At 41.4% G+C, this 244428-nt stretch overlaps 3 protein-coding genes and 1 long non-coding RNA gene across 7 annotated transcripts; 2 read left to right on the forward strand and 2 right to left on the reverse strand.

Annotated features, from left to right (window-relative positions):
- The first annotated feature begins 14776 nt into the window (after positions 1–14776).
- On the forward strand, positions 14777–94432 carry LOC125884039 (uncharacterized). 3 transcript variants are annotated; one of them, XR_007448636.1, is made up of 6 exons: positions 14814–14869; positions 45496–45583; positions 53791–53885; positions 63075–63179; positions 90446–90634; positions 93137–94432. It is a non-coding gene; the product is annotated as an uncharacterized LOC125884039 (long non-coding RNA). The 3 variants fall into 3 exon arrangements; XR_007448637.1 differs by lacking the exon at positions 45496–45583 and having other exon boundaries at positions 14777–14869; XR_007448635.1 differs by lacking the exons at positions 14814–14869; positions 45496–45583 and adding an exon at positions 48608–48714.
- A 6907-nt stretch (positions 94433–101339) lies between these two features.
- On the reverse strand, positions 101340–180418 carry stim2b (stromal interaction molecule 2b). Of its 2 annotated transcripts, none has more exons than XM_049568760.1 (12): positions 179055–180418; positions 140141–140271; positions 122507–122618; positions 118210–118321; positions 115797–115912; positions 115506–115683; positions 114088–114265; positions 113498–113659; positions 110206–110306; positions 109490–109728; positions 109154–109397; positions 101340–105912 (listed from the first exon to the last, which is right to left on the reverse strand). In XM_049568760.1, the coding sequence occupies exons 1-12, from the start codon at positions 179185–179187 to the stop codon at positions 105273–105275; spliced, it is 2346 nt and encodes a 781-aa protein (XP_049424717.1). In that variant the 5' UTR covers positions 179188–180418; the 3' UTR covers positions 101340–105272. The 2 variants fall into 2 exon arrangements, with proteins under 2 accessions (XP_049424717.1, XP_049424718.1); XM_049568761.1 differs by having other exon boundaries at positions 109208–109397; positions 179055–180417.
- A 6218-nt stretch (positions 180419–186636) lies between these two features.
- tbc1d19 (TBC1 domain family, member 19) lies at positions 186637–219482 on the reverse strand. Its single transcript, XM_049568762.1, has 21 exons — positions 219287–219482; positions 219056–219128; positions 218890–218935; positions 214764–214839; positions 214533–214607; positions 213074–213137; positions 210890–210936; positions 210676–210786; positions 210473–210545; positions 208820–208858; positions 204233–204345; positions 202119–202193; positions 201812–201874; positions 194586–194670; positions 194364–194408; positions 192933–192965; positions 192666–192775; positions 192460–192551; positions 191648–191763; positions 189818–189888; positions 186637–188814 (listed from the first exon to the last, which is right to left on the reverse strand). Exons 1-21 carry the CDS (start codon positions 219380–219382, stop codon positions 188740–188742), a joined length of 1578 nt encoding a protein of 525 aa, XP_049424719.1. The 5' UTR covers positions 219383–219482; the 3' UTR covers positions 186637–188739.
- A 4215-nt stretch (positions 219483–223697) lies between these two features.
- Positions 223698–238042, forward strand: cckar (cholecystokinin A receptor). Its single transcript, XM_049568764.1, has 5 exons — positions 223698–224037; positions 224605–224856; positions 236064–236325; positions 236823–236950; positions 237442–238042. The coding sequence occupies exons 1-5, from the start codon at positions 223917–223919 to the stop codon at positions 238038–238040; spliced, it is 1362 nt and encodes a 453-aa protein (XP_049424721.1). The 5' UTR covers positions 223698–223916; the 3' UTR covers positions 238041–238042.
- The last annotated feature ends 6386 nt before the right edge of the window (positions 238043–244428 follow it).

The following is a 244428-nucleotide window of genomic DNA, read 5'->3' on the forward strand; positions in this document are numbered from 1 at the left end:
TAGTTCACTGACAAGGTTTGTACGGTAAATATGCTCAAATATTAAAGCTAGGATACTTTTTCTAATGAAAGAGTGCATGTCTTGTCTTTGTTATTTTAAAATAAGTGAAGGAAACACACACAGATAAATTATTTATGATAATTTATTGAATATTTTGTGATTGAAATCAAAGCACACATGAAATGAAAATGTCTTACGAAAAAAGGTCACAGAAAGCAGAATATAAATAACGTACGTGTCTTGCAAACAAAAAAAAATGTTTGAAATATTGCCCTGTCAGAATTAGAAAATAACTCGCATCTTTTCAAAAATGTCACATTTTAGATTTAAAGTAAAAATCAAGCTCTGTAAAACTGTGGAAAATAATAACTTATATCTCTTGTAGACAAATATTTTTTTAAGATTATGTCAAAAGTGTGAACCTACATCACTTGTTTTTTACGACATGTGTTGTACATGTTTGACACCGATGGCATGTTGTGTCGTCTGTAGAGGGTTTTAACGAGGTGTTTAAGCCCGCTGTGCTCCACTGTAGCTATGGCAGCCATGTCCTTCGTGATGTAGTAGGAAATGGCGACAGTTATTTCTTTCCATTTTCTTGAGTGTAGCCTTTGTGTTACCTAGAGCTGCATTGTGGAGGCACTTGTCATTCGCTTCCTTTTCTTAAGCTGTGCACTGTTCATATTCGGTATTGTGATTATACTTCAAGTGTTGACACAGATTGGTGGTGTTACCTTCGGTCGCCGGAACAGTTGCAACACAGTGTTAACATTTTATTTTCCTTCTGTTCAGTGTCGTATTCAGGAAAGTCAAAATGTGCGACGGACACGGCATTTCTCTTTGGCACATGCTGCACAAGTAGCTCAGTTTACCGACGTACCTCTAGAGGTTCTGAATGTCGGTCTCGATTAATTTTCAATTAATTGTCCAGCCCTACCTCGCTTGTACCGTGACTCCAGGGCGTAGGTGTTGTTCAACATTATAAATATGAAGCAGGTTTTGGGGGGGCTTCCGCCAGAACATTTTGAGCATCAAACACTTAATTTCTTGCATTTACTGCAACAGTTTGGGCCTTTTCTGCATCAATTTATGATGTAAATGTCTCTAATTTTGTTAAAATAGAAGTCAGTTATTTAACAGAGACAGACCTTGAACTAATGACTAAAGACAAATCTGGACCCTGTGGCTGGACCAGTCGGGAACCACTGCTTTACAGGTTATTACGTCTTGTTAGTGTACTGTAAAATATAGTGAGACTGTGTGGTGTGATGTTGATTCAATCTTGCAGAGTGAGGCGATGAGGTTCCCAAATAGAAAAAGAAAAAAAACACATTTTACTTTTTTTTATTATCCCCTTTCCTTGACTCCATATTTTAATAATACACCATTGTATTATGAATTATTAATTGAATTATTGTATCATGAACAAATATATTTCTTTTGTTTATCAAAAACTAATTTACAGATTAAGAAATAACTAGTGCATTATAACAATAGAATTTCTTTTCGGCACCAGGGGGCACTGACATTATGATTGGTTTTTTTTGTTTTGTTTTGTTTTGTTTTGTTTTTATAATTACTTCCCTTACCTGACTTAACGTTAGGTGACAAAATAATTCGTAAACGTCAAGATAGCCAATTACCAGCCAGATAGGTCTTGGAGTCTGGATGAATTAAATGACATTTATCACCTAAGACAGTAGCTAGCTAGCAGTTTTGCTGCATTAGCAAAGAAACCTAAGTTAGCTAACATTAGTCAGCTATAACCAAAGTATCACAATATATTTCACATGTCAGTGCGTTACGATTCAGGGCACTGAGTTTGATGGATTTATTGTTTATCAGACAACAAATGAGACAAGAATTAGCTAGCTAGCATAGCCCGCAGACCCTTCGACTCACTCCCCGACACTAGTACAGGATACTTACATAATAATTAATATTTTTTTTAGAAATCTTTTTGAAGAATTGCCAAATTAAGATTGTTTCTTTGCTGGGGTAGGAAACCAGAGGACCCGGGTTAAACCCATGCCATCACAGTAAGAAAATCAGACTCCACACGAAGGGTTCACATCAGGAAATGGAACTCGTGTTCTTGTTTGACATCAGACTTTTTCACATTAGACTTTTACCTTTTATTCCTGTACAAACTGAAATATCACAGCAGAGTATCACATTTCAGTCTCTCTCAGGGAGCTGATTGGTTCGTTTTTGTTATCTGCTGATGTTTTCTTTCTTTGCTGTCATTGCCACACACTTTCCCTCCAGAGCTTTTTCTTTGTCCACTTATTTATTTATTCAGCCTTGTGAGTTCTTCAGAGGCCTTCATTCTGCCAGCTCATGCCGTTTTCTATACTGTAATGTAGGGAATCATATATGTTGGCCAAAGCTTTTTCACCTGAGTGGCTGCGAAACTTCTGAACCTTGAGCTGAAGAGCGCCATTATCTCGTCTCAGGGCTTTGTTTTCTAACTTTGCCACGCCATTCTTGTCCTAACGAGTTTGTTACTTTGAGAACTTTTTCTTCAGCACCTGAAGTGTTTGCAGATTTTTGTTCTGGTTGTTTTTTTGTTTTTCTCTCTGCCTTAATTGATTTACTGTATAATTGCCTTAAAAGTCCTCAGAGTTATGAGGTTGTTGTTGTTTTTAAGCTTCAAGGCATCTGTTCCTTCAACATGTCAGACTTGTACCTCCAGTTTTCTTAATTTAGACGCTTCTTGTAAACCTCAGATTGGGTTTTAATCAGGACAATAATTTGTGCCAGCATGACTTTCTTCTGCTTCCAGTTCCTCGTGTTTGTTCTTAAAAATGTGTTGAACTTAAAGCTCTTCAATGCTGACCTGACTTTGCTGTTTCAAAGTGTTGTCATCTTTCTTTAAGACATGCACATGGTCCAACATTTTCCCGCACACGCCACCCCAGATCTTTACATCGTCCCATCTTTTGTCAAGATCCTTGGGTTCCTGCCGCAGGGCGTCGTTTTGCTGGCTCATTGCCTCTTTTCCTGTTTCATTGCTGCACACATTTCCTCCGGAGCGGTCTCATTTTGGAGTTCTTCCTGCAGGTCTTTCCGGTGATCCTCTTGCTCTTGTCTCACTGCTTCGTATTCTGCTATCACCTCTTCAAAGCTGTTGAGCCTTTTCTTAAGGTCCTGAAGTCTTTGTTTCAGAGTTTGCCTTTGAAGGTCCCTCGCCTCATTTGACGCCTTTATACATTGCATCAATAGAGCTGTGATTTTGGATCTTGTCACTGAGCTCCCTCACTTGTCTTTGAAGAGAGACATTTTCTTGTCTGGTAGCGTTTCTCTGCCTTCATTGTGCCAATTGTGTTTTGTTTCCAAATTATTACGACTGTCTCTTGATCTTGCAAATTTGGAGGCACAGGGGCTTTAGCTGGTGGTTGATGGCTTCAAGGCTCCAAAGCATGTCAACATAGTTGGTTTCTGTATTCCTTTCTCCTGGTGAAGGTCCATGTTGTTGTTTTCCAAGGACTCTGGAGGAGGGGCGGTCTGTAGGACGCAACTACTAATTTTTAGAAGGAACAGACAAGGTTGAGAAGTTGGAAACTATTGAGAGAAAGACGAAGACAAAGTTGGTTTTGGTCTTTCCATTAAATATGTTGACAAAAACAAAGACATAGAAAATGAGGGATGTTAGCTGTTTTTTCTATCCAGTGGGAATGGGCTATTGGTATATATGTCCATGTTCCACACATCAAAATGATCCTTAGTGCAGTACTTCGTCTCATACCTGAGCTCTTCACACTTCCAAATGTAATTCCCAAGAGGACAAGAACAAGGTTACACATTGAATAACAACAGGGCGGTGCAGCGTTGACCCTCAAGAAGAGCCACTTGTCATTGCCTTGAACAAGACACCAAATTACCATCTGCTCACTCATTCTCAGCCACTTTCTTCTAAGGCATAATGTAAAATCTTAACTAAGTATGTTCGACTCAGCCGGCCCAGCGTGGCGCTCACTCTCAGGTCCACTTGATGCTAGGCTGTTGTCGAAGCCTTGTGCCACATGGATGCTCCCAGCGGGGTTATCTGGCAGAAAACAAAAGTTTGACCACACACGCAGGCACATTTGCAATGACATGCTGTAAGAAAAAACACAAGCACTGTATGCTCAAATGCACATGCCGATACACAAGCACATGGGTGTCCCAGCTCTGGCTTGATTCAGGGTCTTTTATTGGCATTTTGATTGGACGGCAGGGTTCCTCTGTGCATGCTCCATAGGAAAGAACAACAGTCCGTAATGTGGCACGACCCCTTAATAGACACTTCCTTTAAAAAAGCCTCAAGTTTAAGATCTTCAGCTTCTCCTACAGGCCTTTTTTTTTTTTGTTGGGCTCGGAGCGAATCAGTTTTTCCTCGCCGCATAAATGTCGTTTTTCCTCCTGTGTGATATACTATCTGAGATATTACCGAGTGTGTAGGTGTTAAAATGGAGAGGGATATAAAAAGAGAGAGTGACAATGAAAAAGGCAGATCGAAAAGACGAGACAGACGAGGAGTGTGTGTGTGTGTGTGCGAAAGTGTTTAAAGGGGCGCGGGAAGCCGGGGTGAAAAATATGAAGGCTCCGGCTGTCCCAAATTCAATCAAGCAAACATCGAGGAACATTCTGAGGCTTTTTGATCAATTAATCTAGCAGATGGCACGAGCGCAATCAAGAGAGATAATGCTGAGTGAGTGAGCAGGAGAGAGGAAAGAAGCAGGTGGAAGGTGTGAAAGTTCCTCCTTTCATGTGAAAGCTGAGATTCTTTACTTTGAAACGCAGCAACTGATAAGACGGCGAGAGAAGTGAAAGACAGACAGACAAGCTAAGCGCAGTGTGTGTTTTTGTGCACTCCTGCACACTTCTTGTTCTTCCAGCGCTTGTGTTTTACGTGTGTTGGTGTGCCTTTCATGAAGCGGAGCAGCAGATTGCTAAAGGAGAGGCAGCTGAGGAGCTTAGCTGGTGGCCACAGACAGAGAGCTAACATCCAGCGATAATCAAAGGGAGACAAAGCTAAATTGCGCCTCTCTTGCAGAGGCTACGTGCTGTGTGCTGTGTAGATTTCAGATGTGGAAGTGGTTTGAATATGGCTGCTTTATATTAGCATTTGAGAGAGCTAAAGCGGCCCTTGAAATAGGGAGACGCCACAAAGAGCTGCACACCTGAGACGCAGCAGCTCGGCAGGAATCATTGTATCGCCACTCTTCAGCCACTTTATTAGGTACTCCTGTTCAACTGCTCGTTAACACAAACAGCTAATCTGCCAATCACATGGCAGCAGCTCAGTGCATTTAGGCATGTAGACAGGGTCAAGATGACCTGCTGAAGTTCAAACTGAGCATCAGAATGGGGAAGAAAGGTGAGTTAAGTGACTTTGAACGTGGCATGGTTGTTGGTGCCAGGAACTGCTGATCTACTAGGATTTTCGCACACAACCATCTCTAGGGTTTACAGAGGATGGTCCGACAAAGAGAAGATATCCAGTGAGCAGCAGTTCTCTGTGTGAAAATGCCTTGTTGATGCCAGAGGTCAGAGGAGAATGGCCGGACTGGTTCAAGATGATAGAAAGAAATAACCTCTCATTACAACCAAGGTCTGCAGAAGACCATCTCTGAACCAACAACACCTTGTCCAGCCTTGAAGCAGATGGGCTACAGCAGCAGAAGACCACACCAGGTGCCACTCCTGTCCGCTAACAACAGGAAACTGAGGCTACAGTTCACACAGGCTCACCAAAACTGGACAATAGAAGATTGGAAAACGTTGCCTGGTCTGATGAGTCTGGATTTCTGCTGCCACATTCAGATGGTAGGGTCAGAATTTGGCGTCATGGATCCATCCTGCCTTGTATCAACGATTCAGGCTGCTGCTGGTGGTGTAATGGTGTGGGGGAGATTTTCTTGGCACACTTTGGGCCCCTTAGTACCAACTGAGCATGGTTTAAACACCACAGCCTACCTGAGTGTTGTTGCTGACCGTGTCCATCCCTTCATGACCACAGTGTACCCATCTTCTGATGGCTACTTCCAGCAGGATAACACACCATGTCACAAAGCTCAAATCATCTCAAACTGGTTTCTTGAACATGTCATTGAGTTCACTGTACTCCAATGGCCTCCACAGTCACCAGATCTCAGTCCAATAGAGCACCTTTGGGATGTGGTGGAACGGGAGATTCACATCATGGATGTGCAGCCGACAAATCTGCAGCAACTGTGTGATGCTATCATGTCAATATGGACCAACATCTCTGAGGAATGTTTCCAGCACCTTGTTGAATCTAGACACCGAGAATTAAGGCAGTTCTGGAGGCAAAAGGGCTCCAACCTGGTACTGGCAAGGTGTACCTTAGAGAGTGGCCGGTGAATGACACAAAATGCGCAAATTAAGCAAGTAGCGTGATTTTGCATCATAGGCTTATTCGCAAGAGTTGAAATATCTGAACTTGAGTGACCAAATCACGTCCGGCGTACTAGCAGATGTTTGTTTCATCCGTTCCTGGCAACTGTACAACATGGAAGTGCAACATGGCTGATTCCATGGATGAGGACCTGCTCCCTGTGTAGATACAAACAGCTCATTCTAAGGTAACGAAAACACAATGATTCTTATTTTCAGGTGATTATACACTATAGAAAACATACTTATCACATTATATTCCATGTTTGCCAATATATCCCCCTACATCCTACACTGGACCTTTAAGTTTCTAAAATTCCTCCTCCCAGACCCTCCTGGAGTGTTTGGTCGCCAAAGGTGATGAGAAAAATGTCTCCTCCCATGTTAAACAGGTGATTACAGCCCTGTGTGGCAGCAGCTCCACCTGCCGCAGCAGGAGTCGAGTCTAAGTTATTGATAGTACAGGAAACAGCTCAAACATCCACCTCTCTGCTTTGTCTTTCAACACATACTTTTTACCAGGCACCTCAGCTGAAGAGTGGAACCAATCAGGGTCAGGCTGACTGCGGGTTTACCTTAATTTACACCCCGTGCATAAGCAGACAAAATCAAAACAAAAAACAAAGGCAAAAGGCGCAGCCGGGATCTGGATTAACCACAGGCTGTTTTATCTCCGAAATAAATTGCCTTGTAGACAAAAGAACTAATTCGCGGGGTTAGAAAAACAAGAGGAACTCGATGAGGAGCATTCTCACTACGCGTCCGCTCTCTCTTCCGCCGACGCAGCGTCTCTAATCGATGAATATTGAGTGGCTCCCGCCACCAGCATTTTAAAGGGAGGGAGCACCCACCATCGTTCATATCTCATATTGATATTTTTGTGCCCTATTTTCTCTCCCTACTCTTCTTTCCTTCATGCTCCTGAAGCCTCAGTGAGCGTCAAAAGTTTCTCAGCTCTAATAACTGTGTTCTAACTTTCCAGCTGTAATGACTGTAGGTGTTTTGCTCAGTTGATTTTTTTCTCCTTTGCTTTTTTTCCCCCCGTAATGAAAAGGTTGCAGAGGACCATATTCCTCACTGTTATTTATTTCGCCTTTTTTTTCCCCGTGTTTGACATTCACAGCTCACTGTCGCAACACCGGCGTAGGCCTGTCTCTGGAAAAGTGTACTCACTGCAATTACATGACACGCATAAACACACATGGGCGTGTTTTAAACACACATGCAGACACACACGCTGAGCTGCGGCAGATAGAGCATGTACCACTGGTTAATAGACCAATTTATTCTGGGAATATTACTTATTAATTTGCATAATGATTCAGATGATTCAGACATTTGTTAGAGGCGGAGTAGCGTGATTGATGGAAATTTAATTATGACACCTCTTAGTTATTAAACGGTAATCAGGCTAAGCCACTTATCTTTAATACTTACCTTTAGCACACAAGGGCTGGAAGAAATTAATGGCAGTCACTGGTCTCAAACTGGAATCATTCCTTCCTTATACCTTTTCTTCATATCACCTGCAACAAAGCCAGGTTGAAATACGGCCACGACACCAGGATTCCCGCCAATTAAAGACCGAACAATTTGTTTTATGTGTTACATTTGCGCATTTTGCTGAGGTTGTCTTAAAATTTTAATCTCAGGATGCCTTAGATTATCTTTCAGTTTCTTTACACTGGCTTCCCATCTGGTTTCGGATTCATTTCAAGATACTCGTTCTTACGTATAGAGCCCTCCGTGGTCAGGCACCTTGATACATCAGTGATCACCTCCATTCATATATCGTCAGTAGGTCCCTTAGGTCCTCTGAACGTGACCCACTGGGGGTCCGCAGCTCCAAACTTAAAACAAAAGGTGATTGAGTCTATGAAGTAGTCGCTCCAACACTTTGGAGCTCTACAGTCTCCTTAGAAACTTTAAAAAAACAACCGAAGACCCATCTTTTCAAAATGGCCCTAGTCTAAATCACCAGTTTCATTGCAATATGATATTATATCGCTTCTTCGGACAACGATACAGCATTTGCCGATATTACAAAGACTGCCACGAGTTTACATATCACCTTGGGTTCGTCCTTCACCTTCTCAAAATGATCCCACACTTTGGATTTCCTGCCCGACATGTTATTAACTAGCCTGTGGAATAACCGCAGGTACCAGCCCTGGAGATTAACCTGAGCGTGGACACTTCCTGTGTCCTTTCAAATTAAATTCCCACATGGTCCAGTCATACAGGTTTTGATTAATTTTGACAAGGTGCAGCTTCTAATAGTTTCACATTTGTCTATTTTTTGTATTTTTGCAGACTAGTGACCTTTCTGGTCGCCTTATGGTTGGTCGACTGTTGGGGGGCAGGCCCACTGCAGTGAGTTTGTTTCCCCGTGGTGTTTGAGCCAACAAACTCAAGTGTTTTTCACCAACCTGTCCCTGCTTTTCCAGTGGATTGTACGCGACCAAACGAGGGTGTTATAAGCCATAACATGATCTTTTCCCTAACCATGACCAAGTGGTGTTTGTGCCAATACCTAATCATGTACATTCACCAAATTGTTATTGAGAGACATTAAGTGTCAGTGTATCCACTACAAAGTAATGTACAAATGTAACATATCCATAGTTTACAGGGATGTACACTGCCAACATTTTTCCTGGCCATTAGGTTATCTAACTGAAGGGAGTGTGTAATTTTGGAGGAATGGGACTTCGTTGGTTTTTGAGATAGCAGCTTGTCAGAGTAACAGGCTTTTGGTCCAATGGGACATTTTTCACATCCAGATGTTCAGGAGGTTATGGAATAACTGGGCTTCGGAATTTTGGGCTGTGTCCGTCTTGCTGTCACTGTAATATTTTCTTGTGTCTTCAGTACTTACATTACGGGTTGTTTCACAGCAAGATTTCTTACATTGATTTTGTCCGTTGCTTCTCGCCACATCTACCTGTGTGGTCTTTTCTTTGTCGTCCATTTTTGAAGAAGCTAGTCAACACTGACAATACTGCTGTCAGGTAATGTTAAAGGATGATGTTCTGAGTGAAGTGTAACCATGGTAACTGAAGTGTACACGTGCTATATTTTGACAGTAACCATCGTGAAGGCTTTGGTCTAAACTCTCAGGCAAGGAGAGAATCAAAGAGGCTTTATACGGCCTAAATGAGTCCTTCAGCTAAGGGGAATTTTTTTCATTTAAGGAACAAACTTAAGTTTAGTTAATGGAAGCAGGCACTGAGCTTTTACATTTGTCTATTCAGTGTAAAATCTCTGCTGCTGCATTCTTATACCTGTGTTCTGTGTCGAGGACTTTCCTTTGACAGGATCTATTTAAAATGGAGTCTCACTGTTATGTATTTTGGTTGTTCAAGAGGAGGAGCAGACTCCCTGCGAAACATAAATTGCTTTGACAAATCACAGTTGAGCCGAGCAGGCATTTATCTACCGGTGTGCAGCTAAACATGCTGGTTGTGATATGGATACCACATCAGGACTTCAAAATGTAAGCAACCAGAGATAAAATGGCAAAGTCTCAAAGATGCGGCAGCAGCTTTGAGCGCTGAACTGAAAGTAATTATGCAGTAAAACGGTTGAAAATGTCACATATCTCGCTGTTTACATTCTTTTGGGGAGTTGTTGTGAAAGAGCTGTCGCGCGCGAGGACGGAAAAAGCAGCTGTCTTGAAACACAATGGGAAAAAGCAGACCTTTATACAGCAGAATAAGTCGTGCTGAGAGCTCTCTGTAGCGGTGACAAGAAGGTCTTACTGTGCATTTACTCTGCTGAAGTCAACTTTTCCCATTGTTTTCCTAATTCTCAGGGTGTGTGTTGCAGCCACAGAGCAGGAGTTTTCCCTCAGAACAACATAAACACATCCTACATTTGTCCCATACTCACTGTGTGTGCAGAAAGTTTACCTTCTGCTCGACACTGGATTGTTCAGGACATTTCTGGGCGCCCAACTACTAGCAGTGAATTTGTAAACACCTGTAAAGGGGACCTATTATGATTTTCCTTATTTTCTGTTATGTGTATAATGTTGGAATGCAGGATGTCCGTGTAAGAGGATAAAGGAGAACCTCTGTAACACAGGCATTACCAGGCAAATGTGGCCGGGGATCCAGCAACTAACAGGCTACAAGACCAGGACAGAGACTGAGGAAAGTGATGGTTCTCTTCCTGACAGACTCAATTTCTTTGCTCGGTTTGAGGCATCGAGGGGGGGGGGGGCTTTAAGAGGACGAGCTCGGCTTCCCCCATCCGGACAGGCTTCTGTGGTCAACAGCGCATCCTGGCCAGGATCAACCCTTGGAGAGCGGCTGGCCCAGACAACATCCCGGGAAGGGCGCTTAAGGCTTGTGCTGATGAACTGGCAGCCGTACTAACTGACATCTTTAACATCTCCCTCTGTCAAGCCACGGTCCTCAGATGCTTAAAAACCTCCATCATAGTCCCAGTCGCAAAGATACCAGTTGTATCCTGTTTAAATGACTATCGTCCCATCGCTTTGACCTCAATAGTGATGAAATGGTTTGAACGATTAATCAAACCACACATCACATCTAGCCTACCTGCAATATCCACGACCCTGCACACAGTACTCACCCACCTGGAACAGAGAAACACCTACGCCAGAATCCTTTATGTCGACTTCAGCTCCGCATTTAACACCATCATCCCGCAGAGACTGATGGAGAAACTTCTCCTCCTAGGTTTAAACCCCACCATTTGTCACTGGATTCTGGACTTCTTGACTGAGAGGCCACAGTCAGTACGTGTTGGGAAAAACACCTCCAGCTCCATCACACTGAGCACTGGGTCCCCTCAAGGATGTGTGCTTAGTCCTCTGTTGTTCACACTATTGACAAACGACAATCTGATCGTGAAGTTTGCAGATGACACGACAGTTGTGGGTCTCATCAGTGAGAATGATGAAGCCAGGTACAGGGAGGAGGTTGAGCTGTTGGAACGCTGGTGCAATGACAACAACTTGGTGCTAAATGTGGACAACACCAAGGAAATGATAGTTGATTTCAGAAGGTCACAACCTGAGCATACACCTCTCTGCGTCAGCAACCAGGCAGTGCAGAGGGTGGAAAACAAGTTTTTGGGAGTCCAGATTACCAGTGACCCTTCCTGGTCTGACAACACCAGCTCACTGGTAAAAAAGAGCCGAAAAGAGACTTTATTTCCTGAGGAAACTCAAACAGGCCTCACTCGCCGCCAACGTCCTCACCACATTTTACAGAGGTGCAGTAGAGAGTGTGCTGACCTATGGCATCTCCACATGGTTTGCAGGCTGCAGTGAGGCTGACAAAAAAAGCCCTGCAAAGGGTTGTAAGATCTGCAGAGAGGGTGATTGGAGCCTCACTCCCCTCAGTATGGGAGATATTCCTGAAGCGTTGCAGGGACAGGGCTCTGAACATTGTGAGAGACTCTTCCCACCCTCTAAACGCCCTCTTCCAGCTGCTGCCCTCTCAGAAACGCTACCGCAGCATAAAGTGCTCCACCAGCAGGCTGCTGAACAGCTTCCTGCCACAAGCTGTCCGGCTATTGAACTGCCCCGTGTCCAATTGAACTGTGAAAACTGTGGCTAATTTGCACTTTATATTTATTCTATCCGTCTTATTTATTCACTGTATTAGTTTTTATTCAGTCTTTTTATTATTCTATTTTATCCAGTGTGTTGAAGTGTGTTGCCAAATGAAGTGAGACTGGAGAAATGCCCTTTTGTTTTGTTTTTACAAGCAAAATGACACTAAAGATTTGATTGATTGATTGAAGTGGCCGAATTTTCAAATAGTGAGGTAAACATACGTAAAAAATAATCTTTGTGAGCAAAAACCTCACTTTATTTTGAGCACTCTGTTTCCAGTGTTTTTCTACACTTCAAGAAAAGCTGACATCAGCTTGTGACTAATTTCATCATATGTTTATCTGCTCCACGCATGCTACTGCAATTGTTTACATACAATGCTACGTGTAGCTTCATGCTAGCATCAGGGAAACATGAAATCTTGGTTGGTGATGTTGTTTCGATTCACATTCTTCCTGGAAAATGCCAGGTTGTAAAGATTATTGGTAATGTTTTGTGAAAGAAAGTGCAGCTATACCCCTTTGTAATCATACCCTGGCTGCAGGTACACTGCTACATGTAGCGCCATGCTAATGTCAAGGAAGCCTGTCGTCTTGGTTGCCGGTGTTGTAAATTTCTCAGATCATGTTTCTGGTGAAACATGTCCGGTTGTGAAGATTGATTTTGTGCTATGCGTCGCTATGCTCTGTTACAGTTTCTCCCCTGGCTACACATAGACTGCTACATGTAGCTACATGCTAGTGTCAGGGAAACATGACATCTTGGTTGCTGATGTTTCGATTCATATTTCTCCTGGAAAATGCCTGGTTGTAAAGATTATTGGTGATGTTTTGTGAAAGAAAGCGTAGCTATACCCCTTTACAGCCATACTCTGGCTGCAAGTACACTGCTACATGTAGCTACATGCTAGTGTCAAGGAAACCTGTAATCTTGGTTGCTGATGTGGTAATTTTTTCCCAATTTTGGATCATGTTCATGCTGAAACATTTAGAAGGCTGGTGATGATTGGTGACTTTTTTTTAAACAATAAATAGTGTCACTATACTCTGTTACAGTTCCTCCCCTAGCTGCAAGTACACTGCTACATGTAGCGCCATGCTAATGTCAAGGAAACCTGTCGTCTTGGCGGTCTTGCCGGTGTTGTAAATTTCTCAGATCATGTTTCTGGTGAAACGTCCAGTTGTGAAGATTGATTTTTCATGATTGAAAGTGTCGCTATGCTCTGTTACAGTTTCTCCCTTGGCTACAAATAGACTGCTACATGTAGCCACGTGCTCACATCAGGAAAATGTTGTTTTGGATGTTGTTGTTGTAAATTCCTCCGCTAATGTCTGATTGACAATCGTCATTATGGAGATTTCAGTTTTGAAGCTTCTATTGGTGATTTTTCATGATGGAAAGTGTTGCTATGCTCTTCTATAGTCGCTCCCGTGGCTGCAAGTACACTGCTACATGTAGCTTCATGCTAACGTCAGAGAGACTTATAATCTTGGTTGGAGATGTTGTTCATTTCTCCCCGATTTTGGATCATATCCCTGATGGAACTTGTCCAAGTTGTGTTTAGAATCTTTATTTGTGATTTTTCACAGTAAAAAGTGACGCTGTTCTCTGTTACAGTCATTTCCCAGCTGCAAGCACACTGCTACATGTAGCTCGATAAGGCAGACAGTGTAAGACATAGAAAGTGTTTTATAAACGTAAGATCATGTAGACATGTTCTAGTAGAAACCCAAGTATGAATCTGAAAATGTGCATGAGAGCTTTCCTTTAAGAGAGTTCTAGTCAACACCTTTGTCCTCACCCTGACCAATCAAATAATGTAGGGTCATTTCCTTTAACTTTATTAAATGGCTGTGGCCATCAGACAGCAGCACGATCAATGCTTGTGTCTCCAAACTGAAAGAGTGACTGTGTGCAATTTATGCACAGCAGTGGCAACTTCATTAATTATTTAAATCTTCTGATGTGATATTGTGATTTCAGCGCAGCCTCATTAACTGAAATGCTTAGGTAAGCTGTTGCACACAGATTCAACTTTGTACAGTGAAATCATTGGGAACAAAGCGTCCCTGCACAGGAGGAGTCCTGCACCATCAAAGCTGTCGGTGCGGTTTTATTTTCAGCTAAAGTCCAAATATTGTTTCCTCTGGAGAATCACAATATTTTTTCCTTGTGTGTGTCAAGTGAATTAATACAGAGAGTTTTCAGTTTTGCTTCTTAAATGTAATAATATTTGCAGGAGTCGCATTACTGGAACTTATCTAATCTCTTCAGTAAATGAAAATAAGGGAACAGACAGTATGCCTTACAATTAAAACACAACTTATTTCACTGAGCCTATAAATCACCTTAAACACTATAGTTGCCTGGAGGTGCACTGACAGGAGCTTCAGTGTTTAGTGAACCAGAACTTCTTTGCAAAAACAATTAACTGAATCACTGTCTCTGAGGACTTCACCGTGCTGCGCTGAGGTAAACTTTTCCCCTCAAATTCATTTAAAGGGTCACTTCATCCAAATTACCAATAAATAAATAAATAACATAAAAATGTTCTTGCCTCTCCCCAGTGGTCTCCGGCCATTTAGATAGTTAGATTCAATTTGAGATATCTGTCTCTGAAATTCCACCCAAACAACAGAGGTGAAAGGAAGTTAGTTTGTGCTACAGCATTAAAAAATGATACTGCCATTGTTACTCTGGACAATTCACAGAATACAATGTCTGCAAATTTTCACTGGAGCTACTTTCTTCTTTTCTCTATTTTTTTGCCCTTTCTGCTTTATTGATAGGGAGAAAGAGAGACAGGAAATGCAGCGGAAGGGGAGGGGGTGACATGCAGCACGGGGCTCAAGCTGGATTTGAACCTGGGCAAATGCGGTAAGGTGACAGTTTCTTCTTTTGTTCTGAGTCTAGTAAATGGCAACCCCGTCACCTTTGAACATACATTTATTCATTCATTCCTTTTCTGTCACCGCTTATCCTGTTGGGGATCACGAGGGGGCTGGAGCCTATCCCAGCTGACATCGGGCGAGAGGCAGGGTACACCCTGGACAGGTCGCCAGACTATCACAGGGCTGACACATAGAGACAAACAACCATTCATGCTCACATTCACATCTACGGACAATTTAGAGTCACCAATTAACCTGCATGTCTTTGGACTGTGGGAGGAAGCTGGAGTACCTGGAGGAAACCCACACTGACACAGGGAGAATATGCAAACTCTGCACAGAAGGGCCCATCCTGGGTTCGAACAGGAACCTACACCTACATTTATAATTTATTATCATTTCAATCAGGAGAGACTTGTTCTGAGAGAAAAGAATATAACGTGCACTTCAGTATGAGAAATATGGAAATTGTTTGGTGATTAGACCCCATCGTGACTTCATATGTTCTAGCAAGGGTGGAAAATAATTAGTAGATGAGGGAACCCCTCAGCCCCTTTTATTTATTTGTTTATTACATTTATATACTGTTCGCAAATACAATTTGAGATAATGAAGCAGTTTTTAATTAGTGTATCAATTCAAAGCAAAAATTAGAGCATTTGATTAAAGGACAACTTCAATATTTTCAACCTGGACCCAATTTTCTACGTACAGTATTTGTGTTGAAATGTCATGTGGAGTCAACAGTTTTTGAAACTGGTCCAGTGATCAGTGAAAGCATGGCAGCCAGCAGCAGTGGAACACGCTGCAGTGTAACCACAGGGGGCATGTTCGCACCATCAATGTACGTCCATTAAAAGTGTTTGTTTTTGCCACTGACAGGCTCAGTTCATTAATCTAAGTGTCTGACAGCATTATGGAAAGGATCCTGACGGAGATAGACCTTTTTGTTTAACCAGAAACAGCCCCAAAATCACTATTGTCAAACCCACCAGACTCCATTTCAATAAACAGTAATTTTATCATCCTAAAACACCCTTCATTTAAAATGGACAGAAACAAAATAAAACTCACAAAAAAACATCTTTGCTCCTCTTTCCACTATTCCAACAATCACTAACTCCAGTTTGGTTGAAATAAACCTTTAATTCACCCAGTTAGATGTGAAAATATGTTGGCTCTATACACGCTAAAATTACTGTTTATTTAAATGGAGTCTGGTGAGTTTGGTGATGGCAATTTCAGAGCCGTTTCTGGTTAAACAAAAATGATCTTACCCATTAACAAAAAGGTCTATCTCTGTAGGGATCCTTTCCATAATGTTGTCAGACACTTAAAATAACAATCTGAGCCTGTCAGTGGCAAAAACAAACACTTTTAATGAACGTACATTTGCAGTGCAAACAACTTGTCGCCGAACCAATTTTAAAAATTGTGTCTCCATCAGTGACTTAGACACAAAAACATGGGGGAAAGAGTCTCGCTTGAAAAATACCAAACTTGCCTGGTAAAGTTTGGAAATATTGTCATATTGTTTACAGCCCACTGGAAACAGTGACAGTGACACGAGACACGATGTATTTACTAACTTTATTTAAAATGTGCATGAGATCACGTGCTGTGGTTTCTGAGGTTGAAGTTGTGTGGTTTGTACTGTACAATGATCAACTCTGACCTCCTGCAGTGAACAAAAGCACGGACTGGAGAAACCCGAGAACACGAGACAGCGATTGTGTTTACTCCGCGATATATCAGGAAATTATTTACTGCTGTATGAATGTAATTTTTTAGAGACAGAGTTGCTGCGAGATGTTCTAATGCAGAATATAAGACACTCCAAAAACTTTTTTTTATAGGTTAAAGGTTAAAACCATAAAATAAACACATCATGTGAAAGAGATGTGACTTTACAGTACCTGAAGCATCTGTATTCACTGCCTGTACAATTGTGTCAGGCCTAAAAAAGATAAGCAGAGCACCACACACAGCTGCACACACACACACACACTCACACACATACTGTATAGCAGGGAAGCAGTAACCAGGAGGCAGCAGCCCTTACTGGGCTCCCAACAGTAGGTTTCTATATTAATGCTGTCTGAGCCGAGCTACAAGAAGAAACTGTAAAACTCCCCTGCCAGGAAGTGAAAATAGATAAATTGTGAGTCTGGATTTTAAGGCTTCCGCAGAATTTGCTTCCCTAATCACACGAGGGAGAGTCGATTCCAGAGATGGAGAGCTCGGCTGGAAAACACTCGGCTGCCCGCTGATCTCCTCTTGTGTCAGTCAGGTAACCAGCCGACTGCAATCTGAGGGCACATGAGGATACAAAGGGGAACAATGAGGTCAGATAATGTGTTGGTGTAAGCCCATGTAATGACTTCTGCATGAACAGAAGCACTTTAAAGTCGTGTGTCTGGGAGCTTCAGCCTCGGCTATATTTAACAATGGTTGAATTTTTGCAACAGTGTCTTGAATTTTTAATGTGTTAGTGAAATGAGAGCATGAGCTCGTGTAAGTGTGGTGTAAGAGTCTTAACTGTGACAGTCAGACACTACCTCATTTAAATGTGTTTGACACAAGTACGCTGTGTTTTCTGGCCAACACCTAGTTTCTGGGGGGGGGATGACGAGACTTTGAGTGACGCTGACGACGACTACGACAATGGTTACTGCAGAAAAGCAGGAACATTAGAATAAACAGTTGTTCTCAAACCTGGCGTTATGTTATCTTAATTGTTGCTATTCTGACTTGACTTCTCGTCACACTAACTTTGTACTCGCCACCTCCGTGTTGACATTCAGAAAACACTTTCCAAACAAAACTTCAAATGCTTACCTCTAAGTCGAAGGACCCATTACACCTGCTATCAGGGGCGTAAATATAGACTGTGCAGGCAGTGCACCCCATATAGAGAATGGGCCCTTATAAGTCAAAGCAACCTTAGAGCCTACCTTAGAGCAAAGCCATCTCCATCATATTTATTTTTCTCACACACTGGTGGCCGAGGCTACCATACACGGTGCCACCTGCTACTCAGTTTGTTACACACTCATACACCAATGGAAGAGCCACTGGGAGCAAATTTGGGGTTCAGTATCTTGCTCAAGGATAATTGATACTTGACATGCGGACTGGAGGAGCTGGGGATCGAACCACCGATCGTCCGATTTTCTTTCCACTCTACCTCGCCTGACATGTAGCTTGGGTGATCTGATCACAAGTGGACAGCTCTGTGTCTGTCTGTTCACACCTGGCATTAGACTGTTGGTGTGTCTCAAATCACATACTTCCCTTAGTACACTTCTATGTTGTATACTATGTGCACTATGTACTCATTGGCGTAGTGCGTGAATTTCAACAGGGTAGTGTTGTCTCAAACCACACACGGCCGTTGTGCACTCACCAAAAATGACGACCGTAAATTAGCTAGTTAGCAAACTAGCATTAGCATTCGTGTTATCGTTCGTGGTCCCAAATCATTACAGACTGCTAAATTAACCCAATAAACATACTGCTGGCTTATATCCGACAACAGTATAGTGGTGCTTAGTGCAAAAAACGCTGTGTAGCCAAGATGGCGACCATTGAGGGCGAGAAGTGTCCATAGTTCCACACTCAACTTCTTGACCGTTTTGAGTCACCATCCGGGTACTCATAGTGCACTGCATTGTTCCATACGTCTCAGTGTGAACGCACTTATGCACTCAAAATATTAAGTGTAAGTACAGAAGTACACAATTTGAGACACAGTGTGGGGTTCCACATGCATTTGTAGTGACCTCTTGTGGTCAGATGTCACTTTTGTTTTCTGTTTGCAAAGACTAAATGCGTTGTCATTTTAAATCAGTGGGAGGCAGCAGTGCACTTTGAATATGGAGGCGTAATACAGTCACTTGAAAAATTATTTATTTGTTTCTCAGATTTAAAAAGGTACATTCAGGTTTGTCATTTGATTTTTGTAAACACGTTCGGCAGCAAAAGTGAGAGTAAAAGCCAACCCCAGTTTCATTCTTGTTTTGCGTTTCACCTCATTATATTTGTATCCATTTGTAAAATATAACATTCATTCTGTTACTTTGCATCTTTTTGCCATACAGGAATGTCCTAATCCACACGGACCCGTGTACTTCTGAAACCGTGTTTTATTCTATGCGAGTTGGCTGTTTGGCCACATGCAACCACACTTTTGGGCCCCTGAAACGTTGTTTCTTTGAAACCGGAGTCCAGGGTGAAGTTTTTGGAAGACTCCGGTGCCAGCGGTTGCGTGTGGATAGGATAACCACAGTATTTTATTACCTGTCTCCATTGTTTGACGACAGAGCAACGGTAAATAGCTAGTGAGATGGCAGCCCAAACAAACATGCTGATGCTAACTTTATTTGTGAGCGTGCTATCTCCTCTCTTTGGACGGCATATCCAGCTGCTCGACCTAAAGACCAACGAAGGAGGCTGCTCCTGTTGCTAGCTACCCCAACTACACTACCACGAAAGCAGCGACGGGCCTGTCAACGGAGGTCCAACCCAGCCGGATCCACAACCTCCGTTGGCAGGCCCGTCGCTGCTTACGTGGTAGTGTAGTTGGTCATTCAGGTGCCTCTGCTGTTAAATTACGTCGCGCTATTTTTGTGAATTGGGTTGTGTTTATTTTTTGCACTCCCCTATTCCGGTATTGACTCTGACTTCTGATTGGTTAAAATGGCCTTTCCGTTAGAGATTACATCGCCACCTACTGCTTTGGCATGTGTATTACATCGCTTGGTAGCAGGTTTTGCGGTTTCGTTTGGATATCGTATTTTTTTATCACACCACTCGTGTGGATGAATATTTTTTTTTGGAAAACGGAGCCCGAAAAACTTCAGTTTCAGAAGCACACGAGTCCGTGTGTACTAGGCCTGAGTAATCAGATCTCAAGACACATTGAGGACACATTGGGTGCATTCACATGTGTACTTAGGTCTGTCCACTTGTGATTCTATCACACAAGACTCATGTTAATATCAGGTGTAAACAGGGCCCAACTGAAGATAACCACAGAAATTACCCCTGTAGATGAGCTGACTGTTGTAAGTAACTCCACCAGGATGTACTTGGGGGCGCCTTGCCAGCTGTCTAAACCTTAGCCGACGAAACAAACCAGCATGCACATTACAAAAGGAAGCAGATTTCATATGCATTTAGCTAATCCAAGTGGTGACCTTCTGTGGTTACTGCTGGTAAATCTGGATGCTGATGAGAGCTGTAAGAGGGCACCAAAACAGTAAGGTTGAAGGCTGGAAAACCAAATCACTGTATCTATATAGCTCCATAGAGCTGAGGCGAACAGTAGCATCAAGAGATAATTTTTTTTTGAGGGTCCTAATTACAAGCGTTTTAAGTCTCGTACAAGTCGTCCTATGATCCCCTGTTCATACACAGATATTGATTAAAGCTGCTTCAAGTGGTGGAAGGCTGAGGACTGCTTGCTTTGCATCCCCAGAGTAAGACCCAGGTTGCAAAAGAAAAAAAGATTCCTTTAAATATGTAGAAATATATTTATTTGTATCTCTCTGCAGCTGTTTCTCCACAGATGAGTTTCCTCAGTCAGGAGGAATGTTTCTACAAGGTCTTTCTTCCTTTTCTGTTCTTCATTCAATAAGCAGATATTCTTAAAGCACACATTTCTCTCTGGGTCCATCTGCAGCTCAAATTTATTTCATCTCCCTTCATCCTCTTTTGTAAAACTCTGTTTTCCATCCTCAGACGCCCTAAAACTGCATCCTGGCGACTAATTCTCCCCGTGCTTATTTACACCACGCCTTGTTTCCCTGCTCTCTGACAGCAGCTGTTCAGAGTAAACATCGACGTGTCAACCACCCCACTATTTCGCCCTAGGTTTCTGCTCCATAATTATATGTATCAGTTTCCAGGCAGAGAAATAACTGCACAGCACTCCCCGCTTCCTCAGAAAACTGTGACAGAGCTCCCTACTTCCCGGAGTGGAGAGTCTACTGGAAGTTAACGTACAGTACACTGCTGGTTTATGTATGGAGAGGATATCTGCTGACGGGCCTCACATGTGTCAGCAGTGACACGCGGACAGGAGCTAGCTGTGTGTGGGTGGGTGTGTGTATATGTAATATGTGAACATGATATTATTTGAATCTATTAAGTGTGTAGCAAAGGTTGGAAAAGAAATTACTCCTCTGAATCAGCTGTTGTATTCCTGCGACCTTCACTAGACCTTCACCCCTAGTCCTACTACTTTTGAATCTCTTTGGTACGTCTCAAAACTCTTTTAAACATCTTGCTGGTGGGTTTATCACAGCCCACACAACCTGTTGTCAGTCAGACAGTCACAATGTCGAACGCGTCGCTTTAAACATGAGTCATAGGTGCTGATTGTGGTCAAGAACTGGTGACTGTGAAGGTCACTTTCATAGAAACCGTTTATTCACCAAGTTTTTCTCCACACATTTATTCAGGTTTTTCATTTAATGTGTCCATGCATAAGCACTGATCTAATTATTTATCACGTACTGCCACATTTCCCTCTCTATGGTCCATGTCATGTGGATTCAGTACTGAAATGGGGATAAAATGGCTGCATCCACCCTCTGGACTTGCAGACTGAGCCCTCGTGGACTTCAGTCATACCTACTGTGACGAGTTCAGCGTCATCACGTAAAACCTGCGAGGGCAATGACAATGGACAGCCCTCTAGACTGATTTTACGCGTTGCCAAGGAAACCTTCAAGCAATGATTACAATCATTGTAACCGCTGTTATATTCTGTCCTCTCATGTGTCCCTGTAGACAACAAGATATAAATCTCATATATAGGGTTGTTTTGTGAGTGAACTAAATACATTTCTGTATAACATGCAGACTGCAGACAATCAAATAATAATAGTTTGTAAGGACGGGGCTATGACTAAATAGATTAATAGATAAATGACTAAATAAACTAAATGAGTTTTTCAGTCAGCTGTTGGGGGAAAAAACACTGCAATGTCACCTTTCTATTGCAGTCAACTATGGGTAATTAAATCAGTGAAGTCTGCTGGAGTCTGCGCCCCAAACAACTCTCTGGAAGTCTGCAGAAAGTCCGCTTCAGGCTCCTTGCAGACTGGATGAATTGTAGATTTGGACAGCCCTAAGCACTCGCAGACTTTCTGGGAACACGCCCGCAAAGTCCGCAAGTCTGCAAGGCCGAACATTTGGATTCAGCCAATGATTTAATCATATGGCTCTTCTAGACTTTCCAAATGTTATCAGACTGAATGACTCAATCCTGATAGTCAAACGAGTCATTTCAAGAGGGTTGTGACACTCAAACAATTTTTTTTGTCAATATACAGAGGTAAGTATGTAAGTATGTGGGAAAAAGTCTTCTGGGCCCATTAGCATCATAAGACCACCATAAGAGGTTAGGTACGTACAACTGGTCGCATGGGTTAGAGCAGTGGTTCCCAACTGGTGGGTCGCAGGTCCATTCTGAATGGATCACAAGTGACTCCGAACGTATCAAGTTTGTAAAAAACACACTTTATTTCGATGTACAATGAATTTCCAGCACAAAGCTTTTATTTTGAAATGCCGTTTCCTGCCGTAGGATGAGTGACTTACAGAGAGCTGCTTGACTAAGACAGCTGACTAGGTCGATGACATGGCCAAACACAAGTATGATGGTGCATATATTAAACTGTGTGGACCTTGAACTAATGACTAAGAAGAAATCTGGACCCTGTGGGTGGACCAGTTGGGAACCAATGAATAAGAGGACTCTTTGAATACTTACCAATGTCACCATTGTACTGTGCTAGCATGCTAACAGTTGCTAATCAGCACTAAAAACAAAGTACTACACGAGGCCGAATGGAATGTCATTAGTTTTGCAGGTATTAGATCATAAATGTTGAACAAATTAGCATTTTGACTGCATCATGGTTCCAGATTAAAAGTCCGGGGATCAACAGATCATTTGGATACATTATTTGGGAACATCTGTACCACACATTTTGTGTTAGCACGGCTAAAAAGATGGATGTTCTGACTAAGTTCATTGACAGTTTTAATAAAGTTTCAGCTAAATATATCTTTGTGGATGTAGATGATTAAAAGCAACAGTCAGTGAGTGTAGAAACACTTCCTGCTCATCCAACTCTATACACTGTACATCGTGACAGGAACACTTTTCAGCTTTTCTCTTCACTCAGCGAGCCTAAAATAACATCTGGTCCAATGTGCAGTCTCTGATATGAAAACAATCAATTTGGCCACAATGAAATAAAAAATAAAAGGGACGTTTGAACAAAAGCAAATTTGCTGTGATAGATTATCCAGCTCAGGAAATTTAAAAGCTGTGGTAGCAGCAGTATGAAACAGCATCAAGCAGTTTCTTCTGAAGGGAAGAAAACAAGCCCTGATTTCTCCAACTATGCTGACTGCATGAAGACAAAGTGGAAACCACGACAACTTGCAGAAGCATCAATATTATCCTTGTTATCCTTTAGTGGCATTGCCAGTGATTGACACAGGCAGACAGCAGAGCGACCTTCACTTTGACAGACTGGAATGTGAAACCATTCTAGTTTGTCTCGTGGCGACTCGTACCGTATGCGGCACCACCTGAATATATCACACGTTGTCATCACCTTCACCTGCCACTGGCGTGCGTGACAAAACACATACGTAGACAGTACATAGAGCACACGTGCACACGCACAAGCCGAGCTCATTTCATGGCAGAGCAGAGGCCCATCTGTGTGGCACAGCCGGCTGCTGCTGAGGTGAACGGCAGCAGGATGGATGGCGGTGTGAGGGGCTGTAACGGTCGCATTGTGCTTCATCGAAGGAGGAATTGATTATGTTCACTTGGATGGTTGCATGGCTTCTCGCTGGAGCAGTGGTAGACGTCTGATGGAGCCGGGTGATAGGGATGAGCAGGCACTGAAGAGGTTTGTAAGGGGAGGGTGCAGGGGGTGCTGGAGGGACAGATGGGTGCAGATTGATAGATAGATATGAGAGATGAAGTCTACCTTATGTCTTTCTCATGTCTTTCTGTGTACTTTGGGATTTTTACTCAGTGAATGTGATTTTTTTTTTTCTTTCTAATTTAGATTGATCGATAAGATTTTACAATTATTTGTTATTAAAGGCCTGGTCTTGCAACTCAGTCGGCCGAATAAATGTTGGCATTGTAAGTGTCTTCAAACCACAGATACACTTTTACGTTATTGTGTAGCAGATATGTTAAAGCTTAACATTTCAACAACACATTGATGAATGTATGGTTATGTTTAGGCACAAAGACCACTTAGTAATGGTTCGGAAAAGATCATGTTTTGGCTTAATATATCCAGATTTGGTTCACAATCAAGGCTGGAAATGTCGCCCATGTCTCGCTTACTAAACACTTCTTTTGGCGGCACAATCACAACTGTAAATGTTGCCAATGTCTTGCCAAAAAACACCCGGTCTCTTGGAACCCTTACGGCTGGAAATGTCACTTGTGTTTGCCAAAAAATGCCCAGTTGTGGTAGCATAACCATGGCTAGAAATGCTGTTGTTGTTGTCACATTAAAGAAAACAGTTTGGGCAGTGCAATCACCGCTGGAAATGCCGCCAATGTCTCAGTAGAAAACGCCGGGATTTGGTAGCACAATCAGAGCTGGAAATGCTGCCAATGTCGTACTAAGTAACACCCACTTTTAGCAGCACAGTCGCCCCTAGAAATGCACTGTTGTCTCGTTAAAAAAACGACCACTTTTGGTGGCACATTGACAACAGGAAATGCCACCAATGTCTCACTATAAAACACCGAGATTTGGTGGCACAGTTGCAGCTGGAGATGCAGCTGATGTCTTGCTAAAAAAACAGCAGGTTTTGTTGGTACCAATTACTGCTTGAAAACACCCACTTTGGCAGCACAATCGCCCCTAGAAATGCCGCAGTTGTCTATCTAAAACACAACCACTTTTGTTGGAACAGTTACAGCTGGAAACGCTGCCAATGTCTTGCTAAAAAATGCTTTGTTTTCTTGGAACCATTATGGCTGGAAATGCCGCTGATGTCTCGCCAAAAAAGGCCTAGTTGTGTGGTGGCACAGTCATGGCTGGAAATACTGTTGTCTTGTTAAAAAAAACACCCACTCTTGGCAGCACAGTCACAACTGGAAAGGCTGCCAATGTCTTGGTAGAAAACAGCCTATTTTGTTGGAACCATAATGGCTTAAAATGTTGCTGTAGTTTTGCTAAAAAACAAACACTTTTGGTGGCACAATTGCAACTGGAAATGCCAGCAATGTCATGCTAAAAACACCCAGAATTGGTGGCAGAATTACGGCTGGAAATGCCACCACATGTTTCGTTAAAATCATTGCTGGAAATGCAGCTGTTGTCTCATTATAAAACAACCATTTTTGGTGGCATAGTTACTGCTGGAAATACCACCAATATCTTGCTAGAAAACACCCGGATTTGTTAGCCTTATCAGGGCTGGAAATGCTGCCAATGTCGTGCTTAGTAACACCCACTTTTGGCGGCACAGTTTCCCCTAGAAATCACTGTTGTTTCGCTAAAGGACAGCCACTTTTGGTGGCACAGTTACAGCTGTAAATGCTGCAAATATCCGACTTAAAAACATCTGGGGCCTCATGTACAAAGACCTGCGTGGATTTCCGACTGAAACATGGCGTATGCTTGAATCCAGAAAACGTCGTACGTACAAAAATATCCAGATGTATGAATCTGTGCGTACACATGAATCCAAGCACATTTCCTTTGTACCTCTCAATCATCGTGGAATTGAGCGCACATGCTGGAGTACCCAACCCCTCCCTGTCCACGCCCCCATTTAAATATGCAAATCATATTTAAATGAACCCCGCACCTGAGATTGCCCTCTCTGCACGATCAGAAAACTAAAACAAAAGAATGAAGAAGACAGGAAAAAAAAGAAAATCTTCACAGAATGCGAATTGGAAACGCTACTCATTTAAGTGGAGGCGCGCAAAGATGTACTTTTTGGCACGCTGTCCTCCGGCATCAATACAAAACGCAAGAGGAGTGAGTGGGAGAGTGTGTGTGAGGCTGCCAATGCTGTGGGGTCAGAAAAGCGTACACACGCAGAATTAAAAATGAAGTGGTCCGACATTAAGGTGGACATGAAGCAGAGGAGGGCTGCCCACCGCCAAAGTGTGGCCAAAACAGGCGGGGGGACAGGAGAGGAGGAGCTCACCCGTCTGAACAGAGAGTTGCCTGGGGTCAGTTGAAAGCAGACAATTAATTATATGAACTGGATTTACAGTTTATATTTGTTAATTTTATACACCACTTACACGGATCACACAGTATTGTTGTAAATAAATGCAGAAGTGCTGGGAAAAGGTGAGGCTGATTAGGAAATGTCGCACTTTACACACGGGTTTATTGACATGAGTACTTTACACACAGAGACAATCAGGGGCTTGTTCAGCTCTGAAGCTGTAGTTTAAACAACAAGTCACTAACTTTAACCACTGACTAGTACTGATGCTATGAAGGCAGGATAATATTTGGGGGTGGACATGTTCAGTGCGCATCATGGGGATTGATATTAGGACAATTAAACGAATAAATTATTTACTCGCCAAGAAGCCACCCATCATGCACAGTGCCAGCTAGTAGTCTGTTCCCAACCATGCTGTTACTCAGAATGTATGAATCGTGCGTTGAACCAGGCCACCTCGCCACAATGTTGGTTAATTGCATTTGCGCATCACATATGATCTGTACATTGATCGAATGAAAATGCTTCCTGCTGACAAAAACAAATTCATCCTGCGATGGCGCTTTTATAATGTGTGTGCAGTCGATAGCTCCGATAACATTAGGAAAACCGGCTCTCACTGCAAATTGCGCTTTAATGTTGGCCTGTTCAGCTGCATTGTATGGGAATTTGATATACCTGGCTGACATGCGGATAATTCCGTCCCACACAGCTGGGATGACTCATGACACATTTATTTATTATAGTCCCGGTGTGGTCAGCACCTGTATGGATACAGGCAGCGCATGGCTCCTGGCTGTATCACGCTCAAGGTCGGCCGCAGCTCTGCGCACAGTTCCAGGAGGATTGCCCTCGGGAACCAATGCGGCAAATACTGCTAAAACGTTGTTAACGGTATTTTTGGCACCACTTTGCGCATGCTTTTATATCCACTAATCTAATAGCAAACACGTGGGTGTGTTAATTGTTCATCAGTGTTAATTGTTCATGTGTCTCTGATGTGCACATCACTCTTGAGGACTAATTGTTTTCACATTTATTTATTATAACAGTTTCCCAGCATCACCTCTAAGTGTCGCCAAAGGATCAACAGCTGTAGAAACGTGCGTACGCCAGCCATGAAGTTGGCGTGAGGCACCGCACATTTCCACGGTCATTTCACTCTTGATATATCTGAACTTTGCCGTGGAAAAGGACGTACGCCACGTTTTTGTGCGTACGCACCCTTTGTACATGAGGCCCCTGGTCTTTTTGGAGCCATTATGTCTGGGAATGCTGCCAGTGTCTCGCTAAAAAACAGTTGGATTTGGTAGCAGTCACAGCTTGAAATGCCACCGTTATCTCACTATAAAACACTCAGTTCTGGTGGCACAATTACTGGAAATGCCATGATGAAAACCTCCGCCTCCCAAAGACAACTCTTCTCGTATACATGTCATCAGAACTACATCACTTCAGAAACATACAAATGTAACATATCTGTGGTTTTCAGAATCATACAATGCCAGCATTTACTCCTGATGATGCGTCTGTGGAATTTAAAAATTTCGCAACACAGTCTGTTCAGTCCGTCCTGATCAGTGGATTCATATGTCAAGCAAGATAGATCTGACATATTCTGGTTTCATTGTTAATGGTGGAGTTCACCATTCCCACATGCAGTACTTAAGAACATATATTTATGAAGGCAGTGTGAATATGATTACTGTTCTGGTACACATGAGATCACTGCTGAGGCATTTTGTTAACCTCATATTGAGAAACTAACACTGTATTTTCTGTCTGCTGAGCTGCTCTAAAAGCATTTTGAATTTAAAGTCATGAGCTGTGCATCATCTGAAAGGTTGAACTGACAGCTGGGTGATTTATGAAGCAACGAAGTATAAAAAATGTAATTCTAGAAACTTAATAAATTGTACAGAAATTGTCATTTTCTTATTCAGAATCATGTACTGTACTTCCCAGAAACACACCCAGACTCAGTGCACGTAATTCAAATTCAGCTGTCTTGTGCCACAAGTTTCAGTCATACATGGCAATCAAACATTTCTTAAGTTGAATCTTCTATTTGTTCGATTATTTTCAATATGCTCCTTTTCTTGTATAATATTCAGTGTGTTCTCCAGTCACTCTGTTTTATCCTTTTGCTAGCGCATCGACCCATTTTCCCGACAGGGATCATTAAAGTTTCATCTAATCTTAATAAATTGTTAGACTCCTAATAGAAAGATGAGGATTATGGATGGAAAAATGGAGCAACTACTCACAAGCCGTCTGCAGAGAATCCTTGAACTGAAGTCAAGCACCTCCCCTGTCTACAGGCTGTGCATAGTGAATGGAGAATGGATTTCCATCTCTGACTTTATCCTTTTTACTGTCTGCTTTTGTGCCGTTTGATTGAAGGTAGCATAGTTTCGGGGGCTGAAAGAAAGAGACAGCTGCCGCTGTGTCACACAGACTTCTCTACTCCCTGTGCGTTCGTAGAGTGAAAGAAGAGTTTTAATAAACATACTGGGAGCAATGAAGACGGTGCAGCTCTCATTTTTTTCTTCCCTTTTTCATTAGTGCTTTTATCCATTTCTCAGCAGCTCCTCTAACCTCAGCGTGGATGAGTGCTTCTTCTGAATATGCTTAAAGAAAAAATGACATGCCATACTATCAAACACTCCAAACATGTCAACATGTTTCATGACTTCTGTCTGTCTGACAGAAAGGGATGAGACAAACATACGGGAGCCTTTCATTGTCCAGAGGAGCAGGGCTGAGTGTGAGGCTTAGGGAGACAAAGAGGGTCAGTGTGCGTGACAAAATGCAATGGAGCAGAGCCTGTCTGCTGACAACAGAGAAGATAGCACACAGACACCTGTGGGATCATCACCTCTCCTCATGCTATTTGTGCATACGTGTGCGTGTGTGTGTGTGTGTGTGTGTGTGTGTGTGTGTGTGTGTGTGTGTGAGTGACTTCAAACATGTCGGATTGCTCGTGCAACGCATAAAAAGCCAGTCAGATCGTAGCAAAGTGCCTGCAGCGTTTTATCATATACCAGCCCCTGTAGAGCTGCAGAAGGCTGTAATTGTTTGGAAATTGGAAGCAGGATTTCAAAGTCAGGTTTTAAAGTGGAAGCAGACATGATGTTTTTGCTTTAACTTATTACAGAGTAAATGTTGAGCGCACAATCTAATGGCTATGGAATAATGACACCATCTCGCTGTCAACATGCAGGCTGTTCTCATGCACTGTTCGCACTGCAAAAAGTACCCATGAGCCAGTAATTTGTGCATAACCCTCATATTTTGGAGGGGTGTGATCACATGATCAATGCACTGTCCCGAGCAGTCTAGTTAGGCAGGTCAGGGTGGTGGATTGGTCACAAAACACAGGACTTTCCCCAGGAGACCTGTGTCCTGAACTGTGTCAACTCTGAGTCATTTTAAGGTATGTCCTTATCATGTTTCATTTCTGAAACCTAACCACAGTAACGACCAGTCCCCCACACGTTTATGATATTAATTTAATTAGTAAATTATATATTTCGGGTGGGGCAACACAATGGTTTGAAGCGAAAGCCTCAAGCCTAGGAGTTGATCTTGCTGTGTTTCACTTGCCAGTTTGTCCTGTGTGTTTGCAAGTGGTTTATTTAAGCAATTAGACCCAAGAGGCCGTGGTTTGCCGGCAATTTTAGCCGGGGTAAATTCAAGGCAAACCACGGCCTCACGGGGCTAATTGCTTTAATAAAACGGTTACTGCATATACCTGGCTAGGTTTCATAAAATAAGAGCTGCAATAATTTATTAATGAGAAATAATCATTCTTTCACTCTTTTGCCAAAGAAATAGTTCCTCAACAAGCAACAGACGGACACGAAAACACAGAGGAGCTACAGAAACACAGTGGAAAGCATGCTTAAAGCTTATTAACATTTATCTGGGTCGACTATTTAGCTACATTTATCTGGGTATCTCCATTTATTGTGCAATTGCCGAAGTAGTGTTCAATTATGTTAGCACTCCTCTTTGCTAGTACGGGGGTGTCTGACTCTAGACAGGTGCGTTTTAATTGCACTGTGCCAGAAGCAAGGATGTTGCTCCAGGATTTTCTCTCATCGTAGTTTGGACGCCAGTATGACTGCAGGGAGGATTCACATTTATGCCCCGTTACTGACATGATTTCTCTCGCCTCTAAGCCAGCGTCAGAGAGTTTTTGTACAGTGGTGCTTCGCAGGCAGTGGTTGGTGTAGATGGTCTCGGTGCCGGATGCTTTACAGATCCGTGGCAACATGGAGCCGAGAAAGTTCACCTCCATGGGCTCTCTAGTATTAGGAGAGAGAGAAACAAGTCCCCTAAACGTTTCAAAGTAACTAAGCTACACTGTAACAAAACAGACGTTACATGTTAACTTACCATACATCGTCAGTGTAGTTTCGCCGCTTTGGATGGAGATAAAAGGCCGGTGGATTGGGTGGCAGCAGTGACAGATATTTCTCCAGTGAAGCAACAGGACACAGTGGGGTCCCTGGCTGCTCGAACATAAATCCCCGCAGACTCTCTTTGTTTCGTTCGCCGGCATCCTGGTGGTATGACAGCGAATGACAGCGAATGACAGCGCTGCATATTTCTGACCGTTTTCGTCCTGTCGGGTGATAAATGAGACGGGCTTCATTTGGCGGTTGCCCTCCTTAGCTCTGCGTCCTATATGCAGCTGCACATCAAACCAAACGTTGCTGACAAGACCCTCAGGTGTGTTTGGATTCAGTGCCCGAGAGAGCTTGATTTTCTGAAAGTCGGCCTGTGTTAACGCTTGGTGGTGGGATGTTTTGTCGCGACCTTCTCAGCGAAGTTTCTTCACTACTCCAATGAAGACGTCGTTGCTGGTGGTGAACTCGGTATCGTTCATCAGACACCAGGATCACCTGATGGGCGGACCATTAATGTGACGGTTAAGCCCCGCACAAAGGCCAACATAACTGCTGAAACCGTAAGCTTCGCCTTTCCCCTTTTTCACAGTGGCATAAAACTGGCGGAGAACCTGGTTTTAGCTCAATCTTGGTGACCGTTTTAAAATCACCACACCAGGTCTGAAAACAGTGAACTGACCACAGAGTCTGTTTAACGGTCCCAGCTCCACTTGCGTTTTCCAGCTCTTCAATCTCTCTTTCATTAATTTCAGCGTGTCTCCTTTCTTTTTTCTCTTCCTTCTCGATCCCGTCCATCTCCTCCAGCCACTCATCCATGCTTAATCCAACCAGTAAATCAAAATTCACAACAAAGTCTGACATTGTGATAGGTAACAAAACAGGTAACAGCTGCAAACGGTTTAACAATTAAGTGGTGGTGATGCGGTCACAGGTGTATGGTCATCGTGGTTTTACAACGGCTTCCAGCCAATCACAATCAAGGCTTGGATCGACCCGTTTTACAATAAAGGTCATGACAAACTGTCGTGTCTACCTTTGGTGCAATTGGGTTCAAACCTCACTGTGACACCCTGCCTCAGTCAGAATCAGGATGCAGCCATTCTTTATGCCTTGCTGTGTGACCTTCCATCTTAGCTCATCCATGTTGTTGTAAAGGGATTGTACTTTTACGAGAAACATGGTCGAGGCAGTAGTTTTTGCAATGTGGCCTTTAGCTCAGCTTGTAGCCCCACTTGCTTCCTCCGCTTCTGTTTTTACTATCCCTGCTGCCGCTGGTGTCAATATATTCACATGTCAAGCCTGAGGCAAACCTCTCTGCCCTTCCATGTGCCTACATGGACAGCCTAAGGCGGGGAGAGCAGCAGCAAAGACAAACAGAAATGACATTGATAAGTCAGACACAGCATGAAAAGGAGGAGCTGGGGTGGAGGCAGGTTGAGAAGCAGCTTGCAGAGGAAGCAGCAACAGTAGGCAGGCCAGAGCAGTTTAAATAGGGCGCCTTAAATGAGATTCAACAATTGGTTGCATAGAAAGGAATCATGTGATCTATCAGCTGACTCCCTTCCATCAATCAGATGTGAGCTGAGCTTGACATCATGTCCTGCCTGAACTAACACTATGCTCCATTTTTGGTGCAAAAAATATTTGCAGGAAAGTATTTAATATTTCATTCATTCATATCGCTCCCAGCGTGTAAACGTCTTACCCTTGGAAACTCTTCCTGGCCTAAGAAAAAAAGCCCCGTTGCTAGGCGCTAAGGAAAAGTGATCTGGTTATTTTTGTGACAGCAGTGCTGAGAATAATACCATCCGGAAATTCTATGAGGGGGAAAGTTAAAGTTATCTGTTTCTACTTTCACTTGTGGAATTTATCATGTAGAAATAATGTGTAGGTTGGAAAAAACAATATCAGTTCAGTAGTATGTGCCACTGTCTTTGACGCTAATTTTACATACCTGATAGTGATATGTGATTTTTATTTATTTATTGTTTTTTTTAAATATGGCAGAAAGCCTGTTAATGTGAGGTGTGGGATTTACACTTCCTAGGTGTAATTCCACCCAGGTGTAAATGCAATGCAAAGTAAAACACCTGGGATGAAGGTGTTTAATTGAGTTTCATTCAGAGAAACTTAACTTTATTGTCACTATACTGTAGTTACTTTTTACTTTAATGGCTCCCTAGACAACGGAGATCTGTAACGTAGCTAATAAAATGCAATAAAACTGACTTTCTGGAGACTAAGTGAAGGTCAGTGTTGGGACATGGGACAGTGCCATGTCCCGCAGGTGTGTGGGCTTCTAGAGAAAACAACAGGTAAGGAATGTGAACATGTGTTTGTGTTGCCTTAAAGTAGATATGAGCCTAATAAGGCCAAGAAGATGATGATGAACCCCATTCTGAAACACATGGTTCATACAGCGCATTTCAGTCTGCCTTTGTCAACGTGCTGTGCATATTTATTTTGCAGTAGAAGAACATCAGCTTGGTTCATACAGAGGTTTAACTCCACTGCAGCTGCCTCCTCACTGCTGTCTCCAGTGTAATCAATCTGAAGAGGTAACTTAAATAAGGTTTTTATTTAATGCATTGAGTGGTGTCCATGGCAACAAGCATCATTAGCTAGCCCAGCAAGGCACAGGAGTATACCTACATGTGAGGAGGTTATGGAAGTAATTCAGCCAAACCATGTAATTTTATACAGATGGTTTTTAAGCTGCTTTGCTAATTTGGTGCATGTTAACGGGCTGATTAAATGCAGTATGCATTGTCCTGTCAGGTCCAAACACAACTCATAATCAGACCTGTATCAGTAAAGCTGGACCTGACAGCACAGGCTGTTCTCATGCACTGATAGTATGTATATCAGCGAAGAGTAATACACCAGGATTTGTGTATAACCATCTAATCAGGAAGGCTGCTATGATGTGACAGGAGTAGTGTCAGGGGTGAATGTCTGCGTAAGGAGGCAGGTTGGGATTGTGGAACAAACACATGACATTCCCCCAGGATACTGGTGATCATGTCCTGTGTGAAACAACGTGAACTTTTAGTTATTATAAGGTTTGTCGTTACCACGTTTCTTCTCCTAAACCTAACCTTTGTAACTCCACGTGCCTAAACGCAAACTAAGTAACTTAACTCACCTAAACCTAACCTGTATACCTTTACTTGCCTAAAACCTACCTATATAACTTTACTTACATAAAACTTTCTTACGTAACTTAACTTACCTAAAACTTACTATGTAACTTTTCTTACCTAAAACTCACCTACGTAACTTAACTTGCCTAAGACTTACTTAGGTAACTTAGCTTACCTAAAGCTTAGTTACGTAACTTAACTTACCTAACACTTACCTACAGAACTTTACTTACCTAAAACTTATCTACGGAACTTCACTTACCTACAGAACTTTCCTTTCAGAAACCTAACCTTCGTAATTTTACTTACCTAAAACTTAACTACGTAACTTTACATGCCTAAACTAACCTATGTAACTTTATTTACCTAAACCTAACCTACGTAGCTTTACTAGCCTAAAATGTACCTACGTAACATTACTTTTGTAAACCTACATTACAACCGTACATTCAGTACGTAATGTGAAGACACCCAACCATGTTTTTTTCCCCTAAACCTAACCGACGTAACTTCATTTGTCTAAAACTAACCTATGTAACTTTACATTAAGCACGTAATGTGACTATTATGTGCTTAACCATGATTCTTTTTCTAAAATTAACATATGTAACTTTACTTTGATAACCCTAACATATGTTTCTTTACTTGCCAAACCTAACCTACATATCTTTCCTTTACTAAACCTAACCTACGTAACTTTACGTTAAATAAGTAACGTGATGACAGCCAACTGTGATTCTTTTCCTAAACCTACCTAAATAACTTTGCTTCCCGTAACCTATATAACTGCATATTAAGCACATAATGTGACAATACCCAACCATGGCTCTTTTCATAAACCTAATGTAATCGATGGGATGCTAATTTGTTGAGGTCTAATTCGTTAGGTATCATATGAACCGTTGTACTAGGACACACTGGACAGCGACATGTCTTTTTGTCATGTCAACCCACAATGTTTATTTTTCATTGCCTCCATCTCCGTTCCTACTCTGTGCTTTGCAAAGTGCGTTTGAAAAATGATCTCAGCACAGGCAGAAAGCACAATACAAGAACAGTGCAGGTGCTGCATGTAAATACAAACAGCATGATTGGATTGTTTGCTATTCAGACAGCGTTTTTAAAAAAAAAAGGCAGCTGTAAATGGGAGCTGTGCATCCTTTGACCACATGTGTGAGCACATCTGTTGTCTGTCTACTGTACGTCTTCCTCCACACATACAATTACACTCAAACCTTTTTTCAACCGAGCCACAGAGAGAAACTGAGCCCTCATAAGTAAATTCGTGGTGTCAGGTTCTAGCTGGGTGCAATAAATCCAGCCAGGCCGGCATGGGCGGGAGGAGAAGGGAGCCGGGAGGTAATTTGTGGCCAAAAAATGGGGCATTTTTCCTAGCCGCTCATAAACTAAAGACACCCAGCCTGGCACACTAATCCATGGACCAGCGAACTCTCCCCTCGCCAGCCGAAGGGTTGACATCACCTTCGATCATGTGTAAACCATTGCGAAAGGATGGGCTGTCATTTATTTCCCATGATCCCGTGGGAGGCTGCAGGTAGCGAGGGCAAAGATTTGAAGGCAGGATCACACAGAATATTACGACCTTCTTCTCTCACCTCTCCGTCTCTCGCCTTTCTTCTGTCTCTGAGAGGTGGACGGGAGCACGCGTGTGCACATGTGTAAGAGAGCATGAGAGGAGAAGAAGAAGAAGGGCTTTGATTATGGCGAGTGTGTGCGAGATAGTAGCAAAGACAGAGATTGTGTGGGAGGGATGTCAGTTAGAACGAGAAGAGAAAGCAGTGGAAGGCAGTTTTTCTCATGAATCTTTAACACGTTCACACACAACCAAGTATTTAATTTTACAGCAGCACAAATGAGACCCCCCCCCGCCATTAAAACAAGAGACACCCTCATCCGTTTGCTCTTGAGTGTGTCCGCATGTGTGTGTGCAGCACAAGCGAGCACATGTTTATGCATGCACTTGTGTTTGTATGTATTTAAGGCTTGGAATACAAACACATACTTCCTGTTGAAAGGTTCTTTGTATGTATACGTATGCACGTCTCCGGTCAGCGTTATTACCACCTAATAGCTCGCTGGCTGTGGATTTATAGTCATGTGCTACTCTGTCTGTGCAGCCCGTCCCTTCATGGATCAATGCATTAAAGCCCGCTGCTTTGAATACCAAACAAGGCTTTGGCTTGCACCTCCAGCGCCGCTGCACCGAACAGATTGCACGTGGTCACTCTCCTCGCCGCACACCAATCGCCTCCCACAGAAATGCCTTCTTCCCCCCGAGCAGCCCCCGAGAACCACTGTGGTGCTATTTAATAGCAGCCCCAGCCGTCCTCTCTTGGCGCAGCACGCAGCCCTGCCGAGGCTCGCTCAGTAAGCAGCGCTCCCCGCGCTCCCACATGCAAAATTTATGACTGCAGCGAAACACAAAAGAAGAGCGGGGATCCAGTTCTGTCTCGCAGAGCAGATATAGGTTTTCAAATCCCATACTCCTGTACCCCAAGACATTGTTCAGCTGTGTGACAGTGGCAGAAGGAGTGAGGGGAGAGGGAGAGAGGAAAAGATTAAAGTGTTCCCCGTCTTGCATGTGTCTATTTTCATCCTGCTCTACAAAGTATACGAGTTTCTGTCTTATTACAGTTAGAAGAGAGAGCAGACTCCCAAGCGCAACTGGGCTGTCTCTCGTCTCTCCCTGTGTACCCCAGAGAAGGAAGGCTCTCGGATCGTACCTGCGCTGGATGCAGGTGGAGGCTGGGCCCGTTTTTTTTTTTTTTTTTCTTTTTCTTTTTCTTTTCCGGAGCTATGAAAGCAGTGTTCTCCGCTCGAGCTGACTATCTGAGGAAACAATGATTCAGACACGAGGCTGGAGAAGAATGTTAAAATCTGAATGTTACTCGCTGCCTTTTTTTTTTTTTTTTTTTACGACTTCTTAGGCCATTATCAGCCATAACCATGCACACACAGACTTGCTTGATAAAACACAGGCAGCAGCACGGACAATCGAAAACTCACAAGTAGAGCTACTTCAAAATAAGACATCTGATTTTTTTGAGCGCACAAAGCTTTAATGGAAATATGTAGATTGTCATTGCTCTGAAACAGAATGATTTATAGGCACCATAAAGACATGCTCACTTTATTTTAAGGAATTTAACACACAACAAAAGCTTTTTGAGATCTTCACACGGTCGTACACACAATAGATTCCTGCCAATGGTTTTGCACTATTTGACTGACAGCTGTTGGTGGTGATGTGCCAACAATGAAAAAGGAAGAAGTATTGTCACCTCATAGCAAGAGGGTTCTTGGTTCAAACCCAGGGTTTGGGAGCCCCTCTGTGTGGAGTTTGCATGTTCTTTTCGTGTAAGCGTAGGTTTTCTTCTACAGTCAGGTTAATTTTTGACTCTAAAGGGGCCGAAGGTGTGAAAGCGAGCGCCCAATGTCAGCTGGGATAGGGATATCCCCCACACCATTACACCACCACCACCAGCCTGAACCGTTGATACAAGGCAGGATGGATCCATGACGCCAAAGTCTGACCCTACCATCTGAATGTGGCAGCAGAAATCCAGACTCATCAGACCAGGCAACGTTTTTCCAATCTTCTGTTGTCCAGTTTTGGTGAGCCTGTGTGAACTGTAGCCTCAGTTTCCTGTTGTTAGCTGACAGGAGTGGCACCTGGTGTGGTCTTCTGCTGCTGTAGCCCATCTGCTTCAAGGTTGGACATGTTGTTGGTTCAGAGATGGTCTTCTGCAGACCTTGGTTGTAACCAGTGGTTATTTGACTTCCTGTTTCCTTTCTATCATCTTGAACCAGTCTGGCTATTCTCCTCTGACCTCTGGCATCAACATGGCATTTTCTTTTTTGGGCCATCCTCTGTAAACCCTAGAGATGGTTGGTTCTGAAAATCCCAGTAGATCAGCAGTTTCTGGCACCAACAACCATGCCACGTTCAAAGACAGTTATATCGCCTTTCTTCCCCATTCAGGTGATCAGGTGTCCCTAATAAAGTGGCCAGTGAGTGTATAAAGAAAAAGTCTTAAAAGCATTCCATTTAAGTGTCTGATACCTTTCGACACCTTATTTCAAATTCACCCCAAAAAAATCTGAAAAAGGAAACTCCATTTTGTGACATCATCTCAAAGATTTCAACTCAATCTGACACGAGCTGTCAAAGAGCGTTTGAGCTCCCAGTCAGTGCAGGGTGGGAGTTTAGCTCTCTGTATTAGCAAACCAACTGGGGACACTGGTGAGCTGACAGAGCAGAGCAACGCCAGCTGACACTCCTCGCTTTATTTCCCACTTTATTTCCAAAAGCGTGCGGCAGGCATGTGCGGGCTCAAAGGCAGTGTCTTAAAACTAAATTTAATTAAGTATTCATCTTAATCAATGCAGTGCGAAAAAAGCATTTAGCAGAGTGCGACTGATTCAGCCATCAGAGCATGAACAAAAGAAGCTGTTTGCGGGTGTGATCACCAGGAGACGGCCCATGACAGGTATCGTGATGGTGATCACGGTGTCCCATAATACTGCACAAAAGTGTCTATTGCAGATAAGTATGAGTGATCCCACATGTGCTGTAAAGATTTTATATTTTAATAAAGGTCAGGGTGGATTTTAGGAAGGAAGATTTATTGTATATTCTACATATCAGTCATTAAATTACAGCCATAAAACCACAGTAACATCTGACATGTCTTGACATTAATGCCTACTGAAAACCATGGCAGATGGTAAATAAAGTTTGAAGGCTTTTTTTCTTAACAGGCTACTTGGAACGCCCACACACACACACACACACACACACACTGCTCTACCTTTTTGATGCCACTGATTTTACGGGTCAGTCATTACATGCTTGACCTCTGTCGCGTGTCTTCACTTCTCTCGACACTCCCGTGCTCATTAATCTGCGTCCCAAAATGCCACTTGGTCTTCCCTTCGTATCGCCGTCTACACAAAGAAAGTGATAAGACAGACAACGTGGGTGGATGAGCAGGTAATAGCTTGCCTGAGTGTGTGGTGTCTCATGTTTGCCACAGTGCTGCACAATTGATTGGCCTTAATGATATTTTCAAAGGAAAGAGAAGCCGAAGGGAAACAAAGTTGGAGAAACAAAGCTGTCCAAAGTGCTGATGGACTTCTCTGCAGTTTATCTGCCAGAGATTCAAAGCAGATGGGTTTTGTTTTTTCATTAGCTGTCAAAAAGAAAACACCTGCCCTGTGTGAGTCACAGCTGATTTGCCTGTCACACCTCACATATGTCAAGTATTACCTGTGAATGAACTGGTAGTGTTGTCTAAATATCTTGCATATTTTCTCCTCTTTCTTGTTCACATTTTTAGAGTCGACTTGTGTAAACTACAAACGTGTAACGATATGTGTGATAAAAACCGACTATTGGACCTACCTACCTAACATGTCCATGCACACCTTACCTTACAAGATCTATACAATCAGCACAGTTTCAAAGTGGACACCAAAGATCAGTTTCACCAATTCAGTATCTGACCAAATGGCTTGTCTTCCGTTCCTGAGATATGGCGTTAAATAATGGCCAGAACAGTGCTTAATGCAGAACATTATGATGTCACAGTGAAGTTGCCCTTTTACCTTTTGAATGTAAGACATAATCATTTATCCTATTAGACATTAGTGTGACGTTTTGTCATAATTAGCATATGAACTCTTGAGTTATGGCCAAAAACATGTTTTGTGAGGTCACAGTGACCTTTGACCACCAAATTCTAATCAATTCTTTCTTGAGTCCAAGTGGACACTTGTGCCATATTTAAGGAAACTCCCTCAAGGTCTTCTTGAGATATGGCTTTCACAAAAATGCAACGGGTAGTAGGGTTGTGCTGATGGGCAATCCGATCGCCCATCGGCGATAGAAGGGTTGTTTCACGATGTCTTTTTTAAATGACGATGCAGTCGCGAGGTGTGGGGGGGGGACAGTGCACATGTGTGGCGCATGCTGACAAGATCGAGGCTGAACAGGGCTGAGTGAGAGGAGACAGAGGGAGGCTGCTTAGTCAGAGAGTGGAGGGTGGGGGGAGATCAACGCCTCCGCCTGCTCGACACTAACGCACATGTCGCGGAGCGGTGAACAAACCAAACAACACAATGTCAGGAGGAATTGAAAAGATATGCCGTCTATGTAAAGTCGACTTGCTAATAAAGGAGCCATTACATGTTCAAGAGTTGTATAAAGCTGCTCAAACGCCAAAGAGAGGCTATAAGTGAACGTTTCAGCAGCGACGCATAATGACCGCGAACCCGCGCAGCGCACCACCTACCCCACCCCCGCGATGACATTGTTCATCTGCGATTTCACTAGATGCCGATAGGACGATAGCATATGGACAAGATCGCCCACGGGTAGGGTCGCAGTGATCTTGGTAGTATTGTCTAAATATCTTTTATATTTTCTCCTCTTTGTTGCGTACATTGTTACAGTCAACTTGTGTAAATTAGAAACACATAATTGTGCGATAAAAACCAACTATTGGACCAACCTACCTAACGTGTCCATAACTAAAGAGCAAAGATGTTCCTGTTCAACTTGTGCTGTAAAGGACTTACGACGAACCCCGGTGCACACTATCGAAGAAAATAGAGACTTGACATTGGACAACATGGACATACATATTACCCAGGAGTCATCATTGCATAACTGACAAAGATATCAAACAAAGTAAGAAATCTATCATTTAATTAAATCGTTTTATGATATATTTATAGATTTTATAAAAAAAAAAAGCACCACTTGTGCCCCGCTCACCAAAAAACATCATACTGTTTACTGTATTTTTTCACCTGTCTTACTTATTCTCTGAGCCACGTCAAAGACGAATTTCCACTGCTTTGCAATGGACAATAAAGTATTTCTGATTCTGATTCTAACAGTAAGAGTGTCTATATTAAGTGTGTTGCATCAGTAGATAAAATCAAGTCAAACCCTGCGGTCCTTTACATGCTTAGATATTCCAAACTACTAATAATTATGATGCCACTGTGTGTTCCTCACAAGCACCAGAGTAAGTGTGTTGTAGTGACCCAGTGTGGTTAGTGGCATGAAAAGCAGTTGTTTTTTGAGCGAGTAATTTCTGCTTTTCCAGCACAAATCTTGTCCCCAAACCCAGGTATTTTACAGCCCAATCATGACCTGTCCGCTAGGTGAAATGGCTTCCAAGCTGCAGACCACTGTTTGAGACCAACAAACAAAACCAGTTGTGATTTAGTCAGTAGTTTCTGTGTTTACAGCTGCTTTTTGGGCAATAAACGTAGGTGTTTTTTAAGGGCTTGTTGCTGTTTTTCCAGCAGATTTTGAGCTTCCGAATGTGAGTGTTTTTTAGGGACCTATCACTGTGTTTACAGCAGCTTTTTAGGTGCTAAATGTGGGTGGTTTTTTTATGGATTTGTTGCTGTTTTTCCAGCAGCTTTTCAACTCTGAAATGTGGGTGTTTTTCAGGGACCCATTACTATGTTTACAGCAGCTTTTGAGGCACTAAATATGGGTGTTTTTCCAGCGAAATTTGAGCTGCCAAATGTAAGTATTTGTTAGGGACCTATCACTGTGTTACGGCACTAAATGTGGGTGTTTTTTTATGGATTTGTTGCTGTTTTTCTAGCGAAATTTCAGCTCCCAAATGTGAGTGTTTTTTAGGGATCTATCACTGTGTTTACAGCAGCATTTTAGGCACTAAATGTGGTTGTTTTTTAAGGGCTTGTTGCTGTTTTTCCAGCGGATTTTGAGCTCCCAAGTGAGAGTGCTTTTTAGGGACCTATCACTGTTTTTCAAGCTGCTTTTTGGTCACAAAAAGCAGTTGTTGTATAACGAGATAGTGCCGGGATAGCGGCACTAAAAGCTGTTGTTTTTTCCAAGACATTTTAATAAGATCTTACAGGTAATTTGAACGCATTGTTGACCAAAGAATAAACAGATATTAAGCAGATGAATGTGTAGAGTTTTGCAGTAAAACACCAAAGTCTGTCTGAAATAGAAGTCTACTTCCTCGCTGGTTATGTAACATGGATATTTGTGGTTCAGGATATTTATACAGACCCCTATTATAAAGATGTCTCAGAGGTGGATGATAAAATATTAATGCCACTCATATTTACATTCACTGTATTCAATATTCTAATGTTAACCAGGAAATCATATATCATCAGCACAACTCTAGGTATTATTCCACAGGACTATTATTTTAGCTGCTGCGAGCCGTGGCTCTGCATTATTACATGCTTCAACTCACACCTTTGAAAATACGAAGGCCTTGCCCTTTCTCCAAAAGTTTTTCCCAAAATCTATTAATTATTGCCGTCTGTGACATTCCCTTTTCTATTTTAAATGTATCCCAAAAAAAATATCTTCATAGTTTCTGGCAGGCTCCCTAAAATGCCCATTATTCTTAATTCCGGAGTTGTACGAGTCTGGCTTTCCTCTCAGAGTGATAGTTAGTATTTCCACTGGCGGAGAAAATAGCTTTTTAAGATTGCCATGATGTGGCAACAAATCACATTCTGACATCACGGAAAAAGGGGTCAAAATCAATCAGCCGCCCAGTGGCCTTTGACATTCAATAAACGTCAGCGGGTATTTATATGCGTCCCTAACCAATGGCTAAAATAACAGGCCGCAGATGACAAAATATGATAACAATTAGACAGGCCGCAGCGTGGGGGCCCCTCACATCTGCATGGATCACTGGCTGTACCGTGGCCATGGTGGGGAAATAAAACGAGTGCAGAGACGGAGGGAGAGGAGGAGGACGCCAGGACGAGGGAGGGGGGGTAAGACAGAGAGAGGAATCATCACGTTAATGTGGTCATTTACCAGAAAGCATCGTTCAGCCCACACAAACCCAAATGCCACCATCTAAATCCAGCCTTAATTAGGCCCGCACTGTGTGGAGAGGACAGGAGGCTGAGGGGACTAACAATATCAGTTGTTTACAATAACATCAACCGCCTTGTTATGGCGAATGTGTGACAGGGTGATAAGGTCACACATGGGACTCCATTATAGCAAAGTAGATGCAGCTTTATCTGGTAAAATTGATCCCACCACCCGTCAGCCTGAACACATTCTCCACAGAGGGAAGCTTAAAGGTATTCCAGTAAACCTTATTCACAATCCACCGTCGATTCTTGCATCAATGTTGTGCTGCTTATTAAACAATGGCCTCATATGAGGGAGCAAATATGCTAAGCTAAGGGACTGTTCTGTACTTATTAGGGGAGGGGGGTGGCTGGGGTGTGCCTTTTTTTACTCTCTCAGTAGCTACAAATATTTTTCCTTGAGCCTTTCTGAGTGTCTGGCAGAAAATCTGCGATAAAAGTTGAAGACGAAATCCAGGGGCCGTATTCACAAACATTCTGAGAACACTTTCTAAGAGCTCCTAACTTAGCCTAAAAACTTTCAGTAAGGGGTCCTAGCTTCGGAGTGATTTCGGGATGTTCTCAGATCAACTTTGAGCAAGGAAGGGACAGAAGGTTTTACCTTAGTGAGGAGGTGTGGTTGGTTCAGTGTGATGCATTCTGTTAACAGGTGTGATTGGTTGTCACAGACACACCCTTTTGTGAGCCTGCAAGGTGTGGACACCCAGTGGAAATGAAATGAACTGCTGACTGATGTCTTAGCGTTGTGATCATTTTACTTCTGGGGTTATAGCGTAAGGTGGGAAATGTGTGCGTATCCCTAATGAGATCAACCACACATATTATCCCTGCACGATCTAATCTGTAGCATTTCATTTGTGTTTCCACCATTTTCTCCTCTGATTAAGAAACTCTTAAGCCTCTTAAAAGTCCTCCTCCATGCTCTTAACAGTTTTCACCTTAGGACCTTTTAAGGTCTAAGATGCTATGTGAATAACTTTTATCTTAACAAGGACCTAGTCTTAACTTTAAGGGGAAATTCTAAGAAAGTGTCACAATTGTAAGAAATGTCTTAGAATTTCGTCACTAGGAGCAACTCGTTGTACTAGGGAGCTTTGGGAATACGGCCCCTGGAGTTGATAAAAGCCTTGTTTTTTTTTTTGTTTTTTTTCCCCACTGTTGTCATGTGTCCTGGCTAGTTCGTGCAAACGGTTTATTTTTGGAAAAATTTTAAATGAGACGTTAAGTGATTTTGATGAAATATCACTATTAAGCTCAGATGTGGGTATGTTTTTTTTTGGTTTGTTTTGTTTTTTTGACGAAAGCATTCATTGTACACAATGTGTTCATGGACCATCGGAAATCTTTTTTAAAAAAACAATGATAATTTCTGTTTTTACAGTTTCTAGCTATGATAAGTATTTTTATTTTGGCAATTTTTAAAGAAAAAATGACTTCCAAACCGTGGTGGGTGTGGAAAGCTGAACAGCGGCGGTATCTGACAAGTTTGGAGTGAGAACCACCTGAGTTGTGACAAAGGGTTGGTGATTTTTAATAAATACATGCCTTTCAAACCCACATGCAGGTTTTTAGGCTCTGAGGGTATTCAAAATAAAATAAAAAAAAATAAAAATACAACAATTTAAAGGAACAGCGTGAAAGATTTAGGGGGATTAGTGGCATCTAGTGGTGAGGACTGCACATTGCAACCAGCATAAACGTCTCCCGGTTAGAATTCTTGTTCATTGTTCAGGAGGTTTTTACAGGGAGCTGAATTATCCACAGAGGTCTCCTCCTCTCCAAAACAAGCCGATAAGGTGACACTGTTTGGCTTGTCGCAGACAGGCAGCTTACCCAGCACCTGCTAACGTATTGTGACGGTTTTATTGAGTGACTATTTGATTTTATATTACCTTTTTTTTCTGGGGTGCCAGTCAGGTGGAACCTGACAATTTCAAAGTTAGTTGACTCAAGGAAACAAAAAACAACACAAAGGATGCACAAATATACACACTTATACAACCTCAAATAAATAAAATTGATCAACCAAACACCATTCCTCTCTTTTCCCACACTTATATTTTCACAAGAACACAAAATAGAAACTCGATACACTAATGTTCATTCACCAATCAAAAGTCCAGAACCAAGGAAGAGTGATATTAAACGAAATCAGTCAGTATAGTCTTTTCTTTTCAGGGCATAAAAAAAACAATAAGAGTCACTCTTGATATTCAAAGAAAAAAAAACAGTCGTTTGGGAATGGTACAGGAGGGATTTTTTATGTTTCGCTGCTCACCAGTCTGAATCCCAATGCTACGTCATCCTTAGAGGGGGGTGAATGAATACATGATTGAATGAAGTAGAGAAGGGACAACCGGGGTAAGGATCAGCAGATGATTGTTCCGGTATGCGTTATCCATTTCTGCCGTAGGGGCAGAGGAAAAACGAGGGACTAGCTACCTCCACCTTTTGCCTAAGCTGCCGCGGGGTGCAGACTAAACGGAAGAGATCCTTCTCTGTTGGCCAGAGTAGACTTGTGCCTCTTCTTCCCCTGAGACGCTGCGTGACGTCATCTTTTAGGGCCATGGGTTGCCAGGGGTAACAGGCGACGCTACATGAGACGGCGGCACAGGAGGGAAGAGAGGGATTTTTTTTTTTAGCTCGTTACAGTATGCTCACCTTATTTCTGAACCAGACGTCCAGGAGGTTTTTACCAGGAGCCGAATTATCCGCAGGAGTCTCTTCCTCTCCAAAACAAAACAATTCATTGATTTAAACTGGTTGAAACACTGAATAAAGTAGTCTCACTGGTGTTTTTCCAAAGATGTTTGGCGTGTCGCAGAGGGGCTGCCGACGTGAATGGCCCTGTCTAAAGCCAGTGTTTGGTTTGTCTGTTCCAGGCTACTGAAGAAACATGGTGGTGCAAAAAGGGTGTTCTCTGTGGATGAGGACCTGCTCCCTATGTAGATATAAACGTCTCATTCTAAGGTAACGAAAACACAGTGATTCTTATTTTCAGGTGATTATACACTAAAGAAAACATGTCCCTAAGCTAAATAAAAGAACATAACTCCTCTCCCATGTCCCTTAAAATCATTTGCACCTCTCTCATAAATAACGAGCAGTCCCTAAGATGGGTAAAGAATGAGAATAAGGCCTGCATTGAGCTGTTGGGCATAATTCATGATGTATGTCTTCAGCATGACATGTCGCGGTGAGTGGAGACATTTACTGCATGGAGATTAAAAGAGCTCCCCCAACAACTGCTGCTCTGTGTATGTGCTGGTGGCAGATAATGGCCAGTGTCCAGTATGTCTGACTGCATTCATATTCAGCTTTGCTCACACGCCCCAGCTATGCCCTTCCACAGGTGCGGAAATAACAACCCCACCACTGTGTTAATGGTCTCGGCACACTCTGCCTGCCCTTTTTTTTCCCCCTCTCCCCCTCCCTTTGATTGATTGTTTTAATTTAAAAATAACCCGAGTTATCTATTTATTTTTGGTTTATTTATTTCACTGAAAGGGCTCCTATCGGTCGCTGGCAGGTCGCACAATTCCAATTTCCAGAGTCGCTTCCTACCAAAAAATGCAGAATGAGTCTAATAATGGCCTTTCGCTCTATCAGCCGCTCCCCTCCCTCCTCCTGACACTCTTTCTTTACCTTTGGCTCCTGCAGTCAGTCAGTCATTGTGTTCTTCAGAGCGGGGAGATAGGTCAAACAGACAGACATTTGGCATTTCATGTGAAGAAATGTGGTGGAGTCCAAAGATTAACTTGGCCATTCAACTGTCTACATTTGGGTGGAGGAATGTATTCAGCCTTACAAACGCAGGATATCAGGTCAGTGCTTCTTATAAGCCTGCTGGTTTTGTAAAAGGTAATGTATATGTAGAAACTCCAAATTTCACATTAAAGATATACTACACTAAAAGAAATGTATGGACTCGTACAGAAGTAACCCCTCTCAGTCGTCACTTATGAGCCACTAGAGGTTTCGGGTGGTGTTTATCTGCCCTCTGCCTGTATTTACTTACTTATTCTTATTTTCTGTGTCACAGACGTTTATGGGTGTGTACTGCCACTGCACTCAGGTGAAGTCAGGGCTGTTTTAAAAGGTAGCAGCTAGGGGTTTGGAATTGTCTTTTGCTAAGCTCCACCTGTTTGTGATGGTCTGACAAGCTGTCAGAGTAAGCATGGAGCCCACACTGTAACTAACTGCACTCCCTGAAGAAATATGATCATATTTTTGGAAAACTGAAAGAGTGATTCCAGAGAGAAGCAGACAGAGGGGTCTACAGTCTGTGTTTGAAGGATATATCCAGGATGTCAAACTGACTCAGCAGCAACAACAGGTTAAAAAGACAAAGATAGTTAGAAGCTAAAGCCGAACTATAGGCTACAGATCACAGTGTAAAAGTGAACCACCACATCACTGCTGATCGCCACACAAGACAATGAGTATAAAGGGAAACTTTGCTGATATTGAACCAGCTGTGTGGCATCACAGTGTGGGCAGATGAACAGTGTTTGGCTTGGATCTCCAGGAGAAGTCAAACAAACTGCGATGACACACAGCTGGTTGAATATCAGCAAAGTTTCCCTGCTTCCCTTCACTGGTTCCTGTACAGCAGAGTTGGTCTTTTTTTTCACTGTTATAATCATTACAAAGCAAAAGCAGCATGTGTATACATTCAGTGGGCTATATCTTCAGTAGCTAGCTAGATAACCCTACACTTCTCAGGGTTTGATTTTGGTTTTGGAACAGGGAAGAAACGTATATCTTTTTCCAACCTCTCCAGGTAACGAGTGTCATTAATACACGACGTGCCCCAGGCACAACATTTAGCTCCAAATCCACAAAACCAGCCTGAAAATGAAGGAAATCTGAAACGACTGCATTAGAGTCAGTGGAGCACAGCTGTGATGTTGGATATGACATTATTACGATACTTAGGATACGATATTTTTGCAATATGCTGACTATTGTGATACAATATATTGTGATATATTGCGATTTATTACCTTTAATCCCAACTGCAAATTAATTCTTCTAAGGACAATATGTCAACATCAGTTTTACCTCATAAGATAAAGTTCTCAGTCTGTTCATCTGACATTGGGACAGAGTGACATACCTGGATTCTAGAATTTTAGCGTGTAACAAAAGCCTTCGTTTTCAACAACACTGTATGTCATAGAGTCCAAAACTGGATGTAAAGTTGGGCATTTTAAGATGGCGGTCTATGGGGATTGACTCTGTTTTGGAGCCAGCCTCAAGTGGCCATTTTCTGAACTGCAGTTTTTAGCACTTCTGCGTTGGTTTCATTCTTAAGTCTTGGTGATTGCCGCTCGATATTTAGCAGGTAAAGAGACAGAAATTTTCCTCAGGATTTGGGGTAAACCAAAGCAGAGCAAAACTTATATTAATTTTATTAATAAATAAATATATCACATATTTCCCTCAAGACTTGCTGGAGGGGAAAAAAGCTAAAATTTGATTTACATTCATCAGACGGCAAGAAATACAAACTTTATACTAGGGTTGCAAGAGTATACTGGTGTCAAGGTATGCCATGATAAAAAAAACAAAAAACAAAAAACAAACAAACAAACAAAAAAAAAAACAGTTATTTCACCGTGTACATTTACTTATCTACGACATTGAAAAACAAAATGCAACTGGACAGAAAATCTTATTTTAGTTATTTTTACACATAGTTCCATTAAAAATGATATCAAGTTTCAAATATAGTGATAAAATGTTTGTTTAACCAAATATAATAGATTTAATTCCTGTAAGGGTCATTTAGACTGATAATAATAATAATAATAATAATAATAATAATTCTCTAACAACGTGATACCGCGATATTTTCTGAGACCGTGAAAATCTCATATAGTTGAAATCCTACTGTATTTGAATGCTGACAATATAAACCCCCATGTTTCTGCCGCGACTTGGAACATTCCAAATCACCCCTGCTGCAGTGGCAGTAATGGTCTGACCCATATTCCACCTGAGCCACTGACGGAGGATGATTCGGGTCAATCCACAGTGAACTGTTCGAGGACCGGAGATATTCTGAGATGTGGACATGTGTTTGCGTGCATTAAAATGTAAGTTAGCACATATTTGTTCTTGCTACAGTTAAGTAAATGTGTGGCCATGTCCTAAATACAGCGTTTACCACCACAACATGAGGCTAACAGTTAGCTAAATGTAAGATAGCACCGGAGAACACGGTGCGTCGCTAGTTGGGAGAAGTTTGCTCTGCTTGGTCGGGTTTAGGGAAAAGATGGCGGCCCTGTGTGGTCGTGTTATTCTACTGTTTTAAACTTGACAACAGTTTTAATTGGTCCAAGTGTATTTCCTGTTGGGATGTTCGGTAGTGCGGCAACATTAGCTGACGGAAGTGAACGGGCACCAGAGCTGTTACCATAGCAACAGAATGGCGGACTAGAATAGAAGACACTAGACAACATAGGAGGAAGCAGTAAGTAAAACAAATATACAAGGTCTTAACAAACACATGAAATCAGCTTATTGTCTGTGGGTTAAAACACAGTCACTGTGTTGAGTGAAGGTTACTGATGGTACTTTGTTCAGTAGAACAACAGGACCAGTTTCAGTTCAAAATTTTGTAGTGAGGGATTATCATTTTTCAAGGTTGCCTGATGTGTAATTATTATTTTTGTGATATTATGATTGTGACACGAGCAGTCTACCATTATATGCTTTTATCCTGTACCAGTGTTTGGCTAATAGAGAAGAGCATAATCCACCTAATGGTGGCCTAAATTTATTTATTTATTTTACAGTTTGTTGAGGTGCAAAGATGTTTTTGCTTTGTGCTATTTTCTTATTATGTTGTATTTTTGTTAATTTTAATGTGTCATTTGTATCTTAAGTATATTATGGCATACAGTTCAATACAATTTATTTATAAAGCCCAATATCACAAATCACAATTTGCCTCAGAGGGCTTTACAGCATACAACATCCCTCTGTCCTTTGGACCCTCACATCAGATAAGGTAAAAAAAAAAAAATAAATAATAATAATAAAAAAAAAACATTTAGTTATCAAATATTTTTTAATCCTGGTCTGACTTTCTTCTTCTTTTTTTAAAAAAAAATCCTTGTAAAATTTATAGTACTAGCTGTCCACAAAAATTGGTGCTGTAACTGATTTATCCCGAGTCAAACTGACATAGAATTGAATCAAATTGAATTGGAAATTGAATCAAATTGGACCCTTGTGAATCAGTATCGAAACGATTCAGTGGTGATACCCAGCCCTTGTGAATACGATTAGCAGTTCACTGCAGACTCAGCCACCTCCATGTTGAGAGCAGCGTGCAAGCAATCCCATCCCAGACTCGGAAGCTTAGATATGCTGTGCATATCGTATATTATTACCTTTAATTGACATTTTACGTTATATAGAGTAGCCTTCCAATGCTGTGCTGTGTGTGATGTCAGTGGCTTGGCTTTAAATGCATGTGATATTGTCCTGTTTTGTCAAAGAGGGGTTCCCTTAGTTTATTGTTATAGCAGTGGTTTTCAAACTTTTGTGCCCAAGGCAGACTTAAGGGCAAGCCAAAATCTCAAGGCACACCTGTATTTATATCTGTGAACAAAAGCGTCTATAACGTGTGTTATCACTCTTATCACGACATAAGACAGGTAGCTTTTGCGATACTGTCTCCTTTTTTTTTCGGTGGTAGGTCGTCCTCACTGGTGCTCTGTTGCAATTTGCTCAGTACGGTAAACCGATCTACTGTCCCACTCACGGCTTTCTCCTTTTAAATGTTATCATCCCTCACACTGGCTGCCAGTCAGGGCTTTTCATGTGTCACATATTTATAGTTCCCACTTGCAAACAGCAAAAAAAATTCCCAGGAAATGTTTTTTAAATTAAATCAATCACATTTTTAGCTCGAGTTTGCCTCCTTATTAGGAAATGGGTGCACATGACATACTGATACAGTGAATTAGAAATGAATTAATAACTTTTACAATGCAAATATGTATTCAAATTTAAAATATATTTTGACAGCTCAAATAGTAAAAAGACTGGATGCACCCATGACATTTAAATCTGTGTTATAGCCCAGCTTTCACCCAGTCTCCTAACATGTAGCCTACTTTATGTGGAAAGTTGCACTTCCTCAGATTTTTTCTGCCCTGCTGCAATTATTACCACCCAGCCAGCTAAATAGTCTCGGGGACCTTACGGAATGTAATTTCCAAGAGACGCCCCGAGAGTCCCGGCTAGGTTGTGGGAATTGGTAAACACACAAAACGAGCCGAGTCCCCGAGGCCCTGCAGTGCCTAAGAGAAAGGGTAAGTGAGTGTGGATAACACTGCTATCAAACAATGAGACAGCACAGCCGGCCAGTAAGGGACTTAAACTCATTACAGCTCGGCAAGGCTGGGCCCACATGTTGGGTTATAGTTGTCTACTTATCGCTGGAAAATTTCACTTTTAGTGCTTTCAGTGTTAATGCTGATCCCGCTGTATATGAGGTGCATTGCTTCAGACTGGGTAGAGCCTGTATTAGATTGTGATGTTGTTTAGTGCAGCTGCAGAGTTAAATGGAAAACAAGGATTTCCAGTAACCCTGCCAGTCTTCATTTATTAATCTATCACATCCAGATGAAGATGATGAAAAGACATGTTATGAATAAGGACGGATGTTTAAGCCTCCAGTCAACTGAGCAAAACAAGGTCTGCAAGGCAACATTAGAGAGGTGATCTTATGTTGCGTATGTTTCCGCTCACCAAACGATTTTCACTCTCCCCAGGTTCAAAGATCACAAAATAAGATTTGAAACCAATCTACAGAGTTTCCACCTGTTCTTTTAAAAATGGGTCAGCAGAACAGTGAGAGCTGAACTAAAGTAAATCCTTTATTAAAGCAGAAATATATAGGCTAATTGGCAACTTTCAAAGACTTGTGAAATGCTTTGCATTTTAATGAACACAGAGAATATTAATGTAATGCTAATTAGTGATGAAGAAACTTAAATCTTACTACAGGAGAATATTTTGTATCCTACACATCACAGCTGCAGATTTTAGTATTACAATGTCGACTGAAATTACAGTTAGCACATGGCTGGATAAAAAAGGACTGTAAATGACATGAGGACTTTCTCATTGGTTGTTTTGCCTGGCCTTGCTCTCCATCCCTGCTCACTTCCCTCAGGCCATGTACTCTCCTCACTCCCCAGACCTGCCATCCTCAAACCATCTACTAGATACCCTCAGACTTTCTTACAGGTCCTGGTCACCTGACATCCACTCACACCTGTTCCCACATTCCTGAAGTTACCTGGCTTTCCTCGCCGACTCTCTCATCTGTTTCTGTGTTCCCTCATAGGGATGTTAATAATTAACCAACACGGCTTTACGGTGACATAAAATTTCACCCAATTTAAATAGTAAAAAAACAAAAAATAGTCGTGCAGCCCCACACCTCACACTTAATGAGGGTTGTCTATCAATCAAAAATAAATTCTACGTTTGCATCCCCTGTCCCTCATCAGCCTTGCACTTTATAACCGGCCCTTTTTACATTTAATCTCTATAAACAGATATCGGCATATGTCTGCAGAATCTGAATTTTGGCAGGTGTGTCGTAGTAAAGCTGCTGGATTTTGGACACAATTATCCCCCTGTCTTCTACCACCGAAACTGGTCTGCAGTCCATTTTGCAAGACAAGTGTGGCTTGACGAGGCTGACTTCTAGTGCTAGCATCAGAGGCTGTGCTAGCTTGGACCTCTGGGTTCACTGCTAAATGCTTTGCTTTGAGGTGATATTTCAGGCTTGAAGTACTCCGACGGTACGTAAATTCCTTACAAAGGAATCTGACAAAGCCACTGTGGCCTTCAATAAGTGTGTTTCCATTAACCCTAGAAATGTGCAAAACCTAAATATGGCAATAAAAAACTGGTAATGGAAACACCTACATTTCGAAATTACTCTCAGATATCGAGAAAAGGTTTTTACGCTCTCATGAGGTGGTTTTTCATATGTGTCGATATAGAAGTATATCGCAAAAGTGTAATGGAAACACTTTTTTCGCAAATGTACGTCACCGGACCTTCAAGTCCTCTGGGAATTCCTCGTTCACGATCATCTCCCAGAAATCCTTTATCCGTGGTCGCAGCCACATAAGGACTTTGCCTTTGGAATACCACTCGCTCTCTTCGTCTTTGGTTGTAGACTACTGCAACAACAGCAGTGGCAACCGAGATGATTGTTCCAGCAGGCAAGAGATTTGGAATGTCCATCTTACTTCCGCAAACAAAGTGGAGTCTCGCGGGACGAGATTTTACGAGAATTACGGCTCATACGCAAAACACCTTTTAATGGAAACACCTGCAAGTCACAATTGTACTTTGTCGAACTTTTAGAAATATCGCATTTATTTTGCGCAAAACTAATGAAAACGCAATTTATGACACACCAGGTCAAAGGGCACCATGAAACGTGATTAGTCAGTGTTAATTTTTTGTCCATTTTATTTTTTCTGTGATTAATTGATCAGAAATAACATGTTATTTTGACATCGCTTATTGTCGTCAGACATTCGTGGATGGGCTCTGAGATTGGTTACCTGTAGCCTGGCTTCTTAAATGTGTTACCTGTCTGTTTGTATCTCTACCTGATCCTTGCCTCGTTAGATTTGTTTGCTTACCTGCCTCATGATTCCTGTACCTGTCAGTAATAACTCCCTGAAACAGTCTTTGCACTTGTCTACTTTTCTTGGGTCCTATCTCTGTTACCCCGCCCACACCAGCCGTGACAATACAAGTCATACCCAGTAATAATTTGAACTTCTGACAACATAATTTGTAAGAATTTAATCAATGGAGGATTCTTGAATCAGTTAAATATAATACTTTTGGTTCTTGGGAGCAGGATAATGAACAGAACGGTGTGATCAGCTGTCAGTGTTTGGAGTTAACCACCAGTAAGATATTGTCAGAGATCATCAGAGTATGTCACAGCCCACTTGCTCTTTAATTGCTCTTGGAGAAACCTCCGCTATGTAAGACGTATGAAATGACTTTTGAGGGGACGGCTCCACTTCTCTGCTGTCATCACGCCCACGTGTGTCCAGATCTGTCATTGTGGTCGAACTAACTGATCCGTCCTTTTTTTTTTTTTTTTTTTTTTACAGATTGCCACTGCTTTAAAGCTCACTGATGATGAACACAGAGACGAGGAGCAAGAAGACACACCACAAAGGTCACTGGATGGATTTTATTCGACTAGGTAATCATGTGAAATATGCTTTAGCCTCTGATGATACCTTTTGAAATGTCAGTTATATACAGTCTTCAAAGCCATTCAGTATTGATTATTTGTATTTGAAGTGACGCATTTTATTCCAGGAAATGTTCCCACGGTATAAACGCATACTTGAAGACAATCAAGGCCTTGAATTAAAATGTGTAATGATGACAGCTGGTTGTTTTTAGTTGGAACATAAATCCTGTTTCAGAGGTTTCATATTTTTGATACTAACTCATCATTTAACCTTATTTAGCCTTAATTGTAACTGTAAGGTGTAATTTCACAGCGAGGCAGTAAGATGTGTCACCCTTAATAATTTCATACAAATCATTTGTACCCCTCAATTAACTCTATCAAGCGATTGTGACGGTCTCACCCCTCCCACCACCAGAACACACCAGAGAGACAGACAAAGAGAGGTTATGAAATGATTTACTGTTCCTTTCATTACAAACACTCGGTATGTGGATATCTCATAACCTCAGTAATTTAGACTTAAACTACTTTTTAAAATGACTGTTTTTGGTGCAATATTCTCTCTTCGTGTTACCGTCCCCACGCTGTAGCTCAGCAGGAAACACTGGGCAGTAATGAAGGTAGAATAAAGCTTATCATGTAGGGATACCTAATTGTGGATTTTTGCCAGTATCTGATTCATGACTCATTATGGCCGATACAGACGTATGCACGTATTTTTTGTCCACAACCTGCAATGAACATTAAGTCTCTCCTGTAGTGGAATTAACATTATTATGCCCACTTTTATCGTGATGGCCCACTGGCAGATGCAGCAATGCTTTTCAAAATGTACACTTTCACTGGGCAAAAAAAGAAAACTACTTTAATTTAGGTTATGTGCAAAACATGCCATATTTATATTCATATAACATTTTCAAACAAAACTGTAAAATTCATCCCACTTTTACAGGACCTGCCCATTGGTTCGACAGCCCATTGGTTCAACATCCCATTGTTCCGACCATATTAAACTCATTGTTCAGAAGTCCGTTCCGAAATCATCATGATGCCCTGTGGTTAAGGTCTGGTTAGGTTTAGGCACAAAAACCACTTGGTTAAGGTCAGGAAAAGATCATGGTGTGGGTTAAAATGAAAAAGAAAGTGACAAACACATAAGCCGTGAGCCTGCTCCGCCTCAAGCCGGTCGCGGCGCACCATACGCCCGCCGCGAGCTGTTCTGCACCGCGGACAGTCGGACTAAAGTCATTGCTGTCGAAGCAATGACATGGACCCACTTTTACAGGACTTCTTTATTTTTATTTCTTTACTTAACCGGGAAGTCCCGTTGAGACTGAAAATCTCTCTCTAATAGAGACCTGGCCGAGGTAGCAGCCAATCAAAACACATTTAAAATGCAACAAATACAACATATAATACAAAAATCCACAATAAAACAACAACAATTCAAATGTAATGGCCTCTCAAGAAAAACAAGCATGTCTCTGTCACCAAAGTCTTTATGATGCCCTTAAATTCATCAATGGATATGATGATTTAATCGCTGTCCGTCATCTTAACAGATAAGAACTCTGAGGGCGATCTATCGTGACTGTAATTAGCTATTGTCTAGCGGTGGGAATCACCAGAGGCGCCACGATACAATATTATCACGATAGTCACAATTCAATATTATTGGGATTTTAGATATGTCGCGATATGCTTAGTTTTGCGATAAAACATACTGCGATATATTGTGATTCATTAACTTTTTCCAATTGTAAATTATCCCAAAAAGAAAACTTTATTTTATGTAATAACATAGTTTTCATTCTGTTCATCTCACTGCTGAAGTTTTTTTATTGCAGCAAAATGTGTCTACTGGACTGAAAAAGCAGTTGGTTTTATTTTTATTCTACAAGGCTAACGTAAGTTAAATTTTTAGCAGTACTATTAATAATTTATATCATAAAAATCGATGCTTGATGTCCATGTAGCGATATGATATTGCCAAACAAAGAGATCAAGATGCTGTGCTGTATCGATTTTTCTCCCCACACATACTATTGTCTAGTCTTGTCTATGATCTCAGGTGCATGACCTCATTGACTAGCTGGCTGTAGCCATCACATTGGTAGGCGATAGCGCTACACGCAATTTCAAAATTTCAGCTGAATGTATAAAGCTTCTCTGTATAGTTGGTGTCTGTATTTATATGTTCTCTCCTTGCACTTATAAACACGGGTGTAGAACTGCTGCCGGAGCAACCTGAACATTCGCCATTTTTTTTTCTCCAAGTGATTAAATAGAATATTGGCTGAAAGATAGTATTTGATGTTTATGGCTATATCACAATTCATGATACACATCTCAGTACTTTGAAATCTCCTCTAAACTACAGTAGACTACTAAATTACTAAATAATTAATTGAACTACAGTTACAATAAAGTTAATAAAGTACTTTTTTTTCTTTATTGAAATTTCAATAAAGAACTGTTTTAATAATGTAAATTAAAGTACTGTTTTAATACAATTAAGCGAAGTACCATTATAATTATGTTAAAGAAAGCAATGGTACAGAAAACTAAATAAAGCACTGTTATAATCAATTAAATAAAGAACTGTTTTATTAAAGATAAAGAAAGTACTGTTAAAAAGAACTTAAATTGGATACTGTTTCATAAATTTAAAAGCAAGAGAGACAATAAAAAACAAATGGAATGGTCAGAGTTGTAATATTAACATTAAAGGTGTGTTGACTGATTCACCTCAGTAATTATGTCTATTAATAATTGCCTGTATATCAATTAAAAGAATAGTATTCATGAATAAAGTTAAGTAATATTAAATATATCTTATTATCATTAAAAGATTACATAAAAATCATGAGTAAGAATAGATTTTGGCAGAATTTTTATGACCTTGTCTGTCAAAATGACAAATACAAGTGATCCTGATAATAACCACAACCAGGATAAATTTGACCCATTGAATTAAAGTTGCATAATTAAAGCCCCAACTTACTGGCTCGTCACATCTGCAAATATGTTAATTTCCAGCCGATGCTGATATTTCATCTTAAAGCTTTTTTCTGCCTATAATGATAACGTGCCAATGTTATCATGCTTCCTTAATATCTTGCGTTCTATAATAACAGGTAGGAAGGTACAACAAAAAGACTGCTTATCAAATCACTGTGTTATTAATGCTCTATTAACGTATGATCACATTTAGTTGCCTAATACAAGAATAGAATAGATTGTGAGTATGGAAACACAGCTTTTGCCTGGACGTTACTGCCTTTCTGTATCCATGATTATTACCCAGTTTAACATCTTTTCAGTAGAATATTAACTGTAAATGAAAATGTGTTTTATCCCAAAAACATTCTACATACTCTCCCAACAGCCTGCACCAGTAAGGTGGGCCCACATGTATGTAGCCTGAGAGGTGAAACCCAGGTTGAAAAAGTCTGTGAGATATTTGCTGTTGCTCATTTATTTTATTATTATTATTATTAATATGTGGTTATTATAACTGTGCTTGCTGCTGTAAGTGTGTGGTAAAACTTGAAGGCAGCCTCAGATGAGCTCATCAACATTTTTAGCAGCTCCTCTCTCGTCTGGATTTTGGCAGCTGACTAGTTTGCAGAGATTTTAGTGAGTATATCAACTTGAAACTTTAACTAGGATTTTGTAAAGCGAGGAGGACGTTCCTAACTTCTCATCCCCAGTGGAAATTGCGCTCTCGTGTACATATGCTAATAGAACACAGACAATGAACAAATTTAGCTGCGAGTCAGGCCCCTCGGGTTTCAGCCCATGTAGACAAGCCCATGCATTTATTTCATGTGTGACCATTACCTTAAAGTTAGAGTTTTAAACTCAGAAGAGAAGCGCCGTGCTCCCTAAATTAGGTCCCTGTGGCCATGTGTTTGGAATGAGCAAGGCAATGAGACCGGCCAACAGAGGAGGGAAAAAATAACACATAACAGGACTCAGCATTTCCCACTCATATCTCAACATTTAATAAGAACCCTGTCTGACCACCAGAGGCCATCCCATAACTGAGAGGTCATGTGCTTGACCATTTCTTTCTCCCCAGAAACATGGTCCTAATTACACTGGGTGGAAATCGCTGATTGAATAGTTCCTTAAAAAAAAAAAAAAAAGTCACAGCAACCTGCGAAGTGTGCTCCAAATAAACTTCAAAGTAGGTCACCTGAGCAAGTTTGTCCCTTTAAAACTCCGGTAAAAAAAAAAAAAAAAAAAAAGTCAAATTGTACTTCTGAGGTTTTAACTTTTTGGGGGAACATATGATTTAAAATGCATCATTCAGTATTTCTGCAGCAAGGACGTAAACAAGCCACAAAAGTTATTATCATCTTGTGTAATTCTCGGAGCTGACCTTTTTCTTTTTACTTTTGTTCTTCTTTCTTTTGTTATTTTTCAAACTATAAAACTTTCCACAAATTTAAATGGAATTTTATTGTTGCTTTAATGCCTCCCCGCTGGCGATATCATTCTGTTTTCGGGTTGTCCGTCTGTCTGTCCCATTCTTGTGAACGCAGTATCTCAAGAACAACACAAGGGAATTTCTTTAGATTGCCACAAACAGGGACTCAACAGTAAAGGGGTTAAATGTTGGCGGTCAAAGGTCAGAGTCACTGTGACCTTGCATACTTCTCATTCTTATAAATGTGACATCACAAGAACACCTTGAGGGAGCTTCTTCAGATTTGGCACAAACATTGACTTGGACTCAAGAATGAAGGTCAAGGTCACTGTGACCTTGCATGCTTCTCGTTCTCATAAATGTGACAGCACAAGAACTCCTTGAGGGAGCTTCTTCAGATTTGGCACAAACATTGACTTGGACTCAAGAATGAAGGTCAAGGTCACTGTGACCTTGCATGCTTCTCGTTCTCATAAATGTGACAGCACAAGAACTCCTTGAGGGAGCTTCTCAAAATTTGGCACAAACTGATACGATTTTAATGGTCAAAGGTCAAGGTCACTGTGACCTCACAAAACATTTTTTATGGCTATAACTCGAGTTCATATGCTGATTGTGACAAAATGTCACACAAATGTTTAGTACGATATGATAAAGTGATGACTTTATATCCAAAAGGTTAAAGGTCAAAGGTCAGTTTCACAATATGTCAGCTTCACATGTTTCTTCTGTAAAAACACTTTTCTTGCTGTCACCCAACAGAAGAGCAGAAGGGAAGACATTCTGTCAGATACTGAATTGGCGACACCACTCTTGAGCATCCACCTTGAAACTGTGTTTATCGTAAAAGATCTTTTGTTCTGCCGGGGGGAAGATACTTTCCATTTTGAAAACATTAATAATTTATATAATAAAAAACAATACTTGACATCCATGTAACAATACCACCGTATTCTGTATAGACTTTCTCCCCACACCCCTGATGAATTGTAGTTTTTCCACTTTGGTTTTTGGTGCTGAATATTGCAGTTGTGTTTCAGACATTTTCTGGCCTGAACTGCCTTTACAGTCCATTTCTTGCCAGCAGACGATGTTTCTGTGTTTTTGCTCAGCAGTTGAGTGAATTTGGCTGAATGTGGTGTTTGCATCATCTAATGACACCTGGATGTGTCCTTGTTTTTGTAACAGTGCCTCTGCCTTCATATTATCATGTGCACCTGTGCAGCTAACAAATGGCAACAGGATGCTACCAGTGTTCCTCAAAACAAAAAACACAGACAGGGAAATATCTGGAGGGTCCTCAGAGGGGTCTCTTTAGCAAAACACACAGTGTGATCAGTAGCTGATGTCCTCGGGTTTCCATTCACTCTGCTGCTTGATAAATGTCAACGGCTCTTCACTAGAAAGCAGCATTGTACCAGGTTAAATGGTCCTCCATCCATCTCTCTGTGTTCCCCCCCACAATGATGTATGTATTTCTTGTACTTGCACACTTGCATTCTCATCGTCACATCCTCCCTTTCCTCTCTTTCTCTCTCGTGGACAAACTTTGTTCTCTCACTGCTGCTGCGATCCCTCTTTGTCACCAGACTACCCCCCCTCCTCTCGAGCTTTCTTTATCTCTGTTTCTTCTCATTGTTCTTTATCTTTTCATTGCTCTCCATCTGCCGCTGAGTCCATCTTTTTCTCATGCTGCTTGGTTCTTCCACTTAGCTGCGTTCATTTTTTACCCATTTATTTTTCTCAGTGTTTTCCTCCAGTTCTGCTCCATATTGATGTTCCCTCTGACAACAGCAGTATTTAGAGCTATTAGATATTAGCTCAGTCAGCTCGGTTGCAGAGTAGCTTGTTTCTAGCTTGATTTACAAAACACACTAGTCACACTCTGGCATCTCGCTGTCATGCTGTATATCATACACATGATAATGTCTTATCACAGCTAATTTTGCTGCAGTGTGCTGAAAACAGTCCCATGCTTTGCTTTTTGATACTAGCAGAGGTGTAACTGATGAATGCATAACGTGATCTGATGTATAATGTAAAACATACTGACTCTTCCTGCAAAAATCACAGCAAATATCAAGTTTAATCTTGCTTATATTTGTAACCAAACTCCACACCAAGAACAAGAACTAAAATGAAAACAATGTGAGCAGGCGCTGCACGGTCCAGCTGAGGAAAATGGATATTGATGATCTGCTTCTGCTGAATGCCTTTTCATATATAATAATAATAACAGAAGACTTCTTGCACCTCTGCACCAGCAACAGCTGTGGCCGGAGGCATTATGTTTTCGGGTTGTCCATCTGTCCCATTCCCGTGAACATGGTACCTCGAAAACTAATTAGAATTTGGAGGTTCAAAGATCAAGGTCCCTGTGACCTTACATCCGTATTATTCTTGTGAAAATGATATCTCAAGAACCCCTTTGAGGAAAGTCCTTTAAATTTGGCACAAACATCCACATGGACTCAAGGATGAACTGCTTTGACTGTGAAGGTCCAAGCTCAACATCACTGTGACCTTGCATCTGTCTCATTCTTGTGAACGTGATATCTCAAGAACACTTGGAGGGAATTTTTTAAAATTTGGTACCAACGTCCACTTGGACTCAACAGTAACCTAATTAGATTTGGAGGTCATAGATTTTACTTCCATCATATTCTTGTGTAACTGGGACTAAAGGATTAACTGCTTTGACTGTAAAAAGTCCAAGCTCAACATCACTGTGACCTTGCGTCTGTCTCATTCTTGTGAACGAGATGTCTCAAGAACACTTTCAGCGAATTTCTTTTAATTTGGCACAAACATCCACTTGGACTCAAAAATGAACTAATTAGATTTTGGGGTCAAAGATCAAGGTAACTGCAATTTTTCATCTAATTCTTCTGAACGTGAGATATGAAGAACACTTAGCAGGAATTTCTTTAAATTTGGCACAAACGTCAACTTGGACATAAGGATGAACTGCTTTGTTTTTTAAAGTCATAGGTCAAGATCACTGTGACCTTGCATCTGTCTCATTCTCGTGTATGCAATGTCGGAGTTACTTCAGATTAGATTAGATTTTAGAGGTTCAAAGATCAAGGTCACAGTGACCTTACATCTGTCCCATTTTTGTGAATGTGATTCCTCAAGAACACCTTGGGAATTTCTTCAAGTTTGGCACAAACATCTGAATCATACACATCTAGAGACTATATCATGAGACATATTTCCAAAAACAAATCACTTTTCATGTCAGTCAGTCTTTCTGACTTTTATTTCAGCAACATCATATACTTTATAGAAAGGTTGAAAATAATCTAGTAACCACTGTGAAGTTATTTAGAGCAATTTTATTTCAGCGAAGTGACCTTCTAAATTTAACTTAAACCGCTACATTTAACTGTTCCTTGGACTCAAGGATGAACTGCTTCAATTTTAGAAGTATTCTTGTGCACACAATATCTCAAGAAAGCCTTCAAGGAATGACCTTAATTTTCGCAAAAAATGTCCACTTGGAATCTGCAATGAACTGATAAGATTTCAGTGGTCAAAGGTCAAGGTCACTGGGACCTCACAAGTCATGTTTTTGGCCATAACTCAAGAATTTTTGTGTGTGTGAAGCATTCACTTTTTTACAAACAAATAGTTCCCTCTGACACTGTTTTGCAAGAGCACTATTACTGTCTTTATGGCTTATTGCTGCCCAAGATCATTCTGATTGGTTTTAAGAAATGCAAACAACCCAGAGTTTTTTCCCCTTAGTGTTGAATTATGATGGGTTTAGCCTGACTGTTCTCCACTGCAGGTCTAACACTAAACCAAAATGTGGACATAAGTCTGGCTGTGCGAGACTACAGCTACAGAAACAACCTGATTCAATCATGTTTGTAGGTGGCCCAGTTTAGCCTCTATCATTTGTCTTTGCCACTGGTTACTGTGAGAATTAGTGACACTGATGAGCCATAATCTGAAGCAGTGGACAGTTTTTACCATCCTCCCACCTCCAAACACAGCCCAGTCACTAATCTCTGTGTTTCAACGTAGATGACAGAAGTTTTTCAAGGCCATGTCTCTTGAAGAGCACTTTTCAAAGATGTATGAGGGTGCAATAGATCATTTTGTGTCCTGTTCTGTGTAATCTGTCTTGACCTGTCTCGTACTGTTGGATGGCCACTGTCCCCTGCTGGACCTGGGTTCTGTGTATTTTGTCATTTTCTCAGCCTTGTCTTTTTAGAAGTGTTCTTCTACAATTACTTTAAGGGTTCAAACTTAACATTATTAACATGGAATAAGTCTTCTTTTCAACTCTTTAACTGATCGACTTCACATTTGGTGGGTGAATTGCTGAGGACCCAAGTATGTGTAGTGTTGAGGAAGAGCACTTAAGATCTATGGGACGTATGTATTAATTGGGAGATTGGGGGCCCCTGTAAAAGCCTTTGCACAAGAGGAGCATGACAAATAAAATGTGCAAATACTCACTATTCATGGCAGTGATGCACACCATCTGAGAGCCATATCAGTGATCATTTGGCATTCTGAATTCCATCAAACTGCACGTCATACGGCAACCAATTAGGAACAAGTTTGGCCAGATTTAACCAACTCTGGGCTTAAATCTCACCAAATCTTTATGTAAAGCGATTACCTGGCTTTAGTGTTTATACATGGAGCAACTGCACTCAGTTGTGAACCAGTACCCTGCTTATTTTTGCACATTTTCTTTTCCCAGCTTTAATTGTGCTTCTCTCATCCATTGCTCTCTTCAGGGCTGCCAGTAAAGATGCCAAACCCTCGTCTCAACCCCTTTGCAGACGCCCCAGCATCGTCACCAGAAAGCTTGGATCCTGTTGATCCAGAGCAGTCTGTCTGAGGTTAGTTGTTGTACATAGTCTCAGCTAAGCTATTTTTATTCTACTTTAATTGTGAAAGGCAAAAACTGAAGGAGCCGATGTCAAGATTGAAAGGAGTAGTGAAGTTTGCTGTATTGGTTCAAACTACGGAGCTTCCATTTTGTTTCTATGTGCATTATGTTTTCGGGTTGTCCGTCTGTCCCATTATTGTGAAAACAATACACGCTCTGCAGGAATTAATTCAAATTTGGCACAAACATCTGTGTCATACACATCTAGAGACTGTATCATGAGACATCTTTCCAAAAACAAAAACCATCTCATGTCAGTCAGTCTTCCTTACTTTTAATTCAACATCATATACTGCATAGAAACTGGTATATAATCTAGTAACTGTTTTTTAAGGTGTTCTTTTTAGCTATTTTATTCCAGCGAAGCACTTCCTGACCAGTAAGGTCACTAAGTATTACTAAAACGTAAATGTAAAACAAATTATAAATCATATGCTTTATGGAGTAAACTTGAACTGCTACATTTAGCTGTCCCTGCAGTGTTTCCCATACGTTGATTTATCTGTGGTGGCTGCCATCAACATTGACCTCCACTTATTGATTTTCAGGGTTTTTTTTTTTTTTTTTTTTTTAGTATTTGAAATGGGTAGAATCTTATTTCAGAGTAGAGTTGCATACAACACAGTGATTCACTCAGGCCCTGTTTAACCCACTGTCTTTGTTTATCATACCACAAATGAGACAAGAATAAGCTAACTAGCCACAGGCCCCCAGGAGAACAGCTCAGCCTTGCAGCCAATTTTTCGTAGTTGCCATCCGATATCTAGGTGTTATTGAAATCTATGGCTAGCAACCCCACGGTCCCTCCCCCTCTTCCTGCAGCGAGGAGACTATTCGCCAGGAGGAGAGCAGTTGGAAGCTGTGGAGACAAGACCTAGCAACTTAAATAAAGCCAGCGCAAACCCCAGCGCGGGGCTTCACAGTGAGCAGGGTCTAATCTTTGTGAAGGCAGCAACAGAAAGTTACAAAGGGGAGTCTGGGATTTTGCACTGGGCTGGTGGAATTTTTAGTTAAAATTCGAACATGTCCTCAGACTGTCTATTTTCTTTCTTGTTTCGGCTTTGTTTTTTGTTACTCAAAGATTATAGATAAATAGATAAAGTGCCAAATTCTTTCCACCTCTATAAATTATATGATTAAATTATATCAATTCAAGCATTAAAAAATCATCTAAAGAAATTGTAAAAAGAAAAAAAAAAGATACCTAATTGAATCGACTTCTTCCACCCTAAGTAGCTGGACAATAGCATTATCAAGCATTAGCTTTAAAATAATAATATTAGGGACGCAATAGCTACATTGATGGAGTATAACGCAACATTATGGAGTTTTAGAAAAATTTAATGTCATAAGTCAGAGACAGTCTCAGAGACAAAACAGACTGCCTCATTTCCTGTAATTCATCATGTAGGCTAAATGGCCTCCTTATTACCCCCACTTTCAGAGGTGTTGCCACAGTGCATCATACATAAAACCAACTAGCCAGTGATGAACTTCGTTGTCAGTAATTTTTATAATCAATTTAATGGATTAGTTGTTGTCGCCGTACTTGAGTGACATGTCTCAGTCCGAGCAGGGCTGTGTGTCGGACTCCCTCAGAGAAGGCTGGCATATCGGCGAGCAGCTCTGCTTTTTCCCAGAAATCTGCCAAACTGGCTGCAGAGGCGACTGCTAGTGTTGAATATTTAATGGACAGCATTTTCCTCCACACTTTCCATGGTTCAGCCATTATTGTATGTACTACAATATGCTGTTGAGGGGATTTTGCAAAGGAGGTAAGCACAAGTGGCTGCTGAGAGTCAAGCAGATGCCACCAGGGAAGATGTCGTGGTGGATGGACGGGCTGAAGAGGCAAACAGGGATTGCTGGTTATTGTGAAGCCGTGTTCATACAGAACACAAAGCACCAGTGTAAGACATGCCCTGTGTGAGGACAATAACAAGGAGGCAGCTTTATATATTGCAAAGCAGCATTGATAAACAGAAAAGAGAGATCCAGTTGTGGGACCTTGTTGTAGTCGTCAGATTTCAAATATCTTTTGACAATCCAGTGGTCCAAGTTATGAAGATGTCGTCATGACGTGATGGCGTTGCATTACTCTTCTTTTATCAAATAAGTGACATGCATATACACTCAAATGTCACATTTCAGTGCAGAGACAGGTAGAAAAGCAGAACAGGGTGAAATAGTGTGTGTTGAGTCATCTCATTCATCCATGGACGTCAGGTAGAAATGAAACTATCCACTCGACTGTGGAGTTGGAGATGTTTTACAGCTCATTTAAATGGCTTTACCAGTTCAGCTGTGGTTTATTTCTAACATTTGTTTTACTCTGATGATCATAAATCACAAATGTAGACATTTTCTGGCATCGATTGTAACGTCAAAGGCACCAAAGCCCATTCATTCGTCATCTAAATAGGATAAATAAATATTAACCAGGTTAGGCTGGTCGCACACACTTCGCATGTATTGCAATTTAAAAAGACCAAACAGCTTCCATCCAGGAGGTTTTTGTCTTTTCATTGCCTCTGAATGCTTATTTTAGTATTTTTGTGTCTGCTGCTGATCAGATCGGCCATGGAAAGCACAGGAAGCAGCCCGATGTAGAAATCCTCAGCGGGTCGATACAAAAGCCCCTAAATTACCTCAATGGTTCTCACTTTTGAAATTGAATAGGCTTCCTGAATGATTTAAGGGCTGGCTTTATGGGAATAATGGAGGGCGAGTGCGGTAACACAGTGCCAACAGGGTAACAAGCTGAAAACAATAAACACAGACACGGGAAAACATAATAGCTGAGCCTATAAATGGATGCCCACGCATACGCCATGTGAAAGACACATAAGAGCTGAATGCATCTGTGTGTATGCAGTGAAGTGCTAAATCTTATAAACAGCATTGTGTATTTGTAATTTAAGGCTTATATTAGGACAGGCGAAGGCAGATCTGCTCTCTTTTTTGTTCTTGTGTCTTTCTTGTTACATTACCTGCTGTTTCTACAAAGAAAGAAAAGGTCTGATCCTCGACCTCCTCTAAATGACCATTTGTATATCAGTTACTCACGGAGTGTTACATTGGATTCATGAAGAGGGCTTTGTTTTTCTTGCATGCCTCCAAAGTGAATGAAGAATCCAGAAAAATGTTCAGTTCCTTCAAAACACACTAAAGGGCCATCCACACCAAGAACTATAACTATAAATATAAGTATAAATATATAGTTTTAAAAATCGTTCTAAACTCAAGTGGAAGGCAGCATCCACACTACCACTATAACGACAACGATAGCGGTGGACGATATCGTTCGGATCACTTTCAGAGCGATTTGATGAACAATAAAAACACTGACAGCCAATCAAAATCCATCTGAAATGACAGGTCGAGACGTTCATCGCGTCACTACGTCACTCACTCATTCAACATGGCGGATGACGTAGGAGAGTGGCTAATCACCGAGGTACAAAAAAAATGCACCTCTCTATGATGAGAGTGATCGACTTTATAAAGATGCAACCAAGAAGAGGGACATCTGGGACGCAATCGGACGCACCCTTGGCATAAGTGGTGAGTGTTTTTGTTCACGGAGATAAGACATTTATGAATAGCCAACGCTAGCTGTTATGCTAACTAGTATTACCTCACGTAGCTAAACATGAATGACAACAACTGTCTCGCCTCCTTATGATTACTATCACCACCGTTCACGGACCAAAATTAGCACCATTTAACGTTACCAGCTGAATGCTGGTGAAATATGCAAGTGGCTGGTGGATTTGCTGCACTCATCCCTCCCCTGCCGACCACTCCGAGCAGTGTGTGTTTGGCGTAACCTAGCAACACAACAATATCATTCATTGGTGTGGATGCTGCCATTGTTATCGTTATAGTTAACGTTACAGTTATCTTTCTTGGTGTGGACGGCCCTTAACACACTAAAACGTCAGGATTTATTTCCTAACCTTTTTCCGTAAGGGGCCCTTTTTTATCAAAGTAAACCAACGACCCGTGATATATTTTATGTCTGTCCTATCTAATGAAGGCAAAAAGCGCAGAAAATAATCTAAACACTAATAAAAAAGAAATAAAGTAATTTGGAAAAATAATAGACAACATGAAAACTAAGGGTGCTTTCAGACCTAGAGTTGTCTTGCTTTGGTCCGAATCAGGGACTGAGTTCGTCACAAAGTTGTATAATTGCCTAGAGTTGGTTCGTGTTCTCACGGCAGCATTTACAAGCAGACCACATCAAATACCTTGTGTGAGAAAGCTGCTCTTGATTGGTCAGAATTTCAATGTGGGAAAAATCCAGGAAGTAAACAAAACGTTGAAGAAGAGTACACTTGGAAGATAAATGTGACACTTTCTAATGTCACAATGGAGGGAGGTTACGCAGGTTGATTTTAGCGCTGCTCATCATGGACTATATTGCTGTCATTGTTCACTGGACCGAGACCACCTCTTCAAGAAGGTCTTGGTCCGGTTGTTTTGGTGCACACCCGAGTGCGATTGCTATGTTCACACCTGCCCCAAACTGACTGCAGTTAGGGGGCAAACTGACTTGAGTTTGATTGGACCAAACTAACGAGGGCAGGTGTGAACACACTCTAAAGGCCACTGCACTGCACTTTTTTTTTTGGATTCTTCGTTCACTTTGGAGGTATGCAAGAAAAAGTTTTCTTCACAAGTTCAAGGTACCACGTGATGAGTAATTCATACACAGATGGTCATTTTGTGGGTGAAGTGTTCCTTTAAGGTTCATACTGTAGCATGTTATCACCCTTGTGGATTGCAGCGCACACACTTGAGGGAGCATTATAAGGCAGCTCTGCTCTCTTTGTTCTTGTGTCTTCCCTGCTACGTTAACCTGCTGTTAATACAAAGAAAGTCTGATCTTAGACCTCCTCTTCCCCGCCATTCACCTTTCTATAATTCACACTCTTTTGAGCTTAAATTTTAAAATAAGCTCTTACCTCAGAAAAAGGTAATTTGACATTTACAATGGTTTTCATTAACGTCTGTCTTTTTCAAAAGAGCGTTCTTCATCTCATTCCTCATCATTCATTCACACCTTCTTCACTCTTAAACCACCAAACTGGTAGTGAAGCTTTCTCCTTTTCTTCCTTTACACAGTGCCTTTACTTTTCAGAAACACCGCCGCTCAACCACATCACCCCTAATTTTGTCTCCTTGCACTTTTCCTTTTTGTCTCTAAAACCAACCTTTCGCTTTGTAATTTTTTTTGTCCCTCTCTCATTCTCCGTCTCCACTGAAGGGAACATGAATGGCCCGTGGAGCAGCTGTATTTTTGACATGACTAATAAGGCTGATATTTTACCTTGAACGAGGCCGATGCTGCATTATACCTGCATTGATCTACAGTTGCTGTGCAAGTCAAGACACTGACACCAAACTGTAGAACGTGCATTACTGCTGTTTCAGTGAAGATTAACATTCACTACACATACTATTTGCTGGCTGCTTTTATCACCTCTTGGCACGGTGTGTGCGTACAGTTTTATCACGCATGGCCACGGAGGGAATCAAACCACTAACCCTGCTAGTGTTACTGTCACGCTTTACCCACTGAGCCATACAGAAAGCTTTCTACTCGCATGGGATTATTCAAAAATATTCTGCAGCACAGGGCCCAATGCTAACACGAATTCCTCGACCGCCTCACTAGTTCATGAGTTCATGAAAAGTAGAACACTTTCCCCCATTTTTCACACAGCCTTCAAGTGCGGTGCAGTCTTTTGGTGCGAGCAGGACCCAATCACAGCGCAGTCAAAGGAAATGCTAAACAAGATGATTGGTCAGGAGCGGGCTGTTTTCAGCAGGACATTTTTCACTTCACAGGCGACAGTGAGAAGTTCTGATTCTGTGAGAGCGGTGATAATTTTCAGGTGTGCACCGTGAAAAATACAGGTGTGTACTTACACAGACACACACACAAGAAGAAGTCTGTAGAATGGCAAAATGTAACTCTGAATAGTAAACACAGACCTTGTAAAAGCTGGAGTACGAGTTGAAGGGTGCTGTCTGTGAAGAACTAGAGTTATGTGTGATCATCATTATTTAAGCTCACAGCCAAGTGATTTTGCCTTTAAAGGGGTGCTCATCAATTTTACACATGAAGTTCTCTTTACTCGGCACAAGAAGTACTACACAGTTTTAAAAAGAAGCCTGTGTTACAAAGTGTAGATGTGAAGTTTAAAAGTGTAGCTGTGAAGTTTAAAGGCCCTGGAAAATAATTTTGTCAATCACTTTCCGAATAACTGCGTCCTACATGACCACACTGTTTTCTGCCAAAGTTATAACAGTTTTGGTTATTTCACATTAGGTCAGGTTTTCACTACACAATTACACTGACCAGCCACTTTATGAGGTACACCTTGCTAGTACCAGGTAGGACCCCTTTTGCCTTCAGTTACTTAATTCTTGGTGTCATAGATTCAACAAGGTGCTGGAAACATTCCTCAGAGATGTTGGTCCATATTGACATGATAGCATCACACAGTTGCTGCAGATTTGTCGGCTGCACATCCATGATGTGAATCTCCTGTTCCACCACATCCCAAAGGTGCTCTATTGGACTGAGATCTGGTGACTGTGGAGGCCATTGGAGTACAGTGAACTCACTGTCATGTTCAAGAAACCAGTTTGAGATGATTTGAGCTCTGTGACATGGTGCGTTATCCTGCTGGAAGTAGCCATCAGAAGATGGGTACGCTGTGGTCATAAAGGGATGGACACGGTCAGCAACAACACTCAGGTAGGCTGTGGTGTTTAAATGATGCTCAGTTGGTACTAAGGGGCCCAAAGTGTGCCAAGAAAATCTCCCCCACACCATTACACCACCAGCAGCCTGAACCGTCGATACAAGGCAGGATGGATCCATGACGCCAAATTCTGACCCTACCATCTGAATGTGGCAGCAGAAATCCAGACTCATCAGACCAGGCAACGTTTTTCCAGTCTTCTATTGTCCAGTTTTGGTGAGCCTGTGTGAACTGTAGCCTCAGTTTCCTGTTGTTAGCTGACAGGAGTGGCACCTGGTGTGGTCTTCTGCTGCTGTAGCCCATCTGCTTCAAGGCTGGACAAGGTGTTGTTGCTTCAGAGATGGTATACAATACAAGTGGTTATTTGAGTTACTGTTGCCTTTCTATCATCTTGAACCAGTCTGGCCATTCTCCTCTGACCTCTGGCATCAACAAGGCATTTGAGATTTTTGTATTTGTTTTGTATTTTTTTTCTCTGTGTTCCTCTTACTTGTTTGAAGAGGAATACGCTCTTGACAGTTGGTGGGTTTCCTGGATACTGTCAGTCAGATCTGATCAAGTTAGAGTTTTTGAGTGTTGCTCGTAACAAGTTATGGGATTATGTTTTTGGGTCTGTCCCATTCTCGTGAACCTGATATCTTAGGAATGCTTTAATGGAATTTGGCACGAATGTCCACTTGTACACTTGGATGCTTAAGCACGATCTGATTAGATTTTAGTGATGAAAAGTCAAGGTCACTGAGACGACTGTTTTGTACCTCAAGTGTTCGTCTATTAAATGCGCCAAACGTCTGGTAGCATTTTACTCAGCTGAATGCTTTCATTTACACAATGGGTGTTGAATGAAGTAGAAAAATGGCATCAAATGAAGCATTCTATTTGTATCGCTATCACTTTAAGTGTACTGGTATCGTGCTTTTTTAAACAGTACTCAGCACTACTGCATCCCATTGTTGTCAAGCTATAATCTGAGGAACGCCTTGAGGAAATTTCCTGATATTTGGCACAAACCTTTCCTTGGACACTTGGATGCTTGAGCAGTTTTTTTGGTGAAAGGTCAAGGTCACTGCAACCTTATATGTGTCCCATTCTTGAGACCATGATATTTCATTACATCTTGCACAAACATCCATTTGGACTCAAGGATGAACTGATTAGAATTTGGTGGTCAGAGGTCAATCAGAAATGTCATGAAAGACACTACTGAGCCGCATTTTGGGAATCTAGGCCTTTCTGTGAATTCCCCAACGTTATTGACACACAGGGCTGAATTGCTGAGGTTCCCCTTTACCTTTGCTTGATGACACACTAAATGTCCATGCCTTATGCCCTGCATTTTCTCCACCACCAAAAGGATTCTATTAATATACCATTTGTGAGCTATTCAAATGTAAATATGTATTAGATATTCAGTTGGAGCTCGTTTGTTTACTGCCGCGGTCAGCTAATCACCAGGATGATTTGATTTGAGCCAAATGTCCATGTTCACTTGATTTGACGGTGTTGTTTTAATCAGGAAGACCGAGCAGCAAAGTCACTCTGACTTATACTGACTCATACTGCAGCTATCAAATAGCATAAATGCTGATTATCAAGACTATTTATAGTGTGTACTGTAGATGCGCCCATGTTCTGTCATCAGAAAGCAAAATATTCGAGAAAATATTTGCACCAAAAGGATTGTTTGCAGTTTATGTCCAACTGTATGAAAGCCCAACTTTAAAGGTGAACACACATTCACATTTTTGACTTCTCGACACTTGATAATGTGGATGAAATGACATTTTAACGATCCCCCATGGGGAGAATCTGGGACAGTTTCCAAGCTGCATGCATGCTTCATAAATCCAACACTGTTTTCTAGTACTCAAAAATAAATTCAGCACAAAAACGTTAACCTCTTTCTGTCCATCCCTCCTTTCTTTTCCTCTCTCATTCACATTCTCTCTCGGATACAGTCACACACACACACACACACACACACACACACACACACACACACACATGGTGGTGTGGATATGGTAGTCAGACATGCCAGCAGCAAGTTCAGTGTGTTATCTGAGTCTGAAAACCTGCAAAGGGCAAGTCTGCCATCTACTGAGGAAGAGAGGAGAGGTTCAGCTTCTCCTGAGAGGCTCACAGGCACTGATGCAGATACTCATCTTAATGTTGGTGTGATTTAAACCCATTATCTGCTGAATCTCTAAGGTTAAGCAAACAGTTGGCTTTTTTTTTTTTTGCCAAGCAAAGCTCAATATTTTGACGCCTATATAGGTAGTGTTACAGCACATTTGTCTTGTGAATGAGTCGGCATGAAAATCAAGGCTCTCTTTTGACAGTAAGTAACAATGCTTTTTATTCTGCTTTTTCAAAAGGAAAAAGATGAGATAAAGAAAATGTTCACAGAGCAATGGATTCAAGTGATTATGTGCAGGATTACTGTGAAACAGTCATACCACTGAGCTTAAGAGCATCTCCTAGACTCTCAGCAGGGTCTGAAATTAGCACCTGCCAAATGCGGGTGAATTTTTGGCAGAGGGTTGTGAAATCTTCAGGCTATCAAAGACGCATCATAACTGCTAAAAAAGACAACACTATTGGCTGTATTCTTTTTAAATGACAGTCACAGTTTGACAGATTCGAACCAATAACCATAAAAAACAAAGATGGGCACACACTTACTGCACACGCCCACTCGTTGCTCTGTCAACTTCACCACCTCAGGTGTCAATTTCATCTGAAGGAATGGCTCAGGGCGTAGCTATGCTTTATTTCTTTCAGCTGTGGAACCTTATTCTTATTAATGCAATATCACAAGAGGACCTTGAGGGAATTTCCTCAGATGTGGCACAAACGTCCACTTGTCAGTTCAGTTCAGTTCAATTCTGTTTTCATTCTCTATATACACTGTATATACATACACTGAACAAAATGCCGCTGAGGAATAAATACTGCATAGTAACAAACTAATAAAACAGCAAAATGATGACCTGGCTTACAATTAAAATTAGTTTCAGTGTATATTAAAACCACTTGGACGCAAGGGAACAGATCAGATATTGGTGGTTAAAGGTCTCTCTGACCTCTTGTGTGTCTCATTCACTCAGTGTATTTTTAAATTTTTTTTAAGAGGTGGGCCATTTTTGTACAGCCGCAATACACCTGGGACGCAGTTTAAGTGCTCACACGAGTGCCTGTGGAGAGTTCACGACTGCAAGTGACTGTCTAGTAAACCAGGAAATGATTACAGGTAGGCTAATAATCAGTGCAGGTAGAGGGGGTATACCCACCTCTTTCTGGATGCTGTAAGCTTCTCTGTTACTTTACCTGAAGGATACACTGAATATTATTTGACCAATATAGACTTATGTGTTGTAGGTACCTAAAATTGCTCCATTTTCTAGTTCAACACATTTTTTAACTCATTTTTTATTAACTTAAGCGTTCTTTACAAGCAATACAGTCTTTAAAGCTCACATTGCACTTTGATTATTGTCATTTTATGATCATTATTCAGGTTTAAGACAAGTACGGTGTTCAAGTGCTGTAAGATGTACCTGAGATTCAAACTTCCAACAAAAAAGAAAGGAAATGAGACACCAGTAATAATGATAAATACATAAATGTGCATATGTGTACATACAAACATACCTCAGGGCTGTATGTTAACTTTTCTAGCCCATAGCACTGGTGCTACAGAGGGTGATAATTTTGTAGCACAGGCCAGAAAGTTTGTAGCACACAAGTATAAAATGTCCATTACCACCTCTACAAATTTTTCGTCATTTTTCTCTTTTTCTTTGGGGTTTTTGTCGAGGGGCTGAAAATAGCTCTTCATTTTCACCGCCGTCTTGCTGAAGTGAAGTGACGATGGGAGAGGCAAGAGGTAACCACACGGGAATTGTGGGCTCATGTCATGTGTCAGATTTTACGAGAAAAAAACAGACCACACACAAGCGGCTCGCAAGCAGTCTGTTGCATGCGTGCTACTAGACAAATAAATTCATCGCACAAACATTTTTTTCCATCGCACGTGCAACATATATGTCGCACTGTACAGCCCTGTACCTTTTTGTCGACATGACATGTACACTCATGAGTAAAAAGAGAGGGAAAAAAAAGAAAAGGAAAAGCAAGAGAATAGAAAAAATGTAAATTAATAAAGAGAGTAAATTTAAAGATATAAAAGTGGGATGGGAATAGAAGGAGGATATGGATTTTGGAGTTCCCTCACTGCATTAGCAAACTCTTTACAAAGCTCCAGCTCTTTATACATTTTGGTCAACCTCAGTGTGTATGTGATTTTCTCCATTTTGTACAGTTCCCATATTTCTTAAATCCAGATGATGTACGTTGGAGGTTATGTTCATCAAATAGTGATTTCTGTGCGACTTCAAAATGACCAGCGCCCCGATCCTGACTACACTACTGAAAATTGCCTGGCTCTGCCACTGCTTTTTTTTCATTCTCCATATCAAATTAAACAATATTATTTCTTCACTCAGCGCAGATATTTCAGGAGTGGCAGATAAAATTTCTGGCAGGCAAACAAATAAAAACTTTCCTGCTATAGTTGCAGGTAGTGAAAAATAATTAATTTCAGATTTCAGCATCTGTATGCTGTGACAATTATTATTGCTAAAGCAAAACTTCTTTTTAGCATATTTTATTTTATGTCCATTTTTAATTGAATGTAGTTTTGAGAAATGGTGTTAAAACATAGATTGCAATGGGCGTAGTACACAGGATTGTTGGGTATATGCTTGCCAGTGAAAGTAAAAGCCAACCTCAGATCTACTCTCAGATTGCATCCGTTTCTATATTTACGGGGGTTTTTTGGTGCCGTGTGTCTCCTGGATGCCTGCTGCTTACAGTCCGGCACCTGGTCGCTACCATTTTATTTTATTTCACCAAGCCCTGACTTCATCTGTGGGCTGTAGGGGCACACGCCCATAAACACCACCACGCACTTCTATTCCTCTAAGTGGTGATTTGGAGAAATTACTTCTGTATAAGTGAGTACTTTTTAGGTAAACCCTGCAGTATATTTCTCTAACGATGATATGGCATGCTAACATTAGCTAATTATCAAACAAAGTTTAAAGAGCCACATTGCCATCCCTGGAGCCACGCTGCTAACACGACTAAACTGCAAGCACTGATTAGTGTTGAGGAGTGTTACATTTTAATTACACTGACTCCATTTTTACTCTGCTACACTGTTAAAATACAGACACTTAAAAAAAAGTTACATTAACAAGTTTGGGCCCCGAGAAACACCTTTAAAGTGTTGTTTCAAGTGTTAATTGATGTGTGCTAACTTTGCTGTGTGTTTCCTCATCCAGTACATCGTGTTTCATCTCTTATCTCCTTAGATTATAATTACAAAAATGTTATTGATAGGTTAATGTGCACTGGTTTTACTGGTCCACTTAAAAACAAGCTGTGGCTCCGTGAAGTAAAATGAGTTTGAAATCACTGCCTTAGAAGTTTAAAAATTATTTTCAGTTCTGGAGTATTTTTGGAAGGATGGAGGCGGACTAGAAAGAGATTCAGTGGTAATATTATTCCACTACTATTTATGTTGCTTCACATCTTAGCAGCAATTTAGCCGCCTTCATGCAGAGTAGCTCAGCGCTGACAAATAGGCAGGACAGAATATGAAGAATCAGCTTTAATAATTCCACGTTGGTGTCCTTTTTTAAATTTCCAGGCCCAAAGCTGTTCATTTCACTTGTGATTGATTATCTTAAGAAAAAGTAAATCCCATTTCAATTACTAATTTGACCCACAGCAGCTTCCAGCGCACTTAAATATGTATGAATGTCACACACACACACAGAGTCACTAATCACAGCGAGCCTGCAAGTGAAACTGTGGATTAAGGAAGAATGTATATATTGTGTAACTCCCACGCCGTCTTTTTAATCCTTACATATCACCGTTCATGGCAGATGAGATGGAATCGAAGATCAACTTTCTTTTCTTTCTTTCTCTTCAAGTGCATTATTCATCAAAAACCGATCCAGAGTCAATCTCTATCATGTCCGCGCGTTGCACATACCTGTATGTATCTCGCCGTTTGTGCACTTATCTTTCCTCGCAGCCAAAGCTGAAGATATACAGTAGAAACTTCATCTTTTCTGTTTCATCCTGCGCAGGGGTTCCTGCACTGTGTCACCACCGAGCTCAAAGGGGAATCTGTGACTTGATAAGTCCGGGTAACATCAAGGAGAAGCGATGTTTTATTCATCAGCACAAAGCTCCTGAATTCACTCAAATCAAATTCGCCCGCCTTTGTTTGAGAGATCAGGCTTGAGGTTTGACACATATAGAAATGATTGGATTTCTTAAGACTTATAAAAAAAAAAACAAGAGGCGGAGGGAGAAAGTTATGAGTGTAGGAGAGGACAGCGTGATGTGTTTTTGGGGAGTTTAATGAGACGAGGAGAGTGGGAATTAGCTTAATAGCTGGACATGTTTATTTTCTCCCTCACAAATTTATGTTTTCCATCAAATCTTGCAGGGCTCCTTTCATTCTTCTCAGTTTTTCACTCTTTCACACAATCCGCCGCAGCATTGTCTCCCCATAAGTCAGCCGCTCTCACATTCGGGTGACCTTGGCACCCTGCTGATTCACTTGTTTTGTTGCGGTTCTTTCATCCTGTGTGTTTCTCTCTCCTCTCAGATTCCTCCATCCCTCCTCTCTCCCACTCTGATCCCCTGCTGTCAAAGAAATTCAAATACTTCTTGAGCGGCGTGCACCGAGGTCAGATGTGATTTGCAGAAATTTTGGATTTGTTTTACTCTCAGATTGTACAATGTAATAATTGCCAGGAAGGTCTCATCACTCGATAAGTGCTCAATAAACCCCGAGCTGAGCCCTGCAGGAATTTAAAATGATTAGGAGTGAATTTTTATTAAGCACGTTTTAGTGTTTTTTTTTATCTCATCTGCTCAAAATTTCTTTCTTTTTTTTTTTGTACTTTCTTTTGTTCTCGTTTTATCTTCTGTCTTGTTTCACTGTGTTTCATCAACTAAAGTAAATTAAACTAAACCCCTAGACTCACTTCGCATATCACAGCAGCGACATCGAGTGTCAGCCGGGCTCATAATGCGATCCAGGTCACTGCAGCAATGTCACAGAGCTACAGTGCTGTCGAGTTCTGAACTCTCACTCAAGGTTGGAGCCGTACGCCTCCTGTGCCAACCAGTTATTGTAGTAATGTGCCTGATACTGCAGCCACAGTACTGTCAGTACACACACAGGCTTCCTTTTGATATGTGAAATAGAATGATTTCACTTTTCAATAAGAGCTGGAGAGAAGCTGCAGCTTAAACTTCCACCAATCATTTGGTCAAAACAGGTCTCAAAGAATAAATCAGACTCTGAACTGAATTCCCTTTAAAAGTATATAAAAATGTACAGTCTATATTTCTGGTTAATATGCTAATCTTGGTGGTGATTAACCTGTATTTAGTTCAGCATTCAAAAGTTCTGCACATGGAGTGAGAAAATTCCTCTTCTTATTGCAGACTTCCTCATTTTAGACATTTTCTAAAAATGATTGTCAGTATCTTGAGAGAAGACGAAGGCTGAGGCAGACTGCTGCAAGATACTGTCTCCTGTTTCCTGAAAATAATGAACATTTCTTTGGGAGGGGGTAAGATGTTACGACTGAAAAAATTAGTTAAGATGTAGATTTCTTGCACCCTCATTGACTCTATTCATGTTCTGAAGAAGCAGAAGATCAACTTTATTAATCCTCGAGAGGAAATTAATTTTTTTCTGTTGTCATAAACACACAGACCTGAAATACACACATGCACAGACCTGGGCGATGTAACGATTATGTACGACATATCAATATATTTTCAAGCAAAATATAGATTTAGATGATACAGTTTATATCGACATAGGGTCAGGTTGCGCGACACAACGCCATGCCAGTGTGCATCTCTCCTCTCTCACTCTCAGCACAGCTTCACAGTTTTTCCATTTCCGTGTTGTGCGGCTGTATATTTTTAAAAAGGGAAAAAAAATCCTGCCTTTGAATTTTATTTTGATCTCAGTCTGTTTTCATAAAAGTGCATGTGACATCTCAAATGTTGCTTTGACCTGCAGCTGAACATGTAGATTATTTTGTAGAAAATACCAAGATATATATATCGAGTATCGCCAGTCAGCCTGTAAATACAGAGATATGAATTTTTGTCCATAGCGCCCAGGCCGAAGCTATACATGCAATAAATGGGGAGAAGTCAGAGTGAGGGGGCTGTCTTAGATAGGTGCCTCAAGCAGGTGGGTTTGCCAGGAGGCAAACTGGCATCTCTCCAGGTGTCACGCTCAATACTTGAAACAATCGACCCTCCGGTTCCCAAACCAAGTCCTTCACAGTTCTTAGGGCCTGTCCCAATACCCGCACTTCCCCTAGAAATACCCACTTACACTTGGTTGTGCGCGTTCACGTTTAGGCTAGTGGTGTCCCAAAACAGAATTGAGGTAGTGGAAGTGGTTTCCAACACTTAAAACCCGCCCTAGATTCCAAGGGAGCCCCGACCCACACTTTCAACGAAGTGGAAGATGAAATTTCCCAGAACACCTTGTGAAGTCAGCAACTTCGGCAAGTTCTAGAAAACAGTTTGTTACTGTACGATCGGAATGTAGACTATACAAACAACAGATGGTTTGACTGTGTAAACTCATCAGCAACTCGGTCAAAATATTTAAACAATCGACTTACCTGAACAAAACTGATCAGAACTAGAAGACGTCGTAGGCGCCTCCTGTTTTCAGCATTTCTTCTCCGTTGATTCATCAGATGGAGAAGAATAAACATAGCACCACGCCACGACACAAGCGCTGGAGCCGGCATTTTCAAACCTGAATGACTACCGGTATCTATCTTTGCTACTACACGTGATGTATTCCTGCACGACAGCCACACCGATTTGCCTGAAGTGGTGTCTCATTTCTTAAGGAAAGATCTCTACCCTAATATTTCTCACTTCCCTCATCAAGGGTTATCTTGCAAACGAGGGCACTCAATACCAAGTGGGAGATTTAAGGGGTAGAAATGGGATTGGGTCTTATTGTAGCTGTAGTCCCATGCTACCCAGTTACACACTAGTTCGTAGTGATGTGTGGATCAGGGGTTTTTGAATCCTGAATCAACCAGGCCCATTATTAAAGCAATCCACTCCACCTGACCCGTAAACAAAGGATTTCAGGATTGCACTCAGAATTTCAGGTAAATAGGCGTTGAGGTTGCGTAGCAATCTGCTGCTGCGCTCTTAAAGGCTGGCATAAGATACAAGACAAGAGTAGCACCCAGCGCCAACCTTGTGTTTTCCAGGCGGTTTAAGAAGTGGTATGTGTACGCCTCCCAGTAAGACTCAATTATGTTGTACAGCTCCAGACAGAAACTGGCTCTTTTGACAGTAGAGGTTGCTGACCCCTCTCTCAGCTGTAACTACACACACCTGTGTAAGCTGGTTGTAAGAACGAAGGCAGCTTTTCCTCTTTTAAAAAATCGTTTTTGCAAATACTGTCATATACTGTATACCCAGTGAAATGTAGGGAGGGTATGAAAAACAGATAATGGCCAAGCCTTACACCAATTATCGGTAGTGCTTTGAAGGTCTCTTCTTGTATATTCTGATTACATTGTGTGTATAATGAAATGAGAAGCGATTATCATCAGTTGAATCTGTTTAATTATAAACTTGGTGATAGATTCTCATGACCAACCAGGTGAAGTACCTGGTAATGACTTTTAACATTTTGTACAACAAATGGTGGATACTGTAGTGTATACGCCTTATACATGAATATTCAGTAATTGTAGACAGAAACAGACATAATAATTCTTTAGTGTTTTTGTCCTCTGATCAAACATCATTATGTAAAATACAACTCCAGGCCCCTCATTAGCTCTGCATTAAGTATCAGGAACAAGGCACAGCCACTCATAATGCAGATGGTCTAAAAATATGTAATGTACCCTGCCATCAACCTCACTGTAAATAACCAAATGTGAGCAAACTGGTAAAGAGGAATCAAACTCCTTTGAGGCTGCTGACTGGTCTCTCAACGCTTCACCCGCTGGCATTTTTTCCGCCTCTAAGTGGAGGTGTCCTTGTTAATGGACTAGGTGCCGCAGTCAGTCAGTCAGTGGTGTGTCACATCTGTTAGACCTCAGCGTGGCTCAGCACTAACTGTGTTTGGACTTCATCACATCTTCTGACACAGTGTTGACACTGCCTCAGAGAACAAGCTGACACCCATTAGAATACGCACGCTCCCTTCCTGGAAGATGGTTTGTGATATTTGGTTGATGCTCACTTGATGTCACTCAGAGAGCTTGGCTGCAACTATCAAGAATAATTTTAGGTGACAGGCAAAAATACTACAATTAGGAGTCAGTAGAGACACTATTGCTGGGCCGGCTGGAGGTACACAGGACAGAGTTTGTGGGCAGAGGAACAAAACAGTCATGAGAAACATTTAAAAATATAGGAAGCATCCTCATAACGGCCTATAAAGTTGTTTCTTAATGCAGGGGGTCGGCAGTTAGGTTTCGGCAACAAAACTACTTGGTAAAGATTAGGAAAAGATCATGGTTGATGTAAGTCACATCACTCATGACTCATACGACAAATGTTGACTTGTGACAAAGTAACTCAACATTGACTTTTAGTTTTACTTAAGACACGACTAGTGGTCTCCTGGGTTAAAGTCCTGTGCCTGCCTTCTCCTACTTGTCCTAAGCGGACTTCTGCACTCTGTTTCTACGTCCGTTGCTCTGAACCAGGGTTGGAAATTAACTTTGTGGCCCATTTTCCACTTGGCTGGTGGATTCCTACCATTCTACCAGCCACTTAATAGATTACCATTGTCTTTTTGGCCAGTGAGGTCAGCAAATCTAGCAGCCACTTGCATATTTAATAGCATTTGGCTGGTGGCTGGTGCTTACTTCCAACCCTGAGTGTCGGATAAGGTCGTAGATGACTTTACATTGGAGTTGCTTGATGGCCCGATGCTTCTCATAGAGATGCTAAAGGGTGTGCTTGTATCTGACGCTTATGGCCACCGACCAAGCGGTGTTTTTTGATGCCCTGGGAGTTAGACCAGTCTGTATTTTTTTTGTCACTTTTAAGTCTGACTCTGTACTTACTCACATTTTGCATTTATCGAAACACCAACTTTTCCACCTCAGCCTAGCGTACAAACAAATTGGCAAAATTTAGGGTTTTTCTTTTACGCAAATGGATGACGTGTTTAAAAAGTAAATAAAAACCTTCTTTTCCTAAATGAAAATGATTTCGTAAAGGAAGGAAATGTTCTCTTTACTGTATATCAAGAAACTGAGCTTTTGTTTTGTAGGGCTGCCCCCTAATAGAGGACCAAACTTTTCTCAACCAGAAAGGTTATTAGGTGACAAGATTTCATTGGTCGCTTAAAATGTGAAACTCTATTAGGAGCTCCACCTTGTCAAAATAAATCAAAACCTATATGACTAGAACATGTGGAACTTTATTTTGAAAGGACAGACACAGGAAGTGTCCACGCTCAGCAGTCAGACAGGAGTCAGGTTAATCTCCAGGGCTGGTACCTGCGGTTATTCCACAGGCTAGTTAATAACATGTCGGGCAGGAAATCCAAAGTGTGGGATCATTTTGAGAAGGTGAAGGACGAACCCAAGGTGATATGTAAACTCATCTTCATTGGTCGACTACAAACATGATGTATCATCTGAAACATGGAAGTAGCTACATGCCCATTAGCCCACAGCGTCATTAACAGGCGGCTCACTCAGTGTGTGATAAAATATAAAATATAGGCCTATATTAATGAAGGTTCATTAGTACGGTTTTGTATTTCTCTGTAATGTAGCACAGTGTTAACAATGTTACTGATACTGTTCTTTCTCACACCTTCAACTCAAACCACCAAAATATATCATTTAATAATTACGTTAATATCGTAAACATGCGGGCGACTTGTCGACTAATGGACCTAAATGACGACTATTGGTTGACTAGGAAATTTCTTAGTCAGGGTCAGTCCTATTTTTTTGTCATGATGGCAGCAATATAGGTGGATGGGTATAGGTATTTCTAGAGTCTTCTTGATTTCCAAACTTTGTTGTAGTTTTGGAAACCTTTAAGTCGGGAAAACTTACACAACCAATGTCCTTTTAGCAGTTTCAGTTCCAGGGTCCTGGTATTGTGCGTGCCGGCTCACTGTCATTGCCATAATCCAAATATTTACACTTTGCTTTCAACTTAAACATGAAAATCACCATTGTTAACAGTTGCAAGATTTTATCCAGCTTCAGTAATATGTTGTCGAGTTTCATCTCTCGCTCTGATCTTCAAATATTTCATCTTATTGCCGGTACACCAGGTGATTCACCACTCTCAATTAATTAAACATGGAATTCCCCAGCAGCCATGCAGTAAGATGCTTGGTTATATTTTGCAGTCATGTTTAGCTCGACAGGCTGAGCGCGGGGTCAGGAATTTAATACGCATTGAATATGAACACGCTCACGATCCCGAAAGGTGCTTTGGATAAAACCGTCCCACCTTTGTCCTTACAAGTGCTTCAGGAACTTGAATGCTGCATTAATCAGACTGTTTCAGAGTGTAAACTGTGAGTCAGGTGTTAGTGTTGCAGGGTTATCGTGCATGATGAAGTCACACTGCTTGTTTGTGTCAGCTGAAAGGGAAAGGAGGACTAATGTTCTGTTGATGTGATTCCTATGATCGCCTAACGCAGATGTGATTAAGCTCTGTTCAGTCGCAGAAAATCAATCAGAGCTGTGTCATTCAAGTTGAAAGATACGTCGACAAAACATTGTTATGATTTGTTCATTTATATTAATGAGGCCTTTGATCTGTTCCAGCTGCTTGAGGGCAGACAAATTAAACTCGTAATTGCTTAATAAAAAGATGTGTGCAGCGCTTAAGTGTGGTGATATTATTTTTAGAAGCAGTTTCTAATCAAGTCTACCTTTGCTAAAAAAAAAAAAAAAAAAAATGAAGATGAATTTAAAGCTGAGTTCCCACTTATGTGTGTGCAGGCAGGGTGTGTGTGGACAAAATTAACCATGTGCTACATATCGACTTGTGTGTGCTAATCTAATTTGATAGACTGGTTTGGCATCTTAAAATATTGACGAGTATATTTTTTTGTACTTTTGGGGAGCAGGCACTTTGTCTGAATTTGTCCTGGTTGTTTTTTGTTTTTGTTTTGTTTTTTGTTTTTGTTTGATGACCTTTTTCACAGATACATTTCTCTCAGCTTTAATCTCCCAAACACAAGTAGTAATGGTGCTCAATTTCTATGAGTAGTTTAGTGACAATCCGTTCCCGGTAAGCATCATTATGGTGAATTGTGGGTCAAAAGAGGTCAAGACTGGGCTGAACTTGGATACTTTCTCTTTAGATCTCCAACAGCTTTAAAATAACTTCATTTCAACCAGTGATGGACAGTAACTCAGTACATAAAGGCCCTCATCACATAGAAAACGTTCTGCAGGTTGCAAAAGGCAAGGTGCACCGCATTGCCTTTTTCTTTTCTTTTTTTAAATTGAAAGCCACCAGTTGAAAAAAAAAAGTTTGCTGCGCCTTTTTATTGTTGCCAGACAACCACCCCATCACCTCCTTATCCTAACCTTTTCCGTGTAATCAATCTACCCTTTATTTATTTATTTTAGTTATTTGACAGTTATTTCAGCTGAAAATAAATACCATTATGTTTTTGTTACCTTAGAATGAGGCGTTTATATCTTCATCTTCATACAGTAGCCCGAAATGGACTATGGCCATTTGTGTTTTCACATGGGCCACTTATAGTTCTGTTGGTTGCAGTCTGTAAACACACCACTAGATGCCACTAAATCCAACACAGTAGACCTTCAGTTTTTTAATTAATTTAACTCAATTTTCAAATTAATTTAACTCACCCCTTCTAAGTCAGAATTGCAACAACAAAAAAATAATAATGATAATAAATAAATAAAAGGCACTTTTTCACAATACATTTCTTTTTGTCTCACACTTGCAATTTTTAAAAACAGTGCATTTGTAATAAGAAAGAGTTGAATTCATTTCCATTATATTTTATTAAACATATAAATGAAAATGTGTGCAAACTGGAAAGTTACAACTTCGTTGTATGGAACCAAAGGTAACAACAGGTATCTTAAATCACAAGATAAAATGCGTAGTTGGAGTAACAAATGATTCGGTGGCAACAGCCATCCACGCATCACATGTAACTGCGTTCCTACCTGCCTTCAACAGCGAGGCCATGACTTCTGTTTTGGTTTGGTTGTAGAGTGTCAGTGAAATAGCGTCAGGATGGGATGGTGTATCTGGGCTCCAGTGTATGCAGCAGTCCTCGAAATCCCTGATTTTCCACGACGGAAGAAGGACGCAAATCCTTGGCAATAAATGCCGCGATGGCCTTCGTAATTCGCTTCGCCTTTTCAGATCAGGGTGGCAGCTTTCTAATTGCTTCCTCAATTGTTCTCTGGTCAGTAGCGCCACTAGTTGCCGCAGCAACAACAGCCCGCCGTCTCCCTGACTCCTCCATCAGGTGGAATCGAGTTACATGGCTTCTCATGTTTGTTGTGTTGCCAAAGTATTTTATTTTAGCACGACACAGCTTACATATAACGTGGCTCTTGTCCAGTTCGCTTCCGCTGTCAACGTTGTAGAAGGAGCTGTTAAATTAGAAGGAGCTGTTCGGATCTCACGGCGAGGTGGGTGGCGGTCAGCCATGTTTGTTTTCCTCTGTGCGCGTGTCGGCGTGTCTGCTCCAGGTGCGTATCCCAAAGTGTCCCGGAGATGACACATACCGCGCTTCTTAGTTCTGCATTATTTAGAGCCGTCTGTATTACTGTAATTAACAGATTTAAATAACCGAAATTTGGACGTTTGTGAATCGATTCAGATTCGTCCACATCCGAATCGCGAAGCATCTAAGATTGGGAAATTTCCCCCACCCATAATTCACAGTAATATTGGCACATTGTAGGTATGGGCCGATATTGGCTTTAAAATGAAATATCGGAATCTGCCATCACAATTCAGAGTATGCATACATAATATGTTAATTCCGCCACAGAAGAAACTGTATGATACTGATATCAGAACCAGGACTTGTTACGTATTGTTATATCGGCTATCTGCAAAAATCCAATAACTTACTACCCCCCTTAAATAACGAAATTAACTTAAATTGATTAAATGAAATTGAATTAGCTCAAATAAAAGTGAATTAATTATTCAAATTGAATTAAAATAAAATGAAAAAGATGAGCTCTGATGGCTCTCTTTGTTCAGACCCAAACTCCCTCTCAGGTAAAGCCTCCACTCTGTAAACCTCTATTCTGGCTCAGCTCTTGCAGACGCAGGAACACCACAGTCCCGACTGAAATGGCTTCATTATACTGTACCACAAACTGGCTGCAGGTCTCCCTGGCAGAGTTTTGGAGCAGAAACATTCATTTGCGCTGAGCACGTCTGGTGCCAAAGCTGACTCTGTCTGTCCCAGCCTGGGTAAACATGGCAGCTATCAACATGGACTAGCCGGGGCTGTTGAGGGACCCAACTCCCTGCTGCTGTTTATTGTAATAGTCGTGAATGTGCACATCTGCTTTGGCGTTCCAGGACTCACAGCTCTGTTCTTTTTTCTTCAGTCTTTGGCTGTGATTTTGTTTCTGAAATGGTCTTTCCCTCTTTCATTAGTGCTGCCCTTTTATACCTAATTCCTGTACTGCTCCCCTTTTTAAAAACACTCCACCTTTTCATTTTTCCCCCCATGAAAAAGGTAGACGGCAAGCCCCAGTAGGTCACAGTGCATTAACCACACTAATAAACCCATTACATTGCAATGGAATGGGATCCAAACGAGAAGGGGAGAGGGTGCTGAGTGATGGGGATGAAGGAAGGAGAGTGGCAGATTTTGGCAGAGAGGAGTGGTAGACTGAGGAGGGAGCGATGAAGCACAGTGGCAGGTTGGGTAAAAGCCTCACTGATGCACACTCACTTTATGTATAAATATATATGTGCCTTTAAGCCCCTCTGTCTATTCATTACCTTTTCCTACCAGCATTCATTAAGGAGAGGATCTGCCATCTTCTGCCAGAGCATTGCATCACTCCCCGCTCCTACACGACTCCTCTCGCCGAGCATTAGCTGCATTGTGGGGCCAATTACAACACTGCAGCGCGGTTCAGGGGCCATAAATATCCACAGCATGTCCCCAACCTGCAGTGCTCCTGTGAGGAACGAGGCGAAGCACAGAAGAGGAACGCGGGAGGAGAATGTGGGACAAAAGAGCAGCTGAATGCAGATTTAAATGTACTGCTCCAGAATCAAATCACAGTGTTTGTTTGAATAGTTGTGGGACTGTGGCACTGCAGTGTCACAGCAATTCATAATTCACAAACAGTTCTGTAACACTGGTGAAGGAACGAGTGAGGAATTCGTACTGAGGCGTGCTCCACTTTAAATAAATGGAGACAAGAATAGTAACTAATATGTACATTATAAGCAACCGTTAAACAGTTATTGGAAATTTTAATTTTCAGTTTTTGCCTTATTCCTACAAAGACAATATTCCTACTAAGCTGTTTACATGGCTAATTAAAATTAATTTTATATTTTACGTCTTTGCATCAAAATTTGATTTTTTTCAAAGTTTCCTACTGATGGCATTCGAATACGAATACTTCTCGAAAAAGCCAGCATTGTGATATTTGCGCATATCCAAACACCTGTTGAGACTCCAAGTCTTTGGTAGATGTTTAACATGAAGTGTGTTTCTACCTTTGACCAGAAATGCGGGCTCTTCTTTTGGGCATTCGTCCTTACCCCACAGCCTAGAAAACTGTTGACGAGTTGGTTTGTGTACAATGAATCCATAATAACACACAGAGCTGACCATAAAAAGGCAAGAGACCATGTGTCAAACTGCAGTAAAAACCCCAGTTGAAATGACATATTCCAAATGGGCATGTATACACACCCAGAATGCTGGAATATCCCACATAACTGGGAATATTGTCGTAGAATAAAGAGACTCAAAACACAGGACTGGACATTTAAGGGTTTACTCACAAGAAAGCCAAAGAATTAGTACATCATGACAATTTATAGTGTCTGACAAACAAGCAGTATCAGTTGACAGCTTTTAAAGGTGTTTCCTGTCACTTAAGCTGCTGTTTCCCTGTCATTCAGACAACCAGCTCCGAGAACAATTGCATCTCCTCACATCACCGAATTTGGCCAGAATCATGCCAGATCATAAAAGCTGAAGTCATGTTAAGAAAATAAGTTTATGTCAGGTCATCTACTCTATAATATCTAAAAGAAATATGCTGTTTACAATACCATATCATATTCAGAATCAAATTCAGAATAACAGTGGAAAAACGAAGCCAGTGTTTCATGAATAAACTGATTTATTACACTCAAAAGTGATAGTTGACATCTTTAAGGACAACTTCGGTATTTTTCAACCTGGGCTCTATTTCCCCATGTGTATGTGTGCGTATGATTCATGGGTACCACTCATTCTAAAATTGGTTCAGTACTGAGCCGTGAAACGAGCTAAAACGGTAACGGGGGCAAATGCATCCCGTATAAAAGTGCTTTTTTTTTTGCCACTGACCGGTTCAGATCGCCAGTGCTATCTCTGTAAATAGCATATGGTAGCAGCCCTGGGGCAGTGGTGAGTGCGAATGAGTGGAGTCAGCTGTCAGTCAGTGTTGGAGCAGAAAGGCAGAAGTTGTCCCCGCTCGGTATTGTAAATGAGTATGTATGTATGTATGAAGTGTGTGTTTTTTCGCCACTGACCGGTTCAGATCGCCAGTGCTATCTCTGTAAATAGCATGCAAACTTAGCCTTTCCCTTACCTCTGGGCTGTGTGATGTCACGAGCTTTGCTCCACTGTGTCTGTAGCTCTCTCTACTCGTGGGACAGCCGTTTTCTTGAGGAAGAGGTGTTTCGGGATTGGATGTCTTCTCTTCTTCGGCTGGCAGTAGTCATCTTGGGAGAAGTGAGCACTGCAGACCCGATGGTCTGCAAGGCGCAGTGTCTGGACAGGAGTGTGAGCATCCATTTGTAGCACAACTAGCCACAACTTCAGCATCTCACCATCCGACAAAGGCAGCCTATGAAAGCTGTACGGGGTGTTGCGCGACATCCTGTTCTTGCATTTGGGAAAAAGACCCGTTTATTTGAGCGCTCAAAAAACTCTGGTAACACTCCAGGGGGTAGCACGTAAAAGACTCTGTCTTCTGACTCTTCTAGCGTAACACACACTTCACACACACATACTCATTTACATTACCAAGCGGGACGACTTCCGCCTCTCTGCTCCAACACTGACTGACGGCTGACTCCACTCATTCACAGTCACCACTGCCCCAGGGCCGCTATCATATGCTATTTACAGCGATAGCACTGGCGATCTGAACCGGTCAGTGGTGAAAAAAAGCACTTTTATACAGGACGCATTTGCCCCCGTTACCGCTTTAGCTTGTTTCGCGGCTCAATACTGAACCAATTTTAGAACGAATGGTACCCATGAATCATACGCACACATACACATGGGGAAATAGAGCCCAGGTTGAAAAATACCGAAGTTGTCCTTTAATAATAACCCTGGTTTTGGATTGAGGTAATCAGTAATAACAGAGCTAACATATTGCCCAAATACCTTTAGCCATTTGGCACTATACCACCCCTGAACGATAAGATGATGATTAGATGTCCAGCGTGACAAGGTGTCTGCTAAGAACGGCCTGGAGTCATACGCTTTCAACATGAAGTCGACTGCGGAGGATGAAAAACTTGCTGGCAAGATAAGTGAAGACGACAAGCAGAAGTGCGTTCAGTGTCTCTAAGGTCTGATCTACATGTCAGTGGTATGTTCAGTGTCTCTCCCCATTGAACCAAAGTCACAGTGTAGTATGCCCTAAAAAATATAATTAAAGATCATCAAAAATGTACCTTAAAACGTAACTTAAAAGTCAAGTTCCAATTAAACGCCCAGTCCCTTTTTATTAGCCTAGTGTAGCTACACATTTTGACAAATAAAGGCCCGGTCTGGTTGCCAAGCAGTTCACTCTGATCAGTTCATTGGATTTATAAAATCACTTGGGCTGACGTTAGTCAACACATACAAATATAAAAGTTTAAACTTCTGTCAATATGGACGTGCTACACATTGTTAGCTCAGTTAGATTCTAGAAAATATTCCATTTTCCCACAATGGAAGGTGAAAGTAAAATGCCAGATGAAGCTTTGTGCTTCAGTTTTTGAGTTTCTTGTCAGAAAAATGATTAAAAGGCTGAAATGTAATGTGTACTTCTGGACAGTTTTGTTTTCAGCTCTCTGAGGCCACCACACTTCCTCGTCAGCCCACACTCCTATTTAACGTGGTTCAGAGGGCTGTGTTGTACCAGTGACTTTATCTAATGAACGAGACTTGTTTCTCAACACAGGCTCTTTGTATTCTCTCAGCTGTGTCACATACTTGAAACGTTGTGATCTGGAACTCATGCAAAATGACTAATAAAACTCTGACCCACACACATAAACAAACACACACACACTTAATACTCCTTCAGGTTGTTTACATCCCATTTTGGATAGTGAGTCGCTGTTGGTGCTCCCCGCTACTGAACCCTGTTTCCATTTTATTTGAACATTTTACACCTGCTCCGAAATTGCAGTTGTTGCCTCCCTCAGAGTTCAAAGAAGTATTATTATGAGCTTTGCATGAGAAATAATGTAGATGTTTCAACTTAGGCCTCTCCACGTAAAGTGACTGAAACCAAATGCAGTATCAGATGAAACAACATCATCTGCCTCAACAAACAAAAACATAAAACCAGTCATAAAAGCGTATTAAGATCAATCTCAAGCCCCGTTAATGCACCTGTTCTCTCTGTCTGTAAAGCTAGCTGATCTCAAAAATGGGGCTTTATTCAAGGTCTGTAGTTCAGCCTCCTTGCCTCGTGATTTAAACCTTCACTCAGTGGGTTTGTGTTCAGCACTCTTTTTCATCCCATGTATCCTGATAGTCGGTGTTATTTCTGTAATATATGCCATGAGACATGGTAAGCACTTGTTCACCTGATTGGAAGCACGTTGCAAATCGAAAAGGAACCACGTGAATTTAAACTGAATTGATTCAGAAAATCAGTGGCTACACCTTGACTGATGGCACGATTCTGAAACATTAGTGGATACAATTACATAACCCAGGCCAGGCTCGATGGAGGCCCTTGTTCCAAATTTTAATTTTTATCTTTTGTGGTGGTTCAGCAGTGACACCCTCAGACACCTTATATGTTTGAGGTTATGTTATGATGTGATCTTTTATTTGTGTTTGTGTCTCTTTATTTCGTAGATGGAGAGGTCCATAACCTTGATAGCCAACAAGGATCTATGCCACAAGGTGCAGGAGAGGAAAGTCCGTAAGAGCAGCTGTGGCCAGAGGAGCGTCCCAATAAAGTCATGTTCCCCCTCTACGGAACAGATGAAGGTGCTATCATCCTGAGGAAGGACGAAGCAAAAGGAGAAGTTGACTGAAGTACAGGTAACTATCCTGATCTTTAACGCAGTAATTGAGTTCCTGGGATTAGCGCTACTGAAGTGCAAAACAGAGAAAGGATGAGCATACCATTAAAAAAGTCATGCCAAAGAAAGTCATGTAATTGTCAGTATTGTATGGAAAGTAAGTGTAAAAAAAAAAAATCATAGTACAGATTGTCAAAAAAATCTTCATATAGTTGGCAGTAAAAAGTTGTATAGTATAAAGTAAAAAAATGCTATAGCATGTTTTTGAATGTAACAGTTTTTGAGACGTACTATGATTTTTTAAAAGCTTTTTTAAGATAAGATAAGATAATTGAGAAATTTCAGTGTTAGAGCAGTCAAGGAGAAAGTCAGATTAAAGATTTCAAATTTAAACTTAAATAACTTAAATAACTAGGCATGCAAATAAGTACAAAAATCCAAGAATCGGTGATAAATAACATAGTGTCCATAGTGTCAATAAAGTGTCCATAAAGTGTCCATGGTGCAGTTTATGTTATGTAGCCTGACAGCAGCAGGCAGGAAGGACCTGCGATAGCGTTCCTTCACACCTTGGGTGAATCAGTCTATCGCTGAAGGAGCTCTCCAGAGCTTTTATCTCCTCCTGCAGAGGATGGGAGTCATTAGTCCTCAGAGATGACAGCTTGGCTGTCGTCCTCCTGTCTCCCACCACCTGCACAGAGTCCAGAGAGCATCCCAGGACAGAGCTGGCCTTCTTGATCAGCTTGTCCAGTCTCTTCCTATCTGCAGCTGAGACGCTGCTGCCCCAGCAGACTACTCTGTAAAAGATGGCTGATGCCACCCCAGTGTCAAAGAAGGTCTTCAGGAGCGCCCTCTGCACTCCAAAAGACCTGAGCCGCCTCAGCAGGCAGAGTCTGCTTTGGCCTTTCCTGTACAGTGCTGTTATGTGATTAGTCCAGTCCAGTTTATTGGTAAGATGAACACCATCTCAATGTCCTTTCCCTGGATGTTCACCGGTGTTGGGGGGAGGAGTCTGCGCCTGCGGAAATCCACCACCAGCTCTTTGGTTTTCCCTGCGTTGATCTGAAGGTGGTTCCTCAGGCACCAGTCCACAAAGTCCTGGTTCAGTTCTCTGTACTCCCTGTCGTCCCCATCTGTGATGAGGCCGACTGTGGCAGAGTCGTCAGAGAACTTCTGCAGATGACAGGAGGGGGTGTCTGGGCCAGGGGAGGGGCAGACTGATCAAATCTGTTGAAGAACAGATTCAGATCATTCACCCACTGCTGGTCGCCTCTGGCCTGGGAGTCTGGTTGTTTGTGTCCTGAGATGGTTTTCAGACCTCTCCAGACTCCGCCGACGTCGCTCTGCTGTAGCTGTTCCTCCATCTTCTTTTTAAATCCTTCCTTTCCCCGCCTGATGTTTCTCCGTAGCTCCTTCTGCACGGCCTTCAGCTCCTCCTTATTTCCAGAGTTAAAAGCTCTCCGCTTCTCCTTCAAGAAAGCTTTTATATCTGGAGTAATCCAGGGTTTAGTGTTGGAGAAGCAGCGTGCTTTCCACACAGAAGTTTATGTAGTCCGTAATGCATGATGTCAGTCTGTCAATGTCCTCCCCATGGGAATCGCTGAGTACCTCCCACACAGTGGCCTCGAAGCAGTCTCAGACCATGTTTTCACAGTGCAGATGGTTGCTGGTTCTCTCTGCACCAGAGGTTTGTAGACAGGCAGAAGATGAACCAGGTTGTGATCAGCTCTTCCCAGGGGGGGCAGGGGGGATGAGTAGTATGCCTCCTTGGTGTTGGCATAAAATAAATCCAGTGTTTAATTGTCTCTTGTGTGGCAGGAAACATACTGGGTGAAGGTGGGCAGGGTGGTGGATGGACAGGCGTGGTTGAAGTCCCCAGAGATCAGAAGGAGGGCCTGAGGGTGCTGTGTTTACAGCCTACTTGTAACAGAGTGGAGAATGTCACAAGCAGACTCAGCTTTAGCAGACAGGGGGGACATACACTGCTACCATAATGACATGAGAAAACTCCCTGGGTAGATTATGGTCTCATGCCAACAGCCAGCAGCTCAGTGTCCCTGCAGCAATGCTGTTCTTTAATAGTGATGTGCCCAGAGTTACACCATCTATCATTCACAAACACAGCCAGCCCTCCTCCTTTCCTCTTACTCTTACTGCTGTACTTTTGGACATGCTATACTTATTTTGACACTTGTAAAAGGTATACAATGACATTTTTCAACATACTTTACTATGACTTTTTTGGACATACAATACTATTACTTTTTAAACCGTTTTTTCGACATGCTGTACCATGACATTTTTCGACATGTGAGCATATGTCTTTTTTTTAACAGTTTTTCTATTATTTTTACTGTTACTATTTAATGACTTCTTTCTACATACTATACTGACTTTTTAAAGTTTTTTGACATAAGTTTTATCAACATACCAACAGTTTTTTCTACATGAGTTTGAGTTTTCTTGAGTTTTCATGTATTATACTACAACTTTTTTTCTTTTTTCTGTTTGTGCACTCCAGGTACAGCCCATCAGGATTTGAAACCAGACCCTCGACCATTTGCACCCTACTGCCATGGACAGCACACTTGGCACTAGGACTGTTTATCCAGGTGCATTCAACCTTTCTGAGTGGGTGTTGGACTTATTTGGACACTGGGTTTTAACATTCACCTGCCCCGGATGAGTATCAAGTCCACAGCCTCAGGACCTCCAACCACCCTGTAACAGCCTGAGCTATCAGTCCAGAGACATCATATCTATGTTACTTACAGCTTTCAAGTTTTCTTTGGACATCACTTTGCAAAATGGACACATCATACAGTTGGACTTCAGACTGAACAAATACTACTTATGTTCTTCTTATGGACGTGTGCAAAATGCAGACTTTTCAGGACAATGTTCTAACTTAAATGTGCAACTTCAGGTATTACAAATCTATGGTGATCATACTACCTTATTGTAAGCTGTGATCTTGTTTGGACTGACTTTACATGTAAACAATAAAAATCACGTGCATTCCTTCATTGCTAGGAATGGGTATCGCAAAGGTTTTATTTAAACTTCTATTTTTATCGATACTCCTTATCTATTCGTGTAAAAGTACCAATTTAAAAAAAACAATACAGTCAGAGCTACAGTCAGAGCTAATCAAAATTATGGGCTTCGGTACCCATCCCTATGTATTGCAGCAGTAACCAAATGTTTATTCGATGTGCACCGGTTGTTGTTTTCTGTTGATGGAAGAGGGTATGAGAACAGCTGTAATAAACAGGTAGGTGAATAACAAGTGACACATTTAGTACACATATAAACAGTAAAATAAAAAAATATAAAATAAAATATAAACAGTTTGTATTGAATAGTTTCAAACAAAGTATATTATGATATTGTAGCATATTCAAAAGAAATTAAAGGACAGCATGAGGGGAAAAAGAAGTCACACGATGGTATATAACCTTGGTCTCTAACAGGCGGACCACGGTCTGAGGCCGGCCCAGACGCCGTCCTATACGGACCCATTACCGGTAAATTATTGACGGATTTTAAACTTTGTTGGGATATCTCTTATTTTAACCTGCGCAACTTTTCTAGTCCTTACGGTACCTGTTTAGCTGATCAGGAAACGCACAGACCAATAGCATGCGAGTTATAGCCATCCCACGTGATGCCAACCAGCCAATCAAATCGATGCATTCCAGGCAATTAATGTTGCGACTCTGTATACAGTCAGACAAGACAAGCGGAAAGATGATGGAAATATAGAAAAAGAAAACGATACAGTGAGAGAAGTCGGAGAGGCGAGTTTGGCTTAACACACAGCTGCGAGGCAGCTTTGTTCACAATGAACATAATAAAAACGATGTTCCGGACCTTTGCGTTAGAAATTTTTCTGTAACTGGACAAATTTGAATTTTTGATGAATACCCCTGGTATATAACAATCCTCAATATACTAAATAAAGTATGTCCAAAAAAATTGTATGTATGATTGATTGTATGTAACTTTTAAATAACTCATTGTATAGTATATTGAAAAACGTGTTGAAAAAACTCGCAGTGTAGTGTTGAAATACGACTTTTTTCATGCAGTTTTGAACGACATGCTATTCTATGACTTTTTTATGCCGTTTTGAACAACATGCTATAGTATGACTTTTTTATGCAGTTTTGAACAACATGCTATAGTATGACTTTTTTATGCAGTTTTGAACAACATGCTATAGTATGACTTTTTTATGCAGTTTTGAACAACATGCTATAGTATGACTTTTTTATGCCGTTTTGAACAACATGCTATAGTATGACTTTTTTATGCCGTTTTGAACAACATGCTATAGTATGACTTTTTTATGCAGTTTTTTTAACAACATGCTATAGTATGACTTTTTTATGCAGTTTTTTTAACAACATGCTATAGTATGACTTTTTTATGCAGTTTTGAACAACATGCTATAGTATGACTTTTTTATGCAGTTTTTTTAACAACATGCTATAGTATGACTTTTTTATGCAGTTTTGAACAACATGCTATAGTATGACTTTTTTATGCAGTTTTTTTAACAACATGCTATAGTATGACTTTTTTATGCAGTTTTTTTAACAACATGCTATACTATGACTTTTTTATGCAGTTTTGAACAACATGCTATAGTATGACTTTTTTATGCAGTTTTGAACAACATGCTATAGTATGACTTTTTTATGCAGTTTTTTTAACAACATGCTATACTATGACTTTTTTATGCAGTTTTGAACAACATGCTATAGTATGACTTTTTTATGCAGTTTTGAACAACATGCTATAGTATGACTTTTTTATGCAGTTTTTTTAACAACATGCTATACTATGACTTTTTTATGCAGTTTTTTTAACAACATGCTATAGTATGACTTTTTTATGCAGTTTTGAACAACATGCTATAGTATGACTTTTTTATGCAGTTTTTTTAACAACATGCTATACTATGACTTTTTTATGCAGTTTTGAACAACATGCTATAGTATGACTTTTTTATGCAGTTTTGAACAACATGCTATACTATGACTTTTTTATGCAGTTTTTTTAACAACATGCTATAGTATGACTTTTTTATGCAGTTTTTTTAACAACATGCTATAGTATGACTTTTTTATGCAGTTTTGAACAACATGCTATACTATGACTTTTTTATGCAGTTTTTTTAACAACATGCTATAGTATGACTTTTTTATGCAGTTTTTTTAACAACATGCTATAGTATGACTTTTTTATGCAGTTTTGAACAACATGCTATACTATGACTTTTTTATGCAGTTTTTTTAACAACATGCTATAGTATGACTTTTTTATGCAGTTTTTTTAACAACATGCTATAGTATGACTTTTTTATGCAGTTTTGAACAACATGCTATACTATGACTTTTTTATGCAGTTTTTTGAACAACATGCTATAGTATGACTTTTTTATGCCGTTTTGAACAACATGCTATACTATGACTTTTTTATGCCGTTTTTTTAACAACATGCTATAGTATGACTTTTTTATGCAGTTTTTTTAACAACATGCTATACTATGACTTTTTTATGCAGTTTTTTGAACAACATGCTATACTATGACTTTTTTATGCCGTTTTTTTAACAACATGCTATACTATGACTTTTTTATGCCGTTTTGAACAACATGCTATACTATGACTTTTTTATGCCGTTTTTTTAACAACATGCTATAGTATGACTTTTTTATGCATTTTTTTAACAACATGCTATACTATGACTTTTTTATGCAGTTTTGAACAACATGCTATAGTATGACTTTTTTATGCAGTTTTTTTAACAACATGCTATAGTATGACTTTTTTATGCCGTTTTGAACAACATGCTATACTATGACTTTTTTATGCCGTTTTTTTAACAACATGCTATAGTATGACTTTTTTATGCAGTTTTTTTAACAACATGCTATACTATGACTTTTTTATGCAGTTTTTTGAACAACATGCTATAGTATGACTTTTTTATGCAGTTTTTAACAACATGCTATAGTATGACTTTTTTATGCAGTTTTTTTAACAACATGCTATAGTATGACTTTTTTATGCAGTTTTTTTAACAACATGCTATACTATGACTTTTTTATGCAGTTTTTTTAACAACATGCTATACAACAAAACATAGAGGCAAGGCACAGATATACACAAATAATTTAGGCACACTGGTCATCACCGGGCAGGATACCAAAAAAGCCATACAGTAACATAAGAGCATCATAAAATCATTATTAAGTTCAAAATCATTAAAAATCATTAAAATCGTTAAGGGGGGGGGGGGGGGACAGAGTGCAAAGTGGAACTCACTGCTCCAAGTTATCCCCTCCTTCTGGAGTTAAGAAAGGAGATTGCAGAAGGAATAAAGGAACGTTTATATCTGTTGGTTTTGATTGGTGTCAGTCTGAAAAGAGAATCTGATGGGAAGAGCTCCAGATATTGATAACGAGGATGGGAGCTGTCAGACAGTATGGAGTTCACTTTTTGTCGTACGTTTCCTGCAGAGGTTCCTGGTTCATGCCAGTTATTTTGCCCGACACTTTAAACACTCTTGATAAATATTATATACAGCATATTTTGCCTTTCATACACAGCATTGTTTTATTTTCATCATGACATTTCATTTTCAACTTGTAATCACTTTTTGATTTGGCTCTTACTGGAGAATGCAACTTTGTTGTAAATTGCCTTTGAAATTAGAAGCTCATGAGTGGTTACTGACTTCACTGAATATATTTTTAAGCTACTGAAGAATTTGTTGGAGTAACTGGGTTTCATACTTGGGAGTTGAATATAATGTGGTATTATCTGAGCGCTTTTTTTTCCAGTTTTTTAAATAGCTTTATAAACCAATTCTTTATTTGCAATTCTTACCAAGTTGCTTGTTGCCTTTTTCCCCATGTTTTTTTTTTTTTTAAGAAATTGCATCAAGGTGCATGCCCTTAAAAAGTCTTAATTTAATGGTATAATTTTTTTTTAAATTTGTGAGGTCTGAATTGCTACAAAAATTGTATGTAGTCAGTGTTTCCCACAGGATTTTGGGAAACTATGTACAGAAAAGTAAAATCATCAAGTTTTGAAAACGTATTGCAATTTAATTTTGTCTTTAATGTTATTAAATCGTATATTATCTTTGCAATATGATTATCTTATATAATGTTATTACTATCCTAAAACATTCTCCAGGTCCTCTGAAACTCTGCAGGACTTACTTCCACCCTGCCCAGCAGCGGTACCGTGGCGAACAGTCCCTAACTGCGGGGAGAACAGAGCAGGCTTTCCCGGAGGTCCACCCCTTTTCCCGGTCCCTCTTCTCCACACTTGGGGCTCTAGTTTCGCAGACCGGGCGAGGCGGAGGCACAGCGCACCTGCGCTTCGCCAACTGGGTGTGGCCAGGTGGATTTTGCAAGTTTGGCACACCGTACACCTGCGCAGCTACTCGTCTGTCCCACCTCCGTCCCTCCTACCTGCACACGTCGGACAGAGGGAGGAGAGAAGGCGTGGAGTGGGTTTTACACACATCACACCAATCAAATGAGCCCCTCTCCTCGCCCTTAAATGCGCCGCGCGAAGGCATAATGAGAGTTTACTCAATTCGCCATGGCAGAAGAGAGCAGCAGCGTCAGATGGCCAAACTTCTTCCAGGAGGAAACTGATGTTTTGGTCCGGGAGGTCCAAGCTCGCAGTGTCCGAATATACGGGACTGTGAGCAGACCTCCACAGGCTGATGATGCAAAGGTAGCCTGGGAGGAGGTCACCACAACTGTAACTCAAGGTTGCGTTTCTCTCGTGCATGCGCTCTCTCTGTCTCTCTCGCAGTCTCACTCTGTTTCTTTTCTTTTGACTTTTCTAAGATGACAGATGCTGAATATATACTCCCTATCTGATGCTGTGGCTGTGTTAATCAAATCAGGTTGGGTTTCCATTACGCGTGCCAAACGTGCCAAACGGTGCCAATCCCCTTTGATCTGACATCAGATGTGACGGGACAGTCGATATAGAGATACATTTATGTGCTGATTGCAGATAGTTGCATTGAATATTGGTTTTGTGGCTATTTATTGCATCGTTAATGTGCCTGATATTCTGGAAATCTGCCTGTGAGGTTTTGGTGACGTGTGCGCACTGTCCGCCGGTCATCCAAACTGCCACTTACACCGGCTGCGCTCCCCCTGCGCTGACAGTAGACCTGGTTTCAGCTGGCGAGCTTTTAGCGCACCTTCCGCGAAGCCTTTTGGCACGAAAATGTCACTGCGCCAAGCTGGATCTGTCGACACCTCCCCCTGCTGCGCCGCTACACCCATCTCAGCGCACCTCGGTCTGCCAAACTACCAAACTGAGCGCGCCTTGGGTTCGCCACCCTGCGCCACCCTGCGCCAGGAAACTAGAGCCCTTTGACTTATTTCCACCCAGCCGACAGCGAGACTTATATTCATTGTGCCGACAGTGGCTTGGAAAACCGCCCATAACCATGTCACACGGGGAAGAGGGAAGGCGGCTGGACTTCCTCCAACATTTGCGGTTAGATTATCATCACAGCCTGAGCACATCGGCACAAAACGCTATGGCGTTCGAGATATTATTTATATCATGAGAAGTCAATACTTTCGGCAGCCTAAATCTTTTATTTAGAAACTATGGCGGGCCGTCATAGTTTTGTTAATTAATGGGAAACACTGGTAGTTATGCATATTTTATTTCTTTTGTCAAAATGAGTATTCTGCATGAAATTTCACATTTCTGATGTCACTTCATATCGACATATATACTACTTACTACTTTATACTTACAATGGTTTAATAAGAAAAAGATGATTTGCTCAAAAATCTTCTTAGTCTTAAATTTGGTTAAAATATGTTTAAAAACGTCTTAAAAAACATTAAATATGTCAGAGTCTGATTCTGGTCCATCACAATGTTCTGCAAATACCCCCTGACTCTGTAGGTTTCTCTGTCAGGGAGTGGCTGATTTGGTGGCTCTCCCCTGATGCACTGCTGCCATCATGTGGCCCTTACTGTAACTGCACCTACAGGGTGGGGGCCAATAAGGTTGGCTGCTGCTGTGTACAGTAGTGCCCAAACAACACATTCATCACCCGCAGACGTCCCTGCTCCCCTCCTTGTGTGCCGAATTGATGAACCATCAACTCAAGTTTCATCACATTCACTTTATATTGATAAAGCAATCATGCATGCTTTTCTTCTGTGTATCACGGTTTCCCCACTCTCAAGACAAATGGGGTGTCAGAATGATATTTTTTCCCCACACTTCTGCGCTCTGCTGTGAGGAGGATGTGGGCTCCAAATGGAGGGTCAGGACAGTTTTGTGTAGGAGACAAGTCACGACTCAGGATTAGAGATTCAGAAAGTGTAACTGCTCAGTGACAATTAACACAAAGCAGGTACAAACTCAATAATAAACTTAGTATCTTATAAAATCTGCTTTTTTCGAAATGTATAGCAAACGGCGTTACCAGACAAAAGCTAACCGACTAAAGTTAAACTTTGGAAATCTGTTCTGTCTCGTGACAAAATTTCCTGGTACAATCTCATACTGAGAACAGAGTGAAAATAGAATTAGCGTGTTAATTCTTGAGTTCATCCATTCATCCAAGTGAATGTTTGTGCCAAATATGAAGAAATACTCTCAAAGCGTTCTTGAGATACTGCATTCACAAGAATGAGACAGACTCGAGATCACTGTGACCTTGACCTTTGACCACCAAAATCTAGTCATTTCATCGCTGAGTTCAAGTAGACATTTGTGCCAAATTGGTGAAATTCCCTTAAGGCTTTTTGGAGATACTGCATTTATAAAAATAAGACGGACTCAAGGACTGATTAGATTTTGGTGGTCAAAGGTTAAGGTCTCTATGACTTTTGTCTAAGTGTGTGTTGTGCCAAATTTGAAGACATTCCCTCAAGGCGTTCTTGAGATATTGTGGTTACAAAAATGAAACAGACATGAGGTCACAGTGACCCTGACCTTGGATCTGACCGCAAATATCTAATAGGTTCATCGTTGAGTTCAAGTGGATGTTTGTGCCAAATCTGAGGAAATTCTCTCAAAGCAATCATGGGCCACAGATGGATGGGAGGCCACAGTGACCTTTGACCACCAAGTCTTATAAATTCACGGTTGAGTACAAGTGAGAGCATTCTTGAGATAAATCTATCCATGAAAATAGGATGGTTTGACATACAGATGGAGGGAGACCTTGAAAAGATATTGCGTCGGTAACAACAAAATCCAAGGCAAAATGTATTTACAACACTCTGCCTTGGATTCCTGAAGATCTGGGATTCTATCGGGCCAAGGAACACCGCAATAAGCACATTATGCCGAATGGTGAAGAATGATGGTGTTGCCACGACAAAATAACCGATAATGTGATCATGACCATAGCAAGAGCTGTGACGGTTCCTCATAATTTTCTACTTTGAAAACTATAAATGACACAAATATATTCTGAATCTCGTGAAAAGTGAAAAGTTTTCCCGAAAAACGATAAAACACTAAAACTGTGGTTACTTGTGCATTTTTGAGACATAAAAATTTTAATCATAAACAAAACATTTTTAATGATAAAATTTATTCCATAATTACCGAATTCTTACGTTCATTTCCAATCTTGGCTGGACAGTCATAAACACTGTTGGCGTAGTTTGCAACATAAACACGACTCTGAAACATCTCCAATGCCTCCATTTTTTTTTATTAATTCTTCTACAGTATACAAATATTCACACACAAAATGTTCTCAAAAAACCCCTAATGTCTCGTAAACATTCAGATTTCCTCGTCTTGCAGTTCTGTCTTTCGTTTCCTTCATTGTGTGCTGTACTGCCACAGACTTCTAAATATAGACTTTTTCCTTTAAAAACAGAGGCCACTGGATCCTCGCATCGTCCTGTCGCCCAGACACACCTCGTACACGGCAGCATCGCCCCCTGACACTTCATCGTGTAGTCACATGACCCCATGTCTCGTGTTCAACTGCAGCAGTGACAGCCAGGTCCAGGATGAAGGGAAGAAGGCAGAAATCACAGTGTGAAGCAGGAGCTCTTGACATCAGTGCGCTCGGTGCGGGCCCAGAGGTGAGGAACAGGATCGGGACCGTATTGCGTGGGTCGGCTTCGAGCTTAGTGTATGTGGGGGGGCAGGTGTTGGTGTATTGATCAGATCTGGATCAAATAGTTCCTTTGATGAACAGATAATCCTTAGTGTTTGTCTTTAAAAACAAAAAGCCTGGAAACAAAGATGGGAGAGGCCACGTCGTCACAGTAGAGACAGTCCTCCTGGCACTCCAACCACATAAAGAATTATTTGCACAGACAATTTGACCAAAATCTGGTAGTGACACCAAACGTTTTTAAGGGGGGAGGGTATTTAAGACAAAGAATGTAAATGGTATGTTGGTATGGCTACAGGACACAGTTAATCAAGTATTAAGGGACGGCAAGATTACAGGGAAAATGACTGGTGCGGGTTAAATCTGCATATTCATTAAACTTCCTTTCATACAGTAGGAACCCCCACCAATATAAATCTATTTAAAAACATCTATAAGAACATAATCATGTGAAAACAAAGTATATATATATATATATATATATATATATTTATATATATTGAGACAAACATAAGTAACAGCATTGAAGATGCGTCACGTAATTTTGGCTCTGGCATTAAGTGCTGCATTTCCACTGCCGCTGCCCATGCATGTCTCTCATCTCTATATCTTTATTCAGTATGTACTCCGCAAGCAGCGGCTCTTTCCCAAAATACCAGGAAAGCAGTAGTGCAACAAACTTTTAGCAGGATTTTTTTTTTTTTTTTTTCCCCCAAAGGAAATTCATCAAGTATGCGAGTTTAGGACTCAAACACGCAAGATGCAATCCATAATTTGAACGGGGAAAAGTTAGGGCGCTTTAGAAAGAATTTTTTTTTCCCCCACAAAGTGATTATTTGTAGTTACTCACCCAGTGTTACGTTAATTTCATGAGAACAAATTTGTTTTTCTCGCATGTCTCCACAGTGGACGAAGAATCCAAAAACTGAGAAAATTCTTGATCAATTGAAGTCATCTGGGTCCATGTTTAACAACAACAAAACTACATCAAAACATCTGCTTACAAACTCTCGCATGACCCGAGCAGTATAATCCAAGTCTCATTTATCCAGTCATATGCTCAGTACTGCCCAAACACACTTTTCTTTCTGACGGGGAACTGAACTGAAAGCGACATTTATCGATGCTCTCTTCAAAGCCAGACTTCACTGACAAAAACAGCAGTTTTACTTTGCTGATAACGGGAGCTACTGGTCTACCTCTGCTTTGTAATGTAGTTCCAAATACTGGTTTATCGACACATTTTAATTCTGAATATTTCAAACAGTTTTAATACTCATCTTCCGCAGTATCAATACACCATTATCTCGTTATCTATTATGTTGTGTTCACACCGGGTGCAAAACAGAAAAAGACGTTTATTTTTATGTGGTGGGGACTGAACGGCATCCGAACGCCTCGCTGTCCTTCCTTCTGCAGAGTGGTCCGAACCGCTAGAAGCTAGTTACCAGCTCATAACGAGCCAAGCTAATTTAATGTTAAGAAGCCAGTGTGTTCCCAACTACATTTCAGAATCGGTAAGCTGTCACTGAGAGGTAACAGTTGGATGCAATGGATGCGACGCAAATGATACGAATGAAGCAAGTAGCGCAATTTTGTGTCATACGCTTATTCGCTAGAGTTGAAAAATCTTAACTTCAGTGACCAATTTGAGCCATGAGAGCCAACAGCACTGAGATCCTGCGGGGACGTTAGTCGCCAAGGACGTCATACGGCAGAAGATTATTCATCGATTCAGGGATCCCAAGTGCATATGACGCAAGTCAACACAAAATATTCTAGCGTTCAAACTCACGGGAGTAACGTAACACAAAAACTCGCATCATGTCATTCTGTTTTCTGCTACTAACCAAGAAAGGTCGTTGTTGTCGTGTTATAGCATTGTTGCATTTTCTCTTTTAATAAAAAAAATTAATTTCCTACTGTCAATATCAATTTTTCATCATGGTATTGAAAATAGCATTGAATATAGATATTTTATGCGCCTTCATCTCCTCACAACTGCCTCTATTCTTGCCTGAATCAAAAACGTATCAATCGACACTAGACTTTTAGCCTCTTTACACTGGCTTAAGATTTTACTGATTACTTTAAGGCTCTCATGATCTCTGTCTCAACCCTATCTTTGACCTCTTTGTACCGTACACGCCAGGACGTACTTTGACGCCCTCGGGCAGCAGAGGTCTTTTGTCTGTTCCAGAGGCTCGGCTGAAATCTAAAGGGGTCAGAGCGTTTGCTGTCAGGGCCCCGAGGCTCTGGAACAATCTGCCCGAGGAAATCAGGTCGGTCAAGTCAGTGATCGCTTTTAAGTCCTTTCTTAAAACATACTTTTATCGGAAAGCCTTTCCTGATTTTACTTGAGTTTTAAGTTCATTTAGATTTTTATTTACTCTGTTTTGAAAAGCGCTTTATAAATAAAGATTATTTTTATACCTATTTTTAAGGGATTGTATCAAAGTTAGAAACCTCAGTATCGTTAAAACACTGCTGCCTCAATCGGTTACTTTATTTGTGTGATTTTGCTGTTTTAAAGGATTAGTTTGGATTCACCAAAGTCACACAGTAACGCAATCGAACAAACTGATCGAGGCAGCAGTAGACCAGCAGCTCTCATGTTCAGTGAGGTAAAATTACTGTTTTTGTCAGTGGAGTTTGGCTCTGAAGAGAGCACTGATAAGATTCACTTTCTGTTCAGTAGCCTGTCCGGACGAGCTGTGTGTTTGGGACGTTCTGACCATACGACTGATAAATGAGACTTGAGATTACGCTGCACGAGTTGTGTGAGAGTTTGTAAACAGATTTTTTGATGTAGTTTTGCTGTTGTGAAACATGGACCCCTATGACTTTATTTCATCAAGAATTTTCTCCGTTTTTGGATTCTTCGTTCACCGTGGAGGCATGCGGGAAAACAAAAGGTTTCTTCACAAATTCAACGTAACACAGGGCGAGTAACTGACACACAAATTATCATTTGAGAGTGAAGTGTTCCTTTAAAAAAATCGTACAAGCTGTTTTTTGTGTGGTGATACTGTCACTACTGAAAGTGTGATTTCAATACGTCCAGTGCAAACAGCAAACATTATTCTGTACTACATGTACACATTTATGGACTGCACCTTTAGACCTTTACACATGGTGACTTTTTGGTTCGAACCAAAATGAACAGAAGACTGTGAACAGGTCATGTGTTCTGGCTGACTGGATGACAAACTATCATGGCCTCTGACCTTTTATTGACTTTTCCTTGACCTGTGCAGGTTTCCCTGCGAGGCTATGAGTGAACTAAATAAAAAGGCATTATTGAAAAATAAGGCTACCAGTCCGAGGCGTTTAAATGCACCCAGACTGAGCTACATTCCATCTTTGACGACCAAAAGAAGAAATAATGAGAGATAATGAAATGTTTTAGCTTTCAGTGATGTCCTTTTTTTAGTATTAGGGCTAAAACAACTCTTTATATTTTATTTCTCTTGCTCACACACTATCTCACTCTGCAAGTTTTATTTTTTCTTCTTAAATAAGCTTTTGATTTTAGAGGAGGAGCGCTTGATTTTCTCTCCATTGTCGCTGGAGTCCTGGGAGGAGGTGCTCAGGAGCTTGTGTTCCCTCCCCACGCTCCGGCCCTCCGAGTCCAGGGAGGTAAGAGACGGGTAACGCCCCACGTTGGGCAGCATGCTCGCAGGCAGCTGGCCGAAGCTGTAGGACTTCTCCAGGATGCCGTTGTACACACCCTTGCCTGTCGGAGAGGTGGCGTTGCCCTGCGAGAAGGTTGCACTTTGGGACTCGGGTATGATGCGGGTGAGGTCAGGCGAGCCTCTGTGTGCAAACGGGTGGTGCTCCAAAGCCGGGGACGGCGAGGTGGAGGGCGGGCCGGAGGGGGTGGTGGCCGGAGTGGGCGGCAGAGGAGGAGGCGTGGAGTCCCTGAGACTGCTGCTGCTGCTGCTGCTGGTGGTGTGGGTGGTGGAGGTGGCAGGGGTGGACGAGGGAAGCTCTGGATTCTGGCTGAACAGCAGCAGCTCCTCGCGGGAGATCTTGCGGTACGGGGTGTCCGAGCCCGGTGTGCAGGGGTTGTGCAGCTGCTTGCGGCCCATGGAAGAGTTGAGAGAGTCTGTGTCGGAGCTGCAGTCCTGAGCCGGTTCCCTGAAAGAGGAGAGGAGACGCACAGCGGTCACAACACAAGGCGAGCAAACAAATTAGAGCAATGTGTGGTTTACTAAAGAAAAAAGGAAAGAAAATGTCGTTGTCATTTTAATGTAGATAATTTGGCATGTAGGTCAGCGCGGACCTCTGTTTCAAGCTAAATTTTTACAGCTAACCAGAGAGCAAAATCACAAAAATGATCACGTGAATGAAAGTGGCTCATTTAATGTCAACATGTTTTGGTAGTTTGAATAACTGCACTTTTTTGTATTGAATTTGTACAACTTAAGCACAAAATAAACCAAAGCTTAAGCTGCAATTTTGTGGCCCTTTCTTCTTTGTCTGAATCTACTTTTAAGACGTTTATTATTTTCTAAATATTTTATGCATTATCAAACAACCACAAACTATTTTACAAAAAAAAGAAAAAGTTTGATTCCAGCAGAGAAGAACTGGTCGGTATCTCAACATGTAATGAAAGTACAATGAACCCTCTTGCTTTTAGGTGACAATGCCAACCACTTCACAACTGTGCCGCCAATTTGGATATAAAAATCACTTCATCATTTCATCCTATGAGAAATCTGTGTGAAATTTTGTCATAATTAGTCTATGAATTCTTGAGTTACAGCAAATAAGAAATACGCTGAATTTGTGAAGAAAACTTTAACCTCCTAAGTGCACGAAGAATCCTAAAAGTGGGGGAATTCTTGAAGAATAACACTGACCTGCTACTGCCTTCATCAGTAGCTGATCAGTGTTATTTTGTGACTTTGGTGAATCCGAACTAACCCTTTAAAACATCAGAGTCACACAATAACACAAAGTGTTCGATGAGGTAAAATTAGTTTTTGTCAACATAGTCTAACTTCGAAGAGAGCATAGATAAGTTTCACTTTTGGTTCAGTTCCTCGTTGTAGTACTGAGGATAAATGAGACTTTGATCATACTACGAGTTGTGTGAAAGTTTGTTACCAGATGTTTTGATATTGTTTTGGACCTCTACGACTTCAGTTCATCAGAAGTTTTCCGTATTTTTGGATTCTTCGTTCACTATGTTGGCATACAAAAAAAACATGGTTTTCTTCAAATATTCAAGGTTATAATTCAACATATTATGAGGACAGTAGTTATTAGGATCTGGTACTAAAAGGTGGAGCTGTGAACACTGCAGTCTGATTGGTCAGTAGAGGACGGTCACTCTGCTCAGGGCTGAGTTGTGTCTGGTTTTGAGGCTCATGTAACCACTGTTTAGTTTTATTAGTGACCTGTAACTATAAAATGAAAGCATGTTTTGCTGCCTCTCACAGCAGCTGGAGTCTGAGAAAAAATAATTGAGTTCCCTGGGCCGACTGCCGGCGACTTTTAAGGTGGAACGTTTACTTGTTATGTCGCTCAGTGCATGAGGTGACGTGAACCTGTCAGCACACCTTAGATTTCACTGTGACAACTTTGACCATCACTTTAGTTTTTATATGACATACACTTGAAGTGGATCTTCAAGCATTTATACATATATTAATTTAGACTGGGATGACATATATCCCAACCCTCACTCTGAGGAAAAAAAAATGTGTCAGAGCGTAGTTCCTGTGGGCTACAGCATCACTAAACCCCTGAGCTTGCCTGAGAAGGACTAAATGCACAAACCTGCTATTTTTAAATATCCCATGGAGAGAGACTCTCACTGCAGCCTGTTTTATTTTGTTCTGAAAATGTCGGCGTGCAGCCTCGTTCTGTGGACGATAAACAAGGTGCAGACTTCCATCTGTGTCATCGATAATGAAGAAATACAGTGAGTGCTGGACGGAGCAGTGAGTAGGGTTGGGTCGGTATGAGAAAAAAAAAAAAAAAAAAGGGTCCGGTTTTTGTAAAAAAACTGCATCAAGTCGGTAATACCAGATTTTCGCCACTTGGGGGCGCAATTGACTCATTTAAAATAAAAAACGACCTTAGGACAACAGAGTGACAGTAACACGTTGTTTCTTTTATTCCGTACAAATAAATTTTGCAGCTTACTCAATCAGTGCAAACAAGGGTTGCCTCCTTCGTCTGGCTCAAAGCCAAAGTGTTGCCATATTGGCGCATTCTTTGATTTCGTCAAGATTTAATTGTCCGCCATTATCGACTCCCCGTCACTGTTAAACAAACTCCAGGCTACAGTAGAGGCCTCGGCGCATGCGCACTCGCACCTCCTAGCTCAGTCCCTGCCCCACCCCCACCCCCTCTCTCTCCTGCTCACTGTGCGCTTGGTGAAGAGGCAGTCACAGGTGCTCACAGACTCGGGCGTACTATAAGCAGAGCGGACTACATGTAAAAATGTCCGTGAAAAATCCCCGCGATGTGAAGTATACATGCTGAACAGTCTTTTGTGTGACACTGGTGCGAGGAGCGAAGTCCGCGCGGTCGTGCTTTGCGCGCACAGGGCTTGCGGATGTACACTTTTACCGGGCAGACCTCCGCGGCGTCTGTTCCGCATACGTTCTGCCCGAGTATGCGGTCTGGTCGGTCTCAAAAAGTAAAACCCGGTCCAAGACGGAGTACTGGTCCGAATTGGTATTACCGAGAACCGACCCAACCCTAGCAGTGAGTGACAACAACTCCACCCACATGAAAGAGTATTGTTTTGGTGGAAACGCTAGGGTCTAGGTACCATGTGTGAAGGGTTACTTTTAGTTCCAAAGGTACCATACTGAAAGTGTTTGGTGGAAACGAGGCTTTTGAGTCCTAAAATCATGTGCTCGATTAACGTGCTAAACGCAGCCTATGACTTCAATTCATCAAGAATTTTCTCTGTTTTTGGATTCTTCGCTCACCAAAGACAACATGCGAATTTTCTTCCTGAATTCAAAGTAACACAAGGTGAGTAATTGAGATTTAGGGGGTGCAGTATTCCTTAAGTCGTCAAAATCTTGCTGGTTGTGTTCTTGCTTCACTAATTGTTTTTCCATTAGTTAATGGCCACTATTTGCCATGCATTTAACATGAACATGACTCTCTGAGTTTAGTCTTTGCTGACACATTAGTACGGCGAACTGCGGCCAAAGTGCAGGAATTAAAGTGGACAGACGATCCACTTAATGAATCCACTATGTTAGACATGAACTAACTGTGGTGTATCCTGTGCAGGTTGCAGTGGAGGTCATTCATGCACCCTCCACACGTTATGTGGCACCCGATAGCAAAAGGCACCTTTTAACCCCAAGATGAAAGCATCAGTGTGAATGTCTGGATAAAACACCTGTGAGTCCAAACTGTAAAACCATTCCGCGGCGTTCCGGCCACCGCTACATACCCCCTCCTATCCGAGCTGAACATGATATGTTCGTCGTCTGCCTCGGGGCGATAGGAGAGGGACGAGCTGGCCATGGACAGCAGGTCAGGGTCTGGAGACATCAGCGAGGACTGCGGAGAGCTCATCAGGCTCCTGCGGGAACGACACAGGCTGCTGCTGCGGGTCAGCGAGGGCCGGATCATCGTGCTCGCTGGGGAGACGTAGTGGAGGAGGAGATGGTGATATTAGAATATATTTCACTGCATTTTTTTTGCTTTAATTTAAAATCCTCTGTCGTCTTACTTGTGAACTGCGGAATGATGGGAGGCGTGTCCTCGTCCAGGTCGTCCACTCCTCCTGCGATGGGATAGGGAGGCACCGAGACTCGCGGCATGACCACCCAGCTGTGGTCTGAGTAGAGGCTGGCCGTCAGGCTCGGCAGCCCCGAGTTATTAACTACAGGGAAGTTGCAAAGCTTCTCAATCTGCTGCCAGCGGTGCAGCCGCTCCCTCAGGCACGCCGTCACCTCTGACAGGGCTTTCCTGAAAAACAAACAAACACACACACAGCTGAGTGAGCGGCGGAGTCCTGCACACTGATCGTACCTGGCAAACATGAGCGCGATCTTGTTCCTGATACTGATTAAATTCTCGTCACAGGCAGTGAGAAGCCGTCTTTGCTTTGAGTCGTCTGGATTTAGACAGTTTTGGCACAGCAGCCTGCTGGTTACACTGTGATATTGGACTCGTGCCTATTAAATTGGTCACGCGGATGATTTGACTTTGTTCTCTTTTGTGAGATTTCCTTCCTTTTTGGCTTTAAAACACAAAGAAGTCTTTATCTCAGAGGCAGAGACTGGATTATACACGACTTGGAATAAAACTTTCAGTGTCTACCTCAGAACTGTAACAGCAGTCTGTGGTCCAGTGTGTGTAGGAACATAACATCGTACAGTCAGATATTGTCACGGCTTTGTTTGTCACATTTAATTTGTGTGTGTGTTTGCGTGAGCTTCTTACTTTGCTTCTAGTATCTTGTGGTCCACCTCGTCCAGTGAGGAGCTGTGGGCGACATGAAGTGTTCCAAACACTGAACCTCTTTTCTTCTTTATTTTCTCTGCCTGAGAGTCGAGAACACACAAAAGATTCAAACATTATTCTGACTGAAATTATTAAAGCTGTGGGTCTTCAATAACACGTCCTCAGAGTTACTGTGAAACAACATGACCTTCATCCATTTAAAATGAACAAGAGCTATTCTGAGGTCATTTTGGTAAAAGTAAGACAAAGTAGTGTAATGAGTAACTTATCACTTACAAATGATATGTAATACATTACATCTTGAGAGTAATTTGCCCAGCATTGATTGTATTTTATATACACACACATGCACATTGTAAAAAGCTCAAAGAAGCATCAGTCTTTAAATTAACATGACTAAAGATGACTGTGTGACTGTGTGATTAGGGATGGGAATCGAGAACCGGTTCCTGTTAAGAACCGGTTCCAACTGGTCCAATTCATCGACATCATTAGCCTTTATGTTTAACGATTCATTTATCGATTCTTTTCATTATGCCGAATCTATGCTCATCAGTCAGCAGCCCGTTCAACAACAAAGAAGACGTAATGCCGTAGAGACAGAAGCGGTCAAAACCGTAGCTTCACTTCAGCTGTTGTTAGCCTCCCTGGAGCTGCTAGCTCACTGTGGAGCTTCAGCGCATCCCCGCTCCTGTTGTCGGATTTCGCGGGAACACCAAGGATGGTAAGATGAGGGCAGTTGAGTTGATTTGCACGCTATTTGTTGTTACAATATGCTGGGCTAGCTGCGTTAGCTGCCTCACCTGAGTTAGCTGCACTAGCTGCATGATGTTGACACACTCAGGCTGGGGATGCTTTTCTCAAATCTTTCTCATCATCTTTCTAAACTAGACCATGGCTTTAAGGTTCATAATAAAACGTTCTGAAACGGGTTACAAACAACAGGAGGTGATATCATTAATTCACAGGAGGAATCGATAAGGGCACTGATATCGATAAAATCCTATCAATTCCCATTCCTATGTGTGATGCCAAATAAAGGGGAGAAAATGTAAAATTAAATATATAAGGAGCATAAATTGGCCACATTGATAAGAAACCATATTTAAAAAATAAAACCATTAATTATATAAACTCTGCTGATCTTCTATAAAGAGATAAGAGACGGAATAAAACATACAGCCCTCTTTATTATGCTCATATTAAACTGCTGAAATAAAAAAAAACTTGTTATCTGATGAGAACTGATTTCAAATTTCCTGATTCATATTTAACTTCCTGCGACACAGTTCTCTGTACTAGGTGTTACGATGAAGACGGCCATCAGTAGATCCACCTCGTGCTTCAGCTGAGCAGACAAACTATGAGAGTGATAATATATTTTACTCTATAACTACTACAGGCCAGCCAGGCTGTGCTACACAGCTTTCAAACAACAGTGTGTGTCTCTGAGCCTCAGACTGAGCTCTCTGCAGCCCAGCACTAGTAGACTGGTGTTAACAGTAAACATGATTTACTGCTCTTTTACCATCTGGAGACAAAGAGGAGCGGGAGATGAGACAGACACAGCTCTGTGTGCTTTACTTTGTGACAGGCTGTATAAAAGGGTGTGGGGTCTGATTTGGTTGGCTCCTGCATAAAAGTAAAAGTGTCCTCCAGCAGCTGTGTGAAGTGTCTCAGAGAGTCAAACCTAAGTTGAGGTGCGCTTTTACAATTTCACACGCTTTAATTAAAGTTTAAAAAGTAGCTGAAATCAAATGTATTCATTAAAAAGTATTTTTCAAATCAGCTGTTTCGGTTTATGAACAAAATTAATTCAAATGTATGCAATTCAGAAAGTTCTAATGCTCTGTAAATGTTTTTTTTTAATACTAATAATACATGGTGTGTAACACAAGTTCATCTCAAAATGGCAGCGATGCATCATCCACAGCCAGCTGGAATATTCCAAAAGAAAAAATTACAATCAGACCGACGCTTACTCGCATTGCATTTAGTTAGGACACGGTGTTAGAGCAAATTAAACAAAACAGATAAAGTTATCCCTTCAAATTATCTATTAGTAAAGACAGTAACAGTGTTCAAACTGTTGCTGTATGGGAATACAGTTACTCATATTTTGTATGTTAGAAATATAACTTGGTCACTTGTATTTTATTAAACCTGGTGTTCAGTAACTGTAATGTTCAGCTTTATGCCGATGATACTGTCATAAACACATCTAAACCGGATTTACTACAACTTCAAACTTCTCTTCAGTCTGATTTCTGTTTCCTACAAGATTGGCTTTCACATAATAAATATTTACTCAATAACACAACTATAATATGATCTTTGGTACTAGACAAAAGCTTAAATCAAAAACAGTCTCCTTCGTAATAACATGTAAAAATGGCACTCGTCTGCATAAAGTTGACAAAATCAAATATCTTGGTGTATATCTTGACCCTGAATTCAAAGCACATATTGATTATGTTTTACGTAAAGTCAATTTTGGACGTAATAATTAATATCAATCACGTAACTGCTTTACAGATAATGTTCGTTAAAAACTTGCCTCTCAACCAATTCTTCCAGTATTGGACTACTTTATCAAAACACGTGGCGATATCTTTGGTGGTGGCTCGCCATCAAAGACAGCCTGGGATAAAATTCTTACCACAAACATCTAAACAACCAACAGAAATGCAGCAAGAAATGACGCACTGACGCTAAACCCAAACAAGCAGACAGATAGCAGCTCGTCATGGAGACCAAACACGCTGAAAGAAATGTGTGGGATTCCAGCAAATAGGAAAACCTTGTGTAGTTATGGCAGCAGAGGACTTGCCTGTATGAGGTGTCCTCCAGCTCGTACTATGATCACATAAAGAAGGACGAAGCATGGAAGGAAACAGCGGTGGAGTTATCGCTGCAGTTTATTGGTGCCCACAGAACTTTAGGTTATTTCATAATGTGACCCTCTCCTCTTCAGTTGGAGAAGTAATAGCCCCTGCAGCATCATTTGGCACTCAATATGGGACGCTATTGCATCGTATGTTGTAACCTGTGATTCAGTAGGTGCTGTCATCGTACAGTCTGCATACATCAAACTTGATGTCATACCCAAGTTTATTAGATCCATGCCGCACAGTGTAGCTGCACTAAACTTATAAGACTGCTAAACTCTCTCTGTAGGACGCTTTACTCCTCAATGCTGGTTACTGGCGTTGCAAAGGGCAAATTTGCAAATCCGAGTGATTTTCAATATGAGACTTCAATATGAAGTTACCTCGTCTTTGGCGACGCACAGCTGAAACTCAGCGCTCTGTTTCTTGATGTTGTAGTACTGAACCTCCACCTCGTGTGTGAGCTGGAGCCACTTCTGCAGAGCTTCAGGCACCGACCGCTCCGACTGCATCTCCTTCTCCGCTCGCTTCAGGGCCTTCCGCACCTGCAGGACGGGAACATGATGCATCAGGGTCCAGAGTCGGGTTAAAGTCACTGTCAAATATTTAAAAACTCCTTCCACGAGATCATCGATCAAACGCTGTAAGTGAGGGTGAATTTCAGATGAACTGCATTAACTGTGTGAAAATGAGTCTGTGAGTGGAGAACTCATTACGGAGATATATTGCTGCTGTATTTTTTATGTGAGGGGAAATGGGGAAATATTGTGGTTATTTTGTGAAACTTTAGAAGAATATGAATTAATCTTTTCATTTCAAGGTGTTTTATCAGCAGTATTGAATACATTTACATTTATATCGGTGAATATACCGGCCATTTAAGCAGAATATGTAAATATTGTGCATTCACACATATGAATAATGATGAATCTGTTTTCCATTCAGGGCCAGTAGGCAGTCAGGGAAGCCCTACCTGTACCAGCTCTTCTTCGGCGTATTTGAGGCGGCTGAGTTCACATTCAGCGCCCTCTCGCAGCTCTCGAAGTCTGTGAGCCTCCGTTTTGGCTCCGTTGATCTCGTCCCGCATCTTCTGCTCGAGGTTCTGCTTCTCCACGGCCACCGTCCGGTTCTCCTCCTGAGCTTTTTCCAGCCTGGAGATAGAGAAAATATAGATTTAGTTACATATTGAAGGAATACTACAAGTTAGCTGCTAACTGCTACTCTCTGCTTTTTAAAATTCCGGCGGTGGGTTGCACACATAACATGTTGTCAAAACATCAGCTGCCAGCTGTCCTTTGTACACACATTCTGGGATCGCACTATTTAAGCCCAGTTCAAAACCAAAGATTCAAAACAAGACAAGTTGAAACAGGCGACTACCTGCAATGTGTCGTTCTGCAACATTCTAAAAACCTGCGGTTCACACCAATGCAACTAGACGAGATGGTGTGTCATCTCTATGCAACAACTCTCTGTACTTCCGTTCTGAATTTGCAGCTTTTCAGGCTCATTTTGTGGCTGAATATAATTTGTAGCTTCTTAAAATATGAATGAGGACAGTGATAGTGAGATACTGGTTAAGTGGTTGGTTAACTAAGTTCTAAAACATGCTGCTGGTGATTTGACCAGCCGAGTTGCAGGTGACACCATCAGCCGGCTTGAGTCGAGCTCAGACGGCTAGTTCACACCGCTGCAACTTTTCTCTGCAACGTTCTCAAACACTTTGGTCTCGTTGCAAATCTTTGGTCTGAACTGGGCTTTAAACAGAACGGCGAGGTGGAATAACAGCACGACACTTCCGCCTTGAAGAGGCACTGTGAAGGGGGCTATTGTTTGACTCTGGCAAATCAAACTAACCCTTTAAAACACCAAATTCTCACACTAAGACAAACAAACTAATCGATAGAGGCAGCAGTGGACCGGCAGCTCCTGCGTTCAGTGAAGTAAAATTACTGTTTTTGTCGATGGAGTCTGGCTTTGAAGAGAGCATAGATAAGTTTCACATGTGGTTCAGTTCCCTGTAGAAAGGTCTGTCTGTTTGGGTAGTATTGAGCATATGAGAATATAAATGAGACTATACTGCATGGAGTTGTGTGAGAGATTGCAGACAGATGTTTTGATATAGTTTTGCTGTTGTTTAACGTGGGCCCCTGTGACTTCAGTTCATCAAGAATTTTCTCTGCGTTTGGATTCTTCGTTCATCACGGAGACGTGAGAAAATAACGTTTTCTTCACAAATACAATGTAACACTGGGTGAGTAATTCATATACAAATGCTCATTTGTGGGTTAAGGCATTCCTTTAACACACACGATTACACACCAGATGAAAGAAGCTAATAAAGTGAAACCTTAAGGTCCATGTCGTCCCTTATCTCATTCCTTCTCTTACCGACTCTGCAGGTCTAAGAGGCTTTGCTCAGCATTCTGCAGACTCTCCAGATCCTTCATCATCTTGGAGATGTGCACCTTGCTGGACTTGTTCTGCACATAAGCAAACCAGCAGCCCCCGACGCCGATCACTATGGAAACCATAAGGACAAAGTCCTTCATCCAGTTATGTTGTGGACCTGCACAGGGAGGGAGAAGACGGGTGACTTTAGAATATACTGCATACTTTTTAGCCTGCTCAGTGATGGTGTAGTTCACGTGTTTTTGCTTTTAAAGCACATTGCATACTTACGGAGAGGAGGGCCAAAAAGCACTGCGTCAAGCGCCTTTAGGTTTAGTTTTTGTTTATGCCGCTGGTCTAATATCTTCAGCTGCATCGACATAAACGACGGTTCATTTGCCGCTATTCTGGAATATGGAGAAAAAGAAAAATACACATTGAATACTGAGAAGCTTTCTACACAGTCACATTTCAACTATTTCAATGTCCAGTGTGCATTTTATTTGACATATCTGTCAGATCTGTTTGTGTTTTTGACTCCTTAGCATTTAAATTGTGTCAAAAGAGAAAAATGTGACTTCAGTGTCAGACAGGGGTTGGCAGCCTTTTCTGTCTGAGGAGCCATTTTTGGAGCTGCAAAATGAGACAGACTGACAGATGGACAGACGAGAAAACATAACACCACGAGTAGAGCAATATATGAGTACACCAGTATATATCTGGATTTTATTGGCAATCACAATGATGATTGAACTTTTGCAGTTTTAGGGGAGTAAAATGATTGCACCCCTGACTGATAACTGCAGCAACAATTTTCATTTCATTAAGGTATTAACATGAGTGATGGTAGAATGGATTGGTAGTTTGGTGCGGCTTTTGCGCCAGACCTTCGTGGTGAAGAGGGAGCTGAGCCGGAAGGCGAAGCTTTCAATTTACTGGTCCATCTACGTCCCAACCCTCACCTATGGTCATGAGCTCTGGGTAGTGACCGAAAGAATGAGATCGCGGATATAAGCGGCTGAAATTAGTTTCCTCCGTGGGGTGGCTGGGTTCAGCCTTAGAGATAGGGTGAGGAGCTCTGACATCTGGAGGGAGCTCGGAGTAGAGCTGCTGCTCCTTCGCATCGGAAGGGGTCAATTGAGGTGGTTCAGGCATCTGATCAGGATGCCTCCTGGGTGCCTCTTGTTAGAGGTGTTTCAGGCACGTCCCACAGATAGGAGGCCCCGGGGCAGACCCAGAACACACTAGAGGGATTACATATCTCATCTGGTGTATCATGGGGTATTTACACAGATTATGGATAGTGACGCCTCAGTACAAGGCAGATAATCTGATATATTAACCTTAAGGATCAGATGGTTTGTTACACAGACTCGTAAACTGTTTGGGAAAGGGCAGGCACTTTCCAAAAATACCTGGCAGGTGACTGACGAACCATTTGTCTATCACCGTATTTCAGGGACCAGTCAGGAGAAGAGCGAAAACATTTCCCATCGAGAAAAGCCTTCAGTGGCATTCTTTGCTCTTCTTTCAATGAAGAAGTTCGCCTCTCCATGTCATCACACACACTTCAACCACGCCTGTAGCTGCCAGTAGCTCCACCACTGGTGGTGCAGACACAAACGCACTACTTGAAGCCTGTGTTGTGTCTTGTGTCATCTCATGATGTCAGGCGAATCCAGCTGCTGTGGTGCAGCGAAGAAAGATCCGATGCCAGACTGTTTTTGACTCGTTGCACGTTGAAGCACATAAGAAGTGTCTATGCTGCTGAACTTGAAGGGAGACAGTTTACAGGAGTGTATTCATCCAGGAGGAGAAAATGCAGATGTGAGAAAATAACATCATTTCAGCCTAATAAAAATATCAGTGACTAATGAGTTATGAAAAATAAATTTAAGTGTTTTTGTTATCTGAACTATGAAGATGTCTCACTGTCCACCACCATCTTAAAGGCTCAGACAACATGGCAGCCTGTGGAAACTGTACCCCCTCGCTGTGACATCACTTCATGAGTCAGCGCCCATCAGCCCCGTGGCGTAACCTGAAACCCCTCGATAACCCCGCCGCCCACCCCTCTGTCTACTCATACCGTACGTGCAGTTTGCAGCGGGTCACATTCCACAAGTGTCCCTCAGACGTCTGAGTCTCTCCTGTCATGTCGGCACTGAGATCACTTTGTTAACAATTTCATTTTTACTGTGAATATTTCATGTGCTTTGTGCTTTTTAAAGACAAAACTGTGACATTTTATGTGTAATGAAGTCAACCACATCCCTCTGAATTAAAAATAAAACTACAGATTGTAATGATGGCTGCATTTAAGATCATGACCACAAGTGATCTTAAGACAAACTAGAAGCCAACCTCGGCAACAGAGGAACAAAGACACAGGAAAGAATCCACCTGCCTCTTCCCTCCCTGTGTTACCTTCTATCACCAGCAGTGGGCAGCATTAAACAGAGTAATGAAACCTACATCTGCCTCTGGGTACTGTAGCAAAGATCATAATGGTGTTGCCGTTCATAAACACTCTTCACTGCTCACCGTCGGCGAAACAAAACATCTTTATTAGAGCAACATCTGCCTTGAACTGTAATAGTGATCTTTTTATCTTGTTAACAGCGTCACTGAGGGAGAACAGGGGCGCTCTGCTCCTGAGAGCGATGGAGTGGGTGACACTTTGTGAGAGGTGAGCGGCACCAACCGAGGTAAAGTGTTCCCCGTGACCCGGAAGTCCCGGAAGTTCTTCTCGTACTGCGGCAGCTCCACTGATTCCTTCAGCCACTGCACCGAGTCCTCCACGGTCCAGTTGTGGACTGAATGAGGAGAGAGAAGAGGGACAAGGTGAAGGTTACTTTTCAGCTCTCAGCAGATGCTTTTATCAAGAGAAACTTACAGAGTAGAAGAAGGTCAGGAATAAAAAGTAGTGGAAGAAATAATAAGGTCCTTTACAGCATTGCTACAAGGGTACTTTGGCATTTTCCAACCTGGACTTGTTCGCACCATCAATTTACATCCATTAAAAGTGCTTGTTTTTGCCACTGACAGGCTCAGATTGTTTTTCTAAGGGCCTGTCCCATTTCTACCCCTTAAATCTTCCACTTGGTATTGAGTGCCCTCGTTTGCGAGATAACCCTTGATGAGGGAAGTGAGAAATATTAGGGTAGAGATCTATCCATAAGAAATGGGACGCATATGTCATACGTAGTAGCAACACAATGAAATTGCCGGCTCCAGTGCTTGTGTCGTGGCGTGGTCCTATGTCTATTCTTCTCCGTCTGACGAATCAATGGAGATGAAATGCTGAAAACAGGAGGTGCCTACAATGTCTTCTAGTTCTGATCGATTTTGTTCGGGTAAGTCGATTTCTTTAAATATTTTGACGCCGTGTTCAACCGAGATGAGTTTACGCTAGTCCAACCATCTGTTGTTTGTATAGCTTATATTCCGATTGTACAGTAACAAATTGTTCTCCAAAACTTGCCGACGTTGCTGACTTCATCTTCCACTTCGCTGAAAATGTGGGTCGGGGCTCCCTTGGAATCTAGGGTGGATTTTAAGTGTTGGAAACCACTTCCACTACCTCAATTCTGTTTTGGGACACCACTAGCCTAAATGTGAACGCGCAAAGGGCAAGCGGGTATTTCTCGGGGAAGTGTGGGTATTGGGACAGGCCCCAAAGTGTCCAACATTATGGAAAGGATCCCTACAGAGATAGACCTTTTTGTTAAAGAGAAAAAATCCTTTTTGTTTAACCAGAAACAGCCCTGACCTCGCGATCACCCAACCCACCAGACTCCATTTAAAAAACAGTGATTTTAGCGTGTATTTAGCCAGAATATTTTCACATCTTACTGGGTGAATTAAGGGTTTATTTCAACTAAACCAGAGACGGTGATTGTTGAACAGTAGAAAAACAAACCAAGATGGCTTTCTGCAAGGACACTGCATTTGTACATGGTCCTGCTCTACCCACTGATCTACTGGGCGCCCCAAAAGGATGTCACCCTTTAACAAAAAGGTCTATCTCTGTCAGGATCCTTTCCATAATGTTGTCAGACACTTAAAACAATCTGAGCCTGTCAGTGTCAAACATAAGCACTTTTAGTAGACGTAAATTGCCCACTGACATTATATTGCAGCCTGTTTCACTGCTGCCATCTGCAGCCCTCTCACTCAATCCTAGACCAGTTTCATGGACCAGCACTTGTATAGCGGCTTTCTAGTCTTGGGACCAGTCAAAGTGCTTTGTACAGTATGAGTCACATTCACCCCTTCACACACACATTCACACACTGGTGACCAAGGCTACCATACGAGGTGCCACCTGCTACTCAGATTGTAACACACTCATACACCAAAGGAACAGCCATCAGGAGCAATTCAGGGGCCAGTATCTTGCTCAAGGATACTTCCTGGATACTACCTCCTGAGCCACAACTGGCCATGACATATATGTATGTGATATGTGCACAGGGGAAATATAAAAGCAAAAGTCTGGCAGGGCCATACTGGATATTAAACCTCATTGTATTGATAAAGGCATGACAGGACTCCATCGTACAGTAAAGACGGATGTTTGTAATCTAAAGAGTATGGGATTTGTTCCATCTGATAGAGGTCCCAGACTTTCTGGATCCATGTACTGTGTGTGGGAGGGTCTGGTTTCAGCCATCTGATGGTTATACACTTTAAGGCTGCTTTAAGTAAGAGGTATTTCTTGTCCTTTGCATTCAGAATTTCAGGGATAACTTGTGAAGTATCTTGTTGAAAAACCTCTCTAAGGGCATCAAATATAACTCTCTCCAGTAGAAACCCAACTTCGGACATTGCCAGTATATGGGTATGACTGGCATACCTACTTGTTTGGTTTTTTTTGGCCGTTTACAGTATGCCCATCTATTACCTACATCTTCCTCGGTAACCTACCCATCTACCTGGTAGCACCCACCTCATCAACTACCAGTACACCACTGGTTTACTTCTTTCTTTAAATTTACTCAATACACTTAGAATTTTGTTTCTTCCGTCATGTTGCTTCCCTTGAACCAGAGCTGTATCACCTGATTAGAAAATGCATTCTATAAATCGTTTACTGTGAAGTACATCAAATGTTCATAATGACACTCGTGTGGGTATTTAATTCGAACGCAGAGGAAGCACGAGTCCACGTTAAAAACTTGTTCCAAAACCACTTAGCTCTGCACATATTTCCAGAGTGAAACACAAACAGTGGCACATACAGGCTGAGAGTGACAGATTGGTGGGGGTGTGTTTGAAGATAAACCACAGATGTGTAGAAAAAAAACAGAAGAGGACCTCGGGTCAAAATTCGTCCCCATCTGAAATTCAAATAAGAGACGAAGAAGAAGAACGAAGAAGAGGGAGTGGAGGAAACATCTTTTTGAAGATGTTTTAATTGCAGTAACATAATTAAATCTAACTTTGTATGATCGAGATGAAAATGAAAGACACTTGCCCCTGAGCTGAGGAATAATTAAAATAATAGCAGTAAGTGATTCAAACGACACAGATGGGCTCCTTGAACAAATAAACCCTTGAACATAAATGAGCGCCTGCACACTTTTACTTTCTTTTATATCGCCAGATATTCAGTTACACATTCTGCAGAGACTATAATAGATCACACACTTCACTCTGGGAAAAGATGCCCCTGAGTGTACATCAGTGTTCACAGCCTTCTGCGGCCTCTGAAGTCCACTTGAGTTTTCAGACAATTGGAAAGTCACTTGAGGTGCAACGAGGATTCTGCCAAAGAGATATCGGAGGGTTGTTTCCTTGTTAAACCTGTGATTACTTAGTAGAAACCACACCTGAGTCATGTGATTCGATGTGTTTGTATAGTAAAGTATGTCACTTGCTCTTTTTGCAGCCTGAAAGAGGAAAGACGGGACTGCCACGTCGCTTTGAATAAATTATTCTTCTACAAACTTGTGGTTATGGTACTGGGAGTTCAGTTTTTATTTTATTTATATGTTTATTATTCCTTAATATTTTCTTTTCTTTTCAATTCATCACATCATTTTACATTTTTCAGCATTGATTGGTTGTATTGTAAAGCGCTGTTAATAAAGTTATTTGTAAGCATCACACCCATGACAGCACCCAGTGCGTATCCTCTAAGGCAGTGGTTCCCAAAAAGTGGGTCATGGGTCCAATATGAATGGACCGCAAGTGACACAGAAGTCACACAATAACACAAACAAACTCACTGATGGAGGCAGAGGTAGACCAGCAGCTCCTGTGTTCATCGAGGTAAAATTGCTGTTTTTGTCAATGGAGTCTGGCTTTGAAGAGAGCACGGGTAGGTTTCAGTCTGTTCAGTTTCCTGTCAAAAAGGACTGTCTGTCTGGGAAATACTGAGCATACGACTGGATAAATGAGACTTGGATTATACTGTACAAGTTGCGTGAGAGTTTGTAAACGGATGGTTTAATATACACTAATCAGCAAAACATTAAAACCACTGGCTGGTGAATTAAATAACACTGTTTTTTGTTGTTATACTATGTTGTGCTGGGAAACCTTCAGTCCTGGCATTCATGTGGATGCCATCCAAAAACCGGTCGACTTTCTCGTGCATGCCTAGTGACTGGATCCGTAATGCGCATGTGCGAAAAGTCTCCATTTTCAGAGGAACTGCATATTGCAAGTTTACATGACAATGGAGACGGTGCTGTTTCCAAAAATGTTTTCAAAACGCCACAGTCGTATAAACAATCAGCCAAAACGCAACTACAGTTTACCGTTTTCAGTTGATATCATTGTCGTATAAACGGGACCCTGGCTGAACCGAACCCAACAGGGCAGGTGTGAAAGCACCCTAAATGTGAGTTCATATCATCAGCTTTCTTACAATAATCCTCCTTCTGTCTACACCTGTGGTATTTTTTCCTACTTGATTAGAACAACTGCTGACAGGACAGTGATTGTGGAGGTATTTGCGTAGGTGACCTTCACAGTCACGTCTCCTGCATTACCTTCAGAGGTCTTCCAGCCCTTCCACAGCTCCTCCACAGTGATGTGCTGGTCTTCACGGTGCAGGTTGCTGTGTTTGTTGGTTTGTTGCTGCTTCATGTCTTCTATTATAAACTAGAAAACAAAGACAGGCAGAATTGAGTTTCAGAAACATCACAGAACATATCGTTTTGTTGAGTATTTCTTTTTTACTAAGAACTCTGGGGGAGATACAGACGGCTGTGCCTGTCTGTGTATGTCCATGTGTGGTTCTGACAGAGAGCTGCAGAGAGTTGGCTTTGCCTAATAGTCGGCTTTGGATCACACACGCACACACACACTTTCTTTTTGCTCTCCTTTCTTCCTTTTAGGGACTTTGAAAAGAGAAAGAGACCACTTCCACCTGTGTGTGCATGTGTGTCCTCCTTTGGTCGCTCAGAAGTAAATGCCCCTGCGGAGAAAGCCATGCCACCACAAACCCTCCGAGGGATACCCAGCGTTAACAACAAGGGAAAGGACGCATATGTGTGTGTGTTGCTTTGGCATACACTAAAAACGTAACAGCTCCTGTCTGATTGAAACACCCCACCTGCTTTAGATAACTGATAAGCTTTTGATATTACTGCAGTGAGGTATCATGTTATTCTGCTGAAGGGTAATTACCTTCAACGTATTATCTGTACTGCAGAGTCATCATCCAGCTGGTGTCTTTCCATGATAAGTACTCAAAAATACACATAAGGTGCAGATTTAGCTGCTTTAGGCGAGACACCAATGTTACATTCAGCTCTCATACTACTAATGTATGTCAGTAAGACCTGATGTGACCTGCCTTCACACTCGAGTGTGTTCCTGTTACTTAAAAAAAAATCTAATTCAGTAAAATTACTACATTCATGTGGTTTGCCACTACATTTCCAACTACTTCTCAAAGCTAAACGGCAACCAGGAAATACTATTTATACTGTAACTGGATGGTTGAGTTTTAGGCTAATGCTAAGTAAGCTAGCTACTATAGTGAAGTTTAGCTTTAAAATGTTTAACTCTTTGTTAAGGAGTGATTAGGGCTGGGTATCGTCACTGATTTCCTGAAACGATTTGGTTTCAACTCACAAGGTCCCGATTCGATTCAATTTAATTGGGGATAGTCCAGTTACAATACCAATTTTTGCTACGATGTGAAAGAGATTCTCAGAGATGTTCAGAATATTGTAAATTTCACAGGGAATTATTTTTTTTTAATTTACTAAATAACTAAATGTTGTCACTGGAAACAAATCAAAAAAGGCAATACAATAAACTATGTTCCTGACATCACAATACTGAGTAAAGTTTCGAAAGAATAACTAAACAAATCGAGTTGTTAAAATAAACATCAACTTCAGGTGAATTGATTATTTTAACCCAGCCCTAGGAGTGATTAGCCTAAACTGAATATATATATATATATATTTTTTTTTTTTATGATTGCTTGAGGTGGTTTTTGACTTTGTTGAACAAGAGAGTTGAAGCGACAAATGATATAAGGAAATGCCTTTGCGGAGTTAGTTCTGACATAAAGAACATTTGACTAACGTGACTAATCCGCCTCATTTATTTGCTCCAAACCAGTTGATGGAAATACGTCTAATTTGCACTTTTTTATTTGCGACATTTTAAAGGTTTGCTTAAAATTTGCTTGACAACTGAACAGAAACAGGGCTTTTGACTGAAAAGATTCTGGTTACTTTATACACATGTTCACGTCATGTAACTTTTCATTGTAGCAGCAGTCCATTAAGTTTTAGTCCAAGTGTGTTTTAAGTGCAACGCTGTAGCCAGAATTAAGTTAACTTAGTTAGTTAGTGTTTCTTTTTTGTATGGATTCAACAAACGAACAATATACATTTCAAAGTTCTGTACACTACGTAGTAGGGTAGTGTTGATTTATATCACGCACTGCTATTTTGCACTTACAGGAAGTGATGACGGCTTTTTTTTTTTTTTACCACCTCTTCTTCTTCATTGTCTTCTTTTGAAACAGCCAATTGCCCACATTCAACATTCGCCAACATTTGACCAAATCTTGTATCACAACATCAATGCTAATTAAAATGTGTTGCTGTAGCTAGGAGCGAGGTAGCTAGCTGGGGAACGTTAGCTAGCAAGCTAACGTTAGCACTCGCATTATTGTTGGTGATACCAAATCATTACAGACCTGACAAACATTACTGACGGCTTCTATTTGGCAAAAGTATTGGTACTTAGTGCGGAAAAAAAACATGTATAACTAACAGGCTCCTTGTCGTCCCCAGCCACCATGTCAAAAGTTGAGAAGTTTGCTACTTCACAAAGACCATTTTGAATGTGCCATTAGGACACTGCATTTTTCCGTACTATGTGGTGTGAACGCACTTAGCGCTCTTGGGCACTCAAAATATTAAGTGTTTAGTAAAGAAATATGCAATTGGTGTCTCAAATCACATACTTCTGTTAGTACACTTCTATGTAGTATACTATGTGTGCTATGTACTCATTGGCGTAGTGCGCGAATTTCAACAGGGTAGTGTTGTCTCAAATCAAACATGGCCGCTGTGCACTCCCCAGAAATGACGACCGCAAATTAGCTAGTTAGCAAACTAGCATTAGCATTCGTGTTATTGTTTGCGGTACCAAATCATTACAGACTGCTAAATTAACCCAATAAACATACTGCTGGCTTATACCCGACAACAGTATAGTAATGCTTCGTGCAAAAAACACATGTATTTGTACAATGCAGCGACGTTCACGGTTGCTCAGTCCTCGGCCGCCATTTCCAGTTTGGAAAGTGGTACCTCCCCTTCTGCTACGTAACCAAGATGGTGACCATTGAGGGCGAGAAGTGTCCATAGTTCCTCAACTTCTTGACCATTTTGAGTGCACCATCCGGGTACTCATAATGCACTGCATTGTTCCATACTTCTCAGTGTGAACGCACTTATGCACTCAAAATATTAAGTGTATCAATTCAGAAAAAAACAAGCAGAACTTTTTTTTCCATGCTGAGATCATAATCTTGATATTTCAGAATTTTTTTGGAAAACTTTCTCAGAATTCTGAAATGAAAATTTTGTTAATTCAGATCAATGAAAATTTCCGGGATTATTTTCTCGTAAATTAAAAAAGTCAGGAGAAGAATTATTTTCAAGGTTATAATCTTGTTGAGTCAGAAAAGCTAGTGGAACTTTCTTGTCATGAAAACTTTGCTCAGAATTCTGAGATGATAATCTCATTTATTCAGAAAAAACAGAATTTACAGGACTATTGTCTTGTTGATTCTGAAAATGAGCAGTGTTTTATTTTTCATGAAAACTTTTCTCAGAATTCCAAGATAATAATTTCATTGATTTAGAAAGACAATAATTTGTGAATTTATTATCTTGTTAATTAAAAAATAAGCAGACTCATAAAAATTAACAAATTTTTTAAAATGAAAATTTATGTTAGAATTTCGATGTACTAATCTCATTAATTTAAAAAAATGTGTAGCATTTTCTTGTCATGAAATCTTGCTCAGAATTTGAAGATAATAATAATAATCATGTTAATTCCGAAAAAAAACAAGATTTTTTTAGGATTATTACCCATTAATTCAGAAAAACAAGCAGAATTGTTTTTCATGCTGAGATGATAATCTCGTTAATTTACAAAAACAAGCGGGAATAATTTTTTGCCATGAAAACCTCTCTCATAAATTGAAGATACTAATCTTATTAATTCAGAAAAACAAAAGTTCACAAGATTATCAAGTTAATTCATTTTGCTTTTGTATTCTGTATTTCAAACAAGAAAAGCGGAGTTGAAATATTCATCAACTCACATCTTAACTCTGATGATAATATTTTAACCTAATTTCCTCAGTTTGACTTGAGGTGAGATGACAGATGTCTCACTATTTGAGAATAAACTGAAGCTGGTTTAAATAATTAACAGACATTTAAAACAATTTTTTTTCCTTTCATGGCCTGAAAGAGAAATTTTCATTCCTCAGGCCTTTTATATTCTTGCTCGTGTGCTCTGGCAAACGTCCTTGAAGTTTGCATCTCTGCCAGCAGGACTCGTTTCTCATAAAGTACAGTGAGCATTAAAGGCTTTGCAAGACATTTGTTTGGACTAGTATTGCACACATTGTGGTGCCTCCAGTGACTCAGCAGACAGTTGGTTCCTTTAGTTGGTTCCTGGCTTTATGTCAGTGAGAAAACTCATTTGCATTTGTATTAAGTGGGACGAAGGCGAAGGGGAAAAAAACACTGTCCAAAGTTTTCAGGCCCCTCAGAGTATTTTGTCCCCCGCTGATTTGTGAAAGGGCTTTTCAGACCCATATGGGGACCCGAGGAAACCCTTTGGCACAAGTGAACACAGAGTACAGCAACAACTTACTGCAAGATTATTTAGGTTCAATATAAAACTGTAGTTTCTACAACCCTGATGCTGTAGCTATCAGAGTGGAAGTCTCCTCAGTCTAAGTCTAATGAATCTTGTATGACATAGTTTATATCCTTTGTCTTTTTAGCTATGATAGCAGAGTTAGTCAATTCAACACTTTGTTCACAGTGTCCCATATGTACATGGATTGGCACAAAGTTTTATGCAGATTCATGATTCTCAGAGGATGAATTGTACTGACTTTGGTGATCCCCTGACTTTCTTCAAGCGCCATTAGCAGGTTGGCATTTGAAGTTTTGAGTAACATGTTGGGACAGCCACTGAATGGATCATTATGACATTTATTAAAGATAATCGTCTTAACTTTGGCCTTTCCAGATTTCTTTTGCCATCAGGTCACAGTTTAATTTTTTTGCCTGAGTGTGTCCACTTCCTGTGTCTGAGTCTGACGTTTGTTTGCGACTAAGCGACCAATGAAATCTTACCGACTAATGACCTTTCTGGTCGACTGTTTGGGGGCAGCCCTACAACAGCCTCATGGTTATTTATCTTATCTTTTGTCTACGCATATCAGCCACTCTTGTTTTGCAGTAGAAAAGAAACAGAGAACCAGAAACAAATAAGGGAGCTGGGTGACGTTGTGCAGGGGAGTGCTATGATTAGTGAAACTCATGGGAAACTACGATGATTGACCAAATTTGCCAGGTCATGCAGAATTCACAGGGATTGGTTGAATTTGTGTTTATTGTTGCGATGTCAGCATCCTGAAGGGGCGGACTAGTAGACTGTTAGTCTTGTTGACTCTAGCAAGAATGGATGACCATATCATTCTGCTGTCATTAAGCTTAAATCAACAATGTTGAGTGAATGATGAGTTTTATTATTAAATGTCAGATTTGGAGATTAATTTCTCAGATGTCTATAAGCCAAATAATCATTTTGATAAAGGGATTCGAAAGGTTTTGTTGTGGACCAGGCTCTTGCATGAATGATTGCACACAGGTTGAATGTGTGTTCAATATCCTGCGTCACACACCACGTGTGTGTGTGAAGGTTGAACTGTTTGACTGCTGATAAAAGCACCTCACCAGCTGGCGCACCTTTATGCCACCACAGGCTGGAGATCCAGATTCAACCAGATGAAGGAGGCGATCTCGTAAAATGGGCGTATAGAATTATACTGACACTGAAGTAGCACATACATGTCCACCATTTTAGGATGTCCACTAATGTCTTTGATGTAAGAGACGCCAGAATTTGTGTTCACAAAGTAATGGGAGCACAATTATTTCTCCAATCTGACAGCTTAAGTATCATCCTCTCCCGTTTTTTAATCATGTGATCAGAGTGCATCTCAAACACTGTCTTGATCACAGAGGAAGATTTTTTTTTTTTTTTTTCAGCCCTGGAAACATTTGTTGCCTCTCAGAACCAGACAGCCGTTATGTATTTATGTCAAACTCACAGCTCTGCTTCAGACGGTCTCTGCAAACAGTACAGATGTGTGAAAGCACTGGTGGGTTTTGGGAACGACATGTATGTCTGTGTCATGATGAATTAAGCTGTCCAATATCTATCTTCAGATGCTTTTAGGGCTATTTGAGACAGATTCAGTGCAGTCAGGCACTGATGATAACGTCTGTCTCAGCGCAGACATGTGACATGTTTCAAGTTGTGTTGGGATCTGCTGATCTAGCGAGACAGATTTGAAACTCGTTGATGTGAAACTATTGTGATTCATAGTTACGAGAAATGTCAAAACACACTTGGCTGCAGCTGCAACGTTCAGCTCTCCATGATTCAACCTGCTGCAGTCTCTCTGTGCTGCTGATGAGTTTCCACTTCTAACCACCTTTTTTGTTTGCTGCTGACATGACCAGGCGCTACATGCTAACACTGCAGACAGCACACTCAGCTCCCCACTGATCACACTTATGTTGAAAACTCAGGAACTTTTAACTCCTTTGTGAATTTAGACCCTTGCTTAGGCATCTTTATGTCTCCCTTAGCAACAATTAGCAGCAGCGCATCTTATTTACCAGATGTCTGTGGAATAAACAAACAAGCTTTGGTAGGTTTATTGACTTTGTACTCCGGCAGGTATTAAGATGATTTTAGGATATTGTTTGATAGATAATTTAGGCTTCCAAAGGAGGATTTGTCCAGATAAAAGGACGTGAATTCAAGGAATAGTTTGGCGTCTTTGGAAATGCGCTGCTTGCTTCCTTGCCGAGAGTTAGATGAGAAGATAGATACTCTTATGTTTGTGCGTGAAGGAGCAGGAGGTGTTAGCCAAGACAGTTGCTGTGTCTCAAATCGCGTACTTCTTAATCCCTCCAATGTTTGTTTTTCTGAATAAAGAGGATTAATATCTTAATATTATAAAAAGAAATCATTATAAAGTTCTGCTGTTTTTCTGAATTAACAAGATAATAATCTCGTAAATTCCTGTTTTTCTTTCATGAAAAAACTCCACTTATTAACTCAGAAAGATAGAGTAGATTTATTTTCCTTAAATGACTGCATTACACTTCCATATAAGCCCAAACCCTGATTACTTTATTCAAAAATATACTGTATAATAGATAACGTATGAATGATCCATTTTCTTATTTGCAATTGTTTAAGAAAGATCACTGTACTGAAAAAATAAGAGCATGAAGAGTGAATGTGATTGGTTCAAGTGCCACTATCTCATTATAAAACTTGTACTTGTGGGCAGGCTGGCGGAGCAGCTTTGCATATGGTCAAAGACAGCTTTGTGATATTTTATGGAGTCATAAAAAATATGTGGTGAGCAGCACATATAAAAAGGTCTTTGTGTGGGAGCCTTGTGGCCTCTGTGGTTCAGAGTTTAGATAGTGTGATAGCTGTGATAATTACGTTCATGGCGTGGAGCCCTCTGAAATGTCAAAGGAGAAGAAATTCCTAGAAGGAAATGGGCAAAGTGGTCTTAGATTGTGTTTACACTTTGTACGATAGACACTTGTAAACATGACAATGAGATACAGAGCCTCAGCTCTGCCCGAGTTTCAACAGTCGGTCATGCAAAGACAACACGTACACATGTTCTATACAGACGGAGGCCGAGCGCAGACAGGGTATGACACACAGTCAGCAGCAAACAAAGACATATTTGTCCCTATCAGATTCCAGACTGCAGGGAGCTGGCTGAGTTCGAGACTCTTCCCATGAGCCTCTGCTCATATTCACCCGTTATCTACTGCATCACTCCATCTGTCTGCATCTACTCATCTAATTTACTCAAACTTATTACATCCATCATAAACCCAAAATGACTTTTTTTTTCCTCAGCAGCACACCTCAACATTAATCAAACCCGTGAGTAATATGAAACTGCAGGAAGCCGGTTATTACATTGATTAATTGTTATCAATCTGTTATAAATTTGGGACAAAAACTATGCTGTGCTCGGGTATGATTTATGGAACGCATGAACTAGTTGGAGCACAACTGATTTATCACACATGACAGCTGGGCAGGCTCCGTTTGAGACAATCACTCGTGTGATAAGATGTTCCTCGTGCTTTCCCTGAGTTTTCAGTCCTCACGTTACTTTGCCCGAGATCAAAGTGCGTGTCTTTGCCTAACAGTGCGCTCTGTTGTGAGAAGTTTAAAACTACAGTGGGTTTCATCAAGCCATCCTTAGGGCAGCAGAGGTTTTAACTAACAAGGGTATAAAAAGCATCCTGTTAAATTCACCTTAAAATGCCTATCTAAATCATAACCAAAGAAAACTGAAAGTCACATAGTCCAATTCAAAGTAGATAACACTATCATAGAGAATAAACATTTTACACGTTTTTCTAAACTTTTATCCAGTCGCTTTTCAAAAAAAGAGGGTAAAACAATGTCCTGACTGTGTGAATATCAGTGAAAAACTAATCAACACAGATAGAAATGTTTATTTAGGAGATTACTGTGTATAAAAACACCTCCACAAAACCTAAATTGATAAGACAGACTGTTTTTCTCCCCTTAAGACAACATACGAGCCATTTCTTTATCATTTCTGCACATTAATAAAAGTCTACGGTGCCTGTAAGGAGTTGAAATCTACTGTGAAGCTTCAGAGTGTCATTGACTACAATACCCATAAGCCTTGGGTGAAATAGGCCAATCACTGGCTCTTTAAATAGATCTAAACTCAAGGAAATCTGCTCTTTCAACTCACGCCCTGGTTGGCTAGTGAGGCCAAAGTAACAGCACTGGAAGCTCCTATTGGCCCTGGTGAGGTGTAAATGAAAAGGCCAGGCCTGGCTATTTCTGTAAGCTGAAACCATTTCCCTCAGTGGAAACAAAGTTTTTATTTACTTTAATTTCACAGATAAGAAACAATAAATTGTGAAGACAATAAAGCCTCCACAAAAATAGCATTTTAAGTCTTGTGTATGATTTATCCTGGCTTCATATGAGCAGAGGAAATCTCCGCTAATCGCTAGGCTAATTTACACATTGTTAAATGCCATAGGCTTGTGCTAATAATGTTAGCATGTTATATTTGTGGGGAAAATGTGTCCAGATAAAGACAAGTGTTTGTCTGTGAATGTTGCGAGTTATAGTGAAGCTGATTTGTGTACTTGTGTTTGAAACTGTCTCTATTAAGCCATGTTTAATGTGTGTTTTGAATCAACTATCAACTGTATAAACTGTATGGCAAAATCTCTGACGGATGACAAATTTTTATATTATCATATCTAAACTGTAATGCAGGTGAATAAAATTCCATTTACAGTGCTCACAGAATTTAAAAATTACACTTCAAACTCTTTACTTTTGAAAAATAATATCCTTTTTACTGCACTTTAGAGGCATTTGAAGGTGTATTTGTTGACTTTGGAGGGAGCAGGCCACCAGTTTCACCCTGCATCTAGTCTTAAAGCTAAGCTAATCATCACCCAGCTCTATCTCTATACACAGACACATGAGTGGTATCAGTCCTTTCATCCTGGCAAGAGAACAACTCACCACATTTCCCAAAATGTTTGACAAATTGCTGGATATCACAGGGTTTAAGAGAGAAAATATGTTTGGGGTTTTGAACCATCCCTTTAATTAAAGCTCTACGCCTGGATTCAAAGCAGTAGGTCATAAATAAATTCTCTCTTAAGGGAACATTCCCAGACAAGTCAACAAACACCTTCTTGAAGCTTCTGAGACTCCTCCTTTCTATAGACACAGCCGAGATGCTCCATTAGCCTCCTCAGGTTCCCTCTGTTCATACCCGCCTGGACACGAATAACTCATTTATACAGTATGCTCACACACATGCAGATCTCACATGCAAGCCTAATTTTTCCACTAAGTTGTTATGCATGGCCTGTCAAGAACTAATAAAGCACACACACACACACACACACACACACACAGGGGCAGCGCCATCACCCCCCTGCTGTGACGTGAGTTGGGTTCTTGCAATTTCAAAGTGATGCAACACGATCCAGCCGAGCGTCTCCTTGGCAGACAAGCAGCACGCAGCCCAGCACCCTGAGGAGAGGACATGCACCTGCCGTCCCCGGTGAGTGTGCTCAGCAACAGACCCCCCCGCACGTCGCTCAAAACCCTGGCGACGCCCAGACTCAGAGTAATCAGAGGCAGGATTATGTTTAACAGGATTACAGCTGGATTTGACCCCTAATAAAATTCTTCCACGGTGGTTGAGTTACAGATGCTTTCGGAAGCCAAAAAAAAGGTGATTACTTTTGATTTTCATAGTATACATACACATCGTCAAGAGGTCCAAGTTTCTGGTTTGGGTTTCTACAGACAAGTGAGATTTAAGACTTTTTTTTTTTTTTTTTTAAAATGGTACTTGGAATAAAATTTACGATTGATTTTACCATATCCAAAATTGATTTATTACTAAGGATTAGGGACAACCCATAGTCGTAGTAGTCTTAAGACGTTTGAAAGGTTGTTTCAAGACATTTTAAGACCAACTAAGGTCTGATTTTTAGATTAATTAATTCAATGCCTTTTAAGACTAGGGATGTCAGTCCCAGTTTATTTTGCTTTTAATAGCCTGAAAGTCATTAACTGGTCACCAACTGGTTATTTTTGAGAACAAAAATGCAAAGTAACGTAAACTACATGAGGCCTTTCCTTTTAGCCTGGCACTCCACTGACTCAGTGAGCGTTAGCGCCGCAGTTTAAAGCGCTATCCTTTACGAGGTGGCGTTTTGTGATGTAATTTTCTTCCCTTTAATTCTATTTTCTGTTGGCTTTACTGACAGACAGCTGGCCGCGTTAACATGCAGAAACATAGTGGCCGCTGCCCACCCTCCAGTCTCCACTGGTTAGCTAACGTTAGCTTTGGCCGCTCTGCATTGTGCACCAGCTTGGTTCGGTGGGGGCTAGCCGGCAGTGGTGCTCTTTTATCAACTACTGCTGGCAATTGCTGTGGAGACATGGTAGCCATCGTCTGGTCTCCCCCCCCAGGTCGCCTGAGTGACCAAGCAGTTTAATTTTGAGTTCCCTTTAGCATTAGCACCGCTAGCTGTGCCGACACTGATAACTGTGCTAACAGAGCTTACAATGCTAAAGGTGGTTTGCGGCTCAACACTCAGATGCTTAGGCGACCTGGGGGGAGACCAGAAGATGGCCATCATGTATTCACAGCAACGCCATTGGGTCAGAACGGCATTACTAGCAGTTATTGCCAAATGAGTGGCATCGCCAGCTGGCGCGGAGTGCAGAGCAACCAAGGCTGACGTTGGCTAACCATTGGAGACCAGAGGGTGGCCGGTGGGAGCTATGTTTTGGCACGTTAACGCGGCTAACTGGATGTCTGTCAGTTAAGCCAAAAGAAAATAAAACAAAAGGCAAGAAAGTAACATCACAAAACATAAAATTTCACCACCTTTAAAATGACAGTGCTGATAGCAGGCCATTGGGTCAGAATGGCGTTAACGTTACTAGCAGTTATCGCCGAATGAGTGGTGCCGCTAGCTAGCTCCTACCAAACCCAGGGGGTACACAGTGCAGTAAAGTGATAAGCAGCCAAATCATGGGGACCTACAGACTGACATGAGTAACTGGTCAAAAATACTCTCAGCAGTTAAGCTGTTAACTGTAAACCACTGACATTCCTAGCAGGAACCCATTTATTTGAGCTAACGTATATAGGCAGGGGAAAATGACTTGACCGTTTTGATCTGAGACCATCTTCACGAATAGAAAATCACTTCCTGGGAGATCTTACGGGCACTTCAAATATAATTTAATCAAGACAGTATATGAAAATGGGGGTAAAATTGCATTGTGTACCTAAAAATGGACCTTTAATCTTCATCACACCAACAGATTCCAACAAATATCTAACTTGTGTTCTGCCACGAATCACCGCTCCAAATATCCACTTCAAACACAGCCAGAGCCTTTTTCTGTTCAACATCCTGACTGATAACTCTGTGACGAGACTCACCCACTGCACACACTGTCAATTACTGTATGTTCAAGCACACATCAGTGGGTGCCCTTTTTGTGTGGGTGGCTCACCATCGATGGTGAAGCAGCTGGGTGCTGCAGCTACAGATAGATGCTGTGGTGACTGGTGCATCTGGTGTCAGTGACTCAGCAACGTGTAAATGTTCTGAGTGTGTGTGCGTTTTATCTGTGTGTGGTGATATAAACTGTGAAACACGGCAAGGTGTTGATGTCTGTGAGGGTTAATTTCCCTGTAACTTAGCAACACTGATTGTTGTTAAGTTACGGAGGAATTTTAAGGGTTAAACAAATGTAACACTTCAGTGATACCAGGTAACTCACTGATAAGGCAACATTGTATTTCAAATTTACAGAGCAAAAAACAAACTACTCATGTTATGTTACCGGAAATAGGCTGCGCTATGGCAAATAAAACACTGTACTGTGTTTCAGTTCTCCCAGTTAAGGCCTTGACTGAGGAAGAGCGAGTTAGTACAGCATACCAATGTCTAGTTCATGCTTTACTTGAACGTGGACATGACAAATTACCTGCAATCAAAAAACCATTAATAAGTGTGAAGATGTTTCCAAGGTCACTAAACACTGCGGCTTCATCCACACTAACACATTTTTCATTTTAAAATGAAAATAATCTCCATAAACATGAGCTTTTTGGCAGCATTTCAGAAATAATCTCCGTCCACACTAACACACCTGAAAACATATCATGACCGTTTACGTACACTGGGTATTAGGGCTGGGTATCATTTAAGAAATTGCAATACCAGTACCCTTATACCCTTACCCTTACAGTAAGAAGAGCAAAGGAAAGGACTTGGATCGGAAAGGAAAGGACAGTAAAGGAAAGAACGGAACAGAAAGGAAAGGACTCAGGTCGGAAAGGACTCGGATCAGAAAGGAAAGGAAAGGAAAGGAAAGGAAAGGAAAGGAAATGACTTGGATTGGAAAGGAAAGCACTCAAAGGAAAGGAAAGGAAAGGAAAGGAAAGGAAAGGAAAGGAAAGGAAAGGACTCAGATTAGAAAGGAAAGGAAATGACTTGGATTGGAAAGGAAAGCACTCAAAGGAAAGGAAAGGAAAGGAAAGAAAAGGAAAGGAAAGGACTCAGATTAGAAAGGAAAGGAAAGGACTTGGATCGGAAAAAAAAGAAAGGAAAGGTGATGTTTTCACATTAAAAAAAGGAAAGGAAAGGGAAGGAAAGGAAAGGACTCAGATCGGAAAGAAAAAGAAAGGAAAGGTGATGTTTTCGCATTATTTTTTTTTTTTTAAAGACCTAAATATGACCAAAACTATTTCTTCAGAAACTTGATTTCAAAAATCATCAATGCATTAATCCACATAACTATATAATGTACACTCTGCTTCACATGGATGATTATTACTGTCGTACAACATGCTTTTACAGCAGACATGAATGTGGCAAACAGGGGAGACTGGCTGGAAAAAAACTACAGAATATGTCTTAAGTTTGGGATCATGTTAAGCTGGAAAAAAAACTCTTGTCTATTGTAAAACCAAACTATCATACCAAAATAGCACAAAGTCAAAGCTTCAGCAGCTCAACAGAAAGCATCCTCCTGTCAACACATCCAGTCCACAGAGCAGACTCGACACAAGGTTCAAAACTATAATGGATCTAAAACAGAACAGACACAAAGTCCCTCCATCAGATTGTCCTTAAAACACAAGTTTTCTCATATTTTGTGTAAAATATTCATAAATCATTTCCCTTACGGCTCAACCTGCTGGTGTCATTGTCACCATATATCACCACTGACCTCACATCATCTTCACCACCGGCGTAAGAATCTCTGAAATGCATGTCATGAAAAACTGGATACCCTGACCACGGCTATAATATTACACATACAAGCATCCTCTCATCTTAGTTATCCTCTCAGGTTTTGGGATGAAGGTGTGAGGGCGGCAGAATAAGAGAAGGAAAAGCAGGAAGTGCCAGTGAGATCTTTGTTGGCTGAGTGTAAGGTTTCAACCGGGTGGCGAAGGGGCGAGGGGGTTGATGAGGTCTCGTCCCCCTGAAGGCCAGATAGGGACTGACATCCCCCGGCCCCACACTCGTCACCCCCCCCATAACACTGTGTCACTGCTCTTGACTCATCGCTGCCGGTAAGAGATGGACATTGTAATGAAACCAACAGTAAATAGGGTTCATTTCTTTAACCCACACACCAACACAGTTGGACCAATTTGGGATTTGGTGTTGCGCTTGGGGAACTTTCGTCAACAGGTCAAATAACATGCTTTCTGCTGCCCCCCCCCCCCAAGATTTTAGATCATGTTGCTGTTGGAAAACTTTGATGTGAAGGCTTGTAGTGGTGATTTTTTTACAGTAGAAAATGTCGTTACAGTGTTACCTTGTTACAGTCATTACCCAGGACCAAGTCCACTGCTACATGTAGCTACATGCTAACATCAGGGTAATATGTAATCTTGGATGCCGATGTTGTTAATTTCTCCCGAATTTCAGATCATGTTGCTGTTGGAACATGGTTGGTTGTGAAGATTTTGGTTTAGAAGTTTTACTGGTGACTTTTTTTCACAGTAGAAAGTGACGCTATACCCCGTTACAGTCATTCCTCTGCTGCAGGGACGCTGCTACATGTAGCCACATGCTAACACCAGGGAACCTGTAATTTTGGTTGCCAGTGTTCTTAAATTCATTTAAATTCTCCCAGATTTTAGAATATGTTGCTGTTGGAAAACTTTGGTGTGGAGGCTTGTAGTGGTGATTTTTTACAGTAGAAAATGTCGCTACAGTGTTACCTCGTTATAGTCATTACCCAGGAGCAAGTCCACCGCTACATGTAGCTACATGCTAACATCAGGCAAATATGTAATCTTGGATCCCGAATTTCAGATCATTTTGCTGTTGGAACATGTTTGGTTGTGAAGACACTAGCATTGCAACAGTATGATATTTTCATGGTACGATAACCGTCTCAGACAATATCACAGTTTCACAGTATCACCGTATTATATAATTATCAGTATTATTGGTAAAAATGGCCCTTAAAGGAATGGAAACAGAGGGGTATTTTTTGGCATGGTATACCACTGCAACCCTAGAAGCTCCTGGTGTAGAGCCTTTGATTTTGCTACAGTAGAAAATGCTGCTACAAGGTTGCTTAATTACAGTCATTCCCCGGATGCAAGTCCACCGCTACATGTAGCTACATGCTAACATCAGGGAAACATGAAATCTTGGTTGCTAATTGGGTTTGACGAGACAGGCACTAAACGGAGTGTCTCAGACAGAGGGTGAATACAGATGTTACAGCACAGACAGTATGAGGAAAATAAAGTGTTTTTCTGAACATTAAAGCAGGTAAACATGTTCGAGTAGAAACCCAAAATACAAGTATGAACCTGAAAATGAGCAATTTTCAAAATGGCTGTTTCAGACTTTATCACAACCCAGAGTGTGAGACAAAAACCATCAACCCTTTTCACTTAATATCAGTTAACCTGGCGGTGAAAATCCACCTGTTTCAGTGCCGAACTCCTGGTCACACGATAATGTCCACCTTTCATAAGACTAACTGATAGACAGCCACTAATTTGGTGAAAGGAGCATCCATCATGTTATGAAATCCTGCCCCGCCCGCCGCCAGAGCCCCGAGAAGAAGCTTGGAAATCCTCAGTAATGAGCAGCGGCCAAAAACAACTGCTGGATAGAAACAGACACGGCTCATTGCCCTTATAAAGACAAAGGGTAAAAACAGGGTAGTGGGGCAATGTGTAATACACTCCTATACAGTGCAGCATATACAGGCATCAGTAACACATGCACAGACGCACATCGTCTTCATGTGGGCCGGGGGCCAGTTCTTACAGTGCAGCCCTCAGGGGTCTTTAGACACGACTCATCCAGCGTCCAGCTCTTTACCCGGGGGCCACCGAAGGGCTGAGGGGTATAAATGTTTCTCACACCAGCACTTCTCAGCCAGTTAAAAATGACTCCTGCCAACACACACATACTCACACACACAGAATGTGACCACGGTCCGAATGGTTTCTTTAAGAGGTCGCTGATTACCAAGAGACGCAGAGGCCACAGCGGGTCAGAGTGCTCTCAGATGTCAGTGCTGATCCTGTAGTCCTCCATAGAAACCTGTCCCTTGTCTCCTCTTGTGAGCATGTTTGTGTTTAGGCTACATTATATCCAAATAAAACTACAAATATCAAACATTTTATGCTTCAAATTATAGCTAAATATTTGTAAAAATGCCTCGAAGGATCTGTGTGTGTGTCTATCGATGTGTCACTATGTTAAAAATGCGGACACCAATTTGGCTCCCTTCTCCGATGATTAACTGCTTAATATTAAAAATTTATTTGACTTTCAGGAACAGCTACAAAGTCGAACACACTTCCAGAAGCTGTTATTCACTCTTCACTAAATATTTACTTGAACGCAGGGCATCCACTTTCAGAGGTGACAGGCCAGTATTCTTGTGTCAACACCAGAGACATTTGCAAGCAGCCCGGTTTGGTTAACCTAATGATCTACAAAACACTGGTAACATGAGACAGCCTGTGAAAATGGTCGAATATCCACAATATGAGAACCTTTCAAAGTCAGACACAGTTTTAAACTCAGCAGTCACAAAGGTTTTGCTCCTGTTAAAACGTTGTCTTGAAAATATAAAGAGCCAGATTATGACGTTTTAGAAATTAAAGGATAAGTTCAGTGTTTTTCAACTCTTCTAATTTTTTTCATGTTTTTGTGTCTAAGTTACCAATAGAGACAACAATGTTTGAAACTGGTCCAGTGTTGAGCAAGAGCATTGCAGCCAGCAGCGGTGAATCAGGCTGCAATGTAACCACTTGGGGCATTTGTGCACTGTCAACTTACGTCCACTAAACATGTGTCTGAGAACATTATGGAAAGGATCCCTACTGAGATAGACCTTTTTGTTTAAGCAGAAACAGACCTGAACTTGTCACTGTCAAACCAACCAAACTTCATTCAAATAAACAGTCATTTTAGCGTGTATAGAGCCAGCGTATTTTCATATTTTACTGGATGAATTAAGGGTTTATTTGAGCCATACCAGAGTTGGTGATTGTTGGAACAGTGGAAGATGACCCAAGATGACTTTTGTGGGTTTTATTCTGTTTCTGTTGACTTTGAATGAAGTGTGTTTTATGACGATAAAATCACTGTTTCTTTCAATGGAGTCTGGTGTGCTTGGCCATGGCGACTTCGGGGCTGTTTCTGGTTAAACAAAAAGGATCTTACTCTTAAACAAAAAGGTCTATCTCTGTAGGGATCCTTTCTATAATGTTGTCAGACACTCTTAATAACAATTTGAGCCAATCAGTGGCAAAAACAAGCACTTTTAGTGGACAAAAATGATGGTGCGCATATGCCCCGAATGGTAAAATTGCAGCCTGTTGCAGAGGTCTCGCTCAATACTGGATAAATTTAAAACATTGTTGCTCCCATTAGTCACTTTCACACAAAAACAAGAGGCAGTGTGTCGCAAAATGTGGTTAAAAACCCCAATTGAAAATCATATTCTGAATGCACTATACAGTATACGCTCTCAAACCGAATACTATCAACATATCCTGCATGTCTTAATTGGAAATACTTTATTTGGAACAAGGCCTAATTCGAAATATCCAATCAGAATATGCTGTTTACATGACCCATATCAAATTCAGAGTACTGTCAAATTCAGAATAATAGTGGAATATTAGTGTGCATGTAAACACAGACAGTGTGCTCAAGTCTCTGTCTTTTCCCTTAGAAGCTCACCTCCACGCTCTCGTTGACCTCTATTCCCCCGTCATTGTCATCGTCCAGCTGTTTGTGGATGTGCCGCAGCGCCTCCAGACTGAAGCGGTCGGCGTCGCCCATGCATGGCGGCATCACTATGAGACAGGGGTCTGCAGGGAACAAAAAAATTCAGGTCAGAGACGAAAGGTCAAGTGAAGTTTAACAAGCCACCAGAGGAAGTTTACACAATGATCAGGTCCAGTTACTGTCAGGAGCAAACCCCATTAGCAGTTAGCATATTCCTACATCTCGGTGTCACTTTTAATCACAGCAGTACATATAGGCTACTGTGTTTTGAATTATGTGTCTGCAAACCATAGCTGCATCTACAGACTTTGTGCCAGCCATCTTGTAATGAGGTTTGGCACAGATGTTCATTTAAAACACCATGACTTCTAAGGAATTGCTGCTATGTGACAAACTGCATACTTGGCACACAGATGACACATCCTGCAAAACACAGCTTACATTCCTCTCCAGAGAGAGCGAACCACAATGACACATCCATTGTAGTAAAATTAGGTTATCTTTGCAGAAATAGTCCATGTTTATTTAGTCCATACAGTCAGATAGTCCATATAAACCACTTTGTTCATGAGAGTAAGCTGACATGTTCAAATCTCTGTAAGCACACTGAGCTATAGCAATTAGTTGATGAGTTTGCTTGACAAAATTAATTCACTACTATTTTGATAATCATTTATTTGTTGATTTTTCCTAGCAAAAAGGCCAAACATTTGATGGATACAGACCCTCAAATGTGAGATTTTTTTTGCTTTTCATTATAATAGAAATAATCAGGTTGACATTTGATGAGGCTGTAGGACATTGTTCACTGTTCTCTGGTGTTTTACAGACCAAACAATTAATCAATGAATTTAGAAAAGCAACCTGCAGATGAATCAATAATACAATAAGCCTTAACAGCAGCATTTCTGCTGGCATTAATTCAATAGAAGCTGATTTTAATTACATCTAAATGCCAGGTGAATGGCAGCTTTTAGCATTTAGCTGATTAAGTAATTTGTAGTCTGAGTGGACGGAAGTTTGCTGCATAGATTAGCATCTCATTGGGCGGAACGAGCCACCCGCTGAAGTCCCGCCCTACCACCTCCGGTTGCAGTTTTCAACACGTCCTTTACTAACTTTTGCGGTGTTTGATCTTGCGGGGATGTAGCCATTTTTTTGCCATGGTTCGCGTCCTGTAGGTGATATTTTTGTGGGCGTGTTACACCAAAACCTGTTTCCCCCCGGCAATATTTTTGCAAGCACACCGTTGCTGTGGCACCGCCCAGAACGACTGTGATTGGTTGAAACAAATACAAGCAGCCGGGGTGTTTTTTTCTCCGATCTTAAAGTGAGAGTCGGCCCAGCCAGACCTTTCTTTTCTTGAGAAAGGTCTGGTGAGCGAGACTAAGTAATTTGCAACTGGCAAGCTAGTTAGCTGGCTGACCATAGCTTAGGTTATGGTTAGCTTGTCGGCCACCCTGTCAGCTGTAACATAGTTATACTGCATGGATCTGCCATCGGTTGGTTTGTAACATTAGCTGATGAAATAAATGGTCAATGGCAAGCTAGTTAGCTGGCTAACCTTAGCTTAGGTTATAAGTAGCTCATTGGCCGCCCAGCTAGCTGCAACTTAGGTACACTGCATGGATCTGCCGTTGGTTGCTTCGTATTATGAGCTTATAAAGTAATTTGCAAATGGCAACCTAGTTAGCTGGCTAGCCTTAGCTTCTGTTATGATTAGCTACCTGGCCGCCCAGCTAGGGGTAACGTAGCTACACTGTACGGATCTGCCGTTGGTTGCTTTGTAACATGAGCCAATTTAGTAATTTACAAAACTTCGTTACACTGAATGGATCTGCCGTTGATTGATTGTAATGCTAGCTAACAAAGTAATTTGCAAACTAGCCCAGAGAGTCTGGATGAACTCACCGACATTACTCACTCAAGCTAGTATTTTGCTACGTTAGCTAATTAGCAATTTGTCCACGTCAGCAAGCAAGCTAACATTAGCTAACATTGGCCAGCTAAAATAACAATATCACAATAGCTTATATTTTACATGTCAGCTTCCTCTAGTTTTTTTTTTAGCACTGAGGGCACTTCTTTTATGATATGGGGAACTGAAACTGATGAATGCATTGTTTATCAGACAACAAACAAGAGAGGAGTTAGCTAGTGCACCCCACGGCCCTTCTGCCTCACTGTCCACCGCTTGTAGACTACTTTGGAGAGCAGACCATCAGTCAGTGGCTGTAGCAGCTCTAATTCAGTGAGCACAAACCCCAGTGAAGGTCTGTCTCCGGGCTGCCGCTACAAAATTTGTTTGTTAGCATTAGCAGACTCCATTTTGAAGCTCATCATTTTTTCTAGGAAACATTTACGTGACATTTTGTAATAATTACCGTATGAAGTCTTTAGTCATGGCAAAAAACATGTTTTGTGAGGTCACAGTCACTTTTAACCACCAAATTGGTGATTGTAAGTGAACGTTTGTGCCAAATTGGAGGAAATGCCCTTAAGGTGTTTTTGAGATACTGCATTCACGAGAATGAGATGAATATAAGGCAGTGACCTTGACCTTTGGGCACCAAATTGGTGAGTCAAAGTGAACCCTAGTGCCAAATTGGAGGAAATCCCCTGGAGGTGTTACTGAGATATTGCATTCACGAGAATGAGTTGGATATAAGTGACCTCGACCTTTGACCACCAAATTGGTTAGTCAAAGTGGACACTTGGGCCAAATTTGAAGAAAAAAAATTAAAAATTCCCTTTAAGTGTTTTTGAGACATTACGTTCACAAAAATCAGACAGATATGAGGTCAAAGTGAACTTCGCCTTTGACCACCAAAGTCCAATCAGTTCGTCATAGAGTCAAAGTGGATGTTTGTGCCAAATTTGAGAAAATCCCCTCAAGGTGTTTTTGAGATAACGCGTTCGAGATTGAGATGGATATAAGGTCAAAGTGAACTTGACCTTTGACCACCAAAGTCTAATCAATTTGTGCCAAATTTGAAGATTGCGATATCATATTTATGAGATTAGGACATATAAATGGATGGACAGACAACCCAAAAACATAATGTCTTGAGCCATGGAAATCGCCTGCACAGAGGCATAAAATATTTTTTTATTATTACCTGTAAAAAGTACAGAACCATTAAGAAAAATTAAGACCTCGTGATCCCTCCCATAATTTTGTTTTCGAAGAAGAGCAGTGCAGGACTACTTTTTCTCCTATTTGCATCCCTTCCAGGCAATTTGTGCTGACCTGGCTCCACCTGCCTCCTAGGAACTGTGACCACACCTGCCCAACAGGCATTTATTAAAATGAATGCCACTTCCTTGTGTGATTTGGAAAACAGACAAATTATGAAATGAGTTATGTAACACAGCTCCTGGTAGTCATACACCGTGAAAATCAGGTGAGTAAAACAGGTTGTCTAATATCTCACAAGGGCCTGCACTTGAACCTGAAATTTGGGCCAAAGAGTCCCTCAGTCCGTGGAGGTAAATATTTAATTTGTAAATCTAGTGCTTTGGTGCGTCTAAAGTGATTTCACTTGTGGCTGTTATCACAAATATCTCAAATGTTGACAACATATGAACCCTCTCAGCCTTCCCACAGCAGCAAACAGTCAACTCAGAGCTCCTGCTGGACTCACTCGTGTGCTGTTGTCATTCCTGCAGCGTCCCCAGGCATCCCCCCTTGTTTTTATTCAGTCCCCCTCCCGTCCCACTGGGGAAATGAGCCCATTACTTCCAGCCTCCCAAGCCATGGACAGTTTGAGCTGGACTGGAGCCAAACTGTCTCAATGGAGCCACAAAACACACACACACACCAGCAGATTCAACAAACCGCAGATACACCGGCTCATACACACACATATAAAGACACATACAGGCTGAAAAACTACATTTCAAGAAGATTTAAGTCCCAGTCTTTAAATGCATCACTCCATAAACTAGACAGAAACAATTTTTAAAACCTATGACCTGTTTAATGTTGATCCAAGTAGTGAGGTCTTGTCCAGGCCCAACAAATAATGATGCTGCCTGTTTGGCAACAGTTTCAGACCACACACAAAGCCACACACAGCAGCTGAGGGAGACACAACAACACCCAAACACGTAGACAGAACGCGCATCCAGACATGTGAATCCGGTTCTGGCAATGAGCGGTGTTTTTCTGTCAGAGGACGACAGGAAGGCCACCAGAAAATGCCAAAAAATGCAAACAAGGGACATTTTTGTAGTGTTACAAATGCTTTTGGGTGCACGGAACGCAACTACACAAACTTAAATCAATTGCACAAACTACTACAGAAATGTACAAATAATCTCATGCCTTTAAAGCTGGGGTAGGCAGTTTAATTTTGGCATCATTGGGCAGAAATCCCATAGCAACCTTTGAGCATATTGTGATTCAAGTGGACTGAGAGAACACCAGACTTCTGCACCTCCTCTTGGCTGTTCTACAAATGCAGATGTATGTGAATGTCCCTTTGGTGAATGCCTGATTCAATGGTAGAGAATCCTGCATTGAAAGTTGCTTTTCCAGCATTGGTCAACAACTGCCTCCACTGCAAAGCAACCCAAAAAATGAAAGACGGACTTATCCAAAAAGAGAGTCAGACAATAAATGAAATAAAACACTTATATACATCAATTAAGTGTTTCAGGATGGAGCGAAAATGTTGCTAATAATTTAGCCTTCTGCTAACCGGAGCCAAAGCCTCACAGCTGCAGCTTCAAGTTTATGTTTATGTAGGCTAGCTAATGTTAGCCAGAACCTCAAATAACAGTGTGTCCTCCGCCTCATTCTCCGCCGCTACAGACTCCTGTGTCTGTTCAGTAAATATGAAGCTGGAGCCAGCAGCCAGTTAGCTTAGCTTAGCATTACGTCAGGAAACAAGTGACTGAAGGTTAAGATAATCTGTGTCTTCCGCCTCACTCTCCACCACTACAGTGCACCTGGGAGGAGAGCAAGTAGCAGCTCCAGAGACTGACCCCCAGCCAGCAGCTGCTGCTGCCTGAATCCAGCCAGCAGAAACCCCAGTTCCAAGGGATCGGACAGCCCAGATTCCCCACTGGTTCAGCAAACTTTATGTTGCTGCCGTTACACAGGTTAAAACTGGGGCTGCCACTGGCCACCAGTCATCTGTGACACCTGGCGCTGGGGGTTTGTGCTGGCCGAATATGAGCTGCCAAAACCACCAAGAGGAGGAGCAAGGCGAAGGGACCATGGGGTGGCTAGCTAGCTTATTCTTGTGGTCTGTAAACAGAGAGTGGAGCAAGGAGGGGCTGTACACTGAAATAATAAAACCATGTACAGGAAAGACTGGATTACTGCATGTAGTGTGTGCATATGTTCGTGGTTATCTGGTGGGTTTAGGACAGAGAGAGAAGAGCTGCAGGAGGAAGTTGTAATTTCAAATGTCATTTTTTGCCTTTTCCATATTTTTGTCTACCACAGCTTGAATGCAGGAGTTCAAAAGTTTGACAATTTGAGTAAAGGTAGCTTAGCATAAACACTAGAAACAGGGGGAAACAGTTAGCCTAGCTCTGTCTGTAAGTTAAGCTAAGTTAATCACCTCCTGGTCCTAGTTCCATACTTCACACACAGGTATATTCAAGTATTTTATATATAAAAAGGACATTATAAAATACATTCACTCCTCTCAAATACAAGTCAGAACTATTTTGGAAGCATATAAGCATGTACAGTACAGTGCATAGGCGACCATGTGGCCTTTTGTGTGGGTTTTTGATGTAGGATCTGTTTACCGTAACAAGACTTGACACTTTGGTTATAGAGTTGCCACTTGGCAATCCGCAGAAGAAGCAAAAGGAGACATTTGATTGGACGTGTGCCCGAGCTAAGTTTGGCTGAGAGGACACTGGGGAGGATGTTCCATGTCGAATGGAGAAACTGGCATTGCCAAAGGGTTGGACTGAGCCCACACGTCGATACAGTGCCAGATAACACAGCGATCATTTGTTTTTGTGTAAAGAGATACAGTGCGTTGGGTGAAGTGGGTGAAACCACAGCGGCTTTAAAGTCTCCACCTGTTCACATGATGATGGGGTGGCACTGAATTAAATGTTTAACTGTGTTTGACTAAGCTGCTGCAATGACAAAATCACCAGCCACTTCCTGGTATGACCACATACAGTACCTGTATGAGCTTTACCAAACTGCCTGGTGTATAGGCGCACATACCATAAATCCTCTAAACACTGTGCACTACAAAAAGAGTGGGAACTAAAACTGCTCACATTTAATTCTCAGCTTCAGCACCAGAATCAGTATAAGGTATATTACCAAGTATGTTTCAGTTCACACAAGGAATTTGCCTCGGTGTTTGGTGCTTAATAATATAATAATAGACATTTAGAGGAAATAAAAATAAATGCAAAGTATTGCAACAGTCAAGAATGGAAATATAGAATAATAATACAATATGAAAAAAGTATTCTATCAATTAACGTATCAAATATGTACGAGATAGCAGTTTCAGAACGAGAAAGCTATACAGTTTTGTGCAGGATGTGCAAAAGTTCACAGTACAACAAATATCCGCAACGTACAGTGGTGCTGATACAGATGTGTGTTATTGTTTTGCATACAGACAGATTATCATTATTGAATTTTAAAGTTCTATCTGACATTGTCAAAATTGAGTTATTTACAAATTCAAAGGTTAGACCTGTCACGACAACAACTTTATACAAAATTTGGCCGAAATTTTACAAAAAATTGCAAATAATAGACAAGCTTAGCGAAACTCTGTAACCAACGCAGTTCCCAGAAGAAGAAAAAGAAGAATAAGCAGAAGACAGAGAAGAAGAAGAAAAAGCAGAAGTAGAAGAAGAAGAAGAAGCAGAAGAAGAAGTAGAAGAAGAAGAAGCAGAAGAAGAAGAAGAATGAGATGTAGAAGAAGAAAAAGAAGAAGGAGAAGAAGGAGAAGTAGAAGAAGAAGCAGAAGAAGAAGAAGAAGGTTAAAACTACAAATGATGGACTTTTTGGCTCGTTCCCAGGGGTTGGCAAGCTAACAAGTATCAGGACTGTGCCTCTACGACTACAAAAGTGCAGCTGCAGGCTACCAGTAAGCTACACTGTGTCATCTTGTAAGTATTGTTTCATTTACTTCAAACTTGTACAAGTAGGCGGGATGGTGAGGAGAAAAAAAAGGGAGAATCTCTGCACCCAAGTCTTAAAATGGTCGGGAAAACCCTGCTGTTTATTTTGGCACCATGTTGGCTAAAATGTTGGTGACATTCTTATGTACAAAGAAAAAAGAAGCTCGAGCAAAAGTTCTGTCAGGAAGACAATACTTTTCATGCTCAGGCTGTAAGTTTCTCTCACCCTACCGTTCACTCCTTGCACGCATGCTCACACATTGTCTCTAGGTGTCATTGTCTGGGTCGGTCAGTCGAATCATCCGCCGTTTTCAGCTGAATCACAATCAACCAATAGCACAGCGACACACCTTCTCTGTCAGCCTGTGGTCAATATGGTTCTTTCTCTGTCGTAGTTCTTTCTTGCTGCTGTTGTGTGCACCCTCCACCTCCCCATCACCACCTAGTCTTTAGAGATTCATCAGCCTCATACGCCTCAGCAGTCAGCAGCCTCAGAGTCATCAGCCACCTCCATCAGTGTCTGGACTCCATGGGGGATTTATCTTGCTGCAGCTCAGATGTCCCTCAATCACAAAATATCTCCCTCTGGTGTCCAAGCGCCAAAGACAAATCTTAATCAGCACAAATCATCGGTTAATCTGTGCACTTATATTTCATATTAAATATAATTTCTACTTCATTCTTCTGTCTCTCCTGATAGAAATATGCTTGTAAACACAATATCAAAGTCTCGGCCTCATTGTATGTATCTGTTTGAATGCACAAAAGAGGACTAATCAGTTTCTGCATCTTTATGTCACCACACTGCTCATCAGCTCTTTAAGCTAACCACACTTGTGACAGGAAGGATGATCAACACACTACATCTCTTTTAAAATCAGCCTTATTTCAGCAGTGTGTCTGTCTCAACTCCGAAAACATCTGATGCTTGAAAACGAGTTACATAATGCATTTGCTTAGCCTGCCAGTGCAGTTTACATAGCCCTTTGTTTGCATAGCATGCATATCTATTCGGCTGTTTGGTTATTTAAACTCAAATACTTTACTTGTGTTTTACATACACACAGATGGCTGCACATCCGCCTGCGAATCCCACTTTAACTTTCTTTGTTTTACACAGAGACAACAGAACTGATAAGAGCATGCTTTTACAAACAACTTCCTGTGATGTTTATCTTTTTTTTTTTTTTTAATTGTCACTTCTTTCTATACTGGTGGCCTAATTCTGTTCTGCATGCGTGCCGAACATCTCATGAACTGACTTATCTTCTGAAGCTCATCGAGGAAAAGATAATTCTAAGATAAAAGATTAAAAATAAAAAATAAACGCTGTCATTCACTGACAGTATTTAGGCTGGGCCACCTGGTGTGCAATTCACAAATATGACAGCACAAGCCTTTCCTTCCCGGGTGTCCTATTTTTGAGTATGTTTGAGTACGTTCAGGGACAGTTGCGAGCGCTACAATGAGGAGCCATGCGACAGGAAGTGGCCGTCGGTGACCCCGAGCATTCCGGGGGGACGCACGCAAAATCAAAACAGCCGGGAGAAGCAGTCCCAAAAGATGACAAAATTGGAAAGCACTGGGTTATTTTTAACCCATCAGGCTCCCAGTTGTCAGGATGTAAAAGCTCAACAATGGCAGAGGTCTCCCTCACTCAAACACACACACACAGATGTTAACCACACACACACACACTCAGCAAGCAAGCACAAGCAGGAAAACAGTCGTACAGTAATTCACTTTGCCATAACTCACAAATGCGTGCGAGCTGTCACAGAGGGCGGCAGGTTTGGTTCAAAAGAATCTGATAACAAAAGCGTTTAGCTGTCAGCCGCTGCCTTTAAAGTGAATCCCAACACTTCAAAATTATTTTTGTGCACATTATATGCATGGCATTAACAAAGCTCTGTCTCTGCTTCCACAGAAAGCTGTTCAGCCGGTGACAGGAGAAGCAGACAGGAAGGAGTGTGTGTCTGATGTGTTTTATGGTGACTTTTTGGGGACTTCCTTGAACCTGATACCTGGAGACACATGGACATCATGTTAAATGTGACTGAATCGATACAGCAGACCGAGCTCGCTGACCCCACTGCATTCTGGGTGTGTTCAAATGTTAGAGAACAGCGTCTTCACAAAGTGTCAGATAAACATTTCCTCGTGCAGGTTTGATGTGGTAGTATGACAGAAGTGACAGTTATGGGAGTAAAATTAGTTCCTCTGCATCCTAATTCTCATACGTGTTCTTGTTCAGCTCAGATCAGCCGTATGACAGGACTGTACTTTAGGTGGGTTTTGTCTTTGTGCTGGTTTCTTATTCTTAGAAATGTTTCGGAAATTCCTGTGAGATGACACATCGTAGACACGACATTTTCAGCAATGACTAGAAGTTGTGTGCAATGCTGTTTAACACATATGGCCCCACTTGGATGGCGGCGCTATGAATAAAGGTCCAAACTCTGAGCTTTGAAAACACCATCAGTTTGAAAACACCATCAGTCAGACTTACACAAAACTCGGTACAGACATCCATCTATACTTGCCCTACAAATCTGCCTCAAGAACCACTGAAGTCCGACCAACTGGAGCAGTGGTCCCCAAGTGGTCCAGCCACAGGCTCCAGATTTCTTCTTAGTCATTAGTTCAAGGTCTTTCTACCTCAATACAATTACCCCACACTGTTACTTTTATTGATTCAATATCACATACACCATCGTACTTCTTCAAGTACTCAGTAAAGTGCTTCACCAACTGTGTATTCATCCAAAGCTGTAAATAGTTCCCAAAGAACGCAGTATCTACTCCAGTTTGAGTAACGTTTGCTAAAACCTACAGGGACCAATTGTCCTTGAAAAATACTGAGCCATACACAAAACTATATTTGTTTGTGACCCTTTTCAAGGGTTTACATCTTCATAAGTATATTGCAGAAAATTAAGGGATTTCTTAATAGCAAAAATGTCAAAACTAAAGGGAAAGTTTGGCCCCTTTTCACAAGTTTTTGTTTCTAAATGAAAAATGGGAACAACAATTTTTGGAGCTGGTGTGAGACCCCTGCAACCAGCAGCGACAAAATAGGTAACGATTATATGTAACCACTTAGGGCATTAGTGCACTGTCAACTTAGGTGCACTGAAAGTGTTTGTTTTTGCCACTGACAGGCTCAGATTGTTATTCAAGTGTCTGACAACCTTATGGAAAGGATCCCTACAGAGATAGACCTTTTTGTTTAAGATTAAAATCCTTTTAGTTTAACCAAAAACGGCCCTAAATTCACTATCCTCAAACCCACCAGACTCCATTTACATAAACAGTAATTTCAGCGTGTGTAGAGCCAGCACATTTTCACATCTAACTGGGTGAATTAAGGGTTTTCGTCAACCAGACCAGAGCTGGTGATTGTTGAACAATGGAAAGACGAACCAAGATAGTGTTTGTGAGTTTTACTTTGTTTCTGTCGACTTTGAATTACGTGAGTGTCTGGTGGGTATGGCGATCATGATTTCATGGCCGGTTAAACAACAAGGACTTTACTTTTTACGTGAAGGTCTGTCTCTGTAGGGATCCTTTCGATAATGTTGTCAGACACTTATAATAACAATCTGAGCCTGTCAGTGGCAAAAACAAACACTTTTAGTGTTTAGTGCTCTCGCTCAATACTGGACCAGTTTAAAGAATTGTTTTCTCCATTAGTCACTTAGACACAAAAACACAAGAAAATATGGGTCCAGGTTAAAAAAACACCAAAAAAAAGATAATGAGAGTGTTAACACAAAGCCCTGCAGCAGCTCAATCCCACAGAGGAAGCTGATAACAGGGCTCAGAGGGGCTTCATGTCAGCCTCCCACAGAGTGAGCCATCCACCGGGGAAGAGAAGGAGATACCTCTCCTCTCCCCCCACCTCACTTCAAACCTGATCTTGGGTGCAGAGCCAGATTCAGTGTAAGAGTATCTGGGCGGTGGGTGTGGGCAGAGGCGACGTGGAATTAAGATAGCAGGATATGATGGGCTGGACCTGGGACTCTGGGGAGCCAAGGGAGCCGAAGTGGCCTCTTCTTACCCACAAACTGCTCAAGATGTCTCTGTGTCCTCGGCTATTTCCTGTTCTCACACAGACACGCACACTGTCTCCCTCTTTCTCGCCTGAGTACAGACACAGACGACAAGTCAAAGACACTAACCTTGCAAACACATACAGCACCTATTCACACACGCTCTCAAGTGTCTGGTGCCGAATGGCGGTACAGGTGGCGGCAGACTCAACTAGCAGACCGGGATGAAGTAATGCGGATGCAGACTGGAGAACATGTCTGCAAATGCTCCACATGGTAAAACAGATGAGAGTGAGCTCAGTTACACACAGAAAAGGGTTTCACCTCTTTGTATTTCAGCCTCCTGACAGTGACCACATCTCAGAACACAAGTGTCTTTGGCTAATTGGGTCTGGTTTGGCCTTATATCCCACGCCACAGCTAGAAATATCAGGTGCATATGAAGGGAAGTGCAAGTAAAATTTGAGCAGTGCATGTAATTCTCGCATGTAATGACTGATTGAATGACTGGCAGTGAGCTGCTGCACCAAGCCAGGGAGCTTGAGTATCTTGGGGTCCGCTTAGATCCGCTGCTCCTTCGCGTCAAAAGGGTCAGTTGAGGTGGTTCAGGCATCTGATCAGAATGCTTCCTGGGCGCCTCCTGTTAGAGGTGTTCTTGGCATGTCTCCACTGGTAGGGGGCCCCGGGGCAGACCCAGAATACGCTGGAGGGATTATGTATCTCACCTCACCTGGTGGACCTTGGGGTCCTCCAGGAGGGGCTGGAAAGTGTTGCTGGGGAGAGGGACGTCTGGGGCTTGGCCTGCTGCCTCTGCAACCTGGCTTTGGATACGCGGTTGAGAATGGATGGATGGATGTGAATAAATATGTATAAAATAGAGGAAAATAAGTCACCAAAGAAGTACTAATATGGTAAAAAGAAAAGTTTTCATATGAAGTGTGCTGTGAAGCTGCTCAAACTGTTGCCTTTGACCAAAATTTAAAGTAGTTTTTATTGTACATGTACTGTAATATCTGTCTGTACGGAGGGATAGATTAAGAAGGATAAACACACCAAATGGTGCCGGAGAATGTAAAAACAATTGGTGCCAGTAAAACATTTTGGTGCAGGCGATTCCAAAAGTTAAATGCACCACTGTGTGTTCACAGGAAAAAAGTATTTTGGGCCTTACATGCATACACAGCTTCCTTTGCCAGGGAACCATATAAAGCATACATACCATATCAGAGGTTAATTGGGCAGCTACAGACTGTATGTAGTCTCAACGCTTCACTGCAAGAATCTGACATGATCCCTAAGGCCCATCGCCTCTCACTCAATGTTCCAATCACAGCTGAGCAAGAACATCCTCAACTTTCCTGGTCTGTGTCCAGTACAGTGCACTATATTCCCTTCCAGATATTTCATTTGAGTGTTAAAAATTCTCTATGAGATAGGCCTTTACAGTGCTGCCCTGAACAAGTGAGCAATTTCAGCTTCAATCAATGTTAACAAGACACTGAAAACAGCAAAAAAGATCATGTGTCGCCAACATGTGGGGCCTTATAATGACAAGCTAGACCCTAATAACATGAGAATCCTCTTAGGTTCAATTTAAATGACACCAAGTACCAGTTCTAACTTGAGTTGTAACTCAGTGTCACATAAGACTGAGAGGTAAAAAATTTTAACATAGAAACATATTTCCTGTCACAAAGTCTAACATGAAACTGGCTGCAGCTTCCTCGAGGTAGATAAACTGGTTGTCGAGAAACATTAGCTTGCAGGGGAAGATTAGGATCAAGTTCACCTTCACTGAGTTTTTCTCTGTTACTGTGACAAACAAAATGCCAGTTAAACAGCAGAACATTGAAAACACTAGAGTTATCACCTCCCAGTTGTTTGCCTTCACGCAACATAAATGTAAACTGTAAACATGGCTGCTTCACATACATTTCCCTGGCAGCACAAAAGATCCTTACAATCAGTGCAGTTTCAAAGAAGGCACACAAGATTCATGTCACCAGATCTGATCACGTCTCCCCTTCAATTCCTGAAAAATGACGTTGAATAAAGGCCGTATAGCCAAATGTTATGACGTCACAGTGAAGCTGAACTTTGATGTTTTGGATATAAAATGTTGTCACTTTAGCATTTTAACATTTTATTTCCTATTAGGCAGGAGTCCCATGTTTAGGTGCAGTGTCCTTGCCACGGTAGCCACAGGTTTGATTCCAGCCTGCGGCCCTTTGCTGCACGTCATCCCTTCTGTGTCCCCCTTTCACTTTTGGATTGTCCTGTCTAATAAAGGCAAAAAGCCAAAAAAATCTTTTAAAAAAGTAAAGAAATGCAATCAAGGTGTTCTTAAGATATCGCCTTCATGAGAACGAGACAGGCGCAAGGTCACAGTGACCTTGGCCTCTGACCACTAAATTCTAATCAGTTCATTGTCAAGTCCAAGTGGACGTTTGTGTCAACTTTAATGTAATTCTCTCTAGGCTTTCTTAAGATATCGGGTTCATGAGAATGAGATGGATGAAAGGTCAGTGACCTTCACCTCTGACCATTAAATTCTAATCATTTCATCGCTAAGTCCAAGTGGACGTTTGTACCAAATCTGAGGAAACTCCCGTAAGGCTTCTTGAGATATTGCGTTCCTGAGAAAGAGATAGACGCAAGATCATGGCGAGCCTTGACCTCTGACCATGAGCCAAGTCCATGTCGAACATCCACATGGACGTTTGTGTCAAATTTAAAGAAATTTCCGCAAGGTGTTCTTGAAGACATTGTGTTCATGAGAATGGGATGGATGGATGTATGGATGTAAGGTGGTACAGAGAGAGACAGATGAATAGAATGCTACTGCCGGCGTGGAGACACAAAAGAATACATGGCCCTCAAAACATCTGTGATTGTTTTAAGAACGCTAAACTAACCCCACCCCCCAAAAAAATCCTTTTTGCAAATTACTTTATCAGCTAACGAAGCAACCAATGGTGGATCCATGTAGAATAACGTTAGCCAAGTTACAGCTAGCTGGCTAACTTTGATTAGGTTACAGTTAGCTTGTTGGTCCTTAGCTTAGCTGAATGGATCTGCCATTAACTGTTTTGTAACGTTAGCTAAAAAGTAACAGTAGTGAAAGTAAAAAAGTAATTTGCAAACAAGTCCCAGTAGTGCAGACGAAATAGCTGATGAAATTTCTGATGAAGTCGGAATGCTTTTATTACTGTCGGCATTCAAACATCAGAGCTGGACTCTAATACTCCACAACTATACTTCGGTATTTGTTCATTTGGTCTCAGTTTTCAATTTTGGATATTTGTGTTGGGGGGTTGTGTATAGGATAAGTTTCAAAGTATAGGATAAGTTTCAAAGTATGCGAGTTCTGAGAAATAAAGAATAGATAGAAGAATAAATAAATATAAATCTTTTTAATACACATCACAAATCTTAAATTTCTTGGCGCTAGTGCACTGTATCTGTGCCTCTGTTTCACAGCACTCTGTGAGGCGTTGTCTCGGATTCAGAACCTATCATTACAAGCAGTTATGTAGGTCTATAATTTATCTGTGATAAGAAGAAATGTCACAAGCTGTTATTATGTCATAAAATGTGCGTGGACAGGACGTCATTAACCAAACCCTTGGGTTTACAAATGTGATTTATATTAACAAATGACAATATAAAACAAATTACTGTAGAATGACCTAATCCTTATATATCAATGTCTTTAATTACAACAAAAGGCACGTGTTGCAGCATGATGCCGTCCATAGTAGTCAAGAAATGTCTGGCTGAGTCCTTCATGAGTCATGTTCAGCACCGTACCCGAGCCGCACCCCCTGGCCGGAGCTATGAATATTGGCTGTTGATTACTAGTGAAGTTTCGGAGCCCAAAAAATGGTATCTTGGACGGCCCAATGATATTCAGGGGAGTAACCTATTCCATCATTTAACAGTAGAACATGTGGACACAGATACAGTAACACCAATGATCACTGAAGATAATTTGTTTTGTTCTCTTGTTGAGGTGAGTCGGAGGTCAAAGTCGGCGACAGAACTGATAGTCCAGTCAATCTGGGGTTTGACCCAGGGAAAATTACAATAGCATTCATTTAAAGTTCTTTTGTGATCTCTTGGGACATCAAAAAAACATATTACAAGTACACCGTTAGATATTTAGTGGATCAAGGTAAATTCAAAGCTCAAAATTTGTCACAGCATCAGACAAAGAAGTGCATATCTCTGCCTCAGGACATGATATTTTCAGGTAGACTATATCCAAACATTGGATTTTTAGGATGGTCTTTCACATGAGACCTTGAATGAGACCAAACTTGAAACATGACTTGGGTTTTTCATTCTTTGGTTTAACTGTTGGTGCCATTGAAGGTTGATATCTGGGCCTAAGCTCTACAGGGGTTATTGTTGAAATATCTTCTAGAGATAAAGAGTTTTTCATGATCCCAAACTAGAATATATCACCTTGGGTGGTACCAATTTCTGAAAATTCTGACCTGGGCCCATAAAACACAATCACCACCAATTTCCCATAAGGTTTATGACTGTAACAAATATCCCGCCCCAGGGACAGACTGACAGGACTGTGAGGACTCTTGTCTCCTGCAGGGACACTTCAGCATTGCACCTTTTTTTGCTTGTCTCATTATTCACTATACGACTCCTCTGCCCTGATGTAACAACAGCGGCTACAAGTCGGTGCGACCTCCTGCTTGGATGTCAAACAGTATATTACCACACAGTGTCGGCCGTGTCAGCAGTTCATTAGATCCACTGTCACTGCGCCAAACTCCTATCAGCTTTCTCGCATTCATGATGTATGCACTTACCATATGGACGATAAGTGAGACGTTGAATACATTCTTATGAATTCCTGCATTTTATTGCGGCAGTCATGGGTTAGTTACGAGCGTCGCTCCGTCTCACGTGTCTCACATGACCCCATCTCATTTAAAAGTCATGTGTCTTGTGAATAAGGCTAAAAATCCTAATCATGCTGCATTCAATGCACCAATTAGATGCTCCAGATTGTGTGAAAGTGGGCGGAGGAGGGAGGAATGTGATGTCGATGTGTACCAGACGTGTCCCCTGCAGCCAGCGCCCATATGGCAGTGTCATAAGTCAAGCTGACGGGTCAGTATTAAAGGCAAGTAAATAAAGCTTCTGGAGAGTCTACCATTTCAGCTCATCAGCAGCCATTAATAAGACACAAATATCATTACCGCCTACAAATGCCACCAGCTAGTGCAGAGAGAGGAGGGAGAGGGAGAAGGGTGGTTAGTTGAAGAGGAAGAAACAAGATACAGAAAATGTTTGTGTGCACAAGCTGTTAAAATGGACACGTTGTCGTGAGTCTACATTCAAAAAAAAGACCTCTTTCACTTTGGTTTGCTGTTAAACGGAGTGACAAGAAAAAGCTCAAGGTGGCTTTAATGAAGTTGGCCAGCAGGAGGGAAGGAATCTGACAGCAGACATCTCTATCCGAAAATCAAACAAGTGATTTCCACATCTTGACACGCTTGAAAAATACTGTTTATTTGCCTGGCTTTGGCTCCTTGTTATGTTTGAGCTACTGCTATGCTGACAGGTGAGCTTTCTAACTCCCCAGGGTGCCCCAGGGCACGGCACAGGAACGTGTCACTACAGCATCAACAACATGCAACACATAAATGCATAATTGCCCCATTTCTCAGAGTGGGAGTCAAAAGTTTTCAAAGCAATCTACAGCGATGATGTTACTTCAGAGCCACCTACACAGAGGCAGAGTCCAGCCAAAATAAAGTCTTGCAAAGCCACACACACACACACTAAGCTGCATGTGTCCAGGCTCAACATGTCTCGACTGAACCCGATCCACCCTGAACTGTATTGTCTTTGTCGCAATTTACTGAATGTGAGACGCAATGGGTTATGCAAACAATACAGGTGGAGGTGGAGCTGCTGGATCGGCTCCAGCAACTGCAGCGAAGGAAGGAAGCTAGAGTGGATTTTGAATGTGTTAATAAAAGGTCTGACGCAGTCATTTAGGCTCCATGGCTCTCAAAGGTCTGATTTTAAAGAAACCCTGTAGAGTTCGGGGCAATGTTTTTACAAGTAGGTTCCCACTTTGAGATAAATGCTGAGTGTTACAAGAAGTCTACAGGGCTCCTTTTAAGGTACTGCATGTACATTTTTGCATGTGTTAATCATATTTTTTATTGCCACTAATGAATGGATTGTAATGTATCTCAAAAACTGAGACCTTCCCCGACTTTCTCGGTTGCTTACAACAGCCTATGGACTGCCTTCTATCCAAAGGACTCAGGATAAGTGTCTGGGAAAGTCCAAAGGATGTGACCTTATATATGCTCCCAAGTGCCTTGCCTCTCTTCAGTAACAGCAGATAACATTTAGCTTAGAAATGGAGTCTGCTAACAACAACAAATGACAGTCAGCCACCACGACAGAGACCACACATGCTGTGTTTCAGGGACATACATTTTGGATCGGTGGCCTGGAAACTGACCTTCAGGCCGGAGATTAAGGGTGCTTTCAGACCTAGAGTTGTCCTGCTTTGGTCTGAATCAGGGACTAGTTTTATTACAAGTTGTATAATTGCCGAGAGTTGGTTCATGCTCTCACGGCAGCATTTACAAGCGGACCAGATCAAATGCCTTGTGCGAGAAAGCTGCTCTTGATTGGTCAGAATTTCCATGCGGGAAAAAACCTTGAAGTAAAGCAAACGTTGAAGAAGAGTACACTTGCAAGATAAATGTGACACTTTCTAATGTCACAATGGAGGGACAACTACACAGGTTGATTTTAGCGCTGCTCATCGTGGACTATATTGCTGTCATTGTTCATTTTAGTCAAACCATACAGTTTGAAAACGAGGCGAAGCTCCAACTAGAAAACAATGTTTTGATGCAGTGGATGTGCTGAATGTGCATATTAAGGCAGTACAGGAGGAGGTGCACATTAATAATCCTCCAGGACTGTAACATGCTCATGTTTAAGCCAAACAATGTGTCCAAAGGCACCATTTTTCAGTCTGTCAGTCTAATCTTAGCTTACTAACGTGGTCTAATTATTAGCTAGCTATTGCAGCAAAATACTGAAATACTGGATTCTGGATCATACTGAGTGGAAAACATCAGCTAATTCATCCAGTGTCCCAGGGCTGGTTTGCAAATTACTTTATTAGCTAACGTTACAAAGCAACTAACGGCAGACACATTTAGCTAAGCTAAGTTACAGCTAGCTGGGTGACCAGTGAGCTAACTGTAACCTAAGCTAACTTGGCCAGCTAGCTGTAACTTAGCTAACGTTATTCTACATGGATCTACCATTGGTTGCCTAGTTTGCTGATTAAGTAATTTGGAAACAGCAAGCTAGTTAGCTGGCTAACCTTATCTTAGGTTATAGTTAGCTCATTTGCTGCCCAGCTAGATGTAATTTAGCTAATGTTATTCTACGTGGATCTACCGTTGGTTGCTTAATTAGCTGATTAAATAATCTGGAAAGAGCAAGCTAGTTAGCTGGCTAACCTTAGCTTAAGTTATGGTTAGCTCACTTGCCACCCAGCTAACTGTAACTTAGCTTTACTGCATGTTGGTTGCTTTACGTAACGTTAGCTTACAAGGTAATTTCCAAACAGCAAGCTACTTAGTATCATGGAGTCAATGGTCCAAATGAAATACAAATACATTGCAGATAACATTATTCTAAATGATAGTAACTTTTTTTTCCAGCAGTCTGTAAGCATGATGCCGGTTAATCACATTCAGTCTCATCATGTATGTCATGTTACTTGTCCGATGCCAAGGTAGTCGCTCGCACCTATTGTGTGTGAACAACAGGATGCTGACTTAAAGGCCCCAAAGAAAGTGTCACTAATAACAAGGATTTTCTGAAAGTTACATACAGAACCTTTCAGTTTACTCTGCATGAGCCCCAAACAGATAAAATCCTTCTACCTCCCTGTCTTTTATTAAATCTTTCTTTGTCTTTGACCTGTTGAACCCAATCATTTCTACAGGCAGGGTATCCCATACCCATCTAAACCACCCTAATGAGCATCAGTAATCCTCTGCTTAGGCCACAGCTTGATAAAGAGGGGTCAAAAAAGGGGGGTGGGGACAACTAGAGCAAAACGTGTGGAGGCCCACCAAGTCCGATCTAAAAACTTCCAGAAAAGGAGACGCTCCTTGAGCCTCGGCGTCCCAGGAATGTTTCAAAAACAGCAACGGACACGAGGTGTGTGATGTATGCGGCCGGGCTGAGAAAGAAAAGCAGGAGGAGAGAGGATTCAAAGACAAGAAGGGGCCGAGCACTCGGTTAATTAGCTCGCTCGGCCTCCGTCACGCTCCTCTGGATATAAGGTTAATGGATTGAATGTCTATGGAAAGCGAGATAGGGAGATGACATCACATGCTAGACTTCCAAAGTTCACAATGAACAATGAAAAGCATGATGAGGACTCCACAAGCATTGGCCATGTAGTTATGGGATACTGTGCTCTAGCACAACTCGAGAACATCCACAATTAAAAGAAAAAATAATTGATTTTCGTCTAAATCATGCACAGAAGTGAACCAAAGATGTAGCCTGGCTGACCTCAGCTGGGATTAAGTGTTCCTCATGTGTGACACAGCCTCAGGACAGGAAAGATGAGCTAAGACTTTCCCACTGGACTTCTAAGAAGCATCTCTTTTAGGGTTTGGTACCTCATGTGCCCTGACCCTGTTATGAAATGATTAAACAAATAAAAGAAGGAACCTAGTGACAAAAAACAGAAACCAGATGCGTATGGGAGCAAACAATAGTTGTAATTATTTGAATCTTGCAGGCAACTTAACACCTCTGCTTCCTTCATTTAAGTCAGATTAGATACTTGAACTTTTGTCCTTGACACCCTGGACCTTGGCCAACTTGATATCATGATCTGTCTTCAGATTTTAGATTAAGCTGAAATTCTGGACACTTTAAAAATTCACCTGACATCTGAGGTACTTAACAGTAAAAAAATGAACTTACTGTAGTGGACATTTCAAGGAGCAGAATTCGAACAAGAGGTTTGATTCTCTGCCTAACCTTGACTGGGCCTGACCCAAACAACCCGTTTCAGGCTTGGGCCGTAATTTCTAAATTTCTGACGCCACAAGTCACTGCCCAAGCGCCAGATTTCGAAGACTTCAGAGTGAGACTGGGCTCTGTGTCCATGTGATCCACATAAATTCAGATAAGATGGTTTTAATTTGAATAATATACATACCATAAAACTTCAATTAGTAGCGCAGGCTATTAGGCTTAAACCACTGAAATGAAGAAACTAGTTCACAACTTTTAACTTTCATTTTTATGAAAAACCCTTTTGATTCTTTTGATCTGAGGACCCTTATGGACCAAAGCAGTATGAATAACTTACAGGGTAATCGAGGAATGGACACATAATTTGAGGCCAAAAAAACTGCTTGGCAACTGGACCAGGCCTCTAATTGAGACAGGCCTTTATTCGTCGAAATGTGTGGCGACACCGCGCTAGTACAAGGGACTGGGCATTAAATTGAAGTTTTACGGTATAGTTCTGTGGTGTTTAGAGTACATTTCAACATTAACATTCAGTGGTGGTTTAATGTCACAATAATGTGTTCAGCTGCTTTTAAGACTCAAATTTATATGACTACTGTTGCATCAATAAACATGTTGCATCTGACAACTGACTGCACACAGATCTTTCAAATTATGAGGGATCATTTTACAGGTGCATTGTCATAAGAAGAAGCCTGAGCTCGTCAGTGGCATGACAACCATGAAAGACAAATATTTGCACCTTGAAAAAGAGCAGGTGAAGAGCACTTGAAGAAACAAAGTGCTGCACACTGCTCTCGCTTCCTGTAAGATTTATACAACGCATACATCTCGTTGGATCTTACATGACCGGAGCATCATTCAAGATGTGTGCAAATTATAAATTTCAACACAGACCTCTGCACAGCCTTGGGAGGGAAAGATTTAAAATGACATTTATGTGAAGGAATGGAACATTGAGAACAGCCTGTTCAAAGTTTCACTCCTATCTTTAAACCTACAAGGTTTGTCAAAACAAGCCGCTGTCTCTGCGCGCTCAGCGGGCAAGGACACGTGTTTTTCATTTCATTTTGAAAAGTGGCACTAAAAGATAAATTGGTGTTGGACACACAATGTCTTGGTTGGAAGACTTGCAGCAGACAGCAGCAGGTTTGGCTTTCTGCCAGTTTCCTGTGTGTGTCTTCCACCTTCCTGCTTAACAGGATTCTGGTGGTTTTTTTAACTTGGTGTCCCTAAATATGGACGTCAGTTTGTAGCTAAGAATAAGTGCCACACTTCAGACAATAGCAAAGTCGATTTACGGAGTTAATCCAAATAAAGACATCAATGAAAGTTTCTGCAAGTGATGCAATACCCTTGCAGAGGATTAACAGTGGCACTTCTGAAGGTTACAGATTACCTGTGTCTCACATCAAAACATAAGTTTTCTGATCTGAAACACAGAAGAAACAAATCATGTGCAGACAGAAGTTCCTAAACTTTTACCAGGGACATACACAGACATTTTGAGGGGCTGTTGATCTAACCTGAGAGGCAACCTTTGGGGTTAATCCCCTACAGAATATCACTTTCTTTAACATTATGTTAAAAATTAAACTAATTTACATACTATGCACAGATATAATATTATGTGCACTGATCACTTAAGTATTTGATTTTAGTTCATCATCAGGCTACTTTTAACTTTAAAGAAAATGCTTCCCAAATAATAGGCCTACTTCCCATTTAATCAATTATGTAGAAAATGGCTGTTTGACTCTTCACATTTATACATGTGTGGTGGTGTGTCTGTGTTACTCTGCAGTTACACCTCCAAAACACTTGTCAGCGGTGGGGTTTCTGTGAAGTGCTGTTAACACACATTAAACACACATTAAACATGGCTTAATAGAGACAATTTCAAACACAAGTACACAAATCAGCTTCACTATAACTTGCAGCATTCACAGACAAACACTTGTCTTTATCTGGACACATTTTCCCCACAAATACAACATGCTAATGTTTTTAGCACAAGCCTATGGCATTTTACATTGTATAAATTAGCCTAGCAGCTAGTGGACTTTCCCTGCAATGGAGTATAGTGGCACTTTCTACTATGAAAAACACAAAAAAAGTTTCTTAACCAATATTTTTATTACTGGTCTTGTTTCAGTCGGAATATAATTCAAAACTAGGGAGAAATTAACAACATCAGCAACCCTGCCATTAGCATGTAGCTACATGTAGCATTTTACTTGCAGCCAGGGAATAACTGCGTACAAAGGTACACTTGTCTTTATGTGGACACATTTTCCCCACAAATACAACACGCTAATGTTTTTTGCACGAGTCTGTGGCATTTAACATTGTATAAATTAGCCTAGCAGCTAGCAGACTTTTCCTCTTTTCATATGAAGCCAGGGACGACAGCAACATTTAACAAAGGTAACGTTACAAAATTCAGCTCCATTACAACTCACAAGGTTCACCGACAAAACAACTGTCTTATACTAAACACGTTTTCCAAACAAATACAACATGCTAACATTATTAGCACAAGCCTATGGCATTTTACACTGTATAAATTAGCATAGCGACAAGCTGAGATTTCCTCTGCTCATATGAAGCCAGTATAAATCACTGTGACGCATTGTGCTCTGTCTCTATAGGGCACTGCTTTCCACCACTTTTTTTAGCTTTGCGCCACCCCAACTAGGCCTATGTGTCATGGAGGCATTACTATAAAAAAGAAACAAAAGTTTGGATATATTAATATAATTTAATAAAGTCTAACTTAAGCAATCATTGGCTCGTCATCTTCATGCTGCCACAAGAGCAAAAAGAAAACAGTAATTTTGCTTTCCTTCCAGAGGGGCAGCTCAGCCTAAGAGGGCCAATGGGCTGTTGCCTTGCCTTTGACAGACCTGTGACCCAGTAGCTTCAGGAAAGTCATTCAGTTTTTATCAGGTCCTCTGATGTGTAATACAAACTGGGCCCATTTCGGACCAGATCAAGGGGAGGCCAAGTGGCTCCTGAGAGCCCACCTGTTGGTCCGGACATGCTACTGTTAACAGCACTAAAACAGATTAGCAGTCAACTCATCACAGCCTTACAGGGTCCAACCAAAACATGAGAGGAAAACTGTTCACCTGCTTGCTTGTCTGAATAATGGAAATTGTATAATGCAACCTTAAGCCTGTATTAACTTTTTTGGGGGTCAAAAGAAGCTGTAAACCCAACGCTGACAAGAAAAAACATGCATCCTTGTGCTGCTTTTCTCCAGTTTTCTTTATGTATCACATTCACGTCTGAGTCTCCCCCTTGTGTTTGTTCTCAACTTGTATATTGATTTGTTGTGTGCACAGGTCACAGCACGACTGTCGGTGGCGACAGACTTTAGAGGGGACGGCATACCAAAGAAATCCACACCGCTCTTTGCCCCTCTTGCCCAGGCCACCACATCACGTGCCCTCTGCCAAGGGAAAGTCCCTGAAATCAGAGGGGACTGCTCCTCGCATCCAAAATCTAACTTTAAATTCCACTCAATATATATACTCATATAAATATAGATCCATTTGTGTCTGAAAGGAGAATCAGCTGAAGACGTAACATCTGATCACTGTCCTAATTTCACAGGAAGTCTCACACTGGAAAACAAACACATTAGTTACAAACACTTTATAGGTTAGGGTCTAATGAGGCTCACAACAGACGAAATGTATAAGATTTTGCACTGGTAGAGACACATGATTATCCAGGAAGTGAAATGCAAAGTGAGCAGGCCACAGTGACAATTTTAGGCTGCTGTGAAGGGCATGGCATTGGCTTCTTCCTGTGTTAAGGTGACGAGTATTATCACAGCAGGATCCCACTCTCATAACAGGACGAGGCTATGACCCCTATCCGCCTTTTATTCTGAAACATTAGAGACGCAACTAACAACGATTGTTGCCATGAATCTATTCATCATATGGCCTATAAAATGGGCATCAAGGTCTCCCTGAGCCAAAGGTGACATCTTAAAATTGCTTGTTTTGTCGGGCCAAGGCCAAAAAACAGGAGGTATTGAGCATTTTTCCTTCAAAAATTACCCAAAATAATATCAAGTTACAAACTGTTTCAGCTCGGGCTGCAACTAATGATTATTTTCATTGTCAGTTAATGTGTAAATTGGTTGTTTGGTCTATAAAATGTCAGAAAAGGGTGAAAAATCCACAAATATTCTGTTCCTGTCATAGCAAGGGAGAAGGAAACCACAAAATATTCACATTTAAGAAGCTGGAATCAGAGAATTTTGACTTTTTTCAAATAAAAAACCTCAAATTAATCAGCTGATTATCAAATTAGTTGGCGAGTATTGTTGCAGCTCTAGTTCCAGCCCTATGTCTCTCCTGATGACATTAAACAGAGAACAGCCAAAGGCAGAGGAAGTGAGATAAAAAAAAGGAAGAGCACCATACACATCACTGTATGTTTTCGTGCCTTTTCCTGCCCATTGGCAGCCAGTGTTGCCAGCTTGTGTGCATCCATCACGGAGGGCTCGCCCAGCCAAGCACCCACACATTGCCAGCTGGGGGATCAACACCTTGACGTGTGGCGGAGCGGGACAACAATAGTCCCCTCCGGGCAGGGTGAGGGCAGATGGTTGTGCTACTGTCAGCCACTCACAGCAGGAAACACTGTACAGCTGAGTACAGTGACCTACATCTCTTACTGAGGCGCTTTCTGCACCAGTGAATCAGCTTACTGGCTGCGCGTGTTGTCTGCTTATGAATGAATTATCTCGAACATACTGGTGCGTGTGTTAGAGATTCAACAATGTAACACAAGGATTTGTTTCACTGTTGTAGATCATTTGACAGCGATTCTGTGTTTGAGGAGAAATGGTGCAACTGTCCTGATAACCATAAACAGAAAAGTTAAATTATAGTCAAAGGGGACCCATTATGCTTTTGCTTATTTGCATCAGACCGTTCTGAATACTGTTTCCAACGTTCTTTTTCCACTTTCGAGGCAAGTTGACATCAGCTCGTGACAGATTTTTTATATGGTCATCTACTCCAGGCACATTACTGCAAGTGCTTGTACTACATACACCGTTACATGTAGCTACATGCTAATATGAGGGATCCACCTTATTCCTGTGGTCCTTACTGTAAAAATAATCGTGGGTGCAGATTCTGGTAAGATAGCAGAAGTAGCAGTAAACTAGTTAAGCAGGATTTATACTTCGTCGCGGTGACGCAGACCTCCTGTGTGTTTCTGTAAGCTGAAACCATTTCCCTCAGTGGAAACAAAGCTTTTATTTACTTTAATTTCACAGATAAGAAACAATAAATTGTGAAGACAACAGAACCTCCACAAAAATAGCATCTTAAGTCTTGTGTGTGATTTATCCTGGCTTCATATGAGCAGAGGAAATCTCTGCTCATCGCTAGGCTAATTTATACAATGTAAAATGCCATAGGCTTGTGCTAATAATGTTAGCATGTTGTATTTGTTTGGAAAACGTGTTTAGTATCAGACAGTTGTTTTGTCAGTGAACCTTGTGAGTTGTAATGGAGCTGAATTTTATAACGTTACCTTTGTTAAATGTTGCTGTTGTCCCTGGCTTCATGTGAGAAGAGGAAAAGTCTGCTAGCTGCTAAGCTAATTTTTACAATGTTAAATGCCACAGGCTTGTGCTAAAAACATTAGCGTGTTGTATTTGTGGGGAAAACGTGTCCAAATAAAGACAAGTGTACCACTGTAGGGAGTCATTCCCTGGCTGCATGTAAAATCCTACATGTAGCTACATGCTAATGGCAGGGTTGCTGATGTTAGTTAAGAATTATATTCCAGGTTGAAAAATATTGGTTAAGAAACTTTTTTAGCGTTTTTTGTAGTAGAAAGTGCCACTACACACCATTTCAGTCTTCCCTGGCTGCAGTGATGCTGCAGAGATGCCGAAATGCAAAAGACCCGGAAACGTTGACCAATCAGAGCAGACTGGGAATTTTCGGAAGGGGGGCTTTAAGAGACTGGTGCTAAAACTGAGTGTTTCTGACAGACAATGAATACAGGTGTTTCAGCACAGACAGTATGGGGACATTAAAGCATGTAAACGTGGTAAACATATAGGTATGAACCTGAAAATGAGCACAATAGGTCCCCTTTAATATGTCTCACAGATAGCAAAAAAATAAATGGAGAAAAGACCAATAGCTCCTCAATGTAGATTACCAACTTAACGCCACCATGCCAGTGAATCAGGTCACCACTGATTGTCACAGCACTTGTTAGTGACTTCTAATCCGATCTCTGCTGTCTGTCACGGCTGGTGACGATGGGGTAAACCATTAAACAAAGCCCCATCATCTCCCCAGTGAGCCCAGTTGAAAGTCAGACTTGCCCGATGCCGCGGCGTAATGACGAAGAACACTCTGAACCCACCGCGTCACTGTCAGCAGCAACCAAGACAGGGAGCATGATGGAAAAATGCACATGGAAAACTTCACCAGTGGCTTTATAAATACACCAGGGGGGAGTCTGCTGGTGACGGGCCTCATTACGCTGGATCACAGCCCTAAAGCCCCTGATTGAGATGGGCGGCAGCTGTCCACTTCTGGGGGAAGTCAACTGGGCAACTGTGGGGCGTCAGTGCGGCGATGCATTACAGGCCTTTCATTTGAGGTTACTAGTGATCTATAACGGAACCCATGCTTTTTTTTGACAGATGGATTTTGCATTAAAGCAAAATTAATGGATTTTTTTTAGCCAATTGGAAGCACACTGTAAACACAAAACTGACCTTTATCAAATTATAAAACTGATATGGCAAACAGCGGCCTATTTATCCAGCTTGTGGCCACCTAATGACAGTCGGTCCAACATTAGCTCTGTGTTCACCAACTCCTCATGGACATAGCTGACTTCTAGCTGCCAAATGCTCCATTTTGTTCACCAGCTGGTCGCTAACTTAGCCTGTAGGCTGTTTGGTGCTGGGTACGTGGTGTACAGTAGATTTATCAGAGTGTTTTTGCTGTGGTTGGAAATAACTTTGATGAGCAGTGAGCCTGAACCAAAACATTTAAGCTGCAGTCCATAAAACTGAAATGAGATAAAAGATACTAAACCCATGGAGCATTTTAGGGACTTTCAGCTGAGAGAAACTGCAGAGCAGGAGGGCTAATTCTCTGAGGGTTCCTCACTTCAAGTAAAGGCCCTGACACACCAAGTCGACGGTCAGCCGTCGACCAAAGTCGAGCCGCCGGTGAGCGTCTGTCGCCCTAGTTTTTGCGGTGTGTCCCGCACCATCAGCACCTCAGCATCGGCGGCTTATCGGCCGATTGAGCATGTTGAATCGGTGGTGGAGCTTGTCAGTGAGAGAGATCACTCTGATTGGCTGTTCAGGTTTTATTCCCTCCCCCCTGTAGTGAGGGAATCTGCCTGTAGTGAAACCGGGGCTAACCGGTGCTTCCTCCTCAGGCTCCACGTCACTCCAGTGCTTCTTCCCACTTTAACCTGAATAACAAACCGGAGCTAGCTGGGAGCGGCTAGCGGAGCATTAGCCGCAGCATGACCGGAGGGAAGCGCAGCCAATTAGCCTCCGCTAGTCTCTCAGCTAGCCCGGCTCTCCCTTTGGATCCGACCGGAGCACCGAGCCCTGGTTTGTTATTCAGGTTAAAGTAGGAAGAAGCAGCGGGTTTATCGGGCAGCTCAGTGAAGTGAAGCCCGCGGAGGAAACACCGGGACCGTCTGGATGTAATAGTCCGTGGAGGTGCTGCGGTGCTCGGCTGCACAGATAGGAAACCCCTCGGCTGACAGGATGTACCACTCTCTCACTCCGCTCTCTCTCACGCAGGCGCAGAGCGTACACGCTACTTGGCCGTCGGATGTAGTCTGTGTAGTGTGTTCAAATGCAACTGACACAGGGCGACGTGAGGCGACGTAGACGATGCAACAGTTGGCTTTCGTCGGCGCTAGATCTTTGATGTCAGTTTGGTGTGTCAGGGCATTAAGGAGTCAAGTCGATGTCAATGAATTTCATCATCAGTAGAAGACTGATGGGAGATAAATGGTCGCAAATCAATGAACCAAACAGTCAAATCTGACAGCTGACATCCTGAAGTACATGAAATGCATTTCTACTTCCATGTCGCTCAGTGGCCGGACAAGCACAGAAAATTCACCATCCTTCTGCCTCCGTCTGTTCAGCAGTCGAACGCATCATCTCCTCTGACGCCTTCTGTTTTTTTGGACTGCAACAACACGATCTGCTCACTCACGGTCGCCATGTTTGTTAATGTTTGAGGAAGGATACAGAAATGCTTAACACAGTGGCACATATACCCCACTGCCAACTAGTGGTCTGGTGGTGTAATCGCATGACGGCGCTGAAACACTGACGCAGAAGTGAAAATGCTCGCAACGGCATAGGCGACATGCATAGGCTACGGTGTAGCGTCTGCACACAACTATAAATCCCGCTTTAGTTGTAGGGGATCCAGAATACGATATCATCACAAAACTTAAGTCACGGTACAATATTATTGCAATTCTAAATTTGTTGTGATTTGCTGAGTATTGTGATCTGCAATATCTTTTATCACAATACCTGGCATATCGCAACATATTTAAAATTGCAGTAATATGGTATCATGGATCCTGTGGTGATTCCCACCTGTAGTGTATGGCTGCATCCTCAATGTCCATGTATTTAATGTCATTATTTTTATTGTAGTGGCTTTTTTGGTACTTACTCTTGATGCAGCGTAACATTAAATTTCATTTTTTTTATTTGCAAATTGTCTGAAAGATCACGAGGAATAAATTTAAGTACTGGAAATAATCAAATTTAGCTTCTCTTTTGATCTAATTAATTATCAGTTAATCAAATGAATGTTGAACAGATTAACTGATTACCAAAACAGCTGTCAGTGTGGCCCTGCTTCTCACAAGTGTCCTCGGGGTTAGTTGGAGAGTTTTGGTTAAGTCTGACCTCTTTTTTCCTCTCTTGGCTCATGACGAACCCTTCAGAACAGTCTGTTCCAGTCAGGGAAAGGAAATGGCTTTGCCTGTTGAGCTGTGCTCCACAGAACCAGGACATTACAACTCGCTCCACGTTCCCCCCGACACTCTGTCACTATTAGCCCCCAGAGCCAACCCGAAACTCCCTCTGAGGCTCCCAACACCACATTAAGTAAGAAAGCCTGGCTTTCCTCAAGCAGCTGTGTTACTTTGATAGAACGTGGGCCAGCAAGTAAGCGACGGAAGTATCACAAAATGCAAATTCCTCTGCTCCCTGCAGTACTCAAGCAGGCCCTGGTGAGATAGGCAAATGTTGAAACTCCTTTCAAAACAGGCCCTTTTATTAATGCGGTCGCTCTGCTCTCAGATAGCCGGTGTCACCTCTGATTTAGCTGCGTAAACAAAGCAATCTTCGGCAAAATTCTCTCCAAACTTGGACAATCTCTGAGTGAAATCGTAGCGGCGGAGTTATAGATCATGTGGAAATACTGTGCATGACAAGCAAGTGCGAGAAAGAGCTCGACTCGTGTTTGCTTTACTGCTTTTGACTGTGTGTAATTTAACCTACAGCAGCCACTTTCTGCATCTGTAAGTTATGTAAAGCTTATGCTAAATGGGGGGCCCCTGTATCTGAGACAACTATCATGCAGCAGGCACATTACTTGAGAACTGGATGTTCCTTGGAGAGGGAAGGGCTTTGTTTGTTGAAACGCCAAACAAGCTAAATACACCATTAAAACAGGGGAAGACCACGTTCACACAGCCTCTCGACCCATCCCCTTTACAAATGCCTCTTTCTCTTTTTCCTTTTTTGCATGTTTTGCTTAAATTCCAAACACCCTTTTCTTCCTTAAGGTGCACAGAGATGATTTATGACTCCTATTGTTTATATCTACCCTGAATTCAACCCTAAAAAACCTGCAGTGTGTGCAAGTATATGTACAATAAAGCACTTGAAAAGGTCCACAACGGAGAGCAAGTTTTTGTTGTTGTACAAAAACCTGACATGTCACATGATCACAAACACGCTGTGAAATGAGTTGAAGCACACAAACAACTCCACGCCCTGTCATGCAGTTCAAATCATGCGCAACTGGTTATCTCTAACAACAGTCAATTACGTGCAGCACCTGACTCAGCTTCTTCGTCGTTCCTCCAAGATAAGGGAAGTAAATTAATCGGCCTGTTAATCTTGGTTTTTAAAATAACATACAATCTCTATACCGCAATAAAGAGGTTGGCAACGCTCAATGTGACGACAGCTGGTTACAGAAATGAAATTATATATCCGAAAAATTAATATTACATGATCATTTTAACATTTAATATCTAAATTTATACACGTTTTTTAGATCTAGTGGGGAACTCTGACATGACTCATCTCTGAAGACAAATTGCACACTTATGTAATCATCCTCCATCACCATCCCCGGCTTTATTTCTGAAACCGAATCCCAGCCTCCCAGCCCAAGCTCTTTTGAAGATCCGAAATCACAAGGGAGCTGCCTGACCCACCAAATGTTACAGCCAGCCCCCCCATCCAGGTCTCACCCCTCACTGCTCACAGCATGCTAAATGGCAGCTTTGAACCGTAAACTGCTTCAATAACAACAGCCTCGAACCAGGGTGAGAAAAACCTTCCTTACTACTGGATGTGCGAGGCAGGTACAGGTGCATACTGTGTGTGTGTGCATGTGTGTGTTCAAATACACCTGCAGGCAAGTAATTCCCGAACACACGCATCACTCAGCAATATAACCTAGTTTCTGAAGGTGCAAATACCCTTGAGTAAGTGTTACTCCTCATAGATGTGATGAATCATACCATTAAAGCCACGCTATCTGGGTGATAATTACGGAGGACGAAAAGAGCAAACGCAGCACAACACCCCAAAATATTTCCATTAGGACAAACATGCTGCAGCTTCAGTGACAATGTCAAGTTAAAAATATATGAAAATCCAAAACAAATACAACAATGGGATTGTGCTGCAGAAAGACAAACAAATACATTTAGAGGAAACAGGCTGGAAATACAGAAACAGTGCCAGTTCAAAAAATACTTAAACTCTGAAAACAAATGAGACAGAAAAATGCTGTATATCTAGTGCTTCTGGGATTGATTTACGACGCAAGAGAAAGAGACCAGATGAGAAAGTGTTATTTGGGGTTTTTTTGAGGCGGGAAGACATAAACATCACAGATATACTTTCTTTTCTCTTTTTAGCAACAGATACACGTAACTAGCATTAGCTTGACACCGATTGTTTTGCAGCATGCTTGCTGTTTTGGCTTTTTGCAGCATGTTTCAATTTTTGTATTTCTTTTGCGTAGGCCTACTTAATACTGTTATCTGTATTCATTCATCATATGACGTGCCCTTTTGACTTTGCAATGAATTACTTTAAAAAAAAAAACAACTTTTATTCTTTATTTTATTTTTGTATCTATTTTTATTTTTTTACTCTTTTATATTTGAAATCTGCTTCCTGTCCGTCCACCATGTCTATTCCAAATGAGAAATGGCAAAAAGGAATAAGTAAAAACCGAAATGGACATTTTTCATTTGGGAAAAAAAAACCACACAAATAGACCACTTGAGTTCGTTTTTATTTTAAAATGAAAAAAAAAATAAAGCAAAAAAAATGAAAAAGGAAAAAAGGAATTGCCACAAAACACAAACAAACTGCTTTAAATTGGTTGTTGTTTTTTTTATTCTGCAACAAAAAAAAAGGAAAAATGGCTCTGTTTTCTCATTTTTCGTTAATGCTTTAAAACAAACAAACAAACAAAAAAAAAACGGTTAAATTTTGGTTTGGTTTGTTTTTAAATTACAAATGAATTACGCAGTATCCAGTGACACCTGGTCCGTTTTGATTTTTTTGACTTGGCATCGTTGCTGCATTTGCCCTTTTCAGCCACCGTAGATAATGCTAAGTGTTATGCCATCTGTTAATACCACCTAGATTACTTTTGACCAGTTACCCATGTCAATCTTTAGGTTATTTTGCTAATCTAAAGTTTACAGCACTGCGCATCGCCTGGGTCTGACCACGAGCTAGCTAGGAGCGCCGCTCATTTGGTGACTGCGGCTAATACGCCACCCTGACTGAACAGGTAAGCTGCGGAAAAACTGCGCCTTCCCTCCTCCCCCAGTGAGAACGCAGCTCAGTTTTGAGCTGTAAACCCCCCTTAGCATTGTTATCACTATTAGCACTGTTAGCACTGTTAGCAGTGTAAGCATGGCTGGAAGTGCTAACCAAGTTGCTGATGCTAAAGGGGTTTTAAGACACAAAATGAAGCTGCTTACTCAGCAGGGAGACTAGAGGGTGGCCACCATGTTTGTTTTAAAAACCAGTCAGGAATGAGCAGTGCCGCTAGTTCCCACCTGGCCTCAGTGATGCCCAGTACGAAAAAGCCAAGGCTAGCTAACCAGCCGACCGCAGGGTGAGCAGTGGGCAACATATGTTTGCATGCTAACACGGCTAGCCAGCAGACAGCAGAAAATAAAAGGCAAAACATTATTACATCAAACAACATTAAAATTTCATCATCTATAAATGGATAGCACTTTAAAATGTGGTGCTAAAGCTCATTTTCGCGTTTTCTTCTTTAAAGTTGACCAGTAATGGGTGTCAAGCTATGACAAGCTAATTTAACCACAACTGACATCCCAACTAACATTACGTACTAAACTTAGCTAAAATGCAATGATACAGTAACAGTAACACAAGCGGAAAAGAGTCACTAAACGGACGTAGTAGAGGTGGGGATGGTGGATGGCACAGCAGTTGATTGCCAAGCTGTAGACCGTTGTTCGAGACCAACAAACAACAAAACCACTTGTTTTTAGCCACCAAACGTGGATGTTTTTTAGCAACCCATAGCTGTGTCTCAACAAGGGATAATGCCACGAAAATCAGTTGGTTTTTAACCGAGGTATCGCTATGTTTCCTCCCGGGTTGAGCCACCAAAAGTGGGTATCTAAAGCCAAAACATGATCTTTTCCAACCATAACAAAGCGTTTTTGTGCGTAAACCTAATCACACATTAACCACAGCATTGTTGAAATTTCAAGTTTAAATGTGTCTGCTACATAATAATGTACAAATGTAACACCTGTTAGAGACGCACCATAATATCAGTATGTCATGAGTATCGGCCAATATCGGCTGCTGGTGGGCCATCATAATAGGAATACGCATGTATAATATGATGTTAATTCCACTACAGAGGAGACTTGATGATCACTAAAATTAGGTGGGGGGAAAAAAGCGGATGTATCGATATCACTATCGGTTACTGGTCAAATGAGTTGTTACGTATCGGCATATCAGATATTGGCAAAAAATCCAATATCGTGCATCCCTAATACCCTTGGTTTGCAGAAACGTACAATGCCAATATTTATTTTGGCTACTGGGACGAGATACGCAAATATCTTCCACCTTCAAACCAAGATTAAATAGTATTTAAGCAGCAAAACAAACAATTCAGAATTCACTTCAGCAGCTGTTAATCTATAAAGGAAACTGTGCAAACAGGAGCTACCTGGGGACACACACACACTCACACACACCCACAGCCTTGTGTTTTCCTCGCCTGACGCCAAGACCAGTGACAAGGCAGCTGACCTTTCCACGCAGCCGGCTGGGAAATGGGTAACGCTGCGGTCATGTTTACTGACACTGAATTAAGTCACCACTATCCCTGCATCCACTGCACTTCATTGTTCACAGGGAGACGTCGTCCAGTGGCCCCGTTTAGCACTGTCGGGCTGCTGTTGTTGTGTAAAAGGGCAAGTCTGCTTTTGCCTTATTAATCAATATACTGTATATCCAGGGTTTATTTTCAGGAGCTGCTTAACACGTGTACACAGACAGTCATGAATGCTTAACAGCTGTCTGGGACGAGGTTTATTACTTTCTCCCGCAGCCTTAAACAGACAGGCAGGGGATGTGTCAGATGAACATGAATATATAGATGAGTCTATAGGCCTCCATTTACAGGGTTTGTCTTCAGCTGCAGCGCCTCACTGTCTATTGTCAATGTTGGTAGAACACAGATATCATTTAGTATTCGTCCCAAAACATATGCTCGAAAATAACATTTTAAATGAAGCATCATTGGATTACACTTGCTAATATCTGCATCAGTGTCGCTTTGTTTGACACTTCTGGCCTCCTCCGGTGGCCGTCATCATTTTGTTCAGTTGTCATGGAGATGGTTCAGTTGTTATGACATGAGCTAAGTATGGGATTTCAGTCACATGATAACAGGAGGTCAGTTATGGAGGGGAGATCATCACCAATGTTTCTTCTCAAGGGTGGTCGACTGTATCATCTCCATGACAACTGAATTCCTCTTCTGATGTGGGTAGACATAAGGCTAGCAATTTTCCAATAAGTAGAACTCAGTTTAAAGGTCTCGTTGAAAAAATACATAAAAATTACGACTGATTTAATCATTTAAAAACTTATTTCGGATCCAAAATAAATGTTTTATTTACCCTGAGGTGGCCACTTTTCTTCCTAACCTGTAAGCTCAGCTAGCTAACGTTAACCTTAGCTAGTTAGCACTGTTGCTGCCGTTACACAGGTTAATACTTGTGCGTCAGCTCTAAGAAGACCCTACACTGTAACCCACAAATGTAGTCAACGCCGTTGTGAGCATTTATACTGCGGAAATGTGTCTGTGTCACTCTTCAGTTACACCTCCAAAACACTAGTTGATGGCGGGGTTTCTGTGAAGTGCTGTAAAGTTTAGTTGATTCAAAACACACATTAAACACACATTAAACATGGCGTAAACACACATTAAACACACATTAAACATGGCTTAATAGGGACAATTTCAAACACAAGGACACAAATCAGCTTCACTATAACTCGCAGCATTCACAGACAAACACTTGTCTTTATCTGGACACATTTTCCCCACAAATGCAACATGCTAACATTATTAGCACAAACCTATGGCATTTTACATTGTATAAATTAGCCTAGCAAGTAGCAGAGATTTCCTTTGCTCATATGAAGCCAGGATAAATCACACACAAGACTTAAAATGCTATTTTGTGGAGGCTTTATGGCCTTCACAATTTATTGTTTCTTATATGTGAAATTAAAGTAAATAAAAGCTTCTTTTCACTGAGGAAATGGTTTCAGCTTACAGAAATAGAAAGGAGGTCTGCGTACGGCCTAGGCTACCGCATAGAGGCAGCTGGGCAGTTCAACATTTGCCCAGTTAGCACGAGCTAACACAGCAGCAGCGGCTAATATCTGACACAAAGCCATTAAACAGTCCCAACAAACTAAACCAACAGCAAAACGGCTAAACTTTGTTGTTCAACTCGTTAATAACCATTACGTAGCATTAGCCAAATGATGCAACCAGTTAGCCCTGTTATCGTGTATGCGGGGTGCGTTGACTCTTACTAATTGTTTGAGTTTTTTTGTATGGAACTCAATGAACCTACAGCCTGCAGCCAGTTAGCTTGTAGCTTAGCATAAAGCCTGGGAACATGGGGAAACAGCAAACCTGACTTTGTCCAAAGGTAACAAAAGGTTATCAAAAACGTCATACCTTGTTTAATTCATGAAAAAACTGAAGTGTAAAAACACCAATCACCCATTTTACAGTTAGTTTTGTGCCTGAATATTTCTTGGCCAGGACCAGTAACTTCCTGCACTTTCCCAAAATATTAATTTAAATCATAATTTGTGTTTGGAGCTTTGTTAACAGACTCAGAGGGGCTGTGTCAAACTGTGCAATGCAGGTAAAGACGTAAAAGGCCTAACTAAATCTATGCAGGATTGTAAAAACAGATACCATCCACTCCAGTTACTACAGATACCTTGAGTATTGCTTGACTTGAGTCTACGGTCACTTTCAATCATAGTGTCTGTGTTACTGACAAACATTGAGGTTGTCTCTGAGTGGATGAAAGCGAGTGGTTTCCATGGTGAAAGCAGAACTTCAAAGACTATTAAAGGAAGCAATCCACATGTAAAAACCCAACACTATCAGAGTGAAACTTTAGCTTACGAACATATCAGCATCATTCAGATATCTGTGATATTACCTGATTCAGTCAGGTGCATTGAGCTGAATATATGCTGGCAGAAATTTCAAGTTTTCAACATATATGCAGGACTAAAACTACATGTGACAGGTTTTAACTGGAACCACAGGTTACACACTGCACACGCACACCTATATATTTACACTTCTATGGATTGTGTCAATACACAGTTGTGTGCATATGTACATTTACACACTGACACTGTGTGTTTTGTCTGCCATGATGTTTTTACCTTGGAGCGTTTAGGTGCTTAAACCCAAATTCTTGCGACACAGCTTCAGCTAGATGCCTTTTGAATATATATATGTTACATCTATGTAACAGTGTTTATTGGTGTTGTCACTTTTAAATAATAAGATATATAAAATAAAAGAAACAGCACTAGTCTGGGCCTTTAGGTTAGGAAAACTGTCAAAAGCCTGTTAAATGGATCAATATTGCAGGGTGAAAACAGATGCAAATGGATGGAAATCCTCCTCTCGTCAGGTCATGTCAATAGCACATGTCGGAGGGGGGTCACCTGTGGGATTCTGGCAACGATCAGCAAAACACCTGTGCAAGTAGCCTCACTGAATATATAAAACTGCGGCTGAGACACTGACAAAGATACAAAACTTGAGTAGGTTACGAATGGATCCACTGGTCATAGAGACTGTATAGATATACATTTAAACAATCATGTGTACATGTACATAAACACATGGACACAGCTGATTTTCCTTAACCGCTTATCCTGTTAGGGGTCACAGGGGGGTCTAGAGTCTATCCTATTTTGGGAGAAAGGCACCCTGGACAGGTCACCAGACTATCACAGGGCTTACACATAGAGACAGACGGACAATTTAGAGTCACCAGTTAACCTGCATGTCTTTGGACTGTGGGAGGAAGCTGGAGTACCTGGAGGAAACCCACGCTGACAAACTCCATACGTACGGGCCCCCAAAACCTGGGTTCGAATTAATTTTCGTGTCTAAAATGTCATCTTGTGTTACTGGGAGCCAGAATAGAAGGAGTCATGGCTCAAAACTTAAACTTTATTAGCTAACGTTAGCTTCGATAGCAAAACAAAATGGAGGAAACCGTTCAAGTGTGGTCCTCCTTTGTAAGATTGGCTTCCTGTGACATCATCCATCCACTGAGTGAGAGCATACAGGTCGGCCAGTCTGGTCCCGTTGGTCAGTGTTTACTTTTTCACGTAAGACTTGCGGCCCCGGAGAGTGAGTGACCTGACATGGTGCGTTCGTAAATTCCGTTGGATGCTCTACGCTAAAATGAGAGCCCTGTTGGTCGAAGAACCGGGGAGTTATATTTCTACATGAATCACACATTTACTCCGCTCTGCACTCTGCTGCTCCGTCTCCCTAGACAGAGTGCAGAGAGTGCGCTCTGCCACTTTAAGAGTGCGGTGCTCTGGATAACCGAACAGCACTTCCGACAGCGCTTCAACTTTACGAACGTTCCAGTTTGCGCCAGAGTGCACTCCGACATTTTGAGAGAGCATTTCTGAACGCACCACTCGCATCATCTTCCTCCACTGTCTAAAACAAGCCAACAGAACTTGCTAGCTAGCACTAGCTAACGTCTGTGGAGGACTGTTTTGCCTCCAGCTAAGCCCCGCCCACTGAAAAGCATCACACTGTCTACCAACAGTGAAAGGGTCTAGTCTATAAATACTGTGAAAGCATCAAAACACTTTGTCTAAAGAGAAATGCACAGAGTTCGCATTCATTAACAATGCCTTGCTGTGAATTTGTGATGTCACAAGTATACCAAATAGAGACACACATTCTTCATGTGTGCTTTCGTATTTCCTGTCGAAATATTTTGCAGTGTTTCCCGAATAACATCAGCTGACAGGAAGCAAACATGGACCCAAGCTGTTGCATCGCACTGTAACTCCAGTGAAACCTTCTTTAAAGATAGGAAAACGGAGCGTTTGAGACAGACGGTGATTGCAGGTGTATTCAGACACACCGTATGAAAATAATAACGTGTTTCTTGAACATTAACGCATGTACACGTGTTCAGGTAGAACAAAAACACAAATATGAACCTAAATGTGAGATTAATGGGGGGCCTTTAAGTTGGGGCAAATGTCAGAAGAGTGTACAAAATGTACAAAAGCCTGTTAAAGGGATCAATAGTGCTGGGTGATACAGATGCTTCTCATTATGTCAAGAGAGAAGGGGGGTCACCTGTGGCCTTGTGGCAATGACCAGCAACACAAGTGTAAACACAGAGGGAACCCTGACATGTTGCATGATGCTATCGTGTATGGCTGCACCTCCACAGCATCCTCAGTGACACATGAAGGGCACCATTACAGTAAATCCCCTCAGTGAGGATGCAGCCTGCATTCCTGTCATGTCATGCATTCCTCAGCAATGTACAGAGGTGGAGAGAAGGAGAGGAGAAGGGCTGTCGACATAAAATGCATCACTTGCGCAGGACATTCCCCGAGAAAGCCACAGGGAGCAAGGAGAGGAGGAGGAGGAGGAGGAGGAGGTATGGAGACACTTGTACACCCCGACATGGACTGCGCTTACCTGTGGTGGCTACGTTTGCAGCATCAGACGACTGGCTGGGTAGATCATTCGAGTAAGTGCACTCCGAGCTCAGTACCGCATAGATGACGAGTCCACGTAGCAATACATTCAATACCTTGTGGATGTAACTCATGGTGGAAAAATGAGCTGGAGGAGGGGTGCAAAAAAAAAAAAAAAAAGCTTCGTATCCGTGGGGATGACTGGGGCAATCCCGAGATTTAAAAAAAATCAGGTTGAGCCAAAAATAAATAAAAAAAAATACCAGTCTTTTTTTTTTAAAAAAAAACGTGAAGTTAAATAAAAACCCTACCAGCTAACGCATAAAAAATAAAAATAAAATACCTGCAAAATAATAGTTCATCGTGGGACAACTTTGAAATAAGAGCCCCTTCAAAAAAAGACTCTAATGGGTTTACTGTCTGTGTCAGAGGGGTGACTGCTGCTGCCAGCTACGACATGCCAGTCCCCCATGTCTGATTTAGCGATTTAACAAATATATTTTAGCAGAAACAGAAATAAAATCCCGGACACAGAGGAGGAGCAGAGCACATGCAGCCTCTGTGGAGGAACCCCCGCTCCAAAACAAACACAAAAATGGTAGTAGAGGTTTTTTTGCGGTGCGTATCCGTGCGCTCAAATAATAAAAAATATAGTGCTGTGTTAAATCCTTACGTGGGCCTGTGAGTTGGAGGCAAACAGTCTCTGTACTTCCACGTACAGTACACAAACACCGGGGACAGCTTCAGCATATTGAACTCGCAGCGTCTCATAGGTCCGCCTCTTCACGCCGAAGTAGCAAATCCCATCGCATCAAAAAACCCACTCGAGTCCCCGTCCTCCGTGTCGCCCGATCCGTCCCCGACCTACATCGACCGCACACGACATCCGCCTACTTCCCAAATGAAGTTTTTAAGTCAGCTTCTCGCGGCGCGGTGTGATACTGTGTGTCCTGCTGTCATATCAGCTGCTCGCCGGCCGATGCAGACGGAGGGGAGGGAGAGCCGAGCGGGGCGGAAGTCGCTATGCAAAACGGTTTGACATCAGGAGGAGGAGGAGGAGAGGAGGAGGAAGAGAGGGGGTTTAATTTGGCCACGACTGCTGCTGCTGCTGCTGCTGGAGGTGGAGGTAGTGGTGGTGGTGGTGGTGCGCGAGACACAAGCGGAGGGATTTGTTTTTGTTTTTAACGGGGAATTCAGCCGGGTGTCACTCCCACGCTCTACCCGGTTTCACGCCGTGATAGTGGGCGGGAAGCTCACGGCTCACCCGGTGTTGTTAGCTAACCTCACAGACAGTCTGTAACCGGAGGAAACCTCCGCTAAAAGTTTTTAATTCAGCCGCAGTGACACGGAGGATGGTACCCGCTCCTACCCGCTGCATTGTTCTACACTTTTCCGGGGACATGCAAGTTTCTCTGCCGGCTGAGCGCTCTGATTGGCTGCAGTGTCCCAACATGGCAGAAGCTGATTGGCTGATTCGGGCAGCACTTTTTTTTGTCGCTTTTAAAGATGCTCAGCGCGGGAAAATAAACTTCATGTAAAAAATAATAATGTGTTGTTTGGATTCATATGAGAGGAATCTTTTTATTACTTTACTTATTATTTTATTTTATTTAAAAATAGCAAGAGCCATTGTTACCAGAGCTTTATCAAGCAATACATATCCCCCATTTCCAGCTGTGTAATATATAATGTAAAATATATGTTTGTGTATATATATATGTGTGTGTGTGTGTGTGTGTGTGTCTCTCTCTCTCTATATATATATATATACATATATATGTATATACATATATAGTTACAAAGCAACGTCAATATAATATATAATTAAAATATATATATATTTATAGCTATATATGTAGTAACAGAGCAAGGAAAATATAATACAATGTAATACTGCAACATATATACATATATAAAATATAAATACATATGTGTGTGTGTGTGTGTGTATATATATATATATATATATATATATACATATATATTATTTTATATTATTGTATATACATATATAGTTACAGAGCAAGGTAAATATAATATATAATTAATATATATATATATATATATATATATATTAATATATATATATATATATATATATATATATATATATATATTAATGTATATATATATCTCTATATATATATATATTTATAGCTATATATGTAGTAACAGAGCAAGGAAAATATAATACAATGTAATACTGCAACATATATACATATATAAAATATATATACATATGTGTGTGTGTGTGTGTGTGTGTTTATATATATATATATATATATATATATATACATATATATTATTTTATATTATTGTATATACATATATAGTTACAGAGCAAGGTAAATATAATATATAATTAATATATATATATATATATATATATATATATATATATATATATATATGTATATATATATAAATATATATATATATATATATTTATAGCTATATATGTAGTAACAGAGCAAGGAAAATATAATACAATGTAATGCTGCAACATATATAAACATATACAGTACAGGCCAAAAGTTTGGACACACCTTCTCATTCAATGCGTTTTCTTTATTTTCATGACTATTTACATTGTAGATTCTCACTGAAGGCATCAAAACTATGAATGAACACATGTGGAGTTATGTACTTAACAAAAAGGTGAAATAACTGAAAACATGTTTTATATTCTAGTTTCTTCAAAATAGCCACCCTTTGCTCTGATTACTGCTTTGCACACTCTTGGCATTCTCTCCATGAGCTTCAAGAGGTAGTCACCTGAAATGGTTTCCACTTCACAGGTGTGCCTTATCAGGGTTAATTAGTGGAATTTCTTGCTTTATCAGTGGGGTTGGGACCATCAGTTGTGTTGTGCAGAAGTCAGGTTAATACACAGCCAACAGCCCTATTGGACAACTGTTAAAATTCATATTATGGCAAAAACCAATCAGCTAACTAAAGAAAAACGAGTGGCCATCATTACTTTAAGAAATGAAGGTCAGTCAGTCCGGAAAATTGCAAAAACTTTAAATGTGTTCCCAAGTGGAGTCGCAAAAACCATCAAGCGCTACAACGAAACTGGCACACATGAGGACCGACCCAGGAAAGGAAGACCAAGAGTCACCTCTGCTTCTGAGGATAAGTTCATCCGAGTCACCAGCCTCAGAAATCGCAAGTTAACAGCAGCTCAGATCAGAGACCAGATGAATGCCACACAGAGTTCTAGCAGCAGACCCATCTCTAGAACAACTGTTAAGAGGAGACTGCGAATCAGGCCTTCATGGTCAAATAGCTGCTAGGAAACCACTGCTAAGGAGAGGCAACAAGCAGAAGAGATTTGTTTGGGCCAAGAAACACAAGGAATGGACATTAGACCAGTGGAAATCTGTGCTTTGGTCTGATGAGTCCAAATTTGAGATCTTTGGTTCCAACCGCCGTGTCTTTGTGAGACGCATAAAAGGTGAACGGATGGATTCCACATGCCTGGTTCCCACTGTGAAGCATGGAGGAGGAGGTGTGATGGTGTGGGGGTGTTTTGCTGGTGACACTGTTGGGGATTTATTCAAAATTGAAGGCACACTGAACCAGCATGGCTACCACAGCATCCTGCAGCGACATGCCATCCCATCCGGTTTGCGTTTAGTTGGACGATCATTTATTTTTCAACAGGACAATGACCCCAAACACACCTCCAGGCTGTGTAAGGGCTATTTGACCAAGAAGGAGAGTGATGGAGTGCTGCGGCAGATGACCTGGCCTCCACAGTCACCGGACCTGAACCCAGTCGAGATGGTTTGGGGTGAGCTGGACCGCAGAGTGAAGGCAAAGGGGCCAACAAGTGCTAAACACCTCTGGGAACTCCTTCAAGACTGTTGGAAAACCATTTCAGGTGACTACCTCTTGAAGCTCATGGAGAGAATGCCAAGAGTGTGCAAAGCAGTAATCAGAGCAAAGGGTGGCTATTTTGAAGAAACTAGAATATAAAACATGTTTTCAGTTATTTCACCTTTTTTTAAGTACATAACTCCACATGTGTTCATTCATAGTTTTGATGCCTTCAGTGAGAATCTACAATGTAAATAGTCATGAAAATAAAGAAAACGCATTGAATGAGAAGGTGTGTCCAAACTTTTGGCCTGTACTGTATATATATATATATATATATATATACTTAACATACAACATGGCAGAACCTGATTGGCTGATTCATACAGCACATTTTTGTCACTTTTAAAGACGCACAGTGCGGGGGGAAAAAAAGTCACATAGAAAACAATGTTACTGTGTTATATATTATATATATTAAAGTACTTTGTTTATTGTTTCATTTGTATTTTCATGTGTGGTGTTTCAGTGGAGTCATGAGCTTGTTTTGTGGGGACAGGTATGAGTTATACACGGGAAAGTGAGTGCCTCGTGCTTAACAGTAAAGAGACATTGGATTGTGTTCGTACTGATTTGCTGTGTTGGTAAAAAATTAAACAAAAAGGAAGAAACAAATGTAGCCAGCTCATTACCTCACAGCCTGGAAGAACTGGGGAACACCAACAACCAAGAAAAGAGGGTTACATTTTATATCGGTTACAAATCCAAAATATATTGTTAAAATATAAGATCGATGTTAGCTTTACATATCATTTATCTTTTTATGTTTTTACCTTTTTTTATTGTAAACATTAGTCCCCCTGTTGTGTTGTGTAACTGTAGACTGTTGTATTCTTTTTGGATACACAAGGTATTGACTTGACCACTGATTTTTATTTGATGTATACCTAAAGACAATTATAAAGAAAAAAGTCATGTTAAAGGACTATTATTATCATCCTTTGATGGCTACTTCCAGCAGGATAACGCACCATGTCACAAAGCTCAAATCATCTCAAACTGGTTTCTTGAACGTGACAATGAGTTCACTGTACTCCAGTGGCCTCCACAGTCACCACATCTCAATCCAATAGAGCACCTTTGGGATGTGGTGGAACGGGAGATTCTCATCATGGATGTGCAGCAACTGTGTGATATCATCACGTCAATATGGAGCAAAATCTCTGGGGAATGTTTCCAGCACCTTGTTGAGTCTATGACACCAAGAATTAAAAAGGGGTCCTACCTGGTACTAGCAAGGTGTAGTTAATAAAGTGGCTGGTGAGTGTATATGAAGTTGGACTTTGCATAATTTGTCAGATTGAATTCTTTGGATTTTATCTAAATATTTGCTTGATACACTCCCATTTAATCTGTCCCAACACAGCGTGCACAGGAGCGATATACAGCACTGTCTCTTTGTTACGTTTAATTTGATATGATTGAAAATCTAACCTCACAGTTTTCAAACAGCTCCCTGCACTTGATACGGCTTTCAACTGGGACTCTTTCAGCGATGGCCAACACAGATCTCCCTGCAGTGCAACACACCAGCCACCAGGAGGGACCTCTGTATGAGTGAACTACACAGCAGGTAACAGTTGTCTCAGGAGGAAGAGGCTTCTGGGGGCCAGAGGAGGTGCATGATAAAAGAGTCAGCCGTGGGCGTCCTGGTAAACAGGTGGCAGATGTAGCAGGGAGAGAGACGAAAGAGAAGAACAGCATAATTCGATACGAGCCCACAGAGGGGGCTGCAGCGAGGACGGCAGCCAACAGCGAGGGAGGGAGAGAGCAGATGCTACATGTAGGAGGAGGGCGGTGGAGGGGCAGAAGGTCAAGTCCCTCAGTGCTGCTACCTGTCACTTACCTCTTCTGCCTGCTTTTAGAAATGCCTCACATCCACAATACAGAACAGCTTCTCCAAATATTTACCCTGTAGCACAAACTGAGAAATACTCAGTCAAGGAGCAGGCAGCAGAGAACTGAAGCACGATTCATTTCAAGGTTTGAGCCTTTTAAGGTTTCAGTCAATAACACAGATGACATGATTCAATGAAACTTTATTTCATCTTTTGAAATGTGATATTTGAGGTCGCAATGAAGATTAAAATGTGGATGAAAGACATTGGCATTGACTGGCAAAGAATACTGTTCATAAAGAAACAAATGGTTCGACTGCATCAAAATTAAAGGTGGAATTCACTGTATTTTAGAAACAGTGCAAATTAGGTGAAATACTCAGGATTTAAAATAAATGTTCATCATGAAATAAAATAAATAAGTACTGGCACTAGAGATGCTTGCTCTAAGGGACAGTTCACCCCAAAATCAAAACACATATTTTTCCTCTTACCTGTAGTGCTAGTTATCAGTTAGACTGTTTTGGTGTGAGTTGCCGAGTGTTGCAGATATCAGCCGTAGATGGCACTCAGCTTGTGGTGCTCTAAGTGCCAAAAAATACATTTGAAAAACTCAACAGCAATGTCTCTTTACAGAAACCATGACCCGTTAGTCAAGATAATCCACAGACATGAGGCGTTTAAGGACAGAACAGCTCTGGGGACTCCCTAAAAACTAGGTGCCTTTAAGGTTTTTTTTCTGTTTGCATTAAAGGGATAGTGCACCTATAAATGAAAATTCAGTCATTATCTACTCACCCATATGCCGACGGAGGCCCTGGTGAAGTTTTAGAGTCCTCACATCCCTTGCGGAGATCGGCAGGGGGAGCGGCTAGCACACCTAATGGCTGACGGTGCCCCAGACTAACGTCAAAGAACACAAATTGAATCCACAAAGTATCTCCATACTGCTCATCCGTAGTGATCCAAGTGTGCTGCAGCCCCGACATAAAAAGTTGTTTCGAAAAACGTCATATGAAGTCTGTTTTTAGCCTCACTGTAGCCTGTAGCTCTGACTGCTTCTCTGTGCTCCACGCTCACGTGTGCGCAGCCAAAGCATGAGCTTTGCTTACCCGTGTTTACATCACGTGACACATGCGCCGCAGGGAGAGACAACGTAACCACAGAGCTAAAAGATAATTTGCACTACGGTCTTTTAGCAAAGGACAGCCCAACATGTCTGAAGACTTTGAAATTGAGGAGGAACAGCATTCCTTTGTTGAGCCATATTTGTTTGAGCCCGAGTATACGCACGGAACTCAGGCTACTGGACGAAGCAGCCGCCGCGGCTCATGAGCCTAACCCTCAGCCAGCCGCAGAATACCGGAGTCGAGCACTGGAAACCTGGTGGTGTAGTTGTTTCAAATGCAAAGCAGTGCCAACGGGTGAGGAAAGTCTTTGCTGTTCAGACTGGGAATTGGCGATGCCTGCACTTGTAACCTGGACATCAGTACTGACGAGACTGCTGCTCTTCAGAGACCACCAATCACCCTGAGCGTGCACACGTGAGCACGGAGCACAGAGAAGCAGTCAGAGCTACAGGCTACAGTGAGGCTAAAAACAGAGTTCAAATGACGTTTTTCCAAACAACTTTTTATGTCAGGGCTTCAGGACACTTGGATCACTACGGATGAGCAGTATGGAGATACTTTGTGGATTCAATTTTGTGTTCTTGGACGTTAGTCTGGAGCGCTGTCTGTCATTAGGTGTGCTAGCCGCTGCCCCCGCCGATCTCTGCAAGGGATGTGAGGACTCTAAAACTTCACCAGGGCCTCCGTTGGCGTATGGGTGAGTAGATAATGGCTGAATTTTCATTTTTGGGTGCACTATCCCTTTAACACCAGAGGGAACACTGAAGTGACGTATTTTAAGTCGGCCGGCAGTTGGTGTAGTAACGTCACTTTCGCCCCGATGAGTAGTCACATACATGCTCAGTAAAGCCTGGTCTTCTCTTTCAGCTTTGCCCTTTTTTGTTGTTCTACCAATCAAATACACTTTCGTCACTCATGGTTCCTCTCGTGCTGTGGGAGTACCCACTCTGAAGTAGAGGCTAAAAAGTCCATCAAAACGTCAGTCTAAAGTCTACAATCATTCGTAGTTTTTGTAGTGCGGAAGCAACCAAAAACAGGGTTTGTAGAACTATGAAAACTTCTCTTGTTGAGAGCAGTTTTAAGCGTGCATCTACTCATTGAAGAGAAGCTCATGATCAGGACGGCATGAGATAAAGACATTAACGCCGTCCTCCTCGGCTGAGCTGTAACGTTAGCTAGCTAAGCGGTGCTAGGTGAGCTAGCAGTAGATGCACGCTTCCTTCTGCGCAGTGATACAGTTTGGGGTTGCATTTCAGTAGAGAGAAAATAGATCCTACATTAGTGATACTCAACTTACCAAATGTGATATGGTGCTGGGTGACTGCTGAAAATAAATTGATTTACACTTTTGCACTTTAAATGCGTAAAAAAGCCTCAAAGTAGAGCTTGCTTATAAAAAGAAATGTGCCAGAGGAGTATCCCCGAGACCCCCCAACAGAGGCCCCTAACGTCCTCAAATCCTAGAGACACCCCTGCTACACCTGACCTGAGCAGGGCTGTTTCGACTGCATTTACCTCTTGGCAACGATGAGTGGGGACAGCAAACGTCAAAAGGATGAAAACAGCCAATATACTAGAAATTCATTCATTCATTCATTTCCGTAACCGCTTATCCTCTTGAGGGTTGCAGGGGGGCTTAGAGTCACCAATAAACCTGCATGTCTTTAGACTGTGGGAGGAAGCTGGAGTACCCAGAGAAAACCCACATGGGCTAACATGGGGAGAACATGCATACTCCATACGGAAGGGCCCCCCCACCCCTGGGTTCAAACCAGGAACCCTCTTGCTGTGAGGCGACAATGCTAACCATTATTTATATTTATTGATTAACTGGCCTGTGGTCTCTTCTCATGTTGCAAAAGCAAAAGGGCAAAGCAAGTTGAGAATCCCTGTCCCACGTGAAACTGCTCACAACAAGGTTATCTTGAGTAACCGGGTCATGATTTCAGTAAAGAGACACTGATGTTGAGTTTCTCACATTTATATTTTGGAGCTCTGATCACCACAAACCTAGTGCTAACGACTTTCTTTACATTCGAGAGAAAGCAGACATCTCTACGGCAACTCACACCAAAACGATCTAGACTGATAAACAGCACAACAGTAAGAAGAACAATACATACTTTTGTGTGTGTGGCGAGCTCTCCCTTAACAGAGTAATATACAGTGTCCTAATAAATACAACACATTATGTGCATACACAGCAGCTTCTAATCATATAAGTGACATATGAATCCAGTTCCTCTCCACACACTGGCTCATGCTTCCAGTCTCCTCATCCGTCAGTGACAGCATTATCTTACGGTGTTACAACAAGCAGGAGCTACACAGCAAATTGCAAAAGCTAATTAACACTTCATTAGCCGAGCTCGGAGATGTTGCTGTTGTTCTCTTTTGCACGCTGCTACCGCAACACAATCACTGCTCCATGCAAGTTGTCTCCTAATGAGCCTCTCGGCTGATCCCAGCACTGCTGTGCAGATCGTCTTTCCTGTGGAGCATATGGCTTCGGGAGGTTAGCTTAACCTTACTGGTTTGTAGGCTATACTTATATACTGTGTAATATCTGATCACATGATAGCGGGGATTCACTATTTATGGTGCATACATGCTAAAGAGGGGCTTGGCTTTTTGCTTAAGCTAGTGCAGGATGAAGTGTGTGATTCATGTGTAGGTTTTTGTCTTGACGTCCCACACTGCGGCCTGGCGTTTCTTGATGGACGGTTAACAGTGTGGTTATGGCGTTGCAAAGTGGCATTTTCGGAGTGTCTCTTTATGCTCCGAGTGGTATGTACAGTACGCACCGCGACTCATATCCTTGGGGGTTCCATGCTCCTCAGATGGCGGTGGCAAATAGAAAGATCTGGATGAGCGGCATGACCTTCAGAGTTGAAAGGTCGGCGAGGACAGCCTGCAGTGTGCATGTCAAACAAAACACAAGTAAAGGTTTGTCATCTTAAATTCACCCCCCCCAATCTTACCTTCGCCCACTAAGCCCAGAAGAAGGGCCATAAAGCAACCCCCGCCCTTTTTCAAGAGATATATATTTCAGGATTTAAAAAAAGCAGCGCACAGAGCGACACGCTTAATGATGATGCAGGATCCTTGGGAAGCGACAATCCTTGCTTAAGAGTACACCGCTCCCCACCCCTGTCCTTTTGGGATGGGTGGGAGATTAAATTTAGGGGCCCTATCATGTTTAGAGGGAGGGTTTAATATTTCAACGCTGGGCCTGGGGTTCTAAATATAAGATAAGGAGCAGTATGTTATGATATCGCCTCTCTGCTGGGGCAGGTGGTAAATGAGCAAGCAAATAGTGCCGGCCAGCATCTCAGAGCGGCGGATCAGCCTGTCGCCCCATGCGTCACATTGTAGTTTAACCCCCTCACCCTCGGGGGAAGCAGAGGATGGGGCGAGGCGAGTCATCGTATGGTTTACTCTTGGTTTCAGTCATATGATAGTGGGGCCGCAGTATGGGAGTGGGTGCGGTATACAGAGCCGGCACGCACAAGAATAACATGACTGGTTACTGTAATAATGCTGTGACAGTGCAGAAGCTGACACAAGATGCACTCGTTCAGATACCAGATGTGTGTACGCCAAATCTGCATGATTATGCGCAGAAAGATGGCGCCCGTTATGTTCAACAGTTTGTTCCCTTTGTCAGTGGTGTCGGGATATGGAGGCGCAGGACTTGGGGGGGTGTTGGTGGGATGGTGCACAGGGAGGGGTAACGGGGTTCTTAAGTGTCCAGCCAGCCATTTTTCTCAGACATGTGCATGCAGGAGACTGGGTTACTGGTACTGGCTGGTCATCAACGGCTATTTCCAGCCCTCCAGGAGTATGTGGGGGACAGGGAGAGGACGGGAGTGTCAAACACACACACACACGAGTCGAATGTGAGACAGACATACCTCGGCGGAGGCCAGTGATGTCACTTCCATCAGGTTCTCGGCGCGGAAGGCAAACACAGCGGCTGCTAGGACTGGAGGAGGTGTGTGTGGAGGGGGATGTGGATGGAGAAGTATAGGATGACATATGGGAAAAGACAAGGGACAAACAAAATGTGGGGATTAAGACAGAGAAAGACAAAAGAAGTAAGAGATGCAAGGGATTATAATAGTGTCTGTACAAATACAGGACTCCTACAGCTTAAGGGAAGTTACATTTAAGACTTTTTTAATGCCATTCAGAATGAAATTCAACATCAATTTTACATTTAACAAACTGAAAGAAAACCTAGAGTTACTGCCTCACAGCTATATGCCTCCGTGCACCAGTCAAGATGCAGTTACAGTTTACACCCATGTCTGTGAAAACATGAATGCTTCTATATCATAGATTAATTCACCACCTTATGATCCTCCACAAACCCTGACATCCTCCTCAGCTGCTCTTTTAACTGTTCCTAATGTCACAACAAAAACTTTTAAGGATGCTTCTTTTAGCTGCTACACTCAAAAAATATTAGACTTGCTGGCTCATTGGACAGTTTAATATAGCCTGACACCCGACAGCACAGAAGATCTATACAATCAGCACAGCCTCAAGGTGGACACCAAGACTAGTGTTAAGAATTCAGTATCTGACCAAATGTCTCCACTTCTGTTGTTGAGATATGACTTGAGTGACCAGGAAAGTGTTTTTGCAGAACATTATGATGTCACAGTGAAGTTGACCTTTCACCTTTTGGATATATCATTTCATCACTTTAGCATTATAACATATCGGACATTTGTGTGAAATTATGTCATAATTAGCATATGAATTCTGGAGTTATGGCACAAACATGTTTTGTCAGGTCTCAGTGACCTTGACCTTCAACCACAAAACTCTATCCAGTTCATTTTTGAGTCCAAGGGGATGTTAGTGCCAAATTGAAGGAATTTCCCTCAAGGCCTACTTGAGATATTGCGCTCACAAGCATGAGACAGATGCAAGGTCACAGTGATCTTGACGTTTGACAACAAACAATCTACTCAGTTCATCGCTAGCATTCAACTGGACGTTTTTGCCAAATTTGAAGAAATTCCCTCGAGGCATTTCTGAGTTAAAATGGTCATGAGAATGAAACAGATGCAAGATGACAGTGACCTTGACTGTTCAAATCTAATCAGCTCCTTGTTGATTCCAAGCAGACGTTTGTGCCTAATTTGAAGAAAGTCATTCTGGAGATATCACATTCATGAGAATAAGAAGGACAGACAGATGGACGGGCAACCCCAATTTTATCTTTTTTTTCTGTCTCATAGTGGAGACAAGGGTAGAACAGAATTTGGAAATACCTGGTGTTTGTTGGCACGTTTTCTGGTCAACTTTGTGTTTCTCCCTCTGCATGCTGGATTCCAGTGCCATAACTCCCTTTGTGCAGGGTTTGAAAAAGTTTTTGCATAAAATACAGCGAACCTTGCCTTGAACGTTTCAGCTGTGCCACAAAATCTTGGTTAAATAGCTGAATGATCATATAATAACGTATTTTGAAAATAGATGTTACCAATTATTTTGAGATTCTACAATCAGAACAAAACGGTTCATAAAATCCAGCTTCCCATGTCTTGCATTTTCAAGACCTTTAAAAGACTGATTAAAGACCCTTGAAAATGAATTTCAGACAATCTAGTACAAATAAAATCCTTATTTTTTTTAAATGATGAATCCAATACCTTTTAAGACTTTTTAAGGGTCTGTGGGAACCCTGAAGTATCAAGCCTGTTACTGCAGAGTTCGAGTGCAACAGCTCTTACCTGCAACTATCTCCAGTGAATCATATCCCAGGATTCGGTCCCAGAGGAGAAGCAACTGATCAGTAGACAGATAGCCAGAAAAGGCCCGCACCATCCACTTAAAGGCGATACGCAACCTGGAGACAGAACCATCACATCTTCAGGCTCCATGAAGAGGTTTATTTCTAAGAGGAAGCTGTGATTCCAAAAATTCACCACAAGATGGCAGCAGCTAATTACAGAAATAAAATGTGTGTGCAGTATGTGACTCCTGCACCAAATAAAAAACAGCTAAATATATTTTAGCTTTAAGAACCTGAATAGAAAAAAATAGTGTATCAAAATTATGATCAAGAATATTTATCTTTAATGACCACTTGTCATCTATGAACCTGTCAGGGTAGACATGTTGTCACAACAACGAGCATACTGAGTGTTCTTCATGAAGGTGAAGGTTTATCACTGCGGACTGTCACATGTGCTGGAAGAACAAGTTTTTCAAGACAGCTTCCACAGAACAAACTTTCATGAAAGTTATCTTGAAATCTTGGCAATGGCAATGAAAATGTTTTAAATAACAATGAAAGAATGTGGAAAAGCAACACACATACTGTGCCATTGTTACACTGGAATTTGTTTTTCTTTTCCTTGTTCACCTTTATCATCGTTTTGAGTTGATCAGTAGAAAATGTATGTGGATGAATTAGTATTTGCAACAGTAACTTCAGTATTTTTCAACCTGTACTATATATATTTCCATGGTTTTGTGGCTCAGTGACTTTTGAAGCTGGTCCAAAATTGACCATTGATAGGGCAGTGTGCAGGCAACTTACGGCTGTGCCCCGATCTGTCGAAGATGATAGAAGAGCTGAGGCAGGTAGGTCTGGAGCAGCCGCTCAAACTGCAGGCACAAAGACACAATACCCTGCAGGAGCACATGTGCACAAGTTAAGCATGGGCATGAAGGTAGACGTAAACACACAAAAAGAATATTTGAACAGTGACATTTGGCAGTAGTTAGATAAAAGAAATTCCTCACCGAGGGAGAGGAGGAGATGGAGTGTAACCTGAAGAAGTAGCGGATGTACATTTCCCTGAATACACTGTACAGCTTGGACGGCTCGTTGTATAAGAAACACAAAGGTGCCACTGTGGGACACGCACACACAAACACACACACACACACACACACACACACACACACACACACACACACACACACACACACACACCCTGTTATATCTTCCTCTTGCAGTGTTCCACCTCCATCTTTAGTGTGATAACTTAAAGGTAAAAATAAACTCACCATACATTGAAAACCCATGAAAAGGGATCACGCCTGTGCAGATTAGAAATTACAGTCAGTGCAGTGAATACACAAACATTTATTGTATTATCAGTGTAAATAAGCAGCATCTATTTTAATCTTCATACAACCCTTTCACAGATAAACAAAACACTGTGAATGAGTAAGAAAATGACTAAAAATCAGGGCTGGGCAACAGAACTTATAAATAATTTTACAATATTTTTAGGCTATATTGCAATACACGATATACATCTCAACATTTTAAAAACTCTAAACTACTGTAGACTATTAAAATACTAAAATGCTAAATAAAGTACTGTTACAATAAAGTTAAATAAGTATTCCTCTAATAAAGTTAAATGAGTGCTGTTGCAGTTAAATGGGGTACTGTTATAATGAAGTTAAATAAAATACTGTTATAATGAAGTTTAAGAAGTGCTATTACAGTGACATACTGTAAAGTACTGTTATAATTAGGTTAAGTTAAATAAAGTACTGTTGTAGTTAGGTTAAATAGAGCACATTTTAAAAAGGTAATTACTGAACTGTTGTAATAAAATTAAATAAAGCACTGTTATAATAAAGTTAAACAAAGCACTGTTGTTTTAAAAATCACATGAAGTACTATTATAATAAAGTTAAATAAAGCACTTATAATAAAGTTAAATAAAGCACCATTATAATAAATTTAGATAAAGTACTATTATGACAAAGTTAAATAAAGCACTATTATAATAAATTTAGATAAAGTACTGTTATAATAAAGTTAAATAAAGATTAAATTAAAGCAGACTTGCTGGGGCTTTTATTCTGAAACATCCACTTCTTTTTTTGGCCAGAAATTTTGATGTTTTTGCTGTTAACTTTAAGCCTCTGGTCAACTGTTAGTGGTTAGCGGTTAGCAGTCAGTGTTACAGTGATGCTGTTATACATGCGAGTATATTTACTGTGAGCAGGAAACAAACTTACAGCTCTCCAGTTCATATATCAATAATATTTGTAAGTCACACTGGTGCTCCATGGTTGCAAGTTGAGACTACAATGGTTGTGGTCTGGAGCCCTGCAGATAGAAAAGGCCATGCCTCGCCTAGACTGTTCTACGGCAGGGAAGTGTGTGTGACGAATCATATTTGTGAGTCTTTTTATAAGTCTTAACATAAATGACATTACAATTTCTATTCGATATATATAGTCAATTTAAACATCCCATGTGGAACAAGCCGCAAAAACCTCCTCTACTGAATGCTGGGTCTGTTCACACAGAATATAACAAGTCCATGCTTAACTAGATTTTAATGCAGTGTCATACATGTGTAAAATAGTTTGCAAACTGGCCAGGTCATGTCACTTTATTTGTCCCTTAACTTTACTTCTTCAATGTCAGGACATATAAAATAATACGATGTGAATGTCAAGCTGCAGGCTCACCGTTGGGCGGATAAACAACAGCACACTCCTCATCTCCTCCCTTCCCTGTTAGAGACACACACATCAATCAGTGGCACGCCTGTATTATCATGTATGTTTCCTAATGTCATGTACGTGCACAGGTATCTGTGTGCAGACACGTTGTGTTAGTGAAGCATTGCTCCTGTGAGTTCATGTGATGATGATGTGTGTGTGTCCTTGATGAAGGCCACACCATCTCACCCTGGATGACGGATTTGGGAGGAGTAGCACTGTTGTATTTGAAGTGATCCAAGACGGCGGTGTCTCTAGAGAAACACAGTAACACCTGGGAACACATAGGGTTGGTATTAAACACGCTCACGCCCACACAGACACGTGTACGGATTGCAGGGACAGTATGTAATATTATCCTTTCCTGAGGACGAGGGATGAAGGAGACAGTGGTTAATACACTGTTTTTTTGCTCAAGAGTCGGTGATGGCCTTGAGCGGGCTGAGTATCCCTTGGGTAAAAAAATTCTATTAAAGCAGCGCACCTGGAGCCAGCGTTTCAGGATGTACTGAAGCAGACAGTGACAGAGCCTCAAGTAGGAGGCTGTTTCCATTACAGACCAATTTCTGTGTCTTTTTGAGAACAGATTTCATTTCCACCGGCCACTCCAGATGAATTACCGGTATGGCGACTGGGGGGTAATCTGAGCAAAAATGAGACCGGCAGCCATTCATATGACCTCATTAATAGCAGACAATGAAAACGGGCTATTGTTCATGCCTGGGCTGCCTCTTGTCTGTACTTTAAGTGTACTTGCTGGATACAAAAACAGATTGATCCACTGTTGTCCTTAAACTGTTTTGGTCTGTTTGTATTAGATTGAATATGGGGAGGTATTATCTCAGGACAAAGTTTAATAAAGGTCTTTAAAAATCATAGAAAACTGGATGTAAATAGGCAATTATCCCTCAATGTCACAGCTCGGTACATGTTGTATCTACCTGACGTAGTCTTTACAACCAGAGAGACATTTTATTTAGTATAGTATCTGTTTTATATGGGTACCTACTGAGGTGGACACATATTCCTAATCTATTTCCGACAGTCAAAGGTATTTATTTTAACATTAACAGCCACAATGTAACTTCCCTTTAAAACTTATCTGGAAACTTAAAGGATAAGTTTGGTATTTTTTCAACCTGGACCCTATTTTCACATGTTTTTGTGTCTAAGTGGCTAATGGACAATTTTTAAAACTGCTCCAGTACTGAGCGAGAGCTCTGTAGATGCCAAACAGGCTGCTACGTAAACACCTGGGGCAGTACTGCACTGTCAGTGTATGACAGCTTTAAGTGCTTGTTTTTGCCACTGACAGGTTCAGGGTTCAGATTGTTATTTTATGTCTCGCAACATTATTGAAAGGATCCCTACAGAGAAATAAATTGTTTTTCTTAACCTTTCGTTTGACCCAGTCTGTTTGTTATTGTATCAAGTCTCACTCCATAATGTTGTCATACATATTAAAAATCTGCACAAAAACAAGCACTTTTAGTGGATGTACACTGACAGTACTCAATTTCCCCAAATGGGTACACATGCACGCTGCAGAGGTCTTGCTCAACACTGGACTTGTTTCAAATATTGTTGTTCACATTCATCAAGCAGGACACAACAAACTTACTCTTAAAGTTTTGGTTACATTGAAGGAAAAGTGCTTGTTTTTGCCACTGACAGACTCAGTTTGTCATTATTAGGGTCTATTATGGAAAGGATCCCTACACAGAAATAAAACATTGTTCTTTACCTTTCACTTGACTCGGTCTGTTTGTTTTGCATCTAACCAACTCTCACTCCATAATGGTGTCAGACACTTATATTAAAAATATGAGCCTGTCAGTGACAAAAAACAGCACTTTTAGTGGACATACATTGACGGTACACAATTGCCCCACGTGGGTACACTGCAGCCTGTTTTGCTGCTGCTGGCTGTAGCGTTCACGCTCAATACTGGACTTGTTTCAAAAATTGTTGTTCCCATTAGTCACTTAAGGAAAGCTTACTGTTTAAGTCTTGGGTGACACTAAAGGGAAAATGTTTGTTTTTGCCACTGACAGGCTCAGTTTATCATACGTGTCTCAACATTATGGAAAGGATCCCTACACAGAAATATGCCTTTCACTTGACTCGGTCCGTTTGTTATTGCATCTAACCAAGTCTCACTCTACAATGTTGTCAGACACAAGAATCTGAACCTGTCAGTGACAAAAACCAGCACTTCTAGTGGACGTAAGACATATAAAAGGAAAACTTACTCTTAAAGTGTTGGGTGAAATTGAAGGACACATGTTTGTTTTTGCCACTGACAGGCTCAGATTTTTATTCTGCGTTTCTGCCAACATCATAGAAAGGATCCCTACAGAGATAGACCTTTTGTTAAGGAGTAAGATCCTTTTTATTTAACCCGGAACAGCCTTGAAACTGTCCTACATGCAGCCTCGTCCTCCTTTCTTTTTAACCGTGTGGTGTTCAATAGTTGAATGACTTGAAGGGTGACTTTGTTTTGGGGGTTTTTTGTTTGTTTTTTAACTGGACCCTATTTTCCCATGTTTCTGTGTCTAATAGGAGCAAGTTTTTAAATTGGTCCAGTATTGAGTGAGAGCCCTGCAGCTGGCATTAACAGAACAGGCTGCAATGTAATATTTATGGGCGACTGGGCAACGTAAATTTGTGTCCACTAAAAGTGCTTGTTAGCTCTCCAGCTAATTCAGAATGCAGCAGCACGTGTACTAACAGGAACTAAGAAACGAGATCATATTTCTCCTGTTTTAGCTTCTCTGCACTGGCTCCCTGTAAAATCCAGAATTGAATTTAAAATCCTACTGTTAACTTATAAAGCTCTAAATGGTCAAGCTCCATCATATCTTAGAGAGCTCATAGTGCCATATTATCCCACCAGAACACTGCGCTCTGAGAACGCAGGGTTACTCGTGGTCCCTAAAGTCTCCAAAAGTAGATCAGGAGCCAGAGCCTTTAGCTATCAGGCTCCTCTCCTGTGGAATCATCTTCCTGTTACGGTCCGGGAGGCAGACACCGTCTCCACATTTAAGACTAGACTTAAGACTTTCCTCTTTGATAAAGCTTATAGTTAGGGCTGGCTCAGGCTTGTCCTGTACCAGCCCTTAGTTAGTCTGACTTAGGCCTAGTCTGCCGGAGGACCCCTCTATAATACACCGGGCCCCTTCTCTCCTTCTCTCTCTCTCTCTCTCTCTCTCTCTCTCTCTCTCGTATCCTATTACTGCATCTAGCTAACCCGGCCATTCTGGATGTCACTAACTCGGCTTCTTCTCCGGAGCCTTTGTGCTCCACTGTCTCTAAGATTAACTCATATCACAGCGGTGCCTGGACAGTGTGACGTGTGTGGTTGTGCTGCTGCCATGGTCCTGCCAGATGCCTCCTGCTGCTGCTGCCATCATTAGTCATTAGTCATACTTCTTCTGTTATTATACACATATGATTATTGTCACACATGTATACTGCCAGGTATTAATACATACTTTCAACATATTGTACCGCAGTAGCCAGAACTATAACTATAATATTATTACTTCCATTAATGTTGTTGTAAGATACTGTCATTACCTGCATCTCTCTCTCTCTCTCTCTCTCTCTCTCTCTCTCTCTCTCTCTCTCTCTCTCTCTCTCTCTCTGTCTCTCTCTCTGTCTCATTGTGTCATACGGATTACTGTTAATTTATCATGTTGATCTGTTCTGTACGACATCTATTGCACGTCTGTCCGTCCTGGAAGAGGGATCCCTCCTCAGTTGCTCTTCCTGAGGTTTCTACCGTTTTTTTTTCCCCGTTAAAGGGGTTTTTTTGGGGAGTTTTTCCTTATCCGCTGCGAGGGTCTTAAGGACAGAGGGATGTCGTATGCTGTAAAGCCCTGTGAGGCAAATTGTGATTTGTGATATTGGGCTTTATAAATAAAATTGATTGATTGATTGAAATTGATTGTTTTTGCCACTGACAGGCTCAGTGTTAACGGCTCGCACGGCCTCTGTAGTGTCTAACAACATTATCCTACAGAGCTAGACCTTTTTGTTAAACAAACTAAAACTCACAAAAACCACCTTGGTCCATCTTTCCACTGTTACAACAATCCCCAAGTCTTGTTTGATTAAAAAACCCCTAATTCACCCAGTCAGATGTGAAAACACGCTGGCTGTACACACTAAAATTACAGGTTTTTTAAATGGAGTCTGGTGGGTTTGGCCATGGCAATGTTGAGGCTGTTTCTGGTTAAACAAAAAGGATCTTACTGTTTAACAAAAAGGTCTATCTCTGTAGGGATCCTTTCCATAATGTTGTAAGGCACTTAATATATTCAGTGGACGTACATGCATGCAAACATCCTCCAAGTGGTTACACTGCAGCCTGTTTTGCACTCACTCCACACTAAATCAGTTTCAAAACTTGATTCTCCATTAGTCACTTGGACACAAAAACATGGGGAAAAGGGTCCATGTTGATAAAATACCACAGTAACCTTTTACTCTCCTCATAACCTGTCAACCCACGCTCACCCCACAAGGTGTGGATTCTTTCACTGCTGTGTGAGTTTACCATCAGTCAATATTGACAGTGATGCTGGAGCTTTGCTCTTTAAACACCTGTGTACTCATTAGTAAGCCACCATGGAGCATGACGTGTTAACTGCTGCTGAATAAACCGGTTGCCGAGTATATATGCTTATCTATCAGCAGCGAAGGCAAACAGAGTGGTGGCTACGACAGAAGCTAATAATAACAGGTCATATCCGTGTCTGGGATGAAAACGATACTGCAGGTAAAGAGAGATGCTGTCAGACAGTAACTGTCCCTGCATGAGAGTGTCCTGACACAAATTCAAATATTTCACTCTAACCTAGTGGAATGACTGGGATACAACAGACACAAGTTAGAACCATCTAAGTAATTCCTAATTAGGATACGGTAGGGCCATAACGGTACATGTATTTGTGTCGAACCGTTCGGTACATGACTTTCGCTTCGGCACAACCCTGTACCGAATTATTGGGCGCAGGACATTATTTTATTTTATTTTGTTTTATTTTAATTCCGTTTTTGCGAGCCGAACCATTTAAAATATCTAGTTCCCCGACGGACATAATTGAGTGACGGACCGAGTCCCGTAAATCTCCACTTTCACTTTGTGAAGCGCATTCTAGCATTTTGACAACGTGGCAAGTGAGCCTGACGAACCTGAAGACCCACCCGCAAACCTTAAGTCCTCCGTTTGGGAACACTTTGGTTTCAGGGTAAAATACAAAGATGGAAATAAACAAGCTGACAAGACAAAAGCAGTGTGCCGACACTGCAGAACAGCGGTCGGGTATGTACTTGGAAACACGTCTCACATGCTAACGCATCTAAAGCGACACCACCCGAATTTGAATGTTAACCGGCACAACTAGAAAAAGCAATCTGGTGCAAACTACAATATCGTCGTCATTTAAAAAGAAAGAGCTTTTCCCTGACCATCGCGCTAAAGAAATAACCAATGCCACTGGAGTTGAGTAAAATTGTTTAAGCTGCACTTTAGATATAAGCATGTTTTGTTTACTGCACTTTAACAAAGTGGGAAAGCTAAGTAAGTTCCTAGTAAAACTGAATCTGAGCAGGCTTTAAAGCTGACCAGCTGCACTATACTTTTTATTTTAATTGAGTAAAACTGTTAAAGCAGAAACGTATATTTATATTTTTCATTCAAAAAATGTGTTTAAAAACACAGCAGGATTTTATTTTTCACTTTTATATTTCTATTTTCATTCAAACAATGTGAAAAAGCAGGATTTTATATATATTTGTTTCATTCAAAAATTGTGTAAAAAGAGTTAACTGCTGTGGTGGTATGTTTTAATAAGGTTACCAATAAGTAAAAGATATGTAATAGTTGTCTATTTTTTTCATTACTGTACCGAAAAAAACCGAACCGTGACTTGTGTACCGAGGTACGTACCGAACGTACCGTTATATGTCATCCTCCAGGCTTGGCAGGTGCACCGTCATGTCTGACCTGAGATCCAGGACTAAGCGATAAGGGGATAGCGCTTTCTCTATCGCTGCCCCAAAACGCTGGAATTGACCCATTGCTAAGTCCCACCCCTGGATGCAGACTGACCCATCATAACGTTGCATCAGGCTGGCTCAGACCAGGGTCCGACAACAACACAGCTGTGCTCCATTGACTCTAATGCAGTCGTTTCAGACTTCCTTAATTTTCGTCGTGTATTAATGACACTCGTTACCTGGAGACGTTGGAAAAAGATATACGTTTCTTCCCTGTTCCAAAACCAAAATCAAACCCTGAAAAGTGTAGGGTTAGCTAGCTAGCTACTGAAGATATAGCCTACTGAATGTATACACATGCTGCTTTTGCTTCTTAATGATTATAAAGGCCCTGACTCATCAAGCCGACAGTCGGCCATCGACCAAAGTCGGGCTGTCAGTGAGCTTCTGTCAGCCTAATTTTTGCGGTGTGTCCTGCACCGTCGGCACTTCAGCGTCAGCGGCTTTTCAGCCAATTGAGCACGTTGAATCAGCGGCAGAGCCAGTTAGCCTCCGCTAGTCTCTGAGCTAGCCCTGGCTCTCCATTTGGATCCAACCAGAGCACCGAGCCCTGGTTTGTTATTCAGGTTAAAGTGGGAAGAAGCAGCGGGTTTATCGGGCAGTGAAGTGGAGCCTGCAGAGGAAACACCGGGACCGTCTGGATGTAATAGTCCGTGGAGGTGCTGCATTGCTCGGCTGCACAGATAAGAAACCCCTCAGCTGACAGGATGTACCACTCTCTCACTCCGCTCTCTCTCACACAGACGCAGAACGTATGTGCTACTTGGCCATCGGACGCAGTTTGTGTAGTGTGTGCAAATGCAACTGACACAGGGCGAGGTAGACGACTTAACAGTTGGCTTTCGTCGCCACTAGTTCTTTGAATGCCGGCTTGGTGTGTCAGGGCCTTTACAGTAAAACAAAGACCGACCCTGCTGTACAGGAACCAGTGAAGGGAAGCAGGGAAACTTTGCTGATATTCAACCAGCTCTGTGTCGCCAAACGGACACCGTTCATCTGCACACACTGCGATGCCACACAGCTGGTTCAATATCAGCAAAGTTTCCCTTTATATTCATTGTCTTGTGTGGCGATCAGCAGTGATGTGGTGGTTCACTTTTACACTGTGATCTGTAGCCTATAGTTCGGCTTTAGCTTCTAACTGTCTTTGTCTTTTTAACCTGTTGTTGCTGCTGAGTCAGTTTGACATCCTGGATATATCCTTCAAACACAGACTGTAGACCCCTCTGTCTGCTTCTCCCTGGAATCACTGTTTCAGTTTTCCAAAAATATGATAATATGTCTTCAGTGAGTATATGAATATGAATAAAGTTGACTTGACCTGACTTGTGAGAGAGCGTGGACCCTACCTGATAGAGGAAATCTTCAAACACAAAGTAGTAGTCATCGTTGCTGGCGGTGAGCTTCACATCCTGGTGGGCAGGGAGGTGGAAGAAAGAAAGACTTTTAAACAAAAGTGCTATAAATACAGAGACTGTGAGCTGTTATCAGTGAACTTACTGGAAAATATTCCTTGAAAACAACTTTGGTATCAAAGTTTATGTTACGTAGCACAAATGTTTTGGTGACTGGATCACTAGAAAACCAAACTGAATGCAGCATCTTGGGTCTGCAGCTTCACAAACATGAGCAGCGACAGTGTTCAGAGGAGCGTACCTTATAGATGAGGTTGTCCACCAGCAGGTCATGTTGTATAACTCCAGCAGTGAGCTGTTCATAATGCATCACATCCTGAAACCACAGAGAACCAACATGTTTCATATGTGCAATAATAGAAATCCAGAGCCCAGTGCGTGTGGCCTTTTTAATAAACAATTTGTTTATAAATCTGGTGTTAATCCCATAATGCAACTCTCTGGATGAAGCTCCAGCTCTCTGATGAATACGGTGTGTAAAAGATCGCCCTCTTCACGGATACTGCTAAATCAACTTTATGACGGCGATGACAGCAGGATTAAACCGAGCGTAACGGATGGGTATCTTGTTTCCGACCACATGGTTAAACTCAAACGTGTCTCCGGTTTGAGACAGGTCAGATCAGCGCTGCGGATGTGAGCAGAACAGAAACAGAGATGGTCATTTTGACAGCTGAGGTGGAAAATTGTGAAACCAATGTGGTAATATGGACAGCATCAGTGGAGCAGACTTAAAATAAGTTATGCTAAAATACTTGAAACTGATTATATAACTTGGATATCACAGCTAAAGGATAAAATCTACTTACAGTAAGACAAGATGACAGACAAATGTGACGCACTGTGTCTTTTGGAGGCTGAAAGGTAATTTTGCACTGCTCAAAAATCCTGATACAATGCACATACTGCCCTTAATGTGTTTGCCCCTGTGCCGTCGAGAGGCGTGCTAACACTCTCCAGACCTCAGCCGGGTCTCTGTAACTCTCCCTCAGAAATCAATCTCCCCATCGCAAGCATTGTTTTATCGACTTGGCCTCGGCGGCAGACTCTGGATTCCAGCGTTTACACAGCACTTTGCCACACGCAGCTGCTCTGTTTGGGCTAACTGTGCTAAATCGCCAGCATTTGATTATCTTAGCATTTGTACACATGGGACACGCCGCAGCTAAGGCTAAGATAAACAGGACAGGAGGTTAATACACAGATTCTTCTGCAGGTCATTGGTGTCTCATAATGTTGGGTTTTACTGTGCAGTGTAAATCCCAGGATACAAAACAATAAATAATTAGGATTCTCCACTGAAACAAAAACACATTTGGTCCAGAAAGGCCTGGGACTGGCTGCACAAAGAAAATGTTGTCCTTACAGTCTGAATTAAGGTTACCTTAATATAAATTTGGTTGCACAAAACACCGTTAAGTTTGCTTAAAAAAGTATTTAAGTCATCTTGATCTCATATTTAAGGAAACCCTTAAAGTTAGAAAACCATTACGCTAACGACCTTGGTTACTTAATAAGGGGGGAAAAAAACCTTAAGTTATCTTTGACTTTTTCTTAACCACATCATGTCTGAGTTAAGGTGACGAACAAAGAAAATAAAGGCATCTTGAGAAGAATATTCTCCGACATTTCTGCCATTTTCTGCTCTGCTTAAGAAAGTTTTAAGTCTCTTAAAAGTCTTCCCCGCTCTTAACATTTTGTCATCTTACAGGCTAAGATGCTTTGTGATTAAGTTTTATCTTAACTGGGATCTAGTCTTAACTTTAAGAGGAAATTCTCCAGTTTCCCCTCGTGACAATAATTATCAAAATTGAGAATTTCCTCTTAAATTTAAGACTAGATCCCAGTAAAGATAAAAGTTAATCACAAAGCATCTTATCTTGTCACTAGGGGAAACTCTTTGTGACTATGGCCCCAGAAGTATAATATTTTCCTCCTCTGACCAATTTGGTTTTCTTGTCTTTTCTTCTGCCATTTTTTTTTTTCATATTTAGGCTAATGTTGTGAGACAAAAACAGGTGTCACAAGCGTGAGTGCAAGCAAACAGAATTCAACCTCTGTAAAATCTCTTTCAATGCAGTAGATAACTACACTTTAAGGGATTCTTTGCAACACCCTTAAGTAAGTCCCTCAGCTAAGGAGAAATGAAGCCTTGAGTGTCATACTCCAGGTGAAAAGTTAAGGTGTTTTGTGCAGCCGGCCCCTGACCATTAAGTGTGAACTCTTCATCTTGCAGTAAACATGCAGTTTGGGAATTACTGCAGCTGTGTGTGCACGGCTGGTTTATAACAAACACTGAGAGCCGCCACCAGGGTCAGCTGTGTGTGTTAGTGTGTGTGTACATGCATGTTGTACCTGTGGCTGGTTAGTAGCGTTAAGAATGAGGGCCCACAGGTCCGCCCGCAGTCCGGTGGAGCAGCCCTGTCTGCTGTACTGCTGCGCTGCTGCACTGTCCTGTTCCAAGAGCACTAGACGAAACAAAAGAGACAGAGAGTTGGAAGAGAACAATAGAGGGGGTGCATGAGACAGAAAGACGTGGACAGACTGTCCATGTTTCCTCATTGTCCAGTTGAATGGCAGAAAAATAACTGCAGGCAGCTGTTTGCTTTGTTAGCTTGCTAAAGCATCGGCTTTTCCACTACAACACTGCAGTGTATGTATGTCAGTGTGGGGAGGTTATGTTACAATACGAAATGATGTACATTATTGTATTGAATTGTTTTGTTTAAAAACAGTAACCTACAATTCTGGCATTGGCATTTTTTTTATAAATTCACTCAAATAAATGTCATTAAAATAAATAAAGTAAATGAAAATCAATAAAACTAAGTTACATCAAAACAATTAAGTTGATTTAACTTAAATGAATCGTGCAAATTTAAATTAATTCAAATAAACTAAATTAATTACATTTATGTATTAATATGCATAAATTAATTTCACTCAGTTTATTTATGGTTTGCTATGTTTGTTAATTAAATTCAATTAATAAATCAAATCATTATTATGTTGTTACATTTATTTTACAATAATAATTATCATATTGAATAATTATTTAATTAATCTGATTAAAGTCACTCAAATTTATTCAAATTAATTCAATTAAATTAACAAATAAATAAAACTAAATTTAAATAAAAAAGATTAATTAAATAAATCAACATAAACACACTGAGCTGAGTTAACAAACAACAATTAAACTATATCAAACTGAATTAAAATAAATTAATAAATTAAATCAAATCAATTAAAAGGAATTACATTTAATTTAAATAACAGTTGTTTTTTGTTTTTGTGGGGATTTTCCCCAAATTCTGTGGCCTGGCATCTTTTCATATAAATTTTACTTGTCTTAAGTTTTCCTACACAGACTAGCTATAGATTCCAAATCCAAACAACGAAAACTCTCTCTTTAAATAGAGAATTTAATAGTATTTTTGACAGATTTGTTTGCTTTCACTGCTAATGCTGCAAAGTTGTACCAAAAAAGTACCAAATTATTATGAATAGGCCACACAAAATATATCAATGAATGCTCATTTAGACCTATTAGTAATGTTTATAGGCTAATTAAGACTTAATAGGGCGTATTATTCATATTATAAGCCTCAAATATGTTTTGCAGCTCCAGACAGATTTGTTTTGGCCCAAAAACGACTCTTTTGATCGTAAAGGTTGCTGACCCCTGGAATATACTATACTGAACAAAAGACTGCAGGAAAACGGAATGCATCAAATCCTAAAAACTGACGTTCCATCCTAAAATCATCTGACCAAAAAGAATCAATAGGTGGACTCATGATTTGCTGGCAGAATTACACAATATGTCCAAACAGCAGCTGGGAAAATGAACACCTGCATCTCCGTCTTGAATGACTTCATGACAACAAGCGGGCAAATCAGCTCTAAAACTGTTAAGAGGTTTGTTTTCTCCAGGAATAGCGGTATCGTATGACCTCTACTGAGACAGAAATAAAGCTCTCAAAGGTTCAAACTCTCACTCCATCCTTCTGATAATGTATAAACATAAAAAATCATAACACAGACATTTCCCGTGATTATCGCACAGCTTTCCACAAAATACTCAGGCACATGCTGGAAACAACCTCTCCCACATTCTCCCCTAAATCTCCACTGCGACAGTAGCTAAAAACACACAGCCCTTGACTTAAGGTGCTGGCCAGTCATAACATAAACAAACACACTCCTCGCCTCTTAAATTTTCCTATTTGAGTGCACTTAACACTTGGCCTGGAACACAATTCGCAGCTCGGGAGCCAACACCAGGGTGAAATAGTGGACCAGGGCCTCATGGCTGTGTATATAAAAAGCAGCTTGGGTTTTTAAGACTCTGGTCGATTGGTGTGTGATTGGTGTCCATAATAAGGTTGGTGTTTACACCGGGGTCATAGCAGAGCGATGACACAAGAGTTCAAGTGTCTCTCGTGCCAGTGCCTGCACCTGAGAGGGCGAAGAGGAGGAGCTGACAGTGGGGACTTTCTGTGCATTTGTGCTCAAAAAATATCACCTCACTCTTTCAGGTTTTATTCATTTAAAAAGCAGTTTCAGGGTGGATATTATTGGATTTTTTGACACTGATCTCCAGAAAAACACTCTTTAATTTAAAAATAAAACCAGATCTGTGATGCTGTTAAATAAATACAAATATAAAACACAAAACTACACAACACAAGGCTGCAGCTGTAGTCTAAGGTTCCTCTACTTAAAGGTTAACCTGAGCCCTATTTTCCTATGTTTCTGTGTCAAAGTGACGAATCGGAACAACAATGTGTGATGATTCACACTCTGCTAGCCCTGAGTTAAATGCCAGATTGAACAGGTAAGGCCTCAGTCACGCAGAAAATGTTCTGCAGGTTGCGAAACACAAGGCGCACCAAACTGCCTTTTTTTTTTTTTTAACTGAATGCCATTTGTAAAAGAAACACTTGCTGCACCCTTTTATTGTTGCCAGGCAACCACCCCATCACATAACTATTACCTAGTTCCTAACATGTTGAGGCAGAGGGTACTTGCTGTAGCTCTGGTTGAGGGTGAGAAGCTGTCAGTAAACAGTTTGTCGGACACAGGGAAACTGAGATCTGTGTGGGTACATGAGACCCTGAAAAAGAGGGTGGGTCATGTGGAGTACCACCAGTTGGTCCAGGAGCTTCTCCTCCATGATGGCCGTTTGACACTGGCAACTTTTCGCCTTGGGTTAAGTCCATTTTCAGGGGATAACCCTGCAAACTTGAGGCTTACCTTGCTCCAGAGCAGGGCCTGCAAGCCCTAAGCTTAAGTCATAAAGTAAAGTTCGCCCAGTTGAATTCTGTCGATGTGAACGCTTTCTTAGCCCCAGGTTAACAGCCACCTCAGCCTGGAGCCAAGTGCAGTGTGAAAAGCCTATTAAAAGTTCTTGTTTTGCCACTGACAGGCTCATGTTGTTATCGTTCTAAGTGTATGACAACATAATGGAAAGGATCCCTACAGAGAAAGACCTTTTTGTTCAAGACTAAGATCACAATTGTCAAACCCACCAGACCCCAGTAATTTAAGCATGTATGGAGCCAGCACATTTTTACATCTAGCTGGATGAATTGACAGTTTATTTCAATCAAACCAGAGTTGGTGATTGTTGGAAGAGTGGAGAGATGAATCAAGATGGCTTTTGTGAGTTTTATTTTGTTTCTGTTGACTCTGAATGAAGTGTGTCGCACGTAGATAAAATTGCTGTTTATTTAAATGAGTCTGGGGCTGTTTCTGGTTAAACAAAAAGAATCTTTCTCTTAAAAATACAGGTCTATCTCTGTAGGGATCCTTACCACAATTATAATAACAATCTGAGCCCATCAGTGGCAAACACAAGCATTTTTAGTGGACGTATACAGACAGCAGATCATTGCCAATTAACATTACCTTGCAACCTGTTTCGTCGCTGTCGGCTAGGGCTGTCAAAATTGCTCAAAAATAACGTTCGAATATTCCTTCTAAAAATAACTCATAGGTTCGAACCATTAAAAAAAAAATTTTCCCATTATGTCCACAAGGAAACATACTTGTATATGTATTAATACAAGGAAACATAACTACTTGTAGGTATTTTTATTTCAACATAAACATCTTTGAAAACATTTGCATACCTACACATTAAAACACATAAAACAATTATCTATAACATTACGTTATAAACGACCGTGGACCTCTCGCACGCCCCCCCTCTCTGACCCATCACGCCAGGGCCACACCGCCCGTGGAAGCGCTGCGAATAGCCTCGAAGCGCGTGTCATCCACACCGTGGCCGGCCGAGCGAATGTGTCAAGCCAGGTGACGGAGACAACAGCTGGGAGCAGAACCGCTTGTCGACCAGCATGGAGAAATGCGCATCTGATGTGAACGGAAGTGCTCTGGCTCGCACGAGAATTTCGGTGCGATGCGCTTCGCAGCACTTCCGCGGGCGGTGTGGCCTTATGCAGTGCGTTCAGTGCAGCGGCCCAGGCCAATGCCCACTCGTAAGGAGGACAGCTGCGGTGGTGTTTTTTTTCTTCTCCACAATCGAATATCAATTTTCACATTCGAAGGTCCATTTTTTTTTTTTCAAATTCGAATTTAAATCCAAATTTAGAATATTCGTTGATGGCCCTACTGTCGGCCGCAGCCCTCTTGCTCAATACTGGACCAATTTCAAGAACGGATGTTCCCATTAGTCACTCAGACACAAAAACATTGGAAAATAGAGTCCAGGTTGAAAAATACCCTTAATTATCCCTTTAATATCGAGCGCAAGGGAATAAATGCTGACTTAATCAGTACTAAAGGTCATCAATGAATCTCCTGGTAGCCTCTGGTTGGTGCTTTTTGGCCTGGGCCAGCTTGCCATTTATGCATTTATATACCTCAGTTAACAGAAAAGAAATTAGAGAAATAGATTAAGAAACAAACACTGACCTTTTTTCCCGACCTGAACGTACTCGTTTTCAAACAGGTCTGCACAGGAGTAAGAAAGAGAGGACAAACCAGGTGCGTTAATAATCACATAGTAGAGGCTCAGTTTTCAAACTAATGTTATCTCTTTGATTTACAAACACAGAGACGGCAGATAGGATTCTATTTAAAGCCTAAACACCAGGCTAAAACAATGTCAATATCTGGACTTTAACAGAGATACTGTTTGAGAAAAACCAGAGAGCCATGTGGGACAGGACAGGCCAGAGTGGTATACACACCATTAAAGCCCAGTGCTCATTAGGTAAACACATTTGTTTTTGTTATTTCTGATTAACTACTGCTAGAGCAGAAATTTGTTTAGGCTATTAGGATATTTAAAGCGGCTAAACGGACGTCTTATGTCGCTTTGTTACTAATCATATTATACGCTATATATACACTGCTAGGAAAATTAAGGGAACGCTTAAATCAGACATCAGACCTTGATGAACGATGTACACTGAGGGCTGGATTCAAAATTACACTGAAAATAAAAAAGGAAAAAAACGAAATCACAGGCTGTTTCAACTTGCATGAATTTTATCAGGACAATTCATAATGTGACTCAGTAGTGTGTGCGGCATTCCCAACAACATCTGGGCATGCTCCTGATGAGTCAGTGGATGGCGTCCTGTGGGATCTACTCCCAGACCTGGATCAGGGCATCAGTGAGCACCTGGACAGTCTGTGGTGGTACTTAGCAGCTTTGGACGCACCGATACAGAACATCGTCTAGATGCGCCATTGGATTTAGGTCAAGGGAACAAGAGGGCCAGCAATGGCATCAATGCCTTTGTCATCCAGGAACTGCCTACACACTCTGGCCACATGAGGCCAGGCACTGTCCTGAACCTACTCTCATCTATGAAGAGAATAGAGAGCCAATGGCGGACCTGCCAATTCTGGTGCTCTCTGGCGAATGCAAGTCGAGCTGCACGGTGCTGGGCTGTGAGCACAGGTCCCACTAGAGGACGTGAGGCCCTCATGCCACCCTCATGGAGTCTGTTTCTGACAGTTTGGTCAGAAACATGCACACCGGTAGCCTGCTGGAGGTCATTTTGTAGTCTCCTGTGCATCATTTGGTGTTGTTTTATATCCACTCCTGACACTACAAAATATTACAACTCATTTGTCGTTGACTTCCTGCTGAAAAACCTCCACTTCAGAACTGCTGAAGTTTTCTTTATGTATCAAGTCTTGTGCTCCACCTTCTTTAGACATGTGTTTGGGCATTCTTGACTCAACTCTCTATACTTTTCTTCTTCTTCAGTGTCTGTCTTTACACACAACCCTGCAGTCTCATGCCCTGTCATGGGAATCTTCAAGGTGTTCACGCACATGGCACACACTTTCAGCTTTCAAGGACAATGGGGTTTATCGTTTTAAGAACACAGGTGCAAAAAATTAAATTGTTTAAGAACATGTAGTGACTCTGACGTAGACTTTTCTTAGGACCTTTCTCAAGAACAAATCTAAGAAAAGATTGGGATGATATTGGTGAATGAGGCTCATCTTCTGATCTAACTCTCTGAAAGACTACAAATGAGCGCATTTCCAAAGATGTCAAACTATTCCTTCAGTATGAAGATGTGAATTTGAGCTTTTTGTGAATACCTGGATGAATGTGTGCGTGGTCATCAATCCCTAACTGCCCAGTGGTCAGGTTCAGCTCTGAGTACGCCTGTCTCTGAGAGTTTAACACAAACAAACAACAAATCACATTTCCTGATTTCAAATCCATCTTTCATTTCCTGAGCCAACAGGATGTACTTTTATATGTGAACGAAACACCTGCAGACAGACACACAGGTCCCTACCAGCTGTGGGATGTCCCTGACATTAAGGGGGACCTGGATGAGACCCCAGTGGCTCCTGACGCCAATGTCCTCACTGCTATCATGATTCGGATTCCTCAAGCCGATTAACACCTGTGTAGAAAGCAATAATGTAGCATAAAGGATTTTTTCTTTTCATTCCTGCTCAAACAAACCACACTAAAGACTCTGAGCTCCTAACCCTAAATGTGCTTACCTCCAGAAAGTCTTTAGGGGCGTACACAGGCCTGAAGCGAGTTAAATCTGCAGAGACACAAAGGTATTAATGTACCTCTACCATACATTGGTTGATAGACCACTTACTGCACAAAGGACACTTTGTAAGTGGTACTTCCAGCTGATGCATGTACAGTGTTTACATATGCAATTCCAGAAGAAGTTCAGCAGCTGTTAAACCCAGACTACACAAATGAATCCAACCCTGAAGTCCATTTAATCAACTTGAGCTTGAATATACTACAGAACGCTTGTGACGCTCAACTTGGCCGCTTCTACAAACGCCCAAAGAACAGTAAAGGACAACTGAGGCACGTTCAGCCGCCTTTAAGTGGGATTCCCATCCACTTCCTTTGTAGCATGGCAGTAAATTCAAGTGCCGTGTCTTCCACAGAGCAAGGGCATATTAAGGTTTGGACGGAAGGAAGGTTGCTGCTCGTTATCGCAGCTCCATCCAAGGAGTCTGGACAGTTTCTATATTCGCAGTCCAAAGTGTTTATAGCCGGGGGACGGCACATCCTAAATGTTATTATATGGCACTAAGCTGTGATAGCATTGTTACGACACAAGGTTACTGTGGTCTATTTAAATGTACTGGCTTCAAGTGCAAATGGTTGCTTCATTGAGAGCCAACCAAGGTTTTCAGTGAGGTATGAGATGCTAATAGGTATTTTCAATACACTGCAAGCACCTCTCAAATACAGTGGAATATCTATGTGATTTAAACAGTCTGTGCAGATTACACTTCACTGAACTTGACAGAAATAGACTTTGGCCCTGATCACATAGAAAGCATTTTGCAGGTTGCAAAACACGAGTCACACCTCACTGCCTTTTTTAGGCAGTGAGGTGCCTAAAAAATTTATTATTTTTATTTTTATTGTTGCCAGACAGCCACCCCATCACATCACATCCTTACACTAACCTTTCTGTGTAATCAATCAACCGTTTTTTTCCCCCCAGTAATTAGTATCTAGTTTCTAAAATGTTGAGGCAGAGAGTATTCTCTGTAGCTCTGGTTGAGGGTGAGAGGCTGTCAATATATAGTTTGTTGGTCACAAGGAAACGGAGATCTGTGTGGGTACATGAGACCCTGGGATTGTCATGGGGAGTACCACCAGTTGGTCCAGGACCTTCGTCACGATGATGGACATTTTCAGGCATATTTTAGGATGACTCAGAGGCAGTTTGGCAACCTGCTGTCTATCGTCAGGCTGTTTAGCTCTGAGTATCCAGCAACCGCTACCACCAGTTTCTCCTCCATCGTTTACCAACTGTAAACTTGTTGTCGTGACCGCCACAGAAGGCCCGCCTCTCAAATCACCCGATTGGATAATGAGGAAAAAAGCTGATGAAAAAATAGATGACTTGGGGCGTTTTTCCGCTCTGAGTTGAAGTTTTTTCAACCCGAGGAGTTCAGAGTGCTCCGGCAAAAATGCCAGGCACCTGAAGTGCAGAAACGCAAGGCGTGTCGCAACACAAAAACCGCTACCAAAAACCTTCATTCTCATTAAAAACAAATACAAAAAGGTTTGATAGGGGCCTTAGACCATAAAAAACCAGGAGGGACTCTGGTGGAGATGACACCTTTTCCTGAGGTAAAATTTGCTGTTATTAAACGTAAACCCTATGACTTCAATTCATTAAGAATTTTCTCTGTTTTTGGATTCTTCGTTCACCGTGGAGGCATGCAAGAGAAGCCAATATTTCTTCTTGAGTGAGTAATGGCTACACAAATGGATATTTGGGGGGTTAAGTATTCCTTTAACATAAATTTGAGCTAGGACGACGGCAACTTCTCTGCTAGAGCTGCTCAGTGGCTGATACAGTACTTCGTGTTGTGAGTCTTGGCAGCTCAAAGGCTGTGATTTCAACCTTTTAAGCCTGATACAGGCAAGCAAGCATTTGTGAAGCCAACACCAAAATCAGCATCTGGAAATTACACTTTGTTCTTTTTAGACTCATGCCCAGTCCCTTAGAGAACCTTGGATAAATACCAGCTAAAAAGCAAACATGGAAGTGGTAGATCTGGCTCAGAGATGTGTTAAGCCGATGCAAAATACACCCGTGTCTGACTGATGCACCAGTGCACAGAGGCATCAACACTAATCTTTCATAAGAGGCAGATTGCTCAGGGCCAAACCCCTGGGTAATGTCTTGAGACCTGGTTCATCTGTGCCCATCTCGTTCCATTTGTTGGTGAGCTCTTTCTGCTCTGCTGCGGGCCTCTGTGGAGAGGGCGGAAAGAAAGGATTTCAACAAACACATGCCACACAGCCACAACAGAACCAATCTTGAAAATGTCACATTGGAGTGGTGTTCATAAATACAATCACATGTGCACAGAACCAAATAACAAAACAGATTCCAGACTGTACTGCCTGTTTATTACCAGTCCACAGATACAGAGGCATTGTTAACTTTGCCTTAGGCAGGGTTTGGCTCTGGTCAAACTCAGCCACAGTTAAGGCTCAACTCAGTCCGCTGGCGGTTAAAATGATACAGGCTTAAAGGAATACTTCACCCCCAAGTGATTATTTGTACATCAATTACTCACCCTGTGTCATGTTGAATTCTTGAAGAAAACTCTTCTCGTGTGCCAATAGTGTGCGAAGAATCCAAAAAGTTTTGATAAACTGAATTCATAGGGGTCCACGTTTACCAACAGCAAAACTATATCAAAACATCCATTTACAAACTCTCACACAACTCGTGCTGCATAATCCAAGTCTCATTTGACCAGCTGCTCTGTACTTCCCAAAAAGACAGCCCTTTTTGACTGAACAGATAAGTCACATTTCCACCAAACACTTTCAGTATAGTACCTTTGGAATCAAAAGTAACCCTTCAGACATGGTACCTAGAACCTAGGTCCACTTAGCGTTTCCTCCGCAAGCAGTACTCTTAAATGTGGGCGGGGTTGTTGTCACTCAATGATTCATCGAGCACTTACTGTACTTCCTCCTTAATCAGTCTGCACCTCGTTTATCGTCCACAGAGCAAGTCAAACTTATCTATGCTCTTTTCAAAGCCAGACTCCACTTACAAAAACAATAATTTTACCTCACAGAACACAGGGGCTGCTCGTCTACCACTGCCTCAATTAGTTAGTTTGCTTGTGTTATCGTTTGGCTTTGGTGAAGACAAACTAATCCCTTAAAAGCCAAGCCACTCAATAACACAAACAAACAACCAATCAATCAAGGAAGTGGAGTCTGGCTTTGAAGAGAGCATAGATAAGTTTCGCTTTTAGTTCAGCTCCTTAATGTAGTACTGAGCAAACGACTGGATAAATGAGATTTGGATTACACTGCACGAGTTGTGTGACAGTTTGTAAATGGATGTTTTGATATGGTTTTACTGTTATTAAACATGGACCCCTATGACTTCAATTTGTCAATAATTTTCTCCGTTTTTGGATTCTTCGTTCACTGTGGAGGCATGAGAGAAAAACAAAGTTTTCTTGACAAATTCAAAGTAACACAGGGTGAGTAGTTGATTTGAAGTGTTCCTTTATGATGTTTCTTCCACTATGCAAAAATGAAGGCCTCTGCCAGAGAATCTGAATTAAGAGCTGTTGTAATTATGCTGTGTTAGCCGTGATTTGACAATATTTTAGTTACCATTCGAGCCAGAGGCACTCCGAGTTCTGTACTCATGCTGTTCAGGCTTTTGAGGACACGCTTCTCCCAGCTGGCCTGCGTAAGAGAACACACACTCAGAAACATTCGGCTTCAGATACCACGTTAGAAATACCTTGACGATACCAAACAGGGCTTACGTCTCTGTAATCAGGCAGAGACATAGAAGAAGAACGAGTGAGGAGTGACGGAGATGAGAAGAGACTGACTGACCTGTGCCTTGCGCATGTAGGCCAGCGGCTCTTTGAGATGCTCTGCAGGAGCCGCAGGATGGCTCGGGGGCAGCTGGCTGGAAGAAGTAAACACAAGAGCGGGGGCGAGGAGCGTTACCGTACAATAGAAGAAGGGTTAATCCAGTAAATACATACAAGTGCCACTGTGTATATGAGGGATTGGAGCCATTTTGAACACAAACAGCATTTATTTTAAAAAGCACTGTGTCAAACTGCTTGACAGATGTACGCTGTCGGACAAAAGGCAAATAAAATGTGGACATTCTTCTTAAAAACAGGCCGTCAGTCACCATTAGGGCCCCGCACACTAGGCTCAGATGAGTCAGAATGCATCTCCAGCAGATTCACTAAAAGTCTCGTGTCTTTGCTCGGGGCATATTGAATGACTCAAGGTCTCAGTGCGTTAAACAACGTTCACCCTAATCTAAACACCTATAAGAGCACATAGAGCTGACTAATGGCCAAAAGAAGGAGGCATTAGTCAAAGTTATATGTCATCCTTTAAAAGCAAAGTATTAGGCGTCCTGTGTTTTAGCCTCAAGATAGCAAAGGTAACAGAGCACTGTTGATGAGCAGTTTTAAAAGCTGGTTATTCAAGTTCAAAGAGTTTTACAGCTGTGTGATTCTAATTAAGATTAGAGAGGTAAACAGAACATAAATCTGGATTATTATGAAGTAATTATCAGGGTTTAACTGTCTCTCAGTGGCCTCGATTTCAGTGTCTTTTGCTAAAATAAGTGAAGTGAGTTGTGTCACTAAGAACTGCTGCAGGGGCAGGTAACAATGCAACGTACAAATATTTGTACAAAAAAACAGCGCCAGACAACTTTGCATCCAAATGATGTATAATAACCCAAACTCAACACACTGCACACAAACTACAACTTTATACTTTCAAGCGTTATCCTTACTATCCCTCCTCTGAGGCTGAGTCCTGTGTTAACAATGTGCAGTACATCAGCGTGTCTACGGGTGCCTGACACTTAAATTTAATGCTTTTTAACATCTTTTCAAGATCATTTTTAACCAAATTTAAACCTATTTTTTGGACAAATCATATTTTTCTCATTCAGGCACTGCAGGTAAGCATAAAGGTAAGTAGTAAACTATGTGTGGCCCCGTGCAGAGGTAGGTTTTATGTAGGAATATGGTGATTAGAGTGAGTTAGGTAAATCAGGTAAGTACCAATATAAAGTGAAAGGACAGTTTTAGATACAGTGATAGGTTTAAACACTTTCAACATTAGACATTGGCTTTCACGCAAAGGAGCTTGACTCATTTTGACAAAAGAAATTAAAAGATGCATTAAATAAATTAATAAAAAAGTTTGTGGCAATTAAGATATTAAAATATAAGACTATTTGATAAATTTCAAATATTTATAAAATAGAATTTAACACATTTTAAGACTTTTTAAGGACTTGTAGTCTACATGCAAATAGTAAACACTTAAATAATTTATATAGCAGAAGATAAATGGGAGAAAAAGACATTAATCGGGACCCATAAACAGCGACAAAGACAAGTGATTTAGTTGATGAAACTGAGACAACGGAATATACAACTAAAAATTTAACTCCCAAACAAAACGTTTTTGGTTTCGGTGTCATTTTAGTTCTTAGGTTTGTTTGTTTGTTTGTTTGTTTGTTTATATGCTCATCAGTAGGTTTTACATGAAAACTAAACTGACAGAAAGAAAATGTTCTAACATGTGACAATGCTTCATCCATACAGTGGCATGTTGGTCAAATTAAAGGTCCAAATGCAGCCTTTTTTCCCAGAATTTGGAGGATGCAACGGATGAATCCTTCATGGCCCAGCCTATCCCAAAATGCATTGTGCGCCGGTGACGAATATATATTAAGTTAACAGTTGTTAACATTAGTATTAGCTAAAAGCACACAGCTCAAACAGTCTTAATTTAATAAAGTGACCTGGAAACGGTCCATCAGCCTGAAATATATCAAATGGCGGTGAATGATCTCCTCAAGTATTAGTTAAAAAAAAAATATATATATATATATATATATATACATAATTACAATCTCTGGGTCCATGATTTAGGGCAAATTAACTTACTAGCTTACTCCTTCTTTCGTCAAACACAGCTGGTTGCTAGGTAACACGTTGTACGCCAATGGGTTGGGGTGAGAACAGTTGGTGGTGCAATCAGGAAATCCTTCCGCAGACCAGACCGTCACATTTCGGAGACTGTTCGGTTTGGCTGATGCAGCCTTCAAAGGATGTGGCCAACGTCTACTGTGAAGGCTGCATCCGTCCCTAGTCCTTTTAGATTAGGGATGCACCGAAATGAAAATTTGTGGCCGAAGCCGAAGCCGAATAATATTAAACGCTTGGCCGAATACCAAGTGCCGAATACCGTTGTTTAGTTTTTCATTAGTTTTTGCAGATGAACCCCCTCCAGATTAGTGTTGTCACGGTACCAAAATTGGGACCCACTGTGCGATACCAGTGAAAGTATCACGGTTCTGAGTAGTATCACGATACCACAGCGAAAATGAGGCAGATGTGCCTTTTGTCATTAAAAAGATAAATCCCTTTTCTATAATACATCAATGATATTTCAATGGAATAAATTACTTATTGACTTATTCATACTTCAAAAACAGCATCAATAAGTGATTAACATAGGGGGGATCAAAATAAAATAAATAAATGAAATAAGAATCAACCAGCCACCCTCCTCCCCTGACAAGTAAAGAACAGTCCCTAAAGTGCGGTGAGGTTTGCGGGCCGTGAACGGCTCGTTTCTCCTCTGACACGTCACATACCTGTGTTCGGCTGGCTCGGCTGTTCAGGTACTTCTGGGCAGTCATGACGCCAAGAAGAGGATATTATTGGAACCGACTTCTCCGTCGCCGGTAAGCCGATGGCCGCCGTATTTGACAGGAATACATTACTGTCTGTGTCTGTGACCCCCGTTCAACCCACAATCGGTGGGATTCGCCTTTCGTTTCTGCTGCTGGTTGAAATCTGTAGGCTGCTCGCACAGCGTGCTGAATGATTTAAGCCTATTTTGCTCGCTCAAAACTATTTTTAATCGCAAATGCGAGTGCCGTGACGGACGGATCGCCACACTGCCAACATTTTACTCAGCCCGTCACGGCACGCCGTTTGATTGTGTTATCAAAACACGGTGCTATTATTCGGCCTTGCTTTTAACTTATTCCACCAAATACCAAATATGTGTTTTTTTACAATATTCGGCCGAATATATTCGGTTACCGAATATTCGGTGCATCCCTATTTTAGATAGGAATTGTGCAAATTTGTAGGAAAGCCCAATCAGTCTTCTTTCAGTATTGGCAGTATAAAAACAAAATCGGGGAGTGCAGCAAAATGCCGTCTGCCTACTTTTGTTTATACAGAATACGCCTTTTTTGGGGCAATGGGGGGCGTGAGCAAGTAACAAAACGTGTAGCTCAGTGTGTGACGTAAACAGTGACGTGGGAGGGAAGCCGCGGCTAGTCAGGCGGCGATTCTCTCGTAAGTCGGCCCGTTCTTCACTGTTCCCATCATCTGACGGTTAATGGACTCTTCGTTTGCGAGGGCAAGGAGGGCGCGCAATTCCTTGTCTCCCCAGTTGCTCATCTTTACAGTGTCTGTCAGGTTTGCGTTTCCCTCTTGCTACTAACTGCTTGCTAATTCCTGCTGTTTCCTGTTTATCCACCGCCAGTGGGTCGCACGTGCAGCGTCATCAACAGCCCCTCCTGTTGCAGAAGGGTGCTTCGGTCCGTTTAAACTAAAAGGGTTCCACCAATATGACTACCCAACGAGGCGGAAAATTGGGCATCTCGGATCAACTCTCCAATCCGCTTCTGTGTGTCTCAACGCTCGCAGCTGGCCGGCAAAACGGCCAAACATTCGTGGAAAATCTGGCAGTGTAAAAGGGGCTAATGGCTGCAGCCCCTGAATTGAGACACAGTAGCATTTTACCAGTTTAGATCACCTGGTTGACAATGCACATAGAAAGGAATTTTTACTGGGAGAAGTTTCAGCTGGTTGCAATCTGCAGTCCTCGTCGCTAGATGCTACTAAACCCTCTAAATCTGACACACTGGACCTTTAAACTGAAGGTAACTTACACATGTAGCTCTCTGTACACTGCATTCTGTAGCTGTCTCTCCCAGCCTGTAAAAACATATATACATCATCACCACACAGACAGAAAACAATAGCAGGCTAGTTGTTGTTATGACAGTGAGCAAGGAGCTGCTGCAGTGCTGCAGAGGATGATGATGATGAGCCCACCTGATGTTTTGAGAAAGCTGCGCACGTCCTCTTTAAGAGACTCCAGTTTAATGTCAGGTTGGTGTAAACACTCCTACAGAGAGTAAATAAATATAAAGTTATACAGTCAATAACTGTGCTCTGTGTCCTCACATTAAGACAACCTACAGATATCATTACAGCTGTTCACGACACTGAGAGACTGACAGCAGCCTGTCCGTTAGCCACATGCTAACATGCTAACCCACTCACTTTGGCTTGCCTCTCTATCTGAGAGTGTAAATGGCTTCCCTTCAGCCGCTGCACGATCTGAGCGATGGTCAGGGATAACTCCGAGCCTTCGTCCATCCTCTTCGTCAAAGTTCAGCCTGTGTAACGGGACAGTTTGACTTAGTGAAGGTTAGCTGCATCCGGCGATGCGGCAGCCGCCCCCCTGCAGAGGTTACTTAGCAACTGAGGACGGGCAGAGCGCGTGCAGGGGGGGAAACAGGAAGCGGAGACTTTGGTTCCGAGGTGTAAATATTTGTTCCTACGGTAAAATACACACAGTTCACTCATGATATCATATCTGAAAAACACCTCATATGTACATTAACTCAAGAACTGTACTTAAATACAGTTTTAGGGTACTTTATACATCTACTCCACCACATGTCAGATAGAAATGAAGCAGGTTTTACCTCACAGGAGGCAGTGTTAGATCCTCTACTCAAGTAAAAGTACTAATAGCACACTGTAAAGACCATGGGCGGATACAAGAATGTGTAAAAAGACTTTTTTACACAGGAGGTTTTTACCAGGAGCCAGATTATCCACAGAGGTCTCCTCCTCTCCAAAACAAACAGACCCAGTGATTTAAACCAGTAAAAACACAGATTAAAGCAGCTTCACCTTAAAAGAATCTGTGTTCTTCCGACGCTCTCGTTGCCGTGGGGCTGCTAACTATGGTGGCTGATGAGAAAATGCCAAATGTGAACAGCAGTGTTTGGTTTGTCCGCTCTGGGTTACTGTAGGAACATGGTGGACTCCGTAGACGAGGACCTGCTCCCTATGTAAATATAAACGGATCATTCTAAGGTAACAGTCTATCTGTCTATCAACACAAGAGCACAAAGACTGTGTTGCTGTTTTGTGTCTATTTGTGGTCATTTTGAGTATCTTCCTTCCTCTTCCTCAGCAAGTGTTAATTTGACATTTTGCAGGTGAAGGCCACAGGGTTCCCTGACCCTTTGGACCCCTGGGCCTGTGCCCGGTAAGCATGTTCAGTTATCCATCCATGGATAAAACCCATGTTACTGGTAAAAGTCCTGCAATTGAAAAAGTTACTTCAATAAAAACTTAAAAATACAATCAGGAAAATGCATTTAAGTGTGAAAAGCAAGTGTACAGGATACAGGAAATTTAAATCAATTTCATAAATCAAAATAATAAAATATTCACATTCAGATTCACACCTACGGACCATTTAGAGTCACCACTGTATTTGGACTGTGGAAGGAAGCCGGAGTACCTGGAGAAAACCCACGCTGACACGGGGAGAACATGCAAACGCCACACAGAAGGGCTCCCCCACCCTAGGTTCGAACCCAGTGGGGGGGGGCGTTCGAATACTCCTCTTGCCGTGAGGCAATGATATTAACTACTGCATCATAGTAGTAGTTTAATACAACCAACATGATTTGCTTTGACCTCCAAAAACTTAATTAAGTTGAACTAACTTAAAATTAATCTAAAAATTGTGTTTATATTTAGTGGTCAAAGTCTTTTATCTATGATAGGCCTACTCTAAATTATTTATTTGAATTCAATTCTTTGAGGTCATTTTGTGTCTCTTTGATGTTGTTTTGTGTCTCTTTGAGGTCATTTTGTGTCTCTTTGATGTCGTTTTGTGTCTCTTTGTGGTCATTTTGTGTCTCTTTGTAGTCATTTTGTGTCTCTTTGTTGTCATTTTGTGTCTTTGTTGTCATTTTGTGTCTCTTTGTAGTCATTTTGTGTCTCTTTGATGTTGTTTTGTGTCTCTTTGTAGTCATTTTGTGTCTCTTTGTTGTCATTTTGTGTCTTTGTTGTCGTTTTGTGTCTCTTTGTAGTCATTTTGTGTCTCTTTGATGTTTTGTGTCTCTTTGAGGTCATTTTGTGTCTCTTTGATGTCGTTTTGTGTCTCTTTGTGGTCATTTTGTGTCTCTTTGATGTTGTTTTGTGTCTCTTTGTGGTCATTTTGTGTCTCTTTGTAGTCATTTTGTGTCTCTTTGTGGTCATTTTGTGTCTTTGTTGTCGTTTTGTGTCTCTTTGTAGTCATTTTGTGTCTCTTTGATGTTGTTTTGTGTCTCTTTGAGGTCATTTTGTGTCTCTTTTTGGTCATTTTGTGTCTCTTTGTAGACATTTTGTGTCTCTTTGAGGTCATTTTGTGTCTCTTTGTAGTCATTTTGTGTCTCTTTGATGCTGTTTTGTGTCTCTTTGAGGTCATTTTGTGTCTCTTTTTGGTCATTTTGTGTCTCTTTGAGGTCATTTTGTGTCTCTTTGTAGTCATTTTGTGTTTCTTTGAGGTCATTTTGTGTCTCTTTGATGTTGTTTTGTGTCTCTTTGTGGTCATTTTGTGTCTCTTTGAGGTCATTTTGTGTCTCTTTGATGTCGTTTTGTGTCTCTTTGTGGTCATTTTGTGTCTCTTTGGCGTTGTTTTGTGTCTCTTTGTGGTCATTTTGTGTCTCTTTGTTGTCATTTTGTGTCTTTTTGTTGTCGTTTTGTGTCTCTTTGTGGTCATTTTGTGTCTCTTTGATGTTGTTTTGTGTCTCTTTGAGGTCATTTTGTGTCTCTTTGTGGTCATTTTGTGTCTTTGTTGTCGTTTTGTGTCTCTTTGTAGTCATTTTGTGTCTCTTTGTTGTCATTTTGTGTCTTTTTGTTGTCGTTTTGTGTCTCTTTGTGGTCATTTTGTGTCTCTTTGATGTTGTTTTGTGTCTCTTTTTGGTCATTTTGTGTCTCTTTGTAGACATTTTGTGTCTCTTTGTGGTCATTTTGTGTCTCTTTGTAGTCATTTTGTGTTTCTTTGAGATCATTTTGTGTCTCTTTGTAGACATTTTGTGTCTCTTTTTGGTCATTTTGTGTGTCTTTGTAGACATTTTGTGTCTCTTAGTTGTCGTTTTGTGTCTCTTTGAGCTCATTTTGTGTCTCTTTGAGGTCATTTTGTGTCTTCTATTTTAAGAAGTTGGTCCAAATTAAAAGTATTTTCATATTTTTGAGTAGAACTGAATTAAAATAAACAAGTTAGAATATCTTCAATAGTTTAAATAGTCAAAAATATCAGTATTAAGTTGATTCAACTTATTTTTTTTTTAGGCCACAGCACACAGTTGGTTGTACTAAAGTAATTGAGTTTGTCAGATTATAAAAGACTAATTGGTTTGACTCAGTGATGACAGAGTTGGAGCTACTTAAAAAGATGCTGCAAATTGTTACTTTAGTTTTCTTTAAGTTGAACCAGTGGATTATTTTTAGAGTGCACTCTAAAAAAGATTCACGGGGTTAATGGATAATACTTAAAATAAATAATTTTTCAGCATAAACAATTATGTTTGTTACATTTAAGTGTTTCAGTTATTGACACCTTATTTTAGGAATCTGGTCAAAATCAAGAACTTTTTATGGATTCTTGTTTAGAGTGCACTCAGAAAAATGATTCATGGAGTTATTGAATTGGTTTTTCAGGATTGGAAATTATATTTGTGTTGTTATTATTGTGTTTTAGTAAGTTGACAAAGTATTTAAAGAAGTTTGTCAAAATTAAAAACAATTTTGACAGTCTTAAATAAAACGATTTGACCATTGAACATAAACAAAGCTTTGGATAAATATTTGAGTTTTGTTTTTTTGTTTTTTTTAGGTTAAATCAAATAATGTTGGTTGAACTTAACTAATTTAGTTAGACACATTGGATTGACTCAATAATAGCAGAGTTGGAGCTACTTAAAAGATGCATGCAGATTGTGACCTTTTGTCATAATGGGCACTCCTGTCTTGTGTTTGATTTATCATGATTAATAATCTCACCAGCTGTTTCTCTCACATGTGAGCAGCTTCACTCCCAGAGCTTCCCAAAGGAGTTCCTGATAACTACTATAATTATTATTTGGCTCTTCCAGTGAGTGAGACAATACTCCCTGCAGCTCTGCGTGTGACCTACTCCAGAATAAAAGAGTTAGCGTTGTTTGCGCATTAATGACAGCGCATCTCTGCACCCATCACAGCAATGCAACACGCCCTTCCATACTGCTGCTGACACGTCCACATGACATGCCACAGCAGGCGATACCATGCTCTGAAATGTGTCACCCTGCAGCGGATGCGGAGCAGAGCACTCCTGGCACCAAACATCTGATATCCTCAATCAAGTTAATTTCTGTTGCGCGCCTCGGATTTTGGCTCCAGAATAAATGACCCGGGAAATGAGACACATTAGAGGTATTAATAAAGAACCAAGAGCAGTGCTCAGCGCGCAGAGCATATTGTCTACTTACCGCTGCAGCGTCTCTGTTACTGCAATGATTTATGAGTGAGTGTTTTATTTAAAAAGAAAAAAGGAGGGGAGACGCTGACTTGCTGTCAGACCCTAAAGGCGGGCTGACCACTCAAGAATGTGTCCCGTTGCACATGTAGCCAGTGAATGCTGAGCACTGGTGGAGCGCAGCGCACCACACTGGGAGCGCACGGGAAACTTGTCGAGAACACCATATTATTTTTATTATTTTTCCCTTTTTTAAAAAACTCAGCTGAGAGGAAATACACGTCTCATCATTTGGAGCATTTTCTTTTCTTGCAAGAGCATGACGCATGCTGTTCATATGACTGATTTTACTTGAGGCTATAGAGAGAGACACAGCGACAACGCGACATGGAGACGTTTACAATACACGACATGCTCATAAATTCAACTGACCTCAACAAGATTTTATGTAATTTTGGGATCAAGAACATTTCGGAGTGCGAGCAGGAGCCTTCGCCCGAACCTAAAGGTACTGTAAATCTAAATTTATTTTGTCCACATGCTGTGGAACTTCCTGTCCAGTGGCAGATAATGGCATTCCGAAATCTGATATTAATATTTATTCCCATTGCAAACAACTGTCTCCAGTTTGTGCCAAAAGAGTGACCGCTTTGGGCTTTTTTTTTTTTTGCGTCAGTGCGCATTACGCATATGGCTCAGGTCCTCCATAAAGCTCATGTAGTCTAGTAGTGACACATATGTTGTCTCTGTACACTAGTTCTGCCAATGTCAAGTGGACAGATGTGACATTATTCACGCTATAGCCACAGGATAGAGGCTTTAAATGCGCACAACGCTTGCGCATTTCTGTGGATAAAATCTACGATTAAAAAAAATCCATTTAGACCTAATATGGTGACACACCAAGAGACACTGACCCCAATCGGTTTATAAGTGGCCACACAGGAATATTTTATGATTTTAAAGTGATTTAGGGTGTAAATCTGCTTGAGTGAGCCAAAACAGCGCACATTTTAAGAATGACATACCCAGAGTTTATATGACTGTGTACCCATGTGCCTCCCACTCCTGTCAGACATCAACCAGACAGTGCGGATCGTCCTCTACAGCCTCATCTTCCTCCTCAGTGTCGTGGGTAACAGCCTCATCATCGCCGTCCTGGTGAGGAACAGGCGCATGAGGACCGTCACCAACCTCTTCCTGCTGTCTCTGGCCATCAGCGACCTGATGGTCTCCCTGGTCTGCATCCCCTTCACCCTCATCCCCAACCTCATGAGGGACTTCATCTTCGGCACCGGCATGTGCAAGCTGGTCATGTATTTTATGGGTGAGTGGGATTAAAAAGTTATGTTTGGTCATCTTTAAATTGGGATATATTTTAATTGTTGTCTCCTCTTAAATTTTCATTTACAGTTACATTTTACAATTTATTGAACTTTTATGACCAAATCAACCTCATATTGTTGAAATGTGTTACCTAAATTTGTCAATATCCCCCTAAAGTAGACTTCTTTTACTCAAGGAAAGAACATCATGATGGTTGCGAGTCCACAATTTGTCAAATTTGTTCTAATTTGCATCTAAATTTGATATAAATTTTAAAATGTTAAAAAAAAATTGCACTGATGCTCTGTTGCTCTCTTATTCAAATCTATCTCTAGCCAAAAAAATATTATTGTGATACCTGAATTTATCATTACCAACCAAAAAGACGTTTTAACTCATGGAAAGTAAATTTTGACAGTTGTGAGTCGAAAATTTGCCCAGTTTGAACAAATTTTGCATCCAAATTTGATTTAAATACATAAAAGTTTTGCACTGATGCCTTGTTGCCTCTAATTCAAACCCACTTCTGCCAAAATGTTATTGTGATACTTTAATTTATCATTACACCCAATGTAGGTACCAAAGCAAAGCAAATGACAATTACATTTTAAAAAATGCCTTTTTTTTTTTTTTTTTTTCAAATTTCGCATCCAAATTTGATGTAAATGTTAAACAAATTTTTGCGCTGATGCTTCTTGCCCTCTCATTCAAACCCACTTCTGCCAAAAAATATTATGCTGATCATTCATCATTATCACTCAAAGCAGACTTTCTATTAATAAAAGAAAGCAAATGATGGCCATTGCAACAAAAGAATTTGCCAAATTCGTTAAAATGTTTCACCCAAATTTGTTATAAATACATAAAAAATTTGCAGTGATGCTGTGTTTCCTCAGATTTAAATCCATTTCTGGCAAAAATGTTAATGTGATGCCTCAATTTCACATTATCACCCAAAGTAGATTTCTGTTACCCAAGCAAAGCAAATGACAACTGAGTAAAAAGTTTGCCAAATTTTTCAAATTTTGCATCCAAATTTGATTTGAACGTTAAAGAAATTTGCATTGATGCTCCGTTGCCTCTAATTCAAATCCAGGTCTCCCAAACATATTATTATGATACTTCAATTTATCATTATCACCCAAAGATGGCTTTCTTTTACTCAGGAAAGCAAGTTATGACCGTTGCAAGAAGAAAATTTGCTAAATTTGTTAAAATTTTACAGCCAAGTTTGATTTAAATGTATAAAAATTTTGCACAAATTATTTGCTGCCCTTTAATTCAGAACCGCTTATGCCAAAAATTTTATTGTGATACCAACATTTATCATTACCACCAAAAGTAGACTTTCTTTTACTCATGGAAAGCAAATGATGACAGTTGTACATAGAAAATTTGCCAAATTTGTTCAAATTTTACATCCAAATTTGATTTAAATGTTAAAAAATTTTGCACTGATGCTCTGTTGCCCTCTAATTCAAACTCACTTTTCCCAAAACATACTGTTGTGACTCCTCAATTTGTCATTAGCCACTAAAGCAGACTTTTTTTTTTACTCAGGGAGAACAAATGACACCAGTTGTGAGTAGAGAATTTGCCAACGTTGTCTAAATTTTGAATCCAAATTGAATTTAAATGTTGAGGTTCAGATACCTGAATTTATCATTATTACCCAAAGCAGACTTTCTATTACTTAAGGCAAGCAAATTACGGCACTTGCGAGTACAGAATTTGACAATTTTTTTCAAAATTTTGTTTTTAAGTTCAATTTAAATGTGTAAAAGTTTTGCATTGATGCTCTGTTGATCTCTACTTAAGACCTATTCTGGCAAAAATATTAATGTTATACCTTAATTTATCATCATCCTCCAAAGTAGACTTTCTTTTAGTCAAGGAGAGCGAATAAGTACAGTTGCAAGTAGAGACTTTGCCAAATTTGTTGAAATTTTGCATCCAAATGTGATTTAAATGTTAACAACTTTGCACTGATGCTCTGTTGCCCTATAATTCAGATCAATATTTGCCTAAAATGACTTTTGCGATATCTCATTTAATAATTGTCCCCCAAAGTAGACTTTCTTTTACTAAGCAAATCACGACAGCTGCAAGTAAAGACTTCACCAAATCTGTTTAAATTTGCATCAAAGTTTGATATAAATCCGTAAAAATTTTTGCACTGACGCTCTGTGGCCCTCTGATTCAAACCCACATCTGCCTAATACATCTGTCGTGCCCAGTGCAAAACAATTCATCTCTGTATGTCCATGGTTCATTATTATTATATTAGTTTTTTTTATGCTGGTAATTGTATTATATGTCGGAGATCGAGGGTAATTGAAGTCATCTTAGGACATGTCCTGCCTGAGGTTCATTTCCCTGCATGTTCAAACACTCCTGGTGATTTCATGAGCTAAAAACAGAACTAGTCGACGGACACGTGTTGTCAGAAAGTTTAATTTTACCAGAAGCAATATCTGCAGCACCAATGCAGTTTTTCCTGTTGCTATGCCTACAATTTTTTAAGCGCAATCGAGGCTGTTTCTTCTATTCAACGGTAGATTCTCCCTCAATCATGAATAATGACAGGGCTCGTAAGTCTTGAGCAAAATGACAGATGGCGCAGAAGCAAAATCATTATTTATGAATGACGTGGGTAAATTGGAAATGAAGAATTCAATCTGTACAAATGTCAAAACAGTTTGAAACCATTATCAACAGAACTTTAAAGTCTGCCCACACTCATAAATGTGTTTTGCTTGTTGTCACTTCACTTGGATATCTGAGCTTCAAGGTGCAGTGTGATGTATATGCAGAGTTTAACACTAAATATTGTTTTCACATTCATCTGCTGAAGGACAAAAGTGTCTGTGTGCTCATTTGAATATGAGGTACAAGCAGCTGGTGTGTGTAACGTGCTCGCAGGAGGGTGGTGTAAGATACAGCAGCTGAACATAACACAGCTAAGTGCAGGTAAATGGCACAACCTGACCTGCTTCAGTGAGGCGCAGGAACATGAAATCAGTACAGGAGATGAGAAAGACAGACTTTACTATAAAATAATGGATTCCTTTGAAGCTGTTTTGTTCATTTCTTCCTCTTTTTGCAGAAAAACATAAACATAATTGTGTTAAATATGACAAAATTAGGACATAAAACAAATCAAAATGGCTGCTTTTAGTTAATTTTATAATTGGACTTGAAAATCTGCGCAAAATCCTCCCAATCAAATTCCTCACTTCATGGTCTTTGAGACCCGAACTTTTGTTTGGTATGCATTTGTGATTTCTCCCAGCTATTTGGGATCAGTAGGACCTGATAACTATAAGAAGCTAAACATTGTCAAAGATAACAAAGTTCCAAGGGCGGCACGGTGGTGTGGTGGTTAGCACTCTCGCCTCACAGCAAGAGGGTTGCCGGTTCGTGTGGAGTTTGCATGTTCTCCCTGTGTCAGCGTGGGTTCTCTCCAGGCACTCCGGCTTCCTCCCACAGTCCAAAGACATGCAGGTTAACTGGTGACTCTAAATTGTCCGTAGGTGTGAATGTGAGTGTGAATGGTTGTTTGTGTCTATGTGTCAGCCCTGTGATAGTCTGGTGACCTGTCCAGGGTGTACCCTGCCTCTCGCCTGATGTAGCTGGGATAGGCTCCAGCCCCCCCGCGACCCTCAAGAGGATGAAGCGGTTAGAGGATGAATGAATGAATGAATGAATGAACAAAGTTCCAATGTCCTCAAACGAGCCGATAATACAGTCCCAATGCCCTCAAACGAGACGATATTAAAGTCCCAATGTCCTCAGATGAGACGATAATACAGTCCCAATGTCCTCAAACGAGACGATAATACAGTCCCAATGTCCTCAAACGAGACGATAATACAGTCCCAATGTCCTCAAACGAGACGATATTAAAGTCCCAATGTCCTCAGATGAGACAATAATACAGTCCCAATGTCCTCAAACGAGACGATAATACAGTCCCAATGTCCTCAAACGAGACGATAATAAAGTTCCAATGTCCTCAAACGACACGATAATAAAGTTCCAATGTCCTCAAACGAGCCGATAACAAAGTCCCAATGTCCTCAAACGAGCCGATAACAAAGTCCCAATGTCCTCAAACGAGACGATAATACAGTCCCAATGTCCTCAAACGAGACGATATTAAAGTCCCAATGTCCTCAAACGAGCCGATAACAAAGTCCCAATGTCCTCAAACGAGCCGATAACAAAGTCCCAATGTCCTCAAACGAGACGATAATACAGTTCCAATGTCCTCAAACGAGACGATAATAAAGTACCAATGTCCTCAAACGAGACGATAATACAGTCCCAATGTCCTCAAACGAGCCGATAACAAAGTCCCAATGTCCTCAAAGGAGCCGATAACAAAGTCCCAATGTCCTCAAACGAGACGATAATAAAGTTCCAATGTCCTCAAACGAGACGATAATACAGTCCCAATGTCCTCAAACGAGCCGATAATACAGTCCCAATGTCCTCAAACGAGCCGATAATAAAGTTCCAATGTCCTCAAACGACACAATAATAAAGTTCCAATGTCCTCAAACGAGACGATAACAAAGTTCCAATGTCCTCAAACGAGACGATAATACAGTCCCAATGTCCTCAAACGAGCCGATAATAAAGTCCCAATGTCCTCAAAAGAAACAGCAATAAAGTCCCAATGTCCTCAAACGAGATGATATTAAAGTCCCAACGTCCTCAAACGAGCCAATAATAAAGTCCCAATGTCCTCAAACGAGACGATAATAAAGTCCCAATGTCCTCAAACGAGACGATAATACAGTCCCAATGTCCTCAAACGAGACGATAACACAGTCCCAATGTCCTCCAACGAGCGATAATACAGTCCCAATGCCCTCAAACGAGACGATAATACAGTCCCAATGTCCTCAAACGAGACGATATTAAAGTCCCAATGTCCTCAAACGAGACGATAATACAGTCCCAATGTCCTCAAACGATTTGATATTAAAGTCCCAATGTCCTCAAACGAGACGATATTAAAGTCCCAATGTCCTCAGATGAGACGATATTAAAGTCCCAATGTCCTCAAACGAGACGATATTAAAGTCCCAATGTCCTCAGACGAGACGATAATACAGTCCCAATGTCCTCAAACGAGATGATATTAAAGTCCCAACGTCCTCAAACGAGATGATATTAAAGTCCCAATGTCCTCAAACGAGACGATAATACAGTCCCAAAGTCCTCAAACGAGATGATATTAAAGTCCCAATGTCCTCAGACGAGACGATATTAAAGTCCCAATGTCCTCAAACGAGACGATATTAAAGTCCCAATGTCCTCAAACGAGACGATAATACAGTCCCAATGTCCTCAAACGAGATGATATTAAAGTCCCAACGTCCTCAAACGAGATGATATTAAAGTCCCAATGTCCTCAAACGAGACGATAATAAAGTCCCAATGTCCTCAAACGAGACGATAATAAAGTCCCAATGTCCTCAAACGAGACGATAATACAGTCCCAATGTCCTCAAACGAGACGATATTAAAGTCCCAATGTCCTCAAACGAGATGATATTAAAGTCCCAATGTCCTCAAACGAGACGATAATACAGTCCCAATGTCCTCAAACGAGCCGATAACAAAGTCCCAATGTCCTCAAACGAGCCGATAACAAAGTCCCAATGTCCTCAAACGAGACGATAATACAGTCCCAATGTCCTCAAACGAGACGATATTAAAGTCCCAATGTCCTCAAACGAGACGATAATAAAGTCCCAATGTCCTCAAACGAGACGATAATAAAGTCCCAATGTCCTCAAACGAGACGATATTAAAGTCCCAATGTCCTCAAACGAGACGATAATACAGTCCCAATGTCCTCAAACGATTTGATATTAAAGTCCCAATGTCCTCAGATGAGACGATATTAAAGTCCCAATGTCCTCAAACGAGACGATATTAAAGTCCCAATGTCCTCAAACGAGACGATAATAAAGTTCCAATGTCCTCAAACGAGACGATAACACAGTCCCAATGTCCTCAAATGAGACGATAATAAAGTTCCAATGTCCTCAAACGAGCCGATAATAAAGTTCCAATGTCCTCAAACGACACAATAATAAAGTTCCAATGTCCTCAAACGAGACGATATTAAAGTCCCAACGTCCTCAAACGAGACAATAATACAGTCCCAAAGTCCTCAAACAAGATGATATTAAAGTCCCAATGTCCTCAGACGAGATGACATTAAAGTCCCAATGTCCTCAAACGAGACGATATTAAAGTCCCAGTGTCCTCAAATGAGACGATAATACAGTCCCAATGTCCTCAAACGAGACGATAATAAAGTCCCAATGTCCTCAAACGAGACGATAATACAGTCCCAATGTCCTCAAACGAGACGATATTAAAGTCCCAATGTCCTCAAACGAGACGATAATACAGTCCCAATGTCCTCAAACGAGACGATATTAAAGTCCCAATGTCCTCAGATGAGACGATATTAAAGTCCCAATGTCCTCAAACGAGACGATAATACAGTCCCAATGTCCTCAAACGATTTGATATTAAAGTCCCAACATCCTCAAACGAGACGACAATACAGTCCCAATGTCCTCAGATGAGACGATATTAAAGTCCCAATGTCCTCAAACGAGCCAATATTAAAGTCCCAATGTCCTCAGACGAGACGATAATACAGTCCCAATGTCCTCAAACGAGATGATATTAAAGTCCCAACGTCCTCAAACGAGATGATATTAAAGTCCCAATGTCCTCAAACGAGACAATAATACAGTCCCAAAGTCCTCAAACAAGATGATATTAAAGTCCCAATGTCCTCAGACGAGATGACATTAAAGTCCCAATGTCCTCAAACGAGACGATATTAAAGTCCCAATGTCCTCAAACGAGACGATAATACAGTCCCAATGTCCTCAAACGAGATGATACTAAAGTCCCAACGTCCTCAAACGAGACGATAATACAGTCCCAATGTCCTCAAACGAGACGATATTAAAGTCCCAACGTCCTCAAACGAGACGATAATACAGTCCCAATGTCCTCAAACGAGCCGATAATAAAGTTCCAATGTCCTCAAACGAGACGATAATAAAGTCCCAATGTCCTCAAACGAGATGATACTAAAGTCCCAATGTCCTCAAACGAGACGATAAAGTCTTAATGTCCTCAAACGAAACAGCAATAAAGTCCCAATGTCCTCAAACGAGACAACAATAAAGTCCCAATGTCCTCAAACGAAACAGCAATAAAGTCCCAATGTCCTCAAACGAGACGATAATAAAGTCCCAATGTCCTCAAGCGAAACAGCAATAAAGTCCCAATGTCCTCAAAAGAGATGATATTAAAGTCCCAATGTCCTCAAACGAGACGATAATAAAGTCCCAATGTCCTCAAACGAAACAGCAATAAAGTCCCAATGTCCTCAAACGAGACGATAATAAAGTCCCAATGTCCTCAAGCGAAACAGCAATAAAGTCCCAATGTCCTCAAACGATTTGATATTAAAGTCCCAATGTCCTCAAACGAGATGATATTAAAGTCCCAATGTCCTCAGATGAGATGATAATAAAGTCTTAATGTCCTCAAACGAAACAGCAATAAAGTCCCAATGTCCTCAAACGAGACAGCAATAAAGTCCCAATGTCCTCAAACGAGACAACAATAAAGTCCCAGTATCCTTAAACGAGTACTTCCTAATTAACAGTGTCTTGTTACTGTTGCTAAAACTGGTCAAATTTGTTGCCATATCAAACTACAAACATTATTAATCTCAAATAAACAAGTTCCAACCATAAAATGTGATCAGGTTTTGGACCTTGTCCACTTTTGTGTCGGGATCAGCTGCAGACTGACTTGGCAGAGATGGCCGCCATCTTGTTTTTACATGGATTAGTGTATTGTGCTCTTACGACCACTAGATGGCACAAAAAGTGTCCATGAACGAGGACAACAGGTCTGAGTTAAGCAGAATAAAGTATAAGGTCAAGTAAACCAAAAATGTGATGTCCTCAAATGAGGACGCAGGGTCTAGAGAGGATAAAACTGAGTTTGTGGCAGTGAATGGACCTCACCATTTTTACAAGCAGGAAATTTGACAATTTTTATGTCAATTCCTGAGTTAAATTACTTCCAAATTACCTCTCGAACGATCAACAGCAGAGGCCACAAACAGTCAATCAGACCAGGCATGTGAAACAACGCTCCCTCAGCTTTAATTTGCGTGTGAGTTTGATTAACTCCTGGAGTTTCTTCCCCTACCTCTCAGAAAGCCTCCGCTGGGAGCGCTGTAATAAGGTGCAGTCATTACAGATGGCGTACCTTTACTAATATTTCACTCTCATCCAATTACAGGTCCGCTAGGAAATCTGATTTTCTTTTTTCTCCTCACTTCCTGTTGCTCCTTCAAGTGAGATCGGAGCGCTGTCATCCAGGGTTATTACCTCATTTGTCCCCTCTGTTTATCTGTTTATGTGTCGCTCCTTGTGGATTGTACAAAGGGATAATTTGAGTGTATTTATATTTGTTCTTGTGAGTGTGTTAACGCTGATCGTGTAACAGATAGTGCAGGATGTGCTCTGTGGCCACTCAGCAGTTTAATGTGACGAAAAATTAATGTGCCATAACATCACTCGCAGTGAAGTACATGATCTGAGGATGCTGACCATTCTGGGTGTTACACAGCCTGTGGCAGAGGGAGGAAAAACTGATCAAGGCGGAGGCAAATTTTGATGGTTAAAGGAATAGTTACATTGCTTTTTTTGCTGAGAATTTGCTGAGAAGTTTGATGCTACTCTCAAGTAGGGTTGTATGGAGTACTTATCCATAGACAGTATATTACACACAGCCGATGTATCTACTGCTGTGGAGGGGTCAGCAATGAAACATATTTTAGCCTCCTAAAAAACAACCCCATCTAAAAAAAATCAATATCAGTTCAAGTGTGCGCTATATTGAGAGTAGTTTTACTGCTTTACCCAAATGTCAGACATTGATTTTCAATGGGAAACCAAGGTGCTACATCGCTCTCTTCAATGCCAGACTCCATTGAGAAAAACAGCGATTTAACATCACTAAACGTAGGAGCTGCCTGGTCTATTACTGCCTCGGACACTTATTTTGTTTGTGTTATTGTGTGACTGTGGCATTTAGAATGGTAAGTTCTGATTCACCAACGTCACACTATAAGAAAAACTAACTAACATATCGAAGTAGCCGCAGACCAGCAGCTCTTGTGTTCAGTGTGCTAAAATTACTGTTTTTTTCAATGGAGTCTGGTGGCTTTGATAATGGGGAACTGAAGCCATTAACAGCTTTCCTGTTTGAACAGGCTGTCTGACAGAAAGGTAAAGCAGTGGAAATACTCCCAATATAGCATACACTTCAATGGATATTGATTTTTTTTTAGGTAGTTAAAATACATTTTGTTGCTGACCCCGCCCACAGCAGTACATTTCTTTGCTTCCGTGTCAGTACTTCAGCCTGCTTCTCCAAACTGACTGCATGCTGACTGACATCTACTTCACAGAATACACTGACTATGGATAAGTATCCCATACAACCCCACTTCAAAATATCCTAATTATCCCTTTAAGTATGAAGCAGCAGCCTTTTTTATGTTGTTCCCCTTGTTTCAGTCTTTATGCTAAGCTAAGCTAACCATCCTCTGGCTGTAACTCCATATTTACTGTACTGACATGAGAGCAAAAACTTGTACTTTCCAAGAGGTTACCTCCAGGTCTTTAAAGTGAAGTCAGTCTGGAAGTGTCTTAAACCTGTATTGTTTCTAATGGCCAGCAGGGGGCGGTTGAGAAAATGATACCACTTCTCTTCTTCAATCTTGATTTACTACGTCAGTTAACATTTTGCTAATGAGTTTATGACCTCAGTCTCTAGTTTCAAGTCTTCCTCAAAACAGCATGATGTTCATTACAAGATTTTTGGTCCTGTTTATAGAGTAGCTGTACGAACAGTATTAAAGTAAATCCCACAATATTAAAATACACAGTGTAGCAGGGTATGATTTAGGGCGTGGTTAGTTGGTATCCTTGGGTTCTCAGTCCCCATGCTGCTCTATAGCTCCAACCTGTCTTCAAAATATGGTCACTTCTGGCTCCAAGAAACCAAGATGGCCACGGCCAAAATGCCAAACTTTAAAATGGTAGTCCACAAACCACTGGGTGATGTCATGGTGGCTACTTTTTTTATACAGTACCACCCACTCAAACACCGTTACAGACCAAGTACACTCCCCACCCCAGTCAGATTTGGATCTGGGAAATTCGGAGGCCAGATCGATGCCTTGAGATCTTTGTCATCTTTCTTTCCTGAACAGTTTTTATGGTGCGGCATGGTACATTGTCCTGCTGTCAGGGAGTGCTGTTGGCATGAGGGGGGTTACTTGCTCTGTAAGACCGTTGGGTGGGTGTCGTGTGTCAAGTGGCATCCACATGAATGCCAGGTCCTGAGGTTTCCCAGCAGAACACTACATTGAAACAAGGTGATCAGTTTCATTCACTTCACCAGCTGGTGGAGCCCAGTCTCACTCTGAAGTCGCTGAAGTATGGCACGAAACCAATGAAAAAAGGCGTCCTTTAACATCAGCATGGTACGTGGCCAGTTGTCAGTATAGTTTAACCATGCCTGGCGGTGTCAGGGGGGAACATAGCTGGACAAGGACAAAAGTTAAGGCAGCGAAAGTCCAACTGAGGCAGGTGGGATGGGTGGTGGATTTGTCCAACAAGCACCAACTTTCACCTGCGAGAGCAATGTTCGGGTCCTGTCAGATTCTTAAGCCAAACCCTGTTCTTTATTTCCTAAACCTAACCATGTGCTTTTGTTGTTGAAGCACAAAAAATTCAATTGGCAGTGTTGTACCAATGTAGCGCGTTTATTTTTAAAGAAGACAGCGCATGTAACAGGCAGAACTTGACAGGGTGCCCCAGAACATCAACGACCAACGCACCCAGGGTACCTTGGACATCGTATGTGGACGTGGAAAGTCCATGACCAAGCACGTCAATATGTGTGACGAGGTCGGACTGAGAATGTGTTGGCCAGTGGTTTTAATGTCTTAGCTGATGTTTGTAGTTTAATGTTTCAGATTAACCTTTTTTTTTTTTTTTTTTTTTTTTAACAAATAATTGCTCAACACTGAAACTAAAAAAGTCCGTCATCTCTTAACTTTGATCTGTTCAGGTGTCTCAGTGAGTGTTTCCACGTTCAACTTGGTGGCCATCTCCCTGGAGCGCTACAGCGCCATTTGCAAACCGCTGACCTCCAGGGTGTGGCAGACGAAATCCCACGCCGCCAAGGTCATCACCGCCACCTGGGTCATGTCCTTCATCCTGATGCTGCCCTACCCAATTTCTAGCACCCTCAAGCCCTTCACGCGCCACAACAACAGCACCGGGCACATGTGCCGCACGGCGTGGCCCAACGACATCATCCTGCAGGCCTGGTGAGCTCAGTATAAGTGCATTAGGGAGCGTCGTACCTTTACTGTCCCAGCAGGGTGTCTTCACACTCAGATGCACTCAAGATTGTGTGGCAGCTAAAGTAGCCCGCTGCTAATTTCAGACGGCCCTTTTATTGATTTTCTCCATCTGATGCTGCTGGTGAGAGACGACCACTTGGGGAAATCTGGTGTCACACAGATCTGACCCTTCAACATAAAATTTGCAATAATATAGTCAGTGTGTCAGGTAGATTTATACAGAACACCTTTGAAAAACAAAACATGTTGACCATGATAATGAAAAATAAAGATCAAACAATGCAGAGAACATACAAGGCTTATTACACATTAACAGTTGTGTTGTCATGGTGATATCAGTCCAGACTCAAAGGCAGGGATTACAATATCAGCAAAGCAATTTGGATCTGCTGTTGATTTAAATTAGATACACTGAAAGCTCATTTTACGTCCACTTACTCCAGCTAATTTGTCCCCTGCAGGTATGTGTCCCTGTTGTTGCTGCTGTTCCTCATCCCCGGGATCATCATGATGACAGCCTACGGACTCATCTGCCTGGAGCTGTACCGGGGAATCACGTTTGAGATGTCCAGCAGGAAATCTGACAGAGGTGTGGAAATAAAACATAGCAACATCGGCGTTATTTAATATCTTAATGACTGTCGATGAATTCAGTGGAAAGACAAAAAACTTACAATGTCTTCGTCTATCTCAGGTGCACTCTGCCACTACTGGTTCCTACTGAAGACATAAATCTTTAAAGACATATAAGTCTAAATTTACATATTCAAAAAAGCTGTTTTTATCTGGGCTGCTATGAGAACATGAGCCAACTCTCGGCAATTACGCAGCTTTGTAACAAAATGAGTCCCTGATTCAGACCAAAGCAAGACAACTCTAGGTCTGAAAGCACCCTCAGAGTTTCAACAGTTTGGTCGGACTTTGTGTCTTCCCGCCCCGCTGTTAGGAGATAGGTTGCTTGTAGGTGAAACGCTGCTCCCTATCAGTTTGGCCAGGTATTACACATCGCAAAGTCAATAAGGCTTTTATGCTCCTGATAAAACAACACTCTTACACTCTTCATATTCTCTCCCCTGACAGAAAGACAGTCCAGCACTGGCAGCATCAAGCCCAGCGACAGTGACGGCTGTTACCTGCAGCCGTCTAAAAAGAAGAGCTTCTCACTGAGCACAGGAAACCCCAGCACCAAGTCCATGACGGGCCGTGTGTGCAGCACCAACTCTTCATCCAACCTGATGGCCAAGAAGCGCGTGATCCGCATGCTCCTGGTCATCGTCTTCCTCTTCTTCGTGTGCTGGACTCCCGTCTTTGTGGTCAACGCGTGGCAGGCTTTCGACCAGCGCTCGGCCTACCGCCTCACCGGCGCGCCCATCTCCTTCATCCACCTGCTGTCCTACACCTCGGCCTGCGTCAACCCCATCATTTACTGCTTCATGAACAAGCGCTTCCGCCAGGGCATGCTGGCCACGTTCACCTGCTGCAGCTGCTTGAGGAGGGACGGCGGAGCGAGCGGCGGGTTGGGGAGGTCAACTGGGAGCAGGATGACTAGAGGGGAAATGGGCAGAACGAGAGCGGGGCCAAAGACCAATGAGCAGAATGGTCATACCCCGCCAAACGGAGCCAGCACACGCTTCACCTACACCGGCATCCGTGCATCAGCCTGGAGTGAGCTGACTTAAACTGGATGGATATGTGCGAGAGTGTGTGTGTGTGAGTGTGTGTAAGAGCTCTGGCCTGAGTACAAACTCTTGAAGGGAATCTGCAGTGTGTTGTTTCAACATAAAGCCCTCACAGTGCTTATAGGACTCGTTTATGAGCAGCTTTAGCTCGGACTGTGACATGACACAGGTTCTACATTTAATGACTGTGGAGCAGAAGAGTACATTCAGTGCTCTCACAGAGCAGGATGTTTCCCTAAAGCTCGCGGGGTGGCTGACTGATGCCTGATCATGTAAAACCTTGAAGGACCTAAAGTCTGACATAGGAAGACTTTGAGTGTTTCTATGAAGCAGAAACACAATTAACATAGTTTACTACCATCTTAAAACACATGACAGCGGCCAAATAGTCTCTCCATACCTTTCAGTGTTTTGCACCAGATGAGACATTTCCAAAACCACAATCTTTTTTATATTAAAGGGTTAACTGCAAGCAGACAACCAATTACCAAAAGAAAAGGAGTACAGTAAATATATATACGTGCAGATACAGAGTATTGCAGGTTCACAGCTGTGGAACAGCATGACTTCAGAACTTCTTTCCTCATTACCCTTATTTAACATGTGCGTACCCTATAAAGTTCTCTACATCATGAAAAAGGAATGTGTAACAAAGGTATACATTATCAAACTGGGAGACGTTCCAATTAAGTTACTTAGGAGAGCAGGCATCCTTTAGGGGCTCTATTAATTTGGCAACACCCAAAAATGTGACTGCAACTGTCGCACATAGGAATTCACTTTGACCACTGCTTCATAAGTCTGTTCATTCGTAGGCGAAGTGAGAAGGTATTTCTTTGCATTATGTATATTTCATTAACGATATCTGTCCAGCAGCCAATATCTTGGGATGGTTTTCCTACCGACAGATATCAGAACACCAAAGAAGTATTCATTGAAGTGTCCAAGTTGAAAGTCAGCTTTCAAATCAAATCAAATCAAATCAAAACCAGAGTTGACCAGGGTGATGTACAGTAAAATAAAATAAGTAAAATAACATGGTAACAGCAAAACACCAGAGAAATAACAAACCCAAAAACATGCGCAAAAAAAACAGAAAAAAAGGGAAAGTAAAGCACAGAAAAGTCTGAAAATAAAATAATGAAAGACTTAAGGACAATCAAAGGCCTCAGAAAACATGTGGGTCTTCAGCCTAGATTTCAATGTGTCTACAGAGGGGAGCACTTATTGGAAAGAGGAAGCTGTTCCAAAGCTTTGGGGTGACTACTGCGAATGTACCACCAGCCTTCACCACTCATCGGTCACCCAGCTTTTCCTAAAATAAAAGTTTTAAATAATTATTTTAATGGTAGAAATGCCCTCCAGTATTTTGTGCATCTTAGACCAGAACTGTCTTACTACAGGGCACTCCCAAAATATATGCCAGTGATTTGCATCCTGGCTCCCGCACAATCTCCAGCACTTGGGATCCTCTCATGTAGCGTGGTAGTGCTTTCTGCTCTGGGGTATTGAAGAATCTAATTAGACATTTCCAACCAAATTCTCTTCATGTATTTGAACTAGTGCACTTCCATTGAAAGCTGCAATAACTAACTCATCCAGACCTGAAGGGTGATTTTTAACATGTTGATTAAAGAAGTGTTGTAGTTCTAGATACCTATAAAAATCTTGCTTTTCCAAAGTGTATGGATAAGGGTTAATTACTCTAGATATAGAGACAGAGACGGAGGGAGCCTTTCATCTGTTGTCTGCATTCATTTCGTCCATAGTTGGACACGTTACCTGAAGGCTTGCGGATACAAATGACACGGAGCAGCACCACCATAGATCCTAAAGGCAGTGTAGCGTAGCGTGAAGAGAATTCTCCGTCTACATGTCGGGATGTAATGTCATATAGACGGACAGACCACCAATGTCTACAACGCTGCCTCTCTTTTTACAATATTGTACAATAATACGACCTCCTCCTCTCGTTTGCTGTTGGGCAAAACTTTTGACTCTGTTCTTCAGTGCCATCATAAAGGACACGTGGAAATATGAAGGCAGTGACGTTTACGTTTGAGATGGACGTATCTGGTCCGATTTACTGCTCCATCTACATCCCAACCCTCACCTAAGGTCATGAGCTCTGGGTAGTGACCGAAAGAATGAGATCGCAGATACAAGCGGCCAAAATGAGTTTCCACTGAAAGGTGGCTGGGCTCAGCCTTAGAGATAGGGTGAGGGTGGGTCTGACATCCAGAGGGAGTTCGGAGTAGAGCTGCTGCTCCCTTGCGTCAAAAGGGGTCAGTTGAGGTGGTTCGGGCGTCTGATCAGGATGCCTCCTGGGCACCTCCTGTTAGAGGTGTTCCAGCCATGTCCAACTGGTAGGAGGCCCCGGGGCAGACCCAGAACACACTGGAGGGATTACATATCTTGTCTTACCTGGGAACGCCTTAGGGTCCCCCAGGAGGAGCTGGAAAGCGTTGCTGGAGAGAGGGATGTCTGGGGTGCTTTGCTTGGCCCTCTGCCCCCCACAACCTCGCTTCGGATAAGCGGATGAAAATGGATAAAAGGATGGATGTATCTATTTTGTATGTAAAGAAAGTATAAAAGAGCCTTAAGACTGCATGATAGGATCAGTTCATCCATATTACAAAAATTATGTATATTTTCTTTCTCCTAACAAAAACAGTTTACATCAAGGTATGCTTCATCTGAGTTGGAATAAAAAAAAACACTAATGATGCTTTTCAAGTACTCAACCTTGGTGATATGTCTCCATAACTACATATGCTGTCAAAAGAATCTCACCTGAAGGGCAACTCATTGTACCTGTTCCGGAGCCTTTGAACGTATCTCATCTTTACCAGCATATTGAGTTTGTCTAGTTGCCATGGAAATCGTCCAAGGTCGAGCATGAACTTTAAAACCCATCTTTCAAACCAACATGAACAAGAACTCCTACATATTATGATCTACATCTCCAATGGCAACTGGCGAACTCCATGTGCCAGTGAAAATTGATTTAGATCAAAAGCTCTTGAATAGCTCCACTCCAAGGTCGAGACTGAACTTTGAAACTCAACCATGTCAGTGTTTTTGGAAGTTAAGCTCCTTAACTTCAAACTGTGTATAAGTTACAGGATGTTAGATGACACTCTGCCATATTTCAAAGCTTACGTTTTAGTTTGTTGCCAGCAGGAGAAACACTACTGTGCATATTCAGTGGTTTGTAGAAGTCAACGGAGAATCTAAAAAGTTTTTGGGGCCTATGCACCAGACGAGCAACATTGGAATGAATAGATGTCATTTTGGGACTGATTGCACAAAACACCGTAAGTTTTCTCCTTATGTATTTTGAGGAAACCTTAAGGAAACCTTAACTAGAACTTTAAGGAAAATTTTACATAAAGACGTTTTGTGCAGCTCAATTTTATTTTGATGAAATCTTAACTAGGACTTAAAGGAAAATCTTAACTTAAGGTATTTTATGCAACTGATTTTTTTTATTTAGGAAACCTTGACCAGGTCTTTGAGAAAGATCTTAACTCAAGGGTGTTTTGTGCAGCTCAATTTTATTTTGATGAAATCTTAACTAGGACTTAAAGGAAAATCTTAACAGAAGATGTTTTGTGCAGCCAATTTTATTAATTTCTTAAGGAGATCTTAACTGATTTTATTTTGAGGAAACCTTAACTAGGACTTTAAGGAAGATCTTAACTTAAGGGTGTTTTGTGCAACCTATTTTATTTTGAGGAAACCTTAACTAGGACTTTAAGGAAAATCATAACTTAAGTTTTTTTTGTACAACCGGCCCCAGGTATCTAGGTATTGTTATAAATCTTATAAAAAATAAATAATAATAAAATAAATAATTAAAAATAACTGGCTGCTTGGAAATCAGGAAAACACATATAAATATTGTGTACCCAAAATAGCAGTGATATTATCTATCCATGATTTTAAGGGAACTGGCGAACATAAAAATTGACTGGTGTGGTCCTTTAAAAAACCCTCATCTTAGTAAATAGGCTTGTATTTGTCATCTTCAGCAGCGGCTGCCTGTCACACTGCAGTGTATCTGTACTCAGCAGCTTCAAAACAGTCCTCCGGTGCACAAACAGCCCTGCTCTCGTCCTTGACCTACTGTGTGTGTACCGTATGTGTGTTTATGTGTGTGTGTGCCTACAGGCGTTGTACTGAGTGTACTATGGGAACTGGAGAGGCCTTATCATTCAGTGGGACTTTGAACACCTGTATCCCTTCGTCTTCAAAGAGCGAATTCCCGGCATCACCCACCTGATTTCCACTCACTCATACTGTTAAATATAGCAGCGTTCATGTAGCAACTTATCCTGTTTTTCCATATGTTTCAATGTTAATATTGTTGTAAAAAGTTGTGCGTTCAGGTTTGATGCATTGATGGAGATTTTGAAGTATATTGTTGTTTTGCATGATAATGTGCCTATTTTGACTTAAGTCCTGTTAAACCTGCACATAACTGAATGTAACCAGTGGTTTTATATACATCTGAAAGCGGTTTTAGGGACGGCATTGTGTTCTTTTTGTTATGTACAGACACACGAGCCATCTCTGAATAACGATCGTCTGGTTGACCATATAAAGACCTTAGGCGCCCAGTGTGCAAATGCGTCGGCTCAGGCTCGGGGCAGAGTAACATGGAGCTTTTAACGGCTTTAATAAAAGTGGATTTAAAGGACAGAGGGCATTAAGGCCCAGACAAGTGGCGGAAAGAAGAGGGGGGAATCTGCTGGGACTTCTTCCCAAGGATAAGAGCTCCATTTGGGCTTGGTAGATGCCCAAAGCCCTGGGAGATGCTTAAAGGGACAGCTCACCCCAAATCAAAAATATATTTTCTTCCTCTCACCTGCAGTGCTGATTATCAGTCTAGATTGTTTCAGTGTGTTGCAGAGTGTTGGAGATATCAGTCACAGAGATGTCTGCCTTCTCTCCAATATAATGGAACTAGATGTCACTCAGCTTGTGGTGCTCAAGGTACCAAAACATGCATTTGAACAACTCAACATCAATGTCTCTTAACAGAAATCATGACCTGGTTACTCAAGATAATCCACAGACCTTGTTGTGAGCAGTTTCATGTAGGAACTATTTTCTTTCTACTGAACTACACCCGCCAACCGTATAACAGCGCAGAAGGAAGTGTGCATCTACTTATGGATGAGAAGTTAGCCAGCTAGCTAGCTTTGTTAGGCTCAAGCTGGTACAAAATACTTCTGTAATGTAAACACTAAGCAATTTTTAGTTTATAAATCGCTGGTAGCGAAACATTTAGTGATAGCCCGCAGGCTGTATCTTCCAAAATAATTGGGATTGATTTCATTACTGTTGTTTGCTGTCAGTTTTCTTAGCTTTGCTAGCTTACTAACTTGCTAGTTAGCTAGTTAGCTGTGCTAAGATTGAGTTGGTACAAATTACTATGTAATGTGAACACTTAACAATTGTTTGCCCATCTTGTTTCATCGAAGTCACAAATATTGGTTGGATGACTTAAAAATGTGACAAAAAGTGAGTTAAATCACGATTTTAAAGGAATTAATATTTTTTTCTTCTATTTTCTTCTTTGCTCATGGATGTGAGGCTCATGCTCACAACAACGCAAAAAGTAAACATTAATGGTGGCCTCCTCAGCTGAACTGCAACGTTAGCTAACTCAGCGGTGCTAGGTGAGCTAGCAGTAGATAACTCCCTTTTTGTCAATTTTTTAAAATCATTTTACCAGTATTTGTTACTATGATAAAAACAAGTGGGGCAGGTCATTTGTACCAACTTGACCTTACAATCTAGCTTTTTATAACTGGTCTCAAAACATTTAGTGCTACCTCCTAGCTTGCTAGCTAGCTTGTAGGCTGTATCCCCCATAAGAACTGGGATTCACTTTGTTACTGTCGTCTGCTGTAATTTCTTTTAATGTCTTCACAATTAAATCATAACGAATAGTAGTTTGTGCCTGAACGTGCTCTACATTGACAGTAGAGGAACAGATGCCTCTAAATAACCATTCTGGTCCCCCACGAGCCAGCTGCCAACCAAATCACTGTGCAAAAATGAGCGCACACCTCCTGCTAGCTCACCTAGCACCGCTGAGCTGGCGTTACAACTCAGCTGAGGAGGACGCCATTAATGTTTACGTCTTGCACGGTCACAAGCTTCTTGTTCATGAGTAGATGCACGCTTCCTTCTGCACTGTGATGCGGTTGGCGGTTTGGTAAAAAGAAAATAGTTCCTGCATGAAACTGCTCACAACAAGGTCTGTGGATTATCTTGAGTAACTGGACCACACCCGGCCAACTGTATCACCATGCAGAAGGAAGCGTGCATCTACTCATGGATGAGAGGCTAGCAAGCTAGCTCTCTAAGATCAAGT

Source organism: Epinephelus fuscoguttatus, linkage group LG23 (genome assembly GCF_011397635.1).
Source record: "Epinephelus fuscoguttatus linkage group LG23, E.fuscoguttatus.final_Chr_v1".
In the NCBI taxonomy this organism is placed as follows: Eukaryota; Metazoa; Chordata; class Actinopteri; order Perciformes; family Serranidae; genus Epinephelus; species Epinephelus fuscoguttatus.

Excerpts from the sequence above, each read along its gene's own strand:
- stim2b (XM_049568760.1), bottom strand. The coding sequence starts at position 179,187 with ATGAGTTACATCCACAAGGTATTGAATGTATTGCTACGTGGACTCGTC. Across the intron at positions 140,272-179,054 it reads TGCAAACGTAGCCACCACAG|ACCCCTGTCTCATAGTGATG; the intron begins GTAAGCGCAGTC and ends TGTTCCCTGCAG. Across the intron at positions 115,684-115,796 it reads GCTTTTTGGCCCTCCTCTCC|GTCCACAACATAACTGGATG; the intron begins GTAAGTATGCAA and ends CTCCCTGTGCAG.
- tbc1d19 (XM_049568762.1), bottom strand. The coding sequence starts at position 219,382 with ATGGACGAAGGCTCGGAGTTATCCCTGACCATCGCTCAGATCGTGCAG. Across the intron at positions 210,546-210,675 it reads TCAGGGACATCCCACAGCTG|AGACAGGCGTACTCAGAGCT; the intron begins GTAGGGACCTGT and ends TTAAACTCTCAG. Across the intron at positions 191,764-192,459 it reads CGACAGATCGGGGCACAGCC|GTTGCGTATCGCCTTTAAGT; the intron begins GTAAGTTGCCTG and ends TTCTGTCTCCAG.
- cckar (XM_049568764.1), top strand. The coding sequence starts at position 223,917 with ATGGAGACGTTTACAATACACGACATGCTCATAAATTCAACTGACCTC. Across the intron at positions 224,857-236,063 it reads GCTGGTCATGTATTTTATGG|GTGTCTCAGTGAGTGTTTCC; the intron begins GTGAGTGGGATT and ends TGATCTGTTCAG. Across the intron at positions 236,951-237,441 it reads CAGCAGGAAATCTGACAGAG|AAAGACAGTCCAGCACTGGC; the intron begins GTGTGGAAATAA and ends CTCCCCTGACAG.